The 288,358-nt window shown below is 45.0% G+C and overlaps 1 protein-coding gene and 1 pseudogene across 1 annotated transcript; both read left to right on the top strand.

Moving 5' to 3' along the window:
* The first annotated feature begins 51,418 nt into the window (after window positions 1-51,418).
* On the top strand, window positions 51,419-250,178 carry LOC144494666 (solute carrier family 28 member 3-like). Its single transcript, XM_078213870.1, is given in 17 exon segments — window positions 51,419-51,524; window positions 54,202-54,315; window positions 55,067-55,256; window positions 58,143-58,287; window positions 102,418-102,531; window positions 130,445-130,522; window positions 146,237-146,317; window positions 148,465-148,545; window positions 165,985-166,110; window positions 173,810-173,940; window positions 194,308-194,476; window positions 227,550-227,747; window positions 233,463-233,544; window positions 240,852-240,987; window positions 244,927-244,991; window positions 246,946-246,948; window positions 250,114-250,178. Coding segments are annotated over 17 exon segments (1,884 nt in total).
* Window positions 174,522-174,663, top strand: LOC144495412 (U2 spliceosomal RNA; annotated as a pseudogene).
* Window positions 250,179-288,358: the final 38,180 nt, after the last annotated feature.

Here is a 288,358-nt window from a genome sequence, read left to right as displayed (position 1 = left end):
AAGAACCCCCCCCCCCCCCCACCCCCGCCTCCCCCAACACCATGGCAGCGGCTGACACCCCCGAGATCAATTCCCAACTCCACTAATGTTGTACTGGTTATCCTGCCATCCATCTGAGCTATGCTTTTCAAGAGCAGTACAGCTTCGTGCTAGTTTGACATCTCATTGGGGAGGTGAGAAGCATCCAAGAGTGGGGGGGAAGAATGTATACTGAACTCCAGTGGGATGTGGGAGTGAGGGTTCAGACATTGCCGAAGGGGAGCAGTGTGAGGTCGGGTTGGGGTGGGTCCAGCGTCAGGCCAAGATAGGTTGTCAGACTCGGGGGATGTGGGGAACAGTTGCGTGGGTGTGGGAGTTGTCCCGCGTGGGGCTTGGTCTGGGTTTTAAAATAGTTACTTTGGAATCAGAATTACTTTTTTTCTTTCTAACTCTTTCAGAGTAACTATTAGTGTTTAAATCGCTTTGTCGAATGGTTCCCAGCACAGCGCAATTGTCCAGGAGAAGTTGGTCCTTCTGGACAATTGCCAGGTAAACCCTTAACTGAAAACTTCCAAGAGAGATTTCCCAGCTCATCTTTGGTGTCCCCTCCAAAACCAACACTGGGGAACCAGGAAGTTATGGGCCTATTTCTCCAGTTTCTGTCAAACTTGTGCTAAATGGATGTCTACAGATATTCTCTACCCCACAGTTCATTCACTTTGATACAGAAATGTAGAAATATGAAACCAAAACTGGCATTTTTGCAATTTTCCTGCAGTCTAACTCAATGTTTGTCAGAATCCACAGAACATGGAGATTAGACTCAAAAGAAAATTACGCTGATTCCAGCATTCTTCTCAAATACCAGACCTGCCATTTATTGGTGACTTGGTATTGTCATTTAAAAAGTTTATTTGAAAAAAAGGATAATGGCCTCCAGCTTTTGAAACAAAGCCAAAGATTTCTACTTTTTATTCAGTGTCTTTCTCACCAAATTAAAAACTCCACTAATTTGTCAATGTTGTGTTGCACATTTAACTTGTTCTGCTCAGCAGGGTATGAAAAAACAACCACTGATAATAAGCTTATTAATAACAGCTTGTTAAACACCCATTAAGTAGTTAGATCTGCAATCACATCAATAGCCCAAATGACTCAATTTGAATTAATGCTGCTGACTGCAGATTAAAATAAATTAAGAAACAGGGGTTGACAATGTAGCTGAATTAAAATGTGCATGTTGTTAAAACGTCAATTTTGAAAAAAAATGTGGCCTCTTCCTGAGGTCCCCAGCATCAGAGATGCCAGTCTTCAGCCGATTCGATTCACATCACTTGCTATCAATAAATGGTTGTAGGCACTGAATGCTGCAAAGGCTATGGGCCTGACAACATTCCAGCAATAGTACTGAGCATTTATGCTGTTCCAGTACAACTACAACACTTTATAGCATCAACCTAGCAATGAGGAAAATTGCACATGTATGTCCCTATGCACAAAAAGCAGGACAAATCCAACCTGACCAGGTACCACCCCATCAGCAATTGATCATCAGCAAAATGATGGAAAGTGTCGTCAAAGTGCTATCAAGCAGTACTTACTTAGCAATAACCTACTCTCTGATGCTCGGGTTGGGTTCCACCAGGGCCACTCAGCTCTTGGCCTTATTACATCCTTGGTTGAAACATGGCGAAAAGAGCTGAACTCAAAAGGTGAGTTGAGTAAAATGTGATAACAATGTATCATTTCATCAAGTGTGGCATCAAGGAACCTGAACAAAATGGAAAATAATGAGAAAAACTGTCCACTGGTTGGAGTTATACTGAGCAAAGAATAATGATTGTGGGTGTTAAATGTCAATCATCTCAGTCCCAGGACATTGCTGCATGAGTTCCTCAGGGTAGTTTCTTAGACCCAAACATCTTCAGCCGTTTCATCAATTACCTTCCCTTCATCATAAGGTCAGAAGTGGGGATGTTTGCTGATGATTACACAGTGTTCAGCATCATTCATGATTCCTCAGATACTGAAGCAGTCGTGTCCATATGCAGTGAGGCCTGGGCAACATTCAGGCTTGGACTGTAAGTGGCAAGTAACGATTGTACCACACAAGTGTCAGGCAACTCTCCAACAAAGGAGAAACTAATCATCTCCCCTTGACATGGGTTGAACTGAGAAATAAGAGGGGGGAAATCCACTTTGATATGGTTGTATATAGGTCCCCAAAGTTGGTGGGAAATTGAGGAGCAAATATGTAAGGAGATTCCAGATAGCTCCAAGAAAAAATAGGGTGGTAATAGGGGATTTTAACTTTCCCAAGCTTGACTGGGACAGCCATAGTATTAGAGGCTTGGATGGAGAGAAATTTGTTGAGTGTATACAGGAGGAATTTCTCATTCAGTATGTGGATGGCCCGACTAGAGAGGGGGCAAAACTTGACCTCCTCTTGGGAAATAAGGAAGGGCAGGTGACAGACGTGTTAGTGAAGGATCACTTTGGGACCAGTGACCATAATTCCATTAGTTTTATGATAGCTATGGAGAATGATAGGTTTTGCCCAAAAGTTAAAATTCTAAATTGGGGCAAGGCCAATTTTGATGGCATCAGGTAGGAACTTTCAACAGTTAATTGGGGGAGTCTGTGGGAAGGCAAAGGGACGTCTGGTAAGTGGGAGGCTTTCAAAAGTGTGTTAACCAAGGTTCAGAGTAAGTACATTCCTCTTAGAGTGAAGGGCAAGTCTGGTAGAAGTAGGGAACCCTGGATGACTCGGGATATTGAGGCCCTGGTCAAGAAGAAGGAGGCGCATGACATGCATAGGCAGCTGGGATCAAGTGAATCCCTTGAAGAGTATAGAGGGTATAGGAGTAGAGTTAAGAGAGAAATCAGAAGGGCAAAAAGGGGACACAAGATTGTTTTGACAGATAAGGCAAAGGAGAATCCAAAGAGCTTCTACAAATACATAAAGGGCATAAGAGTAACTAGGGAGAGAGTCGGACCTCTTAAGGATCAACAAGGTCATCTATGTGCGGATCCACAAGACATGGGTGAGATCCTAAATGAATATTTCTCATCAGTATTCACTGTTGGAGGACACAAATAGCTTACCAATAATTGACGGTCATGGGACTGTAGGGAGTGAGGACCTTAAAACGATCACTATTACTAAAGAGGTAGTGCTGGGTAGGCTAATGGGACTAAAGGTAGACAAGTCCCCTGGTCCGGATGGAATGCATCCCAGGGTACTAAAAGAAACGGCAGAATAGCAAATGCATTAGTTGTAATTTATCAAAATTCACTGGACTCTGGGGAGGTGCCAGCTGATTGGAAAACAGCTAATGTAACGCCACTGTTTAAAAAAGGAGGTAGATAAAAGGCAGGTAACTACAGGCCGGTTAGCTTAACATTCGTAGTTGGGAAAATGCTGGAATCTATTATTAAGGAAGAAATAGCAGGACACACAAGAATGGTTCAATCAAGCAGACGCAGCATGGATTCATGAAGGGAAAGTCATGTTTGACTAATTTACTGGAATTTTTTGAGGATATAACGAGTGCGGTTGACAGAGGGGAACCGGTGGATGTGATGTATTTAGATTTCCAGAAGGCATTTGATAAGGTGCCTCACAAAAGGTTGCTGCATAAGATAAAGGTACACAGAGTTGGGGGTAAAGTGTTAGCGTGGATTGAGGATTGGCTATCTAACAGAAAGCAGAGAGTCGGAATAAATGGGTGCTTTTCCGGTTGGCAATCAGTGACTAGTGGCGTGCTGCAGGGATCGGTGCTGGGGCCTCAACTATTTACCATATACATAGACGATCTGGAGGAGGGGACCGAGTGTAGGGTAACAAAGTTTGCGGATGACACAAAGATGAGTGGGAAAGCAAATTGCGTGGAGGACACAGAGTCTGCAGAGAGATCTGGATAGGCGAAGTGAGTGGGCAAGGATCTGGCAGTTGGAGTATAATGTTGGTAAGTGTGAGGTTATCCACTTTCGAAGGAATAATAGTAAAATGGACTATTATTTAAACGGTGAAAAATTACAACATGCTACTGTGCAGAGGGACCTGGGGGTCCTTGTGCATGAATCACAAAAACTCAGTTTGCATGTGCAGCAGGTAATCAAGAAGGCAAATGGAATGTTGGCCTTTATCACGAGAGGGATGGAGTACAAAAGCAGAGAGGTTATGCCGCAACTGTACAGGGTACTGGTGAGGCCACACCTCGAGTACTGTGTACAATTTTGGTCCCCTTATTTAAGAAAGGATATATTAGCTTTGGAGGGGGTACAGAGAAGGTTCACCAGGTTGATTCCAGAGATGAGGGGGTTAGCTTATGAGGAGAGATGACTAGACTGGGCCTGTACTCATTGGAGTTTAGAAGGTTGAGGGGAGATCTTATAGAGACATATAAGGTAATGAAGGGGCTAGACAGGGTAGAAGCAGCGAGGTTATTTCCACTTACAATGGAAACAAGAACTAGGGGGCACAGCCTCAAAATACTGGGGAGTCAATTTAGAACAGAGTTGAGGAGGAACTTCTTCTCCCAGAGGGTAGTGAATCTTTGGAATTCTCTGCCCAATGAAGCAGTAGAGGCTACCTCGTTGATTGTGTTTAAGTCACAGATAAATAGATTTTTAAACCATTAAGGTAATTAAGGCTTATGGGGAGAGGGCGGGTAAGTGGAACTGAACCCACTATCAGATCAGCTATGATCTTATATAATGGCAGAGCAGGCTTGAGGGGCTAGATGGCCTACTCCTGCTCCTATTTCTTATGTTATGTTCTTAAACAAGCAAGACCAGACCTGCCAGGACCTTAATTGCTCTTACAAAAGCTTTGGACTTCGGCCTTTTGGCTAAGATCAAGTGTAGTATCGGATCTGCACTTGGTTGAGGTCATTAGGTTACGCTGAGGCTTCATATGTTTCATATGAAGCAATTTTTAAAAGCGGCATCTCGGCCTTTTGGCTAAGATGCAAATGAGTCCAAGTCTTGTAGGAGGAACCTCCCCCTTCTCCAATCAGCTTGGCTCATGTAGATCGGGCCCAGGACAGGGTGGTTTAGTCGCCCGCCCTGTCTTGTCAGCCTGGATCGGAAATGTCTCAACTTGTTGAGACTCTGAATTGGATTTGATTTGATTGAATTGGAAAAGTATAAAAAAAAAGCTTTGGACTTATCAGAAGAAAGGGACATATCCATTGGCTGGAGAGAGTTGATCTTTGTTGCAATCTCTCCTAGCTCCCACCAATGACCGACCTTCTACTCTATTTTGCACCTCCCCTTATACAGTTTATAATCCAACACATTTCTTCCTCTCTTTAGACCCGAAGAAGTTATATGGATGCAAGACATGAACTCTGGTTTCTCTGCTTGCAGATGCTGCCAGACCGGCTGAATTTTCCCAAATATTGTTTACTGCCCTTTGCTATTTCGACGCTTTATAATTGGAAAAACGTTCCAGCACCCACTGGCTGGCAACCTGGCGATTTTTAGACAGAGTAAAGGCAAGGGACACAACATCCAAATCATCCCGCAACAGCTCCCCTGAAACTGTCCCCTCAGTTAGAGCGAGACCATCTTCACTTCCTCTGGCGGTTGTGTGGGTTTGAAGTGAGTCCTGCTCCAACTGCCGGCGGGCGGGGCGGTGACATCATGGGCTGCACGCGCCTCTGGACATTTCTGGAAGCCGCGAGGGCGGCGGTTAACGGCTGAGAAATGGCGAATAAAGTAGGGGTGAGATTTTTATTTTCGGTATAGAGCGTCGTCATTTAGACCAGGAAGCACTTTTAAGCTTTACCCTTTAATAAATGTCAACAATATAATCCTGTGCTTGGCGGCTGTCGTCGCGGAGAGAGGAATAAAGTTAATGTTTGGAACGGAGGGAGGTGAAGGGCGGACACTATCTGCCGTCTTCTCCCCGTCTGCGATAACGGTGTCCTCACCCCTAGGGACTCCATCGAATTCAACTCGGAGCTGCCAGCGCCGGTGAAGTTTACATTTAGCGGCAGGCATTGGCATTTCCCTGCTCACTCCGCCTCGCTTGATCCATGTTAGAATTACCCCCCCCCCCCCCCCAAGCCGCTGACTTAGTGCCTTGCCTCTGAGCAGGTTATAGTTAGAAGTCTCTCAACACCAGGTTAAAGTCCAACAGGTTAATTTGGTAGCAAGTATCATAAGCTTTCGGAGCGCTGCTCCTTCGTCAGATGGAGTGGAAATGTCACTCCAAATGTCACATTTCCACTCCATCTGACGAAGGAGCAGCGCTCCGAAAGCTTATGGTATTTGCTACCAAATAAACCTGTTGGACTTTAACCTGGTGTTGTGAGACTTCTTGCTGTGTTCACCCCAGTCCAATGCCGGCATCTCCACATCAGGTTATAGTTGTCAGTCTGTGTGGATTGCCTTCGTGACAGGAGATTTGCTGGATGCGCACTGATTGAGGTTTAACTGGTTTTCAGAGAAACGGAGTTGGGGGTGCATTATCGACCCTAATAATCACATTATAGTTTGATGTTTTTAAGTTTCCTTTGTACTTTGATTTTTGTTTGGGCTGTTCCCCCCTCCTTTTGGGGAGCTGCCCCTTTTTACCTTGTCCAGATTTAACTTGAGTTTGTTTATTTGGTATGACCTTAAAAGAGGCCAGAGAAACGGAGTCTAGCATTCAGTTCCCTTTGATGTAAAATTCGGTTAATGGTCGAAAGCAGCTTTTATAACACTTCACTATGCAGGCAGCTGAGAGAAGAACTTGTTGAAATGTAGGTGCAAAACAAGAAATCAGCCTGCCGGCAGAGCAATTAAATGAAAAAGGAACTAAAAGAGAAAACACTGGAAAATCTAAGCAGGTCTGGCAGCATCTGTAAGGAGAGAAAAGAGCTGACGTTTTGAGTCCAGATGATCCTTTGTCAAAGCTAAAAGACGTCGAAAGTGTGAGATATTTATGCGGCAGGGTGAGGGAATGAAAGATGAGTCATAGCCATAGAAACCAGTTCCACAGATCCTTTCATGTGCCTACAATATTCTGCCTCCAATTGGACACCCTCACCGGGATAATTACCTGCCCTCGATCTTTTCATTGGGAACTGTCGTCGGAACATTGGCCATATCAATTTTTCTGCCCCCCTCACCCATTCCAATTTCCTTCCGAAGTTTCCGCCCTTCGCTCCCTCAGGTCCAACCCGGACATTGTCGTCAAACCTGCCGACAAAGGGGGTAGGTTTGTCGTCTGGAGTACTGACCTTTACCTCGCAGAGGCTGAGCGCCAACACTCAGATACTTCCTCCCACTTCCCCCTGGACCATGACCACACCACTGATCATCAAGCCATTATCTTCAACACCGTCACCGACCTAATTTCCTCCGGATGTCTCCTCCCCCGCCCCCCCCCCCCCCCCCCCCCCTGCCAAGCTTCCAACCTCATAGTCTCCCAACCACGGACAGCCTGCTTCTACCTACTTCCCAAAATTCTCTCACAGGACTGCCCTGGTAGGCCCATTGTGTCAGCATGCTCCTGCCCTACTGAACCTATTTCCTCTTACCTTGACTCCATCCTCTCTCTCCTGCTCCATTCCCTCCCCACCTACATCTGGGATTCCTCTGATGCCCTGCGTCATATTGACAGCTTCCAGTTCGCAGGCCCTAACTGCCTCCTACTCACCGTGGATGTGCAATCTCTCTACACCTCCATCCCACACCAGGATGGCCTGAGAGCTTTTCGTTTCTTTCTTGAAAAGTGGCCTGAACAATTCCCATCCACCTCCACTCTCCTCCACCCGGCTGAACTCGTTCTATCTCTCAACAACTTCTCCTTTAACTCATCCCACTTTCTCCAAATCAAGGGAGTAGCAATGGTTACCCGCATGGGTCCTAGCTACGATTGTCTTCTTATGGGGTATGTGGAACATTCCTTGTTCCAGGCTGACCCGAGTCCCCTCCCACAATTCCTTTACCAGTGCATCGATGATTATTTTAGTGCCGCTTCATGCTCTCGTCCAGACCTCGAAAAATTAATCAACTTCGCTTCCAGTTTCCACCCTTCCACTGCCTTCACCTAGTCCATCTCAGACATTCCCTTCCTTGACCTGTCTCCATTTCCGGCAATAGACTATCTACCAATATCTATTACAAGCCCACTGATTCTCTCAGCTATTTGGACTACAGCTCTTCACATCCCACATCCTGTAAGGACTCTATCCCTTTCTCTCAGTTCCTTCGCCTCTGTCGCATTTGTTCCGATGATGCCACTTTCCAAAGTGGTGCTTCTAATATGTGCTCCTTTTTCCTCAACTGTGGATTCCCATCTACAGTTGTCGACAGGGCCCTCAACAGCGTGCAGTCCATCTCCCACATGATGACCCTCACCCCCTCCCCTCCCTCCCAGAACAAGGATAGAGTCCCCCTCATTCTCACATTTCACGCTGCCAGCCTCTGCATGCAAAGCATAATCCTCTGCCATTTTTGCCAACTCCATCGTGATACCACCACCAAACACATCTTCCCTTTACTCCCTCTGTCAGCATTCCGTAGAGACCGTTCCCTCTGGGATAACCTAGTCCATTCCTCCACTATACCCAACACCTCTCCCATTACTCATGGCACCTTCCCATGCAATTGCAGAAGGTGTAACACCTGCCCCTTTACCTCTTCCATGCTCACCATCCAAGGTCCAAAACATTAATTCCAGGTTAAGCAGTGTTTCACTTGCATCTTTTTCAAATTTGGTGTATTGCACTTGCTGCTCCCATGTGGTCTCCTCTATATTGGAGAGACCAAGCGTAGAGTGGGTGATCGCTTTGCTGAGCACCTTTGGTCTGTGTGCAATCAGGACCCTGACCTTCTGGTTGCTTGCCACTTTAACACATGATCCTGCTCCCAGGCCCACACGCCTGACCTTGGCTTGTTGCAATGTTCCAGTGAAGTGCAACGCAAACTGGAGGAACAACATCTCACCTTCCGGCTAGGCACTTTAACAGCCTCCTGGTCTCAACATCGAATTCAACAACTTTAGATGATTTGCTGTACTCCACTCCCCACACCCTCCCTTTGTTTTCGTTCTATTTCATTTAATTTTTTACTGTTCTCTACCTTTTATTCCTTTATTATCTTCATTTTTCTTCTCCTCCCTCCTCCCCATTCTTTCTCCCTACTTCACCCCCTTCCCCTCCCTTTTCTCCCCCTCCCCCCACTTCCCCTTCTCTACATTCTACCTCTGTCCCATCTCTCTCCCCCCCCCCCCCCCCCCCCCCCCGCAACATCTCCAATTGTCACAGCTTACAACTTCTCTGCCATTTGGCCATTCACACCCTTTATTCTCTCTGTGGGCAGCTATTAGGAGTCTTTTCCCCTGGTTTCTATGGCTATGACTCATCTTTCATTTCCTCACCCTGCAGTATAAATATCTTCCACTTTCTATGCCTTTTAGCTTTGACAAAGGGTCATCTGGACTTGAAACACAACTCTTTTCTCTCCTTACAGATGCTGCCAGATCTGCTGAGATTTTCCAGCGTTTTCTCTTTTAGTTTCAGATTCCAGCATCCGCAGTAATTTGCTTTTAAATGAAAAGGGAATTGAGTGACCAAACATTGAGTTGGGAGGAATAAATAAGATAGTTTTGGGATCTCCCATGAGTGAATAGGAACAGAAGCGGGCCGTTGGGACCACCAAACCTGCTCTATTATTCAGTTACATTATCGTTGAATTATACATCTACTTCATTTTGCCTGTCTTTGCTTTATATCCCTTGATATCCTCACCTACCAAAAACTCTACCTTGAAATTTTCAGTTGACAAAACATTCACATCATTGAGGTGAAAGCTCCAAATTTTACACTCAAATTGTATGAACAATTTGACCCTGACATGACCCAGACCTGAATTTAAGATTGTGCCCTTGCTCTGAATTCTTCAACCAGAGGTAGAGTTTCTTTGTATCTACACTCATATTCTGTTGATTTTAAATACCTGAGTGGTGAGGTGATGCATTTTGGTAGAAACATGGACAGACAATAAAAAATAAGGGTAACGTTCTTAGCTGGGTGCAGGAGCAGAGGGATATGAGTTTATATGTGCATGCATCATTGTAGGTGGCAGGGCGATGGAGAGAGCAGTTAATAAAGTGTAGAGTATCCTGGGCTTTATTAATAGGGGTTAGAGTATAAAACACTTGTTAGACCTCAACTAGAGTATTGTGTACAGTTCTAGCTGCCACACTATATAGGAAGGATGTGAATGCATTGGGGAGAATGTAGAAGAGGTTTGCAAGAATGATTCCAGGGACTTCAGTTATGAGGATAGATTGGGGAGGTTGGGAATGTTCTCCTTGGGGAGAAGATGACTAGGAGAAGATTTAAGAGATATTCACAATCATGAGGGAGCTAGACTGAGTAGATGGGGAGAAACTGTTCCTGCTTGTAAAAGGATCCTGCTTGTAAAAGGATCAAGAATGCGAGGGCACAGATTTAAGGTGATTAGCAAAAGAAGCAAATGTAATGTGAGAAAAACTTTTTCACTCTTGAATGGTTCAGGTCTGAAATGCACTGAATGGAAGTGTGATGGAGGCAGGTTCAATTGAGGCATCAAGAGGGCATTAGTTGATTATTTAAATAGGAACAAAGTGCAGGGGCATGGGAAAAAGGCAGGCGAATTGCACTAAGTCATGATGCTCATTTGAAGAGCCGGTGCAGATATAGAGGGCTGATTGCTTCATTCTGCACTGTAGCAATTTTGTGATGTTATCCAATATAATAAAACATCCCGAGGTGATTGATGGGTCTATTATTAAACAAAATTTGACAGTGAACCACATAAATATTCGGACAGATGACGATAAGGTATGTTACAGAGTGTCATTTTGAGTACAGGGTGTTTTTATAAGCTTTTCTCCTATGTAAATGTATTACTGGTGTCTGTTGAGGGTTATGAACATGTGCGGGTTTTGGAGGGCTTTTAAGTTTGCAAGAGTTCTGCAAGCAAGACTTGTGTGCCAGTTACTCCTGTTTTCATAGTCATTACTGTTATTACTTTTCGACTGAGTTATTGTTACTGTTAAACTTCATTATTTTATTATAGTAAGGCATTTGACAAGGTCCCTCGTGGCAGACTGGTAAAAAAGGTAAACCTCATGGGATCCGGGGTATGCTGACTAGATGGATACAGAACTGGCTTGGTCAAAGAGGCAGAGTAGTGGTGAAAGTATGCTTTTCAGAATGGAGATTGGTAACTAGTGGTGTTCCACAGGGATCAGTGCTGGGAGCTTTGTTGTTTGTAGAGTTGACTGAGGAGAGCCAGTGGATGTAGTTCATTTAGACTTTCAGAAGGCTTTCGACAAGGTCTCACATAACAGACTACTATGTAAAGTTAAAGCATATGAGATTGCAGGTAATATCTTGAGATGGATAGAAAGCTGGTTAGCAGATAGGAAGCAAAGAGTTGGCACAAATGCGTCTTTTTCTGATTGTAAGAAGTTTAACAACACCAGGTTAAAGTCCAACAGGTTTATTTGGTAGCAAAAGCCACACAAGCTTTCGGAGCTCCAAGCCCCTTCTTCAGGTGAGTGGGAATTCTGTTCACAAACAGGGCATATAATGACACAAACTCAATTTACATGAATAATGGTTGGAATGCGAATACTTACAACTAATCAAGTCTTTAAGAAACAAAACAACGTGAGTGGAGAGAGCATCGAGACAGGCTAAAAAGATGTGTATTGTCTCCAGACAAGACAGCCAGTGAAACTCTGCAGGTCCAAGCAAGTTCCGCACACACGAGGACGGCCTCAACCGGGATATAGGGTTCATGTCACATTATTTGTAACCCCCACAGTTGCCTGGACCTGCAGAGTTTCACTGGCTGTCTTGTCTGGAGACAATACACATCTTTTTAGCCTGTCTTGATGCTCTCTCCACTCACGTTGTTTTGTTTCTTAAAGACTTGATTAGTTGTAAGTATTCGCATTCCAACCATTATTCATGTAAATTGAGTTTGTGTCTTTATATGCCCTGTTTGTGAACAGAATTCCCACTCACCTGAAGAAGGGGCTTGGAGCTCCGAAAGCTTGTGTGGCTTTTGCTACCAAATAAACCTGTTGGACTTTAACCTGGTGTTGTTAAACTTCTTACTGTGTTTACCCCAGTCCAACGCCGGCATCTCCACATCTTTTTCTGATTGGCAGACGTGCCTAGTGGGGTTCCACAGGGATCTGTGCTAGGACCCCAACTGTTCACATTATATATTAATGATTTGGAAGAGGGAACTGAATGTATTATCTCCAAATTTGCAGATGATACAAAGTTGGGTGGGAGGGTGAGTTGTGAGGAGGATGCAGAGATGCTTCAGCGTGACTTGGACAGGCTGAGTGTGTGGGCATATGTATGGCAGATGCAGTATAATGTGGATAAATATGAGGTTATCCACTTTGGTAGCAATAATAGGAAGACAGATTATTACTTGAATGGGTGTAAATTGAGAGGTAGATACTCAGCAAGACCTTGGTGTCCTCGTGCATCAGTCACTGAAAGTAAGTGTGCAGGTACAGGTGGGAGTAAAGAAGGCAAATGGTGTTTGGGTTTCATAGCGAGAGGATTTGAGTATGGGGATAGGGATGTTTTTGCTGCAATTGTATAGGGTGTTGGTGAGGCCACACCTGGAGTATTGTGTGAAGTTCTGGTGCCTTTATCTGAGGAAGGATGTCCTTGCCATAGAGGGAGTACAGCGAAGGTTTACCAGGCTGATTCATGAGATGGCAGGTCTGTCATATGAGGAGAGACTAAATCGCTTAGCATTATATTCACTGGAGTTTAGAAGACTGAGAGGGGATCGCATAGAAACTTGTAAAATTCTAATAGGGTTAGACAGGTAGATTCAGAAAGAAAGTTCCCAATGGTGAGGGAGTCCAGAACTAGGGGTCATAGTTTGGGGATAAGGAATAAACCTTTTAGAACTGAGGTGAGGAGAAATTTCTCCACCCAGAGGTTGGTGAATGTGTGGAATTCACTGCCACAGAAAGTAGTTGAGGCCAAAATGTTGTCTGATTTCAAGAAGAAATTAGATATAGCTCTTGGGGCTAAAGCGATCAAGGGATATGGGGGAGAAGGGGGATCAGGATATTGAATTTAATGATCAGTTGTGATCAAAATGAATGGTGGAGCAGGCTCGAAGGGCTGAATGGCCTACTCCTTCTAGTTTCTATGCAATATATATATAAATGATCTGGAGGAACATGTAGATGGTCTGATTAGTAAGTTTGAGGATAACACAAAAATTGGCCGAGTTGCAGATAGTGACAAGGATTATCAAAGGATACAGCAGGATATAGATAGATTGCAGACTTGGGCCGAGAAATGGCGGATGGAGTTTAATCCAGACAAATGTGAGGTGCTGCATTTTGGAAGATCAAATTCAGGTGCAAACTATACAGCAAATGGCAGAACACTTAGGAGCATGCAGAGGGATCTGAGTGTACAGGTCCACGGATCCCTGAAAGTGGCAGCACAGGTTGATAAAGTGGTTAAGAAGGCATACAGCATGCTTGTCTTTGTCGGCCAGGACATCGAGTATCAAAGTTGACAAGTTATGTTACATCTGTATAAAACTTTAGTTAGGCAGCATTTGGAGTATTGTGTGCAGTTGTAGTCACCACACTACCAGAAGGCCTTGGATGCTTTAGAGCGCTTGCAAAGAACGTTTGCCAGGATGTTGTCTGGTTTGGAGGGTTTTAGGTACGAGGAGAGATTGGATAAACTCAGATTGTTTTGACTGGAAAGATGGAGGCTGAGGGGCAACCTATATAAGTCTACAAAATTATGAGAGGCATAGATAGGGTGGATAGTCAGAGGCTTTTTCCCAGGGTGGAAGAATTGATTACAAGAGGGCCTAGGTTTAAGGTGAGAGGTGGTAAGTTTAGGGGAGATGCGTGGGGAAAGTTTTTCACACAAAAAGTGGTGGGTACTTGGAACGCGCTGCCAGTGGAGGTGGTAGAAGCAGGCACATCAGCAACGTTCAAGGTGTACCTTGATAGACACATGAATGGGAGGCAAGCAAAGGGATAGAAACCGTGTGTTGGTGCATGCATGGTGGGTCGAAGGGCCTGTTGTTTGTTCTTCATTATGGGTTTATTCGATGGAATTTCAAGCTAGTAGCACCATGGCTATGTTTGGGGCTGTTGGGTAAGCTCGATGAAAGAAGCAAGGACCGGACTGAATATGTGGAGAGATTGCATCATTTCATTTTAGCAAATGAATAGCAAATAGAAGATGAGGCAAAGCAGTACTCGATCCTCCTGAGTGTGCGTGGGGTGAAAATTAAGTTGATGAAGAATCTGGCCACGCCGAGGAAGTTGGGGGAGATTTCAGTTGCAGATTTAGTTGCTCTGGTCCAGAGTCACCATACCCTGAAGCTCTTGGTAATTGTTCAAAGATTCAAATTTCATAGCTATTTTCAAAAAGCAGGTCAATCGGTAGCTAACTTTGTGGTAGAATTATGCCAGCTTTCAGAATACTTGATTTTGGAGAAGTTTTAGAAGATGTGCTCAGAGATAACCTGGTCTGCAGCATTAATAAGGACAGCATTCCGCGTCAGTTGTTGGGGGAACCACACCGACTTTTAAGGAGGCTCTAGAAATTTTGCAGGGCATGGAAATGACAATCAGTAATGCTAATGATATTCAGGAGGCTAATGTTGATGACCAGGCAAATGAAGAAAGAGTTTGCAAGTAAAGAAGTGAAAGCAGTGGAGTGTTTACGTTTGGTGAGCCACACCGTGAATCATTGCAGATTTTAAAAAAATCATTTGTGGGACATGGGCATCGCTGGCTGGCCAGCATTTATTGCCCATCCCTAGTTGCCCTTGTGAAGATGGTGGTGAGTCACCTTGAATCGCTCCAGTCCATGTGCTGTGAATTGACCCACAATGTGGGTAGGGAGGGAATTCCAGGATTTTGACACAGTGACAGCGAAGGAAGGGTGTTTTTTTTTCAAGTCGGGATGGTGAGTGGCTTGGAGGAAAACTTGCAGGTGGTGATGTTCCCATGTCTTTGCAGTTCTTGTCCTTCTAGATGGAAGTCTAGTGGGTTTGGAAGGTGCTGTCTAAGGATCTTTGGTGAATTGCTGTTTAGTTACTGATGCAATACTGAGCTGAACAAGAAAATTTAAATTTAAAGAAGCCTTAATCAGCTACACATTAACTAGACAGGTTCGTGCCCATTTTTGTGCCGCACGCAATGTAACCGGCACTGTTTTGTCAAAAAGGGCACAAAGCAACTTGCATATTAATGTCATGATTTAAATGACAGTGCATTCGGCATGGGTGTTTATGATCTCATCCACATTTATCACCTTGCTGGTCGGACCTCACACCGATGAGAATCACTCATGGTCCCCACCTACGGGAACTAGACTGTGGGACCAGAGGCCATTGAAGCCCCCGGGTTATTAGAGGCATGGCTGTGCTTTGCCCATCGAGCCGTACCAGTCTGGCACTGCCCACCAGGGCATCCTGGCATTGCCCACCAGGTGCCATAACTGCCTGGGCAGTGCTAAGGGTGTGGGGCCTGAGTGGGTGTGAAGCCTGTGTGGATGTGAAGCCTGTGTGGAGGTGAGGCTATGATGGAGGGAAGCAAAGGGGAGCTCTGATTGGCATGGGGGGCTGCATTCTGTGGGGGTTGATCGGCAAGTGGGGGCCTTGCAGGGGAGGCTGATAAGCAAAGGGGGCATGTACCGCCCCATGGACTTTAAGGGGTGGTGGAGAGTGTTACAGAGTGATATTGTAATTGTTTTACTGGTGTCTCTTGCGGATTCTTAGCATGTGTGGGTTTTGGAGTGCTTTTCAGTCTGCAAGCAAATTATGTGTGCTAGTTGCTCCTGCTTTCATATTTATTACTGTTCTGCTGAGTTACTGTTATTGTTAAACTTCATTATTTTGTAATATAAAGAAGATCCTTTTAAACAAAGCATTTATCTATCCTTATTGTGGTCTCAAGTTACCACAGGTACGTTTTAAGGAACCTCTTAAAGGGAGAGAGTAGTGGAGATGCACCATAAGTTTTGGGAGGAAATTCCATAGTTTAAGATCTTGATTGTCAATGGGGCAACACAGTGGTTAGCACTGCAGCCTCACAGCGCCAGGGATCCGGGTTTGATTCCAGCCTTGGTTGACTGTGTGGAGTTTGCATGTTCTCCCTGTGTTTGCATGTTCTCTTCAGGGTACACTGGTTTCCTCCAACAGTCCAAAGATGTGTAGGTTGGGTGGATTGGTGGATGCGTTGGGTGGATTGGTGGATACATGGGGTTGCGGGGATGGGACCTGGTTGGGATGCTCTTTCAGGAGTAGGGATTTTATAGTTCTAGTCAAAGGTGGAGTGATTAAAATAATGGATACGCAAAGGCCACAACTGGAGAAGGGCTGTAGGAGTTTCAGAAATGTGAAAAGGCATTGTGATGGAGGGATTTGAATACAAGGGTGAAAATCTATAGCGTATTTTAATTTTCTAGATTTCTAGATTTTCTAATGATGCTAGGCTGGCAACCAGTGTAGATTAGCAAACACAGGAATGATAACTTCGATGTCTAAGTTTGAGGGAATATGCACCAAGTTCATATAAGTTGCCCTTGTAGTTTACCCCTTTAAAGCCTTACATTGATTCAACAGTGTATCTTCTCCAAGGCCAATATGTAATTCCTGAAAACCCCCCAGAAAATACTGGAAAATCTCGGCAGTTCTGACAGCATCTGTGGAGAGAGAATAGAGTTAATATTTTGAGTCTGGATGACCCTTCGTCAGAGCGCCTGTAATTCCTGAGATTTGTTGTCCAAAACAAGCAGTACTTCAAAATGTAGTCTGATCAGAGTATTGTACAACTGGGGCATAACTTGTTTTCCTTCGTATTCCATCGTTCCTGATATAAAGGCCAATATTGCATTAGCCTTTTGGATTTAAAAAAAATAGTTTTTGCTTCACTTGTGTACCCAGACATCCAGCTTCCTTACTTTGTCATAGCCCTGAATAACTTAAACCATTTGTTTTGTCTTTCTTGAAACCAAGGTGAATGTTAAATTGAAAGGCGTGACTGAATGCATTTAGTGCTGGTTTCTGGGTCTGTATGTTTTAAGTCTGATGGGGAACATTCTGGAAAACGAAGCGAGGTTGATAAATTTAAAAAGAATAGGAGAACAATTGGCAAAATTATGACTGTAGCATGTGTAAACAATGTAACAATATAAAAGGATGATGAAACATCAAAAATAAGAAAAAGGATGAAGAGGCCTGGCCCAAATTGACCAGGCAGAAAAGTTAATAAATAAATTGACATGGATGCGCTCGGAAATATTCAAATTTGAAATAAATTGCATTCAGTGCCTTGTATTCAATCACAGTTTACTGTTGAATATATCGGCTTGACAGCTATAGTCTGAACCACATCTAGTGAAATGTTTATGCAATGACATGGAGAAAGATCGCAAGAGTTTGTGTGACAGTAGGTAGTCTTATGCCCAATTCTTCAGAATGTTGCAAGTTATCCAGATATTGGGTTTGTCAAGGCTTACTGGACCAGAAGGTGTGAGGACTCAATTAGCTGAATTATGAATTTATATTTATTAGTGTTCAGTAAGTTAAAAACTTCCAAGCCTGCAGTTGGAGATTGATGCACCAGATTAAAAGCTCCTCCAAACTGAAATTGCATTCTAAGACCTGCTTTCACACCTCATACTGGATTGTGCTATGCTCAGAAATAACCATGATGAATAATGCAAGATGGTGTGTGATGTAAAGAGCTAGAAAATACCAAATACCTCATGGCAGCAAACTCCTACCTCGTCTTTCCAAAAACTGTTTAATTTGCTTTGTTGATTAGCGAACAACTATTTCATAAATGAAAACCAGGCCAATCTTTGCAAAAAAATGCATCTAACTAGGCAGTAATCTCTATAACGTCCTCAAAAATAGCCCCAGAAGCCTAATTATCTGATTTCCTTATTTTCCTTGGCACAGCACTGAATACCTGTGCCAGAATAGATGGCATGCAGAAAGGAACTAGGAAAGCAAATGCCTATCGGTCTTTATTGCAAGGGTATTGGAACACAATAATAAGGAAGTCTTTTGTTGTGGCTTATAAGGGGTCAGATCATACCTGGAGTACTGTGTGGAGTTTTGGGCTCCAAACTCAGGGAAGGATATACTTGCATTGAAGATAGTACAGCAAAGAGTTACTAGATTGGCCCTTGGTTTAAGAGAGTTGACCTATGATGAAAGGTGAATAAATTGGGTCTGTACTCTGTAAAGTTTAGAAGAATGAGAGGTGATCTCATTGAAACATAAGATTCTGATAGGGCTTGACAGGGTAATCACTGAGAAGTTGTTTCTGCTGGTTGGGGAATCTAAAAACAGGGGCATACTGTCAGAATCAGAACAATAATTTCAAGGAGAAATTTTTTCATTCAAAGGGTTGTAAATATTTGGAATTCTCTACCCAGAAAGTTGCAGATGCTCTATCATTGAATATATTAAAGGCTGGGATAGACAAACTTTCCATCTCTCATTGAATTGAGGTATATGGGGAATGAGTGAGAAAGCAGAGTTGAAGCTTTATATCAGCCATGATCTTATTGAATGGTGGAGCAGAGTGGATGGGTTTACTCCTGTTCCTATTGCTTGTGTTCCTGTGTCAAAAATAAATTATTGAAGCAGGGCAAAGTAAAGGTTGCCTATCTGATGATACAAAGTCAGTTTGAGTGTAACATTTGTTTATTTATAAACATACGCTGGCCTTAAAAGCTGAATTATCACAAATTATGTTACTAAACCAGGAATAACATTTTATTCTCTTACTGTAACATTTCTTAAGCTGATAAAACTTGCACAAAGGCTGAGTACTATGCTTATTTATCAAATTGCTTGAATATAAGCAAGTTATTGTATTTTACTCTGAAATTATGAAAAGTTATCTTTTTTATTTCTTATTTAAACTTTGATCTTTATTTTGAGGCTGAAAGTGATCAGGAATTGGAGGCACAAGATAATGAGCAGATTGCTTCGGAAAGGTAATGCTTCAAATTTAAGATTGACCAGTAAATCTTTGTAAATATTGTTGCAGATAATAAATACTGTTTCTATTAAATGATTAAAATCTTTCTCTTGAGTTATTGTGGAATAGCAGCAACCTTGATTGAAGCTGCAGCTGACTTTCAAAGGTTTAGAGATGCTGTTAATCAATAAACTGCCTACATTGTGCCCAACAACCTGGGTATTTTGTTGCAGGGATTTTGTTCACATAGTTGGATTTACAGGTTAGGCTTTTTGGACTTTTTCACCTGCCATCACAAATATTTTGAGAGAAGAAAATAAAAGTTGGAAGTAACTCTTTTCTGCCTAGGCTGAACCACTGTATTGAAGTTCAGCAACAAAAATCAATTTTTATTTATATGGCATCTTTAAGGTAATAAAATGTCCTAACACACAAGATTACATAAACTAAATGGCACAGAAACAGACTGTTCCATGAGGAGTTTATGCTTCTTTCAAACCTCCTTCCATCTTTCCTCATCCAATCTCATCTATTCCCTTCTTCCTCAAATGCTTGTCGAGCTTTCCCTTAAATACATTTAAACTATTCTTTCATCCACTCAAGTGCATAACAAAACAAAACATTGCACAGGGTCACTTAAGGAGATATTAGGTTTGAGACCAAAAGCTGGGTCAAAGCGGTGTATTTAAGAAGTGCTTTAAAGGAGGAAAATGATGTAGAGAGGTGGAAAGGAATACTAGAGCTTAAGGCCAGACAGCTGAAGGTATGGGAATGAATACTCGTGCAATTAAAATCAAGGATGCGCAAGAGACCAGAATTAGATGAGCTGCAGATATCTGAGGGTGGTGAGGCTGCGGGAGATTTTATCGATAAGGAGAGATGAGGCCATGTAGAGATTTAAAAACAAGTATTTTAATTTTTAAAATCAAGATGTTGTTTGGCTAGGAATCAATTTAGGTCTGGTAAATGACTTGGTGCAAATTAAGACACAGGCAGTAGATTTTTAAAAAATCAAGTACATGCTGGGCGGTTAGCACCAAACAGAGCGAGGACTGAATTCCTTGCTGGTGCTGTTGGAAGGGCTTTAAATTAACTTGTGGAAGTCAAGAGAGAATATTAGAGAAGGATTATCAGGTTGCACAGAATATTGGGAGAAACAGATAGCACTAGTATAGAGAAAGTAAGTTAATAGGTGGAATTGGAGTAAGGGGAAAATTGTTTTTCTGTTGTTTTCTCATACCTAGTGGTGCATAAGACAAATATTCATCTATTTCCATGGCTAGTTTATCGTTGAACGGTCGCCGGATGCTTATAGCTTGAGGGGCACCATTCCACATCTGTCTCTCCTGCTCGTACAATGGCATGTGTTAGAAGGGTTTTGCAGATTGATACTCAACCTTTTTGGCCGCGTTATGTATGCACCTTCCTTAGCCATTAAGTCCTTGAGTGGAACTCAAACCTGGAGTTTCTGGCTCAGTAGCTGGGACTCTAGCCAACAAGATCTTCTCCACAGGGAGAAAGTAATTAAGTGTAAATCAGGTTTGTTGTGCATGTATCTGAATGCACCAGAGTATACTGAATAATATTGAGGAGTTACAGGTGTAGATTGCCATTTGGACATATAATGTTGTGATAACAGAGCCTGGCTCAAGGAGGGGCAGGACTGGTTGTTAAACTTTTCTGGTTACAAGGTGTTCAAAAAAGATTCGGAAGGGAAGAAAAATATTGTTACGGAGAGCTTTGCAGTGCTGGGGAAAGAAGATGTCCTAGAGGGGTCAAGGACAGAATCAGTTTGGCACAAGGTAAGGAACATAAAAGCTGCAATTATATTGCCCATTGTAGTCTATAGACTATCAGCTACTTTTTAAAAATTCATTTGTGGGACATGGGCGTTGCTGGCTGGCCAGCATTTATTGCCCATCCCTAGTTGTCCTTGAGAAGATGGTGGTAACTGCCGCCTTGAATTGCTGCAATCCATGTTCTGTGGGTTGACCCACAATGCCATTAGGGAGGGAATTCCAGGATTTTGACCCAGCAACTGCGAAGGAACGGCGATATATTTCCAAGTCAGGATGGTGAGTGGCTTGGAGGGGAACTTGCAGGTAGTGGTGTTCTCATTTATCTGCTGCCCTTGTTCTTCTAGGTGGAAGTGGTTGTGGGTTTGGAAGGTGCTGTCTAAGGACCTTTGGTGAATTGCTGCAGTGCATCTTGTAGATAGTACACACTGGTGCTACTGAGCGTCGGTGGTGGAGGGATTGAATGTTTGTAGATGTGGTGCCAATCAAGTGGGCTGCTTTGTCCTGGATGGTGTCAAGCTTCTTGGGTGTTGTTGGAGCTGTAGCCATCCAGGCAAATGGGGAGTATTCCATCACACTCCTGACTTGTACCTTGTAGATGGTGGATAGACTCTGGGGAGTCAGGAGGTGAGTTACTCACCGCAGTATTCCTAGCCTCTGACCTGCTCTTGTAGCCACTGTGTTTGTGTGGTTAGTCCAGTTGAGTTTCTGGTCAATGGTAACCCCAAGGATATTGACAGTGGGGGGGATTCAGTGATGGTTACACCATTGAATGTTAAGGGTCGGTGGTTGGAGCATCTCTTATTGGTGATAGTCATTGCCTGGCATTTGTGTGGCGCAAATGTTACTTGCCACTTGTCAGCCTAAGCCTGGATATTGTCCAGATCTTGTTGCATTTGAGCATGGACTGATTCAGTATCTGAGGAGTCACGAATGGTGCTGAACACTGTGCAATCATCGGTGAACATCCCCACTTCTGACCTTATGATAGAGGGAAGGTCATTGATGAAGCAGCTGAAGATTGTTGGGCCTTGGACACGATCTTGAGAGACTCCTGTAGTGATGTCCTGGAGCTGAGATGCCTGACCTTCCACAACCATCTTCCTATGTACCAGGTATGACTTTAACCAGTGGAGAGTTTGCCCCCGATACCCACTGAAGATGGGAATGGGTTAATGAACTCTAATACTCAAAGTGTCAACGTGAACTCTGTGATATTTAGAGATTGTGTGAGAAACACTGTAGAACTCATGTTTACGTTAGGGTGTTTTCATGCTCATGTATCCAAGAACAGATAAGAGCAGCAGCTGTTGTATGTTTTTCCTGGCTAATCTCTTCAGGAATGTGGCTAACCCAGCCATTTTGTATTCTTTAATATGTACTGCTGTGTAACAGTAGAGCCTACATACAGGCCTTCTGTGATCGTATAATGATACATTCATATATATTCATCATATCTTTACTGATATAAATTATACAGATACCTACGAACGTACATAAATTGTGCAAATATACAGGCCCCTGCACTTCTGTATGCCAGTGAACTTGTTTGTGCGAGACTGCCCCACAGGTGTCCACAGAGAGCAACAACAGTCGTGGCCTTGGGATAACCATGAAGAAACCGCAAAGGCAGCAAGATTCACATGATGGAGGACAAGCCACAGTCTGGGAACCTGAGGCCTGGGAAACTGCGGACGTGACAGGGGGTATAAATATATGTTGTTAAACCTGTATTTGCTGAGAAGTCTGAGGCCGTGTTAGGCATCAGATGTCTCCCACAATTGTGCAAATAAACCACTGTATTTTGACCTACGACTAGTCTGAGGTATTTTTGCCTACAACACCCACTGATTTCAGTTTCGCTAGAGCTCCTTGATGCCACACTCTGTTGAATGTGGCTTTGATGTCAAAGACTGTCACTCTCACCTCACCTCTGGAATTCAGCTCTTTTGTCCATGTTTGAACCAAGGCTGTAATGAGCTTAGGAGCTGAGTGACCCTGGCAAAACCCAAACTGGGAAAGATAGAGAGGAACAAATCTGCAGGGAAATTACAGAGATACAAATATTATGATGTAGTAATAATGGGGCACTTTAATTACCCAACTGCAGACTTTGATAGTGGTAGGTGCCTAGGGGATTTTCACAGTGACTTCATTGCGATGTTAATGTAAGCTTAACTTGTGACTAATAAATAAAGTTTTTACTTGGTAGTGGTTAGTATGCCTTTAAGAAATGTTTTTAAAAAAAATCATGTTCTCTGCAGTTAAGCAGCTTTGGGATTTTTTTTCATTGTTGCTGGGCTGTCTGGTTAGAAGTCCTTTTATTGCTGTTTCAATGGTTTAAATGGGGTTTTGTTCACATTTACTCTGGGCCTCAGGTACTTTCTGGAATTTGTTTTATGACCCTGCATTGTGAGGGGTAAGATTGATTGACAAGTCAAAGCCAGGTGGTTCCACCCCAGGAGATTCGAAGGATTTAATTTCAGTTTTGGTTTAGATTCAGAAGCTGTCTTGGTTGTCAAGTGGCAGGCAGGATTTCTTTCTCTCTCCCTGGTCTTGCTATCTAGCTGGAAGCAGGTCTCCTGGCCTTCCTGGAGTGAAAATTCTGCTGTTAGTGGTTTGCTAGCTAGTACCAAGAGACTCTCTCTCTCTCCCTCATGCTTTGGGAAGCTGTTCTGACTTCAAGCTTGTTAGTATATCAAGAGAACTGAGCATCCAATCCAGGGACTAAGTTGTAGCATCATGTGAGCATTCATATTTTCTGTGTTAAACCTGTGGCAAGGGTTTTGTTTATGGGATTTGTTTGGTTGGAACGGTGTTTGGCTGTTAAGGTTTATACAATATCATGGTTGTTTTTTTCTTGTTTGCAATTGGTAGAAGTTAACTGTATTCTTAAATAAACATTGTTTGATAGAAGCTCCCTAGTGGGTCATTTGAATCATACCTAAAGTGAAATATCTCATGCTTACCCTTGCAAAACTTAAAGTAAAATTTATTTAGTAGTCACAAGTAGGCTTACATTCACAATGCAATGAAGTGGCGCCTGTTTGGGTACACAGAGAGAGTTTAGCATGGCCAATGCATCTAACCTGCCCATCTTTGGACTGTGGGAGGAAACCAGAGCACCCGGAGGATCCCCACGCAGACACAGGGAGAATGTGCAAACTCCACACAGGCAGTGACCCAAGGTGGGAATCGAACCCAGGTCCCTGGCACTGTGAGGCAGCAATTGTGCCACTTTGATGATCCAGGCGGACTTCATAAAACACCTTTGGAGTTTCTGACCTGAATTATAACAGTAGTGGAAAGAGTAAAGAGGGGCAAGCGTTCCTAGATTGTGTTCAGGAAAAGTTTCTACAGCAGTATGTGCCCAGTCCATCAAGAAAACCATGGCGAGGGGGTGGCACAGTTTTTAGCACTGCTGCCTCACAGTGTCATAGACCTGAGTTCAATTCTGGCCTTTGGACACACTCTGTGTGGAGTTTGCACGATCTCCCTGTGTCTGCGTGGGTTTCTTTCGGGTGCTCTGGTTTCCTCCCACAGTCTGAAGATGTTAGGTGAATTGGCCATGCTAAATTGCCCTTTAGTGTTCAAAGGTGTGTAGGTTAGGTGGATTAGCTATGGAAAATTCATAGGTTTACAGGGATAGGGCAGAGAGGAGGGCCTGGGTGGGATGCTCTTTCAAAGAGTCAGTGCAGACTCGATAGGCTGAATGACCTCTTTTTGCGCTGTAGAGATTCGGTAGTCGTATGGTAAAATATGCTCTGTTGGATCTGATTTTTGGAAATTAAGTCAGCCAAGTAGATCAAGAGACTGTAGGGGATCATTTAGGAAACAGTGATCATTGTTACACTGATCAAGGTTTAGGATGATCCTAGAAAGGGCAGTGGGCAATCCAGAGTAAGAACAATTAACTGACTTCAATGAAGCAAGAATGGAGTGGAGCTGAACTGAATAGACTGGAACAAAAGATTGGCACGAAAACTGTAGCTGAACAATGAGCTCCCTGCAAAATAGAAATGATTCGGGTGCCGTCAAGCTATATTCTGTCAAAAGACAATGGTAAGTAAACAACTCCATAACTGCCTGGAAGAAAAAGCTTTAGAACTTAAGATATAGAAGAAAAAGTGTGCCTATGATGTTAGGCTGAAAATACAGTTGGGAACCAAGAAGAATATTGAAGGTTTAGAGGGGAAGTAAAAAAACATAATAGAGAAGTGAAGAGGGATTATAAGAAAAGACTGGCAGCCAGCAGAAAGGGGAATCCCAAAGTCTTCTACAGGCTTATAACTAGTAAAAGAGTGGTAAAGGGAGGAGGAGTATGGCCAATAATGGACCAAAAAGGCAATTTACACATGAAGGTTTGAAGCATGGCTGAGGTATTAAATAAATCCCTCTTTACCAAGGAGGTATATGCTTTCCAGGCTATGGTGACAGAGGAAGAAATTGTCACCAGGAGGGTTCAGAATTGAAGAGGAGGAAGTGTTGGGTAGACTGTCGGTACTAAAAGCTGACAAAGCATTGGGACTGGATGAGATGCATCCAAGGATATTGCAAAGGAACTAACCATCACCTTTCAGTCTTTCCGAGACTCCAGAGTTCCAGAGGGCTAGAGAATTGCAGACGTTCTGTCCTTGTTCAAAAAAGGTTGTAAGGATAAGCCAACAATTATAGATTAGTTTTTAAAAATTCATTCGTGGGACGTGGGTGTTGCTGGCTAGTCAGCATTTATGGCCCATCCCTAGTTGCCCTTGAGAAGATGATGGTGAGCTGCCTTCTTGAATCGCTGCAGTCCATGTGCTATGACCACAATGCCATTAGGGAGCAAATTCCAGGATTTTGACCCAGCGACTGCGAAGGAATGTCAATATATTTCCAAGTCAGGACGGTGAGTGGCTTGGAGGTGGTGATGTTCCCATGTATCTGCTGCCCTTGCCCTTCTAGTTGGAAGTGGTCATGGGTTTGGAACTTGCTGTCTAAGGATCTTTGGTGAATTGCTGCAGTACATCTAGTAGATAGTACACATTGCTGCTACTGAGTGTCGATGGTGGAGGGAGTGGATATTTGTGGATGTGGTGCCAATCACGCGAGCTGCTTTGTCCTGGATGGTATCAAAGCTTCTTGAGTCAGTTTAACTTGGGTTGATTAGAAAGAGCCAGCTTGGATTTCTAAAGAGGAGATCTTGTTTAACTAACTTACTGGAGTTTTTTTGAAGAGGTAACAAAGAGTTGTTGAGGGTAATGCTGTTGATCTGGTGTGCATGGACTTTCAAAAGGCATTCAATACAGTGCCACACAACAGACATGTGGGAAAAGTTATGGTTCATGGAATAAAAGGGACAGTAGCAATATGGATACAAAATTGGGTGAGTAAGAGGAAGCAGAGTTTCAATTTTTAAGGCTGGATGAAGGTTTGTACTGGGGTTCCCAGGGATCAGTATTGGAGCCCTTTCATTTCCTGATATATATATATATATATGAATGATCTAGATCTTGGTGTGCAGAGGACAGTTTCAAAGTTTGGAGATGACATAGTCATAGAGGTTTACAGCATGGAAACATGCCCTTTGGCTCAACTTGTCCATGCTGCCCAATTTTTACCTTTAAGCTAGTCCCAATTGCCTGTGTTTGGCCCATAGCCCTCTATACCAATCTTATCCATGTAATTGTCTAAATGCTTTTTAAAAGACAAAATTGTACCCGCCTCTATTACTACCTCTGGCTGCTCATTCCAGACACTCACCACCCTCTGTGAAAAGATTGCTCCTCTGGACCCTTTTGTATCTCTCACCTTAAACCTATGCCCTCTAGTTTTAGACTCCCCTACCTTTGGGACATGAAACAGGGAAGCATTGTAAACCAAAGAGAAGAGTGGAGAACTTCGAAAGGTCACATAGACAAATTGGTACTGTGAGCAGATAGGTGGCAGATGCAGTTCAGTGTGGAGAAGTGTGAGGTGAAGAACATGGACATACAATATAAAATAAGAGGTATAATTCTTAGAGGTGCAGGAACAGAGGAACTTGATTTCAAATGTGCATAGATTAGAGAAGGTAGGGTAGGCGGAGAGAGCAATTAATAAAACATCCTGGGCTTTATTAATAGGGGCGTAGAGGACAAGAGCAAGGAGGCTGTGCTGAATACTGGTTAGACCTGAGCTGGAGTATTGTGTACCGTTCTAGATACTACACTGTAGGAAGGATCTGAATGCATTGGCAAGAGTGCAGAAGAGGTTTACCAGACTGATTCCTGGGATGGCAGGACTGAGGTATGAGGAGAGATTGAGTCATTTAGGATTATATTCGCTGGAGTCCAGAAGAATGGGGAGAAATCTCATAGCAATCTATAAAATCCTAACAGGACTGGACAGGGTAGATGCAGACAGCATGTTCCCAATAGTGGTGGTGTCCAAAACCATGGATCATAGTGTAAGGGTACAGGGTAAACCTTTGTAGAACTAAGCTGAGAAATTTCTTCATCCAGAGAGTGGTAAGCCTGTGCAATTTGCAACCACAGAAAACAGTTGAGGACAAAACTCCTTGTTTTCAAGAAGGAGTTAGATATAGCCCTAGGGGCAAAGCAAATCAAAGGATATGGGGGGAAGGTGGGATAAGGCTATTGAGTTGGATGATCAGCTATGATCGTGATGAATGGTGGAACAGGCTTGATGGGCCAAATGGCCTTCTCCTGCTCCTGTTTTCTATGTTTCCGTATAAATTTCTCTTCACGCCACACACCTTCCTTGGCTTGAAATTATATTGTCATTCCTTCACTGTTGCAGGGACAAAAACATGGAACTTCCTAACAGCACAGTGGTTGTACCCACATCCTATAGACTGTAGCAATTCAAGAAGGTGGCTCACCCTCATCTTCTCAAAAGCAATTAGGGGTGGACAACAAATGTTGGTCTTGCCAGCGATGCCCACCTCCCATGAATGGAAGAGTAGCAGAGAATGGTTGCCTAAAGTTGAATATTGATAGCTATGAGAAACAAAGAAAACTAGAATGGCAGTAACCGTTGTGAGAAAGGGTAGAAAGCAAGTGTAAAGTATTGGGGTATGGTTATCCTCGGTTTCTGAACCATAATGCCAGTGGAAGAAATTAGTGGGTATGTGAACATGGGTTAGGTTTCTACTGAAGTGGGAACAAAGTGTGGTCTTTGTCACTTTCTACAAGAAATAAATTCAGAAGTAGAATGCCTATGAGCTCCAGTGTTGGATAGTTTGGGATAGCCCAAAAGATTTGGGCATTTTGAGTTCTTGAATGAAATTTAGAAGAAAAATTATATATTAAATGCCTAGGAGGCCTGGTTGGACTTTGATCCATTTCAGAAAACAGGTGGACATTTCCTGGAAGAATACATCATGGACTTTAACAGATTGTATATAAGATTAAAAAATTAAATTTCAAGATTCCTAATTTAGTTTTGGCATTGAAATTGCTGAATTGTGCCAAGGTGTCTCGTATGAGGAGGTTACTGGTTGTAATTCAGGTTTGGTTGGTTCTTTGAGAGGGAGACCCAATTTGATCAGCAGATATCTGCTGCCTTGAACAAAATCCTGTTGGAACAAAGATTTTCTTAAGCCTTATGCAACAAATGGGTGCTTTATGTGATACAAAGAATGGGCTTGGTTAAGATACTCTGCCAAAGAGACTGTATAGACATCCAAAACTACCAGCATTTTTAGGACAAACTGCCTTTTAGGCTAGCTTGCTGAGAAAGTTGAAATGGAGTAGACGTTTCACTGTTTACGACAGTGAATGGTCTCTTTCTGCACTGTAGGGATTCTTTGATTCTATGAAAGACCAGAGGATCCAATGATTGTCAGTTTTGGAATTGTCCAGATACTGGGCGCAAGCAACAATACAGTGCAAGGAGTAAAGACAGGCACAACGAGAATGAAAGTGCCTTTATCAGACCTGGCTAATACAGAAGAAGACAGAATAACAACTATAATAATAGACAAATTAATCCTAGAAATACCTAAGGACCAATTAATAATTGCTTCATCTGTGACTTGAAGTCGATTTATGTGATCAGTTGCCCCAAGTAGAGGCAAAGTCCTTGAAATTACATGACAAAGAGAATTCTGAGGAACAGTATGAAAATAATGATGAATCTGAACACATCCTGTCACAAGAAACTTTAGTCTTTTGAAGGTGTTAGTGTGGAATTGTTTAATTGTAAATTGCGGGATAGTGCCTGCATTTCAACAGTATGTGGAATGGAGTGGTGGAAATGTTAGCTTGATTCATTAAGTAGTGAGGATCGAAGCACGGGTTTAAGGACATAAAATAACCACTTGCTTTAGATTTGCTGATTGTTTGTTGACCGCAATGCGCTGAGTTGCAATTTAATGTGAAATAGCTGGAGTAAGTTACTTAAATGCTGCTATAGTCTTTTATGAGATACCTATGCTGTTGAATAAGCCTTTCATCAAAAAGGTAGAAATGGAAATTGATGTGAAGCATAAAGCAATTATTTTTGGAAAATGAGTGGATTTGCTGTTTACCTAGCGAGTGTACTATTACATCCCTTAACAAAACACGGACCTGGATCCATAACTTCCTGGGTCCTGAGTCTCTGGGCTCACTTCCTCAGAAGACAGTAGAAGCAGAGTCTTCATATATTTCTAAGGCAGAGTTAGATAGATCTTGATTAACAAGAGGGTGAAAGGTTTTTGGGGATAGACAGGAATGTGGCGTTGTGGTTAGGGTCGTATCAACTATGATCTAATTGAATAACAGCAGGCTCGAGTGACCGAGTGGCCTACTTCTGCTCCTAATTTCTATGTTTGTCCCCACTGTCAGATTTGGGGGGCACCACAAAGATGCATTGGGGAATCCCTCTGGGAAATTTCCAGGTAAGGGTTTCTGTGGCAATTGTCCAGGGAGCTAACTTCCCCATGACAATTGCGCTGTGCTGGGAACCATCCGACAAAGCAATTTAAATCATTAACTTTGGATGGTTCTGCCGGTGTTATGCTAATTGTTACTCTAACGGAGTTAGAAGAAACAAAACCACTTCTAAATTCAGTGTGACCATTTTAAAGAGCCAGACCAAGCCCCGCACGGGACATCCCCAACAGGTTGGACAGTGAAGAAAGTTATCTCCATTTGCAACGGGAACTTGATCAATTGGGCCAGTGGGCTGATGAATAGCAGATGGAGTTTAATTTAGACAAATGCGAGGTGGTGCATTTTGGTAGATTGAACCAGGGCAGGACTTACTCAGTTAATTGTAGGGCATTGGGGAGAGTTACAGAACAAAAGAGATCTAGGGGTATATGTTCATAGCTCCTTGAAAGTGGAGTTACAGATGGACAGAGTGGTGAAGAAGGCATTTGGCATGCTTGGTTTCATTGGTCAGAACATTGAATACAGGAGTTGGGACACCTTGTTGAAATTGTACAAGACATTGGTAAGGCCACACTTGGAATACTGTGTACAGTTCTGGTCACCCTATTATAGAAAGGATATTATTAAACTAGAAAGAGTGCAGAAAAGATTTACTAGGATGCTACCGGGACTTGATGGTTTGAGTTATAAGAAGAGGCTGGATAGACTGGGACTTTTTTCTCTGGAGCGTAGGAGGCTGAGGGGTGATCTTATAGAGGTCTATAAAATAATGAGGGGCACAGATCAGCTAGATAGTCAATATCTTTTCCCAAAGATAGGAGACTCTAAAACTAGAGGGCATAGGTTTAAGATGAGAGGGGAGAGATACAAAAGTGTCCAGATGGGCAATTTCTTCACACAGGGTGGTGAGTGTCTGGAACAAGCTGTCAGAGGTAGTAGTAGAGGTGGAGACAATTTTGTCTTTTAAAAAGCATTTAGATAGTTACAAGGGTATGATGGGTATAGAAGGCGATAGGCCAAATGCGGGCAATTGGGATTAGCTTAGGGGTTTTTAAAAAAAAAAGGGCGGCATGGACAAGTTGGGCCAAAGGGCCTGTTTCCATGCTGTAAACCTCTGACTCTATGACCCCAGAAACCCCCAGTGGACTCCATTACACCCCGACTTACCCCACCTGCACGGGATTCCATGCCCAACCCCCCAGCCAACCATTGTCCACTCCTGATGTGCCATCCCTCTGACCCGACACGACCCCTACCCCCCTTGACTTGACACCAAGCTCCATCCACCCGATTGCTGACCCCCCCACTTGAAGGCCTGACCCTCCCGAATGTCCGAACCACCCTTCGCACATGATGTCCTACACCCCCCCACCTCCCATTCACTTACCTTAGAAACTTACCTTCCTGACATGTTACTATTAATGTGACCTTTAAGCTCACCTGCTTTTTGGCAGCTTGTGCAAGAATAAAGTGGGCGTGTTCTCCTTCACGCCACTTCTTTTACTCTTCGACACTGGATCCAGTGTTAGAACATAAGAAATAGGAGCAGGAGTAGGCCATCTAGCCCCTCAAGCCTGCTCCGCCATTCAATAAGATCATGGCTGATCTGATAGTGGGTTCCGTTCCACTTGCCCGCTTCCCATAATCCTTAATTCCCTTAATGGTTAAAAATCCATCTATCTGTGACTTAAACACATTAAACGAGGTAGCCTCTACTGCTTCATTGGGCAGAGAATTCCAAAGATTCACTACCCTCTGGGAGAAGAAGTTCCTCCTCAACTGTGTTCTAAATTGACGCCCCCGTATTTTGCAGCTATGCCCCCTAGTTCTTCTTTCCATTGTAAGTGGAAATAACCTCGCTGCTTCTACCCTGTCAAGCCCCTTCATTATCTTATATGTCTCTATAAGATCTCCCCTCAACCTTCTAAACTCCAATGAGTACAGGCCCAGTCTACTCAATCTCTCCTCATAAGCTAACCCCCTCATCTCCGGAATCAACCTGGTGAACCTTCTCTGTACCCCCTCCAAAGCTAATATATGCTTTCTTAAATAAGGGGACCAAAATTGTACACAGTACTCTAGGTGTGGCCTCACCAGTACCCTGTACAGTTGCAGCATAACCTCTCTGCTTTTATACTCCATCCCTCTCGTGATAAAGGCCAACATTCCATTTGCCTTCTTGATTACCTGCTGCACCTGCAAACTGAGTTTTTGTGATTCATGCACAAGGACCCCCAGGTCCCTCTGCACAATAGCATGTTGTAATTTTTCACCGTTTAAATAATAGTCCATTTTACTATTCCTTCCAAAGTGGATAACCTCACACTTACCAACGTTATACTCCATCTGCCAGATCCTTGCCCACTCACTTAGCCTATCCAAATCTCTCTGCAGACTCTGTGTCTTCCAGGCAATTTGCTTTCCCACTCATCTTTGTGTCATCCGCAAACTTTGTTACCCTACACTCGGTCCCCTCCTCCAGATCGTTTATGTATATGGTAAATAGTTGAGGCCCCAGCACCGATCCCTGCAGCATGCCACTAGTCACTGATTGCCAACCGGAAAAGCACCCATTTATTCCGACTCTCTGCTTTCTGTTAGATAGCCAATCCTCAATCCACGCTAACACTTTACCCCCAACTCCGTGTACCTTTATCTTATGCAGCAACCTTTTGTGGGGCACTTTATCGAATGCCTTCTGGAAATCTAAATACATCACATCCACCGGTTCCCCTCTGTCAACCGCACTCGTTATATCCTCAAAAAATTCCAGTAAATTAGTCAAACATGACTTTCCCTTCATGAATCCATGCTGCGTCTGCTTGATTGAACCATTCTTTTCCAGGTGTCCTGCTATTTCTTCCTTAATGATAGATTCCAGCATTTTCCCAACTACGGATGTTAAGCTAACCGGCCTGTAGTTACCTGCCTTTTGTCTATCTCTTTTTAAACAGTGGCGTTACATTAGCTGTTTTCCAATCAGCTGGCACCTCCCCAGAGTCCAGTGAATTTTGATAAATTACAACTAATGCATTTGCTATTACTTCTGCCGTTTCTTTTAGTACCCTGGGATGCATTCCATCCGGACCAGGGGAATTGTCTACCTTTAGTCCCATTAGCCTACCCAGCACTACCTCTTTAGTAATAATAATCGTTTTAAGGTCCTCACCCCCTACAGTCCCATGACCGTCAATTATTGGTAAGCTATTTGTGTCCTCCACTGTGAAGACCGATAGAAAAAACTTGTTTAAGGCCTCGGCCATTTCCTCGTTTCCTATTATTAAATCCCCCTTCTCATCTTCTAAGGGACCAACATTTACTTTAGCCACTCTTTTCTGTTTTATATATTTGTAAAAACTTTTACCATCAGTTTTTATATTTTGTGCTAGTTTACTTTCATAATCTATCTTTCCTTTCTTTACTGCTTTCTTAGTAGTTCACTGTAGTTTTTTAAAGCCTTCCCAATCTTCTAGTTCCCTACTAATTTTGGCCACTCTGTATGCATTGGTTTTTAATTTGATACTCTCCTTTATTTCCTTAGTTATCCATGGCTGGCTATCTCTTTTCTTACATTCCTTTTTTTTCACTGGAATATATTTTTGCTGAGTACTGGGAAAAATCTCCTTAAAAATCCTCCACTGTTCCTCAATTGTCCCACCAATTAGTCTGTTGTGCTGCCTCAATCTGACCTGGTCTGATTCAGGAAGACTGGGTGATACAGGCTCTTAAAAATTTGAGTGCAGGTAAGTCTATACAGAGTGGCAATCTGTCGTTGATTGCCACTTTGAGGAAGTTATGTTCCTTATCAGTATTAGACAAGTATTTTAGGTGGGAATTAGAGAGACAAAATCCAAATTGTTTTTAAGCTACATGGACAATTTTCTCATCTACTTGCCGTGGTTTAATCCACCTAAAGAATGCAGACATGGTTGATGTAGAGCGTCTGAGGCTAGCAGAAGAGATCAGTGTGAGAGCAGTTTAAAAAAAAAAGTATTTGAGGATGACACCACATCCTTGCGTTAATCTTCCATTGGCAAGTGTCTTCAGTAGCCATGGATCTAAAGGCAAGGAATAATGACAAATATTTTCATTCTACATTCCGTAGATCTAGCAACTGGATCTAGTCTTTCTACAGTCATACTTAGTAAGGACAAAAGAGTTATTGTAGATAAAAGTGGATAGGGACCAACATTAGCACAACAGCAAAGTTTCTGATTGATAACAATCAGAAATTTGTCAGTGACAAGTTTTGAAACGTGTGTAAACTTAACCACTATGAGCTTGAATGTAGCAATTGATAGACCTTACAGCAGTGGACTCTGTGAACGTAATCATGGACTCATGAATTTTATTCTGAAGTATCAAATAATCCACCTTTGCCATGCAGGTGGATTTGTACTGAAAAGCTCCTTGAAGGTGGGACTTCGAAGGCCAAAGTGAGAGTTTTTGCTGGGTTTGAAAGAGCAACTGGGTGATTCAGATGTTAGCATGGATTAGAAAAGTAATCCTGAAAATAATTTTAGCTCTTTTGGCTATATATTCATGGAGTGTAGATGACTTATTGACATAAACCTACATTAATATAGGGCAACACTTTTTAGAGGGAGGTTTTTCTGAAATGCCCAAAGAGGCAGCGGATGCAGAAGAAAAACTATGGAAACTAAACTAATACATATATGGTCTGAATCATGCTTCCAGGCTGTGGTATATTTTGGTGAGACCTGTTTTCCTGAAAATTGGTTGTGTTCAGCTAAAAGCATACTCTTTGATGTTTTAGTGGCCAAGGAAAACTTCCAGGCATCTTCATGATGAAGGTAGATGATTAGTCATGGGTAGTATTGCAGAATTTGTGAACTATATATTACTTAGGTTAGTATAGAATTTAAAATTTGTTTTCAGCTTGTGGGTTTTTAAATATATTGGTTTCGATGTTAAACAGAGTAGATCTAGAAACATAGAAAAAAACATAGAAACATAGAAACCCTACACTGCAGAAGGAGGCCATTCGGCCCATCGAGTCTGCACCGACCACAATCCCACCCAGGCCCTACCCCCACATATTTTACCCGCTAATCCCTCTAACCTACGCATCCCAGGTCTCTAAGGGACAATTTTTTTTTTTTAACCTGGCCAATCAACCTAACCCGCACATCTTTGGACTGTGGGAGGAAACCGGAGCACCCGGAGGAAACCCACGCAGACACGAGGAGAATGTGCAAACTCCACACAGACAGTGACCCAAGCCGGGAATCGAACCCAGGACCCTGGAGCTGTGAAGCAGCAGTGCTAACCACTGTGCTACCGTGCCGCTGTTTTGTTTGCATATCAGTTAGTCACACTAGATTCTCACAGAATGACAATGTTATATCTAAAGAAGAGAGAGCAGTTGTGAACCTTAATTGGTCAGTTGAACTGGTTGGGCACTCAGACTGGACTAGATACTAGTCAGTTATGGGAATCGGTTAACACCGTTGGCTGGATGGCTGGTTTGTGCTGTAGAGCGAAGCCAACAGCATAGGTTCAATTTCTGTATCGGCTGAGGTTATTCATGAAGGCCCCACCTTCTCAACCTTGCCCCTCGCCTGAGGAGTGGCGACCTTCAGGTTAGAAGAGCAGCCTATTGTCATCTGGGACTATGGCAACTTTACCTATTACCTAGATACTAGTTTTGGTGGGGTTAAGTACTGTGATGACAAATGCTAATTTTGAGATAGCGAAGAACAAATAAAGCATTAAAAAGAAATGTGTACTGAAAAGGTTGCTTAAAGAACTTTAGCTGCTGAAACACTAGTTCTTGTAAAGGCATTAGATATGGGATTCTAATTGTCGAAATATTTTAAGTTAGATTCTGTTTATTGGGCATACTGAATCATAGAATTCCTACAGTGCAGCAGGAGACCATTCAACCCATCAAGTCAGCACTGACAACAATCCTTCCCCAGGCCCTATCCCTGTAACCACGTATTTACGTATCCACGTATTTACTCTGCTAATGCCCCTGACACTAAGGGTCGATTTAGCATGATCAGTCAATCTAACCCGCACATCTAATCCCCCTTTTCTGTTTTATCTTGCTCTCTGTCTCTTTTGTCATTCGGGGAGCTATGGCTTTGCTTGCTCTACTGTTTCCCTATTGGTAATTGAACCAAACTATCTCCCCTTTAAGGTTACCCATTGGTTGATGACAGTTTTGCCTCCCAATTTTTGATTCCAGTTTACCCAGGACAGATCTTGTTTTAACCCACTGAACTTGGTGCTCCTTGTCTTTTTCCATAGTGAACAAACTATGGTACCATCATTTTTCCCAAAATGTTCCCTAAAAGACACTTTTGATCTACTTGTCTCATCTCATCTGGTTCATTAATGTCCTTTTGGATACAAAATTTGGCATCTTTACCTGGTCTGGCCTAGATTTGACTCTTAAAATACTTTGTGAAATGGTCAAGCAAGCCATTTAGTTCAATGGCAATTAGAAATGGGCAATAAATGCCAGCCCAGCTAGTGACACATGCCATGAAAAAATAAAAAAAAACCTCATTCTCTATTACAAGATAGTCAACTAGATGTTAATTCATCATGGAGTGTTTCAATATAGCATATTTAGTTTTATCTCATGATTAGTAAAGCATTTCAACACACAGCTAATGTTATGGATTTTTTTAATATCATGACAGTGGCCTGCAGTCAGAGACAACCTTAGATGTGGAACCAAAATCTGAAGATGAAACACCCTCTAAAATTAAAAGGTTTGAAACAGAGAAAAAAACTGAACGTATTTAGTCATGTTTTATCTTTAAAAACAGTAATAAGTTAAATGTGTATTTTTGGGGGAGGGGGCAAAAACAAGCCACAAGTTGGTAACTGGACAACGAAATAAGGATCGACATGTTCTAAGTTGATCCCAATGGTGCCGACAGCAGAAAATGTCTAGAAAAATGCTCATATGTCATGATCACAAAATAATTATTAACCAAATATTTGTTTATCCTGCATTCAAATTCTGTTTTTTGGAACAAAGCTTCAGGATCTTTACTGATCCTTAGACCTTGTGTGAAGTAATCATCCTGTGCAAATATTTTATGTCGATGGTAAGTGCCAAGGTAGATCTGTCTCCAGATGGTAAGATGTCTCCAGTATAAATGTGGAGATTTGTGACAAATGTAAAATAATCATTGTGAGAATATTCATATAATTTGTTTCAGATGACATTTCCTCCTTCCAACCCTACTTCTCCCATCTCCACTTGTGGTAAAAAATCCTGAGTACGACTGCACTTTTCAAACTCTCAACTGTCTGGTCTTGCGTCCTCTCTAATTGCTACAACATTTCTGCAACTATCAATCTGCTCAAACACCACTCCACTTTTCACCGTGCCTTAGTAAAACGTTTATTCTCTCCTACCCTGTTTATTTTCACCTGTTACAACCACCATCTCTACTCCTTTAAGTCCAGATATTGGCAAACAAGATGTTTTGGTCATTCAGCAGCATTTCTGACTGGACCACATAAAACAGGTTCAGGTCTTGCTCTCCGCAATCATCGTTTAGTTCCAGCCTCCTCAGTATTTAATTGGAAGAAACTTTTGCCATTCCAATACTGGATGTTGGATAAATGGTTGGATAATTTCCCTTTAAAGCAGAGTTTTCCAAATTTTGCAGAGGATTTTCACGGGTTCTGTGGTCGGCGAGGCTGATAGAACATAGAACATAGAACAGTACAGCACAGAACAGGCCCTTTGGCCCACGATGTTGTACAGAGCTTTATCTGAAACCAAGATCAATCTATCCCACTCCCTATCATCCTGGTGTGCTCCATGTGCCTATCCAATAACCGCTCAAATGTTCCTAAAGTGTCTGACTCCACTATCACTGCAGGCAGTCCATTCCACACCCCAACCACTCTCTGCATAAAGAACCTACCTCTGATATCCTTCCTATATCTCCCATCATGAACCCTATAGTTATGCCCCTTTGTAATAGCTCCATCCACCCGAGGGAATAGTCTTTGAACGTTCACTCTATCTATCCCCTTCATCATTTTATAAACCTCTATTAAGTCTCCCCTCAGCCTCCTCCGCTCCAGAGAGAACAGCCCTAGCTCCCTCAACCTTTCCTCATAAGACCTACCCTCCAAACCAGGCAGCATCCTGGTAAACCTCCTTTGCACTCTTTCCAGCGCTTCCATCTATAAGATCTATAAGATTTTAAAAATGCTATAAAGCTGCTTGTCTAATCAGAGGCCAACTGCTCCAGAATCGAGCCTCTGATTGGACGAGAGGAAAACAGCACACAAATAAATCTTCAAATTTCTAGATCGGGGTGAGTGGGGACAGTAGAGAGGGAGTTGGGGAAAGTGGGCCTTGCAGTTGCAGTGGGGCAACTGGAGTGATGGGGAGAGCGGGTGAATTAGTGGGGGTTGGCAATCAGGGCAGGAATGGGGGAAACAAGCCTTGGCGTGTGAGTGGGGGAAGCAAGCTTTGGGGCGAGAGCGGAGGAGGCAAGCAACTCCAAGACCTGCTTACTCCATTGCAACTGCAAGGCCCACTTGCCCCACTCCGAAGCTCATTTCTCCAACTTCCCTTCCAATGGCCCATTGCCCCACTCCAAGGCCCGCTTCCCCCAGTCCTGTTCCAAGAATCCCTTTCCCTACTTCCACTCCAAGGACTCACTTCCCCAACTCCTGCCCCATGGCAGCTTCCCCAGCCCGACTCCAAGGCTCACTTCCCCAACTCCCATTGCAGGGACTTGGAGCTGCAGTGGGGAAAGCAGGCCTTGGCGCTGCAGTGGGGAAAGCAGGCCTTGGAGCGGCAGTGGGGAAAGCAGGCCTTGGAGCTGGACTTGGGGAAACGGGGCATAGAGCTGGACTTGGGGAAGCGGGCCTTGGGGCTGGACTTGGGGAAGCAGGCCTTGGGGCTGGACTTGGGGGAAGTGGGCCTTGGGGAAGCGGGCCTTGGGGCTGGACTTGGGGCGGCTGGACTTGGGTCAGTATTCACTAAAGAGAAGGACTTGGTGGATGATGAATCTGGGAAAGGGTGTGTAGATAGTTTGAGTGATGTTGAAATCAAAAAGGAGGAGATACTGGGGTTCTTGAGAAACGTTAAGATAGACAAGTCCCCAGGGCCTGATGGGATATACCCCAAAATACTGAAAAAGGCAAGGGAGGAAATTGCTGGGGCTTTGAGAGAAATCTTTGTATCCTCACTGGCTACAGGGACGGTCCTAGAGGATTGGAGAATAGCCAATGTTGCTCCTTTGTTTAAGAAGGGTAGCACGAATAATCCAGGTAATTACAGGTCGGTGAGCCATACGTCAGTGGTAGGGAAATTATTGGAGCGGATTCTTCGAGACAGGATTTACTCCCACTTGGAAAGAAGTGGATGTATTAGCGAGAGGCAACATGGTTTTGTGAAGGGGAGGTTGTGTCTCACTAACTAGATCGAGTTTTTCAAGGAAGTGATGAAGATGATTGATGCGGGTAGGACAGTGGATGTTGTCTACATGGACTTCAATAAGGCCTTTGACAATGTCCCTCATGGCAGACTGGTGCAGAAGGTGAAGTCGCATGGGATCAGAGGTGAGCTGGCAAGATGGATACAGAACTGGCTCGGTCATAGAAGACAGAGGGTAGCAGTGGAAGGGTGTATTTCTGAATGGAGGACTGTGACAAGTGGCGTTCTTCAGGGATCAGTGCTGGGACCTTTGCTGTTTGTAATATATAGAGTCATAGAGGTTTACAGCATGGAAACAGGCCCTTCGGCCCAACTTTGCCCTTTCTTTTTTAAAACCCCTAAATTAATCCCAATTGCCCGCATTTGGCCCATATCCCTCTATACCCATCGTACCTATGTAACTATCTAAATGCTTTTTAAAAGACAAAATTGTACCCGCCTCGACTACTACCTCTGGCAGCTTGTTCCAAACACTCACCACCCTCTGTGTGACAAAATTGCCCCTCTGGACACTTTTGTATCTCTCCCCTCTCACCTTAAACCTGTGCCCTCTAGTTTTAGACTCCCCTACCTTTGGGAAAAGATATTGACTATCTAGCTGATCTGTGCCCCTCATTATTTTATAGACCTCTACAAGATCACCCCTCAGCCTCCTCCGCTCCAGAGAAAAAGTCCCAGTCTATCCAGCCTCTCCTTATAACTCAAACCATCAAGTCCCGGTAGCATCCCAGTAAATCTTTTCTGCACTCTTTCTAGTTTAATAGTATCCTTTCTATAATAGGGTGACCAGAATTGCACATAGTATTCCAAGTGTGGCCTTACCAATGTCTTGTACAACTTCAACAAGACATTCCAACTCCTGTATTCAATGTTCTGACCAATGAAACCAAGCATGCCGAATGCCTTCTTCACCACTCTGTCCACCTGTGACTCCACTTTCAAAGAACTATGAACATGTATCCCTAGATCTCTTCGTTCTGTAACTCTCCCCAATGCCCTATCATTAACTGAGTAAGTCCTGCCCTGGTTCAGTCTACCAAAATGCATAACCTCGCATTTGTCTAAATTAAACTCCATCTGCCATTTGTCAGCCCACTGGCCCAATTGATCAAGATCCCGTTGCAATTGGAGATAACTTGCTTCACTGTCCACTATGCCACCAATCTTAGTGTCATCTGCAAACGTATGCCTCCTATATTCTCATCCAAATCATTTGGAGGAAAATGTAACTGGTTTGATTCGTAAGTTTGCGGACGACAGAAAGGTTAGTGGATTTGCAGATAGCGATGAGGACCATCAGAGGATACAGCAGGATATAGGTCGGTTGGAGGCTTGGGCGGAGAGATGGCAGATGGAGGTTAATCCGGACAAATGTGAAGTAATGCATTTTGGAAGATCTAATATAGATAGGAATTATACAGTACATGGCAGAACCCTTAAGATTATTGATAGGCAGAGGAATCTGGGTGTACAGGTACACAGGTCACTGAAAGTGGCAACACAGGTGGAGAATGTAGTCAAGAAGGCATGCGGCATGCTTGCCTTCATCGGCTAGGGCATTGAGTTTAAAAATTGGCAAGTCATTTTGCAGCTTTATAGAACCTTAGTTAGGCTGCACTTGGAATATAATGTTCATTTCTGGTCGTCACACTACCAGAAAAATATGGAGGCTTTGAAGAGGGTACAGAAAAGATTTACCAGGTTGTTGCTTTGTATGGAGGGCATTAGCTATGAGAAGAGATTGGTTTGTTCTCACTGGAACGACGGAGGTTGAGGGGTGACCTGATAGAAGTCTACAAGATTATGAAAGATATGAACAGAATAGATAGTCAGAAGCTTTTTCCTAGGGTGGAAGAGTCAATTACGAGGGGGCATAGATTTAAGGTGCGAGGGGCAAGGTTTAAAAGAGATGTATGAGGCAAGTTTTTTACTCAGAAATGGTGGGTGCCTGGAACTCGCTGCCGGGGGAGGTAGTGGAAGCGGATACAATAGTGAGTTTTAAGGGGTGTCTGGACAAATACATGAATAGGATGGGAATGGAGGGATACAGTCCCTGGAAGGGTAGAGGGTTTTAGTTCAGTCAGGCAGCATGGTCGGTGCAGCCTTGGAGGGCCGAAGGGCCTGTTCCTGTGCTGTAATTTTCTTTGTTCTTTGTTTTTGGGAAAGCTGTTCTCGGGGTGGGGCTTGGCGGGGCGGGGCTTGGCAGGGCAGGGCATAGGAGTGGGGGTGGAAACTGGCTTGCGGGCCCGGAGTGGGCGGGAGGCAGACTTGGGGGCCCGGAGTGGGCGGGAGGCAGGCTCGGGGGCCCGGAGTGGGGGGGGAGGCAGGCTCGGGGACCTGGAGTGGGGGGGGAGGCGGGCTCGGGGACCTGGAGTGGGGGGGAGGCGGGCTCGGAGACCCAGAGTCGGGGGGAAGCGGGCTCGGGGACCCGGAGTGGGGGGGGAGGTGGGCTTGGGGGCCTGGAGTGGGGGGGGGGGGGGGGGGGGTAGGCAGGCTCGTGGACCCAGTGTGGGCGGGAGGTGGGCTTGGACGCCCAGAGTGGGGGTAGCTGGGCTCGTGGGCCTGGAGTGGGGGGAAGCAAACTTGTTCTTTGTTCCTTTAACTTAACTGTCTTGTTGAGATATTCTTTTTGTCCCAACTCCTTGGTTTCTGGTACTACTTCGCTTTTTGGAAAGTCTGTTTTTTGCAACTTCCTGGCCTGTCCAACTTCTCTAGCACCAGCTTGCAACCAACTCCGAAGTTCTTTCTTTCCTAGGATGGCCCCTGATTGCCAGGCAGCAGCCTAATTTTCCTTTTGCTTTCATTGCCATGCATTCACCTAAACCAAACTGAAATAATTAACCCTTTTTATGTCCAGAAATGTAACCTTGAACTAACATAAAGCTGTGTCCTATTTCTAATACCCAGAAATGCAAATAATTTAAAACAAGAGAAAAAACCCAGCAACCTTGCTTTTAATTCTTAATGGTTGAGACATTTAATAATCTTGGGCACCCACAAGAGTGAGACATATTCTTTGTTAAAGACAGTGTGAAAGTTTGGAATCATGTGACTTGAGTCTCTGGCTTGTGGAACCAGTAATATTTTTTGCTGAACTACTGTCTCAGTCTGATTTTTTTAGTCACCTGAGGTTCAGCCTCACAAACAAGGAGTTCCGGCCCAGGATGGACACTGGGCCCCCTCTATACTGCTTCTGCTGGAATTTATGTTCCATCGCCAACAAGTCTGGTTCATCTCTTCATGCCTATCGCATTAATTATCCAGAATTAGATTTCAGCTCATTGATCTTCCAGAAGGAATACCTCATTGGACTTTGATCCTGGACTCTGGAATCCACGTGACATAATTATTCCTCTTTTCTGGGGTCTCTGCACTGTAGATCTTTCTTTTCTCTATCTCTCTTTAACTGTATGAATGAAAAGGAGACAATGTTACGACCTTCCTCCTGCATTTTGTATGTACAAATAAGCTAACCCTTTCAATTAATCCTATCTCAAGTTTACTGTGGGGACTATTAATAGAACATTGGATCACACCCGAAGTGAAGGGTTGGGAAATGCACCACTGTTTATAAAGATGGAAACAAATCAAAACACCTTTTGTTATCCGATGGGTGATGAGGGGAGAAATTACTGCTGTTTAAATTAAATCCCTCCTGTCCGTAACAGAAATATAGCAATCTGAACTCCTACTTGTGGCCTAACCATAATTCAATATGTTTGTTATTCCTTCTGTACTTTTTAATTCTGTCTCTTCAGAAATAAACCCAATTGCTTGGCTTGCTTTTGCTTTGGCCTTACTGACCTATGTTGCTGTTTTGCTTCGTGTATTCCCAGATCCCTTTGCTCTTTTTCCTGTTATAATTCTTATTTTCTAAGTAATATGCAGTTGTCTTACTTTGCCCAAATATTGTACTTCATATTTATCTATGTCAAAATTCACCTGCCAATTATATGCCCATTCTGCAAGTTTATTAATGTCATCTAATTTGTTGCAAAGCTCCTCAGTGTTATCTGTTCCACCCAATTTGGTGTCATCTGCAAATTTGGAAATTGTGCTTTTGATTCCAAAATCTAAGTTTGTAAACATTGTAAGTTATGGAGTTTTCAGCATTGATCATGGAGATCCACTTATCTTCTGCCAATCTGAAGAGCCATTAGTTTCTGAAGTTAAAATCAAAAATAAATGCCCAGATTCCAAATGAATTAGATAGGTTCAGATCAATAATATTTTAAAGTCTAGTGACATAATGGAGTTATGCATACATGGGTTTGCACATGCGTAACAATTGCATCTCACCCAACAGAACACTAAATAATTAAATTAATTTCAAGGTTCAATCTGTATTAGAACACCTAAAATTAGTTGAGGGAGGACAGAAAGCTATTGTGTGCAGTTCATTGTAGTCAGAGTGAAAACAAATAGTTTTAGTTAAATATGAGCATCAAACCAGCTTAATGATTGACCATTTTAAATGCTTTTATTTATTAATTCCACCACCTTACTGTACACTTTAAACATGCATCCATGTTTACTTCAATGTACGCATCTCCACCGACACAAGTATTTACATACATTCAATACATAATAATTGCAGTATAAGTGTCATTGAATATGACACCAATCATGTTACATGAGACATAGAATATCAATAGAGGCTATAAGTTAAATCTCTCTACGATTGATCCATTGTTTTGTATGTTCAGATTCTTCAGAGCTTGTGGAAAGATATATGAACAACAGCTTGAATGCTGTTCAAAGTACAGAGAAAGTATTAATCGTATAATTTTGATCATCTGTGTGACAGGTAAGACCATAAGATATAGGAGCAGAATTAGGCCATTTGGCTCATTGAGTCTGCTCTGCCATTCAATCATGGCTGATAGGTGTCTCAACCCCATTCCCCCGCCTTTTCCTCATAATCTTTGATCCTCTTACCAATCAAGAACCTATCTACCTCTGTCTTAAATAAACTCAATGACCTGGCCTCCGCGGCAATGAATTCCACAGATTCACCACCCTCTGGCTGAAGAAATTCCTCCTTATCTCGGTTCTAAAGTATCGTCTCTTTACTCTGAGGCTGTCCCCTCGGATCCTAGTCTGTCATACAAATGGAAACATCTTCTCCATGTCCACTCTATCCAGGCCTTTCAGTATTCTGTAAGTTTCGGTGAGATCCCTCCTCATCCTTCTAAACTCCAAGTATAGACCCTGAATCCTCAAACGATCTTCTAATGTCAAGCTTTTCATTCCTGGGATCATTCTCATGAACCTCCTCTGGATCCTCTCCAAGACCAGCACATCCTTCCTTAGATGCAGGGCCCAAAATTGCTCACTATAATCCAAATATAGTCTGACAAGAGCCTTATAAAGCCTCAGCAATGCATCCTTGCTTTTGCATTCTAGTTGCCTTGAAATGAATGCTAACAATGCATTTGCCTTTCCAACTACCAACTCAACCTGTAAGTTAACCTTAAGGGAATCCTGAACTAGAACTCTCAAGTCCCTTGCGCTTCTGATATCTGAATTCTCCCCCCATTTAGAAAATAGTTTACGCCTCTATTCTTCTTACCAAAGTGCATAACCTCACACTTTCCCACATTATGTTCCATGTGCCACTTCTTTGCCCGCTATCCTAACCTGTCCAAGTCCTTCTGCAGCCTCCCTACCTCCTCAATACTACTTGTCCCTCCACCGATCTTTGTATCATCTGCAAACTTAGCCACAATGCCCTCAGTTCCTTTATGTAGATCATTGATGTATAGGTGAAATGTTGTGCTCCCAACACAGTTATGGAACTCCACTAGTCACCGTTGCCATCCTGAAAAGGACCATTTTATCCTCTCTCTGCCTTCTGCTAATCAGACAATCTTCTATCCATGCTAGTACTTCTCCTCGAACACCATGGCCTCTTATCTTACTCAGCAGCCTCCTGTGCGGCACCATGTCAAAGGCCTTCAAGTAGATAACATCCACTGGTTCTCCTTTGTCTATCCTGCTCGTTACTTCCTCTAAGAATTCTAACAGATTTGTCAGGCATGACCTCCCCTTGACGAAAGCATTCTGACTTCAGCCTATTTTATCATGCACTTTCAAGGGCTTTGAAATCTTATCCTTAATAATGGACTCTAAAATCTTACTAACAACCAAGGTCAGACTAACCGGCCTGTAATTTCTTGTCTTCTGCCTCTCTCCCTTCTTCAACAAGGGTGTTAGGTTTGTGATTTTCCAGTTGTCTGAGACTCTCCCTGACTCCAGTGATTCCTGAAAGATCACCGCTAATGCCTCCACAACCTCTTCAGCTATCTCCTTCAGAACTCTGGGATGTAGTCCATCTGGACCAGGTGATATATCCACCTTCAGACCTTTCAGCTTCCCTCGCACCTTCTCAAAGAACAAAGAACAATAGAGCACAGGAACAGGCCCTTCGGCCCTCCAAGCCCGTGCTGCTCCCGGTCCAAACTAGACCATTCTTTTGTATCCCTTAGCCTCTTTTGTATCCCTTAGTAATGGTCACCATAGTCACCCCTGCCCCTGATCCTCTTGAATCTTTGGTATGTTACTTGTGCCTTCCAACGTGAAGACTGATGCAAAGTACCTATTCAGTTCCTCTGCTATTTCTTTGTTCCCCACTTCTACTACTCCAGTGTCATTTTCCAGCAGTCCAATGTTCACTCTTGCCTCTCTCTTACTTTTTATCTAATCTAAAAAAAACTCTTGCAATCTGCTTTTATATTACTGGCTAGCTTACCCCCATGTATTGTTTAAGATATTGTGAATAACTGAATAACTGAAAACAACATGATTAATATAATTTTATATCTGATATATAGTACAAACTTGCTGTCCACGTACATCATTACTTCCTGTAACTTTTTTTATGTTAACACTTCTAAGGGAAACATTCCTATATAAGTATTTATAATGGGAAAAAATGACATGTAAGCTAAACAATTATGCTTTTTGAAAAACTAATTTGCAGTTATTTTCACTAACTTAATTTACAATGTTTAAATAAGGATAATTTTCTGCAGGGTTTTCATAATCTCCATGACTTTGCTTTCCAGGTTATTTAGTGTTTTCAGTGTTGATGCACTGACTATTTACCTTCAGTCTTGGGTGCATTGGTTGGAATCCTACAAGCCACCATTTGAGCACTTACAAGGTCTCAGGTCAGCACTTACAGGTCATGTAAGTTTTTCGGGCAACTCAGGCCTTTTTTATGAGCTGGGAAAAGGACTTGAACCCTAAAGAACTGTGAAAGTGGCCACACTTGGCTGCAGGACTTGACCAAAATGTCCCAGGGAGCCCAGCCAGCCTGTGTGTGTGTGTGTGTGTGTGTGAAGGGGCCCAGTCCAAAAATTGCAAGCAGCCAGAAACCAGACAGACTGTTGATTAGGTTATCAGCAGCACAAAAAGGACCTGATGACCTCACCAGACTAGGCCGGCAGCAAGACAATACACCTGGTCTGGACTCAATACAGGTGATAATGGCCTTGTCCCAGAGCGAGGAGAAGCCCATTTCCCTAATGAGAAAACAATTAAACGATCTCCGATGGAACAATAAAGGACAGCAAGAGACCTATCACCTGGGATGGGACCATCTGGTCTCTATGGACTGTAAGATCGCAGCTGCAGATAACATGAGCAAGCCTTTGTCTGTGGAACTGCTGGTTGGAAGGGGGGCGGAGTTGGCAGGAAAAGAATTCAAGTTTTACAATATAAAAGGATGGTCAGGCCGGCCATTTCTTCTTTTTCTCTTCGGACCAGCATGACAGCACTCCTCTCCTGTTTCCTGCCTCTCGTTCGTCTCCAGCATGCAGCCCGAAGCCCACTATGATGAGGCTTTGGGGAAAGGGGGGGGGGGGGCTTTTGCATGTACCTTTCATAGTTTAAGATGTGGTAAACCTGTATAAAGTAAGAATTCCGTGGTGTCCGTTTTAGTATTCCTTCCATAGCTATAGTCTTATAGAGCATAAGGCATGGTGTGTTTTTTTCCTGGTGTTTGGTGACCTTTGACCTTGATGTTTTAATATATATATGTATATCTTTGACTTCCGTTGGAGTCCGTTTTGATCTTTTCAATTTCTCACCAATGATCTCTGACTAAGTCACAATATAAATATTCCTTACCATAATTCCGGAGTCTAGAACTGAGGGTACCCTGGGCGCTTCGAAACCGCCCACTCAGGAAAGGCTGCCAGGTAGTGGATAGGCAGCACTTTCCTTTTCTCTCTCTTGGGAGCGCTACTCTAGTGAAGTAGACGCAAGGTGGCCATTGTTCCATCGGCGAGAGAGAGAATCACTCGGGCATTGGTGGGGTTTGGGTGACGGAGAACCAAACCTAAAATAAGCCCAGTGGAGTTAAAAAGAGGGATCCCGCTACAGTCAGCTGTACCAACATAGGGACTGTTTTCCACTTGTTCACCCGGTCTGTGGGGTAACAGGAGTCCAGTCGTAAGATATTGTTTCCTTCTGGCCAGTCCTTTCATGTCTTTGTGTGTGGCAGCAAGAAGACTAGGCTGTTGGTACAATACCAGAAAACCATCTCTGTTACAGGTTCACCCCTGAATTTAGAAGCTTAATTTCCAAAATATTGATCTTGTGTGTGTATCCTGGTCCTCAGGTAGTAAGTAGAAAGGATGTCTTTATTAAACTAAAAAAAAAACATTAAGAGCATTAGGGAAAGGAATCTGCAGATAAATTATTTTGACCTTGTTTATAATAATTGGGTTGAAGTTTTATTGGTTTGTTGGCTGAATGATAGATCTATATTTGGAAGCATGGGACAAGGTTACTATTATGGTTTGGGTTTGGCTTTGGCATTGTGAAATGCTGTTGAATAATAGTGGATTGAATTTGATCATTTTCGTGAATCAGGTTCCCTTACCACCCTTGTTTGCCATCTTTTATCTTCCTTTCAAATCTGATTGTCTACTGTACAACTGGCTTGCTTTCCTTTCAGTTGTTTTCATTTCTAAGCCTTACTGAAGGCAAATACTTTGAAGAACACAGTGTCTGATCATAATTTTGGAGACATTACTGAGGACAACTGCAAGACTTCCATGATCAATGCGGGCTCTGGAACTATTCCTCCAGCATTCCGGCAGTTTGAGGTCGAGCCAGATATGTGAAGCTCATTGCACTATCAGCCTGTGACTGTGCTGATTTAATGCATTATCAGCCATGAAAGGATGGTGGTGAGTAATTAAACAACTCCGAGAAGTGGGAGGGTCTTCGTAAATCCGACCCGAGAGGCAGCACCTAGCATAGTTACAGAAGATCAGGCTTAAATCTTTGCAACTAGATTTATTCAGAAATGTCAAGCAGATGATCCATCACTGCTTGCTCCAATGTCACAGATACCAGTCTTCAACTAATCAACATGATTCACTTGATAGCCAGAAATGGCTGAATGCTGAATACCGTAAAGGCAACGGCCCTCAAACAACATCCTGGCTCTGGTGCTGAAGATATACGCTCCAGAACTAACTATGTCCCTAGCCTTGCTGTTCCAGAACACCTACAACACTAATGACTACCTGAAAACATCGATACCAGTCTTCAACTAATCAACATGATTCACTTGATAGCCAGAAATGGCTGAATGCTGAATACTGTAAACCCTAAAAATGGACAAATTGTGATGACATTGTGCCTTTAAGAAATGTATTTTAATCATGTTTCTCTGTAGGATTTTGTCAGCACTGTGTTGTCTGCAGCTGGTGTCCTCTAATTGTTACAGAAGCAATATAATGGATATCATGCTAATTTTAATCTGGACTAATGCAGGAACCTGTGGTTTTTAGTGCTTCTTGGGATTGCTGAGTGGAGCTTGATTGAGGATGATTGACAGGTCAGGTGATTTGCCTGGGGACAGCTGTTTTCTTTTACATAGCATTCTAATTTTATAGTTTCATTTCAGTTGCTGCCAGAAGCTGGTGGAAGATGGCACTGTCTGTCTTCCCTCTCCAGAGGCTTTCTGAAAGTTTCAAGACTGGGGAGCTCAGAGAATTGATCCAACATTCAAAGGACCAATTCACAGCAGGTGTTAAAAAGCTGCAAATCCAGCATCATGTGAGCATACTTGTTTCTGTGCCAAGTCTGGAGAAGGGTGTATGTCTGTGGGATGGTGTTTGATCGAGCACAACAGGGATAGTTAGTTGTTAGGAGCTGTACTGTGTCATGTTTAAATCTTGTAATTGATAAAGGTTATGTTAATAATTTTTGTTATATTTTAACTGTATTCTTAAATAAACTTTGTTTGACAAAAGCTTCCCAGTGGGTCACTTAAATTCTACCTGGAGTGAAACACCTTATGCTCACCCATGTCACAATCAAATGTAAAACTTAGGGTCTAGGCTAACTTTACAAAACGCCGTGGAGTTGCAGGCCTGGGTCTCAACCTAGTCCAAACAATTATTGTCCCATCAGTGTACACTCAGCTATTTGCAAAGTGATAGAAGATGTTGTCAACAGTGATGTCAAGTGATACTTGCTAATTAATAAGTGCTCCAAAGTCCTCAATTTCGGAACCACGAAAGCAGATCGGGTCCAGACTTTATACAATCGTGGCCCAAACTTAGCAAAAGAGCTATCCTCCAGAGATAAGGGAGAGTGACCACCCTTGATATCAAGGGTGATTTGTCAGTCAAGAAGCCAAGTAAAATTTAACTCGGTGGGAACGAAGGCAATAATCTCCACAGGATGACGTCATCTCCAGCATGAAGGAAGCTGGTTGTGGTTATTGGAAGCCAATCATTTCCGCCCCAGAGCATCGCTGCAGGAGTTCCCCAGGGTAAGGTCCTAGGTCCAGCCATGTTGGCTGGTGGGCTTTCTTAACTATAGCGTCGGCATGGAGGGACTAGGACAGGTGGTTGGTGATCTGAACACCTAGAAACTTGAAGCTCTTGACTTTTTCCATTTCATCCCAAGGGCATGTCCTCCACTACACTTCCTGAAGTCAATGACTATCTCCTTCACTTTACTGAAATTGAGGGGGAGATTATTTTCGTTGCACCAATTCACCAGATTCTCTATCTCTTTGCTGTACTCCATGACCAAAGGCATTTTAACATGTGTCTGTACCAGTCCAGATTTTTCCCCCTCCAGCTGTGCACTGTGATCCCCAAGGACTTGGAAAGCTTTTCCCCGTCCCCAGTGTAATACATCAAGAGCAACTCGATGAGTCTAAAAAAACAAATGGCTTTATTGCCAATGAACAAATAACTATATTTACTACAGGGTCAGATCAAATAACTATATGACTAAACATTACTTCTTCCAGGCTGCAACTGCAGACTCTTCCCTGCCTGGGATACATGGCCTTGCACTTGATTGGCTCAGCTTCTTGCAACAACACTCCATTGGGTCCTGTCCAACCAGGTGGCCCTTAGGGAACGTCCCTTTAAAGGAGCCATATTACCACACATCCCATGTAGTAATCCAGTGAACCTTTGCGAAGCCACCTTCAATTCTATGGGATATGTCCTGAACCATACCTTAAAACTGAGATGAGCAGGAACTACTTCTTGCATAGTGTGGTGAATTTGTGGAACTCACTGCCCCATGCGCGGTGGAGTCTCATTGAATTCAAGAGGGAACTAGACATATTTCTAATATTAAAAAAAAAGAGGGATATGGGGAACAAGTGAAGAGATAGATTTGGGACCAGGGAGAGATAAGCCATGATCTGATTGAATGGCGGAGCAGGCTTGAAGGGCTGAATTTGCCTACTTCTGCTCCTAATTTCTATGTTCCTATGTTCTATCATAATGTTTGAAATGAGGATGTTCGCTGATGATTGCACAGTATTCAGTTGCATTTGCAACTCCTCATGTAAGACCTGGGTGGGCAACATTCAGGCTTATGCTAATAAGTACCAGGTGAAATTTCTGTCAAAAAATGTATCCCTTTGACATTCAATCGCATTACTATTGCTGACTTTTCCACCATCGACGGACTGGGTTTGCCTTTGATCAGAAACTTAACTGAAGCTGATACATAAATACTGTGACTGCAAGAGTAGGTCAAATGCTGTGTGTTCTGAGGCAAGTAACGACAGGCAGACTGAACCAAGACATCCACAGACTGTAATGGCAGCATGCAGAGTGATCAAGTGCCAGTTGTACATTGAGGAACAGGAATCCCTTTATGTTGCTCCAGGTTTTTAGATTTACATGTAGAACACTGAATGCCACAAATACCTCATCAGTGACTGCTAGAACTCTAAAGTCAGCTGGTAACACTATAAATGAAATATTCTTTCATCTCAATTATCGAATTACATTGTCTGTGTGTGCTTGACAAAAAGAGTTTTTGTTAGTAGATGGATATATGTAAGAACAATTGTTACAAAAGCTTGTTTCTGGATAGAGCCAGCCACCTAAAGATTTCGGGATTTGGTGATTCCATCATCTCTGCCACCGCTACTGGTCTAAGCAATTGATGTAGTGTGCAGGTTTGAGCATTAGTCTCCTTGGAACCTTTTTCTGAATATCAAGACCTTATTAAAAACTCCAAACAAATAGTCTGGAAGGAGTGCCTGGGGCAAATGATTCTAATGTTCAAGTACAGTTGGGAGAGTCTGACTCTCTTGTGATACTGCCTAATGTGCCTAGCTTCTCTGGCTGTCTTCTCTTCCTCCAGAATATGCATCATATGAAGAACAAAGAAAATTACAGCACAGGAACAGGCCCTTCGGCCCTCCAAGCTGCCCAACTTAACTAAAACCCTCTACCCTTCCGGAGACCATATCCCTCTATTCCCATCCTATTCATGTATTTGTCAAGACGCCCCTTAAAAGTCACTACCGTATCCGCTTCCACTACCTCCCCCGGCAATGAGTTCCAGACACCCATATTCTCTGTGCAAAAAATCTGCCTCATACATCTCCTTTAAACCTTGCCCCTCGCACCTTAAACCTATGCCCCCTAGTAATTGACTCTTCCACCCTGGGAAAAAGCTTCTGACCATCCACTCTGTCCATGCCTCTCATAATCTTGTAGACTTCTATCAGGTCTCCCCTCAACCTCTGTCGCTCCAGTGAGAACAAACCAAATTTCTCCAACCTCTCCTCATATCTAATGCCCTCCATACCAGGCAGCATCCTGGTAAATCTTTTCTGTTCCCTCTCCAAAGCCTCCACATCCTTCTGGTAGTGTGGCGACCAGAATTGAACACTATATTCCAAGTGCGGCCTAACTAAGGTTCTATAAAGCTGCAACATGACTTGCCAATTTTTAAACTCAATACCCCGGCCGATGAAGGCAAGTATGCCGTATGCCTTCTTGACTACCTTCTCCACCTGCATTGCCACTTTCAGTGACTTGTGTACCTGTACACCCAGATCCCTCTGCCTATCAATACTCTTAAGGGTTCTGCCATTTACTGTATATTTCCTATTTGTATTAGACCTTACCAAAATACATTATCTCACGTTTGTCTGGATTAAACTCCATCTGCCATCTCTCCACCCAAATCTCCATCTGATGTATATCCTGCTGTATCCTCTGATGATCCTCATCGCTATCCGCAAATCCACCAACCTTTGTGTCGTCCGCAAACTTACTAATCAATCCTGTTACATTTTCCTCCAAATCATTTATATATGTTACAAACAGCAAAGGTCCCAGCACTGATCCCTGAGGAACTTCACTTGTCACAGCCTTCCATTCAGAAACACACCCTTCCACTGCTACCCTCTGTCTTCTTTGACCGAGCCAGTTTTGCATCCACCTTGCCAGCTCACCTCTGATCCCATGCGACTTCATCTTCTGCACCAGTCTGCCATAAGGGATTTTGTCAAAGGCCTTACTGAAGTCCATGTAGACAACATCCACTGCCCTACCCTCATCAATCATCTTTGTCACTTCCTTGGAAAACTCGATCAAGTTTGTAAGACACGACCTCCCCTTCACAAAACCATGTTGCCTCTCACTAATACGTCAACTTAATTCCAAGTGGGAATAAATCCTGTCTCGAAGAATCCTCTCCAATAATTTCCCTACCACTGATGTAAGGCTCACCGGCCTGTAATTACCTGGATTATTCTTGCTACTCTTCTTAAACAAAGGAACAACATTGGCTATTCTCCAATTCACTGGGACTTCCCCTGTATGTGGAGATGCCGGCGTTGGACTAGGGTAAACACAGTAAGAAGTCTAACAACACCAGGTTAAAGTCCAACAGGTTTATTTGGTAGCAAATGCCACAAAGTCCTTTGAATACTGACGCAAAGTACTCATTTAATACCTCACCCATTTCCTCTGGCTAAACCTGTTGGACTTTAACCTGGTGTTGTTAGACTTCTTACTGTACTTCTCCTGTAGCCAGTGAGGATACAACGATTTCTCTCAAGGCCCCAGCAATTTCCTCCCTTGCCTCTCTCAGTATTCTGGAGTATATCCCATCAGGCCCTGGGGACTTGTCTACCTTAATGCTTCTCAAGAACCCCAATACCACCTCCTTTTTGATCTCAACATGACTCAAACTATCTACACATCCTTTCCCAGACTCATCATCCACCAAGTCCTTCTCTTTGGTGAATACTGACGCAAAGTACTCATTTAATACCTCGCTCTGGCTCCACGCATAGATTCCCTCCCTTGTCCTTGAGTGGGCCACCCTCTCCCTGGCTACTCTCTTGCTCTTTATATATGTATAAAAAGCATTAGGATTTTCCTTAATCCTGCTGGCCAATGCTTTTTAATGACCCCTTTTAGCCCTTCTTACTCCTTGCTTAAGTTTCTTCCTACTTTCCTTGTATTCCACACTTGCTTCGTGTGTTCCCAGCCTCCTAGCTTTGACAAATGCTTCTTTTTTTTCTTTGACTAGGCTCACAATATCTCTCGTTATCCAAGGTTCCCAAAACTTGCCATACTTATCCTTCATCCTTGCAGGAATGTGCTGGTCCTGAATCCCTATCAACTTGCACTTGAAAGCCTCCCACATGCCAGATGTTGATTTGCCCTCAAACATCTGCCCCCAATCTACATTCTTCAGTTTCTGCCTAATATTGTTGTAATTAGCCTTGCCCCAATTTAGCCCCTTAACTTATGTAATGGGATTTCCATAGGGAACCTCATATTTAAACCTTTTGTCTAATTTTAGGAAATTCCTTTGAGAGGCCATCCACTCCAGTGGAAGGCAAAGGCAGAGCTCAGGCTTCCGCAGTTCAACAAAGGGGTAATTTTCAAAATTGCTCCATAAAACACAAGATTGCAGGTAAATGGCAACTTCCTTTTTATGAAGTTACTTCTGCCTTGATCAGCTAGCCCTGACAGTGAAGAGTATACATTGACAGGGCAGCTGGAAGACAATTACATAATAAAAGTAAAATACTGCAGATGCTGGAAATCTGAAGTGAAAACAAATTGCTGGAAAAGCTCAGCAGTTCTGAAGAAGAGTCATCTTGAACTCAAAACACTAACTTTGTTTCTCTCTCCACAGAGGCATAGTTACATTAATTAAGCTACTTTGGTTGTGGCTGAGCATGTGGTGTTGTCCACCATCGTACCAGAAATTTCCACGGATTAGAAATTGAGTAAAATCCCTGTTAATTTAGGGCAAACCCCAAATCCTGTCCCATGGTTTGGTGCTATACAGCCAGTTAAGTACTTCTGAAGTACTGTTGTAGGAAAATGCAGCAGCCAATTTTGACACAGCAATATTCCACAAACAGCGGTAGGTAAATGATTAGATATCTGTATTTGTGAAGTTGGTTGAGAATATATGTTGGTCAAGACAGTGGGGAAAATCACTTTTGAATATTTCACTTTGAAAAGTATAAAGGGATCTTGTACTCCATCTGAGGTGGGAAACAGTTAAACTTCTCATCTGAACGTCAGCACATCCAACAGTACAATACACCCTTGCAGCTGAAATGTCAGAATATGTGCTCAAGTATCTGGAGAGGGACTTGAATCCATAGTAGAGGTGTACACATATATTGAAAGTATTTTGTTTTTTTTTGCAGGCTACCTTTGCATGGTGCTCGCAGCATGCATTTTGCACTTTAATAGAGCCCTCGGACTTCTTGTGCTAACCCTGATTGGCATTTTCTTTTACATTTGGGATGGGCTTATTGAAAAGTATGGAGACAAAATTGTTGAGAGGTTTGCTGCCCATGATGGATTCTTCAGGCAGAAATTAAATCTATTCAAAATGTGAGTAAAGTAATCCAAGTAGATAACATTCACTGGCTCTCCTTTGTCTAACCTGCTCATTACCTTCTCATAGAATTCTAACAGTTTGTCAGGCACGACCTCCCCATGACAAAACCATGTTGACTTCATCCTGTTTTCCCATGCGCTTCCAAGTACTCCAAAATTATATCCTTAATAATGGACTGTAAAATCTTACCAACAACCAGGGTCAGGCTAACCGGCTTATAATTTCCCTTATTTTGCCTCCCTTCTTAAACAGGGGTTTTAAATTAGCAATTTTCCAGTCTTCTGGGACCATCCCTGACTCCTGAAAGATCACCACTAATGCCTCCAACAACCTCTTCAGCTATCTCCTTCAGAATTCTGGGGTGTAGTCCATCTAATCCAGGTGATTTATTCACCTTCAGACTTTTCAGCTCCCTAGCACCTTCTCCTTAGTAATGGCCACCACACTCAGCTCTGCCCCCTGACTCTTTTGAATTTTTGTTATGTTACTGATGTCTTCCACCATGAAGAATGACACAAAGTAGCTGCTCAGTTCCTCTGTCACTTCTTTGTTCATTCTGCAGGTCCGCAGGCTTTTCTCTGAAGTATCACTGGAGTCAACCTCCTTGGCCTGTGGAGCTGCCTCGCTTTCCTCAGCCTCCACTTGGTTTCCCCCCCTTACCAGAGCCAAGCTGTTTGCAGCGAACAACGACTGTGAGTGAAACTTGCTCTGGAGTATACCACATTGCTCCCCCAGATCAGTCAAGGCACCTGCAGCGCATCCTAAGCAGTTCGATGGTCCTATCCACTACCACGACTCCTATTGTATCTCTCCACGATTTCAGTTCTTGGATGATAGTGTGGGTCATCAGCCACCTCTTCAAGGGATAGCTCTTGTCACCCAGGAGTCATCCATCAAATCATGTTGGCGCCACGAACAGCCCTGATACCTGTGTGTGCCACAAAATGCAAGTATTGTCTGAGATCCAGAGTAATGGGTACAAACTTGGAGAATCTATCTGGTGGCCACAGACGATCTGAATATTCTTAATTCTTGCAAAAACTCCCAGCTCACCTGCTAGCACCTTGAAAGCCACATAAGTGCAATTTATTACACCCTGCATGTGGGGAGAACCCTGACACATCATATTGTCTCAGCCTGGCTGGCCTCGCCTGGCCGGTAATGGATGAATGTGCGGATGTCTGCAAAGATGGCATCAGTCAACAGCTAGATGCAACTGTGTGCAGCTGATTGAGAGATTTCACACACAGCCTTGAAAAGAACCGGAAGTTGAGGGCTTCAGTGACATTTGAAGCCACCAATGAGGGGTGTCCATCCATGCATTTGGAGGTATTTTGGGACTATCATGCCATATATGGCTATCACTGTGTTTCTGGAGAGGCATAGGCTCCTGTAGCACTAGACCTCAGGAAGTTGGAGGGCTGTGTGTACACTCTAGCTGTGGGGTAATTTTAAAAATTAATTTGCAGGATGTGGGCTTTGCTGGCTAGGCCAGTATTTATTGTCTATCCCTCCATTTCGGAGGGTATTTGAGAGTCAACCAAATTGCTGTGGATCTGGAGTCACATGTAGGTCAGACCAGGTAAGGATGGCAGATCTTCTTCCCTAAAGGACATTAGTGAACCAGATGGGTTTTTAACCATGGTTTCATGGTCATTATTAGACTTATAATTCCAGATTGTTATTGAATTCAGATTTCTGCATCTGCTGTGGATCTTGCTCTGGATTACTGGTCCACAGTGACAATACCACTATGCCTCCCCATCTGTGGTGTACCCACTTCACCACTGCCTCCCCATCTTGTACTTCCTGCTGACCTATGCCTCTCCTCTTAAAGGAGGTGCTGGGGTGCTGCCTGCATTCAACTGGCTTTCTCTCCCTCCTGTCCCTAGTGCCACCAGTAGAATACACTATCCCTATTAAATCAGATGCAGAGGAGCAATGCTTTTCAAATGAGGAATCATTGTTCTCCAATCCTCAGGGAAACCTTCCAAGTCGAACAATTGTTAAATTCAGGGACAACTTTATAGTCACACAGGGGCAAACTAGCAATAACAGTGTTGCTTCTCCATGGGCCTTTTATCCCACCTTTGGATGAGGAAATGCAAAGATACATGATAAACACCCACCTGTTGCCTGTGTGATGAGTGAAAATTGCATGGGCAGCATAAAATTGCTGTGCATTGGCTTGTTAAGCGTCTTAAAAGTCTTTTAGTTGTCGATGTGCATGGATCTGATTCGAGCATGTGGGCGCAAATCTCAATTGTGTGCGTATGCAATGACATCGCGAAGCACGCTTGATGTTATTTGATGAAATTTCATGTTTGGCCAGGTCAGTCATGCACTTGATCCCCGAAAGTAAAATTCTGGCCTTAGTTCTTAGGATGTGGGTGGTTTTGGCAAAGTCATGTTTTATTGTCCATCCTTGAGTTGCTCTGAGATGGTGACAACAAGCCTTTTTCTTGAACCGTTGTAGTATTTGTGGTGATGGTTATCTCAAAATAAAATTCCTGAATTTTGACCCATGTAATGAAGGAACAGTGATATATGTCCAAGTCAGGTTGGTGTATTACTTGAAAGGGAATTTTTCAGGTAATTCCAAAGTTATGAAAATGCTGGATAAACTCAGCAGGTCTGGCAACATCTGAGGAGAGGGAAAAGCAGAGTTAATGTTTCGAATCCGTATGACTCATCATCAGAGTTTATCTAACATTTTCTGTTATATTTCAGATTTCCAGCATCTCCAGTATTTTGACCTCAATTCCAAAGTAATGTTCAAGTCTGTTAGAATGGCTACAGTTTATTGCTTCCTTACAATGTAATAAAGTTGACCAAAATACTAAGACTTTGTCAAACTGTTACACTTTCTTTTACTTCAGAGCACTGTATGTGGCTGCATTTATATTTATTATACTTTGGCTTGCACTGGACACAGCCAAGCAAGGTGCAAACCAGCTGATTTCCTTTGTGGGACTTCTACTGTTCATTATCCTTTTGTTCATCTTCTCCAAATACCCAGATAAGGTAAATTCAGTACATTTTTATTTATTAGTCACAAGTAGGCTTACATTAACACTGCAATGAAGTTACTGTGAAAAGTTTTTGCATTATTTGTCAATTGTACCAAGTAACCAGAAAGTAGTTTTTGCAAATAGTCATGAATTATTCCCTTTAGTTTTGTTCTTTGTTTTGGGTCATGTATGTTCAAATCATGTTTGAAAAACAAAACCGTTGAACTGGTGACGTTTTATACTTAATATTAAGATGCCGGTGCTGAGAGCTGAAACATATGTTCCCCCATTGTTAGTAACAGTTACTCGGAGTAATCGTTAACTTTCCTATCAGGGAGTTAATTAGGCTGTTACGCAACCTGCGCAATTTTAATTCTATTGAAATCAGTAGACCAGATTTCAGGCATCTTCTACAATTTTTGGGGAATCCATTATGCCAGGATACCATCCAGCCAGTGAGGTTGAAAAATGATCCTCACCATTTTAAGGCATTTCTGAATCAAGTTAGTCAGGGGAAGAGTGCAACTACTGACGTGAATCCTGCATGATACGTTGCCTCCCTTACCAGTGTAAAAGGAAGGAAAAGGACTGTAACCACCTTTGGTTTGCTCCAGGGGCATGCATAAAGTGAGTATAAGAATAGTAGAACAAACCTGATTAACCTGTGACTGGTGAAAAGGTGATTCCTGAGACATCGGGGCCAATTGTGGGTAGGAGGGACCTGTTCAAGGTCGTCAGGTTGCACGTCAACAGAGATGGTACAACTGTGCACATGGGAGATTAGCTAGTATTGTGGAGAGGGATTTAAACTAATTTAGCAGAAGAAGGCCATCAGAACGGAATACCCTGAAATGAGAAGGGAAACGAGGTACAGGAGGATTGGGAAAAGCAAATAACTCTAGAGTAAAGAATAGTTTAGAACTATGGAGCTTTTATAGGGGGCAAATGCTTGACAGTCTAAGATGCATTTAGAGTGCATGTATACAAATGCAGGGAGCATGGTAAACATCAGATTACAAGAAATAGGAGTAGGCCATTTGGCTCATTGTGCTTGTTCTGTCATTCAGTAGGATTATGGCTGATCTGATCTGGCCGGAACTCTACTTTGCTGCTTGTCCTCCATATCCCTTGATGTCATAGAGTTTTACAGTACAGTAGGAAGCCCTTCGGCCCATTGTGTCTGCACCAACCATCAAGCATGTATCTAATCCTTTTTTCCAGCACTTAGTCCGTGGCCTTGTATGCTAAGGCATTTCAAGTGCTCATCTAAATGCTTCTTAAATGTTGTGAAGGTTCCTGCCTGTACCACCCTTTCAGGTAGTTCCAGATTCCCATTACCCTCTGGATGAAAAAGATTTTCCTCAAATCCCCTCTAAATCTTCTGCCCCTTACCTTAAATCTGTGCCCTCCTGACTAAGGGAAAAAATGTTTCCTATCTAGATCCCTCATAATTTTGTACATCTCAGTGATGTCCACCCTACCTTTCTTGGCCAGAAGGAGAACAACCATAGCTTAACCAGCCTCTCTTCATAGCTGAAACACCCCAATCCAGACAACATCCTGATGAATCTCCTCTGCACCTTTTCTGGTGCAGTCACATCCTTCCTATTGTTTGGCAATCAGAACTGCACATAGTAGTCTAGCTGTGACCTAATGAGTGCTTTATGCAGCTTCATCACAACCTCCCTACTCTTATATTCAATGCCTTAACTAATAAAGGCAAATATCCCTTATGTCTTCTTAACCACCTTATCTACCTGTCCTACTGCCTTCAGGGATCTTTGGTCATGTGCCCCAAGGTCCCTCTGGTCCTCTGTACTTCCTAGCATCCTATCATTCATTATGTATTCCCTTGCTAGTTAGTCCTCCCAAAATGCATCACTTCACAATTTTCAGGATTATGTTCCATTTGCTACTGTTCTGTTCATCTGATCAGCTCGTCTATATCGTCCTGCAATCTTAGGCTTTTCTCCTCATTATTTACCACATCACCAATAGTTGTTTCATCTGCGAACTTACTGATCATACCTCCCACCTTTCCTTCTGGATCATTAATGTACACTACAAACAGCAAGGGATCCAGCACCAATCCCTGCAGTACACCACTGGACGCAAGCTTCCAGTCACAAAAGCAACCTTCGACCATCAACCTCTGCCTGCAGCCACAAAGCCAATTTTGGATCCAATTTGCCAAATTGTCCTGGATCCCATGGGCTCTTAGTTTCTTGATCAGTCTCCCATGCGGCAACTTGTCAAAAACCTTATTGAAGTCCATGTAGACTACATTAACTGCACTGCCCAAACCTAGTCACCTCGGAAAATTCAACTAAATTTGTTAGACATGACCTCCCCTTGACAAAACTATGCTGACTACCCTTGATTAAGCCTTGCCTCTCCAATGGGAGATTAATTCTATTCCTCAGAATTTTTTTCCAATAATTTTCCTAACACATGTTAGACTCATTGGCCTGTAATTAACTGTTGTTTCCCTACCTCCCTTCTTAAATAATGGTAGCATATTAGCTGTCCTCCAGTCCTCTGGTACATCTTCTGCTACGACATCTCCTCCGGAGCCTTCAACATGTCATTGATGAAGACGAACGCCTCGCCAAGGCCATCCCCACACCCCCACTTCTTGCCTTCAAACAACCGCACAACCTCAAACAGACCATTGTTCGCAGCAAGCTACCCAGCCTGCAGGAGAACAGTGACCACGGCACCACACAACCCTGCCACAGCAACCTCTGCAAGATGTGCCGGATCATCAACACGGATGCAATCATCTTGCACGAGAACACCATCCACCAGGTACACGGTACATACTCTTGCAACTCGGCCAACGTTGTCTACCTGTTACGCTGCAGGAAAGGATGTCCCGAGGCATGGTACATTGGGGAAACCATGCCGACGCTACGACAACGGATGAATGAACACCGCTCGACAATCACCAGGCAAGACCTTCCTGTTGGGGAGCACTTCAGCGGTCACGGGCATTCAGCCTCTGATCTCCGGGTAAGTGTTCTCCAAGGCGGCCTTCAGAGTCGCTGAGCAGAGACTGATAGCCAGGTTCCGCACACATGAGGACGGCCTCAACCGGGATATTGGGTTCATGTTACACTATCTGTAACCCCCACAACCTGCCTGGATGTGCAAAATCTCACTAGCTGTCCTGTCTGGAGACAATACACATCTCTTTAACCTGTGCTTAATGCTCCCTCCACTCACATTGTCTGTACCTTTAAGACTTGATTAGCTGTAAAGACTCACATTCCAATCATTATTCATGTAAATTGAGTTTGTGTCTTTGTGCCCTGTTTGTGATCAGAACTCCCACCCACCTGACGAAGGAACAGCCTGTTCTGAAAGCTAGTGGCTTTTGCTACCAAATAAACCTGTTGGACTTTAACCTGGTGTTGTGAGACTTCTTACTGTGTTTACCCCAGTCCAACGCCGGCATCTCCACATCACCTCTTCTGTGGCCAGAGAAGATTTGAAAATTAGCATCAGAGCCTCTGCAACCTCCTTCCTTGACTCACACAGCAGTCTAGGATACGTTTGGGGCTGTGGATCTATTTCCACTTTTAAGCCAGCTAAAACTGCTAACACCTTCTCCCTCTCAATGCTGATCTGTTCAATCATATCATAGTCCCTCTCCCTGCTTCCTATACCTGCATTATCATTCTGCATAGTGAACATAGATGCAAAGTACTCATTTAATACTCCACCTTGTGCCTTTTGGCTCCCTCCACAGACATATTGCCACTTTGGTCCCTATTCGGCCCTACTCTTTTTCTGGTTACCTGCTTGCCCTTAATATACTTATAGAACACTTTGGGATTTTCCTTTATTTAGCCAGCCAGTGTTTCTACATGTCCCGTCTTAGCTCTTTTTTATTTTTAAGTACCTCCCAGCACTTTTTATACCCCTTTTGGGCATCCACTGTTTTGAGCCCCCTGTATCTGCCATAAGTCTCCCTTTTTTCCCTTCTCCAGTCCTGTACATAGCTTGACATTCAGGGTTCTCTGGATTTTTTGGCTCTACCCTTTACCTTTATAGAAACATGTTGGCTGTGCACTTTCTCTCTTTCCTTTTTGAATAACTCCCACTACTCTGATTTGGATATTATACAAGTAGCTGCTCCAGTCCACCTTGGCCACATCCCAACACGCTAATTTTTTAGCACGGTGGGCCAGGAGGATCGCATGTGGGCCGATTAGCGGGATGCACACATGGGTTCCAAACACGAGCGCATCTCTGAGCGCCGGATATCCAGCGCGTAAGTGATTTTAATCTTTTTAAATCTTATTTTAATGCCTTTGCGGGCCTGGGATTGAAATCCCGTGCCTGCTAGCATCTCCCACCCTCTCAGTGCAGTTTCACTCCAGCGGGGTTCAGACGAGCTCCCCACCTTCAGGGAACTAGCGGGAGACCCACTCAAGTGAAGGGGGGGGCAATCAAGGCCCCCCAGGGGGTCAGGTGGCAGAGGGTGTTGGCCCTTTGGGCATGGGCACCCTGGCAGTGCCAGCCGGTGCCCCTGGCACTGCCCAAGAGGCAAAGTGCCCATGCCCAGTGGGGCACCTTGGCAGTGCCAAGGGGTAGGGCTGAGGGGGCGGGACTTAGGAGTGGGCAGTCCCACTGTCACTCTGCATTGGGATCGATCAGGGCTGGAGAGAGGCCAGAAATCAGGGCGAACTGGAGGTCTACCTCCCATGGGGGGGTGGGTGAGGGATCTGCCGGAGGGGTGGGGGTGGCTGCCAGGGTGGGGGGGCTAGAGATTGGGGTGCTCCACGACGGGAGGGGGGGGGGGAATGGTTGTGGGGCCATGATCAGGCCATGGGGGTGTCGGGAGGGGCAGCACTGCAGGAGTCCTGGGCTGGCCAGCAAACTGCAGGCTGACAGTTCGTGGCCACTGCACATGCGCAGAGGCCTGGAACTTTCAGACTCCGCCTTGAATAGACCCCACCCCCCGAGCTTTTAATGATATTCATGATTGTGACCTCTGCATTGCACAGAGTGTGGGAAATTCTAGTGTGCACTCCCACTGAAAAACCAATCGTGATTTACACCAGTTTTCCCACAAATTCAGCACTTAGAACTTTTTTGGGAGAATCGCCCCTGTGTTCCCCAATTCAGAGCCTTCATTTCAGGTTCATCTTTGCCTTTTTCCATAACTAACATAAATCTTACCGAGTTATGGCCATTATCACTGAAATGCTTCCCGACTGGCACTTCTACCAGCTGCCCGGTTTCATTCCCTAAAATTAAGTCCTCTCTTGTAGGACTTTCAACATGCTGGCTCAAAAAACTCTCCTGGATGCACGTTAAGAATTGCACTCTCTATAAGCCTGTCACACTTTTCCAATTAATATTGAGGAAGTTGAAATCCTCATCACTTCTCTGAAATTTGCCTACATATATGCTCTTCTCCCACTCTCTGACTGTTTGGGAGCCTATAGTACATTCCTGACAACATGATTGTACCCCTTTTGCTTTTAAGTTCCACCCATATGGCCTCCATTGAGGAGCCTGCTAAGATATCATCCCTCCTCACTGCAAAGGTTGACTCCTTGATCAATATTGTGACACTACCTCCTCCTGTCTTGCCTGAAGATTCTGTATTCCAGAATGTTGAACTACCAATCTTGCCTCTCCCTCAACCATGTCTCTGTGATAGCAATAATATCTTATTCCCATGTATTTATCAATGCCCTCAATTCATCTGCCTTACCCTTAAGACCCCTGTATTAAAATAAATGTCATCCAGCCTTGCTATATTCCCTTGTCCCTTAACATATCTATGTTTAGTCTGCCATGGGATGTCTTTGTCTAACTTAAGTGTATTCAATGATATGGCCTTCACTACTCTCTGGATGAGAATTATAAAGAGCAACAATCCTCTGAGGACACAAATTCCTCCTTATCTGTCTTGAAAGGGAGAGCCCTTATTTTTAAGCTGTGTTCCCTTGTTCTAGGTTCCCCATCAAAGGGGAACATTCTCTCAGCAGCTACCCTGTTAAGAAGGTACCCTCAGAAGCTTATGTTTGGATAAGATTACCTCTCATTCTTCTAGATTCCAATGAGTATATGCCCAATCTGCTCAATATTTCCTCATAAGGCATTCCTTTCATTTACAAATCAACTCAGTGAACCTACTCTGAACTGCTTATAATGCAAGTGTATCCCTTTTTAAAGTAAGGAGACCAACTCTACATTACTCTAGTAGTCTCAGCAATGCCCTGTACAGTTGCAGCAAGACTTCCCTATTTCTGTAATCCAACCCCCTTGCAATAAAGGCAACATGTTATTTGTCTTCCTAATTACCTGCTGTACCTGCATGCTACCTTTTAGTAATTTAAGCACAAGGGCAGGCAGATCACTTTGTACCACAAGATTCTGCAGTCTCTCTGCAATTAAATAATCTGCCTTTTTGTTTTATTTTGGGGTTTTCTATTTCTTTTAAATTATTCTTCAAGGATGTGGCCATCACTATCAAGATCAGAATTTGTTACCTGTCCCAAGTTGCCCCTGAACTGAGTGACTTGCTAGCCCATTTCGGGTCATTTCTATACTTGCCAAGCAAATTTCTTGCAAATGTGCCTACAATGCAACTATTCCCTTCAACCAAGTCATTAATGTAGATTGTAAATAGTTGAGTCTGCTGCACTGATCCTTGGGCACTCCACTTGTTATAGTTTGCCAACTTGAAAATGATCCACTTAACCTGACTCTTTCTTGTAATCCAGCCAATCCTCTATTTATTAATATATCACCTCCAACACCATCTGCTCTTGTGTCATGTTATTAAATGTCTTTGGAAATCCAAACACACTACATCTGGTGTATTTGGACCTAATTCCCCTTCAGCTCCCCTACTTGTGAAGTTCTCAAAGAACTATTCAATTTTCCTTTCAAAAAATCATGTTGACTCTACCTGATTCTATTATTATTTTCTAAATGCCGTGCGAATGTCTGTCATAATTAGTTCAACATTTTCCCAATGGCAGATGTTAGTCTAATTGATGTATAGTTTCCTCCTTTCTGTCTCCTATTCTTGAATAATGATGTTACCTTTTTGGTTTTCCAAGCTTCTATGGTATTTCCACAATCTAGGAAATTTTGGATGATTACAACCAACACATCCAGTTTCCCTGCAACAACTCGCTTTAAAGTCCTAGGATGCAGGTCTGCAGGTCATTAGGTCTTTAGTCCCATTAATTTTCCTTGTACTTTTTATCCAGTGATCATGATTGTTTTAACTTCTTCCCTTCTTTGTGCCCCCTGCTCATCTACTATTCTGCGGGTGTTTTTTGTGTTTTCCACTCTGAAGCCAACTACATAGAATTGACAAGCTGCAGGCTTAAGTTGCCACATGGGATTGTAAAATCCTGACACAGTCTTCCTCTGGCACACGGTCACACATCCCCCTTCCTCTCCCCCCTCACACAGTCACCCCACTCCCTCTCCCCCCTTACACAGTCACCCCCCTCCCTGTCCAACCTCACACAGTCACCCCCCTCCCTATCCAACCTCACACATTCATTCCCCTCCCTTTCTCACACGGTCACCTCCCCTCCCCCTCACACGGTCACCCCCCCCTCCCCCTCACACGGTCACCCCCCCCTCCCCCTCACACGGTCACCCACCCCTCCCCCTCACACGGTCACCCACCCCTCCCCCTCACACGGTCACCCACCCCTCCCCCTCACACGGTCACCCACCCCTCCCCCTCACACGGTCACCCACCCCTCCCCCTCACACGGTCACCCACCCCTCCCCCTCACACGGTCACCCACCCCTCCCCCTCACACGGTCACCCACCCCTCCCCCTCACACGGTCACCCACCCCTCCCCCTCACACGGTCACCCACCCCTCCCCCTCACACGGTCACCCACCCCTCCCCCTCACACGGTCACCCACCCCTCCCCCTCACACGGTCACCCACCCCTCCCCCTCACACGGTCACCCACCCCTCCCCCTCACACGGTCACCCACCCCTCCCCCTCACACGGTCACCCACCCCTCCCCCTCACACGGTCACCCACCCCTCCCCCTCACACGGTCACCCACCCCTCCCCCTCACACGGTCACCCACCCCTCCCCCTCACACGGTCACCCACCCCTCCCCCTCACACGGTCACCCACCCCTCCCCCTCACACGGTCACCCACCCCTCCCCCTCACACGGTCACCCACCCCTCCCCCTCACACGGTCGCCCCCCCACTCTCTCACACGGTCGCCCCTCCACTCTCTCACACGGTCACCCCCCCCTGCTCTCTCACACGGTCATCCCCCCCGCCCCCCACTCTCCCACATGGTCGCCCCCCCCCCCCACTCTCTCACATGGTCACCCCCCCACCCCACTCTCTCACATGGTCACCCTCCCCCCCCACTCTCTCACACGGTCATCATCCCACCCCCCACTCTCCCACATGGTCGCCCCCCCCCCCCCCCCCCACTCTCTCACATGGTCACCCCCCCCCTCCACTCTCTCACATGGTCACCCCCCCCCCCCCACTCTCTCACATGGTCACCCCCCCCCCCAACTCTCTCACACGGTCACCCCCACCCCCTCACACGGCCACCCCCACCCTTCCACTGTCAGGCGGTCCATACCCTCCTTCACAAGGTCTCTCCCCCTAACGGGTTCACCCCCCTCACAGAATCACTCCTCTCCTCTCCCCGCCCCCCCCCCCCCCCCCCCCCCCCCCCCCCCCACTGACACAGCCAAACCTCCCCCCATGCATGATCACCCTACCCCCCCTCTCCACGTCACCTTACCGCCTCTCGCCCACATGGTCTCCCTCCCCCTTCTCGCCCACGCAGTCTACCCTTCCCCCCCCTCTCGCCTACATGGTCACCCTCCCTCCTCTCACCCACGCAGTCACCCTCCCTCCTCTCACCCACGCAGTCACCCTCCCTCCTCTCACCCACGCAGTCACCCTCCCTCCTCTCGCCCACTCAGTCACCCTCCCTCCTCTCGCCCAAGCAGTTTCCCTCCCTTCCTCTCACCCACGCGGTGTCCCTCCGTCCTCTCGTTCACACGGTCACCCTCCCTCCTCTCGGTCACACGGTCTACTCTTCCTCCTCCTCCCTCTCGCTCACGCTGTCTACCCTCCCCCTTCCTCCCTCTCACTCACGCTGTCTACCCTCCCCCTTCCTCCCTCTCGCTCACGCGGTCTACCCTTCCCCCTCCCCCCCTCGCTCTTGCAGTCTACCCTCACCCCTGCACCCTCTCGCTCACACGGTCTACCCTCCCCTCTCTTGCGATCTACCCCCGCCCCCCCCTCCATGCACATGGCCAGCCACACTCCGCCTCCCTGCCCATGAGGCTCTCTCTCTGGAGGACCCCCCACTGCTCTGAGGCCTGCTCTGGAATGAAGCCCCACTCAGAGGTTCGCTCTGTAATGCACCCCCCTCAGAGGCCTGCCTTGGACAATGCTTTTAGGAAGGGAGTTCCTGGATTTTGACCCAGCAATGGTGAAATAACGGTGATATATTGCCAAGTCAGGATATTGAGTGACTTGGAGGGGAACCTCCAGTTGGTAGTGTTCCCAACCATCTGCTGCCCTTGTCCTTCTAGATCTGTGTTTTTCAAACTTTTTTTCCCAGGTCCCTCTTTTGCCAACTGGCCAACCTTTGGGACCTGTGCCACATTCACCTAATATCACAGATGAGTCTGCATGGTCTTCATGATCTCACTCCAATCGGGGCAATGCGCATATCAGGTGCAGAGTTCAGCCAGTTCATGTGTGCAGTCTTCACCTTTGTGAGAACAGAAAATCCCACCTTGCACATGTAGGTCGTCAGGAAGGGCAATAGCAACAAGATGCTTGATTTACTGAACACTGGATATTCCTGGGAGATGCTAATCCAGAAGGATGACAACCTCATGGATTTATGCTGTGTTTTTAATGTGCTGTCACATGTCAGGTGCAGCAACTCAGTCTCTTCATTCGGAGTCAGCTGTAAGTTAATAACTGACTCTGAGCTCTCAAACTCAGAAGGACTTTTCACCCACCTCTTTTGACAGTTCCCTCACTAACACTGTTTTCTTCCATGTGCCATAGCAGTGTGGGGAACATGTAGTAGTTTTGGCTTTTTACTCGCATTTGCCAAACTTTCGATGACTTTTCGATGACTTGGCTACTAGCCAAGTTCCGCACACATGAGGACAGCCTCAACCGGGATATTGGGTTCATGTCACACTATTTGTAATCCCCATAGCCTGCCTGGACCTGCAGAGTTTCACTGGCTATCCTGTCTGGAGACAATACACATCTTTTTAGCCTGTCTTGATGCTCTCTCCACTCACATTGTTTGTATCTTAAAGACTTGATTAGCTGTAAGTATTCGCATTCCAACCATTATTCATGTAAATTGAGTCTGTGTCTTTATATGCCCTGTTTGTGAACAGAATTCCCACTCACCTGAAGAAGGGGCTTAGGGCTCCAAAAGCTTGTGTGGCTTTTGCTACCAAATAAACCTATTGGACTTTAACCTGGTGTTGTTAAACTTCTTACTGTATCTAACAGGAAGCAGAGAGTTGGAATAAATGGGTGCTTTTCTGGTTGGCAGTTGGTGACCAGTGGCGTGCCGCAGGGATCGGTGCTGGGGTCTCAACTGTTTACCATTTACATAGATGATCTGGAGGAGGGGACTGAGTGTAGGGTATCAAAGTTTGCTGATGACATGAAGATGAGTGGGAAAGCGGAAAGTCTGCAGAGAGATTTGGATAGGCTGAGCGAGTGGGCGAGGATCTGGCAGATGGAATATAACATTGGCAAATGTGAGGTTATCCACTTTGGAAGAAATAATAGTAAATTGGAATATTATTTAAATGGAGAAAAATTACATCATGCTACTGTGCAGAGGGACCTGGGGGTCTTTGAGCTCGAATCGCAAAAACTCAGTCTGCAGGTGCAGCAGGTGATCAAGAAGGCGAATGAAATGTTGGTCTTTATGGCGAGGGGGATAGAATATAAAAGCAGGGAGGTCTTGCTGCAATTATACAAGGCACTGGTGAGGCCACAACTGGAGTACTGTGTGCAGTTTTGGTCCCCTTATTTGCAAAAGGATATATTGGCCTTGGAGGGAGTGCAGAGAGGGTTCACCAGGTTGATACCGGAGATGAGAGGTGTAGCTTATGAGGAGAGATTGAACAGATTGGGTCTGTACTCATTGGAGTTTAGAAGGCTGAGGGGTGATCTTATAGAGACATATAAGATAATGAAGGGGCTGGATAGGGTAGAGGTAGAGAGATTCTTTCCACTTAGAAGGGAAACCAGAACTCGAGGGCACAGCCTCAAAATAAGTGGGGGTCGGTTCAGAACAGAGTTGAGGGGGAACTTCTTCTCTTAGAGGGTAGTGAATCTCTGGAATTCTCTGCCCATTGAAGTGGTGGAGGATACCTCGTTGAATATGTTTAAATCACGGGTAGATAGATTTCTGATCGATAAGGGATATGGGGAGTAGGCGGGTAAGTGGAACTGATTCGCTTCAGATCAGCCATGATCTTGTTGAATGGCAGGGCAGGCTCGAGGGGCTAGATGGCCCACTCCTGCTCCTATTTCTTATGTTTTTTAACCCTCTCCACTCCAGAATCAACCAAGTGAATCTCCTCTGCACCCCGTCCAGTGCCTGTATATCTATTCTCAAGTAAGGAGACCAAAACTGTACACAGTACTCCAGGTGTGGCCTCACCAGCACCTTATACAGCTGCAACATTACCTCCCTGTTTTTAAACTCCATCCCTCTAGCAATGAAGGACAAAATTCCATTTGCTTTTTTAAACCACAACATATCCTCAAAAAATTCATTGTGCCAAACATATCTAAACGCCATTATTTCCCAGCATTTAACACACAGGGCTTTGCATCCTACTTTGTGTTGCCACAATTAACAAACCATATGTTAAGAAATCGTCTTTATACTGCTCTGTGCCTGATTTTAGTTTCTTCTTTATATACTGTTCACCGGAGGCCCTGACGTTCTGGACAGAGCAAACAGTAGTACTGCATTGTCCATTTGTGGACTCTCCGGAGCAGCTGTCTCTCGGAGATTCCAATGTGAGATCCTGGCCAGTTGGTACACTGGCTATTAGAGTCTATGTCAGTCTCTTTCTTGTCACGAAACAATCCATGACCACAGTTTTCCTGCCTAGCTCACAAGTGAAAGAAGCTTACCTCCAAGTGAATTTGTGCCAAAAGCACGTATGTGCAGGGTGCACTGACCTGCTCACTGTTGCCTCTTATGATCAAAACCTACTATTATGTTTATTTCAACCCTTGATGCACAGAAGTTGGCAGCTCCAACCAGAAGATGTTACAAAATCTCTTCCTACTTGAAATGCACACATGATGGTCTCAGTGCTTCATTCTATCCATCCCCCATATGGCTTGTTAACATAATTGAGTAAAATGTTGAGGCACTGGGGTTTGGCTGCATTTATAGAGTAGTGTCCAGTTCCTGACACTCAAGTCTGGCGATCTTTGAGGAACACCATGATTCTTTTTACACCCACTCAATGGTTGCGACCTCCACTTTGGCCTGTGCTAGATGGTAGCCGTCGTGGATTTGGGAGGTGCTGTCTAAGGATCCTTGGTGAGTTTGTACAGTGCATCTTGTAGATGGTGCATACTGCTGCCATTGTTTGTCAGTGGTGGAGGGAGTGATTGTTTGTAAAAGGGGTGCCAATCAAGTGGGTTGTCCTGGATGGTGTTGAATTCTCAAGCGGTTGCGTACAATTCTGCTGCTGGTGAAGGCCCAGAGCGCCTCATGGATGCCCAATCTCAAGTTGAAGTCTATGGTAGTACTACACAACACAATGGAGGGCATCCTTAATGTAAAGATGGAATTTTGTCTTCAGAGGACTGTGTGGTGATCACTGTTACCGATATTGCCATGGACAGATGCTTCTGTGGCAGGCAGATTTGGTAAGGCTGAGGTCAAATATTTTTTTCCCTCTTGTTGGTTCCCTCACTACCTGCCTCAGTTCCAGTCTAGTAGCTATGTCATTTAGGACCAGGCCACTCTTCTTGATGGACATTGTAGTCCCCTACACAGAGTACAATCTGCGCTCTTGCTACCCTAAGTGCTTCCTACAAGTGGTGTTCAACATGGAGGAGTAATGATTCATTAGCTGAGGGAGGACCATACATGGTAATCAGCAGGAGATTTCCTTGCCCAAGTATGACAATCCATGGGAGTTCTTGGAGCCCAGAGTTGATGCTGAAGACTCCCAGGGCAATTCATTCCCTCCAGTATACCACTGTGCTGCCACCTCTGCGAGGCCTGACCTGTTGGTGGGACAGGACACAGATGTGGAATTGCCGGCATTGGACTGGGGTAAACACAGTATGAAGTTTAACAACACCAGGTTAAAGTCCAACAGGTTTATTTGGTAGCAAAAGCCACACAAGCTTTCGGAGCCCCAAGCCCCTTCAAGTGAGTCAAGAAGGGGCTTGGGGCTCCAAAAGCTTGTGTGGCTTTTGCTACCAAATAAACCTGTTGAACTTTAACCTGGTGTTGTTAAACTTCTTACTGACAGGACACACCCAGGGATAGTGATGGTGTTGTCTTGGACATTGTAAAGAATGATTCTGTGAGTATGACTACGTCAGGCTGTTGCTTGACTAATCTGTGAGACAACCCTCCCAATTTTGGCACAGCCCCCAGATGTTAGTCAGGATAACTTTGCAGAATCAACAGAGCTAGGTTTTGCTGCTGTCTTTTCTGGTGCCTAGGTCGATGCCGGATGGTCTGTCTGGTTTTGTTCTTTCATATTGTCTTTGAAGCGGTTGAATGCAATTGAGTGGCTTGGTAGGCCATTTCAAATGGCATTTATGAGTCAACCACATTGTTGTGGATCTGGAGTCACAAGTAGGCCAGACCGGGTAAGGACAGCAGATTTCCTTCCTTAAAGGACATTAGTGAACCTAATAGTTTGATACTATCTTTAACCTTTCCAGTTCGACACAAATGGTCTGCTCATCTCTTGGATTTTTTCTTACTCGTTGGAATGTGTATTCTAAAATATCCTCTTAAAGATTTGCCATTACACCTCTATTGGCCTATCCATTATTTTGATTTGCTAATTCACTTTAGCCAGCTGTGTTCATGTTCTCATATTTGCTGTTATTTAAATTTGATAACATAGGGGATGACCTTATCAAAAGAATTCTAAGTCCAGGACGGGTTTGAAAATGGGAGAGTTTCTCATTCATTTTCTGGGCGAGCTCAAATCTGCGATCTTATCCACCTAGAGTAAAAAAACAATGAACAGAAACAGTTTCTTGTCTGCAGAGGTAGGTGGCAGGGCTTAAGTCACCCAAACACTGGCTGAGAACAGTAGAGGTATGCAGGCCTCTAGCTGCAGAGGCCTGTCAGCGAGCCTCACAAATAGCAACACCCCCTGCCCCCCCCGCCCCCCCACCCCTGCTACCGTGGAAGCCCGTGGCCTACCATGACCCCACTTGGACCGATTGACTGCCTGACCACCCTGTCATCGTCAGCTCGACCCCCACCCCCGCTCCCCCCATGGCCAGCCCCGATGCACAGTGACAACGGGTCCCTCCCCACTCCCCCCGTCCCAGTCTGGCCCTGCCCCCAGTAGGACCTGGCTGGCACTGCCAGGGATGATAACATCCTGGACTCATTATTAATTCAATGCAAAATCGATTTAAATATAATTTAAATAAATTATTCAGCCTTGCACTGGAAATGGGCACGAGGCTCACCTAGCTGTTTATCTGGTGCCAATAAGTTTGTGAGAGGTGAGAAATTGGGCATGAACCTGATTTCTTGGCTCTTGTGCGATTTTACCGGCTCATTCCATCCATCGGCCGGTAGAGCGCAACGGTAAGATCACTCCCATAATCTCAGACCAACTCCTCTCTCCTTCAAAATGAATGTAAAATTTAATAGTTTTATGGTTGCTGCTACTCGGGCGTCTTCTCTCTGAGATCATTAATTAATCCCATCTCATTACACAGGTCTAGTATGGCCTGCTCTCTGGCTCCGGAACATGCTGTTCTAAGAAACTATCCCAGAATATATTTTTTCAATTACTCATCAAGGCTACCTTTGCCCATCTGACTTTTCCAGTCTATATGTATGTTAAGACCTCCCATAATTATTGCTGTGCTTTTCTGACAATTTTCTGCTATCAAAGGCCGCTTCTATGGATAGAAATGATCATTATTGAAGGTCAGCTGGTTGGTGCTAATTCACTGCATGGTTTTGCCATTTATAAACTTGGAAGTGAAACCAGGAACCATGTACGAATAGAATATGTCACTGTTAGTTCCAAGTAAACTCATTTATGTATTTGGTTCTTGTTTATGGTGCTTGTAATGGTTGAGTTGATTGTGTTTCCCGCCCTAGGACTTATGACTGCTGGTAAATACATTAATATGACGGAACCTTAGTAGAGCTAATAAGAATGAATGCAAATACATAACATTTTCTCCCCCTTTAAGTTGAAGGTCCCCGACAAGTTCAAAGCAAGTTTAACATGGACAGTAGTCAATAAATCTGTCACCATTAATAAGTCAGACCGTCTGGAGGTCGTCGCTCTCGGAACGGTTGACAGCTGACCTCTGGTATTTTCTTCTTAACGCTGGTGGTAACCTCTGGGGTTTTAGTCTTTGTGTTAACGTCATTGGTGTTTAGTTTAACCGGCGTTAAACTAGAGGTTGTCCTTGTGTCTGATCAGAAGGTGAGGTGTTACTTTCCTCAACAGTGTCTATTAGTGTCAGGGTTGTAAGAGGGTTCAAGTCATGACTTTGTAGTGCTGAACCTAGATTTTCCAGTGGCTCCAATTTTGGCAGATCTGCTCTTCCAGCCAGCAACTGCTCTGCTTGTCTCATCCAGATAACGTTATCTTTATTCCAGACAGTGTAAGAGACCGGTCCTATCTAGATTGTGGTAGGAACCCAGTTCTCCTATGTGGACTAACTCCTAGCCGAAACTCCCTGTCCTTGATGGAAAGCTCTAAGTTTTGCCTTGCTTTCCTGCCGTCCCAATTGTACTTGCTGTTGTGTAAGTTTAGTTTTCTACAGATTGAATGCAGAACGTAGTTGTCTTTACATCATTAGTAATGCAGGAGAGCTCTTGGTCATGGAATGTGTGGTATTCCTATACACCATTAGGAACTTGTTAAGACGTTTGATCAGCGAACCTTGTCGCCTGGATGAAAAGTTCTGCTAGTCTATTAGTAGCAGGGTGGTACTGTGTGGAGTTAATATTTGAATACCATTCTCTGTGGGACAAATTGAGGTCTGTCGTCGCCTAGCAATTGTTCAGGGAACCCAAAATAACGAAGCATTTCTCCTAGCTTCTCAGTAGTCTGGCTATTTGATGTGAGCATCGACTGTGATCAAGAACATAAGGAAACTACATGGCCATGAGGGAGGAGCTGACCAGATTTGATTGGAAAGGGAGCCTAGCAGGAAAGACTGTGGAACAACAGTGGCAAGAGTTTTTGGGGATAATTCAGAAGGCACAACATAAATTCATTCCAAGGAAGAGGAAGTGTGTTAAGGGGAGGACAAGACAACCGTTGGCTGACGAGGGAAGTCAGGGATAGCTTAAAAGCAAAGGACAGAGCATACCGTGAGGTGAGTAATAGTGGGAAGCCAGAGGATTGGGAAGCCATTAAAAGCAAGCAGAGGACAAGTTTTAAAAAAAAGGGTGGAGAGATGAAATATGAGGGTGAGCTAGTTAGTAATATAAAAGAAGATTGCAAGAGTAAAAGAGAGACCAGAATGGGCATTGGACCACTGGAAAATGAGGCTGGGGAAGTAGTAACAGGGGACAAAGAAATTGCAGAGGAATTGAATGGGTATTTTGTATCAGTCTTCACGGTGGAAGACACCAGTAACATGCCAGAACTTCAAGAGAGCCAGGAGGCAGAGGTAAATGTAGTGGCCATCATTAAAGATAAGGTGTTAGGAAAGCTGAAAGGTCTGAGGGGGGGAAAATAACCCAGACCAGCCAAGGTTCTGAAGGAGATAGCTGAGGAGATTGTGGAGGCATTGGTGGTGATCTTTCAGCAACCACTGGAGTCAGGCAAGGTCCCAGAGGACTGGAAAAAGGCTAATGTAACACCTTTTTTTAGAAAGGGAGGGAGGCAGAAGATGGGAAATTATAGGCCAGTTAACCTGACCTCTGTCATGAGTAAGATCTTGGAGTCTATTATTAAGGATGAAATTGCGGAGTACTTAGAAATGCATGGTAAAATAGGGCTGAGTCAGCACGGCTTCACTGAAGGGAGATAATGTCTGACAAATCTGTTCGAATTTTTTGAGGAGGTAACGAAGGAGTTAAGCAAAGGAGAGCCAGTGGACATGATTTATTTGGATTTCCAGAAAGCCTTTGACAAGGTGCCTTACAGGAGGCTGCTAAATAAGCTAAGAGCCAATGGTGTTAGAGGCAAGGTACTGGCATGGATAGAAGATTGGCTGACAGACAAGGCAGAGAGTGAGGATAGGGGGGTCCTTTTCAGGATGGCAACTGGTGGCTAGTGGTGTTCCACGGGTCAATGTTGGGACCACAACTTTTCACTATATACATTAATGATCTGGAAGATGGAACTGAGGGCATGGTTGCTAAATTTGCAGATGATACTAAGATATGAAAAGGGACAGGTAGTGTTGAGGAAGTGGGGAGGCTGCAGAATGACTTGGACAGGCTAGGAGAGTGGGCAAAGAAATGGCAGATGGAATACAATGTGGGAAAGTGTGAGGTAATACACTTTGGTAGGAAGAATAGAGGCGTAGACTATTTTCTAAATGGTGAAAGGCTTCGGAAATCTGAAGCACAAAGGGACTTGGGAGTCATTGTTCAAGATTCTCTTAAGGTTAACATGCAAGTTCAGTTGGCAGTTAGGAAGGCAAATTCAATGTCAGCATTCATTTCTAGAGGGGGAGAATATTAGAGCAGGGATGTACTGCTGAAGCTGTATAAGGATCTGGTCAGACCCCATTTGGAATATTGTGAGCAGTTTTGGTTCCCATACCTAAGGAAGCACGGGCTGGCCTTGGATGGATCCAGAGGAGGTTCACAAGAATGATCCCAGGAATGAAGGATTTGTCATATGAGGAGCGGTTGAGGAGTCTGGGTCTATACTTGATGGAGTTTCGAAGGATGAGGGGGGATCTAATTGAAACTTACAGAATACTGAGAGGCCTCGATAGAGTGGACGTGGAGAGGATGTTTCCACTAGTGGGAGAGACTAGAACTCGAGGGCACAACCTGAGTGAAGGGACGCCCCTTTAAAACTGAGATGGAGAGGAATTCCTTCAGCCAGAAGGTAGTGAATCTGCAGAGGGCTGTGGAGGCTAGGTTATTGAGTGTCTTTAAGACAGAGATGGGTAGGTTCTTGATCAATAAGGGGATCAAGGGTTATGGAGAGAAAGCAGGAGGATGGGGATGAGAATCATATCAGCCATGATTGAATGGCAGAGCAGACTCTGGGCCAAATGGCCTAATTCTGCTCCTATATCTTATGGCCTTCTGGTCTTATGTCCTTCAAAAAGTCCTGCAAAATCCACATGCATGCATTGCCAAGCCTCTTCAGGCCATTCCCATGGATTCAGCTGTGTTAAGAGTGGCAGGCTTCTTTCTTCACACAGGAAGAACATGTTTTGGCTTTCTTTTCAATTTCCACATCCAGCCCAGGACACCAGTAATAACTTCTCCCTATTTCCTTAATGTGCACGACTCTGCAAAAGCTTCTTATGGAGCTTCTTTATCACCTGGTGGAATAATCACCCATCGAAGCCATCCTGACTGTACTGACAGCTCCAATCTCCTGGAGTAGCAGGGTTTCAGCTTAGGAGCGAGTTCCGAAGTTTTCCCTTGTAATACTATGTCAATCACTTCTGAGACTATTGGGTCACTCAAGTGTGTTTCCTCTCATGTCTGGAATTGACTGGTGAGTTGTCTACTTGTTCAAAGTAGAAGATATTCCCATTTGAGCAGTCTGACGAACTACCTGGCTGTGGAAAGTTCATCCGCATTACCATGTTGACTGTGGGTACTTAATGGTATAAATATGTGCGGAGAAAAGCAATGCCTATCTTTGCATTCTACTTGTGGCAAGTGATGGAATTCCTGTGTGCGGTCCAAGAATGGTAGTTAATGGATGATTGTCCGTCAACAATGTGAACTTTTTCCCATACAGGAATTTATGGAATTTTTTACTCCAAAATTAATTTTTAATGCTTCCCTTTTAATCTGGGCATAATTACAGATTTGGTCAAGATTTGAGAAGCAAAAGCAATGGGTCTTTCTTCACCCGATGGCATGATGTTCGAGAACGCAGCTCCGACACCATAAGGAGATGCATCACAAGCTAACTGTAAGGGTAACATAGGATGAAAGTGCATGAGAATCTCAGATTTGAGTAACGCTTCTTTGACTTGCACCAAAGCGTTATTGCATTGATTCAACCACTTCCACTTCTTGTTGTGGCTTTCTAGTGTCATCAAGAGATTTGAGGCTTTGTTAAGGACAAGAAATATATATTCATAAGAGAAACTTGGTGCAAGAGTTTGCAGCCCTTACTGCCCTGGAGCAGCAGCTCCAGTTCTTAGATGTCTACTACATGACTCTTCGATGATACTGCTTGAGAGAGGTCTCCACCCTCTGGTGTGATCACTCGCACTCAATTCCTGTTGGTTGCTCAAGTCAGGTGACTTGTCGAAGCCTCGACTTCCGAGTTTGACTCTTAACAGAAATACACATTAACACAAGATACTTGACCGTCAGATTATGTATTTATTTACTTGCCAGCAAGGGGAAAGTGCCTCATCAAAGATCAAGACACATCACTACTGGACAAAGAAAATCATCAGGATTTATACAATTCTGTAGCTCACAGTCAGCTGAACATAATCCAATCAAAAGGGTTACAAATGACCTACATTACGTATTGATCCAATAGAATGAAATACTGAACATCCCAGGGCTGAGTGATCAATGTACCTCATGGGACATCAATATATCACCATCACACCATGTTAACTGTCCTTGAGCCCTTGCCTCAATCTTCCCTCAGACGTCTTTATCTAATGTCTCTATTTTGTTAGCGGCCTCACAAAGCAACTTCATTAAAACAGTCTCACGTGTGGCTGCTTCAATTGATAAAGGGAGCCTACTAAAGCCATTAGTATTTTATGGCCTTGTTAGTGAAGTTAACTGAATCTCTAAGGAATGTGGTCAAATCAACTTGCCTTCAGGATGTTGCCTGATTATACTCCATTTTGATAAGTTTGTTCATTGCCAATATCAATGAAACACGTGTATACATATATGTGGACTAACGAATTACTGTATTGCAGATAATAAATTGTTGCAAGGTATTAAAACATAATTACAACTACTGACAGCTTGCTCACTATTGAACAAAAGCAGAGCTTTTACTTCTATGTTGATTAAACATAATATCCTATCTAGCACTCTTTTCATAGCCATTTCTTATACTTTTACAGACTCACCTCTGCTGCACTGTCTTAAAGAGGCAGGCAACAAATATACAGCATCCCTCCCCCTTTAACTTTCTTATGCAATCTCCAAACTTGATTTATTCAACCCACATTCTAATTAAGCATACACACAAGTCAGACCTTTATAAATTGATGTAGTGATTATTTCGGGGAAGGATCATGAGGCTTTCATTTAACATAACACTTGTCGAAAACTTCAACTATGCACAGTTCTGCATATAGTCTTGCATGCGATTCTTCCATACAGGCTTGCTGCTTTTTGAGTTCTGTCCTTGACTGTGCGCTGTCTATGGACTAATTGCTCTGTGAATGGTGTTACTCTCCAACCCAGTGTTGATCCTTTCCTTTGTCAAGCACCTTACTCTACAATGCAGGCCAGTACCATCAGATCAATACAACACAGTCTTGCGTCTTGACAGTTCTTGCACAAACTCTGTTTGTCACTCGTGAAGGAAATGGTCATGTGATATAGTTTCTTCTCTACCTAGCTTTTCTATTTGGCATGTTTTCCATCGACCATGTTATCATCTTGGTTCCTGTGCATTTCTATTAACATAAACATAAAATCCCTACAGTGTAGGAGGAGGCCATTCGGCCCATCGAGTCCGCACTGACCACAATCTCACCCAGGCCCTATTCCTGTAACCCCTCATATTTACCCTGCTAAGCCCCCTGACACTAAGGGGCAATTTAGCATAGCCAATCAACCTAACCCCCCACATCTTTGGAATGTGGGAGGAAACCGGAGCACCCGTAGGAAACCCACAAAGACGGGGAGAATGTGTAAACACCACACAGACAGTGACCCAAGCAGGAATCGACCCTGGGTCCCTGGCGTTGTGAAGCAACAGTGCTAGCCACCGTGCTGCCCTATGTATGACCAATTCAGCAATCTTGATGTGGCATATACTCTCGGGCTCTTCTCTGCCTGAATTACTGCTTTGTTTAGTTCTCTCTGGCATATTTTCTTCAGCTGGGTGGCTTAATTTACCAGTCTCTTCTTTTCATCTTCTGCTTCAACTAATCTTCTGCTTAGACCTGAATTGTTCTTTATTTCATTTATCTACTTTTGCAATGCATTCAGTTTATCCATTTCTGAGTTTCTTTTTTCAGGGTGACTCCATCATTCTCATTGACTTCATAGAATCATAGAATCCCTACAGTGCAAAAAGAGGCCATTCAGCCCATCGAGTCTGCACCAACAACAATCCTACCCAGGCCCTATCCCCAGAACCCAAAATATTTACCCCGCTAATCCCTCTAATCAACGCATCCTGGAACACTAAGGGGCAATTTAGCATGGCCAATGCACATCTTTGGATTGTGGGAGGAAACCGGAGCACGCAGACACGGTAAGAACATGCAAACTCCACACAGTCAATGACCCAAGCCGGGAATCGAATCCGGGCCTCTGGCACTGAGGCAACAGTGCTAACCACTGTGCCACTGTCTCTTCTAACAACAGATGGAAACTATCTTTTCCTACTTACGTTCTGCATATTTTCAGACAACTGCCACATTCCTTTTGTTGTAGTTGCATCAAGCTCTACTACATTCAACTTTTCTTTCTTCTTGTCTTTGCTTTATTTGACAAATCTCCTGAATTGCTAACTTGTTCCAACAGTTGTGTTCTCTTTGGGTTTGTCCATTACTATGTTCTTCATAGCACCTTTGGAACACTGGACAGTTTCTGCCTCTCTGCAGAATGCCAATTTCTCCAGCTCATTTGTGTTTTCCACACAATTGGTAGTTCGATCATTCAATTGGATCTCTAAAGGATTCCTAATATGGCTCTGGGTGAATAATAGCTATTTTTCAACAGCATAGTGATTCTTGCAGTAAATGATACAGTATGTTGTACTTGACTGCCATGGATCAAATCTTTGATGCGTTTTACTCTGAGACTCCAGCAACTAACCATCTGTTTGGGAAACAAAGATAGTTCTGAGGAATTTCTAATTTTATGGGTGAACATTAGAAATAAATTATAGTTTTACGTGGGTTTAATTTAATATTTCATTTAGTGCGTGAAAGGGATCTATGGTTAGATTCATGCTGTACAAAGGTGTTTGTATGTATGTGAATTGGTTTCAATTCCAACTGGGATTCTATTGTGCTTTGAGAAGTCTGTGATGTGAAGAATAAATAGAAGTATGGCGTTACTTAGTAACAGGAGGCCACTTTCCAGCGGGTGAAAGATTTCCTTTGTTCTTAGTTTTTTTTTAACTGAACGCCAGAGAGTAAGTATCTCTCAATTCTGGCCAAAGTAGGAAAAGTTGTACAATGGAGTATTGTGTAAGAAAGCAAGCTCCAGAGAAACTGAAAGACGGTCAGTTCTAGAAAGCTGGAAATAGAAAAGGCTACTACTGTTCATGGTCATCACAGAAATCTGCTGGTGAGAAGCTAGGTTTCTAAAGTAATCCTAAAGTTTTGGAATATCTACTACAGTCTGTGAAACAAATTTTAAAGTAATTAGGAAGACCACATTGGCTGGATATCAGATTTTTAGTAACAGCGGAAGTTAGTTGAGACAAAAGAATCCTGAAGGGAGAGGTGTAAAATCCTGGACTGGATTTGTTGTTAAAAGCGGAGCAGCAGCTTTGTTTGAAAGTGTAATTTGAAATCCTAGACGAGATTTCGGAATAGAAACCATAATTATGAGAGAAGATTTTAAAGTGTGTTTTGGGGAATAGAGTTTGGAAACTCTTACGTGACAATCATCTGAGGGGATTCTGAGGATGAAACAACAGACATCCACTTGGGGTTTCAGAATGGAGCGTGATTGTCGAGCGGTGTCCATTCATCCGTTGTGGTAACGTCTGCACGGTCTCGCCAGTGTACCATGCCTTGGGACATCCTTTCCTGCAGCGTATCAGGTAGACAATATTGGCCAAGTCACAAGAGTATGTACCGTGTACCTGGTAGATGGTGTTCTCATGTGAGATGATGGCATCCGTGTCGATGATCCGGCACGTCTTGCAGAGGTTGCTGTGGCAGGGTTGTGTGGTGTCGTGGTCACTGTTCTCCTGAAGGCTGGGTAGTCTGTGCATACAATGGTCTGTTTGAGGTTGTGCGGTTGTTTGAAGGCAAGAAGTGGAGGTGTGGAGATGGCCTTGGCGAGATGTTCGTCTTCATTGATGACATGTTGAAGGCTCCAGGGAAGATGTCGTAGCTTCTCCGCTCTGGGGAAGTACTGGACGACGAAGGGTACTCTGTCCGTCCTGTCCCGTGCTTGTCTTCTGAGGAGGTCTGTGCGGTTTTTCACGATGGTCCATCGGAACTATCGATCAATGAGCTGAGCGCCATATCCTGTTCTTACGAGGGCGTCTTTCAGTGTCTGTAGGTGTCTGTTGCGACAATCTGCAAGACGTGCCAGATCATCGTCACGGATGCCATCATCTCACGTGAGAACACCATCCATAAGGTACATACTCTTGTGACTCGGCCAACATTGTCTTTCTGATACGCTGCAGGAAAGGATGTCCTGAGGCATGGTTCGTTGGCACGACCATGCAGATGCTACGACAACGGATGAATGGACACCGCTCGACAATCACCAGGCAGGTGTGTACCCTTGCTGTCGGGGAACATTTCAGCAGTCAAGGGCATCCAGCCTCTGATCTTTGGGTAAGCGTTCTCCAAGGCAGTCTTCACGACAACGCAGAATCGCTGAGCAGAGACTGATAGCCAAGTTCCGCACACATGAGGATGGCCTCAACCTGGATCTTGGGTTCATGTCACACTATCTGTAACCCCCACAACTTGCCTCGTCTTGCAAAATCTCACTAACTGTCCTGGCTGGAGACAATTCACACCTCTTAACTTGTGCTTAACCCTCTCTCCACTTACATTGTCTGCAACTGTAAAGACTTGATTACCTGTTCAGACTCTCATTCCAACCATTATCTTGTAATTGAGTTTGTGTCCATATATGTCCTGTTTGTGGACCGAACTCTTCACTCACCTGATGAAGGGGCAATGCTCTGAAAGCGCATGCTAACAAATAAACCTATTGGACTTTAACCTGGTGTTGTGAGACTACTTACCATGACTACCCCAGTCCAACGCCGGCAACTCCACATCATTATCAAGAGAAGAAATGAGATAGTAATGCTCAACAATGACATACCATACATTTAACTGTGTTAACTCGAAATGCAAATTTACCACATGTGAATTTGGAAAGTGGGCTTGAGAATGGAACTCTGTCTACAAGTGATGAAAAGGACAATTGCACTGTAGACTTAACATTGTTTTTTAAGCTGCAAACTGAAAATCAGAAGACTTGAGTATGATAATGTTACTGTGTATAGATTCTGATGATGCTTATGATTTTTTTGTCTTTGTTTTGGTTAAATCATTGTGATTATATAATATGAGTAATTGTGAATTAAGAAACAATTGTATAATGTAAGAAGTTATGTGGTTAAATATTTGTCACGTAAAGTGGATATACCACTCATCTAAAGAAATCTTAATGATTATGAAGATTTCTTTGTTTCAAAGGGGGAGGTTTTAGGAAAACAAAGGTAGTTTAACAGATATATATCTGTATGGGTAAACATTAGAAATAAGGTATAGTTTTAGGTTGGTTAAATAAATTGTTCAGTGCCTTGAAGGGACCTGCGGCTTGATTCATGCTGGACAAAGGTGTTCATATGTGGTTTCAAATCCAACTGGGATTCTATTGTCCTTGGAGAGGGCTAACGTGAGAAGAATAAATAGAAGTAAGGCATTGGTTAGCAACAAGAGGCCACTTCCCAGAGGAAGAAAACTTTTTTCGTTTTTTTAAAAACTGAAAGCCAGAGCAGTTGCAGATGAAAAGCTGGCGTGGAAACATCTCTACCTCTGCTCGAAGTAGTAAAGGAGTATTGTATAATAATCCAACTTTTCATGTTGAAGAAATTTTTTTTCTTATTGTTAAAACTAATTAGTGGTCTTGTGACTCTTTTCCTCCACATTTTATAAAAATAAAGTAAAAATTATGGTCTTTTGAGCCAGGGTTCCATTCTGGGATCTTTCAATCCAATTATACCATCAACTGGGATCATACCACATGCTTAATCTCATCTGCAGAAGCTTTAATGTATACCCTGGAACTTGAAAATTTAAACGCGCCCTTGACCACTCTCCCATCTTTCTCTTTCATAAACGTAAGGTCATACAAAACTCTTGTTACTGGTATCCTGATTTGTGTCATATGCTATTCACTCATCACTCTTCTGCTCTTTGACCTACATTGGCTCCCAGTTGAACAATGCCTAGATTTTACTATTAGAACTATAAAAAGTTACAGCACAGAAGGAGATCAGTGCCAGCCTGAGGACACCCAGCTTTCTAATTCCACCTTCCTGCACCTGGCCCAGAGCCCTGTAGCTTACAGCTCTTAAGGTGCAGATCCAGGTACTTTTTAAATGAGTTTAAGGTCTCTGCCTCACCACCAACTCAGTCAGCAAATTCCAGACAGCCATCATCCTTTGGGTAAAAAAGTTCTTCCTTGTGTCCCTTCTGTACCTACTGCTACTTATTTTGAATCTATGTCTCCTGGTTCTAGAATTCTCCACCAAGGGAAACAATTTTATCCTGTCCACTTTATCTCTTCCCCTCATAATTTTGTACATCTCTATCAAGTTACCCTTCAGCCTTCTTTGTTCCAAGGAAAATAACCCCAAACTATCCAATTTCTCCTCATAGCTACACTTTTCTAGCCATGGCAACATTCTTGTAAATCTCCTCTGCAATCTCTAGAGCAATTATGTCCTTCCTGCAATATGGTGAGCAGAACTGCACACAATACTCCAGTTGTAGTCTCACCAGTGTTTCATACAATTCCAACATTATATCCTTTAATATTGTATTCCTCTGCCAATGAAGGAAAGCATTCCATATGCCGCCTTTACAACCTTGTCTACTTGAACTGCTGCCTTTAGGAACCTGTGTATTTGTACAACCCTGTTTTCACGTCCCTCCATGGGCTCTGCCATCCTTACTTTTGTAACTTCTTTCAGCCCTCCAACAGTTTTTGAGATATCTCTGCTGCTTCAATGCTTGCCTCTTGCATATGCCCAATTTTAATAGCTCTACAATTTATGGCCACAGCTTCTTCTATTTAGGCCCTAAAACTCTCAGTTTTTGTGCCTCTCTTTTTCCTTAATACCTACCTGTTTGATCAAATATTTGGTGATCTGCCTCACATCTTATGCATTTGCTTTCAAATTTTGTTCTCTAACGCTTTTATAATGCTATGAAGAATCTTTGGACATTTTGCCATGTTAAAGGTGTTATATAGATGCAAGTAATTGAGTAGTAGTTGTGGAACTGGGGTTCCAGAAGGACCAGTGCTGGTATACCTGTTGTTCATGTAGGTATTGCTTGTATAGATGCTATTGACTTTGGAATCAAGATCACAATTTATTAATTTGTGGATACACCAAATTGGGAGGGATTGTTAATACTGAAGAGGACTACAACAAATTACAAGAAGGCATTCATAAAATGGTAAAATTGGTCTATAATTGGCAAATGAATTTCAACGTAGATAAATGAGATACTTCCTTTTTGTTAGAAAAATTATAATTCACATTACTTGGAAAATAAGAATCTTAACTGAGTAGAGAATGAAATCTGGGAGTGCAAATATGCAAACACAACTCAGTGGCTCGGGCAGCGTCTATGGAGAGGTGAACAGAGTTAACGTTTTGAGACCATATGACTCGAATATTGCCAGACCTGTTGAATGCTGTGCCACAGATCAATTAGGCCATAATGAAAAGTAAACAAAGCACTGGAGATTGTTTCTGGAAGATTGGAATTAAAAAGGAGAGAAGTTATGGTATACTTATATCGAACCTTGGTTAGCCATATGTGGAAAATTATTTACAGTTCTGGTCACTATTATTAAAAACATATAGAGACACTGCTGGAGATGCAAATCAGAACTGAGGTGTTACATTTCAGGAAAGGTTGAGCAGCCTGCATCTCTTGAAAAGCGAAGGCTGAGAGGTGACTTGATGTTTAAAATCATGAAAGGTTTTGATAGAGTTGACAGGATGTGTTCCTGTATACGGGGAGGAGTAAAGCTAGAAACCAACAATATAGCAAAACAAAAAGTCGATCGCACTGGGGACAATTTGCTACATGTGAAAAAAGAAACCCAAAAGGTTGGAAAAGAGATGAAAGAGCTCAGCTGCTTTCATTATGATAAGGTGGGATACAAAAAAACCACAGTGCTGGTGGCTTAAGAAAGGCACTGGCAAAAAGGATTTGGTAAAAGATGCTCAACTAGTTGGATTAGTTAAAACAGTGAAGGAAATCTTGAGAGAAGTCGAGGAGCTAAAGGAGAGTGCACAGCCTAGGCATAGGTTAGATAGCGTCCGATAGTAAAATAGTGCCCGATCTTTTCAAAGACTTCACCTGTGTGAGTAAGGTTTACTCAGGTAGAGCAGGGGAGTAGGTAAAGAAGTTAAAATATTGAGAGATACGGGAGCTAGTCAGACTCTAATAGTAAGAGATGAAAATATTTGCACTCCTGGAATATTGCCTGAGAGAGTGGTAATCTGTGGAATAAATGGAGAGAGGAGTAGTGTTCCCCTGTTTAAAATAAGGCTGGAAAGTCCAATCAAGACTGGAGAAGTGATAGTGGGAGTGATGGAAAACTTGACTATTCCAGGAATATAGTTTATCCTTGGAAACGATATAGCTGGATCATAGTGGGAGTGATGTCCATTGTAGTGGAAAAGCCAAAAGAAAATCAGGGAACTGAGGAGTTAAAAGAAAAATACCCTGAAATTTTTCTGGACTGTGTGGTGACAAGATTCCACAGCCATAAGTTAAACCAGGAAGAGAGAACAAAAGAGAAAGATGAAGGAGTTAGTTAGAAGAAGTCCAGTTAACTGACACTTTGTTTGATGAGATGGTAAAGGAAAAACCTAAGCAGGTAGAGGATCTGACAGAGGTATTTAGTTCTGAAAAATTAATGGAGTTACAACAGAAAGATGAGACGATAAAGGATTTATATCATAAAGCCTATACGGAAAAGGTATTCTAGAATGCTACCTTAAGGATAAAACCTTAAGGCAGAAATGGAGACCTTGGCAGGTTAATGCAGATGAGAAATGGGCGGACATTCACCAGATTGTGTTGCCAGTAAAATACAGACAGGAAGTATTGTGCGTAGCACACACATTATCTGTAGGAGGCCATCTAGGAGGGAGAAAGACTCGGGCTAAGATACAGAAGCATTTTTATTGGCCTGGATTATATAAAGATATGATTGAATTTTGCAGTACGTGTCATATGTGTCAGATGGTAGGAAAGTCATAGGCAGTGATAAAACCAGCACCCTTGATGCTAATTACCGCATCTGAAGAACCTTTTACATGGGTTATAATTGATTGTCTAGGTCCCCTCCCTAAAATCAAAAGTGGGAACCAGTATTTGCTAACCGTAATGGATGTGTCCACTAGGTTTCCAGAGGCAATTCCTTTATGGAATATCAAGGCAAAAATGGTTGTGGAGGAGTTGCTTGCTTGCTTTGCCCATTATGGATTACCCAGGGAGATTCAGTCAAACCAAGGGTCCAATTTTACTGACAAACTATTTAAGGAGTCATGGATAGTTTAGGCATCAGACACTTTATATCAAGTGCGTACCATCCTGAATTCCAGTGAGCATTGGAAAGGTGGCATCAGACCCTAAAGACCATGTTGAGGGCTTATTGCCAGGATTACCCAACTGATTGGGATTAGGGTATCCCCTTTATATTATTTGCTATTAGAGATGCTCCAAATGAATCGACTCAGTTTACTCCATTTGAATTGATATTAGGACATGAAGTAAGAGGACCTTTAAAATTAATAAAGGAAAAGTTGGTAGGTCAGAAGTCAGAGATCTCATAGTAGGATTATGTATCTGAGGTGAGAGAAAGATTAAACAGAGTTGGTGAATTATCTAGACAACATTGGAAGGTGGCCCAGCACCTAATGAAACAAGAAGCAGATAAAAAAGCTAAAATTTGTAGTTTGCCCGTGGGGATAAAGTATTGGTGCTATTTATTACAAGTGGTAGGAGATTCCTTCAAAGCAAGGTTTAGTAATTCCTATCAGATTGAGAAGAAGTTAAGTCAGGTGAATTGTCTGGTAAAGATGCCAGATAGGAAGAAAATGTATAGGGTATGTCGTGTAAACATGCTAAATCAGTACAATGACAGGAAAAGGGAGCCGGAGGAACAGGTATTAGCCACTCAGAGTGAGGAATAAAATCCAGATGATATCGATTTTGATGTGCCTCAGAATAAATTGAATAATGAAAAGCCCTTAAGGAATGGAATAGGATAGTGAGCTATCTGTCCCAGGAACAGAGAACTGATTGAAAGACTTGTTACAGTGCTTTGAGGACCTATGTGGAAATAGAATGGGGAGGACTAATGATGTAGTACATGGGGTTGACGTAAGGAATGCTGTTCCGATAAAAGAACACCCCTATCAGCTTAATCCTCTCAAAGCAACACGGGTTCAGAAGGAAGTGGAAGCGATGCTACAAGACAACGTTATGGAGCCGAGTCAAAGTGGGTGGAGTTCGCCGATCATGTTGGTCCCCAAACCTGATGATACTTAATGATTCTGGATAGATTATCGGAAGGTCAGCGCTGTGACTAAATCTGATTCATACCCAATTCCAAGGCTGGAGGATTGTGTGGAAAAAGTCGGATAAGCTACTTACATCACAAAGTTGGACTTCCTGGTTGCTGGCAAGTACCTTTGTCAAAGAGAGCAAAATAAGTTTCTGCCTTTGTAACCCTAAATGGGCTATATCAATTTAAAGTAATGCCCTTTGGGATGAAAAACGCACCAGCTACTTTTCAAAGGCTTATAAACAGAGTTGTTGCAGGATTGACTAATTGTGCTGTCTATATAGATGACTTAGTGATCTTTAGTCATTCATGGAAAGATCACATGGAGCATTTGGCAGAGCTCTTTGAGAGACTACGGAAGGCAAAGTTGGTCATAAACTTGGCAAAAACAGAATTTGCAAAGGTGGAAGTGACATTCTTAGGACACAACATTGAATACGGACGGAGGACACAACATCGAATACGGACGGATGACACCGAGAAACGTGAAGACAAAGGCCATCGAGGAATGCCCAAGACTATCATCGAAGAAGGAAGTGCTACAATTTTTGGGATTGAGCAGATTCTACAGAAAATTCGTACCAAACCTTAGTAGTGTAGTGGCACCATTGATGGATTTGTTAAAAAAAACATGAAATTTCGGTGGACAGAACAATGCTAGGGGGCACTTGAGAATTTGAAAGCAGTGTTAACCACCGCACCTGTTTTAGCCACACCAAATTTTTTGAAACCCTTCAAAGTTGCTGTTGACGCCAGCAATGTAGGTGATGGAGCTGTGTTGTTACAGGATGATGATTGTGGAATTGAAAGACCAATTGGTTATTTTTTGAAAAAACTCAATATCCACCAGTCAAAATATTCCACAATTGAAAAGGAGCTATTGAGTTTAGTAATGGCCTTGCAACATTTTAATGTTTACATTACAAACAGTGCATCAAAGACGACTGTGCATACAGATCTCAATCCTTTGACATTTGTGGAAAGATTCAAGGACAATAACGCCAGACTATTTTGTTGGAGTCTTATGTTACAAGCATTTAATTTACAGATTGTAAACGTTGCGGGTTGTGAAAATATTATTGCGCATGCTTTATCCTGAGTTTTAAAAAAATGAAACCATCTTTTCATGATGATGGGTTATTTTTTTCTTAAGGGAGGAGGTGTTGCGAATTTGGTGTTGGTAAAATTATGAAATAATTGTAAAATACTAAGAGGAGAAAGCATTTTATGGTTCTGTTTCAAAAAAAATGTTTCTTTTTGCTGTACTTAGAGAGTTAAAAGAGATGCAGGTGCATACAGTACACAGACTGAAACATTGTATCAAGAGGCCAGGCAGTGATGTTGCAAAGACAACAGGCTGTTTTTGAATATTAACTAATCAATTTAAAATAAGCATTTGAATAATAGCAGCCTATCAGATTTGAATTTGATGTTTTGGTAACCTGAGAACCAATCCTATTGTGGGGATGATGGTATGTCATCAGGGGTATAAGAACATAAGAACATAAGAAATAGGAGGAGGAGTAGGCTATCTAGCCCCTCAAGCCTGCTCCGCCATTCAATAAGACCATGGCTGATCTGATAGTGGGTTCAGTTCCACTTACCCGCCCCCTCCCCATAACCCTTAATTCCCTTAATGGTTTAAAAATCTATCTATGTGTGACTTACTGCTTCATTGGGCAGAGAATTCCAAAGATTCACTACCCTCTGGGAGAAGAAGTTCCTCCTCAACTGTGTTCTAAATTGACTCCCCTGTATTTTGAGGCTATGCCCCCCTAGTTCTTGTTTCCATTGTAAGTGGAAATAACCTCGCTGCTTCTACCCTGTCTAGCCCTTTCATTATCTTATATGTCTCTATAAGATCGCCCCTCAACCTTCTAAACTCCAACGAGTACAGGCCCAGTCTACTCAATCTCTCCTCATATAAGAGCCAGCAACTGCTCTTTGCCACAGCTAATACCTTTTAGCTCAAAGCTTCTTCTGAATAGGAAAGGTACCAAAAGAAAGCCTCATTTCGATAGTGAAGACAGAAGATTCCAGAAGATAAAACCTGGTTGTGTTTTGAGAGTGACTAAAATAATTCTATTTTTTGTTAATAAATGGGAACTGTATTTATCTAAACAGCACTCCATTAGAATAGTGTTTTATTCGGTTTGTTAATAGTTTAGTTAACTTGTTCACTGTTAGGTAGATAAATAAAATGTTACTTGTTGATTTTACAGAGAGAGTCTCGGTAGTTATTTTGATTTAACCACTAAAAGTTGCTGAAGAGCAGATCATACAATTTCTCACTTTTAACAGATTATAAAGCGAGATACTCTTTCAGTGGTTCAAGTGTTGGTTCTCAGAGAGATCAGGAGTAACTAACAGTATACTAAGTACTCAGGAATAACTTTTCTGCCCCAAAAAAGCCAATTTTGCATTCATTTTCATTCAGAGCAGTTCAAAATTGCACAATCTTTAAAATAATCAAATTTTTGCTTTTTGAAAGTTTCTTTGATATTTTAATTCTCCCTTAATTCCACCGATGTGTCCCAATGTTGGCTTTCCTAAATGAGCAAATTTGGCATTCACACTGCCACTGCCTTTTTAATTCCATGGGCTTCAATTTTGTTTGGAAGCCTATTTTTAAACGCGCTAGGAAATTCTATTATGCGTGACATTATCCACATCACCTTCATAAACCCCTCTCCATACTTTATAAAGGAACTCAATCAAGTTATTCAAATATGACTGCCTCTAACAAATCTTCTGTTTGTCATTTATTAACCTGTATATTTCAAAGTGACAATTTTACTTCTGTTGCTATTAGGCTGACTGGCTTAGGCTTTTTTTATATAATGTTTGAAATGGTTCAGTCTTGTATAGCATCCCTCTTCTAAGGAGGATTTGAAGATTGTGGCCAGAGAACAAAGAACAGTACAGCACTGGAACAGACCTTTCAGCTCATTCAGCCTGCGCTGACAAGACTCCTTTCTAAACTAAAGACCTTTTGCCTCTACCTGGTCTGTATCCCTCTATTCCCTGCCTATTCGTGCATCTGTCAAGATGCTTCTTAAACATTGCTATTGTATCTGCTTCCACCACCACCTCTGGCAACGTATTCCGGGCACTTACCGCCCTCTGTATCAAAAAAAAATAGGCTCTCACATTTTCTCTTCTTTAAACTTTCACCCTTTTACCTTGTACCTGTGTCCCCTAGTAATTGACATTTCTGCCCTGGGAAAAATACTCTGCTAGCCATTCTTTCCATGCCTTTCATAATTTTGTAAACTTGTATCAGGTCGCCCCTCAGCCTCCGATGTTCAAGTGAAAAACAAACCACGTTTGTCCAATCTCTCCTCATAGCTAATACCCTCCAAACCAGGCAACATCCTGGTAAACCTTTTCTGTTCCCTCTCCAAAGCCTCCACATACTTCTGGTAGTGTGGCAACCAGAACTGTACCCAATATTCCAAATGTGGCCTGACTAAAGTTCTATACAGCTGCAACATGACTTGCCAACTTTTATACCCTATGCCCCGACTGATGAAAGCATGCATGTTATATGCCTTCTTGACCACCTTCATAGAATCATAGAATCATAGAAACCCTACAGTGCAGAAGGAGGCCATTCGGCCCATCGAGTCTGCACCGACCACAATCCCACCCAGGCCCTACCCCCACATATTTTACCCGCTAATCCCTCTAACCTACACATCCCAGGACTCTAAGGGGCAATTTTTAATCTGGCCAATCAACCTAACCCGCACATCTTTGGACTGTGGGAGGAAACCGGAGCACCCGGAGGAAACCCACGCAGACACGAGGAGAATGTGCAAACTCCACACAGACAGTGACCCGAGCCGGGAATCGAACCCGGGACCCTGGAGCTGTGAAGCAGCAGTGCTAACCACTGTGCTACCGTGCCGCCCACTTATCCTTATCCACTTGTGTTGCCACTTTCAGGGAACTGTGGACCTGAAGGCCTAGATCCCTCTGTATGTTAATGCTTCTAAGGGTCCTGCCATTTACTGTATACTTCCCTCCTACATTAGACCTTCCAAAATTCACCACCCTGCATTTGGCTGGCTTAAATTCCATCTGCTATTTCTCCGCCCAAGTCTCTGGCCTACCTATATCCTGCTGTATCTTCTGGCAATCCCCCTCACTACCCACAGCTCCCCCAATCTTTGTGTTATCCCCTGACGTACTAATCAGACCATCTACATTCTCCTCCAAATCATTCATGGCTTCTGCAAGTTCTACCTTTACTTCCCTCAGCAACCTTAGAATACATCCCATTTAGATGGAGTCAATTCACAACTTTGCTGAACCTTATACCTGAGAACTTATAACTGTGAACCAGCCTTTAATTGCTTTCTTTTTCTATTCAATGCATCTACTATCTTTGTGACATTGACAGCATTTTCTCAACCATGCCCTCTGCTGCCACAGGAGGACCTCCTGCTTGGTTGTTAATTGGTACTATCCTTCTTTTGACTGTTGGTTCACTAATTATTCACTATGGGATTGGGGGTGATCTAGGAAATTGGATCAGGAATTGGCTAGCGGATAGGAAACAGAGGGTGGTGGTTGATAGTAAATATTCATCATGGAGTGCGGTTACAAGTGGTGTACCTCAGGGATCTGTTTTGGGGCCACTGCTGTTTGTAATATTTATTAATGATCTGGATGAGGGTATAGTTGGGTGGATTAGCAAATTTGCTGATGACACCAAAGTCGGTGGTGTGGTAGACAGTGAGGAAGGGTGTCGTAGTTTGCAGGAAGACTTAGACAGGTTGCAAAGTTGGGCCGAGAGGTGGCGGATGGAGTTTAATGCGGAGAAGTGTGAGGTAATTCACTTTGGTAGGAATAACAGATGTGTTGAGTATAGAGCTAACGGGAGGACTTTGAATAGTGTGGAGGAGCAGAGGGATCTAGGTGTATGTGTGCATAGATCCCTGAAAGTTGGGAATCAAGTAGATAAGGTTGTTAAGAAGGCATATGGTGTCTTGGCATTTATTGGTAGGGGGATTGAATTTAGGAGTCGTAGCGTTATGTTGCAACTGTACACAACTCTGGTGCGGCCGCACTTGGAGTACTGTGTGCAGTTCTGGTCCCCACATTACAGGAAGGATGTGGAGGCTTTGGAGAGGGTGCAGAGGAGGTTTACCAGGATGTTGCCTGGTATGGAGGGGAGATCCTATGAGGAGAGGCTGAGGGATTTGGGATTGTTTTCGCTGGAAAGGCGGCGGCTAAGAGGGGATCTTATTGAAACATATAAGATGATTAGAGGTTTAGATAGGGTGGATAGTGATAGCCTTTTTCCTCTGATGGAGAAATCCAGCACGAGGGGGCATGGCTTTAAATTGAGGGGGGGGTAGTTATAGAACCGATGTCAGGGGTAGGTTCTTTACCCAGAGGGTGGTGAGGGATTGGAATGCCCTGCCAGCATCAGTAGTAAATGCGCCTAGTTTGGGGGCGTTTAAGAGATCCGTAGATAGGTTCATGGACGAAAAGAAATTGGTTTAGGTTGGAGGGTCACAGTTTTTTTTTAACTGGTCGGTGCAACATCGTGGGCCGAAGGGCCTGTTCTGCGCTGTAATGTTCTATGTTCTATGTTCTATGTTCTAATTACAAGTTTACAAAATACTCTTCAGTTCCCTTCTGTAACCCACAAATCTACTCTCATACACTATACCCCAATTGTTTCCTTTCTCTTTATGTTGTGTATTCAGTTTGGTTCCTTACTATATTCTGAATTTTGCATTTATCATAAGACTACGTTGCCAGTTTCATTTTATAGAACATAGAACAGTACAGCACAGAACAGGCCCTTCGGCCCACGATGTTGTGCCGAGCTTTATCTGAAACCAATATCAAGCTATCCCACTCCCTATCATCCTGGTGTGCTCCATGTGCCTATCCAATAACCGCTTAAATGTTCTTAAAGTGTCTGACTCCACTACCACTGCAGGCAGTCCATTCCACACCCCAACCACTCTCTGCGTAAAGAACCTACCTCTGATATCCTTCCTATATCTCCCACCATGAACCCTATAGTTATGCCCCCTTGTAATAGCTCCATTCACCCGAGGAAATAGTCTTTGAACGTTCACTCTATCTATCCCCTTCATCATTTTATAAACCTCTATTAAGTCTCCCCTCAGTCTCCTCCGCTCCAGAGAGAACAGCCCTAGCTCCCTCAACCTTTCCTCATAAGACCTACCCTCCAAACCAGGCAGCATCCTGGTAAATCTCCTTTGCACTCTTTCCAGCGCTTCCACATCCTTCTTATAGTGAGGTGACCAGAACTGCACAGAATATTCCAAATGTGGTCTCACCAAGGTCCTGTACAGTTGCAGCATAACCCCACGGCTCTTAAACTCCAACCCCCTGTTAATAAAAGCTAACACACTATAGGCCTTCTTCACAGCTCTATCCACTTGACTGGCAACCTTTAGAGATCTGTGGATATGGACCCCAAGATCTCTCTGTTCCTCCACAGTCTTTAGAACACCTTTGACCCTGTAATCCACATTTAAATTAGTCCTACCAAAATGAATCACCTCACATTTATCAGGGTTAAACTCCATTTGCCATTTTTCAGCCCAGCTTTGCATCCTATCTATGTCTCTTTGCAGCCTACAGCAGCCCTTCACCTCATCCACTACTCCACCAATCTTGGTGTCATCAGCAAATTTACTGATCCACCCTTCAGCCCCCTCCTCTAAGTCATTAATAAAAATCACAAAGAGCAGAGGACCAAGCACTGATCCCTGTGGCACTCCGCTAGCAACCTGCCTCCAATCCGAATTTTAATTTCTATTTTTAGTAATCTGGAGAGCTCAGCTTTGGATCGCTTTATTTTCCCCATCATGTGCCAGTACATAAACTATCTCCTCTTTGAAGGCCTTCCAATTGCTAATTTCATAGAAACCCTACAGTGCAGAAGAGGCCATTTGGCCCATCGGGTCTGCATGGGAGCACCTGGAGGAAGCCCATGTAGACATGGGGAGAACGTGCATACTCCACACAGGCAGTAACCCAAGCCAGGAATCAAACCCAGGTCCCTGGAGCTGTGAAGCAGCAGTACTAACCGCTGTGCCACCGTGCCATCGATAGTTTTATCTGACTATTTGATTTCAGTCTCCCTGAGCCAGAACCCTTTTCAACTCATTGGTGTGAGAAAACGCCCATCTGGAGTGAGTGTGGGTATCAGGAATTTGGAGCTGATTGGAAATTTGATGCAGAGGAGATAGAGGTGCTTTTTGCATTTACTCCTCGCTTTCTAACTCTTCAGAGAGTGGTCTTGCCGTGCTGCAACAGTAGAAGACACGAGAGAGAGAGCTGATAAGTTAGTGGTGGGTAAGGTCGGGTAAGTATTTAATACTTTGGTTATAGTTTCTAAGGGTTATACTCAAAAGTAACGAGGACCAGGAAAGAAGTCCCGAGAGAATTGGATATAAGCTGATATCAAGCATCTTCCATAGGTTTACTTTGAAGGGGTAAGTCATGGCAGGAGAGCTACAAGCCATGGTGTGCTCCTTGTGCTCCATGTGGGAAGTCGGGAACATTTCCAGTGCCCGGGGCCAGCATGCGTGCATGAAGTGTCTCCAGTTGCAGCTTCTGGAAGCCTAGGTTTCGGTGCTGGAGCAACGGCTGGGGACATTGCAGCATCCGCGAGGTGGAAAGTATCATGGATTTCACATATCGAGAGCTGATCACGTTGCAAGCTACGATCCTCCAGGCAGGAAGAGTATGGGTGACCACCAGACAGAACAAGAGGGCGAAGCAGGCAGTGCAGGAATTTCCTGTGGCCATTCTCCTGAAAAACAGATATATCATTTTGGATTCTGTGAAATGGAATGACCTCTTGTGAAAGCAGGAACAGCCTGTTGCATCATGGAAGATTCTGCTGCAGAACAGAAGAATAAAAAGTGTGGGAATGCAATAGTTATAAGGGATTGAATTGTAAAGGGAATATATTGCTTTTTCTGTGGCTTCAAACCAGACTCTAGGATGGTATGTTGCGTCCCTGGTGTTAGAGTCAAGTATGTTTTAGAGCAGTTACAGGACATTCTGGAGGAATCGGTGAAAAGTCAGTGGTCATGGAACACATAAGTACCAATGACATAAGTAAACAAAGGGGTGAGGTCCTAAAAGCAGAATATAGGGAGTTAGGAAGAAAGTTGAGAAGTCGGACCTCAATGGTAGTAATCTCAGGATTACTACTAGTGGCACATGTTAGAGTAGAAATAGGGTATATAGGATGAATACATGGCTGAAGAGATGGTGTGAGGGGGTGGGTTTCAGTTTCCTGGGGCATGGGACCGGTTCTGGGGAGGTGGAAACACTACAAACTGGATGGGTTACACCTGGGCAGGACTGGGACTGATGTCCAAGGGGGAGTATTTGCTGCAGTGGTTGGGGAGGGTTTAAACTAAAATGACAAGGGTTGGGAACCTATGCAAGGAGTCAAAGGAGGGGGAAATCAAGGACAAAAAGCAAAGATAAAAAGGGGAATAAAAAAAGTGATGGGCAGAGAAACCAAGGTCCAGATTCAAACAAGGCCTCAGTGAAAAATAGTGGGAAAGGGATCTGTAATGTTAAAAAATCAAACCTAAAGACTTTTTGTGGTTTAATGCATGGAGCATTCTCAATAAAGTGGATGAGTTCATTGTGCAAGTAGATGTAAATGGGTATGATATCGTCGGGATTACGGAGAGATGGTTGCAGGGTGACCAAGAATGGGAACTGAACATCCAGAGGTATTTAGGATGGGCAGACAAAAAAGTAAAAGCGGTGGAGTTGCATTGCTGCTTAAAGAGGAAATTAACACCATACTGAGGAAGGATATTAACTCTGATAATATGGAATCTATATGCGTAGAGCTAAGAAGCACCAAGGGGCAAAAAACAGTAATAGGGGTTGTATATAGACTCGCAAACTGTAGTGGGGATGCTGGAAATGACAGGAAAATGGAAATGCATGTGACAAAGAAACATCTGTAATTATGGGTGGTTTTAATCTGCATATAGATTGGGCAAATCAAATTAGTCACAATACTGTAGAGGAGTCACAGAGTATTGGAGGTTTACAACATGGAAACAGGCCCTTTGGCCCAACTTGTCCATGCCGTCCTTTTTTAAACCCCTAAGGTAGTCCCAATTGCCCGCGTTTGGCCCACATCCCTCTTTACCCATCTTACCCATGTAACTGTCTAAATGCTTTTTAAAAGACAAAATTGTACCCGCCTCTACTACTACCTCTGGCAGCTTGTTCCAGATACTCACCACCCTCTGTGTGAAAAAATTGCCCCTCTGGACACTTTTGTATCTCTCCCCTCTCACCTTAAACCTATGCCCTCTAGTTTTAGACTCCCCTACTTTTGGGAAAAGATATTGACTATCTAGCTGATCTGTGCCCCTCATTATTTTGTAGACCTCTAAAAGATCACCCCTCATCCTCTTACGCTCCAGAGGAAAAAGTCCTAGTCTATCCAGCCTCTCCTTATAAGCCAAACCATCAAGTCCCGGTAGCATCCTCGTAAATCTTTTCTGCACTCTTTCTAGTTTAATAATATCCTTTCTATAATAGGGTGACCAGAACTGCACACAGTATTCCAAGTGTGGCTTTAACAATGTCTTGTACAACTTCAACAAGACGTCCCAATTCCTGTATTCATGATCTGACCAATGAAACCAAGCATACCGAATGCCTTCTTCACCACTCTATCCACCTGTGACTCCACTTTGAAAGAGCTATGAACGTGTACCCCTAGATCTCTTTGTTCTGTAACTCTCCCCAACACCCTACCATTAACTGAGTAAGTCCTACCCTGGTTCAATCTACCAAAATGCATCATCTCGCATTTGTCTAAATTAAACTCCATCTGCCATTCGTCAGCCCACTGGCCCAATTGATCAAGATCCTGTTGCAATCGAAGATAACTTTCTTCACTGTCCACTATGTCAACAATTTTGGTGTCATCTGCAAACTTAGTAACCATGCCTTCTATATTCTCATCCAAATCATTAATATAAATGACAAATAACAGTGGACCCAGCACTGATCCCTGAGGCACACCGCTGGTCACAAGCCTCCAGTTTGAAAAACAACCCTCTACAACCACCCTCTGGCTTCTGTCAAGAAGCCAATTTTGTATCCAATTAGATACCTCACCCTGGATCCCGTGAGATTAAACCTTATGCAGCAACCTACCATGCAGTACCTTGTCAAAGGCCTTGCTAAAGTCCATGTAGACAACATCAAGTGCACTGCCCTCATCTACCTTCTTGGTTACCCCTTCAAAAAACTCAATCAAATTTGTGAGACATGATTTTCCACTCTCAAAGCCATGCTGACTGTCCCTAATCAGTCCTTGCGTCTCTAAATGCCTGTAGATCTTGTCTCTCAAAATACCTTCCAACAACTTACCCACCACAGATGTGAGGCTCACTGGCCTGTAGTTCCCAGGCTTTTCCCTGCAGCCCTTTTTAAACAAAGGCACAACATTTTGCCACTCTCCAATCTTCAGGCACCTCACCCGTGACTATCGATGATTCAATTATCTTGGCTAGGAGATCCGCAATTTCCTCCCTCACCTCCCACAATGTCCTAGGATACACTTCATCAGGTCCTGGGGATTTATCTACCTTGATGCGCTTTAAGACTTCCAGCACCTCCTTCTCTGTAATATGTACACTCCTCAAGACATCACTATTTATTTCCCCAAGTTCCCTAACATCCATGCTTTTCTCAACAGTAAATACTGATGAGAAATATTCATTTAGAATCTCACCCATCTCTTGTGGATCCACACATAGATGACCTTGTTGATCCTTAAGAGGCCCTACTCTCTCCCTTGTTACTCTTTTGCCCTTTATGTATTTGTAGAAGCTCTTTGGATTCTCCTTTGCCTTATCAGCCAAAACAATCTCGTGTCCCCTTTTCGCCCTCCTGATTTCTCTCTTAACTCTACTCCTACACCCCCTATACTCTTCAAGGGATTCATTTGATCCCAGCTGTCTATGCATGTCATGTGCCTCTTTCTTCTTCTTGGCCAGGGCCTCAATATCCCGAGTCATCCAGGGTTCCCTACTTCTGCCAGCCTTGCCCTTCACTCTAAGAGGAATGTGTTTACTCTGAACCCTGGTTAACACACTTTTGAAAGCCTGCCACTTACCAGACGTCCCTTTGCCTTCCCACAGACTCCCCCAATTAACATACTGGCCCTCAATTTTATTAAGAATAAAGATGTTCATGGGCTTCCTCATTCTGACAGTTTCTTAAGTATCAACCAACATTCATGGCTGCCAGTGACAGGGTTGCAGAGCTTTGGCGTGATCCTTGGCTGTGAAATTACTTCATTCTGTTTGTATTGTGTTGCTTGTGCTGCTCAACATGCATGGCATTGTAGCGTTGAGTTTGACACTTCTTGGAATTTCCATGTATGTCTGATGCTGTTCCTAATATGTATCCTACATTCTTAATTGAGCAATTTTAAGCCATCTGGCTTCATAGTGGTGGAAGAATGAGGGGATATTAGGCCATGTACTTACAGATTGCAGTGAAACGTAGTTCTGCTGCTTTCAAGTAGCCCACAACACCTCATGAGTTTACCAAATTTAAGCCCCTAGATTTTTTACTTAATCTGTTCATTTAGCAATGCCACAAAGGATGATGGAGCAGTGTGAATCCAGAACTTGGTTTCCATGAAGATTGTGTGGTGGTCTTTTCTACCAGTGTTGTTGTAGGGAAATGCAACTGTGACAGGTAGATTGGTGAGTCTGAAATTATGAATATTATTCCCTCACGTTAGTTGTCTCACCGCCTGCTGTGAAAATCTTGTCTGGCAGCTACATCTTCAGGATTTTAGAGGCTCAATTGGTGTTTGTATTGCTGAGCCAATCTTGGAAGACTGTGCTTCCGTCAGTTCTTCCTATAAGTGATGTTTAGATGTGGAAAAATGATGAACATTCGTATACTGAGGGAGGATGGCGTGTAGTAATTGCTGACAGGTTTCCTTGTTCATGTTTGACCTGAAAACCCGAGGTCATGAAATTCAGAGTTAGTGTTGAGAACTTCCCTTGCCTCTATCAGTGAGATTTTAACTCACTCAAAGCCCAATCACTTATAGTTAAAATTGAGTTCTCTTATCATTCACCTCTAGTGAGACAGGACATAAACAAGGATGGTTATGGAGGAGTCTGATCACTTTTATAAAGAACTGATTAATATTCTTAAAATGGCATTTGAACTCACATTCTGCTGGATTATTCATCCAGACCTCTGGGCTCCAGGTCTAGTAACACAACCACATTGCTACCTTGCCCAGCAGACAATGCTGATGATTTCAGCCACTCAACCAGGAAAAGAATCATGAGCATACAGTATAAAAGCCAGCAAACTCGGTACTTATAACTCAGGGAGAGGAATTTACACCACTTGTTAGAAAATCTCAGGTATTAAAGGCCTTTTGCTTTGCAAGAATGAAACACAAGTAGTAATTATTGTGTTCATACTGCAATGAAAAAAGCAATTTATTGAAAAAAAACTGGGAACCAATGATCTTTCTGTTCAAATATGTGCAAGTATTGTTACAAGTCGGGTCAGGTACTTCAAGGTGTTCTATAAAGCTTGCCTAACGTTTTACGTTAAATTTGACTAGGATGAGCATGAGGTGTTTCACTCCAGGTGTGATTCAACTAACCCACGAGGAGCTTTTATCAAAAACAAAGTTTAATTAAAAATATTGTTGACATGTATAGTAAGACAATTAGCAAGAACGTTTAACAATTACAAACTAGAATCACAACAACTATGATAATGTATAACTCTTAAGGAAATATCTGTAATGTGTTCCAACCAAAGCCAATATCCAATACACAAAACCCTCCAAATAAACACAGTACAGCATAGGTTAATGCCCACTTGTTATAGGAATCCTGCCTTCTGGTTGGATGCTGAAAATCCCTTGTGAAAAAACTCAGAAGAGTTGCAGTCGAATCTGTTTCCCAAAACACAGCTTCTTTAAGGCAGAACCAAATAAAGAGAAAAAAGCAGGGAGAGAGACTCCTTCCCAAAATGAAACTAAGAGCCAAAGGAAAAAAACCCTATCACCTGACTGCCACAAACGAAACTGAAAGCCTTGTCACTTGACTGCCACAGCTTAGCTCCACCCCACAATGACATCGCTGAAGCTGTAAGTTGCATGATTTAAAAAATTACTTTCTTAAACTATGACAGTATGTAGACTATCTAAATTCAAATCCAAATAGTGTAATAAATAGGTACTCAGAATCATTTTCAAAGCTTAAAGGTTGCCACCAGCATGATAAATTCAACAAGGTAACTGAATAAGTTTGAAGGAAACTAGGTTACCTATATGTTGATTATGTAACTTGCTTTGTCAGAAATATATCTTTGAACCTGAATATGAACAAAGAACAGTACAGCACAGGAACAGGCCCTTTGGCCCTCCAAGCCTATGCTGATCACGTTTACCTATCTAACCAACCGCTTATATCTCTCTATTCCCCGTTTGTTCATATGCCCATCAAGACAAGTCTTAAATGTGGCAAACGTAACTGCCTCAACCACCTCACATCTCAGTGCATTCCAGGCCCCCACCACCCGCTGTGTAAAAAAACTTTCCCCGCACATCTCCACTGAACTTATCTTGAACTTGTGCCCCCCTTGTAATTGTCATTTCTGCCCTGGGAAAAAGCTTCCTACTGTTCACCCTATCTATACCTCTCATAATTTTATAAACTTTTATCAGGTCGTCTCTCAGCCTCCATTTTCCCAGGGAGAACAATCCCAGTTTATTCAATCTCTCAATATAGTGGTTTTGTTTCAGCATCTGAAGCAGCTTGATTTTTGGATTGGTTTGGATTTTCTATTCAGTTTGGTTCTTGCTCCCAGAAAGATTTTTAGTTAATAATAAGAGAAATGCTAAAATTATGCTTCTGTAATTAAGTTTATCCTCTTAAATCATTCTTACTGGATTTATCTCAGGTAAATTGGAGAACTGTTTTCTGGGGCCTTGGCTTGCAGTTTATATTCGGACTCCTCATTTTGAGAACAGAAACAGGATTCATTGCTTTTCGATGGATGGGAAAACAAGTGGAGGTATGTGGGCGATCAGGAGCTCTTTGAAAAAAAACACTGCGCTCAAGTATCTATCAAATAACAGTCGATCTGCAAATCATTGTTTTTGGCATGTAAGAGGATAGGTTATTTTATGCTATATCATATACAACACAGGAGCCATTTTAATGTAAAGCTCAAATAGAGATTTAACAATATTTTTAAAATTTAACTTCTGTGATTATGTTCTTATTTTTGTGTAAAGTGTAACAAACGTTTTGAGCTTTTTGAAGTCTAGGATCCAATGATCCAGTGGACAGTGGTGGGAAAGGTGCTGCCAATGTAGCTGAGTAGGTGGTGTGTGGAAATATTGAGTGGAGTTGATGATATGGCCAAATGGTATTGGGAGAGTAACCCAGGGATAGGGTAGCACTTTGATGTGGGGCGTTGGGGTGTAGAAACATTGTAAATAGGAATTACTGTATATGCACTGTATATGATATTGAAGGTGAAGCATGTAGGATAAGGTTTGCAATTAACTGCTAAGAAAAGTGCTGTACTCGCATTTGTGGCCACAATGTGGAAGCTAGATGCAAGTTATTTAAGTCCAGAAATTGTACAGCCATTCCAGCAGACTTCCACCTGAATATGCCAGGTCCCTGTTTCAAAGCAGGATTTTCAGGATGATCTTGTGGTGGCGGGACTGTCATTCATACCCACAAAGCCATTAAAATGAAGGAAAGGCAGCACTATATGATTCTTTTTTGGGAATCCCACTTCCAGTCGCCTAGTCAGGTCCCAGTGCATCAGCTGTGCAGGTATATCTGGTCTCAGCATGTACACATTCCCAAAGCCATGGAAATTAGATCTATCCAAGAGTCCAGTTGGATTTGTGGTCTAGATTCCATTTTCTCGATGGGAGGACTTCTGTAGGAAAGCTCAGATTTATTTTGTGGGAAGAGGAACCCAAGTTATTTGCTTGTGGCATTTCTTGTTGCCTTGGCAGGAATGTGTGTCCATTCAAACTGCTAACAGCAGGGAGGAGGAAGAGTGGCCTTGCATTTGCTGGTGACAGTTTTATTATTCTTTTCAGGGATATGGGTGTTTCTGGTGAGGTCAGTATTTGTTGTTCATCCCTATTTGCCCTTGAACTGAGTGGTTTGCTAGAACAGGAATTGCTCTGGAGAGAGTGCAGAGGGGATTTAGAGAAATATTTTCACGTCTTGAAAATTGAAGCTATGACGAGACATTGGATAGACTAGTGTTGTTTTCCTTAGAACAGTGGAGGTTAAAGGGTGAGCTAAATGAGGTTTATAGAATTATGAGGGGCCTAGAAAGGAAAGACTTGTTTCCCTGTGGAAGGGGCAATTACCAGGGGGCATAGATTTAAGATGATTGGTAAAAGGATTAGAGAGGACATGAGGAAAAATCTTTTCATCCAGAGGGTGATGGTGGGCATTGGGAATTCACTGCTGAAATTCTCAACTCATTTAAAAGCTAGCTGGATCTACATCTGAAGTGCTGTAACCTGCAAGGCTACAGAGCAGGTGCTGGAAAATAGGATTAAAAGAAGCGGCTAGTTTATTCTTTTCTCTTCTTTGACTGGTTCAGACATGATAGGCTGAAGACTTCTTTCTGCTCTGCACTGTAACTTTTCTATATAGTTTTATTTCAGAGGACATTTAAGAGTCAGGCACATTGTTATGGGTCTGGAATCACAAGTAAGCCAGACCAAGTAAGAGTGGCAGAATTAAGGATGGCTCCTCCTTGACGTTGATGGTTTTGTAGGTATGGATGTCAGCTCCGTCACCACAAGATCATCTTGAAAACTTTGCTTTGAAGCAGAGATTTAGCTATCCAGTGCTAGTTGAGTTTACAACCATTTCAGGAAACACCCATAGATTTATATGGTGAACGTCTACCAGAATGGCTTTTTGCAACAATTTATGATGGCTGCAATGGTCACCATGACAGATACTAGTTTTATATTCCAGATATTTAATTGAATTTTGAAAATTGAAATATAATTCTACTAGCTGCTTTTGTGGGATTTGTCCCCAGAGCCTTTGCCTGGGCCTCAGGATTATTATTGGAGTGACATTACCATTACACCATCTCACTTCACATAGGTGCGCTGGTGCAACCCTGAATTTTTATAAGGGCACCCAGGCAGCAATGTGAGCAGCTAAGGTACATTACCTTATCACCCTCCTTGTCTTATCTCCTTCCCCCCAACAGCACTAGCAAACCTCTCGCAAGGATTTGATTTGATTTGATTTATTATTGTCACATGTATTAACATGCAGTGAAAAGTATTGTTTCTTGCACGCTATACAGACAAAACATACCGTTCATAGAGAAGGAAACGAGAGAGAGCTGAATGTAGTGTTACAGTCATAGCTAGGGTGTAGAGAAAGATCAACTTAATACAAGGTAAGCCCATTCAAAAGTCTGACAGCAGCCGGGAAGAAGTTGTTCTAGCTGTTCTTGAGTCAGTTGGTACATGACCTCAGACTTTTGTATCTTTTTCCTGAAGGTAGAAGAGAGAATGTCCGGGGTGCGTGGGGTCCTTAATTATGCTGGTTGCTTTGCCGAGGCAGCGGGAAGTGTAGACAGAGTCAATGGACGGGAGACTGGTTTGCGTGATGGATTGGGCTACATTCACGACCTTTTGTAGTTCCTTGTGGTCTTGAGCAGAGCAGGAGTCATACCAAGCTATGATACAACCAGAAAGAATGCTTTCTATGGTGCACCTGTAAAAGCTGGTGAGAGTTGTAGCTGACATGCCAAATTTCCTTAGTCTTCTGAGAAAGTAGAGGCATTGGTGGGCTTTCTTAACTATAGTGTTGGCATGGGGGGACCAGGACAGGTTGTTGGTGATTTGGAATCCTAAAAATTTGAAGCTCTTGACCCTTTCTACTTCGTCCCCGTTGATATAGACAGAGGCATGTTCTCCTTTACGCTTCCTGAAGTCAATGACAATCTCCTTCGTTTTGTTGACATTGAAGGAGCTATTATTGTTGCCACACCAGTTCACCAGATTCTCTATCTCATTCATGTTGGTCCCATTCCGGTTCAGGTGCAATCCATCTGACTTTTACCCGTCCCACCTTTCCCAGAAATGGATCTAGTGATTCAGGAAACTAAACTCCTGCACCATCTCCTCAGCCACGCATTCATCTGCTCTATCCTTTTCCTATATTTACTAACACATGGCACCGGGATTAATCCAGAGATTCCAACCTTTGATTCCAACCCTCTTACTTTTCAATCTGTGACATAGCTACCTAAATTCTTGCTGCAGGACCTCATCCCTCTTTCAGCCTAGGTTACTGGTACTGATGTGAACCAGGACCTTCAACTGTTCACCCTCCCTCTTCAGAATGCCCTACAACTGTTTTGTGACATTCTTGACCTTGGCACCAGGGAGACAACGCACCATCTTGGAGTCACATCTGCGGCCACAGAAACGCATGTCAGCATCCCTCACTATTGAATCTCCTACTACTATTGCTCTTTCACTCTTACTCATCCCTCCTCTTGCAGCTGAGCCACCCACAGTGCTGTGAACTGGCCCTGGCAGCACTTCCCAGTGGAACAATCATTCTAACCATAATCCAACACAGAAAGCACAGTTGTGGTGCAGTGTTCTATAAAGCACAACAAGCAATGACTATTCTTCAGAAACTGGCTGGTTTTTACCACAGGACACCTCCAGATCTATCGAAGCACAAGAATCACATCTTCAGCATGGAGATGGTTAGGTGGAATGGCCATGCTAAATTCTCCCTTGGTGTCAGGGGGACTAGCTAGGATAAATGCATGGGCTAATGGAGGTTGGGGCTGGGTGGGATTGTGGTCAGTGCAGACTCAATGGGCTGAATGGCCTCCTTCTGCACTGCAGGATTCTATGAGATGACCTGTTAAGTCACACATCTGGTGGTAATATGGCATTCAGTATAATGCTGTTGAGTTTCAGTGTTGGAGTTCTTGATGGATGTCTGAGCCAAATCTGCTTTAAGTATCCTTTATTGACTAATACCACCCCTTAAATCAGCTTCCTGGCCCACTCAGATTAAGGAGCTTAGATTGGTGCAGGACAGTGGAGGCATTACTGCCTGGGAGTGTTGTGCATATCTGCATAATGATCCTTTTGTGGCTGCACATTATCTACAAATTGATGTAGTAGAATCCTTTGTGATTGGGAGTGCCACATGAGTGCAACTGAAGGTGTTCTCCACCTGTGAGAAGCCAACCAGATTCACGCAGACGAGTGCCTGTTTATTCTGATTGAGATACCTTCAGACAAAATTGACATAATTGCTGTTGGCCCTGGCAAAAATAAATCAGAAATTGACCCAAAAGATATGTGGGCTGTGACTGGGAGATGCTGGATATATCTAGGACAGAGCCCTAGAAGGATCGAGAACCAAAAAGCCATCACCTAAACACACCTGTACTCTGGTGACATCACTGTTAATGCACTTTCATTGTATACGCGCAAAGGGCTAAGCTTTTAACCAGGCAGTTAGCACCCTTTTTACTGCATTTATACAAAGACTATGCACAAAAGAATTCTTCAGACACATCAAGTTTGATCCTCTCTCTGATTGACGTAAGTCATCCAATCTTTGCAAAAATGGTTAAGAGCACTAACTATTATTGCACAATGACCCAACAAAAATGAAAATGGTTCAGGATTATTTTAAAAAGGAGATGTCAATTCATTGAGTCAGTGTAAGTCTGTTTAAAGAGGCTAATATTAGCCAAGAAGAGAGTAAGGACACAAGCTGCTGCATTTCCAAACCCTCTTCCACTCCCCCTCACTCATGGCCCCATTCCCTAACCCTTGTGGTTTCTCTCCCTCATCCTTGCAGTTTCTCTCTCTGCACCTCAAAGTTTCTCTCACCCATTAAGAGCCTCTCTCTTTTCCCCTCAGTATCTCTCTCTTTCTCACTTCCCTGTTCTCCACCCCCCCAACCCCCACCCTCTCTTTCCCTCAGAATGTCCCTTACCCTCTTCCAAGTTTCTCTCACTCCTCCGCAGCGCAATGATGATTGAACTTTCCTCGGCTATTTGCGGGGTTTTGAGGATGACTTCACCCACTGCCCCTGTGTAATTTGAATCCTGCTACCATGCGATGTCATGTTAAGTATACTAAGCCTATGCCAATTCCATGGGTTGTGCCTTCTGTGAGGTGCATCTTTCAGGTAGTCTGATTCTTTTTACTGATCCCCTGTTTGCTAGACCTCTCTGGTCATCTCTAAACTACTGCCTTCTCTTTCACTCCTCCTCCTCCTGCTCCACAGCTACAAATCTTTGATCACGCCAACTATTGGCGTGTTGCTGGTCACCTGATGTTCAGTCTAAGGTAGCATAAGCAGTTTATAGCAGATCAATCCCCCAATACAGAAAGTAACCGTTCAGCAAAAGTACTGTGAACAAACTCTTGTCCACATGTAGCAACTGTGATTAATGAGTATTTGTAGGCATATTCCCCTGAGGTTGAGTCAGCTCCCTCAAGTGCTGCTGTGTGCATACCTTATTTTCACTGGCAAGTGTCCAGAGGTTCAAAAAAGCATTGATCACATGTTAAACTAAACTGTTGAACTGAAAAGCTTGTTGAAATATTGCTCTCCTGAAGTGGTTGTGTGCACACAGCCTAACCTACTCGAGTAAAATGCAGAAGTTGGCAAGTTGGAGCCAACATCCAGACATACTGTCTATTTCACTGTTTTAATAAGCCATTCTCCCCCCCACCAGCCACCTGAACCCAATCCCATGCCCTCCTGCAGATTAATATTGAATTAGTCATAGTCTTTCTCGTGGGGTACTTGGGGCCAGAACTTTGGAGGAGTGACACTCACTCTGCCATTCTGCTCCTATTTTCCTACCTTAATAAGGAGCTGACTTCCTCACCTGGCTATCTGACTGGGGCCTGTTGAGAAAAGTTCAGTGTGGCGGGTTCCCAAGGTCTTCAGTGCCATGCATTGTGTTGATTTCTCAGTCTTCAGGGGGGAATATAGGAGTGGAAACCAATGTTTCCTTTAATTTTATTTTTGGAATGCGAAAGCTATATGTTGAAATGCATTGCCCTTTTTTTGCACACTTGCACATGGTATTTTTGATGCGCTATCAATAAGGCGAAAGACTACCGATATGCCAATATAAGTGTAGGCTTTTATTCACAACAGAATCAGGAGCAGATCCCAACAAACAACCGACCTGGACTGAACAAGGGGGAGGAGACAGCCACCTTTATACTAGGTGCTGAGGGGAGGACCCAAACTGGAAGGGGATGTGTCCAGGTATGACAAGCACACACAACGGTGGTCCATATAGGACAAAGGCACAACTGAGGTCCACCACATTCACCCCTTCCTTTAAAACAACAACACGGGGGTGAAGCGGAAACAATATTACAAGTCCAGACGAACCAGTGGCTTGATCCGCCGTCGCGATCGTCGTAGTGCAGGTTGCAGAGTCGTCCGAGCAGGGAGCGATGTCGGCCCAGGCTCCGTCCAGTGAGCGTCGAGAGAAGGCGCTGGATGGTGTGAAGCGGACCGATCCGTCGTCCCGTCCAGTCGTCGGGGACTGCGTGGCGACGGCTCCGGCGACTCAAGCGAGCTGTACCCAGGGGCGAGAGGAGTGAGCTGTGGCCCTGGTGGCGTATGGAGAACAGTGGGAACCGGAGCTGGGGGGTGGGGGGCTGCAACAGGCTCTGGGCGCACTACATTGGGGACAGGGGCTGAGGGAGGAAGAGGCGTAGCAGTCTCCGAATGGACGACACCAGGGACCGTGGGGCGGAAGGACGTGGTGACCTCCGGGGCACCCGCGGGTGCCAAGTCACGGACAGAAACCGTGTCCTCCCGCCCATCAGGGTACGCTACATAAGCATATTGGGGATTAGCGTGGAGCAGTTGGACCTCCTCGACCAAGGGATCTGCCTTATGGGTCCGGACATGCTTCCGAAGCAGGACGGGTCCCGGGGACATCAGCCAATCCGGGAGCGAAGTACCCGAGGAGGACTTCCTGGGAAACGCAAACATCCGCTCGTGAGGGGTCGTATTGGTCGCTGTGCACAAGAGTGACCTAATGGAATGTAATGCGTCCGGAATGACGTCTTGCCAACGGCTGACTGGAAGGCCCCTAGACCGTAACGCTAATAGAACGGCCTTCCAGACGGTTGCGTTCTCCCGCTCTACTTGACCATTGCCCCTGGGGTTATAGCTAGTGGTGCGGCTGGAGGCAACGCCTTTGGCGAGCAGGTACTGCCTCAGCTCGTCACTCATGAAAGAGGACCCACGGTCGCTATGAATATAGGCTGGGAAGCCGAACAGGGTGAAGAGCTTGTTCAGGGTCCGAATCACTGTAGCCGTGGTCATGTCCGAGCAGGGGAAGGCAAAAGGGAAACGTGAGTATTCGTCAATGATATTCAGGAAATAAACATTGCGGTTAGAGGAGGGGAGGGGGCCTTTAAAATCAACGCTAAGGCGCTCGAACGCGCGAGTGGCCTTTACAAGGTGCGCCCTACCTGGCCGGTAGAACTGCGGTTTGCACTCAGCGCAGACCCTGCATTGCCTGGTAATCGTCCGGACTTCCTCAAGGGAGAAGGGCAGGTTACGGGACTTGACAAAATGGAAAAATCTGGTGACACCCGGGTGACAGAGGTCGTTATGGAGGGACTGTAGCTGGTCTAGTTGGGCACTGGCACATGATCCACGGGACAGGGCGTCTGGGGGCTCATTGAGCTTCCCGGGCTGGTACATGATGTCATATCTGTAGGTGGAGAGCTCAATCCTCCACCGCAAGATCTTGTCATTCTTAATCTTGCCCTTTTACCTGGTGTTAAACAGGAAGGCAACTGACCGCTGGTCCGTAATTAAGGTGAATCGTTGGCCCGCGAGATAATGGCGCCAGTGCCGGACGGCTTCCACGATGGCCTGGGCCTCCTTCTCGACCGAGGAGTGTCGAATCTCAGGGCCTTGTAAGGTCCGGGAAAAGAAGGCCACCGGACGGCCCCTCTGGTTAAGGGTGGCAGCTAGGGCAAAGTCAGACGCATCACTTTCCACTTGGAATGGGATGGATTCGTCCACAGCGTGCATCGCGGCCTTCGCAATGTCCGCTTTGATGTCATCGAAGGCCCGACAGGCCTCCTCCGCCAGGGGAAAAGAGGTCGATTTTAGGAGCGGACGGGCTTTATCTGCGTAACGGGGAACCCACTGGGCATAATAGGAGAAGAAGCCCAGGCATCTCCTCAGTGCTTTGAGGGTAGTAGGGAGGGGAAGCTGCATAAGGGGACGCATACGGGCTGGGTCGGGGCCAAGGACACCATTTTCTATCACGTACCCAAGGATGGCGAGGCGGCGTGTCCGGAAAACACACTTCGCCTCATTGTATGTGAGGTTCAGGAGAGTGGCCGTACGAAGGAATTTTTGTAGGTTGGCATCATGGTCCTGCAGGTCATGGCCGCAGATGGTGACGTTATCCAGATACGGGAAAGTGGCCCGTAGTCCGTGCTGGTCCACCATTTGATCCATGGCCTGTTGGAAGACTGAGACCCCATTGGTGACACCAAAGGGGACTCGGAGGAACTGGTAGAGGCGGCCATCCGCCTCAAAGGCAGTGTATGGGCGATCCTCCGAGCGGATAGGGAGCTGGTGGTAAGCCGATTTCAAATCGATCGTTGAAAAAACCCTATAGTGCGCGATGCGGTTGACTATGTCCGCGATACGGGGAAGAGGATATGCATCTAGTTGGGTATACCTGTTTATGGTCTGGCTGTAGTCAATCACCATGCGGTGTTTCTCCCCCGATTTAACTACGACCACTTGCGCCCTCCAGGGGCTGGTGCTGGCCTGGATAATCCCTTCCTGGAGCAAACGTTGTACCTCGGACCGAATGAAGGCCCGGTCATCCGCACTATAGCGCCTACTCTTGGTGGCTATAGGCCTACAATCCGGGGTGAGGTTATCAAATAACGGGGGGGGGGGGGGTGATCTTGAGGGTCGAGAGACTGCAGGTGGTGCGCGAGGGGCGCTGCCGTGACGGCGCCTTGCAGACGGAGAGCGGGGGATAAGGGCCATCGTACTGCAGGATGACGCTTCTATGATGGCTGAGGAAATCTAACCCCAGCAGTACAGCTGCGCAGAGTCGCGGCAGCACGAGGAGCCGAAAACGATCGTAGACTGTGCCCTGTACCGTCAGCGTCACCAAACAGCACCCGAGGACCTCCTCTGAGTGGGAATTCGAGGCCATGGAGATGGTCTGGCTCCAGGGTCGCACGGGAAGGGCATATTGACGCACTGTACGAGGGTGTATAAAACTTTCCGTGCTCCCACAGTCAAACAGGCAGTTTTCTGCATAACCATTTACCTTGATCTCCATTATGGACTTGGAGAGTTGATGTGGCTGCGACTGGTCCAGGCAAATCGATGCCACTGTTGAATTAAAGAAGAATCCATCTTCGTCGCCGTTTGATGACGTCACGGGTGAAGCTTCCTGCTCAGCTTGCCTTGATGCCAGTCTCAAAGATGGCGACTCCCGCACTTCCGGTGACCGCATCAAAGATGGCGATTCCCGCACTTCCGGTGACCGCATCAAAGATGGCGATTCGCGCGCAGCCGCCGCCTGCATCAAAGATGGCCGCGCCCTCGGAGCACACATGGCTCCACGAGTCTTCAGAAGCGGCTTTGCTCGGCAGACTTTAACAAAGTGGCCTAGCTTACCGCATCCGGAGCAAATCGCGTCCTTTGCCGGGCAGTGACGCCGAGGGTGCTTAGGGAGGCCACAAAAGTAACATTTGGGCCCTGCTGGAGCAGCCGTCGCAGTGGAGCCGTCGGTGGAACGGGATCCAAGGTAAGACCCGAGATTATGGGAGGCTGCTTCTAACGTTTCAGCCATCGCGGCCGTTTTCCGGAGGTCTAGGTCATCTTGTTCCAGCAGACGCTGCTGGATGTATGTAGACTCGATGCCCGCAACGTAGGCGTCGCGGATCAGATCCTCCGTGTTCTGAGCTGCTGAAACAGCCTTACAGTCGCATGCTCGGGCGAGGACTCGCAGGGCGCGCAGAAATTGGGCGCACGATTCTCCTGGCTGCTGTTTGCGGGTAGTTAGGAGGTGTCTGGCGTAAACCACGTTAGGGCTCTTTCGGAACTGCCCTTTTAGGAGTTCGATAGCGTCCGCGTAAGTAGCAGCGTCCCGGAAGATTCCATAGACAGTTTCGCTTACCCGGGCACGGAGCACGTGGAGTTTAGCAGCGTCGGTGTCGATGGCCGTAGCGGTGTCGACGAATGCTTCGAAGCAGTCCAACCAATGATCAAATTTATCAGAGGCTCCAACATCTTGAGGGTCTAATGCTAACTTGTCGGGTTTTAGAAACTGCTCCATACTAGTAACTGTTGTGAATAAAATTGATGCGCTATCAATAAGGCGAAAGACTACCGATATGCCAATATAAGTGTAGGCTTTTATTCACAACAGAATCAGGAGCAGATCCCAACAAACAACCGACCTGGACTGAACAAAGGGGAGGAGACAGCCACCTTTATACTAGGTGCTGAGGGGAGGACCCAAACTGGAAGGGGATGTGTCCAGGTATGACAAGCACACACAACGGTGGTCCATATAGGACAAAGGCACAACTGAGGTCCACCACAATTTTAAAGAGGCCAAATTGTGCTTTTGGATTGCTCCAGCTGCTCAGGTCTCCTTTTTATGGCACTCGTTGCAGTAAATCAGCTGAATTTACATATCGCAGCCACTTTGAGAAATCGGGGAGAAGGTAAGTGTGTAAGGCGATGGGGAGGCGATGGCCTAGTGATATTATCACTCGACTATTAATCCAGAAACCGAGATAATGTGCTGGGGACCCAGATTCGAATCCTGCCACGGCAGATGGTGGAATTTGAATTCAATAAAAAATATCTGGAATTAAGAGTCCACTGATGACCATGAAACCTTGCTGATTGTTGGAAAAATCCATCTGGTTCACTGATGTCCTTTAGGGAAGGAAATCTGCCATCCTTACCTGGTCTGGCCTGCATGTGACTCCAGGGTCACATGTGGTTGACTCTCAACTGCCCTCTGAAATGGCCTAGCAAGCCATTCAGTTGTATCAATCGCTACAAAGTCTCAACAAAAAATGAAATCGGACAGACCACCTGGCATCGACATACGCACCAGAAAAGACAGCAGCAAAACAAACAGCCCTGTCGACCCTTCAGAGTCCTCCTTATTAACATCTGGGGGCTAGTGCCAAAATTGGGAGAGCTGTCCCACAGATTAGTCAAGCATCAGCCTGATATAGTCATTCTCACGAAATCATACCGTAGAGATAACACCCCAGACACCATCCCTGGATATGTCCTGCCCCACTGGCAGGACAGACCTAGCAGAGGTGGCGGCTCAGTGGTTTACAGTCGGGAGGGAGTTGCCCTGGGAGTCCTCAACATCGACTCTGGACCCCATGAAGTCTCATGGCTTCGTGGAAACCCTTCATTGGTTGCCACGTACCATCCTCCTTTGCTTGATGAATCAGTACACCTCCATGTTGAACAATACTTGGAGGAAGCACTGTGGGTGGCAAGGGCGCAAAATGTACTCTGGGTGGGGATTTCAATGTCCACCACCAAGAGTGGCTCGGCAGCAGCACGACTGATCGAGCTGGTTGGCTCCTAAAGGATATAACTGCAAGACTGGGTCTGCAGCAGGTGGTGAAGGAACCAACAAGAGGAAAAAACGTACTTGATCTCATCCTTACCAATCTGCCGGCTGCAGATGCATCTGTCCATGACGGTATCGGTAAAAGTGATCACCACACCGTCCTTGTGGAGGCGAAGTCTCGCCTTCACATTGAGAATAATTTCCATCGTGTTGTGTGCCACTATCACTGTGCTAAATGGGACAGACTTCAAACCGATCTAGCAACTCAAGACAGGGCATCCATGAGGCGCTGTGGACCATCAATAGCAGCAGAACTGTACTCCATCAATCTGCAACCTCATGGCATGGCATATCCCTCACTCAACCATTACCATCAAGCCAGGGGATCAACCCTGGTTCAATGGAGATTGGAGGAGGACATGCCAGGAGCAGCACCAGGCATACCTAAAAATGAGGTGTCAACCTGGAGAAGCTACCAAACAGGACTACTTGCAGGCCAAACGGCAAAAACAGCAAGCGATAGACAGAGCTAAGCGATCCCACAACCAACGGATCAGATCCAAGCTCTACAGTCCTTCCAAATCCAGTCGTGAATGGTGATGGACAACTCACTAGAGGAGGCTCCATAAATATCCCCATCCTCAATGATGGAGGAGCCCAGCATATCAGTGTAAATGATAAGGCTGAAGCATTCACAGCAATCTTCAGCCAGAAGTGCCGAGTGGGTGATCCATCCCGGTCTCCTCTCATGGTCCCCAGCATCTCAGATGCCAGTCTCCAGTCAATTCGATTCACTCTACTGCTATCAAGAAACCGTTGGAGGCACTGGATACTGCAAAGACCCTGATAACATTCCAGCAATAGTACTGAAGACTTGTGCTCCAGAACTTGCTGCTCCCCTAGCCAACCTCTTCCAGTTCAGTTACAACACTGGCATCTACCCAGCAATGTGGCAAATTGCCCAGGTATGTCCTGTACACCCAAGTAGGACAAATCCAATCCAGCCAATTACCGCCCAGTTAGTCTACTCTTGATAGAGTCATAGAGATTTACAGCATTAAAACAGGCCCTTCGGCCCAACTTGTCCATGTCGCCTTTTTTATTTAAACAACTAAGCAAGTCCCAATTGCCTGCGCTTGCCCGATATCCCTCGATAGCCATCCTACTCATATTATTGTCGAAATGCTTTTTAAAAGACAAAATTGTACCCGTCTTTACTACTACCTCTGGCAACTTATTCCAGACACACTCCACCCTCTGTGTGAAAAAATTGCCCTTCTCGACACTTTTGTATCTCTCCCCTCTCACCTTAAACCTATGCCCCCTAGTTTTAGACTCCCCTACCTTTTGGAAAAGATATTGACTATCTAGCTGATCTATGCCCCTCATTATTTTATAGACCACTATAAGATCACCCCTCAGCCTCCTACGCTCCAGAGAAAAAGTCCCAGTCTATCCAGCCTCTCCTTATAACTCAAACCATCAAGTCCTGGTAGCATCCTAGTAAATTGTTTCTGCACTCTTTCTAGTTTAATAATATCCTTTCTATAATAGGGTGACCAGAACTGTACACAGTATTCCAAGTGTGGCCTTACAAATGTCTTGTACAACTTCAACAAGATGTCCCAACTCTTGTATTCAATGTTTGACCTATGAAACCAAGCATGCCGAATGCCGCCTTCACCACTTTGTCTACCTGTGACTCCACTTTCAATGAGCTATGAATATATACCCCTAGATCTCTCCACAACTCCCGACCATTAACTGACTAAGCCCTGCCCTGGTTCGATCCACCAAAATGCATCACCTCGCGTTTATCTAAATTAAACTCCATCTGCCATTGGTCAGCCCACTGGCCCAATTGATCAAGATCTCTTTGCAATCCGAGATAACCTTCTGTACTGTCCACTATGCCACCAATCTTGGTGTCATCTGCAAACTTACTAACCATGCCTCCTAAATTCTTATCCAAATCATTAATATAAATGACAAATAACAGTGGATCCAACATCGATCCCTGAGGCACACCGCTGGTCACAGGCCTCCAGTTTGATCATTAGTTAAGTGATGGAAGGGGTCATCGACAGTACTGTCAAGCAGCACCTGCTCAGCAATAATCTGTTCAGTGACGCCGAGTTTAGGTTTCGCCTGGGTCACTCAGCTCCTGACCTCATTACAGCCTTGGTTCAAACATGGACGAAAGAGCTGAATTCCAGAGGTGAGGTGAGAGTGACAGTCCTTGACATCAAAGCCACATTCGACCGAGTGTGGCATCAAGGAGCCCGAGCCAAACTGGAATCAATGGGTATCGGGGGCAAATACTTCACTGGTTAGAGTCAGACCTGGTACATAGGAAGATGGTTGTGGAGGGTCAGTCATCCCAGCTCCAGGACATCTCTGCAGGAGTCTCAGTGTAGTGTCCTAGGCCCAACAATCTTCAGCTGCTTCATCAATAATCTTCCCTCCGTGATGAGGTCAGAAATGGGAATGTTCGCCGATGATTGTACCATGTTCAGCACCATTCGCGACTTCTCAGACACTGAAACAGTCCATGTTCAAATGCAATAAGATCTGGACAATATCCAGGCTTGGACTGACAAGTGGCAGGTAACATTCGCACCACAGAGATGTCAGGCAATGACCATCACCAATAAGAGACACTCTTAACCACCACCCCTTGACATTCAACGGTGTTGCCATCACTGAATCCCCCACTGTAAACATCCTTGAGGTTACCATTGACCAGAAACTCAACTGGACTCACCACATAAACACAGTGGCTCCGAGAGCAGATCAGAGGCTAGGAATACTGCGGCGAGTAACTCGCCTCCTGACTCCCCAAAGCCTATCCACCATCTACAAGGCACAAGTCAGGAGTGTGATGGAATACTCCGCACTTGCCTGGATGGGTGCAGCTCCAACAACACTCAAGAAGCTCGACACCATCTAGGAGAAAGCAGCCCACTTGATTGGCACCACACCTACAAACATTCAATCTCTCCACCACTGACGCTCGCTAGCAGCAGTTTGTACTATCTACAAGATGCACTGCAGCAATTCACCAAAGATCCTTAGACAGCACCTTCCAAACCCACAACCACTTCCATCTAGAAGGACAAGGGCAGCAGATACATGGGAACGCCACCACCTGCAAGTTCCCCTCTTAGCCACTCACCATCCTGACTTGGAAATATATCGCTGTTCCTTCGTAGTCGCTGGGTCAAAATCCTGGAATTCCCTCCCTATTGACCAAGCATGCCGAATGCCTTCTTCACCACTCTGTCCACCTGTGACTCCACTTTCAATGAGCTATGAACATGTACCTCTAGATCTCTCCCCAACTCCCTACCATTAACTGAGTAAGTTCTACCCTGGTTCAATCTACCAAAATGCATCACCTCGCATTTATCTAAATTAAACTCCATCTGCCATTGGCCAGCCCACTGGCCCAATTGATCAAGATCCCTTTGCAATCCAAGATAGCCTTCTGTACTTCCACTATGCCACCAATCTTGGTGTCATCTGCAAACTTGCTAACCATGCCTCCTAAATTCTAATCCAAATCATTAATATAAATGACAATTGTGGGTCAAGCCACAGCACATGGACTGCAGCAATTCAAGAAGGCAACTCACCTTCTCAAGGGCAACTAGGGGTGGGCAATAAATGCTGGCCAACCAGCCACGCCCATGTCCTATAAATGAATAAAAAAGGTAAGTGAGAAAGATGTGGAGTAGGATGAGTCAGGAGGAGGTACGATAAGTTGGCAGGGTCGGGGGGTTTATGTTGTCAGTCTGTGAAGGGCACTTGGCAGGGTGGGGGTTGAGAGAATAGTTAGGGAGGGCAGTAGTTGGGAGTTTGTGGGGGGCAGTCTGGGGTTGGAAGGATAATTATGGGGGTTTGGACAGTGATCGTGGGGATGGGGCCGGGAGATTTGTTGAGAAGAGGGTTATTCTGGGGGTGGGGGGCAGGGTGTAGTCGGGGGCTCCAATAAGGGTCTGGAAGGGGTTAGTATAGTTACCCAGTAATTAGAAGTAGTTTTAGTACTTCTAACTTTTCCCTGGTAACTATTTTGCTAGTGTCTGATTTAAATCGGAATATCAGATGGTTCTCAATGCAAGATAATTACCCATCGGAAGTTTAAACACCTTGGCAATTTCTCCAGTGCTTCAGTGTATTTTTGTTGTACAGAAATCCAGAACCACTCAATACTTAGTATGGTCTGTCGAATGCTGTATATAAATCTATCATTACCTCCTTACTATGTGTTATATTTCTTCAGAAATGAACTTCAGACTTTTTGTGGCCTTAATAATTAACATTGTTATTTTTACTGATTAAAGTATTTGCATTCTCAGGTTTCCTTGCTCCACGACACCATATAATAACTGACCTTACAATGAATAAGACTTCCTTATTCCTCCTATAAAAATGAACTATATGCAAATATTGATGTTAATCCTCCCCTCACCTCCCCCAAACACACAAGGGAAGGAGAGGGTGGGATGTACAACAAAAATTCTCACTTCACCACATATGCAAGTTGCCTTTTTTTTGAAAGCAGGATACTTGAACATGTTTTAAAAAGCCTCACCGTGCCATTTGGAAGCCTGATTTAATTGTAACAGTTTTTCTAGTTGATAAATGCTTCTTTGAGCCAGTGGAGCAGAAGTACTCTAGGAAAGGTTTGGCCTCCCTTCTGCCAATCATGGCCTCTGTTTCACTCCCATGATGGTTGACTTCCATCGCTTCGTTTATTCCTCCCATGATGCTGACAGCTCATCTCCAAGCACCAATCTCTGCTACCTTCTATCATATGATGGCTGTTTCTCTCAATCCCCCAAGATTTGATCTCTTTCATGCTCCATCTCTCCATATTTCTCCTCAATGATTGCTGGGACTGTCACTGCTGTTTTCTCTTGGATTTCAGCTGGCCTGTTTGACTGAATGACAGGTATGAACTAGAAAAATGGGTTTTTGAGATTCTGTATTAATTTCAGCAAGTCTTTCACACCCCTAGGTTTTCCCCGCACTCCCTCTCAGTTTCCCTGCATCTCCATAAATATTGTGGCCAATACCTCCAATTCCTCATCCCAAATTATTGATGTATATTGCAAAGAATGGCAATCCCAGCATGGATCCCTGTAGGAAACTACTTCCCACTTCCTGCCAATCTACTTTTTTTTTGGTTTGTATCATCTTCCAGTCCATTCTGCTACCTTACTCCAATCCCATATATTCTGATCTTCGTTGCGAGTATTTTATGTGTCACCTCATAACAGCATTTGCGGAAGTCCATGTATACCTTTATAAACTGCATTGCCTTTGTCTAATTATTAATTATTTAAATAATTTAATAAGATTGTTTAAACTTCACCTTTTAGAAAACTATGATAACATTTTTATCCTCAATCTCTAAATGTTTTATGTTTAGCAAAGTTATGATATATGATCTACCATTGGCGTTAAGCTAAGTGGCCTATAGATTTTGAAGATTGGAATTGTATTGGAATCTCAGTTTCCTGGCAGTGTTCTTTTTTCTATTGATTTTTAAAAAATCAATGGATACAAGTGTTTCTGCCATCAACTTCCTTGTTTTTTGTGAGCATTCCATCTGAAACCAAAGCTTTGTACTTAAATTTGGCTACTATCTCTTTTACTTCTAAAGTGCTGTAATATTTCCTAACTCCTTTATTAAAGTCCTAGTGGAAAATTGAGCTTAATATTCACAACTTGAAGAATTTGTGCCTGAACCTGCATGGAGTGGCAATCAGAGTTGGGTTGCCAGTCTGCTCCTACTTTATTGCCTTGTAATACTTTTGATTCTGTCTCACCTGATCTTCCAACTTAGGCTGGGCAGGGATTATGTAAGGCAGCACACTCCTGAGGCCTTCAGTTGAGTGCTGCAGAATCGGTAGCAGGGACGCACTGCCTTTTGTTTACCACACTGGCTACATGAAGCAGGTAGGTTTAAAAGTCCAGCCAGGGCGAAGGTAGGTTTTTCAGGTAAGTGGTTAGAATTTTGAGGGGGGTACTGTTCGGGAATTTGGGGGAGGGGGGTGTGGCAAGGGTGGTCAGAGGCAATAAGAGGATTCCGAAAGGGTTGTTGGGTCTGAAAAGATTCCCGTGGGGATTTGGAAGTAGAAGGGAGTTCCGTGGGGCTTAGGATAGGATGATGGAGCTGGGGGGGGCGGTCTGCACAATAGTTAATCAGAAGTAGTTTTAATTCTTAACTTTGCTGGATAACTATGGGTGTAAGACAGTCAGGGACATCCAAAGTGTGCAATTCAAATCACATTTTCAGATGGTTCCCAGTGCAGGGCAATTGCCCACCGGAATTTTTTTCTTTATGGACAATTGCTGTGCAAACTCTATCTGGGACACCTTGCAGGATGGGGAGATGTCCCCAGTATATCTTTGGAGTTCCTTCCAGGTACACTACCCTGGAGTTCGAAAGTTATGGCCCCTTGTATTTATATAATGTCTTCAACTGAGTAAAACGTCACAAGAGCATTATCAAACAAAATTTGACAGCAATCCATATAAGGAAATATTGGGGCAGATAAGAGGTCGTTTTCAAAGAGTGTTTAAAAGGATAGGTAAGCAGAGAGGTTAAGAGAGTGAATTCCAGAGGTTTGAGGTTCAGCATGGCTACCAATGGTTGAGCGATTAAAACTGGGATAGAATTTGTGAAATTCATATCTCTGAGGGTGTATAGATGGAGGAGTTTACAGAGATGGGCTGGACAGGGTCACGGAGGGATTTGAAAATAATGTTTGTTATTTTAAAATGGAGACCTGGCTAACTCAACCACCAATGCAGGACAATAAACACAAGGGGTAATCAGTGAACATGACTTGGTGCACAAGAAGAAATGTGCAGTCAAGTTTTGGATGATCTTAAGATTATGGAGGTTGGAAGATGGCAGGCCATTTAGAATTGCATTGGAATAGTCTGGAGGCAGCAAAAGCAGGGATTAGGATTTTAGCAGTTGAGCTAAGGCAGAGGCACATTCAGACAATGTTACGAAAGTGGATGCAGGCCTTGTTAGTGATGGCACAGATTTTTTGGAGGTGTATCTCAGTCAAATGTGACACCAAAATTGCAGATCGTCTTTTTCAACCTCAGAATTGCAAAGAAATGGGATATAATTGGCAGTTAAAGAATGGAGTTTGTGACAGGAACCAAAGACAATACCAATGTTTAGTTGGAAAAATCCTCGGATCCTACTGTTCCTAGTCTGGAAAGCAGTGTGACAATTTAGAGACAGTGGAGCGGTTGAGCAATATCTATTCAATATCCCTGTCATTTCAGTAGCCTCTGTAAGTTTATCTTGTTCATCCTTTGGTGGACCTATCTCTATCTTAATTCTCCTTATGTTACATAGCAATACTTTGGGGGCGATTCTCCCCAAAAAGTTCGAAGTGCTGAATTGGCGGGAAAACAGGTGTAATCACGATTGTTTTTTCAGTGGGAGTTCAGACTCGAATCTCCCACACTCTGTGCAATGCAGAGGTCACAATCATGAATCTCATTAAAAGCTTGGGTGGCGGTGCCTATTCACACCAGAGTCTGACAGTTCCGGGCCTCTGCGTATGCCCTGAACTGTCAGCCTGCAGTTTGCTGGCCAGCGATTGAGCCCCTCCCCACCCCGATGGTTGGCCTCCCTCCAGTCCCAACTGATCCCCATGCAGAATGGCAGCGGGACCCCCCCCCCACCAATCGCCCTCTGGGCACTGCCCGATACCTGATGGATGGTGCCAAGGTGCCCCCTGGGCATGGGCACTTGGGCAGTACCAGGGGACACAGGCTGGCACAGCCAGGGTGCCCACACCAAGGGGGCACCAGCCCCGCTCCAACGGGGTCTCCCGCTAGTTCCCCGAAAGTGGGGAGCTACTCTAAACCCCACCGGAGTGAAAAAAGATGCTAACAGGTTCGGAGACTTCAGTCCTGGGCCCGATGATCACATTTAAATTACATTCAAGTAAGATTAAAATAACTTGCCTGCTGTTCCTGCTGGTTTCCAGTGTGGTCCCGACTGCGCCGATATCCATTGCTGGGAGATGAGCGTCCATCGGAAACACGTGCAAATCCTGTGAATCGGCACAAACGCGATTCTCCTGGCCCGACCCACCAAAAAATTAGCAGGTCGGTGTGGGAGAATCGCGGCCTTTATCTCTTTTAACATTATTTGTTATTTTCATTTCTTATTTCTGCTTTGTTTTGATAATTGTCAATTTATCTCATTTCAAAGTTTGACATTTTTTTTAGCCACCTTCTCCATCGGGCGGAATCTTAATAGAATTTGGCAAAATGTTGGTTCCGGTGGGAAAATGGTGCAAAGCCAGTGGAATTTCTCATGGAACTTTGAGCCTCATTAGCAAAACTTTTCCCCCATGTGAATCATGCCGCAATGGTGGCAGCCTCCTGATTCGCTTGCCTCGGGCAACTTATTCTCTGCAGTCAGTGGGGAGCACCAAAGAAACGCCTCCTCAGCAATCCCCAGCACTTGTTGCAGATCCATTAGAGGGGATGGCTACCTGGAAGCGCACCACGCTTCTTGGAGGGAGCTCTGACCAGACTCTTGGATCAGAGGTGGGATGTCCTCTATCCACGTCCTTCCAGGAAGGTGACCACCTTCTGGATGGGAGGCTGTGGCACCCTTAGTGCCAGATCACTACAGAAGAGCACAAGGCAACAGTTCCGCCAGAAGATGAATGATCTTCTACATGCAGTCGGTATGTTTACCTCTTGAGGTCTCCCACTGCACCCCCTCACACGCCCCTCTCACTCCAAGTTGATCTCTCACCTAGCCGCCTCGCAGGTTGCCAACTCCTATCACCAGGTCATGTCTTCTTCTTCTCTTTCCCTCTTCCTCCTCCTCCTCTCTCTCTCTCTCTCTCTCTCTCTCTCTCTCTCCCCCCCCCCCCCCCCCCCCCCCCCCCCCCCCCCCCCCCCCCCCCCCCCCCCCCCCCCCCCAAGAATCCCCATGTTCTCACCCATTAGCTGCTATGCTTCTCACAGTCTCGCTCCCACTCAAGTGCCACTCATGCCACACCTCATCATTATCTGAACTGACAGGAATCCCACCAACACTCCCCCATCTGTCTCATTGCAGGACAAACTTCACCATAACATGAAAATTACCGTGGTTGCTGGAATCTGAAATAAAAACAGAAAATGCTGGAAAGTCCAGTAGGTTTGACAGCATCTGAGGAGAGAAAATAGAGCTAACGTTTCGAGTCTGGATAACATTAATCAGAGCGAAGGTCACCTTCAACTCTATTCTCTTTCCACAGATGCTGTTAGATCTGCTGAGATTTTGAAGCATAACATGTGTAAGCAAGCGCAGCCTGGCCGAGTCATGTAAGAGCTCATAACCCTCACACCCTTTGAGGAGAGAGCACTTGAGCTGGCCGGGGAGGAGGAAGACTATGCCTGTGCAGAGAGCAAAGTGGGGCAGTAGACAAGAGTGAGAATCTGTAAGACATGCAGCCATTCTTCAAGCCTCAAGTGAGTAAACATTGTCCCTTCATTAAGTCCCAGTAAAGCACTAATGCCATCTTCCCTTTCAGGGAAATCAGGAGCAACCAGGACCATCCTTGTGCCGCTTGGAGACCACAGGAGATTTCTTGCACCCCATCTTAGAAGAGGCGCCACAGCTGTTACCAACACTCTCCATCAGTGCAGTTACTTGCACCTTGGTAGGATTAAATAGTAGGCAAGCTTCTGGGTTACTCACTGGTGAGCACCTCACAGCTGAGGATTTACAGCAGGCGGAGGCAGGGAACTGGCACTTGGAGGGATGCCGGAGCTCAGGACTCTGCTAAGTCGCTGACCGATGAAGTGCTCCTGGGTCCGGTCATTCCAGGGCTGATGGAACTGCAAAGGTAGCTTCGCGAGCATTAGCAAGAGGTGGCAGCATCTCTTCTCGCACTGCAAGGCCAACTGGAGGAGACCCATCGGCTTCTGTCTGAGAAATTGGTACCATCACTCCGATGCAACTAGGCCAACACTACGAGTCCACAGTGGAGACCTTGGTGCTTAAGTTGCATTCCATGGTGGGGTATGTCCACTCCATGGGTTCAGCTCACACCTCCATGGCTGAGGGCATAAGCTCCATGGTGCAGGGCTTCAACTGCATGGTGCATGCACGAGTGGGAATCCATGAATGTCAGCTCCAGGGAACAGTGGGACTTCTGCATCTCACTCCAGCTGCCCCTCTATCCCATGGAGGAACACAAGCCCCTGGGCAGCCAATGCGGAGAGGATCAACAGGAGCACAGCCTTGGGGGTTGAAGAGCTACGTCCATTGTCTGGGTTCGTCCTTCCCCACTGCATAGTCACCCTCGCTGCCCTCTTTGACATCCTCATCCAAGGAGATGTGGCACACCCCTATCTCCTCCTATTCCAGGTGGTCTTCCTCTGCAGTGTCAAATTGTGCAAAGTGCAGCGGAACACTGTGATGTGTGACACCCTCTGAGGGCTGAATCAGAGGGCACCCCTTGACTGGTCCAGGAACTAGAACTGGATCATGTGTAGTCCACTTGCCTACTCAACCAGTACACGTGTTGAAGCATGTGCCTCATTGTAATGCGTCATCATTCCCATGATGAGACCCTTGCACTGGTGTCATCAGCCCCTCTTGAGGGTGGGCTCTGTGTTCCCAAGGAGCCATCCCTCCAGCCGCTGCTCTCCCTCAAAGATGGCTAGGATCTGAGAGCGTGTCTAGAAGTGGCTGTCAATGACTGTCCTCGGGAAATGGGCATACACCTGCATGCAGTGTATCATGTGGACATTGTGGGAGGGAACTTGTGGTTCACAAATGGGGCTACATGCTACCTTGGTGACTGCAGGACCATATGGGTGCAGTCGATCACACCCTGCACCTTGGGCAAGCCTACTGAGTGGACGAAGCCCATCACCCTGATGCCTTGGCTTGCCTGGTCTCAGTCCTAGTTTATATACATGTGGGCTTTCTCATAAAGGACATCTGTAACATCTGGATCAGGTTGTGTGCGGCTGACTGGGAGATGCCCACAGATCACCTGTGCAGCCCTGAAATGAGTCACTTGCATAAAAGTTCAGAACAGTGGTAACTTTAAGGGCCATAGGAAATGGGTGTCCTCCCGTTTCATGAGATGCCAGCTCTTACAGGATCTGGCAGAGGTGGTCGAGCATCACCTGGGGACAGACACAGTGTTCTGTGACATTAAAGCTCCAACATATACAGATGGGATGACCGACGTCAAGAAAACCCTTGGCCGGGTTTATCTCCGATGAAGCTCCAGCACCTGTGGTGCCACTCGTGGAACAGCCAAGAGCCCAGCCTTTCCCTCCTCTTCAGAGCGTTGGTCCTGGCCACGTGCCGCGGCATGTCAATATCTCTGTTGCTGCTCTATGGCAATGAGTAGAAAAGCCGGCTCAACAGACACTGTGATTCTCTAGAATCATGCACTGAAAAGATGAGAATACCACTATGAGCTGTGAAGGTTCCTGACTGAGGTCTGACCCTCATCCCTCAACGCCTCTGTGGCTACCACTCAAACACACCCCACTCAGTAAGTTCCTCACTACACATCCCTCACACTGTCCCCCACACCGTCCCCTCTCACACTATAGCCACATCTCCACATCAGTTCCTCTCAACTCCATCAGGATGAAGTATGTGGACCATACTGAAACCACACTGATTTTCAAGAAGGCTCTAGAAATTTCTAAGGGCATGGAAATGGCTGTCAGCAAGGCAAAAGATTCAAAAGGTCAATGGCACTGCGCAGACGAGTGCATTGCAATCAAGAAGGAGGGTGCAAGCATAAAGGTGAATGCAATGGAATGTTTTAGATGTGGAGGGACATACTATGTGGATCATTGCAAATTTATGGAAGCTATTTGTCACCGTTGCAACAAAAAGGGTAATTTAACTAAAAAATGCAGGGATGCCTAGAGCAAGTCGAAGACTGAGCAGGAAAATTCAAATTTGAAAAAGCCTCATCACCTGGAAAGCTCAGAGCAGGCAATATGTTTAACGTGTGTGAGAGGCATACAGATCTTATCTATGCATCTGTAACCAGTGAGGAGACCTACAGGAAGACTTGGGCTCTAAGCAGGTGCCATTCCTTACTCAGGCAGGAATCCAACTTTGGACGTACACCAAAGAAGCTGTACCATTGCTTGGGGCATTAGAGGTGTACATTGCATACAGCAGCCAAGAAGCAAGAGCACGGCTCCTGGTTGTAAAAGAGAAAGGGCCTAATTTACTCCAGCGTGACTGGCTCAGTAAAATTCTGTTGAACTGGGGTGAGATTAAGCACATACAGGTGACCGAGGATGTTATTCAGAAATATCCTGAGGTTTTCAAAGATGAATTGGGTACTTTGCATGGCACTACAGTTAAGTCGTTTGTGGATTCTAAGGCTACTCCTTGGATTCCAAGCCCAAGACAGTGCCCTACACCGTGAAAGGCGAAGTGGAGGAGGAGTTGGAGTGGCTGCAAAAGCTTGGAATCATTGAGTCCATTCAATTCTCTTGTTGGGCAGCTCCAATTGTTCCTATTCTAAAAGTGATGGTACAGTGCGCATATGCAGGGATTACAAACTCACCATTAATCAGGCTTCCAAGTTGGACACTTACCCATTGCTGTGGGTGGAAGATCTGTTTTAAACCCTTGAAGGAAGCAAAACATTCTCAAAACTTGACATGAGCTACACCTACCAGCAGCTTTTGTTCGGGGTGGATTCAAATCAGTCAATACTCACAAGGGTTTGTTCAAATACAACCACCTTTTGACAAGAGAGAATATCATAGTCTACCCTATTTGCATATAGAACCCCAGTGCGGTGGTGAATGGCAAACTGGGGGATGTTGAAAAAATCCCCTGCATCAACCTGAAATATACTCAATGCATAATAATTCATGGCCACAATTACCTTCACATTCATTAACAATGCTGTCCTTGTCCTGTTCTGAGGCTGTGGTTTTGCCTGCAACAGGTGGCAGATTTCAGTGAGTACCTCCTTAGTGAAATGGAGGTGCCTAATATTCTGTTCCTTGCTAAGACCTTGGGTGGATTGGCCACCTGACAACCCTCCATCTCCTGTTTCTCTTGAAGCACCTTATCCTCCTCTGTATTTCCTTTGCTCATTCTCCCTGTCATACAGTGGCATAGGGGAATAAAACGACTGCACTCATGTCTGGAAAAAAATGTTGAGACCAGAACTCTGTTGAAGTCAGGACAATTGGGCTTGAACCTCCGCAGAGTGGCAATCAAAGTTAGGTTACCATCCTCTTCAACCTTCTTACCTAGAAGTCTTCTTCATCCTGTCTCGCCTGACCTTTTGACTCAGGCCGAGCGAGAACTGTACAGGGCAATGTGTTCCTGAAGACTTCAGTCGGGTGCTGCAGAATCAGATGGGAGGAGTCACAGGCTGCCACTTTAAGCCATTGAAAAGGTAGGTTTGTCAGATAAATGGTTAGAATTTGGAGGCCACTGTTAGCTGGGGAGGGGGAGCAGTTGGAGGGGATAGATGTGGAATGACAGTTGTGGGGGCATGGTTTTGGGCAGTTGCGGGTGGGGGACAAATCGGACAGTTGGTGGGGGAGGGTCACGATCAAAGGCACCTCACAAAAGGTTAAGTCATAAGCTAAGAGCCCATGGTGTTGGAGGTGATATATTGGCATGGCATTGGCAATGGGCAGGAACCAGGAAGTGAGGCTAAGGAGTTCTTTTTCAGGTTGGTGACCTGTAATCAGTGGGCTTCCACAGGGATCAGTGAAAGGGGATTCCGTAGTGGCGGTTAGTCAAGGATGGGGGTGTTCTATGCGGGCGGAGGGAAGGGTGGTGGTCAGTGTGGGTCTGTACGTTAGTTATCCAGAAGCTAGAAGTGATTTTAATTCTTTTAACTTTTGCTGATTAACTATTGGTGTTACAAAATTGGAACCATCTGAAGTTTGTGATTTAAATCACATTTTTGGATGGTTCCCAGTGCAGGGAAATTACCAATCTTAAATTTGCTCTTCTTGGGCTATTGTCGTGCAATCCTTGCATGGGAACTTCTGGGGGGGCCGGGGGGGACCTCTGGGGTGGGGGGGGGGGGGGGGGGGCAGGGGGGGGGGTGTTATCCCCAGCACATCTTTGGGGTCTTCCCCAGTTACACTGCCCTCTCCATTAGTCTCTTCAAGCATCTCAAAATAGTTAGTTGTTCTTCCTCATCCCAGTGCTGAGAGTCCAGCATGGATAGAAAATACACTAGAGGTGAGTGATCCAAGGTTAAAAAGCTTTCACTTGAGTGGAAATTCTAACTTTGTTTATTGGTCATGTAAAAATATGAAATTATCATACTGTGTGATGCTCTGCCAATGCCCTGCAGCATTATTCCTGCTAGAGTGTGGGATTAGTGTGAGGCAACTAATTTGCATTCCCTGTGTCATTAGTAACACATCTTCAGTGCTCATTATCTCAAAAGTGCTAGCAAATCTGATGAAATTTGAACATGCCCTGCGAGGTTGTTGGATACCCTCAGTGTTGGAAAATGCTTATCGTTGCTTTGTGATAGGGCTGCAGTTAGAAACGTTTTCTAAATTCTAAACGGAGTTTACACAATCCCAGACTGGACTTATTTCTGCTTTTTAGTGGCCAGTAAGCCTTTTCTCCCCCAGCATACCAGCTTCCACAATTAAACTAGATTCCTCCACTTAAGGGATTCTCTTCTGTATTTGGAACAGATGCTCCATCTCTAAACAAGTCTACAGAAACTTCCACATAGACTGAGGGCCTTATAGATCAGGGTTTTGGCAGAAATTGGAGATATTTCATTGGACTCATGGGAGTCATGGTGATAGTCCATTGAAATGAACAAACTATTTGAATTTCAAATTGTTTTTGAGAAACCTTTTATGTTTATAGAGGGAAAAGGCTGTTTGTGCTTTTTCACATGGACATCATGTGCAATTGACAATGTTGGATTTTGGTGTTATTCATTCACATGTACATTTTTTCAGTTTATTTATTCTCTCATGGAATGTGGGTGTTGCTGACTAGGTCAGCATTTATTGCCCATCCCTTGAATAAGCCCTCAACTACCTTCCGCGCCTTTCTTGGTACAGTGCGGCCCCGTTATAACGCGATGGTTGGGGTGCATAAAATGTTATCGTGAAAAAAGCGGGGTCACGCTAATTCGGGGTTGTGCTAAGTTTGCCAATCATGAGCGGAAAAGAAAGGGTCCAATGATACATCGCGTTACATCCAAATTCGCGCTAAATCGGGTCGCGTTAAATCGGGGTTCCACTGTATTCTCCGAAGTACTCAGTACTGATTTCTTACAACGGGATGCCCAACTGCACCAATCGTACCATCTTTCTCTCTGATCAATGTTCCTGCCTACATACCAACTGCAGGCTAAGCATGCCAACCTCCTCATTCTACTTGCTCCACCCAGCTCTGCCTTAACTAGTAAATTAATAATAATGCTGCTCTGAGCATTACCATCTGGAATGTCCTCAGTTGATGGCAAGGCTTTTCCTGTTCATAATCTTATTTTAATGGCATCATGGCTTTAATTAAGACTTGGCTCATGGGTGCAACTCTTAGCCTCTTATCAAAGTTTCTCCACCTGCCTTGTGCAAACTTGCCAAGTTAACAACCAAGTCAGATCTCAGTCTTTCTCCTTTCCTTCATTAGCCTCTTCATTCGCCTTCCATCCTTCAACATCAGCTCATCCAAAACTCCTGTGTCCTATTCCACTCCGAGTTGTTTGCTCATCATCAGTACTTTCAACTTGCATTGGCTTCCTGTCCCAAACAGCTAAAATTTAAATCCCATTATGAACTTGCCTTGCTGCTCCTTATCCCTGAAACTTAAGAAAAACACTTCCCAAATCCTGTTTCTCTGTTTTGTTTTGTACATTTCCCCTTGCCATACCATTAGCTTCTCCAGCCACATTCTCTGGAATTCCTTCTCTACATCTTTCTGTTTATCACCTTTTTTTCAGACTTCCTAAAAACCCATCTCTTTTCCCAAACTTTTGTTTATTTTTCTTAATAATCATTCTTTAGTTCATTACCCATTATTTGATCACCTCTGTGAAACAACTTCAATGTGATTCTACAATAAAGCCACTATATAAAGTAATTTTTTGATTTACCATCATATATTTGTAAGCAAATAAAGTGTTCTTTTAAACATTTATGACACCGATATTAAATATTTGGCTATCTTGTATTCTTATGAAACGTGTTGATTTTTCATATGTTTTTGAACAGACATTTACACAATTTACTTATTTCCTTACAGATTTTTTTGAATTACACGGATGCTGGTTCAAGATTTTTATTTGGTGATGCATACACAAACCACTTTTTTGCTTTTAAGGTCAGTTTAACGCGCACCTTGCACTTTGGAATACCTAAAAAGAACTGGTGATGCCACAATTTAAATGACAACAGACCACAAGAAATAGGAGCAGGAGTAGACCATATGGTCTATTGAATTTGCTTTGCGATTCAATATGATCTTTGCTGGCTTTAGCTCCACTTTCTCACCTACTTTATATATCGCTTGATTGATTGAAAGACCAAAACTATTGTATTCCAATGACGGAGTATCCATAACCCTCTAGGGCAGAGAGTTCCAAAGATTCATCATCTTTTGAGTGAATTAATTTATCCTCATCTCAGTCTGAAATGATTGGCCCCTAATTCTGAGATAATGGCCCTGTATTTTCAATTCCACAGATAGCAGGAACAAAGGGTGGAATCTTCCAGTCCCACCAGTAGCAAGAAGCATGAAAGGGAACTTAATTTGGCGTGAGGCCAAAAATCAGTTTCCCAACGTCACAATTATGTTCTTGGGACTTTAAAGATGGGTGGAGTTTCCTGATGAACAATGTTAGGAAGCCCTTTTGCATGCATTAGTGTATCATGAATGCTCACTAAAAGGCTACATCACTAGAATTAAGTAAGTCCTTCAAACTAAGTTCCCACCCGCAAGAAGTTAGAGCGTTCACTTTTATGAGTGTATATAAATGGTAGGCACCCTCATGAGTTTCACTTCTTCTGTGACTTAAGTGGTCAATAGACACTGATTTCATCTTCTTGGGGACTGCTCATAACTTGACTCATTGCAGGCCAGTAGCAAAAACTGCACGGAGGCTGGAAATGGAAGCTGAAAGTTGGAATGGGAGAGGTAAGCTGAAGCGGAGACTGGACATGGTATGCAGGCAAAGGATGGAAGGGATGGGGGTGTAGGGTAGGAGAATGGCGTGAGGCTGGACATGGGTGGCAGGAAAATGATGGAGTCAGGTTAGGGTGGAAAGATAGAGCAGAATTCGGACATGGGAGGCAGGAGAAATATGGAAGGGGGAGACTGGAGAAAGATGGGGAGAATGTCTAAGGAAGGGGGAGGTAATAAGGGAATGAGCGTGTGTAGTGGCATTAGCTGAAGGGAAGGGCCTTTCTTGGATGATGGCTCCTGTACTTGGGGCTTGGGGAGGGTGTTTTGTGGACAAAGGTGGTTGGAAAGTGCGGTCATGGATGGCAGGGTCAGTGCTTTCAATGGTTGGGTCCTAGTGGCTGAACTGAGAGTACTGGGCAGTGGAGGGAACCGTCACAATCAGTAAGGTGTAGTGTGATGTGATAGCATGAGCTAATGCTTTCACGGGTGGGGCTGGGTCATGGAGGCATACTGCACTGATGGTTTGGGTAATGGGAGGGGTCACCGCCAGGATGGACACAGGGAAGGTAACAAACGTTGGCTCTGCAGAGAGGACAGCCATGTGGAGATGGATGGTAATAGGGTCAGAAGGAAGGTTCAAGATTGACAGAGGGGACAGGAATCATGATTTTGGGTGGGTCAAGGGCGATGAGTGGAAGTTGATAGATGATGACGAGGTTTGATTGTGGAGCAGGTTGGAAAGGTAACATAAACTAGTTGCTATCTACCCTACTGGTAGTTTGATCGTTCACATGTGGCAAACTATGCTAATATGCAGAGTCCAGGCACTAAATGTGTATATTAAAACCTACACAATACTCCTTTCCTTGGGCATCTGTAACTGAATTATGTTTTTACCCATGCTCTCGCAAAGTCCGTATGCATGGCAACTTGGAAGCAATTTAAAATCTAATCTTGGCAGTGATGCACTCAAGTCAGCCTCACAGCTGTTCCCAAAGGGGGGCCAATCTGGCAGAGAGCTCTTTCAGGCAGAACCATAGATGAGTCCACAGGCAGGAGCAGCTTGAGAACAGTGTTTGGCCCTTGAAATTGCTTCTCCATGTAGATTGATCATGGAAGATTGTGTCCCTGCCCACCCACGAAAACCATATCCCTTGACATCTTTATCCTGCTATGAAGTTTCGAGGTAACTCAGAGTCCCTCACCTGCACTGTGGGTGGTTCAGGTGCAACCACCCCACATTCTCCAATCGCAGACTTCGACAAGCTTCAGACCTAGATGGCCATAACATTAATGCAAGACTGTGGTCTGTTATTGCGGATACCCAGCCAAGGTAAACTTTTTTCTTGCATAGACCCTGAAAGACCTGCTAGAGCTACTGATACTTCATATAGAGAGCCTTACAGTCCTTAGCACAGTCCAGCACACAGGCCTATTCTGCTCTCCATCTCCTCACACTAAAATCCCAGTCCATCATTAATGTTCAATGCATTATGGATGCAAACCCTTTATGCAATATCAACTGCCACCATTGATAAGGAGACGAGCAAAACAAATCAACATGTGAAGTCTGACAAAGCTTTCAATGAACTTATTAAATAATGGTAGGGCGTTGGGGAGAGTTACAGAACAAAGAGATCTAGGGGTACAGGTTCATAGCGTCTTGAAAGTGGAGTCACAGGTGGACAGAGTGGTGAAGAAGGCATTCAGCATGCTTGGTCAGAACATTGAATACAGGAGTTGGGATGTCTTGTTGAAGTTGTACAAGACATTGGTAAGGCTACATTTGGAATACTGTGTACAGTTCTGGTCACCCTGTTATAGAAAGGATATTATTAAACTAGAAAGGGTGCAGAAAAGATTTACTAGGATGCTACCGGGATGTGATGATTTGAGTTATAAGGAGAGGCTGGATAGATTGTGACTTTTTTCTCTGGAGCGTAGGAGGCTGAGGGGCGATCTTATAGAGGTCTATAAAATAATGAGGGGCATAGATAAGGTAGATAGTCAGTATCCTTTCCCAAAAGTATGGGAGTCTAAAACTAGAGGGCATAGGTTTAAGGTGAGAGGAGAGAGATACAAAAGGGTCCAGAGGGGCAATTTATTTCATACAGAGGGTGGTGAGTATCTGGAACAAGTTGTCAGAGGTAGGAGTAGAGGCGGGTACAATTTTGTCTTTTAAAAAAGCCTTTAGACAGTTACATGGGTAAGATGGGTATAGAGAGATATGGGCCAAATGTGGGCAATTGGGACTAGCTTAGGGGTTTAAAAAAAGGCGGCATGGACAAGTTGGGCCGAAGGGTCTGTTTCCATGCTGTAAACCTCTTTTTAAAAAAAAAACTGCTCACACACCTCTTAAATCCTACACTCAATTCCCACTAGCAGTCAATGCTAATTTACCCACTGCCTCTTTAATTGCACAGTAAGAAGTCTTACAACAGGTTAAAGTCCAACAGGTTTATTTGGTAGCACGAGCTTTCGGAGTACTGTCCCTTCATCAGGCGAGTGGAGAGTTGGGTTCACAAACAGGGCATATATACACAGACTCAATTGCAAGATAATGGTTGGAATGCAAGTCTTTACAGGTACAGACAATGCGAGTGGAGAGAGGGCAAAGCACAGGCTAAAGAGGTGTGAATTGACTCAAGCCAGAACAGTTAGTAAGATTTTGCAAGCCCAGGCAAATCGTGGGGGTTACAGGTAGTGTGACATGAACCCAAGATCCCGGTTGACCTCGTGTGTGGAACTTGGTATCAGTTTCTGCTTGGTGATTTTGTGTTGTTGTGTGTCTTGAAGGCTGTCTTGGAGAACACTTACCCGAAGATTGGAGGCTGAATGCCCTCGACTGCTGAAGTGTTCCCCGACAGGAAGGGAACACTTTCTTAATTGCAGGCTTCACCTGCATGTTGGCTCAAGATGACAAATTGCCAAGGAAGGCCATTAGATGGCTTAAACTAAATGGTGGAGGCAGGGGATCAAATGTGGAAAGATGTGGCATATTGAAGAGCAGAGATGAGTAAAGAGAGGAAAATAGTAAAATGGGAAATGAGGGTTGGAGAATGGCAAGGAGTGACAAAGGGAAAATACCTAAGAATGCACAAAGAATCAAGAGTAGATGTTACAGAGAAAAAAGATTGAACTAAAAGCTCTTTAAATGTGCGTAGCATTCATAACAAAGTAAACAAATTGCTGGCAGACATTGAAGTAAGATTTACTTTTATTAATTCATGGGACATGGTTGTCGCTGGCTGGCCAGCATTTATTGCCCATCCCTAGTTGCCCTTGAGAAGGTGGTGGTGAGCTGCCTTCTTGAATTGCTGCAGTCCATGTTCCGTGGGTTGACCCACAATGCTGTTAAGGAGGGAATTCCAGGATTTTGACCCAGCAACTGCGAAGGAATGGCGATATATTTCCAAATCAGGATGGTGAGTGGCTTGGAGGGGAACTTGCAGTAAATATGATCTCATAGACATGACAGAGATCTGGCTGCAGGAGGACGAGGATTGGGTACTGAATATTGAGTGGTATATGACATTCAAGAAGATGGAAGCAGTGCTAAGATGGAGGAGCAGCACTGTTGATCACTGTTGATTGCATTGGTGCAATAGTTAGAATTGACCTTGGTTCAGGAGATAAGGATGTGAATCGATTTGGGTATTGATGAGGAATAGTAGGGGAAATAAGTCACTAATGGGAGTGGTCTACAGGCCCCCTAATGTAACCACAATGTAGGAAAAAGTATACGGGAAGAAATATTGGGTTCTGATAAAAGAACAGCAATAATCATGGATGACTTTCATCTACGTAAACTGCAAAAATCAGATTGGCAACAGAAGCCCGGTTAAGGATTTCATTGAATGTTTTCAAGATAGTTTCTTGGAGCAGTATGTTCTAGAACCAAATAGAGAGCAGGTTATTTTAAACTTAGTATTATGTAATATGGCAGGTTTAATTAATGGCCTCGGTGTGAAGACACCCTTGGGTAGCATCAAACACAATGTGAGCTAGGTGAAGGGAACTTTCAAAAGTTAAATGGGGGAGTCTGTGGGAAGGCAAAGGGACATCTGGTAAATGGGAGGCTCTCAAAAGTGTATTAACCAGGGTTCAGGGTAAGCGCATTCCTCTTAGAGTGAAGGGCAAGGCTGGCAGAAGTAGGGAACCCTGGATGACTCGGGATATTGAGGCGCTGGTCAGGACGAAGAAGGAGACACATGACATGCATAGGCAGCTGGGATCAAGTGAATCCCTTGAAGAGTATGAGGGGTATAGGAATAGAGTTAAGAGAGAAATCAGGAGGGCGGAAAGGGGACATGAGATTGTTTTGGCAGATAAGGCAAAGGAGAATCCAAAGAGCTTCTACAAATACATAAAGGGCAAAAGAGTAACAAGGGAGAGAGTAGGGCCTCTTAAGTATCAGCAAGGTCATCTATGTGCGGATCCACAAGAGATGGGTGAGATCCTAAATGAATATTTCTCATCAGTATTTACTGTTGAGAAAAGCATGGATGTTAGGGAATTTGGGGAAATAAATAGTGATGTCTTGAGGAGTGTACATATTACAGAGAAGGAGGTGCTGGAAGTCTTAAAGCGCATCAAGGTAGATAAATCCCCGGGACCTGATGAAGTGTATCCCAGGACATTGTGGGAGGCTAGGGAGGAAATTGCGGGTCCCCGAGCAGAGATATTTGAATCATCGATAGTTACAGGTGAGGTGCCTGAAGGTTGGAGGGTGGAAACTGTTGTGCCTTTGTTTAAAAAGGGCTTCAGGGAAAAGCTTGGGAACTACAGGCCCGTGAGCCTCACCTCTGGTGGGCAAATTGTTGGAAGGTATTGTGAGAGACTGGATCTACAGACTTTTAAAGACACAAAGACTGATTAGGGATAGTCAACATGGCTTTGTGAGTGGAAAATCATGTCTCACAAATTTGATTGAGTTTTTTGAAGGGGTAACCAAGAACATAGATGAGGGCAGTGCAGTTGATGTTGTCTACATGGACTTTAGCAAGGCCTTTGACAAGGTACCGCATGGTAGGTTGTTACATGAGGTTAAATCTCACGGGATCCAGGGTGAGGTAGCTAAATGGATACAAAGTTGGCTTGACGACAGATTGTAGAGGGTTGTTTTTCAAACTGGAGGCCTGTGACCAGCGATGTGCCTCAGGGATCAGTGTTGGGTCCACTGTTATTTGTCATTTATATTAATGATTTGGATGAGAATATAGGAAGGATGGTTAGTACGTTTGCAGATGCCACCAAGATTGGTGGCATAGTGGACAGTGAAGAAGGTTATCTTGGACTGCAACGGGATCTTGATCAATTGGGCCAGTGGGCTGACGAGTGGCAGACGGAGTTTAATTTAGATAAATACGAGGTGATGCATTTTGGTAGATTGAACCAGGGCAGGACTTACTCAGTTAATGGTAGGGCGCTGGGGAGAGTTAGAGAGCAGAGAGATCTGGAGGTACAGGTTCATAGCTCCTTGAAAGTGGAGTCACAGGTGGACAGAGTGATGAAGAAGGCATTCAACATGCTTGGTTTCATTGGTCAGAACATTGAATACAAGAGTTGGGACATCTTGTTGAAGTTGTACAAGACATTGGTAAGGCCACATTTGGAATACTGTGTACAGTTCTGGTCACCCTATTATGGAAAATATATTATTAAACTAGAAAGAGTGCAGAAAAGATTTACTAGGATGCTACCGGGACTTGATAGTTTGAGTTATAAGGAGAGGCTGGATAGACTGGGATTTTTTTTCTCTGGAGCGTAGAAGGCTGAGGGGTGATCTTATAGAGGTCTATAAAATAATGAGGGACATGGATAAGGTAGATAGTCAATATCTTTTCCCAAAGGTAGGGAAGTCTAAAACTAGAGGGCATAAGTTTAAGGTGAGAGGGGAGAGATACAAAAGGGTCCAGAGGGTCCAATTCTTTCACACAGAGGGTGGTGAGTGGAACAAGCTGCCAGAGGTAGTAGTAGAGGCGGGTACAATTTTGTCTTTTAAAACGCATTTTGACAGTTACATGGGTAACATGCGTATAGAGGGATATGGGCCAAATGTGGGCAATTGGGACTAGTTTAGGGCTTTAAAAAAAAGTGGCGGCATGGACACGTTGGGCCAAAGGGCCTGTTTCCTGAGAATAGATAAATGGTTAAAATACGAAAATACAACAACATACTGAGTTTAAACATGTTAAAATGTGATTATATATGCAACAAGTATGAAAGATATATGTCCTTGGGTGGAGCCACTGGGTGCCCTCTTGATGTGTGATGCGTGTATCCAGGCTTTCTTCCCCTGGACCTTGATGGCTGCTTGAGTGGTTAGTAGCACTTGGTAGGGTCCTTCCCACTTGGCTCCCAGAGGTTCTTTGTGTATCTTCTTCATGTAGGCCCAGGCTCCTGGGATGATATGGTGCCCTCCTTCAGATGGATTGCCCCATGCTGCCGACACCTGCTGGGAAACAACTGATAACATTTGTCAGGTTTTTGCAATATTCCAACAAAGTGCCACTCATCAAAGGCAATCAGCTTTTCGCAAATCAATGGTTCCAGGCAACAACATTGAACAAGGTGAATACTAGTAGATTTAGTCTGCTGGAGTTTTATATTACCTCCACTTGCCCCTTGTGCTATTACCAATTGGTCGCCCATGGAGAAATGTCTTTTGTATTTCAGTGGTAGACAGATTAATTCTGCTCCGGTGTCCAGGAGGTTATACATATCCCATCTCCCCTCTATTCCACTATTGCTAGAAGGGGGGCTGTGAGAACGAGGGTGGGCTCTTCTAGTTTGTTGCTGTGTTTAGTAACACATCTTGTTGCTCTATGGTGAGCTGCTTAAACTTCTTCAAACTTTCTTCATCTTCAGACTGATGCTGAGACTTATGGTGTCCCTGACATACTTTACCTTGCTGCTTGGCTCAGCATGTTTTTACCCAGTGATCTTTTCCGCAGTCGTGGCATTTTCCCAGTAACCTCCCTTGGCAGGGCCTGTCTGAATCCTTGGGTATCTCTCCTGCCTGCAGGACGTGGACTTGGGCTCTCATGTCCCAATCTATTTGCTTACACCACTCCACCAACATCGCGAATGTTGTTCCGACTTTGTCCCAGTGTGGCAAATGTAACTTTACCATCTTTGCCAATTCTTTAGGCCAGTGACAAATGCAGCTTTCATGGGTTCGAAAGTACTGCCATCCGTTTCTTCGGATCCATCATCTATTTCCGAATATCCTATCCACACAGCCCTAAACCGTTCGTCATATTGCCATACCTCTTCTGTACCTCTCTTGACAGGCTGCTATTTTTTCCTCAGTCTGTTTTGGCAGGGCTGAATACCTGTAGCCACCACTTGATGGCATCGGATCCTCCATTTAGTTAGTGTTCGTTTTCACCCAGAGCTGTTTGCACATCCCTTTGTAGTCCCTTTGCCTCTCGTCTGGGCACCGTTACGGTTATAATCTGAACTCTGTCTCATGGTTGGAGTTGGTAGATAGCTTTGAGACAATTTAATTAACCTCGGGTCTTCATGCCCCCTTTCTTAGGGTGTGGCAGTTCTTCTGACCACTTATCAATTTTCTCGGGGTTTGCCCCCTGATGCAGTAGGTGGTAGGCATATTGGCTTTCACTAATGGTTTTACCATGTGCAGTTGTTGCCTCAGACTCGATATTGACTCGTTTTCTCTTTAATGGTGCGTGTCTTATGTCAAAAGTCCTTTCTGCAGTGTTGCTGCACTCGCTGGAGGATTCTGAGTCTACTTCTAAGACAGCTTCGCGCCTCTGCACGTCTCGCTATTCCTTTCCTATCTGCTGCATGCTAGGGTAACCTGGCCTGGACTCAATACATACTCCTTTAACCAGCGTTGGTTCTTTAGAAGATGGTTTTTTAAATTCTTGCTTCTCAGCTTTTAGGGTTTTGTTTTTCGTCTTAGATCCCTTATTTTCCACTTCGAACCTTTCTAACTCCTGCGTTTTATTTTCCAACTGTTTGTATACCGCTTTTAGTTGTTTCTTTGTATTGGTCAGATCGCAGTCATGTTGGGAATTCTTTATGATTTCATTCCATTGTCGGGTCTGGCCCATGACGGCTCAGGACCATCTGATGCATTCCTTATCCTTCATTTCCCCAGACTCTCTTTATCTCATCCAAGGACCACTGTCCCTTGGAGGTGCCATACTTCTGTTCAATCTCAGTACAGGTTTTGGGCAAGTCAAATTGCCGTTCTATATACTCTCTTAGTTGCTGCAGAATTTCATCCTCCAAAACATTAAGTGGGGCCTGCCTTTTACTGTGGTCGGTAACTGATGCTGCGGAGGAGTTTTGGTGTGACTTTTTGCTTCTGTCATGGTGATGGTCATTAAGGGGTAAATGGATCTCGAGGCTATTCTAGCTGGGTCGGAGTCTTATCACAGACGCTGCCGAAACGATATATCGTTAAGTAAGGCCTCAAGCCTTAGTACCAGTGCATCGGTTCTTTAATCACATAAAGAGAAGGACAAGACTTAGACAATCGACAGAGGACTTTTAACTAAGAGGAGTCCTCACCTCTGGGATCCTGACATAAGTTCGATGTCCTGGATCCAGTCCAATAGGCCTTCAGCGATCCTGTTCGGAGTGCCAGAAACTGTTGAGTCCATTCATTCATTTGAATAGATGAGGGGACAATACTGGTTTTCTTTCATTGAACAGAACATAAAAAGATTAACATGACAAAAGCGAAAAGAAAAAGTGAACTTGGAGACTGGCTTCTACTGCCAGCCCCTGTACTGAACTTGAACACACTGAACAGATCTCGAAAACAAAGTGAAAAACACAGTGTAAAATCCAAACTATATTTCAACTATTATCTCATTATTGGAAATGTTTTTCACAGTCTGTCTCCGTCTTAGAAAAATAATCCTTGAAGCTGCTGTTATGAAAATTTTTTTTGCCTGCATTGTGTACCCTTCAGGAATGCAGTCAATCTTCAGCTAACCTTTGGCCTTCTGATCTGGGAAAAGGTGTGTAGATAGTTTGAGTCATGTTGAGATCAAAAAGGAGGAGGTATTGGGGTTCTTGAGAAACATTAAGGTAGACAAGTCCTCAGGGCCTGATGGGATATACCCCAGAATACTGAGAGAGGCAAGGGAGGAAATTGCTCGGGCCTTGAGAGAAATCTTTGTATCCTCACTGGCTACAGTGGAGGTTCCAGAGGATTGGAGAATAGCCAATGTTGTTCCTTTGTTTCAGAAGGATAGCAAGAATAATCCAGGTAATTACAGGCCGGTGAGCCTTACGTTAGTGGTAGGGAGATTATGGGAGAGGATTCTTCAAGATAGGATTGACTCCCACTTGGAGATAAGTGGACGTATTAGTGAGAGGCAACATGGTTTTGTGAAGGGGAGGTCGTGTCTCACTAACTTGATCGAGTTTTTCGAGGAAGTGATGAAGATGTTTGATGAAGGTAGGGCAGTGGATGTTGTCTACATGGTCTTCAGTAAGGCCTTTGACAAGGTCCCTCATGGCAGACTGGTGCAGAAGGTGAAGTTGCATGGGATCAGAGGTGAGCTGGCAAGGTGAATACAAAACTGGCTTGGTCGTAGAAGACAGAGGGTAGCAATGGAAGGGTGCGTTTCTGAATGGAGGGCTGTGACAAGTGACATTCCTCAGGGATCAGTGCTGGGACCTTTTGCTGTTTATAATATATATAAATGATTTGGAGGAAAATGTAACTGGTTTGATTAGTAAGTTTGCGGATGACACAAAGGTTGGTGAGGGATAGCGATGAGGGCCATCAGAGGATACAGCAAAATATAGATCGGTTCAATACTCCCATTTGGAGTATTCTGAGCAGTTTTGGGCCCCATATCTAAGGAAGGATGTGCAGAGGACGTTCACAAGAATGATCCCTGGAATGAAGAGCTTGTCGTATGAGGAACGGTTGAGGACTCTGGGTCTGTACTCGTTGGAGTTTAGAAGGATGAAGGGGGATCTTATTGAAACTTACAGGATACTGCGAGGCCTGGATAGAGTGGATGTGGAGAGGATGTTTCCACCAGTCGGAAAAACTAGAACCTGAGGGCACAATCTCAGGCTGTAGCGGGCTCCCTCTTTTTAACTCCACTCGCGGGCTTATTTTAGGTTTGGTTCTCCGTTACTCAAACCCCACCAATGTCTGAGTGATTCTCTCTCTCGCCGATGGATTAACGGCCACGTTGCGCCTACTTCACTAGAGTAGCGCCCCCAAGAGAGAAAAGGAAACTGCTGCCTATCCACTACCTGGCAGCCTTTCCTGAGTGGGCGGGTTCGAATTGCCCAGAGTATCCTCGGTTCTCGACTCCGGAATTATGGTAAGGGATATTAAAATATGACCTGACCAGAGATAGCTGATGAGAAAATGAAAGAGCAAGATGGGCTCCAATCGAGTTCAAATCATATATCTTTTATTAAACACCAAAATTAAACCTCATCAACACCAGAAAACAACATATAGGTATCTTATACTCTATGACTATGGGAACAAAACTAAACGGGAAGAGCGTGAATTCTAACAAACAGTGTTAGCAATATCTTATACTATGAAAAGGTTCATGCACCCACCATTCCCACAAAAGCCTCCACTGCTATGTTACCCTCGGGAACTTCACGAATTACTAGGAAATACTCAGTTGAGCCAACCTTGACCTTCTGGGCTGGCTGTGTGCTGGAAAACTGCTGTCTGCAACGCGGTTCAGGAGGGTGAGAGAGTTGCCATGCGGGTCCGAAGAGAAAAAGAGAGAATGGCTGTGAAGCCACACTTTTTAAAGTTCAGATTTCAAAAGTCCCGTGAGCTCCGCCCCCACTGGCAATTGCAAGAACAATGGTCCTAGATCACTATCAGCCTCAGTGATAGCACAGTCTATTGAAATCACAAATGGCTGAGACTGCCTTGTCCAGTATGAATGGCCCATCGATGTTCCTAATCACTTTACCGGGGCTTACAAATTGCTTTCCCATCATGGAGATGGGTTTCTCCTTACTGCTGGATAGCCCCATTATCGTATCTATTGTATCTTATCCAGGTACATTGTGGCTGGTATCGATCTTCCAATCTCGATGCGGGTCTGGTCTGGTGACGTCATCTGCTCCCTTTGTGATTCAGTTAATCTAATCAGCAGCCTGTCTGGACCCTGACCATTTGTGAATTCGACTGGAGGCACTATTTCTGCACACAGGCAGGGCTGAGCCTGCTGGGAGAAAACAGCCAGTTTCTGCAGCCAACCGTGGCCACTTCTACCATTTAAATGGCCAATGTGCATTTTACAGTCCTTATATGCGTTGGTGTTGCCCGAAAAACGTAGAAGGCTGAAGAGACGATCCTTTAAGACAGACATGAGGTGGAATTTCTTCAGTTAGAGAGTGGTGAATCTGTGGAACTCTTTGCAGCAGAAGGCTGTAGAGGCCAGGTCATTGAGTGTCTTTAAAACGGAGATAGATAGGTTCTTGATTAATAAGGGGGTCAGGGGTTATGGGGAAAAGGCAGGAGAATGGGGATGAGAAAAATATCAGCCATGATTGAATGTCGAAGCAGACTCGATGGGCCGAGGGGCCTAATTCTGTTCCTATGTCTTATGGTCTTATGTTTGGAGACTTGGGTGTAGAGATGACAGATGGAGTTTAATCTGGACAAATGTGAGGTAATGCATTTTGGAAGGTCAAATACAGATAGGAAATATACAGTAAATGGCAGAACCTTTAAGAGTATTGATAGGTAGAGGGATCTGGGTGTACAGATACATAGGTCACTGAAAGTGGCAACGCAGGTGGAGAAGGTAGTCAAGAAGGCATACGGCATGCTTGCCTTCATCAGCCGGGGCACTGAGTTTAAAAATTGGCAAGTCATGTTGCAGCTTTATAGAAACTTAGGCCGCACTTGAAATATAGTGTTCAATTCTAGTCGCCACACTACCAGAAAGGTGTGGAGGCTTTGGAGAGGGTACAGAAAAGATTTACCAGGATGTTGCCTAGTATGGAGGGCATTGGCTATGAGGAGAGGTTGGAGAAACTTGGTTTGTTCTCACTGGAACGATGGAGGTTGAAGGGCGACCTGATAGCAGTCTACAAGATTATGAGGGGCATGGACAGAGTATATAGTCAGAAGCTTTTTCCCAGGGTGGAAGAGTCCATTACTAAGGGGCATAGGTTTAAGTTGCGAGGGGCAAGGTTTAAAGGAGATGTACGAGGCAAGTTTTTTATACAGAGGGTGGTGGGTGCCTGGAACTTGCTGCTGGGGGAGATAGTGAAAGTGGATACGATAGTGAGTTTTAAGTGGCGTCTGGACAAATACAAGAATAGGGTGGGAATAGAGGGATATGGTCCCCAGAAGGGTAGGGGGTTTTAGTTCAGACGATCAGCATGGTTGGTGCAGGCTTGGAGGGCTGAAGGGCTTGTTCCTGTGCTGTAATTTTCTTTGTTCTTTGATTCTACATGTAGTCAAGTTAACAGTCAATTTTTAAGCTTTACATAGTTAGTTGCATAGGCAGAAATATCTTAAAATGAAGTCTTTGCATAGACTGAAGCAAACAGGGCTAAGCATACATAGGATCTCTCACCCGTTTTGCCACAATTCCTGCAATTGACTATTTACTTTAGCATTCGCTGTCTGAATGGTCCATTTTTGCACATCTGTGACATGTTTCCTGCTGTTTTGACTTCTTACGGGCAGTTCCCAACTTGTGGATCTTCATTCCTATATCAAAATGTGAAGCCTCTTTAACAGCCAGTTCCATCAACACTGCAATTTCTACTGCTGACTTTAAAGTCAAAGCATGTTCAGTAAGCAATCCTCTTCGGATGGCCTCATTTTGGAGACCACAAACTAGACGATCTCAAAGAATATCTTCTAATGACTCACCAAACTCTCAATCTTTTTAAGGTTGCCACAAATTGAGCAATGCTTTCGCCTACCACTTGATTCGTTTGGTGGGACTGAACCATTTTGCGATGAAATGGTGGCTTTGGAGACTAATGCTGCTCAAGGGGATCTTTATCAAGTTTAGTTTATTGAGGGCATCATGATTGGCACAGACTTGGAGGGCCGAAGGGCCTGGCTTGTTCCTGTGCTGTACTTTTCTTTGTTCTTTGTAATCATATGTTTTGGTTCCTTGCTTTGCTGACAGAGCAAATTGAAGGTTTTACTTCCTATTGTATAGAGAAAAGCTGGTATGAATAACTAGTTTGCAATTTTATTCGCTTGTACAAAGTACCAAAACCACTGTGCAAGGGAACTCCATGATCCATTTTCTTCATTGAACGGACCCATGGTACTAATTGACTTGCAATTTCTCTTGCAAGAACTAGCAACTTAAGACTGCTCAGTATCAATTTTTTGACTGTCTTCCCAGTAGTCCCCTTTTTACCTTGGAGACTGTTGACTTGATTTATTAATTTATTCAAATGGCCCCAGCTGTATAACAGTGCATTTGTTCATTTCAAATATGCCAAATACTGTCTGGAAGCTCAGCCTTCCTTAATATCCCCTCTTTTAAAACCACACAGAGAGCTCCCACCCTTTTTCAACTGTATAGGGAGTCCCCTACTCTCCCGCTAAACACTGCAACACTGTGCCTGGACCCGACAGCTTAAAGGAGTCTACCCAGTGTTTTTTCCGGTGAGATATAAAGTATCCGGTGATATTTTCCCTTTTTTTTCTTACTCTGTCTTCCTTCCCTATCTCTTCAATCATTAATCCTGATGTTGATTTTCCCTAGCTTTCTAACATTTGAAGTGTAAGGACCCACAATTTTCTTTTTTCTTCTTAGGATCTTTTCTCGATGAAACTAAATCCTGCCAATTTTCTTGTTGTAATGTCCTAAATGGGTTTTAAACAAAAAGAAAAAGAAATGGTTTGCACATGTAAATTCAAAATAACAACAGGTTTTTTTACTGGTGCTGTTGACTGTACAGAGTACAAAATGAAACTAAAACAGTAGCCTGTGAAACACTCCAATGACATCACCATCAAATTAAGTGACCAGCTCTTAAAGCAATCATGCAACCACTTAAATATATAACACCCCTCATCCTCGGGACCAAATTACTGAACCTTTGCTCTACCATCTCTAATGCAGGTATATCCTCCTTAAATATTGAGGCTCAAACTGCTGATAGTATTCCAGGTGTTGTCTCACCTAGGCTCTTTGCAATTGAGCCAGACTTCTTTATTCCTCCAATCCCCTTGCAATAAAGGCACCATGCCATTTGACCTTTTTTAAAATCATTCATGGATGTGAGCGTCACTGGCTGAGCTAGCATTTATTGAGCATCCCTAATTTCCCCTCAACCTAGTGGCTTGCTAGATAATTTCAGAGGTCATTTAAGTGTCACATTGCTGTGGATGTGGTGTCACATATAGGCCAGACCAGGCAAGCATGGCAGATTTCCTAAAGGACATTAGTGAACCAGGTGCACTATGGTGCCATGGTCAGTCCATTCATCCACAGTCCTTTTCAACATTCACATCCGTAGCAAGCGCCTCATACCTATTGGACAAAGTCAGGCTCCATCACTGTATGCATATCCCCATACCTCCCTGACTCTCAGTCAAATCCTCTAACCCTGATGACTGATCAATTCAAGAGACGTGACTGTCTCCTGGAACAGTGTCCAGATAACACTTCCCCTCCCTAATGCCCCACAATGCCTACAACTTAGACTGCAGATCAGCAACTCTGATTCAAAATTGTGCAAGCTGCAGACACTTACCATGATCTGTGTTTGCAGTGGAATTCCCACATGAAGCAGGGATAATTTGCCATTGTCACAGCACACCAACATCCCTGCCATGTCTGTCTAACCTTATTTATTTAACTTAGTAATTCATTATTAACTTACCCAAAATATAACACAGCTCAAGTTTAACACAGCTAATTCTGATTTCCTTTGTTTTATCACTAGATTTTACCAATAGTGATTTTCTTCAGCACAGTAATTTCCATATTATATTATCTTGGATTTATACAATGGCTCATCTTAAAGGTATGCACTTTTTAATAATTGTAAAGTTTTATAATTGTGAAGTTTTATTACTTGTTGGTCAGATGGCAAATACACTAAAATTGTAAGCATCAGTATGAATCAAGGACATGTCATTTACCAGTGTAGCTAAGCTCAGTACTGGGTGAACCATAAATATGTTTTTTTAAAGAATATCTGCCTGATCTTACCCAGAAATGGGATTCTTATTTTTTCTTAGGATCTCAAAACTGTTATCCCTGCCTCCCTGAGGACATTTTGTCCTCATATAATCTTCAAATCAAATCTAGGTACCAACTATTTACTAAATACTGACATTTTATCGTTGCAAACTTGGAACCTATGCTTCGATTTGAGTTCTTTCACAATACCAATATACAATAATATTTAAAAAAATCAAAATTTAAATTCATTAAATAAACAGGGAGGAACTTTATTTAGCAACCTCATAATAACAGGAAATGTCAAAAATATCTTTTTCATTGGTAGGTTTACGAAATTGCATTGTAACTCTGCATTATGTAACATTCATCACTTGGTCCTCCAATGATCTTAGAAGAATAAAAAGGATCAACAATTCTAAAAGACTACGCTGCTGATAGATCACCTGAGGAATCAACATGAATTATATAATCAAACTTTCCTTCATATAATCTGATCATGTTAAAGGAACAACTAAAAAGGACATGGCAACTCCAGGGATGGAGATATCAAGTATCTATCTATTTTGTAGCCATTACTTGGGAATTATTATGCTCTGGCTTTTGAACAACTTTCTTTATTTCAGATTTTATAAAGATCATCATCATTTTTCTTCAAGTACCTCCAGAAAGGTTTCTGATATTCAGGAGACTATGCAAAAAATGTGAAATGAACTGAACTTTGATCATATTCCATTTTAAATAACTAAATGGAAATGCTATCGAAAGGAAGACCAGACACACTTTACTTCAAATGGGAAATAAGCAGGAACAGAGCAAACTTGTCATAGAAGATTCATAGAATCACAGTATAGAAGGAGGTCATTTAGCCCATCGAGCCTGGACCAGCAACAATCCCACCCACGTAACCCCACATTTTTGTCCTGTCAATTCCCTTGGGGCAATTTATCATGGCCAATCCACCTAACATACACATCTTTGGACTATGGGAGGAAACCGGAGCACCAAGAGGAAACCCACGCAGACACAGGGAAAACGTACAAACTCCACGCAGTCACCCGAGGCCGGAATTGAACCCGGGTCCCTGGCGCTGTGAGGCAGTAATACTCACCATTGTGCCACTGTGCCACCCATCTAAAACCCTTTTTATAAATATTCTGTATATTTAATGTCTCCCTTCCACCCCACGACCTTCCACTCTCTCTCCTACACCAGGCCATCTGCTTTTTGTTCTTAGGTGCTACATCTTGTTGTCCTCTCTCACAGCTATAGATTAATACCTATCATAATCTCCCTCTTCAGTTGTGATGAAGAAACAAATGGACTCAAAATGTTAACTCTGGTTTCTCTCTTTACAGGTGCTACCAGACCTACTCCAGTATTCTCTATTCTTGTTTTAGATTTCAGCATCCACAGTATTTTGCTTCTCTTAGGGACAGTTGAGAATTCTCTTTCACTTTTAGCTGATCCTGTTAACAGTTGTGACCCATGTGGGCACCAGCCACACTGACCATTATCATTGTTTTGCTAGTCTTGCATCTTGCCAGCCCTTTATGACACATCATATGATTTTCCGGGTTATTGGAAACACTCTGGTCACATGTTTTCCTATCAGCTTGTTTGTTTCAATTAGCTTTTCATGAATTATCTTCATTGCATTGAAATTCAGTTTTAAATGCCATATATTGGTGTCCATCTTGGATGAAAACCAGAGTTTAATTGAATTATCACAAAGAGAATGTTGCTTCAATGTTCACAATGTTATCTTAATTATATCTATCATATATATCCTATCAAATGATAAAACAATTGTAATGCCCTTTACTCTGACATTCCTGACAGGTCAATTTTAAACTTAACCACTAAAATCTCCCCAGTTTTGAAAAAAAACCTCATTTATAAAGAAACATAATTTTTAAATGTTACAGTATTTAATTTTCTTTGTAATGATATTCCTTGAGCTACTTTAGATCTTTTTCCATTGTTCAGATTGGCTGGATAATGCAAATTTCCATGAATACATCTGCCACCGAGTCATTGGTAGCAGCAGGCAACATATTTGTCGGACAGGTGAGTGCCACTTGATGGATAAGGTTAGTAGAGCTAAAATTGGTTATCTTTCAGGTTTAAACGTTGCAAGGTCAATTTTTCTTTTGCCTCCTTTGGGCTCCAGGCCGATAGAGCCCGCCTGTTCTGAGATCTATCTACAATGACCTGAACCTGCATGCATATCCCCTACACTCCTGGTGCAGGTTCATTCCAAAGGGTCTTGCACCTAGAAAAAGCTTCTGCATTCGGCCTCCCTACTGGCCTTGCTGCCTTCCATTCTCAGATCTGAAGAGGAGCAGGAACAATGCTCATGGTCAAACTCTTCTGATGCCCTAAAGTTGCAAGGCTGTTGGGTGTCTGACAAAGAGGTCTGGAGGCTTATTTGGTTGAACATAATCATTTATTACTTACCTGTAACTCTATCTGCTTTGTATTTGCATTAATTCTTATTAGCTATTGTGAAGCTCTGTTGTATGAATGTATTCACCAGAAGTGACGTTATAAGTCCTAGCGCAGGAGAGATCACAAACTGTAAATAAAGCTCCGTTTTTTAAAACCTCCATGCGCCCGAGAATCACATCTCCAAAACATAGCATAAAAACTGGCATGAAGACTATGAGCGTATGCTGGCTAGCCACCGGGAAGAAGAAATTTATGGAGAAAATTTGGAAACAAAGTTAGAAAGAAAAACTTTTCACCCAGCGCGACACTTGCTATCTAGAACTAATAGGCTAGGTGGATGTGAATAATGATATGGAGAACAAATTATACAGCTGTCTATGATAATTAAGAGGTTGAAGCTCGGGTTTTTGCTTTATGTGTAAGGAAATCAAGGTAGCTGCTGAAAGTGTGGTTCCGAAGTGTGCAGACAGGAAACCTCCATTAATAGAAAAATGCCAGGTGTTTTTGATGTTGTGGGATCCTTTGATGAAAATGTGGGCCGATGGAGCTCCTACACTGAGTATTTTGACTATTTTGCACAGGCAGACAAAATAGCTGAAAATATTATGCCACCCATTTTCCTGAGCATGAAGGAGAGAAAAACGTTTAATCTCTCCCATAATTTAGTGCAACCTGAGAAACCAGGCATTAAGATGTGCAAGCAGATTGTAGATATTCTGTGAGCACGTTTTTCGCCAAAACCTTTGGTGATTGGAGAGTGCTTTAAATTACATAAAATCACACAATTCTGTGCTTAAATGACTTGCATAATATTGAGAGTTTGGAGATGTGCTGAATGATACTATTTGGGACAGATTTGTTTGTGGTCTATGCTGCAAAGTTACACAGAAACCAAGAGTAATTTCACTCTGTAGAAGGCTATGGAAATTGCTGTTCCTATGGAGTTGGCTGCAAAGGAAGCTCAACACTTGAGTTTGTTTTCTCTGATACACAAAATAGCTGCTGAATTGACACCTAAGAATCTTGAGATTTGTACATGTTACCAATGTGCAAAGCCAGGGCATTCTGCTGCTGAATGTTAGGGGAAAGGCATGGTATCTTGAAGCTGTGGAAAAATAGGACACAGACTGTGCCTGCAGGAAGAAAAAGCAATTTAAACAGAACAAGGAGAAATGTCCATGCTGTACAAAAAGGTTGAGAAAACGAGGCGACACTCAGTGGAGCAATTATCATTTGGTATTTTAGATTCCCTGAACAACTGGTAAGCGACAACGGACCTCAATTTGTTTCTCACGAATTGGAGGTTTCTTACAAGAAAATGGTTTTCAATATATGAAGTCCGCACTGTATCAACCTATTATTAATGGACTAGCAGAACATTTCGTCCAAACCATGAAACATACCTTGAAAGCAACCAGGGAAGAAGGCTCACTGATCAAATGTCTTCAGCTCCTACCAGTGTATAGGAATACCGCACATTCCGTGACAAGACCTCTTCTGCATTAGTAATGATGTAAAGACAACTATGTTCCACATTCGATCTGTTAAAACCTCTAAAAACTAAAGAGATTGTATAGAAACAGCAAGTACAAATGAAACGTGGGAAAACGAGGCAAAGCATAGAGTTCTCCACCAAGGACAATGAGTCTTGGCTAGGATTTACTCCACAGAGGTGAAATGGGTTCCCGCCACAATTCATGCACACATTGGACCTGTTTCCCATACTGTCCAGATCAGAGATGACGTTATCTGGAGGAGTCTTGCAGACCAGTTGCTGATTGAAGAAACCGATCTGCTGGAATCAGAGCCTGTACAAAATTCTGGTTCAACTCTACAAAGTCATTACTTGAACCTTCCTATAATCCTGACACTAATAGGTAATGTTGAGGAAAGCAACACCTCAACTTCTGATCAGACACAGGGACAACCTCTAATTCCTATGCCAAACACTGATGTTAGTGCAAGGACAAAAACGTCAGAGGTTACCACCAGTGTGAAGAAGAAGACGCCAGAGTTCTGTCATTAACTGTTCCAGAGGGACGACATCCAGACTGACTTATTAATAGTGGCAGATTTGTTGAACTTGTTTTGAACTTGTTGGAGATGTTCAATTTCAGGAGGGAGGAAATATTATGTATTTGTATCAATTCTTATTAGCTCTAATGAACCTCTATTGAACTGATGTATTCACCAGAAGTGATGTTATAAGTCCAAGTGTGGGAAACAGAGAGAAGAAACAGCAATGTAAGAGATGTCACATTGTACATAAAGCTCCAGTGTGTTAAACTTCCGTGTTTCCTAGTATTACATCTCTAAAACACAAAAATATACATCTCCAAGATACAGCCCTGCATGGGTTTTGACTTCATTTTGGCTCCCTCCAGATTCTACAGCTCCCATCATGTGGCCCTCTACATCACTATGTGGGTGGTAATGTTTTACAGTCCTACACTTGCTTTAGCCCATCATCCTTATTCTACACTTCATCCAATTCTTTACCAAAATATATTTGCAATACAATCTTGCTACTCTTCCCCATCCCCCAAATTACTGAATAATAAATTCAGATGGTATGGAAGTTTGACAGTTCTGCCAGATCTTGTTCTTGTCATGTTTAGAGGAATGATAGTCTCAGTTACTATTGCTTGACTTGTTGATTTGGTGTTGAAATTGTAGTACTCTGTGCTTCTGGTACATGCTTGTCTCCATTTGATTTGCCTTTTATGCTCCTTCGAGTTGAATTTCTCTTTATTGAGAACCCATGAGCTTTGTTCAGACACCATGGAGGAGAGCGGTACCCCTCCAGCCGATGGGTGGGACGAGCCAATAAGATAGCGAGAGAGCCGAGAAATGAGGTTCGTGCCCGATCTCTCGCGATCCTACCGGCACTGGATACCCGGCGGGATCAGCCTCGCGCCTTTTTCCAGCGCGAGGTTGAATAATTTATTGATATATATTTAGATCTGTTTTTGCACTGAATTAATGAGACCGAGATGCTATTGCCAGACTCACTTGCCTGTGTGACCTCATCGGAAGAGGTTCTCTCCAGCGAGAATCACAGCTGGTACCCAGCATTGGGGACCAGTCGTGATGACCTTGCCAGTAGAACTGGAGGCCATTGAGGCCCCCTGTGGAGGTTGCTCCTTGGGCATTGCCAGCCTGGCACCCTGGCACTGCCCATTGGGCAGTGCCAAGAGGGTGGTACCTGAGGGGGGGTGGGTGGGAGAGAGAGCGAGGCCTACTGGGGGTGGGGCCAGACCAGGGTCGGCCGGTTGGTGATGTTGGAAGGGAAGGTAACACTGTGCACTCTGCATTGGGATCGGTAAAGGGAGGGAGGTCGATCGGAGGAGCTGGGGGACAGTCAGGCAGCTGATTATGAGGGCAGCTGATTGGGTAGGGTGTCGGGCGGCCGATTGGGGAGTGGTGGGAGAAGAGGAGGTCGTTCCGGGCGAATGGGGTGGATCTCGATTAGGCCATGGGCCCCTGCAGTAGCGGTGGGGGAATAGGTTTCTATATTTACATGTGGATTTTGCTATGTTTGAGAGACTGGGTGCTTTGTGGAGGCCTTGGAGGCAAGTAGAGAGCGGCAGAGGCTGACTGACAGGCCTCTGCTGATTGAGACCTGCACATGCGCAATGATACCTTCTGCTTCTCTCAGCCAGCGTTTGGGTGACTTAAGCCTCGCCCCCCCTCCCCTACAGGCGAGAAACCATTTCTGCTGTTTTTTCATGCACTGAGTGGATAAAATAGCAGATTTGATCTGACCCAAAAAACGAATCTGAAACTCTCCCATTTTCCCACCCGTCCTGGACTTAGAATGTTTTTGGTAAGATGTCCCCCACATGGGTTTGTCCCATTTTTGCCGGATGCAATGTTCACACCAGTTATTCCGAAAGTGGACTTGAATTTTCTTTTTCTGTAGAGTCTGCCATTTTCTTGCTGGAGGTTGATATCTCAAAAATGGGACATTCATTTCCACTTGTTTCACAATTTCAGCTAAACATTTGTTTGCTGTTTTATTTTCTAATCCATTTTCAAGCTTATGAATCATTTCCTTCTGCTCGGTAGCTACTCAGGTGAATTTAATTCTCTTTGTTTCAGAGTTATCTGCAAAATCCTTATATATGTTTAACTTCATTGGGCCCATTAGACGTAGGAGCAGAAGTAGGCTGTTCGGCCCATTGAGTCCTCTCCGCCATTCAATGAGATCATGACTAATCTGATGTGATAATACTCAACTCCACTTTCCTGCCCCATCCCCATAATCCATGATTCCCTTACTGATTAAAAATCTCTCTATTTCAGCCTTGAACATGCGTAACAACCCAGCCTCTACAGCCCTCTGTGGTAAAGAATTCCACAGATTCACTACCCTCTGAGAGAAGAAATTCTTCCTCATTTCTGTCTTAGGTGTATGGTGTGGAGGCCATAGATGTAGGTGTATGGCCCAGACTCCGAGATTATGACCTCTGGTCCTAGTCTTTCCCACAAGACAAAACAACCTCTCAGCATCTACCCTGTCAAGTACCCTGAGAATCCCATTTGTCACAATAAGGTCGCCTCTCATTCCTCTAAACTCCAACGAGTACAGGCCCAAACCACGTAACCCCTTTTCATAAGAAAATCCCTCCATACCCGGGATAAACCTAGTGAATTTTTTCTGGACTGCCTCCAATGCCAATGCATCTTTCCTTAGATAAGAGGACCATAACTGTATTCCAAATGTGATTTAGCTAGCCTTGTAGTTTTATACTCTTCTTTCAAATAAAGGCCAACATTCCACTTGCTTTCCCTATTACCTACTGACTTACGTGCTAGCTTTTTGTGATTTATACACAAGGACCTTCAAATCTCCCTTTGCTGCAGTTTTGTGCATTCTTAATTCATTCAAGTAATATTCAGCTCCTTTATTCTTCCTACCAAAGTGCATTACTTCACATTTTCCTACATTATATTCCATCTGACAAATAATTGCCCACTCACCTAACCTGTCTATATGCCTCTCTGGACTCTTCACTTCCCTTGTCCAAGTCACTAATATATATCATAAATAATTGTAGCCCCAGCATGGATCCAAAAGAGAACAAAAAAATGAACAGGCCCTTCGGCCCTCCCCAAGCCCATGCCGATCATGGTGCCCTAACTAAACTAAAAAATAACCTTTTGCCTTACTCAGTCTGTATCCCTCTATTCCCTTCCTATTCATGTACCCATCCCGATGCCTCTTAAATGTTGCTAATATGCCTGCTTCCACTATCTCCTCTGGCAGCGCGTTCCAGGCACCCACCACTCTCTGCGTGCAAAACCTACCGGTACACCTCCCTTAAACTTCCCCTCTCTCACCTTGAACTTGTGCCTCCTTGTAATTAACCCTGACATCTGAAGAAAAAGCTTCTGGCTATCCACCCTGTTTATGCCTCACATAATTTTGTAGACCTCTATCAGGTCTCCCCTCAGCCTCCATCTTTCCAGTGAAAACAATCCTTGTTTATTCAACCTCTCCTCATAGCCAACGTCCTTGAGAAAGGCAACATCCGGTGAACCTTCTTTGCACACTCTCCAAAGTTTCCACATCCTTTTGGAACTGTGGCAACCAGAACTGCAGGCAATACTCCAAATGCGGCTGAAGCAAGGTTTTATATAGCTGTAACATAATTTGCCAACTCTTGTACTCAGTGGCCCGGCCGATGAAGGCAAGCATGCCATATGACTTTTTAATCACCTTGGCCACCTGTGTTGCCACTTTTAGGGAACTGTGGCCCTGCACACCCAGATCCCTCTATATGTTAATGTTCCTAATGATTTTGCCATTTACAGTATAACTCGCACCTAAATTTGATCTTCCAAAATGCATCATTTTGCTTTGTCCAGATTAAACGCCATCTGCCATTTCTGTGCCTACATCTCCAATCTATCTATACCCTGTTGTATCCTCTGACAATCCCCAGCACTATCAGCAACTCTACCAATCTTTGTGTCATCCGCAAACTTACTAATCAGATCACCCACATTTTCCTCCAGATCATTCCTATATACTACAAACAACAAAGGTCCGAGCACTGATCCCTGCAGAACACCACGAGCTATAAATCTCCATTCTGAAAAGCACCTTTCCACCACTACTCTGTTTTCTATGACCAAGCCAGTTCTGTATCCATCTAGCCAGCCCACCCCGAATCCCATTGTGATTTTAGTTTTGGTACCGGTCTGCCTTGTGGGACTTTGCCAAATGCCTTACTAAGGTCCATATAAACTACATCCACAGCCCTTCCCTCATCAATTATCTTTGTCACCCCTTCAAAAAACTCAATCAATTTGGTAAGGCGTGACCTTCCCCGTACAAAACCACGCTGCCTGTCACTAATTAGTCCATTTTCCTCCAAATGTGCATATATCCTGTCCCTCAGTATCTTCTTCAAAAGCTTCCCACCATAGATGTCAGGCTCACTGGCCTATAATTTCCTGGATTATCCCTGCTTCCTTTCTTAATCAAAGGAACAACACTGGCTATTTTCCAGTCCTCTGGAACCTTGCCTGTTGTCAAAGAAGTTGTGAAGATATCTGTTAAGGCCCCAGCTATTTCTTCCCTTGCCTCCCGCAGTAACCTGGGATAGATTCCTTCCGGCCCCAGAGACTTGTCTACCTTAATGCAATTTAGGATATCCAACACTTCTTCCTTTGATATATTGATATTCTCTAGAGCGTTCACACACCCATCTCTGACTTCAACACCTGTCATGTCTTCTCCTTGGTGAATACCAATACATAGCACTCATTAAGAATCTCACCCACTTCCTGTGGCTCCACGCATAACTTCCCTCTATTGTCCTTGAGCTGGCCTACTCTTTCTCTTGCTGCCCTCTTGTTCCAACTATATGCAAAAATACCTTGGGATTCTCCTTGACCCTATTTGTTAAAGACATTTCATGGCCCCCTTACTGCAATGAAGTTACTGTGAAAATCCCCTAGTCGCCACATTCTGATGGTTCAGGTACACTGAGGGAGAATTTAGCATCGCCAATGCACCTAACCAGCATGTCTTTTAGACTGTGGGAGGAAACCGGAGCACCCGGAAGAAACTCATGCAGACACAGGGAGCTCGTACCGACTCCACAATGACAGTGACCCAAGCGGGAATCGATTCCAGGTCCCTGGTGCTGTGAGGCAGTAGTGCTAACCACTTGCCACTGTGCTGCCCCATGCCTTCTTTGGCCCTCCTAATTCTGCATTTAAGTTCCTTCCTACTTTCTCCATACTCCTCAAGGGCTTCATCAGTTTTTAGTTGCTGAGACATATCGTATGCTTCCTTTCTCCCTTTAACTAAGCTTACAATTTCCCTTGTCAAACATTGTTCCCTGTGGCACTTCACTAGTTACCGGTTGCCACTCTGAAAATGCACATCCAACTTTTTGTCTTCTATAAGTTCGCCAATGCTCTATCCATGCTAATATACTAAACCCAATACCATCGGCTCTTAGCTTATTAGGTAGCCTTTTGTGTGGTACCTTATCAAGTGCGTTTTTATAAATCCAAGTATGTTACGTCTGCTGGTTCCCCTTTATCTATCCAGCTCATTACTACCTCAAAGAATTCTAATAAATTTGCCAGGCATCATTTCCCCTTCATGAAGCATGCTGGCTCTGCGTGATTATGTTATGTTCTTCTAAATGCTGTGCTATTACATCCTTTATAATGGACTATAACATTTTCCCAATAACAGATGCTAAGATAACTGGGCTATTTGGCTGGTCTCCCACAGTGTGCACCTGGCGGACAGGCCCGCTGGAGGTGAGTGCATCACTCGTAGAGAGAGAATCACATCTGGGCAGTATCCCCGGCACTGCTGGGGAGAGGGGGGGGGGGGGGGGTGGTTTGAGGGGGGGCGGTGCAGTGTCAAGGAGCAGTGCTACAGGGGTTATTGCGGGGGAAGTTCTATTTTTACCTTTTTGCATCAGGGAGGCTTTGACTGCTTCAGTATCTGAGGAGTTGCGAATGGTGCTGAACATTATGCAAACATCGGCGAACATCCCCACTTCTCACCTTATCACGGAGGAAAGGTCATTGATGAAGCAGCTCAAGATTGTTGGGCCTAGGACACTACCCTGAGGGACTCCTGCAGAGATGCCCTGGAGCTGAGATGACTGACCCTCCACAATCACAACCATCTTCCTATATATCAGGTATGACTCCAACCAGCAGAGAGTTTGCCCCTGATACTCATTGATTCCAGTTTTGCGAGGGCTCCTTGATGCCACACTGGATCGAATGCGGCCTTCATGTCAATGGCTGTCACTGTCTCTCTCCTCTGGAATTCAACTCTTTCGTCCATGTTTGAACCAAGGTAATAAGGTCAGGAGCTGAATGACCCTGGCGAAACCCAAACAGGGTGTCACTGAGCAGGTGCTGCTTTATAGTACTGTCGATGACCCCTTCCATCACTTTACTGATGATCAAGAGTAGACTGGGCTGTAATTGGCTGGATTGGATTTGTCCTGCTTTCTGTGTACAGGACATACCTGGGCAATTTTCCACATCGTTGGATAGCTGCCAGTGTTGTAACTGTACTGGAAGAGCTTGGCCACGGGAGCGCTAAGGTCTGGAGCACAAGTCTTCAGTACTATTGCCAGAATGTTATCATTGCCTTTGCAGTATCCAGTGCCTCCAACTGCTTCTTCATTTTACGTGGAGTGAATCGAATTAGCTGAAGGCTGGCATCTGAGATGCTGGGTATCACTGGAGGAGGCCGAGATGGATCATCCATTCGGCACTTCTGACTGAAGATTGCTGCAAATGTTTCTGCCTTGTATTTTGCACTGATGTGCTCCTCCATCATTGAGGAGGGAGGTATTTATGGAGCCTCCTCCTCCAGTGAGTTGTTTAATTATCCACCATCATTCAAGACTGGATGTGGAAGGACTGCAGAGCTTAGATCTGATCCGTTTGTTGTGGAATCACTTGGTTCTATCACTTGCTGTTTCTACCGTTTAACTTGCAAGTAGTCCTATTTGGTAGCTTCACCAGGCTGACGCCTCATTTTTAGGTATGCCTGGTGTTACTCCTGGCATGCCCTCCTGCACTCTCCATTGAGCCAGGGTTGATCCCCTGGCTTGATGGAAATGGTTGAGTGGGGGATATGTTGGGCAATGAGGTTGCAGATTGTGCTGGAGTATAGTTCCACTGCTGTTGATGGCCCATAGCACCTCATGGATGCTCAGTCTTGAATTGCTGGATCGGTTTGAAGTTTGTTCCATTTAGCACGGTGATAGTGCCACACAATATGAAGAGGCTTTCTCAATGTGAAGGCGGGACTTGGTCCCCACAAGAATTGTGTAGTGGTCACTCTTACCGATACTGTCATGGACAGATGCATCTGCAGCTGGCAGATTGGTAAGGATGAGGTCAAGTATGTTATTTCCTCTTGTTGGTTCCTTCACCACCTGTTGCAGACCCAGTCTAACAGTCATATTCTTTAGGACCCGATCAGCTCAATCCGTAATTCTGCTGCCGAGCCACTCTTGGTAGTGGACATTGAAATCCCTACCCAGAGTACATTTTGCACCCTTGCCACCCACAGTGTTTCCTCCAAGTGTTGTTCAACATGGAGGAGTACTGATTCATCAGCCGAAGGAGGACGGTACGTGGTAACCAGTAAGAGGTTTCCTTGCCCATGTTTAACCTGAAGCCATGAGACTTCATGGGATCCGGAGTTGATGCTAAGGACTCCCAGGGCAACTCCCTCCCGACTTAAAGCACTGTGCCACCACCTCTGCTGGGTTTGTCCTGCCAGTGGGACAGGACATATCCAGGGTTGGTAATGGTGGTGTCTGGGGTGTTATCTATGATTCAATGAGAATAACTATGTCAGGCTGCTGCTTGACTAGTCTGTGAGACAGCTCCCCCAATTTTGGCACTAGCCCCCAGATGTTAGTAAGGAGGACTTTGAAGGGTCGACAGGGCTGTTTGTTTTGCCGTTGTCTTTTCCAGTGCCTAGGTCAATGCCAAGTGGTTCGTTCAGTTTCATTTCTTTGTTGAGACTTTGTAGCAATTGATACAACTGAGTGGCTTGCTAGGCCATTTCAGAGGGCAGTTCAGAGTCAACCACATAACCATATTGTTGTGGCTCTGGAGTCACATGTAGGCCAGACCAGGCAGATTTCCTTCCCTAAAGGACATTAGTGAATCAGATGGGCTTTTCCGACAATAGTTTCATGGTCATCAGCAGGCTCTTAATTCCAGATATTTTTTATTGAAATCAAATTCCACCAGCTGCCGAGGCGGGATTCGAACCTGGGTCCCCAGCACATTATCTGGGTTTCTGGATTAATAGTCGAGCGATAATACCACCAGGTCATCGCCTCCTCCAAACTTGCAGCACTGGTTTAATTCTCCCATATTCTCATTGTGTCAGAAGTGCAAGGTGGACACGAGGGATTACCTGTGTTGGTTTTAGTTGTCTGTCAAGATTAAAGCCTACTGGCTTAATGTCTTAAAGAGCTTGAGAGGATCTTTGATACAGCCTTAGATTTTGATCCCTTGCATCTGATACTGGATCTCTCAGACAAAAAAATTAGTGATGCGAATGGGAAAAAGCTGTACAATATTCTAACATTTGCAGCGCGGAAGAATATCCTTTGCTCATGGATGAGCAGTAAGCTCCCTTCAATTCAGAATTATCATAAAATCATGCTGGAACGCATACCAATGGAATTCTTGACTTGTTTACTTCAAGCTAAACTGGATACATTCCATAAGGTATGGGACCCTTATCTAAAAGTTCTGGGGCTCCACATTGCCTAACGTAGGTTTTCTATAAATTCTGTAGCTCTATTGTCATCATTTGAGCTTGGTCGTGCACCACTGAACCAATTGTGGCTGCATCCTGATATCCCCCCATCCTTCGATACATATTTTTATGACTTATATGATGGGAGGCGTTGGATACAATGAATAATTCAAACCAACTGTGTTGGTAATTTTTTTCTGTCTCTTCCTACGTGTACAGGGCACAGTGGTTAGTGCTGCTGCCTCAGCGCCAGGGACCCGGGTTTGATTCCTGGCTTGGGTCACTGTTTGTGTGGAGCTTGCACATTCCCCCCGTGTCTTTGTGGGTTTCCTCTGGGTGCTCTTGTTTCCTCCCACAGTCCGAAAGATGTGCTGATTAGATGCATTGGCCATGTTAAGTTCTCCCTCAGTGTACCCGAACAGGCGCCGGAATGTAACGACTAGGGGATTTTCACAGTAATTTCATTGCAGTGTCAATGTAAGCCTACTTGTGACTAATAAATATACTTTTACTTTCTGTACTTGTTTTATTGCACCGATCTTTGAGAGTTTGTTGCGATATTTGTAAAACATTTTTTAAAATCTTCAATGTAAATATATATATTTTTTAAAAATTGCACCTCATTTCACTGATACTTCCCTGGATGTGATGCTGGGGGCTTTAAGGATCTGGAGAGATATGCTGGTTCGGAATGCGACATTTCTGGACACAATTTAGGAAGCAGTTCAATGACCTAGGCGGGGGACGAAGGGTGAGAGAATTTTTTTTTGAATGGTCCATTTACTTACGTCCTGCAAGCATCATCCCAGCCCCTTCAAACTGTTTTCTCAAGTCTACTCTGGCATATCACTTTACACACCAACTTATTTTACCTTACACCCATGCTTCTTTGTTTCAACCCTTCCTCTTTTCCCATTTGTCTACCCAATTCTGACATTCACCCTCAGATTTATACAAATGGCTGGACTTTTACCTTTGAGATGGGAATCGAAGGTCAAACAACTTCTCAACATCGCAATCCTGCTTTCTAAGTGGTTGTGCCTGCACACTGTGTTTTCATCCTGTAGAGTTGGAGCAGGCTAGAGTTGGGAATGTGACCTGCCGAAGGAGGATGATAGCGTAATCTGGGATGCATGGTGTCAGGAGCGGAGGTGGGTCTATCCTATCCCGGGCCCAATAAAAGATCTGCCATCAGCACCTTGTGTCTATCGTTTCACTGCATTCGACACTGCTCACAGAGTGCAAATACTGAAATATGATCAGAGAGTGACTGTCAACTCTTCAACAAGTGGCTGAACTTTGACCTCAGAGTCCATACTGTCATTGTTGATGTAATTGAAGGCTGATACAGTGTTGCCCTGTGAGAATACCTATTACAAAAAGGTCCTTAGTGTCCTTCCAACCCACTCCAGAATCTATTGCAGGCCTCATCTGCTGCTGTGAAGACCCAGCTTTAAGGACTCGACTGGAACAGGCTTTTGTCATTTCCCTCCTACAATTATCTGCACTCAACCAAATGAACATGCAGGAGATCACAGCATAGCCCTGTAAGTGCTATGCCAACTCAACACATGCCATTCCTGCAGATCGTACAAGAACAGTAAGGCCAACAAGCAAGTACAGGGTGAATCCACACTGATAATGTCAGAACACAAAACACAATTCCTTCACTATCATGGCACCCTGACAAGCTACCGAAGCACCATACACTTGGATAACACACATACTAATCCAAGTACTTTTCCATTCAAATGACAGAATAGCTGAAAGAGAGCAGGCACGATACCTGAAGCTTTCAGGCTAATCTGAAAGGTCCTGGTGCACGCTAACCCTATTTACCTTCACTCTGGGCATTTCTGTTGTGGCTGGTGCTGTGCCTGCTGCAGTCTGAGCAGTTCTTGGGGTGGAACATCGTGCGAAGTCATGACTTCAGGCAATTACTGCATTTTTCAATGTGGTGTATCTCCATTCATAGACAAGTCAAAGAAGTGTATCAGACCAAACCAGAAATTCTCTGTTATTAGTAGATTTATTAATTTTTAAAAATCATACAAATTATTTTAGCAAATCCCAACCTGGTTCACTAACAATGATAATCTGTAACATATGTGACTCCCAAGACAACTGGGAGACTGTATTTTAGCATATGAATCAATGACTGAATACTTTCAATACAGTTTAATCTACATCAGAGAAAACTGAATCCTTCTCCACTGTGTTCAAGTGGAAGTTTGCAGTTAGCTCAGGGCTGAGGGCAGGAATAATTGTTATGGTCTTCCTCTGGATGAGTCTCTCATTTCTCTGGTCTAATGATAATCTCTGCTTTGTTGCATCCGTTCATAATCACCAGTTCAGACACTGTCCTATGCATCCATATTCCACCTGGTCACATCAGCATAGGAGGCATGCTGCATATGTTCTTTGTTTGTGAAACTATGTTTTCCTGTAGACATACAACTTTCACAAATCTTATGATGTTCAACCTAACCGCATCAGTTAAAGCTGACTCCTGAAGAGACTGATCTGCTGTACCTGACCTGTTGCAGCACATTATAAACACGCCACAAGTCTGTAAGATTGCCATCTTTCTAGATCAGCATCTCCCAAGAGTATCCAGTATTGAGTAAAACACGTATTTTGTTGAAATTGCTCTTCACAATGACAGTGGTGAAGACAACACAAAGGAACCGGCTGAACTCAGTGCCTGATATGCATATTGTCCTCTCATCCTGATCGGAGTGAGATTGTGAGGACCAAGCAGGCTCAGCTATCACATTAAGTAAGTGAATATGGCACGCAGCCATGTAATAGTGAAATATACAAGAAATACAATTTTCTTATGACATTGCCTTTTCCAAAGTGGTTTGATTGCACCTACAATTAGATTTATAGTGAGCTAGTTATTATTATTGAGTCATGCGGGTGAACCATTTCATTAAAGTGTGTTGCCTGGAAACATGTTTAAAAACCACTGCTCTAATCTGCACTTTGTTGCCTCACTTAAATGAGCTTGTAGAAAGTCCATGACTAACATTGACTTTTTGTTTGAAAATGATGCAGCTATATAAGACCCTCGTCAGACCCCACTTGGAGTACTGTGCTCAGTTCTGGTCATCTCACTATAGGAGGGACGTGGAAAAGATTGAAAGGGTGCAGAGGAGATTTACAAGGATGTTGCCTGGATTGAGTGGTATGCCTTATGAGGATAGGCTGAGGGAGCTCGGTCTTTTCTCCTTGGAGAGACGAAGGATGAGAGGAGACCTGATAGAGGTGAATAAGATGTTGAGAGGCATAGATCGGGTGGACTCTCAGAGGCTTTTTCCCAGGTGGAAATGTCTGCTACGAGAGGACACAGGTTTAAGGTGCTGGGGGGTAGGTACAGGGGAGATGTTAGGGGTAAGTTTTTCACACAGAGGGTGGTGGGCGAGTGGAATCGGCTGCCGTCAGGGGTGGTGGAGGTGAACTCAATAGGGTCTTTTAAGAGACTCCTGGATGAGTACATGGAGCTTAATAGGATGGAGGATTATAGGTAGGTCTAGAAGGTAGGGATGTGTTCGGCACAACTTGTGGGCCGAAGGGTCTGTTTGTGCTGTAGTTTTTCTATGTTTCTATGTTCTAAATCCACCTGGCCATTGTCAGTAGCACTTCCAAAGCCGTTGCCCCATCATCTGATTATCCATCCACCCCCTGCGATTAACTTCTACTAGTACACTTCTCAGAAACCTCTTTGGCATGGCCTTCCACTTTAAGATTATCACTGGAGATAGCTTCCCACCATTAGCAGCACATATAAGCACTATAGTGAAACTTGCCTCTTTGAGACCTGTAGCCTTGCTAGTCAGTTTCAGCTCCTTTACTCTCTGCTGTCCTGTTCATTGGAATATCAAATGTCAGGAGCTTTTTGTCCATGTTTGAGATGTTACAGTTCTTTATGTGATGAAAGAGGTGAAGTTGTTTAGTTTCTCTTTAAATTCTTCAGGGAGTATCTGGAACATGCTCGTCCACTGCTGTATACACAGTCCCTTTAGTTGCTTTAAACCGAAATATTATGATGGATTGCCACTAAAATTTATAATTCCAAAGTCCAGCAATCTGTCTGGCCTTAAAATAAGATGAACTGTATTTAACCCACGGCATACAGCTCTTTGTGTCAACACATATTCTTCTAATTTCTGTTTGATGTTAGTCCACTTGAATTAAGATCCAAGGTTAACTTTTGTGGTCTTCTTGATTGTATGTAACATTTTCTTTGCCTTGCGCCAGTCCTGAACATTTTTTTTTGCTGACTCCATATTTACGGTGAGCATCCATGTTTCTGCTATTTTCTTCTGCACATATCACAACTTCCAGTTTTAATGCTGCCATGCAGGATTGACATGATTTGATTGGAGGCATTTTGGTGTGAGGCATTGGGTTTGTTTGGATTTTTAAACTCTCAAAGGCATTTAAAATCCACTTAATTGACAGATAAGTTGAAACAGCATATAAGATAAGGCCCAATCTACAGGTGAAAAACAGCAAAAATGCAGTAATTGTCTTTGGTAAAATTGGTCCTGGCTACCAGAGTCATCAGTAGTGGGGCTACTCCTGACTTTCTGGCTGTAAAATTTCAGCCTCAGTTTCTCATTCCCCCATGTCTTGTAGTGATCTCCTTGCAGCATCTGTGAAAATACAATGAATCACTGAGAATTTAAGCTAAATAAGGTTAGACCATAAGATATAGGAGCAGAGTTAAGCCATTCGGCTATTGAGTCTGCTCCATCATTCAATCATGGCTGATAAGTTTCTCAACCCTATTCTCCCCCCTTTTCCTTGTAACCTTTGATCCCCTTACCAATCAAGAACCTATTTCTGTCTTAAATAAACTCAATGACCTGTCCTCCAGCCTTTTGTGGCAATTAATTCCATAGATTTACCACCTGGCTGAAGAAATTCCTTCTCATCTCGGTTCTAAAGGGTCATCCCTTTACTCTGAGGCCGCGCTCTTGGATCCCAGTCTCTCCTACTAATGGAAACATCTTCTGTACGTCCACTCTATTCAGGCTTTTCAGTATTCTGTAAGATTCAATGAGATCCCCCCTCATCCTTCTAAACTTCATCGAATACAGACCCAGAGCCCTCAAACGCTCCTCCTACATCAAGCTTTTCATTCTTGGGATAATTCTTGTGAACCTCCTCTGGACCATCTCCAAGGCCAGCACATCCTTCCTTAGATATGGGGCCCAAAATTGCTCACAATATTTCAAATGTGGTCTCACCACAGTCTTTTAAAGCCTCAGCAGTATATCCCTGCTTTTGTATTCTAGTCTTCTTGAAATGAATGCTAACATTACATTTGCCTTCCTAACTACCAAGTCAACCTGCAAATTAACCTTAAAAGAATCCTGAACAAGAACTCTCAAGTCCCTTTGCGTTTGGGATTTCTGAATTCTCTTCCCATTTAGAAAGTAGTTTACACTTCTATTCTTCCTGCACGTTACTGGTTACTGCACATTTTTCCTTTTATGCTCTTTCAGAGGCTTTTCCTTGATAATTACTCCAGATACAGGAAGGAATAGAATTTTCATTATGGCACCTTAGACATATTCTTCTCTAGGCTTCTGTAATCTGAATTAGGCATGGTACATAACTGATATATCACCTACTTTTCTTTTCAAATAATTTCACTTCTTCCTATGTTGCAGGAATATCAAGGAATTACAGAGGATCTATTTATCAGTCTATCTTCTTTCGAAAGTGCTTGAGCTGCTGTTTTCAGCTTTTTTGCCTTCTGTGTCCAGAAGATGTCTCTTTCCTATTAGAAGCTCCAATTCAATTTCAGTAAAGTTTTCAGCTCTTCTTTTCATCCTGTTCACTGGTGCAGTTTCTCTTTTCTGTTTTCTTAAGTTGTGAGATATCTGACTGGGCCATCAGGGTTATAGGGTGTTCGGAAGCTGCCAGCCTCATTTTGAAACCCGAATCATAGAATTCCGACAGTGCAGAAGGAAACCATTCGGCCCATTGAGTCTGAGATCTTTCTAGGCCCACCCCCTGCTCTATCCCTGTAATCCCACGCATTTACCCCGCTAATCCCCCTAATTTACACATCTTGTGACACTAAGGGGCAATTTAGCATGGCCAATCCACCTAACCTGCACATCTTTGGACTTGATCAGAAACACATATATATGTTTCTATAAATTATTAATTCCTGTTATCCCTGAAAGAAAAATGCACTTGACAAATTTATTTTGATGTCAAATTCTAAAATGCCTACTGTTGTGTGTTCTGCATAGACCGAATCTCCACTGCTAATTCGACCATATCTGGTGGATCTCACAAGGTCTGAAATACATTCTGTAATGACTAGTGGATTTTCTACAATTGCAGGATCTGTCCTGGGAGCATATACTTCATTTGGGGTGAGTGATTTACATAGGCTATTATTATATGACAAAAGCAGAAGTTTTTTGTCCTGTTATGATTGTGCATATTTTAATATTTATGGTAATTAGGAATAATACAACTTTTTCCTAATTTTAATCAGACTGATAGACTCCAACGACTGAGCATTAGAAGAGGGTCAGAGTTGGATTTCAGCCTGCTGCCTCGACTCAGTTTCCTGAGTTGAGCATCTTCATTTGGCAGTAAGAATCCTCCAGTAGCAAGCAATAATAAACCAAAAAACCAACTTCACAAAGCAAAGATTTAATGAAGATCCTTAATTACACAACCCCTTGGGCCACAAATGCTCACCACAATTCCCAGCTGCTTTCTATTTCTACCAGGTCAACTTGTCAGCTGACCACCACAGCATGCTGCCATTGGTTACATTGTCTACCGGATCAACTAGTCAGCTGACCATCACAGCATGTTGCCATTGGTTACGTTGTCTACTGGGTCAGCTAATCAGTTGATCATTACAGCATGTTGCTATTGGTTACATTGTGACAAAGCACATACCTGAATAATAAGTCCCTGCAGGAGGTACAGCACAAGAGTGCCGTCTTGCCACTCAGGAGGGAGCTGTGGCATTGGAAAAGCAGGAAGGTTGTTGCAGGAACCTGAAGATAAGAGGTTGATGTTAAAGGAGACAGATATTTTGATTTTATTTGTTTATGGGATCAGAGCATTGCTGGGCATCTTTAATTGTCTTTGAAACGATGGCGTTGATCTGTCTTCTTGAACTGCTGCGGTCAGTATGCAATGGCACACTATTAAAGTAAGGTTGGCAGTTCCAGAACTATTGACCCAATGATGATGATGGAATGGTGAACATAAGAACTAGGAGCAGGAGTAGACCATCTGGCCCCTCGAGCCTGCTCTGCAATTCAATAAGATCATAGAACATAGAACATTACTGCGCAGTACAGGCCCTTCGGCCCTCGATGTTGCGCCGACCAGTGGAACCAATCTAAAGCCCCTCTAATCTACACTATTCCAATATCATCCATATGTTTATCCAATAACCATTTGAATGCTCTTAATGTTGACGGGTCCACTACTGCTGCAGGCAGGGCATTCCACACCCTTACTACTCTTTGAGTAAAGAACCTACCTCTAACATCTGTCCTATATCTCTCACCCCTCAATTTAAAGCTATGTCCCCTCGTGCTAGCCAACAGCATCCGAGGAAAAAGGTTCTCACTATCCACCCTATCTAATCCTCTGATCATCTTGTATGCCTCTATTAAGTCACCTCTTAACCTTCTCTCTAACGAAAACAACCTCAAGCCCCTCAGCCTTTCCTCATACGATTTTCCCACCATACCAGGCAACATTCTGGTAAATCTCCTCTGCACCATAGAAATCATAGAAACCCTACAGTGCAGAAGGAGGCCATTCGGCCCATCGAGTCTGCACCGACCACAATCCCACCCAGGCCCTACCCCCACATATTTACCCGCTAATCCCTCTAACCTACACATCCCAGGACTCTAAGGGGCAATTTTTAACCTGGCCAATCAACCTAACCCGCACATCTTTGGACTGTGGGAGGAAACCGGAGCACCCGGAGGAAACCCACGCAAACACGTGGAGAATGTGCAAACTCCACACAGACAGTGACCCGAGCCGAGAATCGAACCCAGGACCCCGGAGCTGTGAAGCAGCAGTGCTAGCCACTGTGCTACCGTGCCACCCTTTCCAACACTTCCACATCTTTCCTATAGTACGCAATACTCCAAATGCGGCCGCACCAGAGTTTTGTACAGTTGCAGCATGACCTCCTGGCTCCGAAACTCAATCCTCTACCAATAAAAGCTAACACACCGTACGCCTTCTTAACAACCCTATCAACCTGGGTGCCAACTTTCAGGGATCTATGCACATGGACACCCAGATCCCTCTGTTCATCCACACTACCAAGTATCTTACCATTAGCCCAGTACTCTGTATTCCTGTTACTCCTTCCAAAGTGAATCACCTCTCACTTTTCCGCATTAAACTCCATTTGCCACCTCTCAGCCCAGCTCTGCAGCTTATCTATGTCCCTCTGTAACCTTCCACTTCCCTCCGCACTGTCTACAACTCCACCGACTTTAGTGTCATCCGCAAATTTACTAACCCATCCTTCCACGCCCTCATCCAGGTCATTAATAAAAATGACAAACAGCAGTGGCCCCAAAACAGATCCTTGCAGTACACCACTAGTAACTGAACTCCAGGATGAATATTTCCCATCAACCACCACCCTTTGTTTTCTTACAGCTTTAGCCAATTCCTGATCCAAACCACTAAATCACCCTCAATCCTATGTGTCCGTATTTTCTGCAAAACCTTATCAAACGCTTTGCTGAAATCCATTTACACCACATCAACCGCTTTACCCTCATCCACCTCTTTGGTCACCTTCTCAAATAACTCAATAAGGTTTGTGAGGCACGACCTACCCTTCACAAAACCGTGCTGACTATCCCTAATCAAATTATTCCTTTCTAGGTGATAAATCCTATCTCTTATAATCCTTTCCAATACTTTGCCCACAACAGAAGTAAGGCTCACCGGTCTATAATTACCAGGGTTGTCCCTGCTCTCCTTCTTGAACAAGGGGACAACATTTGCTATCCTCCAGTCTTCTGGCACTGTTCCTGTAGACAATGACGACACAAAGATCAAAGCCATCATGGTTGATCTTTTCGTGGACTCAGTTCCACTTACCTGCCCGCTCACCATAACCCTTAATTTCTTTACTGTTCAAAAATTTATGTATCCTTGCCTTAAAAGCATTCAATGACGTTGCCTCAACTGCTTCACTGGGCGTGGAATTCCACAGAATCACAATCGTTAGGGTGAAAAAGTTCCTCCTCAATACAGTCCTAAATCTGCTCCCCCTTATTTTGAGAACATGTCCCCTAGTTCTAGTTTCACCTGCCAGTGGAAACAACTTCCCTGCTTCTATCTTGTCTATTTCCTTCATAACCTTATATGTTTCTATAAGATCTCCCCTCATTCTTCTGAATTCCAATGAGTAGAGCCCTAGTCTACTCAGTCTCTCCTCATAAGCCAACTCTCTCAACTCCGGAATCAACCTAGTGAATCTCCTCTGCACCCCCTCCAATGCCTGTATACCCTTTCTCAAGTAAGGAGATCAAAACTGTACACAGTACTTCAGGTTTGACCTCACCAGCACGTTATACAGCTGCAACATACAGCTCCCTGTTTTTAAACTCCATCCCTCTGGCAATGAAGGACAAAATTCCATTTGCCTTCTTAATTACCTGCTGCAACTGCATACCAGCTTTTTGTGATTCATGCACAAGGACGCCCAGGTCCCTTTGCACAGCAGCATGCTGCAATTTTTTACCATTTAAGTAATCGTCCATTTTGCTGTTATTCTGACCAAAATGGATGACCTCACATTTACCAACAATGTACTCCACCTGCCAGACCCTTGCCACTCACTTATATCCCTTTCCAGACATTCAGTGTCCTCTGCACACTTTGCTCTGCCACTCATCTTAGTGTCATCTGCGAATTTTGACACACTACACTTGGTCCCCAACTCCAAATCATCTATGTAAATTTAAACAATTGCAGTTCCAACACTGATCCCTGAGGCACACCATTAGTCACTGATCGCCAACCAGAATAACACCCATTTATCTCCATTCTTTGCTTTCTGTTAGTTAACTAACCCTCTATCCATGCTAATACATTACCTGTAACACCGTGCACCTTTATCTTATGCAGCAGCCTTTTGTGTGGCATCTTGTCAAATGCCTTCTGGAAATCCAGATATAGATGAGATCCAGATCCAGATACAATGAAACCAATACCATATCCACAGGTTCCCCATTGTCCACTGCGCACGTAATATTCTCAAAGAATTCCACCAAATTAGTCAAACATGACCTTCCCTTCATGAACCCATGCTGCGTCTTCCCAATGGGACAATTTATATCCAGATGTCTCGCTATTTCTTCCTTGGTAGATTCAAGCATTTTCCCTACTACAGAAGGTAAGCTAACCGGCCTATAGTTACCTGCCTTTAAATAGTGGCATCACATTTGCTGTTTTTCAATCTGCGGGAACCACCCCAGAGTCCAGCGAATTTTGGTAAATTACCACTAATTAATTTCCAATTTCCCCCACCATCTCTTTTTTAGTACCCTGCGATGCATTCCATCAGGGCCCGGAGACTTGTCTACCTTTAACCCCACTAGCTTGCCCAAAACTACCTCTATAATGATAATAGTTTCCAGGTCCTCGCCTGCAATAACCTTCTTGTCATCAATGTTTGGTGTCACATTTCTGAGTCAATATGGTATGTGACTTGAAGGGGAATTTGGAAGTGGTAGTGCTCCCAAATGCCTTGTGTTTGCTACACTAGTTTGTCTAGGCATTAGAGATCATGAGCTAGGCAGGTGGCATTGACAAAGTCTTGATTAATTGTTGTAGATGATATGCAGTTCATTGGTGGTGGAAAGGTTGAATTCTTAAAGTGATCGATAGTGTGCCAATCAAGCGAGCTACTTTGTCTTTGTTGGTGTTGATCTTGAGAGTTGTTGGAGCTACATACATCCAAGAAGTGGCGAATATTCCATATCAGACTCCTGACTTGCATCTTGAGGATGGAGGAAAGACTTTGTGGAGTCAGAGTGTAAATTGCTCTCCGCAGAATTCCCAACTTCTGACCTTTTTTAGCTACAATATTTATGTGGCTGGTCCAGTTAAATATCTGGTCAGTGATTATCCCCAGATTGTTGATCATGGGGATTCAGCAATGGTAATTCCATTGAATGTCAAGGGAAACCATGCCATTCTCCTCGTACACTGTTGCCTAGCTGGATGGGACTACTCTCATGTGGTTCCATTCTTACCTATCAAATTGTAGCCAGAGAATAACTTACAAGTTTTTGGTTTTGTGAAGGGAAGGTCGTGTCTCACTAATTTGATTGAGTTTTTCGAGGAAGTGATGAAGATGATTGATGAGGGTAGGGCAGTGGATGTTGTCTACATGGTCTTCAGTAAGGCCTTTGACAAGGTCCCTCATGGCAGACTGATGCAGAAGGTGAAGTCGCATAGGATCAGAGGTGAACTGGCTATGTGGATATAAAACTAGCTCGGTCAAAGAAGACAGAGGGTCGCAGTGGAAGGGTGCGTTTCTGAATGGAGGGCTGTGACAAGTGGCATCCCTCAGGGATCAGTGCTGGGACCTTTGCTGTATGTAATATATATAAATGATTTGGAAGAAAATGTAACTGGATGTAACAAAGGTTGGTGGATTTGCAGATAGCGATGAGGACCATCAGAGGATACAGCAGGATATAGGTCAGTTGGAGACTTGGGCGGAGAGGTGGCAGATGGAGTTTAATGTGAGGTAATGCATTTTGGAAGGTTTAATACAAATAGGAAATATACAGTAAATGGCAGAACCTGTAAGAGTATTGATAGGCAAAGGGACCTGGGTGTACAGGTTCACAGGTCACTGAAAGTGGCAATACAGATGAAGAAAGTAGTCAAGAAGGCATATGGCATGCTTGCCTTCATCGGCCGGGGCATTGAGTTTAAAAATTGGCAAGCCATGTTGCAGCTTTATAAAACCTTAGTTAGGCCGCACTTGGAATATAGTGTTCAATTCTGGTCGTCACACTACCAGAAGGATGTGGAAGCTTTGGAGGGGGTACAGAAAAGATTTACCAGGATGTTGCCTGGTATAGAGGGCATCAGCTATGAGGAGAGGTTGGAGAAACTTGGTTTGTTCTCACTGGAACGACAGAGGTTGAGGGGTGACCTGATAGAAGTCTACAAGATTATGAGAGGCATGGACAGAGTAGATAGTCAGAAGCTTTTTCCAGGGTGGAAGAGTCAATTACATAGGTTTAAGTGCGAGGGGCAAGGTTTAAAGGAGATGTACGAAGCAGATTTTTTACACAGAGGGTGGTGGGTGCCTGGAACTCGTTGCCGGGGGAGGTAGTGGAAGCAGATACGATATTGACTTTTAAGGGGCATCTTGACAAATACATGAATAGGATGGGAATAGAGGCATATGATCCCCGGAAGGGTAGGGGTTTTAGTTAAGTCGGGTAGCATGGTCGATGCAGGCTTGGAGGGCCGAAAGGCCTGTTCCTGCGCTGTAATTTTCTTTGTTCTTTGTTCAATGATTTCCCTTCCCACTTCTACAACATTACCTCTGATGTACCGCAATTACCTCTCTTTGGCCTCCTCCAATTTTCCACTTACGTGCTGGCCCTTGGCGACATTAACTGCTCATATATGCTGGTGACCCTCAGGTTTTTCTCACCATTCACTTCACTTATGATGATAGATTGGTGCAATTGGGACTGTTCTCCTTGGAGAGAAGAAGTCTGAGAGGAGGTTTGATAGAGTTGTTCAAAATCATGAGGGGCTGGACAGAGTAAATAGAGAGAAACTGTAACCTTCCCCCGTGAAAGTGAGAGGGCACAGATTTAAGGTAATTTTCAAAAGAACCAAATGTGATGTGAGGTGGGGAAAAAAAACATTTTCACACAGAGTGGTTCAGATCTGGAATGCACTGCCTGGAAGTGTGGTGGAGGGAGGTTCAATTGAGGCATTCAAGAGGGCATTGGAAGATTACTTGAATAGAGGCAATATGCAGTGGTGCAGGGGAATGGCACTATGCTATAGTGCTAGTTTGGAAAGCTGATGCAGACACGATGTGCTAAATGGCTTCCTTCTGCGCCATAACAATTCTGTGATTTTCTGACTTCTCTCAACTCCCCTATTGTTGCTAGATTATCAGACATTCAACACTGGATGAACAGAAATTTCCTTCAATTCAACAAAGGGATGACTGATTTAATTGTTTTCAATTTCCATTCCCCAACTACTGACTCCATCTCTCTCCATGGCAACAGTCTGAGACTAAGTCAGTCTGTTCACAATTGTGGTATCATGTTTGATCCTGAGATGAGCTTCTGACCACCTATTTATGCTATTATTAACTGCCTATTTTCACCTTCATAACCCCGCCAAACTTCGCCACTGTCTCAGTTAATATTCTGCTGGAACCCTCATTCATGGCTTTGTTACTCCCAAACTTCATTATTCTAATGCACTCCTTGCTGGTCTCACACATTCTACCCTCCATAGAATTGAGATCATCAAATCTTTGCTGATCCTTTCTTAACCTTCACCAGATCTTGTTCACCTATCTCCCCTGGGCTTGCTGACCTTACATTGGTTCGCAGTTAAGTGATGCCTTGATTTTAAAATTCTCATGCCTGTTTTCAGATATCTCTATTGCCTCGCCCTTCCTTATCCCTGAAATCTCCTCTGACCCCACAACCCACTAAGATATATGCACTGATCTAATTCTGGTCTGTTAAGCATCTCCAATTTTAAGTACTCCACTATTGGTGGTCATGTCTTTAGTTGCTTGAACAACTAATTTAGGACTTGTAAAAATTCTCCATGAAGATTTCTAACAGCTGAATTTCTTGATGAGTATCATATACTTGTGCTTTTATGTGAGTGAAATATAAACCCTAATGATTATGCAGATCAGTATCATTCATGCCAATTTTATTCAGCCCTGCATAAGGGTCACGTCAGATTTAAATTACATGGTCTTTAACATGCAGTTGTACTCCATTGTTGCTATAAGGGAAAGTGTAAACTTTGATATTTCGAATACAGGTTTCAGCTGCCCATTTATTAACAGCTTCAGTTATGTCCGCTCCTGCTTCTCTGGCTGTTGCCAAGCTGTTCTGGCCTGAAACAGAAACTCCAAAGATAACGATCAAGTCTAACCTCAAATTGGATAAAGGGTAAGTTTCATTGCTTTTTTCATTGCTGTATGAAAATAAATATCATTAAATACATTTGGTATTCTGCTCTTCTGATAACAAAAGTAATGAGAGGGAAAAAAGTCCTAAGTGCAAAATCTTCCCGGATGTGTTTAGTTAGACTTCTTCCTGCATCTTTCAACTCAAATATAATCTATGGTGTAACTTGCTGCAAGCTCCAAATCTTTCTGAATTGAGCTTAGTTAGACGTCTTCTTGCACCCTTCAACTCAAAACAAGGCTGAATAATACGGTGTAAAAATGTGTCTGCACTAATGTACTATAGGCACGATGATGTCAGATCGTGTTCCTGACATCATCATGCCCGATCCGGATAATACTATAGGCAGCTGGGGCTTAACATTGAGAACCTGCCCATGTTATTCATATTTATTCAGATGGGATATTTAATATCCCAACTGACTTCAGAAATACATGGTATTTGTAGAATGTGTTTCATGCCAGGTGGATTTCTGACTTTTTGTAGTGCAGAGTTAGCTTGCTAGGGTGGATTTAAAGCCTCCAGCTGAGTCTTGAGTTTGAACTTGGGTTCAGGGTGTTGTGACTGCTGGTGGTGCTTTATCTGTGTAGTATCTGTTTTTACCAGTTTAATATCTGATACATCCCCTATCTGGGGGCCAAATATTAAGCAGATTTTTGGGACAGGGCGGTGGGAAGGGGGCTTGCTCCTTCCACCCAATTTTTTCGTGGGCGGCACGGTGGCACAGTGGTTAGCACTGCTGCCTCACAGCACCAGGGAGCCGGGTTCAATTTCCGGCTTGGGTCACTGTGTGGAGTTTGCAGGTTCTCCCCGTGTCTGTGTGGATTTCCTCCGGGTGCTCCGGTTTCCTCCCACATTCTGAAAGATGTGCTGGTTAGGTGCATTGACGCGAACAGGTGCCGGAGTGTGGCGACAAGGGAATTTTCACAATAACTTAATTGCAGTGTTAATGTAAGCCTTACTTGTGACTAATAAATAAACTTTTAAAAAAAACTTTAATTTTAAAAAAGTGGAGTTTCCATTTCATATTTTTCTTATTTCAAGGCCTTATTCTTACTGCTGAGAGATCAGTTTTGACTCTCATCAGCTTTTGACTTTCCCGAGCCTTCTGACTCGGGGAAAAATGGGAACAGTTATCTGTGTGGAAGAGACATCCTCCTGTGAACAGAATGGGAAGGTGACCGAGCATGAGATGAAGAAGGGCAGATCAAAATGTCCACGATGTGCTGGTGGTATATAAGGGTGGCAGAGCTGCACCAGCCAAGAATGGGATAAAGCCATCATAAATCATCAATGGAGGCACAGAATGACGTTTGCAGCCCCTCGCGTATACATGCTGAGACTGAGCTACTTTCAGATGATGATGACACAATACCAGAGAGATCTCAGGCTCTCAAGAGCTGCATTCACCTCTCTTTCTGACATGGAAATGGAATTGTATCCAGAGAAGTGTGAAGAATTGCATTTGGGAGGGCAAAAAATGCTAGGCAATGCACAGTAAACTGGAGGATCTTGAGATGGGTAAAGAAAATGAGAATCTTTGGAGTGCATGTCCACAGGTCCCTGAAGGTGGCAGGACAAGTGGATAAGGTGGTAAGGAAAGGATATGGAATGCATTTCTTTATTGGACGAGGTATTGAATACAGGAATGTAATGCCAGAACTGTATAAATTGCTGGTCACCACATTGCAGGAAAAACATGATTGCTGTGAAGAGAATCCAGAGGAGATTTACAGACATGCTACCAGGGCTTGAAAGTTGCAGCTATGAAGAAAGAATGGATGGGCTAGCTTTGTTTTCCTTAGAACAGAGAAGGCTGAAGTGTGACCTAATTGAGGTGTACAAAATTATGAGTGAAAAAATTCATTGGTGGTTGAGGCATAAATCATAGAATTCCTAAAGTACAGAAGGAGGCCATTTGGCCTGTCGAGCCTGCATTGGCAACAATCCAACCAGGCCATAGCCCCGTAACCCCATGTATTTACCCTGCTAGTCTCCCTGACGCTAGAGAGCAATTTACCATGCCATTCAACTTAATCCGCACATCTTTGAATTGTGGGAGGAAACCGGAGCACCCGGAGGAAATCCATGCAGACACGAGGGGAACGTGCAAACTCCACACAGATTGTGACCGGAGGCCAGAATTGAACCCAGGTCCCTGGCACTGTGAGGCAGCAGTGCTAGCCACTGTGCCACTATGCCGCCCCAAATACTCAACTTGTTTAAAAGATACATGGATCTGTACCTGAAGTGCTGTAACTGCAAGGTTACAACCAAAGTGTTGGAAAGTGGGATTAAAATGAGTGACTAGTTTCTGTTTTTGCGAATAAAATGTGGTGACCCACTGTAACTACATGTGTATGCCTGGACACACCCATGCTGCACCTGGCCCGAGATTCCTCCCTTTCCACCCGAGACTCCTCCCTTTCCACCTGAGCGAGGTATAAAGGTGATGGTTCCTCCTCCTCGCCTCAGCCTGGGCCAGGTTAGCTACAAGGGTGTGCTCCTGTTCTTTGCGAATAAAAGCCTGTTATTTCACTCACTCGCTGGAGTCCTCGTATCGTGATTGATAGTGCATCAATTTTATTCGCAAAGAAAAAAACCCAGAATGGAGCAACTTCTAAAGCCCGATACATTAAACCTGGATCCGCAAGCTGTGGGAGCTGCCAACAGCTTCAATCACTGGCCTTCCTTGGAGCCTCCACTGCCGTCCGGTCCGATTCAGACAAGCTGCACGTGCTCCACGCCCGGGTAAGCGACGCGGTTTATGCGACCATCTGTGACGCAGAGACATACAGGGACGCGCTCGAGCTCCTAAAGAGCCAGTACAGCAAAGAGACAAATGAAGTCTACGCCAGGCACCTTCTGGCTACCCGAAAACAGCGGCCGGGAGAATCAAGCGCACAGTTTCTCCGCGAACTACGGGCGCTCGGCAGGGCCTGTAACTGCAAGGCTGTATCCGCTGTGCAGTATGCGGAGGACTTAATCCGCAATGCTTATGTTACGGGCATCGCATCCAACTATATTCGGCAGCGCCTGCTAGAGCAAGGCGGGCTAGATCTACAAAAACTGTGACACTCGCTGAATCCCTAGAAGTGGCATCCCGTAACCTCGAGGCGTACGCACCCGACCACGCGACATTGTGCGCCTCACGGCCACTACCACCTCAGTACCTAGGAGGGCCACAGACTTATGCCACACAGCGCCCCACCAACTACTCGACTGCTGTGGCTGCTGCAGGCCCAAAGTGCTATTTTTGCGGTCTGGGGAAGCACCCCTGACAACGCTGCCCGGCAAGGGGAGTATTCTGCTCTGGGTGTGGGAAGAAAGGCCACTACGCTAAAGTCTGCAGGGCAAAGTCGGCCTCGAAGCCAAACAGCGCAGCGTGCGACCCGAGGCAACCAAAAATCTGAACGCCATCAGCCGCGTGAGAGTCAAGGGGGCCGCCATGTTGGACACCATCGACCACGTGTGAGTCAAGGGAGCCGCCATTTTGGACGCCATCGGCCGCATGGGAGTCAAGGAAGCTGCTATTTCGGACGCCAGTCGATGACTCTCCAGGATCCACGGTGGCAGCGGTCCAGCTAGACCAGTCTCGTCCGCATCAGCTCGCCAGGTCCACGATGGACATCCAGGTAAACGGCCACGTGGGAAATTGTTTGTTTGACTGTGGGAGTACGGAGAGTTTCATCCACCCCGATACAGTGCGCTGCTATGCCCTTTCTGTGCGGCCAGTCAAGCAAACCATTTCCTTGGCCTCAAAGTCCCACTCGGTGGATGTCCTCGGGTATTGTGTGGTGACCCTTACGGTTCAGGGGACCGAGTACGACAATTTTAAGCTCCTGGTGCTGCCACACCTCTGCGCTCCCGCACTCCTAGGGCTCGATTTCACGACCCATCTTAGGAGTGTCACGTTGCAGTACAACGGGCCTCTTCCCCCGATCTCCGTCTGCAACCCACAGTTCCCAGACTGCCCACCGCGCACCACTTGCAGCCTTTCAACCCTCCAAGTCACCCCTCCACCGCTATTCGAACACCTCACCCCCGAGTGTAAGCCCATTGCCACTAAGAGCAGACGGTACAGTACGGGGGACAGGACCTTCATTAGGTCCGAGGTCCAGTGGCTCCTGAAGGAAGGGATCATTGAGGCTAGCACCAGCCCCTGGCGAGCGCAGGTGGTAGTGGTCAAAACTGGGGAGAAACACCGGATGGTCATCGATTACAGTCAGACCATCAACCGGTACACGCAGCTGGATGCGTATCCCCTGCCGCGCATATCCGACATGGTCAATCGGATCGCGCAATACCGGGTGTTCTCCACGATCGACCTCAAATCAGCCTACCACCAGCTCCCCATCCATCCGGAGGACCGCAAATATGCGGCTTTCGAAGCGGATGGCCGCCTCCACCACTTCCTTAGGGTTCCCTTCGGCGTCACCAATGGGTTCTCGGTTTTCCAGCGTGAAATGGACCGAATGGTGGACCAGAACGGGCTGCGGGCCACCTTCCCGTACCTGGATAACGTCACCATCTGCGGCCATGATCAGCAGGACCATGACGCCAACCGTAATAAATTCCTTCATACGGCCGCTCTCCTAAATCTGACCTACAATAAGGAGAAGTGTGTCTTCTGCACTCAGTGACTCGCCATCTTGGGGTATGTAGTGGAGAACGGGGTCATCGGCTTCGATCCTGACCGCATGCGCCCCCTCATGGAACTTCCCCTTCCCACCACTCTTAAAGCACTGAGGAGATGCCTGGGCTTCTTATACTACGCCCAGTGTGTCCCTAATTACGCGGATAAGGCCCGTCTGCTTATCAAATCCACCCTTTTTCCCCTGTCGGGAGAGGCCCGTTCGGCTTTCGACCACATCAAAGCGGACATCGCGAAGGCCACGATGCATGCTGTGGACGAGTCAATCCCCTTCCAGGTGGAGAGTGATGCGTCTGACTTCGCCCTGGCCGCCACCCTTAACCAGGCGGGCAGACCCGTAGCCGCCTTCTCATGAACCCTCCAAGGCTCAGAAATTCGACACTCCTCTGTCGAGAAGGAGGCTCAGGCCATCGTCGAAGCAGCGCGACACTGGCGCCACTACCTAGCTGGCCGACGGTTCACCTTGCTCACGGACCAACATTCGGTGGCTTTTATGTTCAACAACGTGCAGAGGAGCAAGATTAAGAATGATAAGATACTGAGGTGGAGGATTGAGCTCTCCACCTACAATTATGATATCTTATATCGGCCCAGGAAGCTCAACGAGCCTCCGGATGCTCTGTCTCGCGGAACATGTGCCAGCGCTCAGGTGAAGCAACTAAAGACTCTCCACAATGACCTCTGTCACCCCGGGGTCACCAGGCTCTACCACTTTATTAAGGCCCGTAACCTGTCCTATTCTGTTGAGGACGTCCGGTCTATAACCAGACACTGCCCGGTCTGCGCAGAGTGTAAGCCGCACTTCTATCGGCCGGACAGGGCACACCTCATAAAAGCCACCCGCCCATTTGAACGCCTCAGCATCGATTTCAAAGGGCCCCTTCCTTCTTCTGACCGCAACATCTATTTCCTCAACGTTATAGATGAGTACTCCCGATTCCTTTTTGCCATTCCCTGCTCGGACATGACCTCAACCACGGTCATCAAGGCCCTGCATGGCCTCTTCACCCTGTTCAGTTACCCTAACTACATCCACAGCGACTGGGGATCCTCATTCGTGAGTGATGAGCTGCGTCAGTACCTGCTCTCTAAGGGCATAGCCTCAAGTAGGACTACCAGCTATAACCCCAGGGGAAACAGGCAGGTAGAGAGGGAGAACGCAACAGTCTGGAAGGCCGTTTTACTAGCGCTACAGTCTAAAGGCCTTCCAGTCACCCGCTGGCAAGAAGTCCTCCCCGATGCACTGCATTCAATTAGGTCCCTCCTGTGTACGGCCACCAATGCCAGCCCCCATGAGTGGATGTTTGCTTTCCCTAGGAAGTCCTCCTCGGGAACCGCACTACCGTCGTGGCTGGCGTACCCAGGCCTCGTTCTGCTCCGGAGGCATGTACGACCCCATAAGTCAGACCCCCTGGTTGAAAAGGTCCAGCTCCTCCACGCCAACCCCCAATCTGCCTATGTGGCATACCACGATGGGCGGGAGGACACGGTCTCTATCCGGGATCTAGCGCCTGCGGGTGCCCCGGAGCCCACTATGAACCCCCACCCCACATCCCTGGACCCCTCTGTTCAGGCAGCACCAGGTCCGCTTACATCTTTGCCCCTTGTATGCAGCTCGCCTGAGTCCCCGGAGTCACCACACAGGACCCGACCAGAAGGGCCGACAGCGGACTCGAGCGGTTCCACCCTGCCATCAGAAGCAACACCCCAACTGGTACTACGGTGGTCACAGCAACTGATCAAGCCGCCCAACAGGCTGAACCTGTGAGGGGACGACGCCTTACTTCAGTTTCGTGACTCTTGTGTGTATATATATCTATATATATATCTTCATGTCTCTGTATATATTGTTTCACCCACCCCTGCCGGACTCTTTTTTTAAAGATGGGGTGAATGTGGTGACCAACTGTAACTACATGTGTATGCCTGGACACACCCATGCTGCACCTGGCCCGAGACTCCTCCCTTTCCACCTGAGACTCCTCCCTTTCCACCTGAGCGAGGCATAAAGGTGATGGTTCCTCCTCCTCGCCTCAGTCTGGGCCAGGTCAGCTACAAGGGTGTGCTCCTGTTCTTTGCGAATAAAAGCCTGTTATTTCACTCACTTGCTGGAGTCCTCGTATCGTGATTGATAGTGCATCAGTTTTTCTCTCTCTTTTGGTTGGTGGAGACATGATGGGCTGAATACCTTCTTACTGTGTCATAACTTTTCTATGGTTCTATACAGGTAGGGAAGATCTCATCCAACTGCATTGGTGGTCACCCATTGTCTGTTTCTATAAAGGTAACTGTTGCGCTGAACTTCTTTGCAGCAGGATCCTTTCAGGCAGCATGTGGAGACCTCAATGGCATTACGTAGCCTGCTGCACACCATTCTATCAAGGTCTTCACAGATGCAATGTTCAGAAGGCAGGTAATTAATTACATTTCATTCTCAATGGGCTGCCAAAGAGGCACCAGAGAATTTGCAGCATTTGCATGTTTCCACAACATATACATTTATTAGCAGGAAAGGATTTTTCTCATTGAATATCCAACTGGTCTGTTCCCACAATTGAGGGATTATGCAGCCATGCATGAGGTACCCCGTAGTAGCCACAACATTATGCACAACTCTCAGAGTCCATACCTGTTCCGTGGCCCTGGTGTATTGGATGTTTGGATTCTAGATGACAACGGTTATCATTTGAAGAGCTGGCCCAAGGGTCCATTGAGGACCCCAGACAGACATGGAAAGGAGCTAAAGCTTAAATCTGATAGAAACATAAGGCCATTGTAAAGCAATGATGTGGAGATGCTGGCGTTGGACTGGGGAGGGCACAGTAAGAAGTCTCACAACACCAGGTTAAAGTCCAACTGTTTATCTGGAATCACGAGCTTTCGGAGCGCTGGTCCGAAAGAGTAGCATTCCAAAAGCTCATGACACCAAATAAACCTGTTGGACTTTAACCTGGTGTTGTGATACTTCTTATTGTAAAGCAGATAATTGGGCTACTGAAAATGAAATTCAGCTGCCTTTACAAATCACAAAGGGCATTGTAGTACACTCCATCATGTATGTCACTCATGGTCGTAACATGCTGCGCCTTCCATAACCTCGCCATTAAGAGAGGAAGTACCCTTGAAGAGGGGACACCAGATAGCAGGCATTCATGTGAGGATTGGGGGATGATGAGGTGAGGAAACATCTCAACATAGAGGTGCAAGGCCCTGGATATGATCACATGGATGACAATGACACTAACAATGCCTTGATAGGTTCAAATAGATCATGAACTCCAAGTCTCAATGATGCATGCACTGCATGTGTCTCAATGTCATTCCATGTGGAATGTGAGATTTATGTCATTATCCTGTCAGCACATTTACCATGACCAGCCCTTGCCATTCAATGCATCCTGCTCTGCCTCCAATTATTAAAGCTCATTTTTTTCTCCGAAGAGAAGCTGAACGGCAGTGACACACTGAAGTAACCTCTGCCAAATAAGTAGGAAAGTTAGAGTTCAGTCGCATAAGATCAGACATTATGAACAACCAGATTAAATGCACCCATGTGACCCATTTGGTAGCTTGTGTAGAGTTTTCTTAAAATGTTTCTGGTGCTCCGGTGCAGTACTCTCCCCTTCCTTTCTGCTGCATCAGTGATCGGCTCCTGATTTTTCACTTTGCCCTGGATGACTTTGGCAGGCATGGCCTTGAGGACCCTGCCACATTAGAAGAAATTTGCAGAGTGACAGGAGGAGCTTCTGACACCGTGCACTAGATGAGGAAGGTTGTCAATAGTGGATGGACAGAGGAGAGGCTGGCCCCATCAGAAGTGCCCTGAGAGGTGCTTCTGGATGGTGGCAGCAGCTGCTCATCCTCTGCCACAAAGACCGCTTGTTCCTCCCTGCCTTCTTGTCAGGTCACAAGAGCAGGCTTATGGTCAGTATCCTTGTTGTCCAGAGCCAGGGTGATGGTATGAAAGTCTGAGAACATACCCACGATTGCATTCGCAATGCATTTGGTTTGCTCCTCCAGGTCTGTCCATGGAGGAAGCTTGATGCTCCGCAGAATTGGTGATTGCAGTGAATAGATATCTCCACGGTGTCAGTCAAAGCACGCAAATCTTCTGATATACCCACCAAATCTCCACACACCTCTCGTTGCATCTGCTGCCTTACGGGTAACTCCAGAGGATCATTATCTGATCTGGAATCAGTCTCTGGTTCACCTCAGAACAGTTCTTTTACTACCCACTCAGATAGAACATTGAAGTGCCTTCACCAGATTGTGCCTGCCCTTATCCTCACACTCATCCCTGCCGAGGTGCCAATGGTTATGCCGGTGCTTGGTTCAGAGAGAGGATGTGATGGTGCATCCTTCGAGGATGCTTATTCATGTTTGGAAGGAATTGTTGGACCAGCATTGATATCATGTTCCATGGAAGAGACTTCACTTGCTCAAGAGATGCAGAAAAATGGGCATTAGTTGGCAGTGGAAAACTTGCAATGGCTACGCAAGGTCACAGTGCTCGGTACCATTCCAGTCATGTGCAATGTGAGATATGATACAATGCAATCATTATAACACACTTATAGAAGCATCTTAAGCTTTCTGCTAGGAATGTTCCCTGTCTTTGAGCGCCAAGATGACAATTTTTACATTCATTGAATCATGCCAAACATCAGTCCTCCTCCTATTTTCCTTCTCCGTCTTTATCCTGATTTCAGCCTTGCAATCTCACGAAACTCAGGCTTTCCTCCAATCTCACCTGTGCCAACTGACTGAGGAATCAGTGGAGGAGAGTAGGAGAACCTCCTCCTCTTCATGCAGCGAGGGGTTGGCCAGGGACACCATCTCTAGTTCTGCCTCTCCTTGGAATTGTGGGCACGCTTCTCCCAAAAGTAGGTGTAACATTGTGATGACCTAACACTGTTAGGTTCATAGATGTCATCCTGCCACCAAGGTGACAGAGAAATCCAGCCAAGATGTTGTGCACCAACTTCAGGTATACAAGCTTCTCCACTGAACCAAAATAACAAGTCCACAGTGACATTGATGCAAGGACCAATGACATTGCTGCATAAGCTTGCCTTGGATCTACAAACATCTCATAAGCCTAATAATGAGGACTTAATCACCTTGGCCAATATCAAAACGTCATTGAACCTTTTCTGCTATTGTGTGCAAATGCAAGGCACTAATCTTATGCCACTGATCCCTGCTGCAACCTCGTCCCAGGTTGCATGTCTGACTGAGGGAGCTCTCCTCTTCCTGTCAGCTGGCATTAGTTGCTCACGCCTGGTGGACACAGCCCAGAGGAGGGCACGGAAAGATTGTTCATCAAACCACGGGATGGCTTTTGCCCCTGTTCCTGCCTCTCCCCTAGCTCCCTTGCCTTGGTCATCTATGAAGTAAAGCATACTATAACTAGACAGCTTCTCTATGTTAAGATTTGAAAACATGTTCAAATTGAATACCACTTGTGATTGGTGGCAAGAAACAATTTAGATTATCCACATTTCGGTGTGGCACAGTGGTTAGCACTGCTACCTCACAGTGCCATGCGAGTTCAACTCCAGCCTCGGATGACTGTCTGTGTGGAGCTTGCACATTCTCCCCGTTTCCTCCGGGTGCTCCAGTTTCCTCCCACAGTCCAAAGATGTGTGGGTTACGCTGATTGGCCATGATAAATTGCCCCTTAATCTCAGGGGAATAGGAGAGTAAATATGTAGTGTTACGGGGAAAGGGCAGGACCAGGGTGAGATTGTTGTGGGTACAGGCTTGATGGGCCAAATGGCCTCCTTCTGCACTATGATTCTATGATTTCAGAAATATTAAAAACATTCACACTTGCCTGAAACCAAGCCTGATCATATATTTCCCAGAATAAATTTTCCAGGTCCATAGGAACAGAATTAGATAAACTCAGCCCTTCAAGCCTGCTTCTGCCATTCAATCAGATCATGGCTGATCTCTTTCCAGTTCAATTTCACCTCCCCATTTGTTCCCCATATCCCTTTATCCCATTTTTTATTAGAAATTGTTAGAAAGTGGAGGTTGATTCCGCCCCCCCCCCGCCCCGAAAACTAACACCAAAACTCCCAAAGAGGAGTACCTCGCCTTATAATCTGTAAAATGTGTGTGAAGTGGTATGACCTGCGCTTCAGCAACTTCTAGTGGTTAAATACAAAATAAATCCCTGTCACTCATTCAAATCAAGACGTAACAATATATTTATCTAATTAACAGTGAACAAATTAACTAAACTATTAATAAACCGAATAAATCCCTTCTAACTATCAACTATTCCCAACTAAAACAAGATTCTAATCGTAGAGTCATAGAGGTTTATAGCATGGAAACCGGCCCTTCTGCCCAACTTGTCCATGACTCCTGGGCTAATCCCAATTGCCCGCATTTGGCCCATATCCCTCTATACCCATCTTACCCATGTAACTTTCTAAATGCTTTTTAGAAGACAAAATTGTACTTGCCTCTACTACGACCTCTGGCAGCTTGTTCCAGAAACTCACCACCCTCTGTGTGAAAAAATTACCCCTCTGGACACTTTTACCCCTCTCTCCCCTCTCACCTTAAACTTATGCCTTCAAGTTTTAGACTCCCCTATCTTAGGGAAAAGATATCGACTATCTAGCTGATCTGTGCCCCTCATTATTTTATAGACCTCTATAAGATCACCCCTCAGCCTTCTACGCTCCAGGAAAAAAGTCCTAGGGCCTGATTTTACTATTTTGAGTCTAAGTGCCGAATCTGGGCGTCAAATAGATCGGAGCCTGGAATCATCCTCCTAGCGCGCCCATTTGCGTTTTGCCGGCTCTGGTTCGATTCGTGCTGTGGGCGGGGCTTAGCGCTGGCGGACTGATCGGAGCTCTGAACTGCGCATGCGCAGTTCGAAAAAAATCTGACAGAGCGCGCCCGGGCACGAAAGAAACAAAAAAGCAGATAGCGGAGAGAGCGGCTCTCCGATGATCACCCTCTGGTCAGGGTGGGGGGGAGGTGGGACCCAGATCATCCTCTGGTCGGTGGGGGGTCCGCTGCCAGTCTGTGGCCAATCAATGGGGAGGGAGGGGGCAGGGGGGGTCTGCCGCCACTCTGCGGGCGATCCCTCCTCCCCACTGGAGGAATGAATCCCTCCTGCCGGAGTGGACGTGTGGCCATGCCATCCCACGAAACCTTCAGGATGAAGCAATCTTCGCTAAGAAGATGAAGCAGAACCAGCCGATTCCACAGTGGATCCGCATGAAAACCGGCTACAAGATGAGTACAGGTCCAAGAGGAGACAGTGGAGAAGGACCAAGCTGGGCCTGTAAAGGGATACACCATCACTGGTACACTACCAGCCACAGCCATTTCTCCCACTCTCTTGTTCCTGCAGGGAAGTGAAATCTGTGGCTGGTCGTGTACCAGTGATGGTGTATCCCTTTACAGGCCCAGCTTGGTCCTTCTCCAGTGTCTCCTCTTGGACTTGTACTGATCTTGTAGCTGGTTTTCATGCGGATCCACTGTGGAATCGGCCGGTTCTGCTTCATCTTCTTAGCGAGGATTGCTTCATCCTGAAGGTTTTGTGGGATGGCATGGCCGCACGTGCACTCTGGCAGGAGGGATTCGTTCCTCTGGTGAGGAGGAGGGATCGCTCGCAGAGTGGCGGCGATCCCTGCGGCCACCTCCCTCCCCACCAATCGGCCGCAGACTGACAGCGGACCCCCCCCCCCCAACCAGAGGATGATTTGGGTCAACCCCCCCGCCCCCCCCTCAACCAGAGGATGACCTGGGTCAGAGAGCCGTTGCAGGCTCTGGGCCCGCTCTTTGGAAGCTGCAGCGACGACTTCAGACTTTTATTTACCAGGTCGTTAAAAGTGCGGATCTGGAAGACAGTAAAGTGGGATTTGGCGGTAGAGTTGGGTGCGCGGTTCATTAAGTCGATTTAAATGCATGCTTATGCATTTAAATCGTCAGGCCGCCCGATTCGGGCGCAGGCCGGACCCGCGCCTGAATCGGGTGTCGGTAAAGCTGTGATCTGCTCTGAATCGGGTGTGGATCGCGGTATAGGCCCGACACCCAACTTTACCGCGATTTTGCGCCCGAAAACAGGCGCGAAGTTTTGGTAAAATCAGGCCCCCAGTCTATCCAGCCTTTCCTTATAACTCAAACCATCAAGTCCTGGTAGCATCCGAGTAAATCTTTTCTGCTCTCTTTCTAGTTTAATAATATCCTTTCTATAATAGGGTGACCAGAACTGTACACAGTATTCCAAGTGTGGCCTTGCCAATGTCTTGTACAACTTCCACTAGACGTCCCAACTCCTGTATTCAATGTTCTGACCAATGAAACCAAGCATGCTGAATGCCTTCTTCACCACTCTCCACCTGTGACTCCATTTTCAAGGAGCATGTGAACATGTGCCCCTAGATCTTTGTTCTGTAACTCTTCCCAATGCCCTACCATTACAAAGAAAAGAACAAAGAACAGTACAGCACAGGAAACCGCCCCTTCTGCCCTCCAAACCTGTGCCGCTCATTGGTCCAACAAGACCATTTGCTTGTATCCCTCCATTCCCAGACTGCTCATGTGACTATCCAGGTAAGTCTCAAACGATGCCAGCGTGTCTGCCTCTACCACCCTACTTGGCAGCGCATTCCAGGCCCCCACCACTCTCTGTGTAAAAAACGTCCCTCTGATATCTGAGTTATACCTCGCCCCTCTCACCTTGAGCCCGTGACCCCACGTGATTGTCACCTCCGACCTGGGAAAAAGCTTCCCACTGTTCACCCTATCTATACCCTTCATAATTTTGTACACCTCTATTAGGTCTCCCCTCATTCTCCGTCTTTCCAGGGAGAACAAGCCCAGTTTACCCAATCTCTCCTCATAGCTAAGACCCTCCATACCAGGCAACATCCTGGTAAACCTTCTCTGCACACTCTCTAAAGCCTCCACGTCCTTCTGGTAGTGCGGCGACCAGAACTGGATGCAGTACTCCAAATGTGGCCTATACAGCTGCAACATCAGACTCCAGCTTTTATACTCTGTACCCCATCCTATAAAGGCAAGCATACCATTTGTCTTCTTCACCACTTCTCCACCTGTGCTGCCACCTTTAAGGATTTGTGGACTTGCACACCTAGTAATCTGTGTTTCTATACTCTTGATGGATCTGCCATTTATTGTATAACTCCCCCCTACATTAGTTCTTCCAAAATGCATCACTTCGCATTTATCTGGATTAAATTCCATCTGTCATTTCTCCGCCCAATTTTCCAGCCTATCTATATCCTGCTGTATTGTCCGACAATGTTCATCGCTATCTGCAAGTCCAGCTATCTTCGTGTCATCCGCAAACTTGCTGATAACACCAGTTACACCTTCTTCCAAATCATTTATACATATCACAAATAGCAGCGGTCCCAGTACAGAGCCCTGCGGAACACCACTGGTAAGAAGTCTCACAACACCAGGTTAAAGTCCAACAGGTTTATTTGGTAGCAAATACCATAAGCTTTCGGAGCACTGCTCCTTCGTCAGATGGAGTGGAAATAAATGTCTCCACATCATGAACACCACTGGTCACAGACCTCCGGCCGGAAAAAGACCCTTCGACTGTTACCCTCTGTCTCCTGTGGCCAAGCCAGTTTTCTACCCATCTCGCCACCTCTCTTTGTATCCCATGGAGCCTTAACCTTCTTAACCAACCTGCCATGTGGGACTTTGTCAAATGCCTTACTGAAATCCATATAGACAACATCCACGGCCCTTCCTTCGTCAACCGTTTTTGTCACTTGCTCAAAAAACTCCACCAAATTTGTAAGGCACGACCGCCCTCTTACAAAACCATGCTGACTGTCACTAATGAGATTGTTCTGTTCTAAATGCGCATTCATCCTGTCTCTAAGAATCCTCTCCAACAACTTCCCTACCACAGACGTCAAGCCCACTGGCCTATAATTACCCGGGTTATCCCTGCTACCCTTCTTAAGTAACGGTACCACATTTGCTATCCTCCAATCCTCAGGGACCTCACCTGTGTCCAATGAAGAGACAAAGATTTCCGTCAGAGGCCCAGCAATTACATCTCTTGTCTCCCTGAGCAGTCTAGGATAGATGCCATCAGGCCCTGGGGCTTTGTCAGTTTTAATGTTACCTAAAAAACCTAACACTTCCTCCCTTGTAATGGAGATTCTCTCTAATGGGTCAACACCTCCCTCTGAGACACTCCCAGTCAACAAGTCCCTCTCCTTTGTGAATACCGATGCAGAGTATTCATTTAGGATCTCCCCTATTCCCTTGGGTTCTAAGCATAATTCCCCTCCTTTGTCCCTGAGAGGTCCGACTTTTTCCCTGACAACTCTTTTGTTCCTAACATATGAATAAAGTGCCTTTGGATTCTCTTTAATCCTCTCTGCCAAGAACATTTCGTGACCTCTTTTTGCCCTTCTAACTCCCCAATTGAGTTCTTTCCTACTCTCTTTGTATTCCTCCAGAGCTCCATCTGTTTTCAGTACGCCTCTCTTTTCTTTTTGATCAGATCCTCAATTTCCCTGGTTATCCACGGCTCTCGAATTCTACCTTTCCTATCCTTCCTTTTTACAGGCACATGCCTGTCCTGCAGCCTTATCAACTGTTCCTTAAAAGGCACCCCCACATGCCAGACGTGGACTTATCCCCGAACAGCCTCTCCCAACCAACGGCCACCAATTCCTGCCTAATCTGCCTATAGTTAGCCTTCCCCCAATTTAGCACCCTACCCTGAGGACAACACTCGTCCTTGTCCATTACTATCCTAAAGTTAACAGAGTTGTGGTCACTATTTGCCACATGTTCCCCTACCGAAACTTTGACGACCTGACCAGGCTCATTTCCCTGAACTAGATCCAGTATAGCCCCCTCTCTAGTTGGGCTATCTACATACTGTTCCAAAGAACCTTCCAGTACGCATTTTACAAATTCCTCCCTGTCCAGACCCCCAGCCCTAAGCACTTTCCAGTCTATACCAGGGAAATTGAAGTCTCACACTACAACAACCCTATTTTTTCCGCACATATCCAGAATCTCCTGACATATCCGTTCCTCCATTTCCCGAGGGCTGTTGGGTGGCCTGTAGTATACCCCCAGCAGAGTGATTGCACCTTTCCTGTTTCTGAGCTCCACCCACAGTGACTCATTACATGACCCCTCTAAATTGTCCACCCTCTGCACCGCTGTAATATGCTCCCTAACTAATACCACTACTCCCCCACCTACTTTAGCCCCTCCTCTGTCTCGCCTAAAACACTTATATCCCGGAATATTCAGCTGCCAGTTCTGTCCTTTTAACCATGTCTCCGTCATCGCAACCACATCCAAATTCTGCGTAAGCATTAAGGCCCTAAGTTCATCTGTCTTACCCGTTACGCTCCTCGCATTGAAGCAGATGCACTCCAGACCTCCAGGCCCACTCAGGTCATCCTGCTCCAGAATGCTCTTCTTATCTAGCCTTGCCCTGGCCCCCAGCTCGACCCCAGCCTCAGTACTCACTGACCTACTCTTTTGATCCCCACCCCCCTGCCACACTAGTTTAAACCCAGCCGAAACACTTTAGCAAAACTCCCAGCTAGGATATTTGTGCCCTTCCAGTTAAGGTGTAACCCATCCTTTCCGTACAGGTGCCATCCTCTCATGAAGACTTCCCAATGATCTATGAATTTGAAACCCTCCCTCTTGCACCAGTCCTTTAGCCACGTGTTCAATTGTAGAATCTCCCTGTTCCTGGCCTCACTAGCACTAGGCACTGGGAGCAGTCCAGAGATTGCTACCCTAGAGGCCTTATTTTTTAGCCTAGCACCCATCTCCCTGAATTGCTCTCGTATGACCCCCCCCCCCCCCGCTCTTTCTACCTACGTCATTTTCACCAATGTGTACAATTACATCTGTTTGATTACGTTCCCTTTTTAATATGCTTCCTATCCTCTCAGAGACATCCAGTACCCCGGCACCAGGAAGGCTGACTACTATCCTGGAGACTCGTTCGCGCCCGCAGAACCGCCTGTCCGTGCCTCTAACCATCGCATCCCCCATCACTATTTCTCTCCTAATCCCTTTCTTTCCCTTATGGGCCTCTGAGCCTGTCTCTGTGCAGGCGATCTGGTCTTCGTGGCTTATCCCTGGAGGGTCATGCCCCTCCACAGAATCCAAAACAATATACCTATTTTGGAGGGCAACCACAGGGGATCCCTCCACTGACTTACCTGAGTAAGTCCTGCCCTTGTTCAATCTACCAAAATGCATCACCTCACATTTATCTAAATTAAACTCCATCTGCCATTCGTCAGTCCACTGGCCCAATTGATCAAGATCCTGTTGCAATCGGAGATAACTTTCTTCACTGTCCACAATGCCACCAATCTTGGTGTCATCTGCAAACTTACTAACCATGCCTCCTATATTCTCATCCAAATCATTAGTATAAATGACAAATAACAGTGGACCCAGCACTGATCCCTGAGGTACACCACTGGTCATAGGCCTCCAGTTTGAAAAACAACCCTCTACAACCACCCTCTGGCTTCTGTCAAGAAGTCAATTTTGTATCCATTTGGCTACCTCACCCTGGATCCTGTGAGATTTAACTTTATGCAACAGCCTACCATGCGGTACCTTGTCAAAGGCCTTGCTAAAGTTCATGTAGACAACATCAACTGCACTGTCCTCATCTACCTTCTTGATTACCCCTTCAAAAAACTCAATGAAATTTGTGAGACATGATTTTCCACTCACAAAGCCATGCTGACTGTCCCTAATCAGTCCTTTCATCTCTAAATGCCTGTAGATCCTGTCTCTCAAAATACCTTCCAACAACTTACTCACCACAGATTTTAGGCTCACTGACCTGTAGTTCCCAGGCTTTTCCCTGCAGCCCTTTTTAAACAAAGGCATAACATTTGCCACCCTCCAATCTTCAGGCACCTCACCCGTGACTATCGATGATTGAAATATCTCTGCTAGGGGACCCGCAATTTCCTCCCTACCCTACCACAGTGTCCTGGGATACACTTCGTCAGTCCTGGGGATTATCTACCTTGATGCGCTTTAAGACTTCCAGCACCTCTTTCTCTGTATTATGTAGACTCCTCAAGACATCACTATTTATTTCCCAAGTTCCCTAACATCCATGCTTTTCTCAACAGTAAATACTGATGAGAAATGTTCATTTAGGATCTCACCCATGTCTTGTGGATCCACACATAGATGACCTTGTTGATCCTTAAGAGGCCCTACTCTCCCTTGTTACTCTTTTGCCCTTTATGTATTTGTAGAAGCTCTTTGGATTCTCCTTTGTCTTATCTGCCAAACCAATCTCGTGTCCCTTTTTGTCCTCCTGATTTCTCTCTTAACTCTACTCTCACACCCCCTATACTCTTTAAGGGATTCACTTAATCCCAGTTGCCTATGCTTGTCATGTGCCCCCTTCTTCTTCTTGACCAGGGCCTCAATATCCTGAGTCATCCAGGGTTCTCTACTTCTACCAGCCTTGCCTTTCACTCTAAGAGGAATCTGTTTACCCTGAACCCTGGTTAACAGACTTTTGAAAGCCTCCCACTTACCAGACATATGCTGTTCCAATAAATACAATTCCCACTCATTAACAAAAATAGAATTTAGTCACTTCCTAAATTACAACCAGGTTTTGTGTCTTCTGGGATATTCTCTGTTGATTCTTCTGTCTGGAACTTCTTTCTGCTTTGGTACCTTTGTTATCTGGATAGTGCTTTCTCTAAGACATAGATGAAGCTATGAGAGGCAATGATTCTCCCTCTCTTAAGGACTGTGAGCTGTTATCTTTGGCAGGTGGCAGTTGCTCTCTCTTTTTGTCTCACTGCCCCCTTCTTTTATGTCTATGATGACATATCAATATTTCCCACAATAGGATTGATCCTAGCTTGTCAAAACCATCAGATTTAAATTTAATAGGTTCTTGGTATCTAAGTGCCTGATAGAAATTGATTAGCTAAATTCAAAAGCCTGTTGTCTTGGTAAAACTGCTGCTTGGCCTTTTGATACAAATGTTTCAGTTTGGGGCTCTCTATGTACTTGCATTTTTTTAACTCTCTAAGCACAGGAAAAGCACCACCTTTTAAAGGGACCATGCAATTTTACAAACACCAATCTACAATTACTCTACCCAACTTTGCAACAAAATATATCTATCTCCTTCTTGAAACCATTCAATGATTCAGACTCCACCACGTTAAGGGGCAACGAATTCCACAAATTCACCACCCTCTGTGAGTAGTTCCTCCTCATCTCAGTTTTAAACCTACCGTCTCACAACCTATACCTGTGACCTCTTGTTCTAGATTACCCCATAAGAGGAAACATTTGATCTACATTTCCTCTATAAATCCCTTTTAAAATTTTATATACCTCGATCAGATCCCCTCTCATACTTCTAAACTCCAGCGAGTATAAGCTCAAACTGTTTAATCTCTCCTCATACGCCAACCCTTTTCATCCCCAGAATCAATCTGGTGAACCTCCTCTGAACTGCCTCCAATGCCACCACATCCTTCCTCAAATAAGGAGACCAAAACTGGACATAGTACTTCAGATGTAGTCTCACCAACATCCTATACAATTGCACCATACTTCTCTACTTTTATACTCCAGTCCTCTTGCAATAAATGCTATAACATCCCATTTGCCTTTTTTATTACATGTTGCACCTGCATACTGACTTTCTGTGATCCATCTAGAAGGCACACATTTGCTGGGTCACTTGACACTGCCTCATGCCAGGTGGCCCTTTGAGTGAGAGGCTATGACCTTCTTTCGGATTATGATCAACAACCTAAAAAATTTGGATGCCAGACAACTTGCCCATCTGCACCACTGCATATTCACTTCATGAGCTGGAATCCTGTCCGCTGGCCCGAATTTTCATAATTATTATGTTATACTGTGCAATTTGATGGCAGGAGTGGGAGTTGGAAATCAGCCCACTTCTTGTTGCGAGTCCCACTCACTGACTGCATGTGTTATTCAGTCCATAATTTGTGCTATAACATGCTGTATGTGTGAACTGATAATGGTGGGTTGGGGGCATCTAAGATATTAGTGAACAAATGGACCAATAGTATATCTCCTTAACCAATAAGATTTAAGGATTTGGAAAGAAATAGAGATACAGCAAAGGAGCAGGGTGTATTAGAGTCAAATCAGGGATAGAAAGAGAAAAAAGGGAAAAGATTGGATGAAGGCAGAGAGAGAAAAGAGACAGGAGAAACAAGAAATAGAAGTATATACTTTAAACCTCTTACAATTTACTGTTTGCAGAAATGAGAGTCCACAGTTTAATTTGTTCCCTTGCTGGGCTGGAGAGATCAATTGGCTTTGCACTAAGAATTATCGTGTCACTAAAAGGGCACTTGCATTGTTAATTATTAGCTGTAACTTTCTACAATAAGTTTAATGGACAATTAATGTGAAAATCCAGCAAATGCTGAAGAGTAGTAGGAAGATTTAAAATGAGGCAAAGAACAGAATGGCATAAATTGATCTGAAGGTTCTGGAAATCCACAAATAACAGCATATCTCTTCTGCCTTAAATGGTAAATTTGCACATTGTGAGCTCCCTGTTATTTTTCCAGATTTGGCCCTAAGAATGTTTGACTGTTATGCAAAATGGTCTTTTGCATTATTTATTTTTTGTTCTGCAGTGATTCAAAGAACATCATAGAAGCTGCCTGTGTAGGAGCCTTTACCTCAGTCGGTTTGGTGGCAAACATTGCTGTTAATCTTATTGCATTTCTGGCACTCCTGGCTTTTCTTAATGCTGTGCTTTCCTGGTTGGGAAACATGTTTGATGAGCCTGGGCTGAGCTTCGAGGTAATGTTCTTTCTTTTAGATCTTATTATGTCATTTTTCTTGAGGAAGTTTGTGATTCTGAAGAGCTGAATTCTGTATCTAGCAACTAATTTGTATTTTCAAAGCATACACTATTGTTTTAGCAATAAAAAAGACGAATTGAATTTTAATAAGTTACAATCATTATTAAATGGACAGTCATTAGAAATTCAATTTGGTGATGCGGTACTCAGACATTTATCCAATATTTAAGTCATCCTAAATTTGAAAATTTACAGATGTTGATTGCATATGTGATTGTGTTTAATTACATGGAGGTGAAGCAAATTAATTGGAGTCTCATTTGAGCAGATATAAATTGAAGTTGACATTTGAAACTGGGGTGCAGTTGGATTACCTGGTGTATGCTTGTAATGTTTTATTGTAAGTAAATGTTAGACTGAGTAAGGATTGGCTCCAGTACTCTCCTTCACTAACTGAATTACTGGAACATAATATCTGAGGTATAGTTCATGTTTCAATCAACAATGACAATCACTGGAATTTTGGTGAATCTAGACCTGACAAACCTGCTTTGAAAGTCTATGGAGCCAAAATGCTTGTGTTCAAAAGTATAGAACAAGGAAAAGCTATGTTGTCCATTGAACATGCTTTCTGTAATATCACACTGCTACAAGTATCACAAAGGTATCACAAATAAATCTGCACAAAGGAGACTTAGGAAATAAAGATTTGAAAGCGCACAAGTGTAGAATTAAGAGGAGATACTGTAGTTAAAAACATATATTAATAATACACAGATTGGATTAAAATTTGAAATCATTTATATATGGATGATTTAGAGACTGTGTGAGGCAAAGAATAATAGATGCTTTCAATGGGGGCGATGGTAGTTGCAAATTGATATTGTTGCTAAATGGGGACCATGATTATAGCATTTTGCGATTGGCTTTCTTTGCCAATGTCTGGCAGGTGGAAAAGGATGCTGCTTTGCGAGATGCATGTGAATTGACGTCATGGTCATGTGCTAATCTTCGTCATATTTTTGTTAATATTCCATGCTGTTAACGAGCAACAGCATACAGTAAACTACAACAATATTAGAGACCTTAGTTAGGACTGCACTGGACTACTTTAAATTAATCTAGGCATCTGAAAGGTGTCATTAGGATCCATATGTTCTGCTCAGATACAGATCTGATGACCAAGACATTTGTGGTATTAGTGTTTCTTGGATTTACTGGGATCTAATCCAATGTCTGTAGCCATACCTATTGAGAGTAGCCAGATATGCACCACCGTCCCGTCCCCCCCTTTAAGCAGCAATGGGATTATAGATTGCTTTAATAGATGGAAAAATTAAAAACTGAGCTAAAAGAGCGAGCAAGAGCGCGAGCGAGCCAGAGCGAGAGCGCGAGCGAGCCAGAGCCAGAGCGCGAGCGAGCCAGAGCCAGAGCGCGAGCGAGCCAGAGCGCGAGCCAGCCAGAGCCAGAGCGCGAGCCAGCCAGAGCCAGAGCGCGAGCCAGCCAGAGCCAGAGCGCGAGCCAGCCAGAGCGCGAGCCAGCCAGAGCCAGAGCGCGAGCCAGCCAGAGCCAGAGCGCGAGCCAGCCAGAGCCAGAGCGCGAGCCAGCCAGAGCCAGAGCGCGAGCCAGCCAGAGCCAGAGCGCGAGCCAGCCAGAGCCAGAGCGCGAGCCAGCCAGAGCCAGAGCGCGAGCCAGCCAGAGCCAGAGCGCGAGCCAGCCAGAGCGCGAGCCAGCCAGAGCCAGAGCGCGAGCCAGCCAGAGCCAGAGCGCGAGCCAGCCAGAGCCAGAGCGCGAGCCAGCCAGAGCGCGAGCCAGCCAGAGCCAGAGCGCGAGCCAGCCAGAGCGCGAGCCAGCCAGAGCCAGAGCAAGAGCGCGAGCGAGCCAGAGCGCGAGCGAGCCAGAGCGGAACTCGGCTATCAGTTTCTGCTCAGCGACTCTGCGCTGTCGTGTGTCGTGAAGGCCGCCTTGGAGAACGCTTACCTGAGGATCCAAGGCTGAATGCCCGTGACTGCTGAAGTGCTCCCCCACAGGAAGAGAACAGCATTGCCTGGTGATTATCGAGCGGTATTCATTCATCCAGCTTCCACCCTAAACACGTTAAAGAAGCCATCCCCTACGGACAAGCCCTCCGTATACACAGGATCTGCTCGGATGAGGAGGATCGCAACAGACACCTCCAGACGCTGAAAGATGCCCTCATATGAACAGGATATGGCGCTCGACTCATCGATCAACAGTTCCGACGCGCCACAGCGAAAAACCGCACCAACCTCCTCAGAAGACAAACACAGGACACGGTGGACAGAATACCCTTCATCGTCCAGTACTTCCCTGGAGCGGAGAAGCTACGGCATCTCCTCCAGAGCCTTCAACATGTCATTGATGAAGACGAACATCTCGCCAAGGCCATCCCCACACCCCCACTTCTTGCCTTCAAACAACCACGCAACCTCAAACAGACCATTGTCCGCAGCAAACTACCCAGCCTTCAGGAGAACAGTGACCACGACACCACACAACCCTGCCACAGCAACCTCTGCAAGACGTGCCGGATCATCGACACGGATGCCATCATCTCACGTGAGAACACCATCTACCAGGTACACGATACATACTCTTGCAACTTGGCCAACCTTGTCTACCTGATACGCTACAGGAAAGGATGTCCCGAGGCATGGTACATTGGGGAAACCATGCAGATGCTACGACAACGGATGAATGAACACCGCTCGACAATCACCAGGCAAGACTGTTCTCTTCCTGTGGGGGAGCACTTCAGCAGTCACGGGCATTCAGCCTCTGATCTTCGGGTAAGCGTTCTCCAAGGCGGCCTTCACGACACACGACAGCGCAGAGTCGCTGAGCAGAAACTGATAGCCAAGTTCCGCACACATGAGGACGGCCTAAACCGGGATGTTGGATTTATGTCACATTATCAGTAACCCCCACAGCTTGCCTCCTGGACTTGCAGAATCTCACTAGCTGTTCTGTCTGGAGACAATACACATCTCTTTAACCTGTGTTTAATGCTCCCTCCACCCACATTGTACCTTTAAGACCTGGCTGGCTGTAGAGATTTGCATTCTAATCAGTATTCTGTAACTTGATTTTGTGTCTCTGTGCACTGTTTGAGAGCACATTTCTACTCCATCTGATGAAGGAGCAGCGCTCCGAAAGCTTATGGTATTTGCTACCAAATAAACCTGTTGGACTTTAAGAAGTCTCACAACATCAGGTTACTGTGTTCACCCCAGTCCAATGCCGGCATCTCCACATCATGACCTCCCCTGTAGCCAGTGAGATACAAAGATTTCTCTCAAGGCCCCAGCAATTTCCTCCCTTGCCTCTCTCAGTATTCTGGGGTATATCCCATCAGGCCCTGGGGACTTGTCTACCTTAATGTTTCTCAAGAACCTCAATATCTCCTTGTTGATCTCAACATGACTCAAACTATCTACACACCCTTTCCCTGACTCATCATCCACCAAGTCCTTCTCTGCATTTAAATTGTCTTAATGGGCTGCAGGCCCAACTTTATCGGCACTTCCTCCTTTACCACCCCGTTCGCCCATCCGGAATCGGCATGAAACAGATATGTCCCATATAAGTCCGATTCGGGCGCTCCATCAGTGAGGGTGAATGAGGAGGTATGTGTTTAGCATCCAACCGCTCTCTACATTGCGGCCATTTTCTTTCTTGGGTCGGTGGGGGCTCTGCGAGTTTATGGGGGTGTGGGGGGCTGTTGCTCAGCAGGATGTCCGATTTGCAGCATGGATCCGGGCCTCAGCACTGACCTTGGGTCTTGTGGATGCTGCTGGCTCCTAGTGCACTCAGCACTTTGCCACCTGAAGGATGTGCACAAAGCCCTTGCAAATTGCACTGCTGCAGCCTCTGAACTTTTCAAGGAGCTGTGATTGTGGGGGGAGCATGTGGGTGGGGGAATGGGGGGTCTGTGATTTTGGGGAGCATGTGGCTGGGGGAATGGGCAGTATGGACAGTGACTGTTGATGGGCGAGGGACAAGCAGCGTTCCTTAACCTCTACATGTGTTCCACTCCATCTCCAACCCCCCCCACCCCCCCCCCCCCCCCCCCCCCCCCACCTTCAGAGTGACAAGATGGCTTTTGCGATGCAACCGATTGATCTTGCGGTCCTTTTGGTTGCTACTGGAGCTGAGGAGGAAGAGCAGGAGGACGAATTGCGGGCACAGGAGGCCCAGACCTTACTACTTGCTGGAGTAGAGGGAGACGACCATCAGAGGCAGGAGGTGGCCGCCATTCACCTAGAGGAGGGGCACAGGAGAAGGAAGGAGTGGAGAGCCTGGCGGTTCCATGTACGAGTGTCATTTGAACAGATGTTGGACACCGTGTGCTGCTGACGGCTCCGCCTCCGAAAGGATACAGTGCAACTCCTGTGGTACCTGTTGCAGGACCTGGCACCTCAGGGTGGGGGGCACCCACTATTGGTGGCTGTCAAATTGACAGCCGCTCTGAACTTTTATGCAACTGGCTCCTTCCAGACCCCTAGCGGAGATGTATGTGGCATTTCCCAGTTAGCTGTGCACACCTATGTCAAGCAGGTCACGGACGCAATTGTTTAAAAAAGGAGGTAGACAAAAGGCAGGTAACTATAGGCCGGTTAGCTTAACTTCTGTAGTAGGGAAAATGCTTGAATCTATCATCAAGGAAGAAATAGCAAGACATCTGGATATAAATTGTCCCATTGGTAAGACGCAGCATGGGTTCATGAAGGGCAGGTCATGTTTGACTAATTTGAGGAATTCTTTGAGAACATTACATGTGCAGTGGACAATGGGAACCTGTGGATGTGGTGTATCTGGATTTCCAGAAGGTATTTGACAAGATGCCGCACCAAAGACTGCTACATAAAATAAAGGTGCACAGTGTGACGGGTAATGTATTAGCATGGATAGAGGATTGGTTAACTAACAGAACGCAAACAGTGGGGGTAAATGGGTGTTTTTCTGGTTGGCGATCAGTGACAAGTGGTGTGCCTCAGGGATCAGTGTTGGGACCGCAGTTGTTTACAATTTACATAAATGGTTTGGAGTTGGGGACCAAGTGTAGTGTGTCAAAATTCGCAGATGACGCTAAGATGGGTGGAAGAGCAAAACGTGTAGAGGATGCTGAAAGTCTGCAAAGGGATACAGATAGTCTAAGTGAGTGGGCGAGGGTCTAGCAGATGGAGTACAATGTTGGTAAATGTGAGGTCATCCATTTTGGTAGGAATAACAGCAAAATGGACTATTATTTAAATGGTAAAAAATTGCAGCATGCTGCTATGCAGAGGGACCTGGGTGTCCTAGTGCAGGAATCTCAAGGACTTGGTCTGCAGGTGCAGCAGGTAATTAAGAAGGCAAATGGAATTTTGACCTTCATTGCTAGAGGGATGGAGTTTGAAAACAACGAGATTATGTTGCAGCTGTATAAGATGCTGGTGAGGCCACACCTGGAGTACTGTGTACAGTTTTGGTCTCCTTACTTGAGAAAGGATATACTGGCACTGGAGGGGGTGCAGAGGAGATTCACTGGGCTGATTCCAGAGTTGAGAGGGTTCGCTTATGAGGAGAGACTGAGTAGACTGGGGCGATACTCATTGGAATTCAGAAGAATGAGGGGAGATCTTATAGAAACATATAAGATTATGAAGGGAATAGATAAGATAGAAGCAGGGAAGTTGTGGTGAAACTAGAACTAAGGGGATATAGCCTCAAAATAAGGGGAAGCAGATTTAGGACTGAGTTGAGAAGGAACTTCTTCACACAAAGGGCCTGATTTTACCAAAACTTAAATCGCGGTAAAGTTGGGCGTCGGGCCTATGCCATGATTTGCACCCGATTCCGAGCAGATCGCATCTTTACCGACACCCGATTCGGGCGCGGGTCCGGCGCACCCGAATCGGGCGGCCCGACGATTTAAATGCATTTGCATGCATTTAAATCGACTTAATGAACTGCGTGCCCAACTCTACCGCCAAATCCCACTTTACCGTCTTAGAATCATAGAAACCCTACAGCAGAGAAAGAGACCATTCAGCCCATCGAGTCTGCACCGACCACAATCCCACTCAAGCCCTACCCCCATATCCCTAGATATTTTACCCACTAATCCCTCTAACCTACGCATCTCAGGACACGAAGGGCAATTTTAGCATGGCCAATCAACCTAACCCGCTCATCTTTGGACTGTGGGAGGAAACCGGAGCACCCGGAGGAAACCCACGCAGACACGAGGAGAATGTGCAAACTCCACACAGACAGTGATCCAAGCCGGGAATCGAACCCAGGTCCCTGGAGCTGTGAAGCAGCAGTGCTAACTACTGTGCTACTGTGCCGTCTTCTGGCCCGATCCGTGTCCGCGCTGTTACCGACCTGAAAAATAAAAGTCTGAAGTCGCCGCTGCAGCCACCGAAGAGCGGGGTCAGAGACTGCAACGGCTCTCTGACCCAGATCATCCCTGGTCAGGACGGGAGGGGGGTGGGAGGAGGAGAGGGGGTGTGACATCTCATCCTCTGGTCGGGGGGGTTCCGCTGCCTGTCTGCGGCCGATCCCTCCTGGCACCATCACTGGTACACGACCAGCCACAGATTACTCTTCCCTGCAGGTGCGAGAGAGCGGGAGAGATGGCTGTCGCTGGTAGTGTACCAGTGATGGTGCCAGGAGGGATCGGCCGCAGGCAGGCAGCGGAACGCCCCCCGACCAGAGGATGAGACGTCACACCCCCTCTCCAGCCCACCCCCGCCTCCCCCAGGGGATGATCGGTCACACCCCATCTCCACCGCCCCCCCGCCCCCAGGGGATGATACGTCACACCCCTCTCCTTGCCCCCCCCCCCCCAGCGGATGATTGGTCACACCCCCTCCCCTCCCACCCCCCCCCCCCAGGGGATGAGACGTCACACCCCCTCCCCCAGGGGATGATCGGTCACACACACCCCCCCCGCCCCCCGACTAGAGGATGAACGTCAGAGAGCCGCTCTCTCCGCTTTCTGGGTTTTTTTCCGTGCCCGGGCGCACTGTCAGCTTTTTTTCGAACTGCGCATGCGCAGTTCAGAGCTCCGATCGGTCCGCCAGCGCTAAACCCTGCACACAGCGCGGATCGGGCCGGAGCCGGCAAAACACATATGGGCGCGCTGGAAAGAGGATTCCAGGCGCGCATCTATTTGACGCCCAGATCCGGCACTTAGACTCAAAATGGTAAAATTCCCCCCAAAGGGTTGTGAATCTGTGGAATTCCCTGCCCAGTGAAGCAGTTGAGGCTACCTCATTGAATGTTTTTAAGGCAAGGATAGATAAATTTTTGAACAGTAGAGGAATTAAGGGTTATGGTGAGCGGGGCGGGTAAGTGGAGTTGAGTCCACAAAAAGATCAGCCATGATCTTATTGAATGGCGGAGCAGGCCCGAGGGGCCAGATGGCCTACTCCTGCTCCTAGTTCTTAGGTTCTTATGTTCTTGAGCCCTGTATGCCCGAGCTGCAGGGCTTGCAGCCATTGCAGGGATGCCTGATGTACAGGGGGCCATTGACTGCACCTACGTCACCCTCAAGGCCCCCCTGCAGAATCCACAAAAATTCATCAACAGAAAGAGGTTCCACTCCCCGAATGTCCAACTGGTGTATGACCACAATATGAACATTATGCAAGTCTGCACAAGACACCCAGGCAGCGTGCATGACAGCTTCATTGTTAGGAGCACTGACATCCCGAAGGCATTTGAGGAGGAGCCCAGGCTGCGGGGGTGGCTCCTGGATGATATGGGTTACCCACTTCAGAAATGGCTGATGACGCCTGTGCGGAGGCCTGTGCCTGAGGCAGAGACCCGCTATAATGAGGCCCATGTAGCCACCCGCGCGATCGTAGAGAAGTGCATTGGGCTCCTTAAAATGCGATTCCGGTGCCTGCACCGCTTTGGCGGGGCCCTCCAATACAGCCCTGTGACCTCTTCCTGCATTGCGGGGATGTGCTGTGCCTTGCACAACCTGGCACAGCAGAGAGGTGACCTATTGGAGGAGGAGGTCATGGATGCTGACCAGCCGGGCGTCGCTGGGGAGGAGGCCGCCCAGCAGGAGGAGGAGGAAGAAGGGGAAGAACACGCTGAGCAACACCACCCAGGCGCTGGAGGGCTGGCAGCTCGAATGGGGCATGCGAGGGCGGCTAGGGAGACCCTCATCTCCAGGTAGTTCAGTTGCTAGAGGCTTGTGTCTGTGGGTTCTATTCCCCCTCTCCAAAATCCTTCTATCTCTTGCAACATTGTCACACTAGAGTGGTGGGCCTGGGTACTCTGTGTTAGTGAGTTTCTTTGGCAGGCAGGAGGGTGATGGCAACTTGCTAAGCACCATTATGATGATGCCCTGGTGCAAACTAGTCTGACTTCTACCTGGGCTCCGCATGCACGCTGGCACCTGGGCCCACGTCTGTGTAGTGGTTAAGGGATCTGAAACTCCTATTCAGGGCCCTGGGGCGGGTGGGGAAGGGGAGGGGAAGAAATCACTCGTGGGCTCTGGGGAACCAATGGCTTCCTTTTATCAGTGACACAACATTGAGGGGCCTCCCCAACTGACATCAACATGAGGCATCCCTCCAGCGATCATCAATGGAAGAGGATTCCTATTCGAGACAAATCTGAGACAAATTAGTCACAGGTGCGTGGTGAGAAAACATTTAATGATTACAATGAAGGTGTTTAAATAATAAATTCTGACAAAAATGTGTGAACGGAAAACGTTAAGGTACTTAAAGACCTATCTAACTAGTGTAGCCCTTCACCTGTGCCATCTCAGTACAACAACAACTTCCTAACCTTACGTGGCCTACCACTACGTCTCAGTGCCTCTCCAGAATGTACATCGGAGATGGAGGGGGCCAGCTGCCTACCTCGCCCCATTGCCTGAGATGCGTGTGGTGGGCATCCACTGGAGGCCCTGGACCATGAGGGCCCTGGCCGGCTTCCAGGTGTCTGGGACGTTTCCATGATACCCTCTTCATCCCGCTGCCCCTGAGATGCCCCGGCGTCAGGAAGGGGGCAGTGAGAAGACGTAGCCACAGTCACAGTCCCCTGGCTGGAAGGCCCCGGTATGGGCTCAAGCCCTTCCTCCTCCTTTTGGGTTCCTGTGGGCCCCTCGGTCACTCCATGGAACGGCTGTGTTTCTGCCATGAGCTCCAGAAGCTCCTGCGTCACCTGGCCCTGCCAGCCCCGGAGGACCACCTGCGTCCTACCCATGGTGGTCGTGCTCTCTGATGGCCACCTGAGTTGGGGGCCACCTGTCAATGGCCGTGGCAAGTGCCCTCTGAGACTGGGCCACGCTCTGCAGCCCCTCAGCCATGACCCTCTGCAACTGGGCCACATTCTCAAGGGCTGCTGCCATAGCCCGCTGTGTCTCAACGTCATCCCTCTGGGTCTCCTGCAAGCTCTCGAGCCTCTCAGCCATGGGGCTGCAGAATCTCGAGAAACCTGTTCAATCCCTCAGCTGTGGCCTGCTGTGACTCGTCCGTCGCTTGGAGCCTGCCACTCATGGTGAGGATCCTCACCACTGCAGTCGCCACCCTTGCAGTATTGGCATGGGAAGCACGCAAGACAGGCAATAGCCTGAAAACTTTGGGACTCCTCCCAACAGCCTCGCAGTTAATCCTGTGTGGCCGTCAGCCCCTCCTGGCTCTGTTGCTGCATCACCAGGAGCTGGGGGAGAAGTGATCTCAAATTACATCACAGGAACAGGTCCTTCGGCCCTTCAAGCCTGCAGCAGTCAGGTTGCCTATCTGATTTGTAACCACCTACCCTTCCAGGGAGCGTATGTGTCTTTAAGGTGGTCCTTAGATGGCAAGCACAGTGGAGCTCCTGTGGGGGATAGGAAGGAGGTGCTTGGGGATCAGGAGCTAGAAGCATGCAGGGTGCTGGGGATGGGAGGATCGGGGGAGATTGGGGGAAGATGCTAGATGGGGTTAAGCCCTCACCCTTGCTGCCCAGATGAGGTCATTGACTTTTTTCCGGCACTGCTTCCCGGTTCAGGGGGCCAGTGCCTGGCACTGACCGAGGCAGCGACTGCCTCCCAGGCCGCATTGCCATCCCTGGGTCTGTATCGTCCTAGGGAGAAAAGAGTGTCCCACCTCACCTCTGCAGCATCTAATAGCCTCCCCAGATCGCCCTCAGAAAATCGGGTGGCTAGTCATGCGCTCAATTTGTCCCGCACTGCCTACCTGTCTGTCCATACTTGGGTTTTTTATGGAGCTGCCCCTCGTTTGGGCAGATCAGCTGCAGGCACCTTGGAAGAGCATTCCAGCAAGTTACATGCAGTTTGCTTGTTAGCATTGAGTGGGAGGCAAGTGAGCACTTGCCGGTGTGCTGATGGGGGGGGCGGTGTGGAGGATGGATGAATGCCAAAATGATTGGGGACTGGGGAGGGAGAGAGGGAGGTGTCACACAGCCATCAGAGTCTGGAGGAGAGGAGGAGATGGGAGCCTTGTGCGGGAGGGTCCGGGATGGGGGTGAGGGGGGGATCATCCTACCTGATATCTGTAGGGTGAAGGGTGGATCTCTCTGCCTGAGATCAGTAGGGAAGGGGGGTGCGCTGCCACTCTGCCTAAGATCGGAGGGGGGCAAAGGGGAGGGTGGATCTCTTTGCCTGAGATCAGTGGGGTGGGGGGAGGGGGTTCTGCGGCCAACTCTGCCTGAGATCGGTGGGAGGGAAGGGGTCCGTTGCCACTCTGCCTGAGATCAGTGGCGGGGACGGGGGCCCGCTGCCACTGTGCATGAGATCGGTGAGGGAGAAGGGGGGTCCGCTGCCACTCTGCCTGAGATTGGTGGGGAGGGGGGGGGGGGGGGAAGGAGGGAGTGGCCTGCAATCGCTCTGGGTGGTGGAGGGATGGTGGATAAGGGGGTCAATAATGTTGGGGTGGGGGGTGGGGCAATGTCTGTGGGGTCCAAGGGAAGGCATTATCTGGCGCTGGACGGATGTGGCAGGGGAGTGGCATTCTATCATTTTTTTCCTGCGCATTGGCAGTTGGAGGCACCGATCAGAGCTGCCGGGTTACGGGTACGTTAATCCCCACGCACAGGCTTGTGTAGAGGGACTCGGAATCGCTGATATTTTTTCAGGCAGAGTGCGTATGGGGCGCCTCAGAACAACTCTAAAAGTTGGATCTGTACACTCCCAGTTTCAAGTCCGCCCAGCACTTAGAATCAAAATAGTAAAATAAGACCCAAAGTATGTGTAGGGCTACAGGGAGGAGGTGGGGATTTGACACTGGGTGAATTGCTTCTTCTGAGCGCCATCACAGCCATGATAAGCCAAATGACCGCCTTCTGTGCAGTAACCATTCTTTAATCCGTGACTTATGCCCCCTCATGAATCAATTGCCAAGCCAAACGTGCTACTGTGTTCTCCACCAAAACTGACACAGCAGTAGTGTGGCTCTTATCTCTATCAGTTATCGGCTCTTTCTGTCTTCGGGAGTACCTTATTCTATCTCACTCTTTTCGCTTTTCCTTCAAAATCCTCTATGAAACCCCTGTTAGATGCATTCAAACTCATAAGTCAGATGATTGTGGATTCAAACCCTACTTTAAATTAAGCACATAATCTAAATTTGCACGTGAGTTCCATTTTGAGGGCATGTTAGAGTGGTGCTGTATTTTGGATGAAACTTCCAATTATCTGCCTGCTCAGGTAAAACTGACTCCAGTTGCATGATTCAGAGACAAGTAAACTGTTACCCAGTGTCATGGCCAAATCTTCTTGAGCCAACACCACTCATTTCGACTTGTGGAACCTTGCTGTGTACAAAATAAAAGTAAATTACTGCGGATGCTGAAATCTGAAACCAAAAGAGAAAATGCTGGAAAATCTCAGCAGATCTAGCAGTATCTGTAAGGAGAGAAAAGAGCTGATGTTTCGAGTCCAGATGACCGAGGGCTTTGACATCCTTACAGATGCTGCCCAACCTGCTGAGATTCTCTAGCATTTTCTCTCTTGCTGTGTATAAGTTGGCTCTAAACTTTACCTGCAGAGCAATTCAATAAAGTGCTAAATTTTCTTCTGTTTCCACTTCTCAAACTAAAAATGAGAAATACTTGATGCCAGATACTACAGCAACATTCTTGAAGATAGTGTTAATGTTGAAGAGCAGTAAAAGAGGGCTAATTGGTTCTCTGATCAATGACAAATATTCCTTCTATTAACTCGTACTTATCTTGGAAGTGGGAGGAAAGTATCATATGTGATTTGATTATTTGCCCTTGCCACTGGTGTAAAAAATCTGCACTCAACAGAAAAATAATTTTTGAGAGCTAAATATGATTAATTACATATTTTACATAAATGGAGAATGGGGCAGAATTTGGAGCAGGACCAAATTCTGCCAGACCTCTGCCACATCTCTAATAAATCACCAAAAAATTCTTCTGATAAATTTAGAAGTGATGGAATGATGGCGTCTGCTAGCAATCTCACTGTTGTGTTGCTTCTGTTCCCAATGAAAGGAAACCTAAATAATACAATTATAGGGACACTGGAGAGGGTACAAACAATATCCACAAGGAAGCTACGAGAACAACGAGAATGTACCAATTAGGCAAGTGTAAAATGTCTGGGTCTCTTGAAAGAGAAAACTGAGAAGTGACCTCATCAAGGTCCTTCAAATTATGATAGAGTAAACAAAGTGGGTGGAAGTTACCAATTCTTTGTCCAATTGTCAACTCGGTTAGAGAAGTGGAGTATAGTCTGCTGCTGTACTGCTGGCTTTTCCCACCATAGTTTTAAATGCTGTCAAACAAAAGGTAAAGAGACTAGTCCCATGACGCCATGCTGGTAGAGTGGGCTCTGAATGAGCCGGGGTACATTGTGAGGGACCTGTCGTGGGCGGCACAGTGGTTAGCACTGCTGCTTCACAGCTCCAGGGACCTGGGTTCAATTCCCGGCTTGGGGCACTGTCTGTGTGGAGTTTGCACATTCTCCTTGCGTCTGTGTGGGTTTCCTCCGGGTGCTCCGGTTTCCTCCCACAGTCCAAAGATGTGCAGGTTAGGTTGATTAGCCATGCTAAAAAAAAACTTGCCCTGAGTGTCCTGAGATGCGTAGGTTAGAGGGATTAGTGGGTAAATGTGTAGGGCTATGGGGGTAGGGCCTGGGTCGGATTGTGGTCGGTGCAGACTCGATGGGCCGAATGGCCTCTTTCTGTACTGTAGGGTTTCTATGATTCTATGATTTCTATGATTCTGCCGACATGAATGGACAACTTAACATTGGGGACTATCAGGTGTAAAAGCCTAATAACGATACTTACATTCCCCTCAGTGTTTCAATTTATAGGGAAGAGCAAATCAATATAAGAAAACCATTCAGAAAAAACTTATTTTTCCCAAACAATAGTGAGAATATAGAGTTCGATACTACAAGTTAAGGAAAATAGTACAGATGCATTTAAGGGAAGCTAGATAGGTATGTACAAGTGAAAGAAATAGATGATGGTTAGATGGGGAGGAATGTGAGGAGGCTCGAGGATGGATGGTTGGGTTGAATAATCAATTTCTGCGCTATATTTTCTATGTAATTCAATGATCCGGGCTGACAAGTTGGTATTGTACTGACCGAGCACTACATGGCACTATTTGAATAAGCAGGGGAATTCATCCATTGGAAAATGCTTATCCCTCATGCGATGTCCCACAATCTGGAGAGCTTATCTGGTCCTTTTTCTCTGTTCTGAGACTTGGCAGTGTGCAAATTGGATGCTGTGTTTTCTGCATAACAATGGTAAAAATATTTTATTGGCTGTAAAATATTGCCTGTTGTGCAAGTTGCAATATAAATAAAAGTTCTGCCTTTTCACGAGATGAACTCAGGGCGTGTGATTGGGTACATGGAACTGGGATATTATAGCAATTACTGAAATATGGCTAAGGGAGGGACAGGACTGGCAGCTCAATGTTCCAGGGCCCAGATGCTATAACAGGAGGTAAGAGAGGAGGGGGAGTTGCACTTTTGATTAGGGAAAACATCATGGTAGTACTGAGAGGGGATATATCCAAACGTTCGTCCACTGCGTCTATATGGGTAGAACTGAGAAATAAGGAGGGAGAAATCACTCTGATAGGGTTACACTATAGGCCCCCAAATAGTCAGGGGGAAGTTGAGGAGCAAATATGTAAGGAGATTACAGATAGCTCCAAGAAAAATAGGGTGGTCATAGTAGGGGATTTTAACTTTCCCAATATTGACTGGGACAGCCATAGTATTAGAGTCTTGGATGGAGAGAACTTTGTTGAGTGTATTCAGGAGGAATTTCTCATTCAGTATGTAGATGTTCCGACTACAGAGGGGACAAAACTTGACCTCCTCTTGAGAAATAAGGAAGGGCAGGTGACAGAAGTGTTAGTGAGTGATCACTTTGGGACCAGTGACCATAATTCCATTAGTTTTAAGATAGCTATGGAGAATGATAGGTCTGGCCCAAAAGTTAAAATTCTAAATTGGAGCAAGGCCAATTTTGATGGTATCAAGCAGGAACTTTCAAAAGTTAACTGGGAGAGTTTGTTGGCAGGCAAAGGGACGTTTGGTAAGTGGGAGGCTATCAAAAGCGTATTAACCAGGGTTCAGGGTAAGCACATTCCTCTTAGAGTGAAGGGCAAGGCTGGTAGAAGTAGGGAACCCTGGATGACTGGGGATATTGAAGCCCTGGTCAAGAAAAAGAAGGAGACCCATGACATGCATAGGCAGCTGGGATCAAGTGGATCCCTTGACGAGTATAGAGGGTGTAGGAGTAGAGTTAAGAGGGAAAGCAGGAGGGCAAAAAAGGGACACGAGATTGTTTTGGCAGATAAGGGAAAGGAGAATCCAAAGAGCTTCCACAAATACATAAAGGGCAAAAGAGTAACTAGGGAGAGAGTAGGGCCTCTTAAGGATCAACAAGGTCATCTTTGTGCGGATCCACAAGAGATGGGCGAGATCCTAAATGAATATTTCTCATCAGTATTTACTGTTGAGAAAAGCATGGATGTTAGGGAACTTGGGGAAATAAATAGTGATGTCTTGAGTGTACATATTACAGAGAAGGAGGTGTTGGAAGTCTTACAGCATATCAAGGCAGATAAATCCCTGGGACCTGATGAAGTGTATCCCAGGACATTGTGGGAGGCAAGGGAGGAAATTGCGGGTCCCATAGCAGAGATATTTCAATCATCGACAGCTACAGGTGAGGTGCCTGAAGGTTGGAGGGTGGCAAACGTTGTGCCTTTGTTAAAAAAGGGCTGTAGGGAAAAGCCTGGGAACTACAGGCTGGTGAGCCTCAGATCTGTAGTGGGTAAGTTGATAGAAGGTATTCTGAGAGACAGGATCTACGGGCATTCAGAGATGCAAGGACTGATTCGGGACAGCATTGCTTTGAGAGTGGAAAATCATGTCTCACAAATTTGATTGAGTTTTTTGAAGGGCTAACCAAGAAGGTAGATGAGGACAGTGCAGTTGATATGGTCTACATGGACTTTAGCAAAGCACTTGACAAGTTACCACATGGTAGGTTGTTGCATAGGGTTAAATCTCACGGGATCCAGAGTGAGGTAGTGAAATGGATACAAAATTGGCTTCTTGACAGAAGACAGAGGGCGGTTGTAGAGGGTTGTTTTTCAAACTGGAGGCCTGTGACCTGCAGTGTGCCTCAGGGATCGGTGCTGGGTCCACTGTTATTTGTCATTTATACTAATGATTTGGATGAGAATTTAGTAGTCATGGTTAGTGAGTTTGCAGATGACACCAAGATTGGTGGCATAGTGGACAGTGAAGAAGGTTATCTAAGAATGCAATGGGATCTTGATCAGTTGGGGCAGTGGGCTGACGATGGCAGATGGAATTTAATTTAGATAAATGCGAGGTGATACATTTTGGTAGATCGAACCAGGGCAGGACTCACTCAGTTAATGGTAGGGGTTTGGGGAGAGTTATAGAACAAAGAGATCTGGGGGTACAGATTCATAGTTCCTTTAAAGTGGAGTCACAGGTCAACAGAGTGGTGAAGAAGGCATTTGGCATGCTTGGTTTCATTGTTCAGAACATTGAATACAGGAGTTGGGATGTCTTGTTGAAATTGTACAAGACATTGGTAAGGTTACACTTGGAATACTGTGTACAGTTCTGGTCATCCTATTATAGAAAGGATGTTATTAAACTAGAAAGAGTGCAGAAAAGATTTACTAGGATGCTACCAGGACTTGATGGTTTGAGTTATAAGGAGAAGCTGGATAGACTGGGACTTTTTTCTCTGGAGCATAGGAGACTTAGGGGTGATCTTATGGAGGTCTATAAAGAAATGAGGGGCATAGATCAGCTAGATAGTCAATATCTTTTCCCAAAGGTAGGGGAATCTAAAACCTGAGGCATAGGTTTAAGGTGAGAGGGGAGATATACAGAAGGATCCAGAGGGGCAATTTTTTCATACACAGGGTGGTGAGTGTCTGGAACAAGCTGCCAAAGGTAGTAGTAGAGGCGGATACAATTTTGTCTTTTAAAAAGCGTTTAGACAGATACATGGGTAAGATGGGTATAGAGGAGTATGGGCAAAATGTGAGCAATTGGGACTAAGTGGTTAAAAAAAGGGAAGGCATAGATAAGTTGGGTTGAAGGGCCTGTTTCCATGCTGTAAACCTCTATGATTCTATGGGTCTGACTTTATCATCAAGTTGCGCCTATTTATGGGCACGGAAATTTGGTAAATCGGGCGTGAGGTGAGTAGCGCGATCTGTGCCCGCCTCCATGCCGGTTCCCCCTTTACCAAGGCCGGAAAATGGTTGCTATCGGGACCACACCCGAAATGGGCACGGCGGCCATTTAAATGCATTTGCATGCATTTAAATTGACTTAATGGGCTGCATGTCCAACCTTACTGACACTTCCCTTTTACCACTGCGTTCGCCCATCCAGAAACAGACATGCTCCACAAAAGTCCGATTCGGGCGCTCCAGTTAGTGAGGAGGTAAGTAGTAAGTGCCAAGCATTCGACGGCTCTCTGCCTGATCGGTCTGGGTGGCGGAGGGGGTGGGGGGGGGGGCATAAAGGGTTCAGTGATGTTGTGGGGGTAGGGCAATGTGTGTGGGGGCCAGGGGGAGGCATTATCCGGCCTGAGAGCGATGTGGCAGGGGAGCCGCATTCTATGTTTTTTTTCTGCGCATTCGCAGTTGGAAGAGCCAATCAGAACTGCAGCATTTCGGGCGTGTTAAGCCTCACCCACAAGCTTCTGCAGTGCAACTTGGAATTGCTGATATTTTTGCAGGCAGTATGGGGCACCCTGAGGACAGATCTAAAGTCGGATCTGAAACACTCCCAGTTTCAAGTCCGCCCAGCACTTAGAATCAAAATGGTAAAATAGGGCCCTATGACTCTATTACAGTGGTTACCAAACTTTTTTCACTGGGCCGCACTTTCAGAATAAAAATTTGCTCGCACCACACCGAATTTTTTATTGATAACATTCAAAAACAAAAAAAAACAACTCCTAGTAGTGCTTGATTCATAACATGGAACACAACTACTTTATAATATGATCATGGGACATCCAGAAAGTATAAAACAATGCAGCTACATAAAAACATGATTCATTCTCAAAATATACTTATAGACGAGCCTCTTACATATGTAACCTTAAGTAAGTATACAAACTCAATGAGAGGTGTGAGCTTGTTTTTGTCAGGTAATCTCATTCATATTAGGTCTAATTTGAGACAAACAAACTCTCATCTCCTCATCAACACAAAGAATCCTTTCTCTTTTCTGGTCTTTGATATTTGTCAGAGCTGAAAATCCCTGTTCACAACAATATGTCGTGGAGAACCGTAGAAGAATAGCTAATGCTCTTGAAGAGATGCGTGGATACTGTTTCTGGTTGTATATCCAAAAAGAGTCCAGTGGCATACCCCGTGTTTCATTTTCAAGGTGCAATCACTCGAAATGCAGGCTATTTCCTCCTCCTCATCCAATGTCAGACCTGAACAGCTGGAATTCGCAAAGGGGTCTCTAACCCAGTCAAATTTTTCTGTAGACAATGATGGGAAGTAATGATCAATCTTTTCTACCAGTGTTGCAGGATGTTCCTGTATGAGGCTGTACAATACATTGCTCATTTTAAAATTTTTTACCAGTGGGAACATTTCGAGGTTATGTTGCATCGCTCTTCCGAGCCAGAGCTGAAGCTTTTTTTTGAATGCAGTTAGTTTGTCTGTAGTTGTGAGGATATTGCCATCGCGGCCTTGCATACTGGCATTGAGCACATTCAACCGGGTAAAGATATCAGCCAAATATGCCAGCTTTGCACCCCAGTCATTGTCATCCAGTTGGTGGTACAATGGGTTCCCTTCTAGTTCCAAAAATTCTCTTAATTTGTTCTTCAGTTCCAACACCCAATTTAAAACTTTTCTGCGGGACATCCAGTGAACCTCCAAGTGCAGAGTTAGGCATTGATATTTTGATTCCATGTCTTTGCAGAGTTGAGCAAATAACCGCGCCTTTAGTGGTTTTGCTTTGATGAAGTTCACAATGCGCACAGTCTGATCTAGAACCAACTTCAAATCAGCTACAAGGGTCTTGGTGATTAATGCCTCTGTATAAAAAACAGTGAGTTGATATTACATCTGGATTTTTCTATTTGATGAGTGCCGCCAAGCCTCTCACATTCCCTATCATACATGGCGCTCCATCCGTACAAATTCCAATACAAGAATTCCATGAAATCTCAACTTTTTCCAAATACTCAGACAAGGTTTGGAAAATATCTTGTCCTCTGGTATGTTTTTCAAGTTCTTTGCAAAATAGAAACTGTGATTATTTCGTCATTGTGAATGAATCTGATATAGGCAAGCAACTGTGCTTTTCCACTAATGTCAGTCGATTCATCAACTTGAATGGCAAATTGAGAATTCTTCCTACTTTCGGAAACACGTTTCTCAATATTAGCTGACATATCAACTGTTCTTCTGCGAATTGTATTACCAGACAAAGGAATTTCTATAACTTCTCGCTCAGCATCATCACCAAACAAAGTTTTCACAATCAAGCTACAGCCAGGCTGAATCAATTTTTCAGCTATTGTATGTGGTTTTGTCTGTTGAGCAATCAATTCAGCCACTTGGTAAGATACAATCTGCATCTTCTCTGAGACTGTCATTCGTTTTTCAAAATATGATCGTTGGCATTGCTGCTGTTCCAAAAGCCTTTCAAAATATTGAACATCCTTGTTTGCCAGATTTCCATGTTTTGACAACAGATGTCTTTTCAACTTGCTTGGGACCATATTGGAATTGGAAAGCTTCTCACCACAGATCAAACACATAGGCCGAGGTACGTTTTCATCTTCAGTCCATGTGAAACTGAGACTCAGATAGCTATCCATATATTGTCGACAAACTTTCTTTTTTGGAGGTTTGCTTGGGCCTGCTCCTGGTGTAGAATTAAACGACTCTTCAGCACTCTGTTCGAACGGCGATTCTGGATCACAATGTGGACTCGGATCGTCCTCAGCATCACTGGATGCTCTTGCTCTCACTTTGGTAAAATATCTATCCATGTTTAAATGTTTCCTTGATTGTCCTTGAATCTTCCCGCCACACTTGCCATCCTCTCTCGCCGCACCAGTGTGGCGCGCCGCACCCTTTGGGAACCACTGCTCTATTATGTTGCACCTCCAAAATTGCTATTTTGATGATAGATACAGTGGAGCCCCGTTTTAATGCGATGGTTGAGGTCCATAAAATGTGATCGCGAATGTTATCGGGGTCGCGCTAATTCACTAAACCGGAAATAGTAAAAAAAAGGGTCCGTCGCGCGATTGCGTAATATCCGATTTCGTGCTAAATTGGGGCGCGTAAAATCGGGGCTCCACTGTACTAGCCAAGGATCAGAAGTGCCATTCGTCTTTCCATGCAAATGTTACTAATACTGGGATAAAGCTAAGCTGCAGCCACCAAGAATTTTGGGCTGAGAATGTTTCTAAGATATCATAATTGGATTGTAGGAACATTGTTTTGACGAGAGTTTGGGGAAAAAAATAGATGAAACGTTTTATTAAAATGGAACAATTCTTATAAAGATGATAAGAAATCTGGGCCAAGAAATTCTGCTCTGTTGCACCACTGGTGCTGGCAGTGCTGATGCTAATGATATATGGAAGCAAGCAACTGCAAAATAATAGCTGGATTGCACTTTGGCCACTTCTGACAAGGCCCACATGGTGCGCAGACTGTAAGGGAGCTTGCTCAGATGCACAATACATGCATTGAAAGTCTGCAAAGTTGATAGATTGTGAAGTCAATCACCATAAATTTCATGTATGATATGCCATTTTGAACTGTGCAGGCTCAGTTAACACCCTCTCTTAATCGCTCCCAACAAAACATGTGTTCGGCTACATGAGGTCTATCCACCCCCACCACTTGTGCTGTTAAAAGGGTTAAGCACTTGATTTTCAGGTTGAGTTTGCTTTTAACTTTCTTTTACTGGTGCTTCTTTTAGTGTTGTAGAGAACGCATATTAATGTGTGAAGCTTCAAGCAAGTGGAAATGAACCAAGTTATGAGCTCAACTGTAATCTTAAATTGGTTGCTCGTGCATTGTGTAGCACCCTCACAAGCGTCCGCTCATGAATGCATCCAAGGAGTGACAGATGCCCTCTGTAAGGGCACGCAACTGCATCCATTTTGACGGTGATCAGCTTCGCTAAGATGCAGGAACCCATGGGATTTGCCCAGATTGTAAGCTTTCCACAAGTGCAGGGAGCCATTGCTTCACACATGTGGCTCTCCAATTCTCATGGCATCAAGGAGCGTAGCTTATCAACCGCAAGGGCTTCCACTTCTTCAATGTTGTTAGCCTTCGACCACACAAAGCACATTCTCCAGATGTGCACTAGGTTCCTGGGGAGTGTTCAGGAATTCTATATCCTTTTTAAAATTTATTTATTAGTGTCACTAGTAGGCTTATATTAACACTACAATGAAGTTACCGTGGAAATCCCCTAGTTGCCAGTCTCCTGCTCCTGTTGCGGTACACTGAGGGAGAATATTGGCATAGCTAATGTATCTAACCAGCATGTCTTTCGGACAGTGGGAGGAAACCGGAGCACCCGGAGGAAACACATGCAACACGAGGAGAGCGTGCACTCTACACATAGACAGTGACCCAAGCCGAGAATTGAACCCATGTACCTGGTGTTGAGGCAGCAGTGCTAACCACTGTGCCACCCCTTTAGCCGGTTTCAATCCCTGATGTTTTTGAGGGACCACAAGGGCTACTTGGGGACAAGGGATACTCACTGAGGATTTGGCTGATAATGCCTGTGCTGAGACCACAAAGTGCAGTTGAAACCAGATACAATGAGACTCATGCTGTTATTTGCACTTTGCTGGAACAGATCATTGGGATACTAAAAATGTGGTTCCAGTGCCTAGACCGATCTGTTGGAGCCCTGCAGTGCAGTCTGCAGAGGGTGGTGTACATCGTTGACTTGTGGTTCCAGATCGTTGACTTGTGGTTCCAGTGCCTGGACCGGTCTGTTGGAGCCCTGCAGTGTAGTCTGCAGAGGGTGGTGTACATCGTTGACTTCTGCTGTACCCTTCACAACCTGACATTTCAATGGGGTGAGGAGCTGCTTGAGGAGAAGATGGAAGAGTGCTACATTTCCTCTGATGAAGCGGACATTGAGATGGACGATAAAGAGGAGGTCCTGGAGGGTGAAGTGGTCGGCCATCAGACAGTGGTATTATGGTTCAGGTCAAAAACTCCAAAATGTTGTATAGAACCCACCTGGATCATAAGCTTTGCCTCTTGAATTTGGCTAGAATAAGCATGAGATGTTTCACTTCAGGTATGATTCAAATGACCCACTAGGGAGGTTTTATCAAACAAAGTTTATTTAAGAATATAGTTAACGTGTATAGTAAGAAAATTGGCAAGAACTTTTATCAATTACAAACCAGATACTGAACAACCACTTTAATGTATAACCCTTAACAAATATATTTAATGTATTCCAATCAAACCAATCTCATTGACAAAAGACCCTTTCCACAGGTTTAACACAGCAAAGACTAATGTTTACATATCACTGGACTTGGGTCCTTTGGATGAAGTCTGCAGTTCTCTGGATAGACTCAAAGTTTGAAGTCAGAACAGCTTCCCAAAACACCAGGGACTCTAGGCAAGCCACCAACAACCGATTTACTCCTTCAGAAAGACAAGACCTTACTTTGAGATGACCAACAGAATTTCCAAAACCAGGGAGAGAGTCCCCTTTTATCTTGATGCCCCTTCTAAAACCAAACTGCCACTCCAAACTGAAAATGAGAAAACTCCTATCACCTGACCTGCCAAACAATTTTTTTCCCCCTAACAATGCAGAGTCATAAGCATCCCAGTAAAAATAAACAAACTCCCATTTAAGCAGCAATAAAAAGACTCATCGACAACCCGGCAACAATGAGAAAAACAAACTGAAAAAGTTACAACTGCAGAATACATGATCTAAAAAACACTTCTTAAAGGTACATTAATGTCACAGTGGCAATGACCAGAAGGGGCAGAAGAGCTCAGGATGCACTGATAGCCACCAAATTAATGGGTGCCAATGATTAGGGCCAATGATAACGCCCGATCATTCTTAACTCCCTCCATGTGCACTGCTGCCCTGACTGCTGGCAGTGCACTCACTTTTTGATAATACTGATGTCATGAGAAGGGAACGGCTGCCCATAGTCCCTACAGAGCAGGAGGATGATGATGACTTGCAGTGGGGACAGTGCACTGTTCCTCAAAGAACTACTGCAAATGTCTTGACTTCTGCCTGGCTGAAGGGAGCTCACTTACTCTCATTCACCAGGGTCATATCAGAAAGATGTGCAGAGAATTTAATCTCTCTGGATCTAGGCTTCACGTTTGTTATGCATGCCATTAAGCTTCTGTGCCACCAGAGGTCGATGTACTTTTTGTAAGGGTTTAGCAGCTGGGTTACATGTGCAGAGAGCACACATTGACAATGACTGGGTTGAGTGACGGTGGCCCTGAACATTTTGGGGGATGTCCTCATTACCAAGTGGAAACAGACATGACAAATGTGTTCTATCACTGTGAAAGGACACCAACCAATGTGCTGGCAGCCTTGCAGAGAGCAGATGGAGGAGGCTGTGGGCTGAGCATCTTGCTTTTCTGTGGAACATGAATGCAGTTATCTCCGTGGCACTGCAGGAAGACTAGAGAGGTTGCAATAAATGAGAGTTTATTTACAGAAGTTGTTAGGAAAACAAAGCTAGTTTTAAGAGATCTATATTTGTATTGGTAAACATTAGAAATAAGGTATAGTTTTTAGTGGGTTTAATTTAATATTTCTGGATGGGGTAAAACCTGTACTTAGGTTCATGCTGGACAAAGATGTTTGAATGTGTGAGTGTTGGTTAAGTTCTAATTATGCTTCTTTTGCGCTTAGAAAAGGCTATGGCATGAAAAATGAATAAACCAGCAGTGGTTGCTTAGCATGGTAGCGGCGGCACGGTAGCACAGTGGTCAGGGCGGCACATATCACAGTGGTTAGCACTGCTGCTTCACAGCGCCAGGGACCCGAGTTCGATTCCCAGCTTGGGTCACTGTCTGTGTGGAGTTTGCACGTTCTCCCCATGTCTGCATGGGTTTCCTCCGGGTGCTCTGGTTTCCTCCCACATTCTGAAAGATGTGCTGGTTAGGTGCATTGACCCGAACAGGCACCGGACTGTTGTGACTCGGGGAATTTCACAGTAACTTCATTGCAGTGTTAATGTAAGCCTTACTTTTGACTAATAAATAAACTTTAAACTTTTTTTCTTTGAACTGGAGCCTTGTAAGGTAAAGAAGCTTTTAAGTTGTAGTTGAGTTAATTTATTTGCAGTTGGAGATAGTCAGTGAGAGAGAAGAGAGCTCACACAGCTCTGCTAGAAGCAGTTGGTTTAGATGGCTAGAGAGGGAACACGTCTCTACTTTTCTAGAAGAAAAGCCAGACCATGGAGAAATGATTAAGAAAACAAGTGCAGAGATCCGAAAAGCTAGTTACGAAAACTAGAGAAATGAAGAGAAGTGTCCATGAAATCTGGAATTAAGTGAACTGAGACCAAGGTATTGTTCAGAAGAACTCGAGGAAGGGCAAACACAGTGTTTTGAGCTAAAGAGGCAATTGCAATGTTATATATTTAAAAAGGATTGCAGGTTGCTTTAAAAGCTGATCACATGAATTGATGATAATGTCATTAGGGTGTGTGTTCAAGCTGCTGTTTTACTTTCAGTGTTGTATTCTGAAGCAGAGTAAAAAGCAGCACTTCAATAAAATGTTTGTTTGAATCTACGTGTGCAGACCAAGCCATTTTCTTCTGTTAAAACCCACAACTCCTAACATAGGACATTACAGAAAGAAAACTGACTGAGTCAATATTTGGTTTCATCGAGAACATCGAGAAAAGATCCTAAAGGAGTAAGGAAAAAAAGTTGTGGGTCCTCAAACTTTGAATATTAGAAGTTGGGGAAAAGAGATGACAGGATTAAAGATAAACATAGAAACTAGAAGCAGGACTAGGCCATTCAGCCCTTCGAGCCTGCTGCTCCGCCATTCATTTTGATCATGGCTGATCATCAAATTCAATATCCTGGTACCCCCCTTCCTCCCCCATATCCCTTGACCCCTTTAGCCCCAAGAGCTATATCTAATTTCTTCTTGAAATCAGACAGCATTTTGGCCTCAACTGCATTCTGTGGTAATGAATTACATACCTTCACCTCCTCTGGTTGAAGAAATTTCTCCTCACCTCAGTTTTAAAAGGTTTACCCCGATCCTCAAACTATGACCCCTAGTTCTGGACTCCCCCACCATCAGGAACATTCTTTCTGAATCTACCCTGTCTCACTCTAGAACAAAGAACAGTACACAGGAAACAGGCCCTTCGGCCCTCTAAGCCTGTGCCGCTCCTTGGTCCAACTAGACCAATCATTTGTATCCCTCCATTCCCAGGCTGCTCATGTGACTATCCAGGTAAGTCTTAAACGATGTCAGCGTGCCTGCCTCCACCACCCTACTTGGCAGCGCATTCCAGGCCCCCACCACCCTCTGTGTAAAAAAACGTCCCTCTGATGTCTGAGTTATACTTCGCCCCTCTCAGCTTGAGCCCGTGACCCCTCGTGATCGTCACCTCCGACCTGGGAAATAGCTTCCCACTGTTCACCCTATCTATACCCTTCATAATCTTGTATACCTCTATTAGATCTCCCCTCATTCTCCGTCTTTCCAAGGAGAACAACCCCAGTCTACCCAATCTCTCCTCATAGCTAAGACCCTCCATACCAGGCAACATCCTGGTAAACCTCTGCACTCTCTCCAATGCCTCCACGTCCTTCTGGTAGTGCGGCGACCAGAACTGGATGCAGTACTCCAAATGTGGCCTAACCAGCGTTCTATACAGCTGCATCATCAGACTCCAGCTTTTATACTCTATACCCCGTCCTATAAAGGCAAGCATACCATATGCCTTCTTCACCACCTTCTCTGTTAGAGTTTTATGAGTTACTATGAGATCCCCTCTCTTCTAAATGCCAATGAATATTAACCTAACCGACTTAGTCTCTCCTCATATGACAGACCTACCATCCGAGGAATCAACCTAGTAAATCACTGTACTTCCTCTATAATACGGACATCCTTCCTCAGATAAGGACACCAAAACTGCACACAATACTCCAGGTGTGGCCTCACCAATGTCCTATAGAATTGCAGCAAAACATTCCTATCCCTATACTCAAATCCTCTCACTATGAAGGCCAACATGCCAATTGTCTTCTTTACTGCCTGCTGTACCTGCGTGCTTACTTTCAGCAACTGACGCACGAGGACCCCAAGGTCTCGTTGAGTATCCATCTTTCTCAATTTACACCCATTCAAGTAATAATCTGTCTTCCTATTATTGCTACCAAAATGGTAACCTCATATTTATCCACATTATACTGCATCTGCTGTGCAGATGCCCACACACTCACCCTGTCCAAATCATGCTGAAGCATCACTGCATCCCCCTCACGGTTCACCCTCCCACCCAAATGTGTATCATCTGCAAATTTGGAGATAATACATTCAGTCGTCTCTTTCAAGTCACTAATATATAATGTGAACAGTTGGGGTCCTAACACAGATCCCTGCGGAACCCCACTAGTCATTGACTGCCAATCAGAAAAAGACCCATTTATGCTAACTCTTTGCTTCCTATCTGCTAACCAGTTTTCTATCCATCTCAAGGCATTACCTGCAATCCCATGTGCTTTAACTTTACATAGTAGTCTGTTATATGAGACCTTGTTGAAAGCCTTCTGAAAGTTTAAATTAACCATATCTACTGGTTCTCCTTGGTCAACTGTATTAGTTACATCCTCAAAAAATTCCAACAGATTCATCGAGCATGATTTCCCTAAAGTGTCAGGAAGACGAGCAAGAAAAAACTCTGTTTAGTTTTAAAAGAGTGTTTTTTTTCTGACTGAAGAAGGGTGAGATTCCAGGTAGTATCTGGCATATTTCAAAAAGAGTGGATGCTTAGCAGTAAAGCTGGAGTCATTTAAAAAATGCACTAAGTCAACAGTCTCCAGATTAAAAAGAAGAGTACTGGGAAAGCAATAAAATAATGCTGAGCGCTCTCAAGTTGTCAGTGCCTGCAAGAGAAATGGTGGGTCAATTAGATTCATGGACCCTTTCAATGAAGAAAATGAATCATGGAGTACTCATGCAGAGTGTTTACTTTCTTCAAGCAAATAAAATTGAAAATGAGTTGCTCGTACCAACGTTTCTCAATACAATAGGAAGTAAAACCTTTAATTTGCAGCAGAACTTGATTCATCCAACAAATCCAGGAACCAAACCTTATGATCTGACAAAGATCCTTGAACAGCATTACTCTCCAAAGACATTGATATTCATGGTTCATGTTCCACTGAAGGAATCAAGTTGAAGGTGAAAGCATTACTCAGTTTGTGGCAACTTTAAATGTTCTGCCAGCCTTTTTGAGTTTGGTGAGTCATTAGAAGATTCTCTTCACCATCGGCGAGTTTATGGTCCATCCAAAATGAGGCTATCCAAAGAGGATTGCTTCCTGAACATGCTTTGACTTTAAAGGCTGCAGTAGAAATTGCAGTGCTGATGGAACTAACTGCTAAAGAGGCTTCACAATTTGGTGCAGAAATGAAGATCCAGAAGTTGAGAACTGCCCATAAGAAGACAATTTGCGTGCGAGTTTCTTCAAATATATATAAAAAAAGGAGTGGCTAAGGTAAACATTAGTCCTTTAGAGGATGAGAAGGGAGATTTAATAAGGGGAAATAAGGAAAATGCCTGAGGCATTGAACAGGTATTTTGTGTCGGCCTTCACAGTGGAAGGCACAAATAACATGCCAAAAATTGATGACAAGAAGGCTATGGCAGATGAGGACCTAGAAAACGATCATTATCACTGAAGAAGCGGCGTTAGATAAGCTAATGGGGTTAAAGGTAAATAAGTCTAGCCCTGATAGAATGCATCCCAAGGTACTAAAAGAGATGGCGGGGGAAATAGAAAATGCATTAGTGGTAATTTACCAAAATTCGCTGGACTTTGGTTTGGTTCCAGCAGATTGGAAAACAGCAAATGTGGCACCACTGTTTAAAAAAGGGGGTAGACAAAAGGCGGGTAACTATAGGCGGTTAGCTTAACGTCTGTAGTGAGGAAAATGCTTGAATTTATCATCAAGGAAGAAATAGCGAGACATCTGGATATAAATTGTCCCATTGTGAAGACACAGCATGGGTTCATGAAAGACAGATCATGTTTAACTAATCGAGTGGAATTCTTTGAGGAAATTACGAGCTCAGTGGACAATGGGTGGATGTAGTGTATCTGGATTTCCAGAAGGCATTCGACACGGTGCCGCACAAAAGGCTACTGCATAAGATAAAGGTGCACAGCATTATGAGTAACATATTGGCATGGATAGAGGATTGGTTAACTAACAGAAAGCAAAGAGTGGGAGTAAATGGGTGTTTTTCTGGTTGGCGGTCAGTGACTTGTGGTGTGTCTCAGGGATCAGTGTTGGGACTGCAATTGTTTGCAATTTACATAGATGATTTGGAGTTGGGGACCAAGTATAGTGTGACAAAGTTCGCAGATGACACAAAGATGAGTGGCAGAGCAAAATGTGCGGAGGACACTAAATGTCTGCAAAGGAATATAGATAGTTTAAGGGCAAGGGTCTGGCAGATGGAGTACAATGTTGGTAAATGTGAGGTAATCCATTTTGGTCAGAATAACAGCAAAATGGACGATTATTTAAATGGTAAAAAATTGCAGCATGCTGCTGTGCAGAGGGACCTGGGTGTCCTTGTGCATGCATCACAAAGAGTTGGTTTGCAGGTGCAGCAGGTAATTAAGAAGGCAAATGGAATTTTGTTCTTCATTGCTAAAGGGATGGGGTTTAAAAACAGGGTATTTATGCTGCTGCCGTATACAGTTTTGGTCTCCTCACTTGAGAAAAGATACACTGGCACTGGAGGGAGCGCAGAGGAGATTCACTAGGTTGATTCTGGAGTTGAGAAGGTTGACTTATGAGGAGAGACTGAGTAGACTGGGGCTATACTCATTGGAATTCAGAAGAATGAGGGGGGATCTTATAGAAACATATAAAATTATGAAGGGAATAGATAAGATAGAAGCACGGAGGTTGTTTCGACTGGGGAGTAAAACCAGAACCAGGAGGCACAGCCTCAAAATACGGGGGAGCAAATTTAGGACTTAGTTGAGGAAGAACTTCTTCACCCAAAGGGTTGTGAATCTGTGGAATTCCCTGCCCAGTGAAGCAGTTGAGCCTACCTTGTTGAATGTTTTTAAGGCAAAGATAGATAGATTTTTAAACAGTAAAGGAATTAAGGGTTATGGTGAGCAGGGCGGGTAAGTGGAGCTGAGTGCAAGAAAAGATCAGCCATGATCTTATTGAATGGCGGAGCAGGCTTGAGGAGCCAAATGGCCTACTCCTGCTTCTCGTTCTTTTGTTCTCATGTGCTGATCAATGTTCCCTTTATTTAATTGAAGATTTGTTTGCTGGGTTACCGGGTGCCAGAAATTCAGCAAGCTTGATCTTTCACAAGCATTCTTACAGATGCATGTATCCACTGAAATGCTCACCATTGTTACTCATAAAGGTCTTTTTCATGATAGAAGATTGTCTTTTGGAATAACACCTATACCAGTCCTATTCCAAAGATCGATGGAACCTCTGGTATACAGTGCTATTTGAATGATATCTTAATAACAGGGCGCAGTGAACAAGAGCACTTGAATAAGTTAGAAACAATGTTGGAATGTCTTCAAGCATGTGGTTTGCACATCAAGAAAGAAAGTTGTGACTTTTCACAGACATCAGTCCAGTATTTGGGTCATGTTATTGATAGTAAAGGCCTACATAAAACACTATTTTAGAATTGCCACATCCGACAAATGTGGTGCATTTGAGATCCTTTCTAGGATTAATAAATTATTATGGCAAATTTACTTCTAACTTAGGTACTTTACTTTTTATTACATTTCATAATTTACTATGTGTGAAAAAGTCATGGAACTGGACAACAGAATGTAAGAAACCATACAAGGTGTCAAAGATGCTTTGCAGAAGTCTGAAGTATTGGTTCATTTTAATCCAAATACCATTAATGCTTGCTTGCGATGGTTTACCGAATGAAGTAGAGGGCAATAAGTTCACATATTATGCCTTTGGGAGAAGAACGACCATTAGCTTTTGCTGCACATATTCTGACTAGTGCTGAATCTAACAGTGCTCAGGTAGGAAAAGAAGCATCGAGTATAATTTTGGCATACAAAAGTTTCATCACTATTTATGTGGTCATTATTTCATATTATTGACTGATCATCGACCCTGAGCCACTATGTTTGGCCATATAAACGCATACCATTGTTAGTTGCTAGCTGATTGAAAAGATGGTCAGTGATCTTATCTGTTTACTCATACAATATAAAGTGTCATCAATCAGAATGCCACGCTAATGCATTATTACATTTGCCTTTACCTTTTGAGCAGATACCACCAACTAGTTTTGCTAATATTCTTTATTTTTTGCAAGTAGATCATGTGCCTGTTACAGCTTCTCAAGTTCAGAGACATCCCAGAAATGATCCCGTGATGGGGAAGGTCCAGCCTTAAGGTTTTGTAAATGAATGCTCAGAACATTCAAAATAAGATGATTGAATTAGTTGTGCAGATAGATGTAAAGGGATATGATATAGTTGGGACTACGGAGACATGGCTCCAGGGTGACCAAAGATGGGAACAAAACATTGAGGGCTGTTAAGTGTTTAGTAAGAACAGACAAATAGGAAAAAGTGGCGGAGTTACATTGTTGATTAAAGAAGATCTTGACACAATATTGGGGAAAATTATTAACACAGATGATGTCGAATCTATGGGTCAAGTTAAGAAACACCAAAGGGCAAAAAGCATTCATGGGGGTGGTGTACAGACCACCAAACTGTAGCGGTAAAATTGGGAATTGCATTAGACAGGAAATCAGAGATGCATGTGATAAAGGAAATCCGTGAATATTGGTGATTTTAATCTGCATATAGATTGGGTGAGTCAAATTAGTCACAGTCCAATAGATGAGGAATTTCTGGAGTGTATTTCTGGGATGGTTCTCTGGATCCTTGCCGCCGCCCATCCTACATGGCCTGGATGTTCGTCGTCATCCTCCTCCTCCTCCACATCCTCCTCGGCCACCTTCTCCCCAGTGGCACCTGGCTGGTCGCCCTCCACTTCCTCCTCCTCCAAAAAATCTCCAAACTGCTATGCCAGGTTGCGTAGCATGATGTGGAGATGCCGGTATTGGACTGGGGTAAACACAGTAAGAAGTTTAACAACACCAGGTTAAAGTCCAACAGGTTTATTTGGTAGCAAATGCCACCATTTGCTACCATTGGCATTTGCTACCAAATAAACCTGTTGGACTTTAACCTGAGGTTGTGTAGCACACAGCAGACCACCATTATGTGGGACACTTTCACGGGGTTATACTGCAGGGCCCCACCAGAGTGGTCCAGGCACCGGAACCACACCTTGAGGAGCCCAATGTTCCGATCAGTGTTTGACCAGGTGGCTGCATGGGCCCCATTATAATGGGTCTCCGCCTCAGTCATTGGCATCCTCACTGGCTTCATCAGCCAAATTCTCAGCAGGATATCCCATGTCCCCCATGAGCCATCCCTGCAGCCTGGGCTGCTCCTTGAAGATTTTGTGGATGTTGGAGCTCCTCAGTATGAATCCGTCATGCACTTTTCCAGGGTGTCGGGCACACACGTGCATGATGTGCATACGGTACCCACCAGCTGCACATTGAGCGAATTGAACTTTTCTGTTGATGAACTGCTGGGAGTTCTGGTTTGAGGACCACAGGACAACGTCTGCAGTCAATGGCACCCCCTGCACATTGGATATCCCTGCAATGGCGGCAAATCCTGTAACCCGGGCTTCCTGCTGGGCCTGGCCCAGGTCAAAAGTGATGTACTCCTTAGCCTGGGTGTACAGGGCTACTGTCACCTCTCTCACACACTTGTGGACCGAGGACTGCGAGATGCCACAGAGGTAACCAGTTGGCATCCTGGAAGGTCCCGGTGGCCGCCGTGATCTTCAACACCACCAGGAGTGGGTGTCCCCCTGTGCCCCGAGGTGCCAAGTCCTACAGCAGATGGCACAGGTGCCGCACTATCTCCTTGTGGAGTCAGAGCCTGCGGCAGCACAAGCTGTCCGACAGCTCTTCGAAAGACACGCGTGTGCAGAACTTTCCGGATCTCGAGATGTTCACTTTCCTGGCCCCTCCACACGGGTTGATTGGGGCCGGCTCCTGCCTCTGGCGGCCATCTCCCTCTCCTGCTGCAGCCTGGGGTCTTGCCTGCCCTTGCTGTTTCTCACAATTCCTCCTCCTCCTCCACAGCAACACAAGCAGACACAAGAATCGCTGCTACAACGATTGGCTCCATATGGTGCACCATTCTCAAATCTGGAAAGGGGGATGTGGTTTTGATTGTGGGAAGGGGAGGAGATATTGAGCGAGTCAGTCGGGTCTCCAATCAGTTACTCCCATCAGCCCACAGCCCCCCATCCCCCCACACCCCAATCACACGCCCCACCCTATCCGCACACAGCCTCAACCATTACTGGTCCCAGCCAGTGCTGCCTCACTGGACTCAAGGGAAGCAGCACTGTCACAATGCTGCAGCATCCCCAAACTCCCTAACTTCCCCTGATGAGTGCAAGACTTAAAGCTTTGGCAACATATCTTTCTTTTCAGCAAACAAAAGGGAAGTTCTGTGGTAGGGTGGAAAGCAAGCGAGATTAAATGACTAAAGGTCCCATAATACAAAGCTTAAAGGGAGTGGTCATGGAAGAAGTAATGAAACAGACATATGCTAGAAGAGGTGTGAATGTCAAGATGGCAGCCATCCAAATACAAAGTAAAAGGTTTAATCAAGGAATGAGGAAAAAAATGACCATGCAAAAACAGCTGAGTCAAAATGGGGGACAGAGGTTATGATCCAAAATTATTGACCTCAATGTTGAGTACAAAAGAAAATAAATGCCCGATTAAAAGATGAGATGCTTTCCTCAAGCTCGCATTGATATTCACTGGAACACTGCAGAAGGGTACAGACATAAAGGTCAGAATGGGATTAATGTAAAGAATTAAAATGCTGGCAACTGCAAACTCACATCCTGAGTGGACATGTTCCACAAAGTGGTGAAAGTTGAGGGTAAAGGAAACCCTATCGTGGTTCTGGGAGGGAGGGGGAGGAATGAGAGCAGAAATGTGTGAAATAGAATGGATAAGGGTTGAGGCTCTGTCAACCATGGTGGAGGAAATCCTCAATTAAGGATAAAGGAAGATATATTGAAAGCATTTATTTGGAAGGCTGTATTATCTGAATAGGTGCAATCGAAATGGAGAAACTTGGAGAATAGAATAGAGTCCTTAACTCAATGTTATGCAATGTTTCTTCCAGCTAATTTGTTCCTATGTCTTCATGCCGATTGCGTTCATGATGGGAGTAGACTGGAATGACAGCTTTATGGTTGCTGAGCTCCTTGGAGTGAAAACTTTCTTCAATGAATTTGTAGCTTATGAGAGGTTATCTGTGCTGATTACCAAAAGAGTTGAAGGCAAACTTGAGTATGTTGATGGTATAAAGCAATACTTGTCAGTAAGTAAATATAATAATTTCTGCACGATATTGTATTAATAAAAGCATAATCATACTTTTGTTTAACTAACCAGGATATTATTCTTGTTCATCACACAAGATCTGCTATTTTTAACTAGCATAGAACTCTAATACGCTTAGGGGCCAATCCTTGTTTCGTTAGCAGTAAATTAATCAGTTACAAAGCAAATTAAAATTACTCTAATGCTGAATTAACAGCCAAGGTCAGGGATACATCTTTATAATGGGTGAAAGTCTAACTATATTACAGATGTGTCCCATTTCTGTAATAGTGTGTGGCTGTTATCATGGCGTGCAGAGTGAATCAGTAACAATAATATGAACAATACTTGTAAATGTGAATTAGGGAATCCACAGGAGCAGGTTGAGGGAAGTAGGCCCAGGAGAAGCCTGGGAAGGTTTTTGGAGGTTTTAAAAGCAGGCCGCACTTTTGAGTGGGCAGCGTCGGGAGCAGGCAGCGGAGTGAGTGGGGAGTAGAGTGTGAACTGTAAGGGCTTTGGCTCACAGGGCTTCGGTGAGGACAGGCAGAGGCAGGGTAGGGTTTCACTTTTAAATTACACCAACTTATACAAGGTAAATTGGTATGGAGGGATATGTAATGTGCTGTTTCTGCATGATGTGGGAGCAAGTGGACCCCAAGGTGGACCCCAGGGACCATGTCTGCAGTAAGTGCTGGTTGCTGGAGGATCTCCAGCTCAAGGTAGATGAACTGGACTCTGAGCTACAGACACTGAGGCTTATCAGGGAAGGGGAGAGCTATCTGGATAATGTGTATAAAGAGAAAGTCACGCCCCTTAGACTGACTAACTTAGCTGGAGGTCAGGGACAACAGGGAGTGGCTGCGGGTGAGGCGGGCAGTGGGGGGAAGAAGGCGGGCAGTGGGGGGAAGAAAGGAAGTAGTTTACGGGAGGTAAGGCCCCAAGAACTTCAGCCCTTAAATCTGTGCAACAGATTTGAGGTTCTTGCCACCAGTGTAGATGGGAAAAATGACTGCGAGAAGGACGAGCAAACTGTCAGCAGTACCAGGGTGCAGGGTGCTGCTGCAACGGAGAAATCAAAGAGAAATGTAGTAGTAATTGGGAATAGTGTAGTTAAGGGCATAGACACTGTTCTCTGTGACCAGGATAAGGAATACCGTAGGTTGTGTTGTCTGCCTGGTGCTCGGGTCCAGGATGTATCATCTGGGCTGCAGAGGAATTTGGAGTGGGAGGGTGAAAATCCAGTTGTCATGGTCCATGTAGGTGCCAATGACATAGACAAAACAGGAACTAAGGATCTGCAGAGGGAGTACGAAGAGCTAGGGAACAAATTAAAAAGCAGAACCAACAAGGTGGTAATCTCTGGATTACTACCTGAGCCACACGCGAATTGGCGCAGGGTTAATAGGATTAAGGAGATGAATGCGTGGCTCAAGGATTGGTGTGGGAGGAATGGGTTCGAATTCATGGGGCATTGGCACCAGTATTTGGGCAGATGGGACCTGTATAGATGGGATGGTCTCCGTTTGAACCGTGCTGGGACCAGAGTCCTAGCGAATCGTATCACTAGGGCTGTAGATAGGGCTTTAAACTAATTTATGGAGGGGAGGGTGCAGAGGTAAGAGGAATTACGAAATCAATGGTAGAGGAGAGGGAGCGAGTGCAAGTGAATGAGGGCACTCAAGTAGTTAAAGGAGTAGAGGGCGAGGGAGAGGTTGATAGAGTTTTATCAAATCGGGTCTAGATAAAAGCTGGAATAAAGACACTTTGCCTGAATGCACGAAGCATTCGGAACAAAGTTAATGAGTTGATGGTGCAAATCAGCACAAATGGGTATGATCTAGTGGCCATTACAGAAACGTGGCTGCAGGGAGACCAGGACTGGGAGATGAATATCCAGGGGTATCAGGCATTTAGGAAGAATAGACAGGAAGGAAAAGGTGGTGGGGTAGCTCTGTTAATAAAAGATAGTATCAGGGTAGTAGTGAGGGATGACATGGGCTCTAAGGAACAAAACATGGAATCGTTATGGGTAGAGATAAGGAATAGTAGGGGGAGAAAGACACTAGTAGGCGTGGTTTATAGGCCCCCAAATAATAATGTTGAGGTGGGGAGGGCTATAAACAAGCAAATAATAGATGCGTGCAAAAACGGAACGGCAATAATCATGGAGGACTTCAACCTGTTTATTGATTGGCTGACTCAAGTTGGAAGGGGTGGGATGGTGGAAGAGTTCTTAGAATGCTGTCGGGATAGTTACCTTGAACAGTATGTTACAGAACCGACGAGGGAACGAGTTATCTTAGATCTGGTAATGTGTAATGAGGTAGGTAGAATTAAGGATCTTCTTGTGAAGGACCCTCTTGGGTCAAGTGATCACAATATGGTCGAATTTCTGGTACAAATGGAAGAGGAGAAAGTCGGGTCCCATACCACTGTCCTCTGTTTGAACAGAGGGAAGTACGATAGGATGAGGGCTGAATTGGCTAAGGTGGACTGGGAGAGCAGACTGGTAGGTAGGACAGCTGAGGAACAGTGGAGGATTTTTAAGGAGATCCTTTTCAGTACTCAGCCACAATATATTCCAGTGATAAAGAAGGAGTGTAAGAAAAGGGATAACCAGCCGTGGATAATGAAGGAAATTAAGGAGAGTATTAAATTAAAGACCGATGCGTACAGAGTGGCCAAAAATAGTGGAGAATTGGAAGATTGGGAAAACTTTAAGAAACAACAAAGAACGACTAAGAAAGCGATAAAGAAAGGAAAGATAGGTTATGAAGCTAGGCTAGCTCTAAATATAAAAAATGATAGTAAAAGCTTTTACAAATATATAAAAAGGAATAGAGTGGCAAGAGTGAATGTTGGACCCTTGGAGGACGAGAGGGGGGATTTAATAGTGGGAAATGAGGAAATGGCTGAAACTTTAAATAAGTTTTTTGTGTCGGTCTTCCCGGTGGAAGACACACATAGTTTACCAAATATTAATGATAGAGGGTTGGTAGGAGGAGAGGTACTCAATACAATTAATGTTACCAGGGAGGCAGTGCTTGGTAGACTAATGGGACTGAAGGTGGACAAGTCCCCGGGCCCGGATGGAATGCATCCCAGGGTACTGAAAGAAATGTCAGAGGTAATAGCGGATGCGTTAGTGGTTATTTATCAAAATTCGTTGGATTCTGGGGTAGTGCCGGCAGATTGGAAAACGGCTAATGTTACGCCGCTGTTTAAAAAAGGAAATAGACAAAAGGCGGGTAACTACAGGCCGGTTAGCTTAACATCTGTCATTGGGAAAATGCTGGAATCTATCATTAAAGAAGAAATAGCAGGCCATCTGGATAAGAATGGTTCATTTAAGCAGACGCAGCATGGATTCATGAGGGGAAAGTCGTGCTTGACGAACTTGTTGGATTTTTATGAAGATGTGACTAGTGCGGTTGACGGAGGGGAACCGGTGGATGCGGTGTTTTTGGATTTCCAAAAGGCGTTTGATAAGGTGCCTCACAAAAGGTTGCTGAAGAAGATTTGGTCTCACGGAGTTGGAGGTAAGGTGTTAGCGTGGATTGGGGATTGGCTATCCGACAGGAAGCAGAGAGTCGGAATAAATGGGTGCTTTTCTGGTTGGCAGATGGTAACTAGTGGCGTGCCGCAGGGATCAGTACTGGGGCCTCAACTATTTACCTTTTATATAGACGATCTGGAGGAGGGGACTGAGTGTAGGCTAACAAAGTTTGCAGACGACACAAAGATAAGTGGAATAGTGAATCATGTGGAGGGCGTAGAAGGTCTGCAGAGAGATTTGGACAGGCTGAGTGAGTGAGCGAGGATCTGGCAGATGGACTATAACATTGACAAATGCGAGGTTATTCACTTTGGAGGAAATAATAGCAAATTGGATTATTATCTAAATGAAAAAAAATTGCAACATGCTACTGTGCAAAGGAACCTGGGGGTCCTTGTGCATGAGACACAAAAACCCAGTCTGCAGGTGCAACAGGTGATCAAGAAGGCAAATGGGATGTTGGCCTATATCGCAAGGGGGATAGAATATAAAAGCAGAGACGTCTTGCTGCATCTGTACAGGGCATTGGTGAGGCCGCAGCTGGAATACTGTGTGCAGTATTGGTCCCCTTATTTGCGGAAGGATATATTGGCTTTGGAGGGAGTGCAGAGAAGGTTCACCAGGTTGATACCAGAGATGAGGGGTGTTGATTATGAGGAGAGACTGAGCAGATTGGGTTTGTACTCATTGGAATTTAGAAGGCTGAGGGGGGATCTTATAGAGACCTATAAGATAACGAAGGGGCTGGATAGGGTAGAGGTGGAGAGATTCTTTCCACTTAGAAAGGAAGCTAGAACTAGAGGGCACAGCCTCAAAATAAAGGGGGGTCAGTTTAGAACAGAGTTGAGGAGGAACTTCTTCTCTCAGAGGGTGGTGAATCTCTGGAATTCTCTGCCCACTGAAGTGGTGGAGGCTACCTCATTGAATATGTTTAAATCACGGATAGATGGATTCCTGATCGGTAAGGGAATTAGGGGTTATGGGGATCAGGCGGGTAAGTGGAACTGATCCACTTCAGATCAGCCATGATCTTATTGAATGGCGGGGCAGGCTCGAGGGGCTAGATGGCCTACTCCTGCTCCTATTTCTTATGTTCTTATGTTCTTAAATTATTTCTGATTATCAAGTTTTAATAACATCGTCATGAATAACAGTACAGAAAATAGCTTAGAGTACAGCAATAATTTAATAAACTTACATTTGGAAGAGAAAGGAACAGAGAAGTAGGAGGAAGAAAAAGGAAAGAATAAAAGGAAAACATATGAAAGAAAAACTCCCCCAGACCACAAAAAGTGTGAAAAGATCAACAACAATCACAGGACAGATATCGTTTCACATGATATAATATATACAATCTAATTAGGGTCAGTTATATGAAAGTAGAGAGCTTTAAATCCTCAAAATAAAGTAGGAAAGATTGCCAAACTACATTAGTTATTTTCTCAAGTTTGAAACTGCATAAAGTCACATATCTAGTTAGTAAAATAGGGCAAGGCAGACTACTTCCAGTTTAAATATAATGCGTCTCGCCAACAGTGTTGAAATAGTGAGTGCATCAGTCTGAATTTTGTAAGAGGAATGCCATTTTGTTCCATGCCAAAGAGTGCCATAATTCAATGTTACTACTAAAAAATGAGATGTGTAATGGAAAAGCTATTTTGTCCAAGACAAAGCCAATTTAGGACACGACCAGTACATATGAATAACTTTCACTCGATGGATAAATGTAAGAGTTTAAAGTGTAGCAAGCCTTGTCTTGCACATGCAGATGAAGAATAGACAAGAATAGACTTCCAGTTATCCTCTGATAAATGTGAATCAAAATCTTGTTCCCAAAGAGTTTTTAAGATAGAAAGAAAGGACAATGTAGTGGAAAGATTAGAGAATATCATTTGAAAATGAATCCCAGAACAAAAGGATTTAGTTCCAATATGTCGACTGGTAATTTAGGGGTTCAATAAAAAAAACTGAGTGGCAATATTTCATAGTTCACTGTTTTAGTAATAAATCTTTTCCTCAAATAGTGTGTTCTGTTTTGCAAATTAAAATCCATTTTGCTCTTTATGAATAAATTCAAATACAGCATTACAAGAAAATTCTGGCTTTTTTGCAGAATAATTAAATATTTAATTTGTTTTTCCTTTCGCTTTTTTATAGATCCGTTCTGAAGCTATTGTTACTTATGCCCTATGTGGATTTGCTAACTTTGGTTCCATTGGTATTGTGATAGGAGGACTGAGTAAGTTTTTATTTGCTATTTATGTGTACTTACAGAAACACATGTGCTTTGAAGCACACTGTTCGCCAGCTCTGGGAGATGCGCATGCGTTCCTGGTGCATGCACAAATCCTTGTTCAAGGCCGGCGACGCGCATCTCCCACCGCATCCTGACAGAAAAGTTACGGGTCGCGATGGGAGAATCACGACCTCTGTTACTACTTTCATAGGCTTGCATGTCTTGCCCATTAACAAACTAATTGAATCAAATTTTATGTTGCCGATGCGATTTAGTGCTCATTGCACAGGCAACATGGGCAGGTGGTGAACCCGTTTTACACTTTCCAAAGGCAGGATAAAAAGGGCCAAGAATATTGGCTGTGTGAGTTGTTCAGACTTCAGATGAGATTTGCTGCTGCTTTATTGCTGAGATTCCTTACCCTGTTTTATGGTTTCTTCTGAAGTATTTTCTTTGTTAGCATTGTTTTGAGTTTTGTCAACTCTTGGAACATTTCTACTGAGTGCATCCTTCAGTGCATGAGACTGTGCCATATGCATTTCAGCAGATGGGGATTGCATACTGCACTAGGGGGAATCTACACTGAAGTGGAAGTGCCCATCCACACAGTTTGAAAGGAGAGGAGGTCATGTGCCTGCAGGCAGCATCGCAGAGAGAGAGAGACCTGTGGGAGGGGGGGACAGTCACAGGCAGTACAGGGCCAGCAGGTAGAGCAAAGCATTGAAGATGTCATTATACTGCTGCCAGAGTGTACAGGCAGTGATCCAGCTATCCCAACATGTCTGAGATCCAGTGCCACATCTCTCTGGAGACACTGTCACATCAATATGCTGGATGAATGGGCCGGACCTCACCTCAAACTGTGGGTGGGCACCCGATGCTAGTGGCTCTGAAAATCATAGTAGCCCTCAATAGGTTTGCATACAGATCTTCCCAAGGATCAGTGGGTGATCTGTATCGACTGTCCCAATCAGCTGCCCACAGTTACATCAAGCTGGTCACTCATACTCTCTTCAGATGGGTCCTCACATTCATTCATTATTGGATGGATAAAGCCAGCCAAAGTGAGCAAGGCAGAAACTTCACTGTTATTACCTCCTGAGTTCACTGCCAGTGTAAGGGCTTTCAGGACTGAACGTAGACTCATGATTGATTTCTTAGGACAGCTTCTCCATAGGAGGCACCATTCTCTCATTGGGGGAAGCTGTGCATTCGGTGCTCAGGATTAACACAGTGCTCACACTTTGCATGGACTCCTCCATGCCTTTTGTGACTCTGAATCTTACCCCCCCCGAGCACTACGAACGATGGCCATGCTTCATGACATTCCCCACACAGTATCATGCCAATTTGGTGAACACTTACTGAGCACAGAAGTTCATTAAAACCTACAAGATCTGCACATGATTGATGTTCTTTTGGACACTTGCAAACAATTTAACTTATCCTCCCTCCTTGTAACTTACTTCATGTGTGTGCGAACTCTTGGATGCATGTGCGAGTTTGAGTGCTTTTTATTATTTTTAGTTATCGGGTTTTATGAAACTCACAAAGAAACCTGCCTCTGTTTGTCTTTACAGTCTCAGCAGTAGACAGTTAAATACTTACCATACAGGCAAGCAAATTATTTTAAAACAACTTGCAATCAACTGAGAGGCGGAAAGAAAGGGAAACTATTCTGCTACTTCTCACCTGGGCATGACAACATCTAGGAAACATTTCACTGAGTGTAGCACCAATGAGTAGCCCTCATAAAACCTATCTCAATGAGAGAAAGATCTCAACAAGAGAAAGTTCTCATTGCGTGGAGTCATACCTAATATAAAGAAAGATGTTTGTGCTTATCGGAGGTCAAATCTCTTAGCCTTAGGACAGTGCCCAGGCCAATCATCTTCTGCTGCTCCATTAATAACCTTCTGTCCATCGTAATAATAATCTATCCTCCATCATAAGGTCAGAAATGGGGATGTTCATAGATGATTGCACACCTTTTAGTTCCATTCATATTTCTTCAAATAATGAAGCAGTTTGTGCACACACACATGTAGAAAGTCTAGGGCTATATTGAAACTTGGGCTGCTAAGTGGCTTGTAACAAGATGATACACGTGTACCAGTGTTATGATTCCAGCTGATGTTCCTACTGGACAAGTCAGATCCCAGGGTGCAACAGGCTTGATAGATCCTAACTATTTTTTGTTTCGATACATGGATGCCAGCTACTGAACAGTAACAGGACTGCCGATTAACTTTTAGCAAAAGACTAAAACAAGAAAGGATGAACTACATTACACTACTCCACCTCAATTATACCTTTACAGAGATATAGAGATTTTTAAGGATATCACAAGTTAGAAAAACTGCATTTGATACTCTTAATGTTCACAGAAAGTACACAGTCCATGTAAATTAATAGACAATCTGTAGTCAGAACGCCTCACTCTGAAACCAAGTGACAGATTCCATCCAACTGGTCTCACTGGAACTCTCTCTTCCACATGAAGTTTTCCAATCTGTACTCTCAAAGAATACGCCTTGGAATCTCCTCCCAAAGTGTGCTTTCTCTTGGATATCTTCACCAAAGATCCTTCTCCAGGGTTCCCAACCTCTCCTTCTGGTATTCCTCTGTCCTGGATTGCCATGTGTTTTTCACACCATCTCTCAGGCACTCAGTAAGGGGTCAGCAAAGGGATCACCTTGTATTTCTGGCTTCTCGCAAGCTTATTCCTTTACCTCTGCTTCCTTTAACTTTGCCCTTTAACTTGGAGTATTTCCTTGCTCCTCATCCTTAACTTCACTGAACCTTTTTCCCAGATTCCTGTTCTTTGTTCCTTTGACTTCAGTCTGCTTGGAAGTCTATTCTGTATGATTCCCTGGTTTCTGGATTTCCTGTTTTTTGGCCCAAGACCTGCTCTCTCCTTGTTTCGAGGTTATCCTGTTCCAACTGCATTGACCTTCTCTTAACTGAATTAATTGCTTCTGCTTTTCTATGAGGGCCCCTTGTTTCTAGGCAACAGGCCAGTTTTTTATACCCTGTGTTTGCTTTAAGGTTGTAAAACCTCAATATAATGCAGGCATCTAATCTGGCGCGCATAGAGGAAATTTTTTAAAAAAGAAACCAAAACAAAGTTCTTAACCCTTTCTGAACACACAAATATAGAAACACAAATTAAGCTCACTTAAGCTATATCTATTTCCTAATAACTAGGCAGTAAGCATCAGTATCAACAGTGGTTCAGTGGCTCAGCACTCTTGCCTTTGAATCACAAAGTATGGAGTTCATGTTCCACTTCAGGACACTAATTGTAGTACTGTGGGAGCATTTTATTATCAGAGGTGTTGTTTGCGTACTGCAACTCGATGACAGAAGTTGGGGTGGTCTTGGTTGTGGCATGGAGGCATCAAATTCTCCTCTTGTCCAGTAGGTTAGCTCCACTTCGACAGGGAGCTTCAGGGTGATGGGGTAGAGTGTTGTTGCGTGAAAGATGGAGATGAGTGTTTTGTGCAATGGCACAGCCCTGTTTGACCGCAGTTTGCACACGTATTGGGTCTGTGATGGTTCCATTGATGAGGATCACGGTTTGCATTTCATCAATGAGCAGGCAGAGAATGGTGATTAATTTCTGTGGGCAGCCAAATTTGAGGACGATATTCCACAGTCCTTCATGAATGTCAAGAGTCAAAGGCCTTTGCGAGATCGAAGAAGGCCATGTATAGAGGTTGATGCTGTTCCCTGCACTTTTCCTAGACTTGTTGCTATTCTCTCAACCTGTCCGACCATCTTTAATGACTTATGCCCATATATACCCAGGTCCCTCTGCTCTTGTATCTGGGACATTTCCATGACACACTCTTCATCCCGCTGCCCCTGAGATGCCCCAGTGTCAGGAAGGGGGGGATCAGATGGTGTAGCCACAGCCGCTGTCTCCTCTGTGGAAGGCCCCGGCATGGGCTGCAGCCCTTCCTCCTCCCTTGGGGTTCCTATGGACCTCTGGGCCACTCCATGGGACGCTGGTCCTTCTGCAGTGAGCTCCAGAAGCTCCGGCGTCACCTGACCCTGCCAGTTCTGGAGGACAACCTGCGTTCTAGACATGGTGGTCGAGCCCTATGTGCTGGTGCTCTGAGTCGGGGGCCTCCTGTCAATGGCAGCAGCAGGTGCCCCCTGAGACTGGGCCATGCTCTGCAGCCCCTCAGCCATGACCCTTTGTGACTGGACCATGTTCTCAAGGGCTGCTGCCATAGCTTGCTGTGTCTCAACACTGTCCCACTGGGTCTCCTGCAAGCTCTCGAGCCTCTCAGCCATGGAATCTCCAGAAGCCTGTTGAGGCCCTCAGCTGTGGCCTGCTGTGACTCAGCCGCAGCCCTCTAGGACTCCACTGTGGCGTGCTGTGACTTGGCCATCACTTGGACTCTGCCATTTATGGTGAAGATTTCCTGCCCAAGGCTTTCCACCGCGGATGCCACCCTTGCAGCTTTGGCCTGGGAACCTCACAAGACAGGCAATAGCTGGTCCACCTGAAAGCTTTGGGACTCCTCCTAACAGCCTCGCAGTCGGTCCAGTGTTGCCATCAGCCCCTCCTGCATTCCCTGGCACTGTTGCTGCATCGCCAGCATCTGTGGGAGAAGTGATCACAGAGGTCTGGCATGTAGTCTGGGTAAGAGTTTTAACAACACCAGGGTTAAAGTCCAACAGGTTTATTTGGTAGCAAATGCCATTAGCTTTCGGAGCCCTGCTCTTTCGTCAGATGGAGTGGATATCTGCTCCCAAACAAGGCACACACAGACACAAAATCAATTTACAGAATACTGATTAGAATGCGAATCTTTACAGCTAATCAAGTCTTAAAGATACAGACAATGTGAGTACCATCCCACAGACTCTCCCCTGTTTCCACTATCTCCTCCGGAGCCTTCAACATGTCATTGATGAAGACGAACATCTCGCCAAGGCCATCCCCACACCCCCACTTCTTGCCTTCAAACAACCGCACAACCTCAAACAGACCATTGTCCGCAGCAAACTACCCAGCCTTCAGGAGAACAGTGACCACGACACCACACAACCCTGCCACAGCAACCTCTGCAAGACATGCCGGATCATCGACACGGATGCCATCATCTCACGTGAGAACACCATCTACCAGGTACACGGTACCTACTCTTGCAACTTGGCCAACGTTGTCTACCTGATACGTTGCAGGAAAGGATGTCCCGAGGCATGGTACATTGGGAAAACCATGCAGATGCTACGACAACGGATGAATGAACACCGCTCGACAATCACCAGGCAAGACTGTTCTCTTCCAGTGGGGGAGCACTTCAGCAGTCACGGGCATTCAGTCTCTGATCTTCGGGTAAGCGTTCTCCAAGGTGGCCTTCACAACACACGACAGCGCAGAGTCGCTGAGCAGAAACTGATAGCCAAGTTCCGCACACATGAGGACGGCCTAAACCGGGATCTTGGGTTCATGTCACACTATCGGTAGCCCCCACAGTTTGCCTCCTGGACTTGCAGAATCTCACTGGCTGCCCTGTCTGGAGACAATACACATTTCTTTAACCTGTGCCGAATGCTCCCTCCATTCACATTGTCTGTATCTTTAAGACTTGATTAGCTGTAAAGATTCGCATTCTAATCAGTATTCTGTAAATTGATTTTGTGTCTGTGTGCCTTATTTGTGAGCAGATATCCACTCCATCTGACGAAGGAGCAGCGCTCCGAAAGCTAATGGCATTTGCTACCAAATAAACCTGTTGGACTTTAACCTGGTGTTGTTAAACCCCTTACTGTGTTTACCCCAGTCCAACGCCGGCATCTCCACATCATGTAGTCTGAGGCCAGGTGAGTTCTCACTCTGGCACGCTCCCGCATGCCAGAGGCATCAGGCAGGCATTCCTTCTTCCACCCGATGTTCATCAGCTGATATGTTGTGCACACCAGAGTGACCCAGATGCCTCGCCACTAACTTGACCCACTGATGTGAGAGTCTGTGGGATGGTGATTTGTGAGGTGGAAGCTGACGCCAAACTGGTACCGCCCTCAGACATCCCTTCATCATCTTCCTCCAAGGAGTCGTCCGAGCTGTCAGGGGCAGGATAGGTGGGAACTGCAGTGGGGGCCGCAATGCCAGATGGACAAGGCACACCGGAATCCCTTCCTGCAATACAGGACACAAGGTTAAGTACAAGGGAGGGAGAGGAATCTGGGATGCAGGCAACTTACTTGACATTTCTCTATTGAACAAAGAGCAAAGAAAATTACAGCATAGGAACAGGCCCTTCGGCCCTCCAAGCCTGTACCGACCATGCTGCCCGCCTGAACTAAAACCCCCTACCCTTCCGGGGACCATATCCTTCTATTCCCATCCTAGTTATGTATTTGTCAAGACGGCCCTTAAAAGTTACTATCTTATTACTATCGTATCTGTTTCCACTATCTCCCCTGGCAGCGAGTTCCAGGCACCCACCACCCTCTGTGTAAAAAACTTGCCTTGTACATCTCCTTCAAGCCTGCCCCTTGCACCTTAAACCTATGCCCCCTAGTAATTGAGTGGAAGATTGACAGGTGTTCACTTCTCGACTCCAGCCCAACCATGCTATCACTGATGGTCCAGATGTCCTCCTCTCCCGCAAGCTCCAGCGCCCACTCCTCAAAGGGGGTGAGGACTTGGAGGTCAGGCTCACCATCCCCTGTCTTCGCCCTCTCCCGGCGGTTATGGGGCATTCTTCTCCTCGTACTGTATGTGTTTTATTGCATAATGGGTAGCGTCCTGCCTCTAAGTCAGCATCTCCAGATTTGATACCCACTCCGGTACTTGATGGCTACGTATGTGTTCACCATGTGGCCATAGAAGTTGATTATAAACTTGCAAACCTTCCAATTCACCTATGGCAAGTTGTAAGAGCAGCAGAGTATCTTCCTCAGCCAGATCCTGTAAAAGGCATCGGAAAACCACCACAGTACTTTGCCGGACATAAACATGGATTAATGCATTAAAGCCAATGATTGCCAAAGCCCTCTCGGACATGGAACCCAAAGAGAATGAGCAGTAATACATCGTGAAATGGATTGAATTTTAAAGTATTGATAAATATTTTAGAATATTAGCTGGTAACCACTGACAGCAGCTTCGGACTTGTTTGACCAACCCAAATTATAACTGTCTTTTATATTGTTTGCAGACCAAGAATAAAAGCTGTGTGCATGCTTGCCTCACACTGACCTAATTATTGTAAATATACATATCTCAATCACATCAATTTATATATATATATCAATTTATATGTTTATCAATTTGACTTTCTTTACAGCATCTTTGGCTCCGTCAAGATTGCATGACATAGCAAGTGTTAGTATTAGAGCTCTCATCGCTGGTACAGTCGCTAGTTTCATGACCGCCTGCATAGCAGGTATGATTTTCATATTATTACTAAAACATAACTATCTGTAGAAGGATAAGGAATGGTATCCACTATTAGCTCATTTAATCTCAGTGATATTTTGTGCCCAAATTGGTTAAAATGCCAGCTGTTAACAGTGAAGGAAACTGGGCATCTGGGATCTGAGTGAACAAGGCAAGTAACTACACATCTCCTTAACCAATCAGATTTTACTTTGATAGTGAATTATATGATTGTGAAATTAACAAAGGAATGACCGAGAAGGGTGAATTCAATGCCAAATCAGGTTCAGAAAATAATAAGAACAAAATAAAAATGATACGAAGGGAAAGAAAGAAGAAGTAAAAAAAGTTTACATTTAAAAAATGTTTTAGATATGCTATGGTCAGAATTTGGTGCAATCTGATTGGCCAGCCGCTCTCCAAGGTGGAATTTCCTCCCAGTAATGAGTGAAAGTCCTGCTTCTGACAATCAACACTTGTTAGAGCATGAAATGGCACCGGCCCTGCTGGAGTTGGTGGAGAAGTGTTCTTGAAAGTGAATTTGTGGAAGGAATAGTTTCCCGGAACAGTACGTGTTGGCACCAACTAAGGATAAAACCTGTCTTAGGTATAGCAGTGTACAATGAGACAGTTTTCATTAGAAACTTACAGATCCTCTGAGACAAAGTTATCATTTACAATTGAATTCCATATTAAGTTTTAAAACAAAAAAATCCTGGTCCCAAACAAAAATTTTAAAGTTAAACAAAGCCAACTAAATAAGTGTGAGAGAAGAGCTAGCTAAGGTGGATTGGATAAACAGATTAAAGGTATGTTGGTAAATAAAAAGAAAGTGCTAGACAGAAGATGAATAATCAACATAAGGACTCATGGAGTCGGGCGTAATGTTTAAGCATCAATGGAGGATTGATTAATGGACTGGTAACAGATAACAGGGATAAATGGGCAGGGTGCAACTAGTGGAGTGCCCATAAGGTTCAGTGCTGGTACCTCAGCTATTTGATGAGAAGAGTAGTATATCTAGGTTTGCTGATGGCATAAAATTAGGTGGGAATTTAAACTGTGAGAAGGACACAAAAAAGCTACAAAGAGAATGGAAAGTGAATAACAGGTGACACATGGTAGGTAGACTAAGTGGTAACTGTAAATAGTGGTAATTAAGAGTGATAGCCATGTAAAAGATGGGAACACAGAGTGGCAGTGAGTAGAGAGCAGTAACACAGCATGGTGGCAATGTAGAGTGGCAACAGTGTACCAAGTGGGAATATATCACAGCAGCAATGTAACTTGTGAGAAAACAGTGGTGGAAGTGTAACGAGAGGGAACACAGCGTGATGGCATTGTAATGAACAGTAATACATAGTGATGGTGGTGTAATGAGCCAGAATAAAGAGCGACAGTGTAACAAGCAGGAACGTGGAGCAGCAGCAGTGTAATGAATGAGAACATAGAGTAGTGTAAGTGTAATGAACAGGAACACAGAGCAGCAGCCATGTACCGAGTGAGATCACGGAGCGCCAGCACTGTAACAAGCAGGAGTACAGAGTGGAAACAGTGTAACAAGCAGGGACACAGAGTGGTGGCAGTGTAAAGAGCGGGAAGACTGAGTGGTGGAAGTGTAATAAGCAGGAATACAGAGTGATGGGAGTGTAACAAGCAGGAGCAGAGTGGTGGCAGTGTAAAGAGCGGGAACACAGTGGTGGAATTGTAACGAGCAGGAATACAGTGGTGGAATTGTAACGAGCAGGAATACAGAGTGATGCCACTAAAGAATGGGAACACAGAGTGGTGCAAGTGTAACAAGCAGGAATACAGAGTGATGGCAGTGTAATGAGCTGGAACAAAGCGATGGGAGTATAATGGGCGGGGACACAGCTCAGTGGCATTGTAACAAGCAGGAGCAAAGAACGGCAGCAAAGTAATGAGGGGATATATAGAGCAGCATCAGTGAAGTGAGTGACAACACAGAGTGGAGTAATTGTCACGAGCAGGAACACAGCGACTGCAGTGTAGGGAATGGGAACACAGAGTGGAAGCAGTGTAAAGAGTGATAACACAGAGGGGCAACAGTATAACAAGTGAAAAGGCAAAGCAGCAGCAGCGTAACAAGGGGGAATACAACAGCAGCAGAATTAAAAATGGGGACACAGATTGATGGCAGTAGCAAAGGGCATGCAGGGGTGGCAATGTAAAGAGTGGGAACAGAGCGGCACCAGTGAAACAAATGAGACCGCAGTCTGGCGGCAGTCTAAAACTGCTCTGGAAGTGTAAAGAGCAGGAACACAGCGTGTGCAGTGTAACAAGTGGCAACACAGTGTGGTGACATTGCGACGAGCAGAAAAACAGAGCAGCGGCAATGTCATGAGCTTAAACACAGAGCAGCAGAAGTGTAGTGAGCGGGAACACATAACAGCAGCTATGTATTGAGCGGGATCACAGAGTGGCAGTACTGTAACAAGTGGGAACACAATGGCAACAGTGTAATGAGTGGGAAGACAGATTGGTGGCGGTAACAAACAGGAACACAATAGTGGCAGTACAACGAGCAGGAACACAGCAGCAGCGATGTAATAAGCAGGAACACAGAGCGACGAAGTGTAATGAGCAGTGTGATCTTAGTGTACCTTTAAGAGTTTTGTTTAAATTCATGCTCACAGCCTTAATGTCATTGTTGGGAGGAGAAAAAAACTGTGGACAGGTGATGTAACAGGGATTCATTTCAGTTTCTGTTTGGAGTTGCAGGTTTGTGTTTTTGGGTTTTAGAAGGGACAGCAAGCTAGAAAGAACTGTTTTCCCCCTCTCCCTTTTTTTTTCTCTTTGGAAATTCTCTTGTTTTCTTGAATGTTAAAAATCTGTTCTTGTTGGGGTTGGACCAGAGTCCCTCTAGTGCTTTGGGAAGCTGCCTTGTCTTCAAACAATTCTGAGTCTCAAGAGCATTGGACTGCAGAATTCAACTATCGGCCTTAGTCCCATTATCAGTGAGCAGTAGACTTTGTTGTATTGAACCTGTTTAAAGGGTTTTGTCTATGGCAAGGGTTTTTGTTTGATTGGAACACATTAGATATCTTTGTTAAGGGTTATACATTATAATGGTTGTTTTGTTTCTTGTTTGTTATTGATAAAAGTTCTTGCTAATTTTCTCACTATACATGTTGAATATAATCTTAAATAAACTTTGTTTGCTAAAAGCTCCCTAGTGGGTCACTTGAATCATACCTGAATTGAAACATCTCATGCTTATCCTAGCCAAATTCAAGATGTAAAACTTATGACTAAGGTGGGCTTCATAAAATACTTTGGAATTTATGACCTGAACCATAACAGCAGGGACACAAAGTGCTGGCAGTGTTACAAGCGGGAACTCAGAATGATGGCAGTACCAGTGGAAACACAGAACGGTGCTGGTGTATTTGGCAGGAACACAGAGAATAAGGAGTGGGAACACAGAGCAATGCCAGCATTATGAGCAGGAACACAGACCAACGACAGTGTACTGAGCAAAAACATAGACTGCAGTGTAGTGAGCAAGAATACTAAGCAGTGGCAGTTAAACAAATGAAAATACAGACCGGAGGCACTCTAACTCGTGATAACATAGAGCAGGAGCAGTGTAACAAGTGATGTACACAAAAGAGTATATGGAGTGGTGGCAGTAGTAACACAGAGCAGCAGCAATGCAACAAGCAGGAATACAGAGCGGCAGCAATGTAATATATGGAAACAAAGTTTAGTGATAGTAGAACGAGCAGGAACAGTGAGGACTGGCATTGCAACAAGCAGGAATGCAGCAGCAATGTAATGAACAGGAGCCTGGCAGTGGCAGTGTAACTAGTGGGAACATGGATTCATAGTAGTAACCAGCATTAAGTCAGAGTGGCAGCAGTGTAAAGAGTGGGAACACAAGTGGTGAGAGTGTAATGAGCGCAAACACAGAGCTTCAGCAGTATAACATAAACAAAATTCAGCAACAGTGCAAAGTGCAGAAACTGAGAGGAATACAGCAGCAGCATTGTAATGAACAGGAACATGAGAGATGACAGTGTAAAAAGTGGGAACACAGATTTGTGGCAGTAACCAGCATTAATGCAGAGCAGTAGCAGTGTAGAGTGGGAACACAAAGCGGCGACAGTGTAAAGAGAAGGAACACGGAATGGTGAGAGTGTAAAAATTGGAAAGAAAGCACCGAGGCAGTGCAATGAGCAGGAGCAGAGAAGGATGGCATTTTAAGAAACAGGAACACAACAGCAGCAGTCTAACAAGCAGGAACACTGAGCGGCGGAAGTATAATGAGTAGCAGCACAGCGCCAAGACATTGCCATTGGACTGTGTTCCTGCTTAGTACAATGTAATGAGCGGGAACATAGAGTCGCATATGTGTAACGAGCAGGAACACAGTGACAGCAGCAGCCATGTAATGGCAACAGTAACAATGTAACTAATGGGAATCCAGATTAGTTGAGTTGCAGTAACGAACAGGAACAAGAGTGGTGACAGCATAATGTGTGGGAACACAGCGCAGCATTGTATCGAATGAGAACACAGATTGACAGTGTAATGAACAAGAATACAAAGTGGGGGTAGTTTAACAAGTAGGAACACAGCATGGTGGCAGTAACCAGCAGGAACACAGCAGAGCGGCAGTAACCAGCAGGAACACAGCGCAGCGGCAGTAACCAGCAGGAACACAGCGCAGCGGCAGTATAATCAGTGAGAACATAGACCAGCAGCAGTGTAACAAGCAGTAACACAGAACAGAGAGACGGTAACGAGTGGAAACATAGACAGGCAGCAGTGTAATGAGCTGGAACACGGAGCGGCAGCAAGTAACAGTTAGGAGCACAGTGATTACGGCAGTGTAATGAACAGGAAATAGAGCGATTGCAGTATAATGAGCAGGAACACTACGATGGCAATGTAACAGGCAGAACAAAAAAAACCATGGCGGTGTTATGGGAGGGAACACTGAGCAGTGGCAGTGGGAACATTGAGCAGCAGTATAACAAGCGGGAACACAGTGCAGTGTGGGAACACAGAATGACAGCAGTGTACCGAGTGGGAACACAGAACCTAGAGTAATGAGCAAGAACACAGTACAGCCACATTGTAATGAACAGGAATACAGAATGGTGTCAGTAACAAGTGAGAATACAGCGGCCGCAGTATAAAGAGTGGGAAAACAGAGTGCTGACAGCTAAATGAATGAGAACACAGAGCAGCAGCAGTGTAATGATCAGTAACATAGAGTGGTGGTGCTGCATCAAGCAGAAACACAGTGTAACGAGTGAGAACACATACTGATTGTAGTTTGATGAGCAGTAACACAGAACAGAGACAGGGTAACGAGGGGAACACAGAACAGCAGCCGCATTCTTCAGCCTGTGAAATCTAACACATCAGGGCCTGCCCGTGTCAGCTCAACAACTCTTTTCCAGGTATCAGGACCATGATTCATTGTGCTAAGGCTCTGCTGCAGCCCAAACTTGAAACCAACAAGAATGATGCCCTCATGCAATGCAGACCGAGAAGCAAAATGTACTACAATCGAGATATCCACAGACTTTCGGACCATTGAAGCGGTCAGGATCCAGGCCACATGGCCATGAACCGTTGGCAGTGGTATACAGCCATGCCCCGCAGCCAAACAGTTATGTGGTAGCCTCAGAAAGTTCCCATTATGTACGCAACAGCTGTCACCTTCTGGAAGTATTGGAACCAGCACTAACAGATGATACAGCACTTAAGTCATCCGGCCAATAGCATATGCCCCCTACACCTGTGGACGTGCAGACTATGCCAGAGGCCAACGTGGTGAGCCCTGCACCCACAGAACACACTGATAGAATGTTCCTGGTCGCCCACACTAAGGACACTTGCCAGAGAAAGACTACATCACCAACTAGCATAACCACATGCTCAGTGCACCTGAGCAAAGCAAACGTGAGATTCCAAGATTTTATTACCACTTAGTCTATAACTGGCTTTTGAATTTCTGTTTTCTACAGGAGGTGAGAGGGAATAGGAGACACAAAAGCATTGCACCAGCTGCAACAGCTTAACCCAACCTCACTGCATATGTAAATAGTTATGCATTGTTAGCTCATTTAACTTTGTTACACAGTGGCCTGTGCATATTGTTACATCTCATGCTACCAGGTGTTCCAACAAAATGGAAGATGTAGATCGAGTGGTCACGTGAGAACGTGATGATGCGGCTACAAAAGATGGTGGGAGTACAGGAATTTTTCCTGGGAGCACGGGCAGAACACAAGTGTTGAAATAGCTGCTAAGCTAGTGAATCAACAATCCTTGTTGAAAGTCTTTGCTGTCAGTGATTTGGGAATCCAACACATTGACACTCATCTTCACCTTGGAATGTGGCCTTGAATTTTATTACGCAGTTTGTTCTGCCTCAGTTCAAATTGCAAAATTTTCAGTCAGTTGAAATTGAAAAATCTTATTTTCAAAAAGTAAGGCGGCATAGTCTTGTGAATTCCATTGAGTTCCCACAAAGTCCTCAGTTGCATTTAGTAAACTGGTGCAATGACAATCCTTCCCTCAATGTCAACAAATGAAGGAAATAGTCATCGATTTCAGGAAGCATAGCGGAAGGCATGCTCCTGTCTCCATCAATGGGGACGAAGAAGAAATGGTGACAATAAATGAAATGAAATCAAATCAAATCATCTCATGCAATCTCATCACAATGATTAGCCTTTATCTGCAACATTAACAAAGGCACATCGTGTGTGACAATTAGGGATGGGCAAGACACCTGTGACCCTTACATCACAGGCAGACATTACCTGGCCCCAGGAGAATTACTCATTGAGATTAATGATTGTCTTGATGCTGTCGCACTGAAGTCTGTCATTTGTGGATGTACAAGTGAACATTAGAATTGTTTTTCCAAAGTGTAGTTTGTAATGGCAATACATGAGTGATTTCAGAGGTATGTGCTCCTCTGATGAACCCATTTACTTAGCTGTCAGGATCCTACTTTGCTCCTGAACAGCTGCTTAGTGGTGCTTTACACCATCCTTCTGTAAAGGCACAGTATGCAACTTGAAATAGAATTCATTGCATGACTCTGCATTCATTGACGTGGGGTGTATAGAAAGGATTGGCCTTCATGATCTTGACAATTTTAAGGACTCTAATACTATGAAAGTAATGCTCTAGTTCATTATACTGCTTCTGTGATCATTATAAGATTGATGACCTTTCCTGCCTGGTATGATAGTACTGGGTATATTGTGTCCCATGCAGAGTTGCTTGAAGAAAGCTTTGATTGAGAACACTTGTCTTCACCTTATTAATTTAGAAATCTTGCAGCTATGAAGTTGAAGTCGGAAATTATACCTCTATAGGCTGGTATGAGTCAAAATACAGTCATGCTTTATTCTCATAAGCTTATGGGAGAACTTGACCCCTTGAAAGCGGAAGCCAAAGTTCTCCCTGAACACAAGAAGCATGGATATTTATACATCAGGGTTCCCAATACAAGTCATGAAGCAAAGTCCAGTTAACAGTCCTTGATCGTAAATTATAGTTCCTTTAACAGCTTCTGATAGTCTTTGGATCATGGTTAGAGACCATCTGGTATCCTTGGGTCATAAAGCACAATTCTTCTGGTCGTTGCAGTCAAGGTGTCATCTCTGGTCCCCTGCTCTTCCCGCAGCGTTTCCTTTGAAGTGACTGAGTCCCAGTGGGAGTTCTCCTTCAAACGGCCATTCTCGCACTCTACCATTTGGTGGCTGCTTCCTCTGCTTAAATCACAGACAAGCCTCCGGGAAAGCCTCCTAACATCTATATTCAACTGTCTGTTTTATCAGAATGATATAAACAAGCGAGAGAACCATGAACAAATGGCTTATACTAAAAGTAACAGATGAAAGACATGAACAAATGGCTTATGCTACTACCAGGAGCAATATAAAAAAGGGATGACTAGCCACAAGTAAACGATATGTTTATGATACATTCCAGATACAAAGTTCAACCTTTTAGGCACAAAATACATTGAGTACAAAAAAACATTAACCCTTTCCCTTCTTCAAAGTTGTCACAGGTATGACTGCCACGTTGTGCCTGTTCAATGGCATCTTTATATGGCTTATCTGAATCTTCACTCTCTTCAGAGCCATCTCCTTCGATGTTCTCCTTGTTAAAGGAGACATCTAGCTCCCCAATGTCTCCCTCTGACAACACCTTGCCCCATGTAGCGCTGGGGAGAACAGGGTGCAGCAAACAATGATGGTACATGAAGCTCTCTGGTTATTATTGGAGAGCCCTATCTGCCCTGTCAAACATTGGAAATACATCTTTAAGAGGACAATAATTTGCTCTATAAAGGACCTTGTGGCTGAATGTGCAGTATTATATCTCACTTCAGACTTTGGCTGATGAACTGGCATCATTAGCCATGTCTTCTGAGGGTACTACTTATGGAGGAACCAACCCTCTAAACACTGAGGCCCCTCAAATATCTCTGGCGCTGACAAGTGACTCAAAATGTAAGAGTCGTGTGAGCTTCTGGTACCTGGCACAAAGGTGGTGAATGTGCTTTCTGCAATCACAAGTAAGCTGGACGTTCAGAGAGTGAAATTTTATTTGATTAATGTGTCAGGGAACTCTGCAGCTCATGTGTGCACAGTCAATGGCAACCTGCACTTGCAGAAACCGCAGATCCAGCAAATTCCACAGCTCTGGCAGTCTGGCTTAGTTCATTCATGCAGAACTGCACATAATGGCGAGCTTTACTGATAAGTGTACCTGTCACCTATCTTATACATTTGTGTGTTGCCAATCATGAGATTCTACAAAGGTCCCCAGTGGAGCTCTGGACGGATTGCTGGCAAAAAAAAGTTCAGTGCGGCAGTATCTTTCAGAGGAACCAGCATTGAATGCTCTTCAAGCCTGTGCAGCATGCATTCCTCATGGAGAATGTGGCAAATGTGAGCCACCACATCCTTAGACAAAGGCATCTGTTTGTTGCTCATCCCTATGTCCAAGTTTCAATTTCTGTAGATCTTTGTTATACTAAATATCATTGTGGAATTGGCACAGGCACTTCCTGATGACGGCCTGCTGTCTCTTGATCTTTAGGGTGATATCTTCCCTGAATTGTGCCAATTGGTGATGAGTTCTTTGTCTTCTCATTCTAATTATAGGTTTTGAGAAGACAATGTTGTCTGTAGCCTGCATTCTCTGCTCCTCCTTGTATCTGAACTGGTAGATCACTTTGAACAATCTCCCTCCATATACAAAAGAGAAATCCAGGGGGCGATTCTCCCAAAAGTGCTGAATTGGGGGGGAAAACTGGTCCAGATCACGACTGTTTTTTCAATGCAACTTCAGACCTGAATCTCCCCACTCTGTGCAATGCAGAGGTCACAATCGTGAATATCATTAAACGCTCAGGGGGCGGGGCCTATTCACGCCAAAGAACCTGAAATCGGCGGGATGAACGGAAACCGCGCATGCGCACATTTCAGAAATCTCCCAGCAAAGACCTCCCAGCATCCAGATCACTGTCATCCAACACCCACGGACATCGCTGGCCTCATCGCTGGCCCCCACAACCACCCCCCCCCCCCCCCCCCATCTCCCCAACAGACATTGCTGGCCTCATCGCTGGCCCCCACAACCTCCCACAGATATGGCTGGCTTCATCGCTGGCCCCCACAACCCTCCCCACAGACACCGTTGGCCCCCTCCCCCATATAGACATCACTGGTCCCCCTCCCCCATACAGACATCACTAGCCCCCCTCCCCTATACAGACATTACTGCTCCCCCCCCCCCAACAACAGACATCACTGGCCCCCTTCCCCATACAGACAGCACTGTTCCTCTCCCCCCACACACAGACATGGCTGCCCGCTCACCTCATGCTCCCATGGTTTTGGATAATGTGGGTACCCAATCCCTACATCCTTTGAACATACTGTCCTCACTGCTGCCCTGCAGAGAACTTGTGTTATGCTGACATGCACAACCCCAGCTTGCAAGCATTCCCTCTCTTGAATGGGAGACTTGAGTATTGCACCCCCTCTGGACATAGCAGCTTATCGATTAGGAGCCCTGAGTATTGCACTCCCCCGGACACAGCAGCCTATTGAATGGCAGCCAATCAGCACCCCGAGGGATGCATGACACACAACTGAATGCAGCCTTCAAAATTTCTCACAAGTATTTGTTGCCAATGGGCCCTTGACTGGCCGCACTCACTGTGCCTGCACTCCCCTAATAAGCCAGAGCCGTATATAAGCTGCAGGAATGGACACAGCCAGTCACACCACAAAGATGTCTGCACGCAAACCTGCAGCCAGATTCACAGAGGCCGACCAGGAGCACCTGCTAGATGCCGTGGAGGAGAGGCGTGAGCGAATCTTCCCCAGCCAGGGCCCTCTCCAAAGGGATCCATCTGCCAAAATATTCTGGGAGGAGATGGCAGAAGTGGTGAATGCCAGGAGCATTCTGGGGTGGTTCCTGCAGATTGGAAACAGCAAATGTGACGCCACTGTTTAAAAAAGGAGGTGGACAAAAGGCGGGTAACTATAGGCCGGTTAGCTTAACTTCTGTAGTAGGGAAAATGCTTGAATCTATCATCAAGGAAGAAATAGCGAGACATCTGGATATAAATTGTCCCATTGGTAAGACGCAGCACGGGTTCATGAAGGGAAGGTCATGTTTGACTAATTTGGTGGAATTCTTTGAGAACATTACATGTGCAGTGGATAGTGGGGAAACTGTGGATGTGGTGTATCTGGATTTCCAGAAGGCATTTGACAAGGTGCCGCACCAAAGACTGCTGCATAAGATAAAGGTGCACGGTGTTACGGGTAATGTAATAGCATGGATAGAGGATTGGTTAATTAACAGAAAGCAAAGAGTGGGGGTAAATGGGTATTTTTCTGGTTGGCGATCAGTGACTAGTGGTGTGCCTCAGGGATTAGTGTTGGGACCGCAATTGTTTACGATTTACATAGATGATTTGGAGTTGGGGACCAAGTGTAGTGTGTCAAAATTCGCAGATGACACTAAGATGAGTGGCAGAGCAAAGTGTGCAGAGGATGCCGAAAGTCTGCAAAGGGCTATAGATAGTCTAAGTGAGTGGGCGAGGGTCTGGCAGATGGAGTACAATGTTAGTAAATGTGAGGTCATCCATTTTGGTAGGAATAACAGCAAAATGGACTATTATTTAAATGGTAAAAAATTGCAGCATGCTGCTATGTAGAGGGACCTGGGTGTCCTAGTGCAGGAATCTCAAGGACTTGGTTAGCAGGTGCAGCAGGTAATTAAGAAGGCAAATGGAATTTTGTCCTTCATTGCGAGAGGGATGGAGTTTAAAAACAGTGAGGTGGTGGGCGTGGAGAGACCACTGCAGGAGCAACCACTACCAGTCCCTCAGGAAGGAGGGCAGGGAGCTGCCGCTGAGGGCCAGGAGGTGGGTGAGCAAGCTCCCGAGAGGGTGCATAGAAGGCGGAGGGTGCTGAGGCCAAGAAGGTACAGGCCCCGCAATTCATTCGAGGCTCTCTTGGAGATGTGCCGTCACCGGCTGCGGCTCTCCAAGACCATCATGACAAATGCTGGCACAGATTATTCCGATTCGGTGTGCAACCATGGGCAAAATGCACCCTTGAGCCATTGCTATGTGTGCAACTGCAGCATCCATTACCAGCATGTGTTGCAGGTCCGTGTCACAAGGCAGGGACAGACTGCAAATCAGCACCAGATGTGTCCATGTCTGAACCTCTGCACCCCGGCCTGGAACAGCAGCTGCTTCATCTGGTTAGACCTCAGTCAAAATGTGGTGCACTCCTCCCCCACCCCGGAATACCAGCACTCAGTCGAGTCCCTGACCAATCTCCGCAGCAAGACAATGCCACTGGAGGGGAAGGTTGAGCAGGACTCTTTGATGGTGCCTCCCACACTGAGCTACACTGCTGCCCTGGAGGGGAAGGGTGAGCAGGACTCCTTGATAGCACCTCCCACACTGAGCCACAGCGCTGCCCTGGAGGGGAGGGGTGAGCAGGACTCCTTGATGATGCCTCTCATACTGAGCTACAGCACTACCCTGGAGAGGAGGGGTGAGCAGGCCTCCTGGATGTGGCCTCCCACACTGAGCTACGGCACTGCCCTGGGCGGAAAGGGTGAGCAGGACTCTTTGATGGTGCCTCCCACACTGGGCGCTGTGAAAATAGAAGCTCCCCCAGCCCCCCACCCCAGATATCACTGGTCCATGGGCCAGCATCTGAAGACAGCAGGAATAAGCCCACCAGGTATCTCCACGGCTTGCCTGCAACATCCCCCCTGCTCCGCTAGCAGCACTTACCTCCTCATGCCAGTTCAAGGCTGCCACACGCCAGGTTCAGATTCTTATATACCTACTCTGATTTGCACCAAAGTGACATCACACCAAAGAGGTGGGAGATTGCCGTGTCAATCCCAATAGTGGCATGCTTAGGTATGGAAAGTAATGCAAATCAGCGGCACGCTGCTTTTCTGCGCGTTCCCGGCGGTGCCATTTTTTTCCAGTTGGGAGATGCGTGCGGGTCATATACGCTCACGGGGGGCCCGCGAAATGACCGACACACACATCTCCCGACCCAACCCGCCAGAAAATTTGCAGGTCGCGATGGGAGAATCGCTCTCCCCAGTCTCTAGTCCTTGACCTGCCCTCAGTTTGTACATTGATATACCAAGGCTACATCATGCAGAATGATATCATTCAAGAGGCTGAGCATTCCCTTCAGACTAAGGTTTCTATTTTCTATATTTCCTATAACCCAGTCAGGCTTTTGGCAGTTGCCCTCTAGTGGCCTTGACAATAAATATTAATACCTAATGCTTGCATTTATGTCATGACCTTCAAGCATGGTGCTTTGAATGCCATGACCAATACACTGGGAATATTCAGGCATATACATTCAATGCCATGGCCCTTGGTTCTTTGAACCTACTTTAATTCTTATATTCCTCTATAAGGATCAGACGCCAATTAGAACCAAATGCAATGCAGCACTTAGATTTAATGGATTTCCACCTAAATGTGTAACGTTAGTGAAGGAGCCAAGTTTGTTAATTCTGTATTAGATACTCAAGTCCAGCGCTCAGTTGCACCATGACCTATGTGGTTTGAGCAGGAATTTTATAGACTGCCGTTTCAATCTACCTGAAGTTGTTTATGGAATTCCTTTCACGTTCCCTGAGACCCCTTCCCGATTGATTTTTTATTCCTGCCTGCTTATCAAACTATGCCATTCTTAGTTGAATGCAAAAGTTATGTTGTTGACATTTATGAGTGAGGCCAGCTTCCAACTCCCCCTGTCAATCATCAAGTTCCTCCCATCCTCCTCCATACTCAATGCCTCCTAATTCCTATTCATTCTGTCAATATCCAGCCTCCCCATTACCCATGACCACCCATCATTGTTATATTCCCATTTTCCCAATTGAACCTTTTAATTCTGATGCTCCTATTCCATTTGATGACCTGACCCCTCCCCTTCTTAAGGCCTTTACTCTTTTTTAAAATTAATATATGAGATATAGGTGTTGCTGGCTAGGTCAGGATTTATTGCCCATCCATAATTGTCCTTAAGAAGCTGGTGGTGAGCTGCCTTCTTCAATTGTTGCATGTGGTGTAGGTACGCATACAATGCTGTTAGGGAGGGAATTCTATGATTATGACCCATTTGATTCAAGTGAAGATGCTGTGCGGCTTGGAGGGAAACTTGCAAGTGGCGGTGTTCCCATTTATCTGCTACCATCTAGGTGATTGAGGTTGTGGGCTTAGAAGATGTTGTTGAAGGCACCTTGGTGAGTTGCTGCTGTGCAACTTGTAGATGGTAAACACTGCCACTGTGTGGAGGGAGTGTATTCTGAAGGTGGTGGATAGGTTGTTAATAAATAGGCTGCTTTGTCCTGATTGGTATTGTGTGTCTTCACTGTTGTTGGAGCGGTCTTCACCCGGGAAAGTGAAGAGCAGTCCACTACACTCCTGACTTGTGCCTTTTTTATGGTGGTTTTGGCAGTGACGCAGTTTGCTAAGCAAAGCCACCATTCTGACTATGGGGAGTCAGAAGATGAGCTTTCTTCATGGAATTCCAGCCTCTGACATGCTCTTGTAGCCACAGTATTCATATAGTGAATCTTGTTCAATGTATGGTTAATGGTAACCCCCAGGATTTTGATAGTAGGGGATTTAGCGATGGCTATGCCATTGAATGTCAAGGGGAGATGGTTGGATTCTGTCTTGTTGGAAATGGTCATTGCCTGGCAGTTGTGTGGCAGGAATGTTACCTGCCACTAACCAGCCCAAGCCTGAATGTGGTCACAGACTGCTTCAGTATCTGAAGAGTTTTGAATAGTTCTGAACATTGTGCAATCATCAATGAACACCCTCATATCTGATCTTATGATGGAAGGAAGGAAATCGATGAAGCAGCTGAAGATGGTTGGACCTTGGGCACTATCCTGAGGAACTCCTACTATGATGTCCTGGGACTGAAATGATTGATCTACAACAGCCACAACCAGCTTGTTTGTGCAAGTTGGGCTCCAACCAGTGCAGTCCTTCACTCCCCTGCCCCAATTCCCATTGTCTTCAGTTTTGCTAGGGTTGATATCTCACTTGGTCCAATGCTGCCCTGGTGTCAAAGACAGTCTCACCACCCCTCTTGAGTTCTGCTCTTTTGTCCATGTTTGGACTAAGGCAGTGGGAAGCTGAGTGGCCCTGGTGGAACCTAAAAACCCCAAAGTGAGCATCAGTGAGCAGGTTATTGCTATGTAAGTGTGGCTTGATAGCACTGTAGACAACCCTTCCATCACTTTATTGATGATCGGGAGTGAGCTGAATGGGGAGATAATTGGTTGAGTAGGATTTGTCCTGCTTTTGTGGACAGAACATACTTAAGCAGTTTTCCACATTTCAGGATAGATGCCAGTGTAATAACTGCACTGGAACAGCTTGGCTAAGGGTGCAGCCAGTTCTGGAGCACACATGTTCAGTACTATTACTAGAACGTTGTCAAAGCCCATAGTCTTTGCAGTAATCAGGAGCTTGAGCCATTTCTTGTTAACACTTGATGTGAATCGAATTGGCTGAAGACTGACATCTCTGCTGCTGGGACCTCTGGAGGAGGACACTTGGCACTTCTGGCTGAAGATTGTTTTAATTGTTTCTGCTCTACCATTTGCACTAATGTGCTGGGCTCCCTCAACATTGAGGATGGGGATAATTTGGAGTCTCCTCCTCCCTTCAGTTGTTTAATTGTCCACCACCATTTATAGTTGGATCTGGCAGGACTGAGAGCTTAGACATGATCCATTGGTTGTGGGATTACTTGGCTCTGTCTGTTGCATACTGTTTTACTGTTTGTTATGCAAATAGTCCTTCATTGTAGCTTCACTAGGCTACATATTGCTGGTACTGCTCCTGGCATGCCCTCCTGCACACTTCCTTGAACAAGGTTGAACCCCCAACTTGATGGTAATGGTAGAGTGGAGAATTTCCTAGGCCATGAAATTAGAGATTATGGTCGAATACAACTCTGCTGCTGCTGATGGCTGGTAGCACCTTATGGATTCCCCATTTTGAGTTGCTAGATCTGTTCAAAATCTATCTCACTTAGCACGATGGTAATGTCACACAACATGATGGAGAGTACCTTCAATAAGAAGGTGAGACTTCGGCTCCACAAGGCCTGTACGGTGGTTACTCTTACTAATACAGTCGTGGACAAATGTATTTGTAAATTGTTGAGGACAAGGTCAAGTAGATTATTCCCTCTTGTTTCTTCTCTCACCAGTATCTTCCACATAACTGAACTACTTCATCTCCGTGCCCATGAGACCATCCAATAACCCTTCCAAAACTTTTCAACTTCCACCATACAGAATCCAGATGCCTCCTCTGAACATTGCTGTGTCTCTGGCTCACAATTCCCTGACTTGAAGCCTGAGGACCAAATTCCTGATCATGACTTGCACACCATACTGTGTACGACCGTGACTTAACAGAGAGGCCTTCCTCTACCCAAGGCTGGAACCAAGACATGCATGCTATGTAGAGTCCTCTAACATGGCCCATACAACCCAGGGCATTCTCTTCAATATGACCCACAGAGCACGGCCTCAGCCCTAGTAGTCTCTTCAATAAACGCCCGACAACATGGCCTCAACCCAGACAGTCTCTTCAACATATCCCTGACTGTGTAGCCACAGCCCCAGGACAGAATCTGACTCTTCTGTGAAGAGTGTTATAATTCTTGCCCAGAACAGCTTTCGCTACTCCTCTTTGAAGAATGACCACTCCCTATTCAGGTCTCCATCTCACATTTTCCCTCCCGTGCCCCCTGCCTACCCTCTCCTCCAACCCCAACCACATGTCCTATGTCTGCCTTCCCCTCCATACCCAGTCTCTAGTACTACCACTGTCTCATCCCCCCCCCCCCCCACTGGTCTTGCCTTGGTCCATCTTACATCTTGTGCTACAGGCATCCAATAGTTTGCAGCTATAGTATTAAATGAGTGTGAAAGCAGCATATACTGACCTCCAAGTTGTGGATGAATTGAAGCTTGCCAGGTACGTGCCACTTGTATACAGTTGTAAAACGGACCATTCTAATTTTCGGCTGGTGGGACACCTAATTTGGAGGGGTGGCGTTATTCCCATATGTTGGCCTTTTAATGAGCATTCATGAGATGCAACGGAATGCAAATGTGCTTCTCAAAATAGATCAATGGGAAACACAACCCACCTTTAACCCACCATCAAAGACAGCAGAACAAAATTCCAAATTAATTTTCTGCTGTGAGGAAACAGACCTTTTCAGTCATGCCACATTTAGTGCTTCCACCTGCCACAATTCCTGTCGCTGGTAGGAGCAGAAAATTCCGCCAAATGCGTTACCATCAAAGCTAATGCAATGCTTTTAGGTTTGGTTAACTGATTCCAGGAAATGAGTTCCAACGTGCACTGAAAGTTGGGCAATTATTTGCTATTAATAAATAATCAAAAATAGCTTTTGTAGGACTGTTACAGCCAGCAGACAGGCTTCCTGAGTGTCTCTTCTGAATGACATAAAATGAAAAATAACTGTCCAATTTTGGTAATTTTTTATGATAATTAAAAAACATTATTCTGACATTTCTGGGGATTATATTCTGCAAATCTGTCATGCCTTGGAGATGTGTTGATCCACTGCATTAGAAATTGTTTATCCCTGCATGGGACAGTGACACAGTGACTAGCACTGGCTCACAGCGCCAGGGACCCAGGTTCACCTGGCCTTGGGTAACTGTGTGAAATTTGCATGTTCTCCCTGTGTCTGCAAGGGTTTCCACCTGTTGCTCCGGTTTCCTCCCACAGTCCAAAGATGTACAGGTTAGGTGGATTGGCCATGCTAAATTACCCCTTAGTGTCCAAGGAAGTGGAGGTTAGGAGGATTAGTGGGGTGTTCCATGAATATGGCAGGAGATGGGCCTAGGTGAGATGCTCTGTTGGAGAGTCAGTGCAGACTCGATGGGCTGAATGGCCTCCTTCTGCACTGTAGGGATTCTATGATTCTGTTTACTGATCCATAACAAGTGGTATACTGATGATGTCCACATCATTGCAAGGCTTGCAGCCTGTGCATTTTATTAAGACCAGTATCTGCCCCCTTGACTCACAGACTTTTACAATTTCTTTTAATTTAAACCTATCTGTTGGTGGAAGTTGCTTCTTAACTTGAAATGATCAATGAAAATTTCTGAACAGAGCAGGTCTGCCACACATTCCACTCCTCAGAAACAGTTGTCACTGCTTCTGATGCTTGTACCTACTCCTACCAGGAGATTGGCTGTCATCATATGTCATGCTTGTCTGCCTTGCAGTCATCCTCACTCATCCACTGTAATTCACCGGCAACTGCTCTGTGACATCCATCACCCATTTTTTCGGAAAATATACTAATAGGGTCCTTAAACAATGGTGTGTAATGTTATTCACAGAGAGTATGTTTTAAATTAAATGTTGCCTGGCACGCCTAAAAATTTGGCCCAACAAATATAGCAGTCGCACATACACATGTGCAGATTCAGTGTAGGCTGTCCTCATGCTAGATTTATCATTACTGTTTCTGTTTATACCCCAAAATTGGATGCAATGCCTACCCATTTCTATCCTAATATATCTAATTGATTGATATTTAACATTACAAAGGATGCTTCAATGAAACTTAGAGACTTTGTTTATTTTAAACAGGAATATTGTATAGACCTCCCATAGATGCTTTAACTTCTTGTCCCGCATTTCTGATGAATTCTTTTAATACTTCAATCTTGCCAGTGAAGAGTCCACATCTCATTGAGTGCTGCATGGATCTTTTCAAAACGTATGTAAGCTACTTATCAGTTTAATGATACTGAACGTTTAAACCTTTACAAAACAATTATTTATGAATTTATAGATCCTATTAAGAAAAAGTTCTATAGTTAACAAAATAGATTAAAGTATGTTTACGGTATCAGGGTGAAACAATATTTTGTGTTTGAATTGAAAATGTGAACAGATTTTTGCTCACACCCAGCGTGAAGAGATCTAATAAGAGAATCATAGCTATCCCTTTTATAGGGGCATTCCGAAACACTGCGAGCCAAATTCAATAGGAATAGTAGAGGATTAGGAACAAATCTCCAGTTTGACCTTACAAATGAATATTGGAGAAAATTCATAGAGGGAACAAAAACAATCTTTTTAAGTAGCTGGGGAGGACAAGTTGAAAAGAAGAAATAAAATTGGAAATTGAATGGGAATTATTCAAGCACACAGCAAATCAATCAACATTAGAAAGAGAAAGGTAGGCTTCTGCTTTTGTGGAATTTTATATGAATTTTAGTTCTAAGCAATTAAAACATTTAATTTAACATTAAAAACAACTTGCATTGTTTTCTAGTGCCTTTTGCACAACACTACAAAACACTTCACAGCCAATGAAAAAATGTTTGAAGTGTAGTCATTCTGGTCACGTAAGAAAAAATGGCATCTAATTTGCATAGGGCAGTCAGAAAAATAAGCAAATGAATTAATCTATTGCCAGTTGAGAAAATATGTTGCCCAGAATACCTGGAAAACTTCTCTGTTCTTTGAATAATGATATTAGATCATTTACATCCATCTGATATGATATATGGGACCTTGGTTTAAAATTTCATTCCATGGTGATGGCAGAAGATCATACCATTCTGTTTAAATTGATTTCACTATATACATATACATCACCCAATCTGTCCTGTTTTTTTCACAGGACTTGATGTCACTGGCTAGGCCCCTCTCTAATTGCCCTTGAGAAGGTGCTGGTGAGTCACCTTCATAGGGCCTAGGTGGGATTGTGGTCAATGCAGACTTGATGGACCGAATGGCCTCCTTCAGCACTGTAGGGATTCTCTGATGATTCATTAACAGCTGCAGTCCATGTGGCGTCAGTCCACCCACAGTGATGATAGGGAGTTTCAAGATTTTGACCTGCAACAATGAAGGAATGATGATATAGCTCCAAGTCAGGATGATGCGTGGCTTGAAAAGGAACTTGCAGGCAATGGTGCACCCATGCATCTGCTGCCCTTGGCCTTCTAGGCAGTAAAGGTTGCAGGTTTGGAATGGGAAGCAGGTGAGTTGCTGCAGTACATCTTTTAGATTGCACACACTACTGTCACTGTGTATTGATAGTGGAGGGGGTGAATGTTGAAGATGGTAGAAGGGTTGCCAATCAAGCAGGCTACTTTGTGCTGGATGGTGTTAAGATGGGGTTGCTTGCTATTTATTAGCACCACCTTAAATGTTGTCCATATCTTATTGTATATGGACACAGACTGCTTCAGTATCTGAGGAAACGTGAATGATGCTGAACATTGTGCAATCATCAGTGAATATCCCCATTTCTGACCATATTATGATGGGAAGGTCATTGATGAAGCAGCTGAAGATGGTTAGGCTTAGGACATTACCCTGAGAATCTCTTGCAAAGATGTTTTGGGGCTGAGATGATTAGCCACCAGCAACCATGCCATCTTCTTTGTGCTTGGTTGGGGAGCTTCCCCCGATTCCCATTGACACCAGTTTTGCCAAGGCTACTTGATACCTCACTTGGTTAAATGCTGCCTGTCAAGGGCAGTTACTCTCACTTCACCTCTTGAGTTCAGCTCATTTGTTGATGTCTGGGCCATGGCTGTAATGAGGTCAGGAACTGGATGGACCTGACAGACCCAAACTGAGTATCATTAAGCTAGTTATTTCGGAATAAATGCCACCTGGCAGCACTGTTGATAATCCCTTCAATTACTTTGCTGATGATCGAGGGTTGTCTGATGAGATGATAATTGGCAAGGTTGGATCTTTCCTGCTTTAAAACTGGCTCAAGTATAGGACATACTTGAGAAATATTGGTAAATGTCATTGTCATAGATGTACTGGAAAAGCCTTGCACTTGCAGCTTATGAGCTCCTGGATCTCACGATCATTAACTGGAATAATCCATGCTGTTCTTTTCAATGGGAGTTCAGACAAGAATGTCCCCCACACTGTGCACTGCAGAATATCTTTAAATTTCAGGGAGCAGGGCCTATTCCCACAGAAGAGGCTGAAATCAGCACGCTGAGCAGGCCACTGCGCATGCGCCGATCTATCAGTGTTCAGATCAGCGCATGAACAATGTCGGCCTTTCAATTGCTGGGCAGCCCCGCAAAACCCGCAACAATGGTTCTCTGCCCCCCCCACACTAGCCCCCCGACCATTCCCAGGCCCAGCCTCGAACCCCACCGAACCTCCCCTGACAGTTACGCCCCCCTCCTGCAGTGCCGATCTCCCCAGCTTACCCCGCGCCCCCAGCCCGCCCTGATCGCTGCCCTCCCTCCTTCCCCCACCGTTCTCAATTGCAGAGTGGTAGCTGGATGCCCCACCCCTTGGCACTGCCCCATACCTGATGGGCAGTACCAAGTTGCCCCCTGTGCATTGGAACTTTGCCCCTTGGACAGTGCCAGGGGACACAGGCTTGCACTGATAGGGTGCCAATGCCCAAGGGACATCCCCCTGCCTGACCCTCTGGAGGGCCCTGATTGCCCCCCTTGTCTCCAGTGGGGTTGGGCCGCTAGTTCCCCGTTAGTGGGGAGCTAGTGTAATCACTGCTGGATTGAAATACTTTGGCGGGGTGGGAGATGCTAGCGGGCCCTGATACTTCAGTCCTGGGCTCTCTAATCACATGCAAATGAAATTGAAATGACCATTTAAAGGTCTGTGCATCTCACTGCCAATTTCCATCACGGAGCAGACACTGGAAATCTGACACTGAGAGATGCAAACGGGACATGAATGTTTGCACAAACCTCGTGAACCAGCAGCCCCAGGATTCTCCTGGCACGCTGCGCTAAAAAATTAGTGCAGTGGGATGGAGAATCATGGCCACTGTCTTTCAGATGATATGTTAAACTGAGGCCCAATCTGCCCTTGGTTCGATGTCAAATATCCCAAATTACTATTTTGAAGAGCAGAATTATAAGGTGCCCAAAACCTATGTCACTGAAAAAAGAGTTTAGCTGGTCATTATCGTACTGGTCATTATCATACCACTATTTCTGGGAGCTTGCAGTGTAGAATTTGGCTGTCATGATGTGGAGATGCCGGCATTGGACAGGGGTAAACACAGTAAGAGTTTTAACAACACCAGGTTAAAGTCCAACAGGTTTATTTGGTAGCAAATGCCATTAGCTTTCGGAGTGCTGCTCCTTCGTCAGATGGAGTGGAAATCTGCTCTCAAACAGGGCACAGAGACACAAAATCAAGCTACAGAATACTGATTAGAATGCGAATCTCTACAATCAACCAGGTCTGGTTGGCTGTAGAGATTCGCATTCTAATCAGTATTCTGTAACTTGATTTTGTGTCTCTGTGCCCTGTTTGAGAGTAGATTTCCACTCCATCTGATGAAGGAGCAGCGCTCCGAAAGCTAATGGCATTTGCTACCAAATAAACCTGTTGGACTTTAACCTGGTGTTGTTAAAATTCTTACTAGAATTTGGCTGCCAGGTTTCCTTCATTACAACAATGATTGTTCAAAAGTTCTTTTTTTAGCTGTGAAGTGCTTTGGGATATTGATTTGTTTTAAATTATGTGCATACATGGTCAAGCAGTGATGTTAGAAACCAAGCAACAAATGGCCTGTGCACAGTGAAAGGAAATTAGGGGAAACTTTGAATAGGATGTTGCTCATCAGCTTAATCAAAGAGTTGGGTATTAAGCAGATCTAAGGAAGAGAGGGATGTATTCCCATAGCAGGTAGCCGAAAGCATGGACACCAATGACAAGTGTCAGAGGAAAGCAAATTTTGGTGGTGGAATTTGGGGGGGGTGAAGGGATGGCCGGGGGTGGGGGGCAGTGGTTGGTGAGGGAAATTCTTGAGGAGGCTAGAATTAGGGAGAGTGAACCATGAAATGAAGATGGTTAAACAGTAAAATAAAAATGTTAAATTTGTGACTTTGGGGGACCAGTAGTCACTGTAGCTCAAAAGCAGAGGAGTGATAGGTGAGTGGGATACGTTAAAGAGCAGCAGAGTTTTGGATAAATTGAAATCATAGAATCCCTACAGTGCAGAATGAGGCCATTCGACCAATCGAGCCTGCACCGACAAAAGTCCCACCCAACCCTTTAGCCCCACACATTTACCCTGCTAATCCCCCTGACACTGAAGGGCAATTTAACATGGCCAATCAACTTAACCTGCACATCTTTGGAGTGTGGGAGGAAACCGGAGCACCCGGAAGAAACCCACACATAGACAGTGACCCAAGGCCAGAATTGAACCCAGGTCCCTGAAGCTGTGAGGCAGCAGTGCTAACCACTGTGCCGCCTTAAATTTGCCTTCAGGGCTGTGGGTGATGTTCTAGATATCCAAATCCACTGTCATGGACCAGGCTTAATATTCACCATTTTGTAAAACTGTACGTTTGTCTAACTGTTTAGCAATGAGATGTGCCCAATGTGAAGTTGAATCTCACTTTGATGTGCAGTACAACTGGTTGTTGTGGGGCAGAGACCTTCCTCCCTGCATCACTCACTTTTTTGCCACAAAACCAGCCTACAACATAGTCACATATCATACATAATGGTTGTAGGAAGCCCTTCCATTATATCCCTGATGCAAGTAGAGATTTTGGATATCTAGAACCTGGTTTCCATAGAGATTGTCCTGATCTCTGCTGGCAGCAGCCTGGAGAAACCTGGGAATATGGCTGAAAATAGCTGTTTGTACTGTTCCTCTATAGGTTCTTTCTGTCTGCTAACAAAGTTACAACTAAATTTGGGCATATCCCATCACAAAAATTTAGCATCCAGATATTTACATCAGTTATATGATTTGAGAATATTTACTGCTTTACACAAATCATCAATATATGTGGCTAACAGGATTTCCAACATCTGGAATTATACTAGTTCAACATTCTTCAATTGTTAACAAAAACCTTTCAAGAGAATATTGTTTCATATTTGTACAATGAGGTCATTATTTTATCTTTGATTATTCTTTTGCCTTTACTTTTTAGCACGATTGTCATTAGTTCCACGGAGGTCAACATAGGAGGACAGTACACTAATTCGTCACTTGAGGGTTGCTGTCAAATGATGAAATCTCCCACATTCAGCTGCCAAGATATCTCTTTTTAAAACAAAAAAATAATTTGGAAAAATTTAATCTCTTTTAATTTCTAGCTGCATTGTTGACTTAATTGCATTGATTAGTCATCTATACAAAGTATGTCTAACCCACTCTGTTCACTGCCCATTTCTCTATTACACACAATTTAGCAAAGACTTTAAAGTCTATGCTTTGAAACACATTAACAATTAATGCAACCTGATGAAAGCAACACTGATATAATCCACCTTATTAAATATATTAATTGCACTGCAACCACCTTCACATCAACATTTTCCTATTGTTTTTAACAAGATGACCATTTCTTTCAGGTTGAAATTGGAACACTGGGAGACCAATTGGCTAGGACATTTATTTTATTTGGGCAGGATATTGGTGGGCTCAAAACATGAGTTTGGTGAAAATTCATTGAAAACCTTTTCTGGGAATTTCCTTTGGGCTTCTCCCACTATGTGACTGACAGAACGCTTGGCAGAGTATTATCAGCCTGGGGAGGCAGATAGTGGATTGGGGGAACCTGTAAAATAACAGAGAACTGTACAGGCCTGATGTGATCTCGCCACAAATATTTTAGCAGCAACAGGACTAGATAAGGATCACCTCATGCTTCAAGAAGACAGCCAGCCAACCAACCTACGTAATCAAAGCCCCAATTAGAGTCCATTTTCCTTGGATGTTAGCATTTTGTTGAAAGCAGAGTGGCCACCTGCTAGTTGGGGAAGCTGCCAGGTTAATGGAGGCAGCATCTGTACAGTAGCCTGATGGGCCATCAGAAGATAGAGGTTCTAAGGCATAAAGTGGTGGTCATTTACATGGAAGATAGCCCCTGTAGTCACAGCAGTCACCTTGGTGATGGTCTCCCTCCAACATTCGATCCCATGATTTTTTCTGTTTTTTTTCAATCTTACCTGCTTTAGACTGGAGGTTAGCACCCACCTCTCTCATTGGTGATGCTGAGGTTTCGCAGCTTCCAGCCCTCTGGGTCAGCAGCATCAAGAACCCATCTACCATTCTTAATTAAACAGCAGGCTAATAAGCAGCCAATTATGAGGCTGCCTGTGGTAAAATTGCTGAGGCAATCTCATTGTTGAAAAGTGTGGGCTCAAGATCTGCTTTTCTCCGCTACGTCAAGGCCCTTAGTAAAATTCAGGCCCCTTTACACATTTAAAAACATTTTCAATAAATTTCTGCTGAAGTGACAAAGGTGGTGGAATGGGAGAACTTTCAACAAAAGCCGCAGTGTCCCAGTCAGCCATCCTCCCACACTCTACACACACAGCTTGCCTTAAAAATATAGTCCACTCATCCTTGTAATTTTGTACTGATTTCTGCTCCAAAACTAAACATTAACTCCAAAATCTATTCATTCTTAGGTCCTTTAACATAAGTTACACATAGTAAATAACTTATTCTTCCAGCAGTCCGACCAAAATGTGTCTCCTCTACCATTGGCACAATTCACATAACCATGTCAGCACATTATCGCTAAATATAAAAGGAGTGTCATGTAACTAGAACGAACCAAGTGTACTATAAATGAAGTAAAGCCTGCTGAAACTCCTACATCGAATAGGACTAAATTTCCTATGCCATTTTAGGGAGTTTACTAACAGCTGAGTCACAGATATGTTGATTCCCTCCAGAATGTCCCTAATTTCCTAGAGCCTTAATTTGTCCTGACTGTTGACATGAGCAGTGGGGATGATGTTGATTGGGAATTTCCATTTCCTGGTTCTCAGGGCCTGATGTAATGTCGGAGTCAGATGCGTCAAGAAAGAAGTAGTTGACTGGTCTCTTAAAGGGTGGATGCATTCCCACTTGGGGGTACCCTGAAGACTACCACCCCACAAAGTTTTTTTAAAAATAAACAACTTTAAAAAAACACCCCTTGCAAAGACCATTGTTCCTCTGTTTTGGAAGTCTGTAATACCTCTCCACCTGACCTAGCATCTAGAAGTTGGATTTTCCCGTAGACGCAGCAGATAGGCAAATGAGATGTGCCCAGTATACTTCTGTGGGTTATTGCTGGATGCCAAAGGTTCCAAATTCATGGCTCTTGGAATTCTGGGCCATTGTATTACACCTCACAACTCCAGAAATTTTCTTGGATGCCTGTGGGATGCGGTGTACGTTCTTAATGTGTTGTGTCTGCTATTGACAGAACATAATCTCTGTGTTCACCAAGCAAGGAAATGTAAGAATTAACTGTGATGTCAGGAGTGCCCCCTTTCACCTCATTGTCAAGTCTATGCCTCAGACTACAAACTTCTAACCAGAAGCCTTGGAAATCCCTGAATAACATTAGTGAAGCAGAAACTTTAGCGCTGACTTTTGCATCAAAGAAACTGAGCATTTTCTGAAGGCAAGGACCAGAAAAATATGCCTTGTTGTCTGGACATTAGCCAATATACAAATCCTTCCAAAGTTTATTTCTGTCCCTCCCAAGGCAGTATATTTTGATTCTCCTTTTCATAAAAGCACATATGTATGGGTAGATTTTTCATATCCTCCTCTATGGTGAAGTATCTCGCTAACTGTAAATGCACATTAGAAAATCATGGCGTCCATTGGTTGTGATTTTCCTAATGAGCACTCAGTGTGCAAGAGACCTTACTACAGGTATGAACTGACAAAAGCTACCCTTATATTACACATTGACTAATAATTGCTTTTAACTACAAAATGTATTTTCAGATTCAATGACCAATTTGAAGTGTTGAAAATTTATTTATAGCATTTGTAACTTAAAAGATAAAGGTGAAGAAAGTCACTTGTGTATTTTAGTGGAATTGCTTCCATATTAAATGCATCTGCTCAAAATTTTCTAACTTTCCTCTATTGTCAGTTTTCAGTTGCACAACATGAGGTATTCAATTAGACCCAGTCAGCCACAACTTTCAGAATCATTGGGTCGAATTTTTCAGACCTCCCAGCGATGGGCGGGTGGGAGTGGAAAATTTGGAGAGAGGCCAAAAATCAGATTCCTGTTGGTGGGAAATCAGTTTGGAATTTTCACCTCACCACTTTCACAGTGTTATGTTTCTGTTGATCCATATCTGGAACGCCATTTTCATTCATTGCCATTATGAATACTCATTAAAAATGCCACTCCGGGAATTATTCACCCCCTCCCAATCTTGCAGCCAGTGGGAAATTAACACTGGTCTGAATCACGTTTGAAAATCAGTGGTGTACAGCGGCTGGCCCTCACTTCGCTTGTGATTTTGAGATGAGTGCAACATTCAAAGTTTGTCTGCAGCAGCACTACTCCAGGTTCTCAGCAATGCCAGTGAGATGCTAAACTTGCGGGTGTGTAAGGTTGGTCTGCTCACGGCTTCCTCTTCTCTAGGAGGGTGTCTTCGACAGGATTCAGGCAGGGCTACATATGCAACAGAGACCTGCATTGTGATCTGGTGGAGAAAGGAGGAAGGAAGATAAAGACATGGGTGACAATGAACAATGGAGTTGGAGAGAGTGGAGGGTGGCAGAAGGCACAAATCACATTGGTGTGGTTAGAGGAGGAAGGAGACATGGGACAATGATGGGGTTGGAGAGGGGAGAAAGGGTACCTGGGTGACAATGGGTAATGATGAGGTTAGAGAGCAGGGTGAAAGAAGGAAAGAGACTGGGAAATTAGGCAATGGTGGGATTGGAGACAGGAAGGAGACTTGGGGACAATGGGCAGTGGTGAGGTTGTGCGGGGGTGGGGGGGAGGTGGGGTGGGAAGGAGAACACGGAACAATGGGAAATGATGGGGTTGGAGGGAGAATTTAACGTAGCTAATGCACCTAACCTGCACATCTTTGGACTGTGAGAGGAAACCGGAGCACCCAGAGGAAACTAATGCACCTAACCTGCACATCTTTGGACTGTGAGAGGAAACCGGAGCACCCAGAGGAAACCCACGCAGACGTGGAGAGAACGTGCAAACTCCACACAGACAGTGACCCAAGCCAGGAATCGAATCTGGCTCCCTGGTGCTTTGAGACAGCAGTGCTAGCCACTGTGCTGCCCCATACGAGGATAAGGCACAGTTTGGGTTGTAGGATGTGGTCATGATCTTAAAGGTGGTGTCCACGGGCTCACCTGCCTTGGTACTGGGCTGCAGATGGGATGGTCATGGTTAGGGGAGGCATCTGCAGCCTGCAAAAGGGAATACATAACACAGAGGGTGTAATTCAAAATTCTCCTGGGGGTGGTGAGGTGTCTCGATATATGACCATGCACACAGCCTTGATTTGGGGGGCAATGAGGCCCACATTGGACATGGGAGCATCAACATTGATGGGTTCGGATGGGTGGGTTGGAATGTTGACCACAATTGCAATGGGATCGAGAATTACTGGTGGAGTTCTACATGCACATCGTAGGGTTCCAGAAAGATTGGATAGACCCAAACACTGACAGGGTGAAGGTTGAAGCTGGTTTCAAAATAAAAATACCTCATTGCAGTGTTAATGTAAGTCTTACTTGTGACTAATAAATAAACTTTTTACTTTAATTTTTAATGTATCACCTCAATTTTGAAAGTCTGAAGTTGTGCAGTTTGAAATTGAAACTGGAAATGAATGCACGGAAGACATCTGAGTCAATGTGGGAGAACTCGGGGGGCCTTTTCATCTTGCGCCCTCAAACTGCTTAGCATCACAACATTGAAATAAAGTCAGAGCTGAGCGAAAAGAGAAAGACTTCACTGAGAAGGTGCAATGGAGCCATGGCTTTTGTTGTGCTTTAACAAGAGACTGCAGGAGTCCTTGGCTTCACAATATAGTCACTCCATTTGAGCTTCAACAGAGAGGTACATGGGGATGAAAAATGCAGGCAGCCATTAAGGAAGCACAGCTGCTGCCTATCTGATAGGTTATCAGTGAAAGTCTCTAATGTGCTATCGCCAAATGGCATGGATAACAGGTCAAAGGACATCCAGTTATTGCTGAAGTATAGATTCAGCTTGATCGACATGGTAGATCATAGATGGTGACGTGGCATTTTTCACAAATGTGTCCAAACCTCTCCCAAGTTCTGTGGGATTGAGATGTCAAGCATCAGGGCTAGCATCATAGTAACCCAGACATGTAAGTGTGTGCCTTAGCAAACCTAGCAGCAACAACATAGCATGACATTGGCTTTCTGTTTGCGAATGGAAGGTCTAATTTACTTGCCATTGTTGATAAGTCTCTTACATCTATCTGCACCCAAGGAGAAGGACAATTGAGTAATGGAGCCTGTGCTCAATACTGCCTTTTTGGTGACAGTGATCTCATTGAGGAGGAGGAGAAGGGCCTGACGCCACTGAACCCAGCTTCAACAGGAGGCCCAGCCTCAGATCCATGGTCCAGGGGTGCCTCAGAAACACCCTGAATACAAGAAGATTAGATTCATTCATGGAGGCAACTCAATTGACCAAAAGTCTACCAAAAAGGACTTCCCTGTCTGGAGATGAGCAACAGATAATGCTACGCACTTCTTCGTTTGTCAAGGGAGGGGGTGAGACATACAAAGAACAAAGAAAATTACAGCACAGGGACAGGCCCTTCGGCCCTCCGAGCCTGCACCGACATGCTGCCCGACTGAACTAAAACTCCCTACCCTTCTGGGGACTATATCCCTCTATTCCCATCCTATTCATGTATTTGTCAAGACACCCCTTCAAAGTGACTGCCGTATCCGCTTCCACTACCTCCCCCGGCAACGAGTTCCAGGCACCCACTACTCTCTGCGTAAAAAAGCGTACATCTCTTTTAAACCTTGCCCTTCGCACCTTAAACCTGTGCCCCCTAGTAATTGACTCTTCCACCCTGGGAAAAAGCTTCTGACTATCCACTCTGTCCGTGCCTCTCATAATCTTGTAGACTTCTATCAGGTCGCCCCTCAACCTCCGTCGTTCTAGTGAGAACAAACCAAGTTTCTCCAACCTCTTCTCATAGCTAATGCCCTCCATACCAGGCAACAACCTGGTAAATCTTTTCTGTCGTCTCTCCAAAGCCTCCACATCCTTCTGGTAGTGTGGCGACCAGAATTGAACACTATATTCCAAGTGTAGCCTAACTAAGGTTCTATAAAGCTGCAACATGACTTGCCAATTTTTAAACTCAATGCCCTGGCCAATGAAGGCAAGCATGCCGTATGCCTTCTTGACTACCTTCTCCACCTGCATTGCCACTTTCAGTGACCTGTGTACCTGTACACCCAAATCCCTTTGCCTATCAATACTCTTAAGGGTTCTGCCACTTACTGTGTATTTCCTATCTGTATTCGACTTTCCAAAATGCATTACCTCACATTTGTCTGGATCAAACTCCATCTGCCATCTCTCTGCCCAAGTCTCCAACTGATCTATATCCTGCTGCATCCTCTGATGGCCCTCATCGCTTTCTGCAAATCCACCAACCTTTGTGTCGTCCGCAAACTTACTAATCAAACCAGTTACATTTTCCTTCAAATCATTTATATATATTACAAACAGCAAAGGTCCCAGCACTGATCCCTGAGGAACGCCACTTGTCACAGCCCTCCATTCAGAAACGCACCCTTCCACTGCTACCCTCTGTCTTCTATGACCGAGCCAGTTCTGTATCCACCTTGCCAGCTCACCTCTGATCCCATGCAACTTCACCTTCTGCACCAGTCTGCCATGAGGGACCTTGTCAAAGGCCTTACTGAAGTCCATGTAGACAACATCCACAGCCCTACCCTCATCAATCATCTTTGTCACTTCCTCGAAAAACTCGATCAAGTTAGTGAGACACGACCTCACCTTCACAAAACCATTTTGCCTCTCACTAATATGTCCACTTATTTCCAAGTGGGAATACATCCTGTCTTGAAGAATCCTCTCCAATAATTTCCCTACCACTGATGTAAGGCTCACCGGCGTGTAATTACCTGGATTATTCTTGCTACCCTTCTTAAACAAAGGAACAACATTGGCTATCCTCCAATCGTCTGGGACCCCCCCTGTAGCCAGTGAGGGTACAAAGATTTCTCTCAAGGCCCCAGGAATTTCCTCCCTTGCCTCTCTCAGTATTCTGGGGTATATCCCATCAAGCTCTGAGGACTTGTCTACTTTAATGCTTCTCAAGAACCCCAATACCTCCTCCTTTTTGATCTCAACATGACTCAAACTATCTACACATCCTTTCCCAGACTCATCATCCACCAAGTCCTTCTCTTTGGTGAATACTGACGCAAAGTACTCATTTAATACCTCGCCCATTTCCTCTGGCTCTACGCATAGATTCCCTCCCTTGTCCTTGAGTGGGCCAACCCTCTCCCTGGCTACCCTCTTGCTCTTTACATATGTATAAAAAGCTTTGGGATTTTCCTTAATCCTGCTGGCCAATGCTTCTTCGTGACCCGTTTTAGCCCTCCTTACTCCTTGCTTAAGTTTCTTTCTACTTTCCTTGTATTCCACACTTGCTTCGTGTGTTCCCAGCCTCCCAGCTTTGACAAATGCTTCCTTTTTTTCTTTGACTTGGCTCACAATATCTCTCGTTATCCAAGGTTCCCAAAACTTGCCATACTTATCCTTCATCCTTACAGGAATGTGCCAGTCCTGAATCCCCATCAACTTGCACTTGAAAGCCTCCCACATGCCAGATGTTGATTTGCTCTCAAACATCTGCTCCCAATCTGCATTCTTCAGTTCCTGCCCAATATTGTTGTAATTAGCCTTGCCCCAGTTTAGCACCTTCACTTGAGGACTACACTTATCTTTAGCCATCAGTACCTTAAAGCTTACTGAATTGTGGTCACTGTTCCCAATCTGCTCCCCTACTGAAACATTGACCACCTGGCCGGGCTCATTCCCCAGTACCAGGTCCAGTATGAGCTGAATACAACATGACTCACTGAGAATGTCAAGATGTGATCAACTCTTGGAGGGCTCATTTGTACTGACTTGTTGGGAGAGGCCCTCATTGTTCCACAGGAGCAGGCTGAGGGTAAGGGAGCTTGTTTGTGCACTAATTTATTTATTTATTTTTCAGTTAAATTTGTGAAAAAAATCGGAGGTTTTTTTTCAAAACAGGAAGTAGGCCTAGCAGCAGCCTGGGAAGGTTTTGGAGGGTTTAAAAGTAGGCCGCACCTTTGAGCGGGCAGCGTCGTTAGCGGGCAGCAGAGTGAGCAGGGGACAGAGTGAGAGCTGAAGGGCTTTGGCTCAAAACGGGCTTCGGCGAGAACAGGCAGAGGCGAGAGTAGGATTTTTTTTCTTTTTCAGAAAGTTAATTCCTGTATTTCCCCAGAGTAAAAAAAAATATGCCAGGCAAGATGTTGGAATGCTCCTCTTGCAGGATGTGGGAGATCAGGGAGACCTCCGGTATCCCTGACGACAGCACCTGCAAAAGATGCATTCAGCTGCAGCTGCTAGCAAAACGTGTTAGGGAACTGGAGAAGGAGCTTGATGACCTCCATCTAATTCGGGAGAATGAGAAGTATATAGACAGTAGCTTTAGGGAGATAGTTACACCTAAGCAGCAGAGCACAGGAAATTGGGTTACTGTAAGGAGAGGAAATGGCAGTGTGAAAGGACAGGCAGAGCAGGGTTCCCCTGTGGACATACCCCTCCACAACAGGTATACTGAATTGGATACTGTTGTGGGAGATGCTTTACCTGGGACAAGCTGCAACAGCCGGAACTCTGATACTGAGTCTGGTTCTACAGCGCAAAAGGGTGGGACGAAGAAGAGGAGAGCAGTAGTGATAGGGGACTCGATGGTCAGAGGTACAGACCGGAGGTTCTGTGATCGGGACAGAGATTCCCGCATGGTTTGTTGCCTCCCAGGTGCCAAGGTCAGCGATGTCTCTGATCGCGTGCACAACGTTCTGAAGTGGGAGGGTGATCAGCCAGATGCCGTGGTACACGTCGGTACCAATGACGTGGGAAGGAAGAGTGAGGAGGTCCTAAAGAGTGAGTACAAAGAGCTTGGAAGGAAGTTAAAAAGCAGGACCCCAAGGGTAGTAATCTCAGGATTGCTACCTGAGCCACATGCCAGTGAGGGCAGGAGTAGGATGCTTGGGCAGATAAACACGTGGCTGAGGAACTGGTGCAGGGGGCAGGGTTTCCAATTCTTGGATCATTGGGACCTCTTTTGGGGCAGGTGGGACCTGTACAAGAGAGACGGGTTACACCTAAACTACAAGGGGACCAATATACTTGCAGGGAGATTTGCTAGTGTTATTGGGGAGCGTTTAAACTAGATTTGCAGGGGGGTGGGAACCAGAGTGCCAGAGCAGATAGTGGAGCAGGGGTAAAAAGACAGATTAGTTCAAGCAAAATCACAAATGGAAGGGTAGAGTGTGGTGGAAATAATTTTTTGAGGTGTGTCTATTTCGATGTCAGGAGTATTGTGGGGAAGGCAGATGAGCTGAAGGCGTGGATAGACACATGGAAATATGACATTATAGCCATTAGTGAAACTTGGCTACAGGAGGGGCAGGACTGGCAGCTCAATGTTCCAGGGTTCCAATGTTTCAGGCGGGATAGAGGCAGAGGGATAAAAGGTGGGGGGGGTGGCATTGTTGGTCAGGGAAAATGTTATAGCAGTACTCAGGCAGGATAGATTAGGGAGCTTGTCTACAGAGGCCCTATGGGTGGAGCTGAGAAACAGGAAAGGTATGACCACATTAATGGGCTTGTATTATAGACCACCCAATAGTCAGCGAGAATTGGAGGAGCAAATCAGCGGAGAGATAGCTGACAACTGCAAGAAACACAAAGTTGTGATAGTAGGGGATTTTAATTTTCCACATATAGATTGGGACTCGCATACTGTTAAAGGTTTAGACGGGGTAGAGTTTGTAAAATGTGTTCAGGAGAATTTTCTACATCAGTATATAGAGGTGCCAACTAGAGAGGATGCGATATTGGATCTCCTATTGGGAAATGAGTTAGGGCAGGTGATGGATGTGAGTGTGAGGGAACACTTTGGATCCAGTGATCAGAATGCCATTAGTTTCAACCTGATTGTGGATAAGGATAGATCTGGTCCTCGGGTTGAAGTTCTGAACTGGAAAAAGGCCAAATTTGATGAAATGAGAAGGGATCTGGGAAGTGTGGATTGGCACAGGCTGTTCTCTGGTAAGGATGTAAATGGAAAGTGGGAGGCCTTCAAAGGAGAAATTTTGAGAGTGCAGAGTTTGTATGTTCCTGTCAGGATTAAAGGCAAAGTAAATAGGAATAAGGAACCTTGGTTCTCGAGGGAGATTGTAACACTGATTAAGAGGAAGAGAGAGTTGTATGAAATGTACAGGCAGCAAGGAACAGATCAGATGCTCGAGGAGTATAAAAAGTGCAAGAAGCTACTTAAGAGGGAAATCAGGAGGGCTAAAAGAAGAGATGAGGTTGCTTTGGCAGACAGAGTGAAGGAAAATCCAAAGAGCTTCTATAGGTATGTTAGGAGCAAAAGGATAGTGAGGGATAAAATTGGTCCTCTTGAAGACCAGAGTGGTAGACTGTGTATGGAACCAAAAGAGATGGGGGAGATACTAAATGGTTTTTTTGCATCCGTATTTACTGAGGAAATGGGCATGGAGTCTACGGAAATAGGGCAAACTGGTAGGGAGGCCATGGAACCTTTACAGATTAAAGGGGAGGAGGTGCTCGCTGTCTTGAGGCAAATCAGAGTGGATAAATCCCCAGGACCGGACAGGGTATTCCCACAGACCTTGAGGGAAGCTAGTGTTGAACTTGCAGGGGCCCTGGCAGACATATTTAAAATGTCAGTATTCACGGGGGAGGTGCCGGATGATTGGAGGGTGGATCATGTTGTTCCGTTGTTTAAAAAAGGTTCCAAAAGAAATCTGGGAAATTATCGGCCAGTAAGTTTGACGTTGGTGGTGGGCAAGTTATTGGAAGGTGTGATAAGGGATAGGATCTACAAATATTTGGATAGACAGGGACTTATTAGGGAGAGTCAACATGGCTTTGTGCATGGTAGGTCATGTTTGACCAATCTATTAGAGTTTTTCGAACAGGAAAGTGGATGAAGGGAAGGCGGTGGATGTTGTCTACCTGGATTTCAGCAAGGCCTTTGACAAGGTCCCTCATGGGAGGTTAGTTAGGAAGGTTCAGTCGCTAGGTATACATTGGGGAGGTAGTAAATTGGATAAGACACTGGCTCAATGGAAGAAGCCAGAGAGTGGTTGTGGAGGATTGCTTCTCTGAGTGGAGGCCTGTGACTAGTGGTGTGCCACAGGGATCGGTGTTGGGTCCATTGTTGTTTGTCATCTATATCAATGATCTGGATGATAATGTGGTAAATTGGATCAGCAAGTTTGCTGATGGTACAAAGATTGGAGGTGTAGTGGACAGTGAGGAAGGTTTTCAAAGCTTGCAGAGGGATTTGGACCAACTAGAAAAATGGGCTGAAAAATGGCAAATGGAATTTAACGCAGACAAGTGTGAGATATTGCACTTTGGAAGGACAAACCAAAGAAGAACGTACAGGATAAATGGTAGGACTCTGAAGAGTGCAGTTGAACAGAGGGATCTGGGAATACAGGTACAGAATTCCCTAAAAGTGACGTCACAGGTGGATAGGGTCGTAAAGAGTGCCTTTGGTACATTGGCCTTTATAAATCGGAGTATCGAGTATAAAAGTTGGAGTGTTATGGTAAGGTTATATAAGGCATTGGTGAGGCCGAATTTGGAGTATTGTGTACAGTTTTGGTCACCTAGTTACAGGAAGGATGTAAATAAGATTGAAAGAGTGCAGAGAAGGTTCACAAGGATGTTGCCGGGACTTGAGAAGCTGAGTTACAGAGAGAGATTGAATAGGTTGGGACTTTATTCCCTGGAGCGTAGAAGATTGAGGGGAGATTTGATAGAGGTGTATAAGATTTTGATGGGTATAGATAGAGTGAATGCAAGCAGGCTTTTTCCGCTGAGGCTAGGGGAGAAAAAAACCAGAGGGCATGGGTTAAGGGTGAAAGGAGAAAAGTTTAAAGGGAATATTAGGGGGGGCTTCTTCACGCAGAGAGTGGTGGGAGTGTGGAATGAGCTGCTGGATAAAGTGGTAAATGCGGGGTCACTTTTAACATTTAAGAAAAACTTTGACAGGTTCATGGATGAGAGGGGTGTTGAGGGATATGGTCCAAGTGCAGGTCAGTGGGACTAGGCATAAAATGGTTCGGCACAGACAAGAAGGGCCAAAAGGCCTGTTTCTGAGCTGTAATTTTCTATGGTTCTATGGTTCTAAGAGCGATCACAGTTCTTGCCCATCAGCTTGATAGTGTCATCTTCAAATTTAGTCAGCTTCAGGATGTTGTCTCTTCCTCCTCCAGCTTGGCATCTCTCTCTTGTGGACAAGCTTGATCTGCACAAAAACAAATGGATGGAATGTGATGAGAAGAAAGGGAGGAGAGATTGAAATCATGCAATGCCTGTTGTGTATGCTGAGCCCTCTACAGTAAGGCTGAAGATGGAGTTTGTGCAGCATAATAGATGAGATACGGGTGATGGTAAGGTGCCCATACGCTAATACTGTATCAGTTCTTTGAACTGTGTAACCCTGTGAGTGAACAATGCCATAACGAGAGTGTGAGATTGGCATAAACTGAAGGGTGACTTACACTAGCGGATAGGACCGGCTGCCAGTGCTGGAAAAAACTGAATGATCTCATTCAGGCAGGAAGGGTGAGTGTACATCCCATTCTGGCATCAATCCCGTCTGTCGCACCTGCAATGTCGATCCACCTTCGACACCCCGTGGCCCTCCAGCACCCAACCCCCTAGCACCTTCCTCCAACCCTCTGGCATCCCCTGTCACAACCCTTGCCTGTCGAGGGCTAACCCTGACAGACCCACACAATCATCCCCACCCCCGACATCCCGTGCCCTTCCAACTTTCAGGCTGTCAATGCCCCCTTCTATTGCCGAGTTGTGTGTCCTAACTCCCTTTGAGAAGAGAGTCCTTGATCTGGCAGGGGAGGATGAGGAGAGGAACATGAACGACAGCCATGTCGCCGAGGGAGCAGGAAGTGAGTATCTGCAAAACCTTCATTCATATGACTATCTCAAGTAGCATGCTGCTCAGACACTTCATAGAATCATAGAAACCCGACAGTGCAGAAGGAGGCCATTCGGCCCATCGAGTCTGCACCGACCACAATCCCACCCAGGCCCTACCCCCACATATTTACCCGCTAATCCCTCTAACCTACACATCCCAGGACTCTAAGGGGCAATTTTTAACCTGGCCAATCAACCTAACCCGCACATCTTTGGACTTGTCCCTTGTCCCTTCCTTGCACTGAACTTGTGTCCTTTGTTGTAGGAAATAATCCCAATGCACCTGGCCTGTCTGGCATTGCCCGCCCCCCTCCCATCTGCTCCCACTGGGACGCCCCAAAATAGCTTGGAGGAAACCTCAGAGGAAGTCCCCGAGAAATCCTCCGTGGCCAGCACCATCTATTCAATGCAGGCTTCCACCACACAATCCACCAGTGCAGATACTATCACCTCGATGGGACAAGTTAGTGCTGAGGCGTCTGGGTCACTTTCTGGTATGTACAACACAGCCATTGATGTACATCTGATGGAGACGGGAACCCAAGTCTGAGGGCTTGGGCATGCGGAGGTCTGCCGGAGGCAAGCCAGTTGCTAAGCCGCTGGGATTAGTTTCCCTAAGTGGCTGGACATGCAGCAGCAAAGCTGGAGAATGCAAGGAGAGCGGGTCAGCAACACTGCAGCAACTGTTAGGCTGTTGGGAGGAGTTCCACAGGCTTCAGATGCAGAAGATCATGCTGGCATTGCGTGATACCCAGGCCAACACTGCAAGCGTGGCGTCCACTGTGGAAAACCTGGTCAGAAAATGGTCACCATGGGTGGTAGAGTCCAAGGTATGGCCAAGTCACAGCAGGCCATGGCTGAGGGCCTTGGGGGCATTCTCGAGTCACAGCGGGTTATGGCTGAGGGCCTCAGGAGCATTCTCGAGTCATAACAAGCCATCACTGAGGGGATGCAGCGCATGGCCCAATCTCAGAAGGCAATTGCTGTGGGGCTTGAGAGCTTGGTCCAGTCTCAGAGGGCCATCGCCAAGGCTCGCACTGTGGGGTGAATGCTGTTGGGTCTCCAAGATTGGCAGGGCTAGGTGGTACTGGGGCTTGTGGAGCTCACTTCAGCTGCCCCGCCGTCCCATGAATTGTCCCAGGGGACCATTGGTGCCCCGAGGAAGGAAGAAGGGCTGGAGCCTATGTCGGGGTCTTCCACTCAGGAGACTCCGGTTGATTCCCCCTTCTTGACACCGGTGCATCTCATGGGCAGTGGGATGAACAGTGTGACACGGATATGACCTGGAGGGCCGCAGCAACTCAGGGGATGGTCGCCAAGAGCATCACAATCCATGAGGCGCAGGACACACCTGACTGCCCCCATTTCTGATGTGCATCTGGGGGGGGACACCTAAATATAGCTGTACGCCATGAGCGATTAAGAAGTTGTTGGGTCACCAGGAGGGCATGGGCAGAAGACTGCACTTTAGTTAGGGAGAGGGTAACATCCACCATTAAACTTCACCAATAAATGATATTGCACCCCATAGCTGTGACTAATCTGTCTGTGATTCGCCTCCCACAGGGATGACCATACCCTGACTGCACTTAGAGGGGCTCGGAGCTTCATTCTGCATGGGAGAGGCCATTTGGCCCACCAAGTATACAATCCACATTTCCCAGCAAATGTGCCAGACCCCTGACTGGCATGGAACTCCAAGCACTCAGCCCAAGCAGACCCAGCAGTGGGTGCTCTGTAGGCCCACAGGCCTACATTGCCACACAGCTGGGCATGGCATCCCCAACATCCACCGTACCGTGGGACGCCCCCCTCCCCCACCCTCCCCCCTGCCCCCCATCCCTGGGGCATTGCATCAGACGGTGATGCCCCTGGCCTCCCTCAGTCATGGGCCTCAGCACCAGTGTGCAGTGAGAGAATGGGTAGGAGTCAGACTTGTGTTTGCACGAAAGCAACATCATAGTATGCTGCATAGCGAGTCGTCATCACCCTCCTGCCAGGACGAGTAACTCACTAACACGGCCAACCCTGATGCAATGTCAATGGGACCCATGGCAGATAGTGTGGACAAGGGTGAGATTAGAGCTGGTGGACCCCCATTCCCTAATCAGAGTACCTTGTAGCGATGAGAGCCCCTCTCTCTTCCCTGCCCTGCCAGACCTTGCCGCCGCCTGTCTCCATCCGCCGGCTCTTCTCTGCCTCCTCCTCGTCTGCATCATGCTGGGGCCCCTCGTCCTCCTCAGGGATGTCCACCTGTTCGCCCTCTTCCTCCTCCAGTAAGTCTTCCCACTGGTGTTAGATTGTGGAGCACACAGCAGACCACAATGATGCGGGAGACTCTCAGGGGGCAGTACTGGAGGTTCCGGCCAGAGCAGTCCAGGCAACGAAAACACATCTTCAGGAGCCCATGTACCATTCAACGATGGACTGGGTCGCAGAGTGGGCCTCAATATAGTGGTCTACGTCTTGGCCTCTGGCCTCCACACCGGCATCATCAGCCAAGCCCTTAGTGGGTAGCTTGTCCCCCATGAGCCATCATGGCAACTTGGGCTTGTCTTGAGAGAGGCCAAGGACGTCAGAGCTTTGCAGGATGAAGCCATCGTGCATGCTACCCACGTGGTGTGCATCATATTAACCTTGTTGTCACAGACCACCTGAACATTCAGAGAGTGGAACCCCTTTCTATTCACCAACCGTGGTGCCTAACGTTTTGGGGACCGCAGGGCGACATGCTTGCAATCGATTGCCCCCTGCACATTCAGTACCCTGACATCAGCAGCGAAGCTTACTGCACAGGCTTCCTGCCAAGCTTGACCCACATGGAAATTAATGAACTGGCCTGCCCAGGCTAACAGGGCATCCGTCACCTCATGGGCAAACTTGTGGACTGAGGACTGGAAAATCCCACGGAGGTCCCTGCTGAATGACAGTCCATGAGGTTATCCATGCCAAACACTCCCTCCCTCCCCACAACCCGTGCCCCCATGAGTCTGGAAGGTGGCAACCCGACACCATGCGCAGTGCCATGCGTCACATCTCGACGGGTTGACAACCATCACTGCACCCACACCATGGGGGACACAGAGAGCATATGGATGGCTGTGTGGGGGTCCCCACTGGGAATACTTGAGGCATAGACATGGGTGCACCCACCTGTACATTTGGTGCAGTGGCTTATAGGAATTGCTTTCCATTTAAACAGACGGTGAAGAAGCACCCTCATGGCTATCATGAGATGGGTTCCCCTCGAAGGGAGCACGGCAGAGTCCATGCAGTGTTTGGGGCTGTGTTAACACCTGCTCAGCTCCCTTGATAGGAGCAGCAGCTGCCAGACCTGATTTTTGCAATTGTTAGTTGAGCCTGGGATGGAATGTCAGCAGAAACCACAGAGCCTATCCAGCTGACAGATGGCAGGATAACCATAGCAACATCACTGGCATTGGGGGTCGACCCCATAAGCAACCCCTCGGGGGTCATTCAGCAGTCTGGCGGAATGTGCACATCAGCCCCAAGTCATTGGCGACCCCCAACATGAGGGCCCCCAGACCGGCACAAGTCGTCCCCCCCAAACACCTGCACCCAGGCACACCCACCACCCCACCCTGCCACCATGGCAGAGGCTGAGACCCCTTTCCTTCACCCGAGAGGTTGGTAGTCAGTGGTACTCACCTCCTCACCCACCTTCGTCACTGCTGTGCCAGAACTACACTTCTAAAGAGCAGGAGTGATTTGCGTCTGCATGACATCACACCGGAGAGGTGAGGGGGCAATTGCATGCCGAACTCACTAATGATATTGAAATCTAGTCACATTCATGCTAATAAGCTTTGTACCAAAAATGTGTGCGAAGCGGTTCTCGCCATTAAAAGATAGCAAACTATTTCCCGCCAGGAGAAAATCTGATTTTTAGCATCCCTTGTAATTTTCCCAGCTCACCCCGCTGATCACAGGGTGTAGTGAGGTGATGAGATTGCGCTGTCTATCTGGCCACTGAGCTGCGTTCAAGTCCCAACCCACTAATGTCGCACTGTATACCCTGCTATATGTCTGCCGGACCGGCTGTGTGGTTTATTGCCAACATCCCATCCCAGGCCCCATTAACAGTAACAAGAATCAGGTCTGGCAGCTGTTGCCCCAATCAAAGGAGCTCTGCAGATGTTAACACAGCTCCTCACATTGGATGAATGCTGCAGTTCTCCCTCCGATGGGAACCCATCTTGTGACAGTCACATGGGTGCTCCTCCACCATCTGAACTGATAGCCATTCCTGGAACCCACTGCAACAGATGTCCAGATGGGTGCACTCATATCTGTGTTTCAGGAGTTACCAATGGGGACCCCATCACAGCCACCCATATGCTCTCCTTGCCCGCCATGGTGATGATGTGTCAATGGTCGGCAGCCCACTGGGGAGGCACATGGTGCTGGGGCTATTGTTGGATAGCCAGCATCCAGACACACGAGGACACGAGTTGATGGGAGGGAGTGAGGGGCCCAGAATGGATAGATTACTGACTGTCTCTCTCTCTCTCTGTCTCCCCTTCCCTCTCCCAAATCCTCCAAAGGAATAATGGATTTTGCATTGACACCAGCAGAGATGGCAGTTATACTTGTGGCTGCTGTGACAAAGGAGGGATACATCTGCCCATGGCAAGGAGAACCTGGACTAAAGGCCGCAGCAGGAGAACAGGGGGCCACTGGTCCTGGCCAGGACCAGTGGCCCCCTGTTCTCCTGCTGCTGCCCATCAGCCTGAGGGGGACTAGAGGACATCAGAGATGGAGACCCCGCCTAAATAGGATGCGCATGTCTTTTGATGGACTGCCGGACACTGTGCGCTGCTCTGGTTCAGTAAGGAGACAGTGAGGCACCTGTGCCATGTCCTTGTAGACCTGGCATCTCGTGGGGCAGGAGGGCACCCACTCCTGATGCCAGTGAAAGACATGGCAACCCTAAACTTCTGCATCACCAGGTCCTTCTAGACCTCCAGCAGAGACATCTGTGGCATCTCTGTGCACAAGCGCATCCATGAGATGATAGATGTCCTGTATGCCCAGGCAGCCAACTACATCAAATTTGGCATTGCCCAGGCCCAACAAGAAGCCCGGGCTGCAGGTTTCACTGCGATTGCCAGGATGTCCCCTGTGCAGAGGGCAATAGATGGCATGCATGTCACCCTTTGAGTCCCGTACGATCAAGGGGTGCCCTTCATTAACAGAAATGGGTATACAGTGCAACATTAGTGGGTTGGGACTTGAACGCTGCTCAGTGGCCAGATAGACTCACTTAATGTTCAGATTGTGTATGGCCACTGGATAGACATGGTCGGCACGGTGCCACAGTGGTTAGCACTGCTGCCTCACAGCACCAGGGACCCGGGTTCAGTTCCAGCCTCGGGTGATTGTCTGTGTGGAGTTTGCACGTTCTTCCCGTGTCTGCGTGGGTTTCCTCCGGGTGCTCCATTTTCCTCTCACACTCCAAAGATGTATGGGTTAGGTTGATTGGCCATGCTAAATTGCCCCTTAGTGTCAGGGGGATTAACAGAGTAAATATATAGGGTTGAGGGAATAGGGCCTGGGTGGGATTGTTGTTGGTGCAGGCTTGATGGGCCAAATGGCCTCCTTCTGCATTGTCGGGATCCTATGAAACATCATGCAGGTGTGTGCATGGCACCTGTGGAGTGTGCACGACAACTACATCCTGTGGAGCTTGGAGATCCCCGGGCTCTTCAAGGACCAGCCCAGGCTGCCAGAATGGCCCGTGGGGGACAATGGCTATCCGCTGACGTCATGGCTGATGATGCCAGTGCAGGGGCCTGAGACGGAGGCGGAGACTCGCTGCAATGAAGCCCACGCTGCCACCTGATCCGTCATTGAGCGGTGCACTGGGCTCCTGAAGATGCGGTTCCACTGCCTGGATGGTGCCCTCCAGTACCAGACCCCTGAGGGTCTCCCGCATTATCGTGGTCTGCTGTGCACTCCACAAACTAGCCCAGCAGCAGAGAGACATTCTGGAGGAGGAGGAGGATGACCAGTCGGACGCCATTGAGGAGGAAGAGGCCCATGAGGATGTGGAAGACGAGGCTGAGGAGGAGCCGGAGACTGGAGGTCAGGCGGTGGCAGCAAGGATCCAGCAAGGCAGGATGTCGAGGGAGGCCCTCGTCACCACAAGGTTCCCCCAATAGGAGGCGTGCGGTCAACCAGTTCCGACTCCCACCCACCCACCACCCCCCCAGGAGCTTTCCACCCCTCCTTCCCCCTGCTCCTTGCCCTCAACACCTGCCTTGACAGACAACCTGGCATGGCGTCTCCATTACCCTCTGGATCTTAGGACCAGCCCCCAAGCTCTGCCTCCCCAAACCCCGGGGCATTGGACTCGACAGTGATGCCCTCAATCCCCACTCAGACATGGGTCTGGGGGCCAGTGTGCAGTCAGAGAACAGGTAGGAGTCAGATGTGTATGGCACCAGGACAGCACAGTGTGCCACCTGTAACGTGCTAACACAGCCAACCCAGGCCCATAACCTCAGTGTGGTGTCAATGGGACCCATGACCGGTGGTGTGAACAAGGGGTGGGGGGAGAGGGGGTTCAAAGACTCCTGGGGGATGGTGAGGACCTCCCTCGCTGTTCTGCCTTGCGAGTCACTTGCTGCCACCTGTCCTCCATTCCCGGCTCCACCTTAGCCTTGTCCTCCACATCATCATGGGCCTCTTCCTCAGTGGCGTCTGCCTGGTCCCCCTAACCCTCCAAACGGATGTCTCTCCGCTGCTGCGCCAGGCTGTGAAGCGCACAGCAGACCACGATGATGCGGATAACCCTCAGGGAACTCTACTGGAGGGCACCATCAGAGCGATCCAGTCAGCAGAACTGCATTTTCCGGAGCCCAAGGCACCGCTCAACGATGGACTGAGAATCTGGGAAATGCCAATAGAACTTCAATCTGTAATAGAATGAAGGAGACTCAACTTAAAATATTACATTGTCTGCAAATTACACCAAGCTTAAGGCACAGGATAGACCCCATTATATCTTCAGATGACCCTTTGTCCAAGCTAAAAGGCATAGAAAGTGGGAGATACTTATACTGCAGGGTGAGGGAATGAAAGATGGGTCATAGCCAGAGAAAGCAGGTGAAAAGGCTGCTAGTGGCAGTCCATGGAGAGAATAAAAGGTGTGAATGGCCAAAAGGCAGAGAAGCTAAAATCAGAGGGTAAGCTGTACCAGATGAAGATGTGTGGGGAGGGGGGGGGTGGGGGGGAATGTGTGGGAGAGAGGTAAAATTTAGAGAACGGGGAAGCAAAGGGGGAGAAAAGGTAAAGAAAGGGGGGATAAAGTAGGGGGAAAGAGTATGGGGGAAGAAAAATGAAGAAAGACAATGAAGAAATAAAAGGTAGAGAACAGTAAAAAAAATTAAATAAAATGAAAATAAAGGGGTCAAGCTGAGGTAGAGCTAATCATCTGAAGTTGTTGAATTCGATGTTGAGACTGGAAGGCTGTAAAGTGCCTAGCCGGAAGATGAGATGTTGTTCCTCCAGTTTGTGTTGAACTTCACTGGAGCATTGCAGCAGGCCAAGGACAGACATGTGGGCATGGGAGCAGGATCGTGTGTTAAAATGGCAAGCAACCGGAAGGTCAGGATCCTGATTGCGCACAGACCGAAGGTGCTCAGCAAAGCGATCACTCAGTCTACGCTTGGTCTCTCCGATATAGAGGAGACCACATTGGGAGCAGCGAATGCAATAGACCAAATTGAAAGAGGTGCAAGTGAAACGCTGCTTAACCTGGAATGAATGTTTTGGACCTTGGATGGTGAGCATGGAAGAGGTAAAGGGGCAGGTGTTATACCTTCTGCGATTGCATGGGAAGGCGCCATGAGTGACGGGAGAGGTGTTGGGTATAGTGGAGGAGTGGACTAGGTTATCCCAGAGGGAACAGTCTCCACGGAATGCTAACAGAAGAAGTGAAGGGAAGATGTGTTTGGTGGTGGCATCACGCTGGAGTTGCCGAAAATGGCAGAGAATTATGTTTTGCATGCAGAGGCTGACGGGGTAAAATGTGAGAACAAGGAGGACTTTATCCTTGTTCTGGGAGGGAGGGGAGAGGGTGAAGGTCGTGGCGCGGGAGATGGACCGATAGATTATTTCTTTAACCCTCGTATTTTTCATTGAACATTTATAAATTCAGTTACTACAACGAAAAATAATGGTTGTGTCCATCGACCAAGCCAGACTCGAAACGTTGGCTCTATTCTCTTTCCACAGATGCTGTCAGACCTGCTGAGATTTTTTGTTTTTGTTCCAGATTCCAGCAATATTTTGCTTTACAAGAGGTAGAAATGGTTATGCTGACTTTGGAGTCACATTTTCTGATCAATGTGTACCTTTGTTCCATTTCAGTCGATGACCTAGATGCATAATATATGGATCTGTGGGTTGCATCCTTCTGGATTTGGAAGAGTGCTGCTCCAGGTCGTAGTATGCCAATATATCTGGTGAAATAATCATGTTCTTGATGTTCTGGAATGAGGTTTGTTGATGTTCTTTCTAACACCAGGCCTGGTCTTGTCTGAGCAGTTGTCTGAGTGGTGTGTTCACATGTGTCAGATTAGGGAGGAACTTCACTACCTGGTTGATTATCCCCATGAATAGCATTGGAGTTTCGTAATTTTGTGAGGTGGTGGAAAATCTTTTATGGTCTTTGTCTTTTGAGGATCAGCTTTGGTGCCTGAAGCATGACAAATATGTCCCAAGAACTTCATGTGAGTTGTGAAAATGCCTGAAGCATGACAAATATGTCCCAAGAACTTCATGTGAGTTGTGAAAATGCTATTGTTGAAAGTTAACCCTGCTTCTTCCAAGCAGGGTCCTCATTGTTGTGGCATGTTTCCATGTAGTAGACCCATGGATCAGAATGTCATCCAGATGACCCTTTCCAATTCCTCCAGAATAGTTGTCCTTGACAGCTTCCTGGAAAAATTCTGGAGCCAACATAATTCCAAAAGGTAAAATGCCTGTCTGTATATCTCCAACATTTCTCTCAGGGCTGATTCCAGAAGCTCATCATTGGACTTTGACTCAGCAGGGGCCTGGTCCCCAGATGTCCTCTGTGTGTCAGAGACCTCGGCTGCCACTGCCTCTGCCTGCTGTGGACACGTCAGTGAGATGGTCATCAGATAATGCACCCAAACTTACTCTAGAGCTAGGTCCCACAGAGGTGTATCTGTGTTAGTGGAGGGTGCAGGTGAACGCAGTGTTGGGTCTTCATTTGAAGGTTACTCTGACTCATTATCTGAGGTGGGCTGGGGGCTGGACCTTGCGAGAGGTCTTCCTTCACCTTTGCTTGCTGGTAGCTGGAATAGAGGGAGCAGATAATTAGAGATTGACCAAGCAGGTTTCAGCATTATATGTATCTCATTGCCCACATCTGGCCCATATGTACTGGATGGACCCTCACCGGCTTGTTACAGCAGGCTGATCTCACCTTCCATGCAGGAACAATCTGTCTTCTCCAATGAGTACTGCCGCTTGCTCCTTGTGGGAGGAGAGTGTCCCCAGCTCTGGGGTACCCCTCGGTCTCCACTGTCTCCCTTCTGTTGTGGGTAATCCTGTCCCACATAAAGACAAGTGGAATGAATGTGAGCATTCTGGATGAAAGACCAGTTCAGAAGCATGTATGACAGGCCTGTATATGTGATGGGGATGCATGTAGAACATAGAACATAGAACATTACTGCGCAGTACAGGCCCTTCAGCCCTCGATGTTGCGCCGACCAGTGGAACCAATCAAAAGCCCTTTTAATCTACACTATTCCAATATCATCCATATGTTTATCCAATAACCATTTGAATGCTCTTAATGTTGACGAGTCCACTACTGCTGCAGGCAGGGCATTCCACGCCCTTACTACTCTCTGAGTAAAGAACCTACCTCTAACATCTGTCCTATATCTCTCACCCCTCAATTTAAAGCTATGTCCCCTCGTGCTAACCATCACCATCCGAGGAAAAAGGCTCTCACTATCCACCCTGTCTGATCCTCCGATCATCTTGTATGCCTCTATTAAGTCACCTCTTAACCTTCTTCTCTCTAACGAAAACAATCTCGAGCCCCTCAGCCTTTCCTCATACGATTTTCCCACCATACCAGGCAACATCCTGGTAAATCTCCTCTGCACACTTTCCAACACTTCCACATCTTTCCTATAATACGGCGACCAGAACTGTACGCAATACTCCAAATGTGGCCGCACCAGAGTTTTGTACAGTTGCAGCATGACCTCCTGGCTCCGAAACTCAATCCCTCTACCAATAAAAGCTAACACACCGTACGTCTTCTTAACAACCCTATCAACCTAGGTGCCAACTTTCAGGGATCTATGCACATGGACACCCAGATCCCTCTGTTCATCCACACTACCAAGTATCTTACCATTAGCCCAGTACTCTGTATTCCTGTTACTCCTTCCAAAGTGAATCACCTCACACTTTTCCGCATTAAACTCCATTTGCCACCTCTCAGCCCAGCTCTGCAGCTTATCTATGTCCCTCTGTAACCTGCCACTTCCCTCTGCACTGTCTACAACTCCACCGACTTTAGTGTCATCCGCAAATTTACTAATCCATCCTTCCATGCCCTCATCCAGGTCATTAATAAAAATGACAAACAGCAGTGGCCCCAAAACAGATCCTTGCGGTACACCACTAGTAACTGAA

The sequence above is a fragment of the Mustelus asterias genome, chromosome 6 (genome assembly GCF_964213995.1).
Source record: "Mustelus asterias chromosome 6, sMusAst1.hap1.1, whole genome shotgun sequence".
NCBI lineage: Eukaryota > Metazoa > Chordata > Chondrichthyes > Carcharhiniformes > Triakidae > Mustelus > Mustelus asterias.
This window is presented reverse-complemented; position numbering and strand designations above follow the sequence as displayed.